General features: G+C 32.2%; 2 protein-coding genes and 3 long non-coding RNA genes across 7 annotated transcripts; all 5 read right to left on the bottom strand.

The window, feature by feature from the left end:
• Positions 1–13188: 13188 nt before the first annotated feature.
• LOC127717934 (uncharacterized) lies at positions 13189–197801 on the bottom strand. 3 transcript variants are annotated; one of them, XM_052223812.1, is made up of 8 exons: positions 36778–36877; positions 33859–34353; positions 22680–22778; positions 21092–21182; positions 18247–18564; positions 15764–15879; positions 14463–14640; positions 13189–14052 (listed from the first exon to the last, which is right to left on the bottom strand). In XM_052223812.1, exons 3-8 carry the CDS (start codon positions 22740–22742, stop codon positions 13940–13942), a joined length of 879 nt encoding a protein of 292 aa, XP_052079772.1. In that variant the 5' UTR covers positions 22743–22778; positions 33859–34353; positions 36778–36877; the 3' UTR covers positions 13189–13939. The 3 variants fall into 3 exon arrangements, with proteins under 3 accessions (XP_052079772.1, XP_052079773.1, XP_052079771.1); XM_052223813.1 differs by lacking the exons at positions 22680–22778; positions 33859–34353; positions 36778–36877 and adding exons at positions 187856–187959; positions 197685–197801; XM_052223811.1 differs by lacking the exons at positions 33859–34353; positions 36778–36877 and adding an exon at positions 32541–32667.
• On the bottom strand, positions 45171–50366 carry LOC127717936 (uncharacterized). Its single transcript, XR_007989473.1, has 3 exons — positions 50274–50366; positions 49282–49356; positions 45171–45580 (listed from the first exon to the last, which is right to left on the bottom strand). It is a non-coding gene; the product is annotated as an uncharacterized LOC127717936 (long non-coding RNA).
• Positions 51096–75936, bottom strand: LOC127717938 (uncharacterized). Its single transcript, XR_007989475.1, has 3 exons — positions 75643–75936; positions 74861–74976; positions 51096–51232 (listed from the first exon to the last, which is right to left on the bottom strand). It is a non-coding gene; the product is annotated as an uncharacterized LOC127717938 (long non-coding RNA).
• On the bottom strand, positions 154574–184817 carry LOC127717935 (uncharacterized). Its single transcript, XM_052223814.1, has 8 exons — positions 184698–184817; positions 178581–178646; positions 177747–177821; positions 162423–162725; positions 161621–161736; positions 156939–157107; positions 155538–155690; positions 154574–154832 (listed from the first exon to the last, which is right to left on the bottom strand). Exons 3-8 carry the CDS (start codon positions 177808–177810, stop codon positions 154810–154812), a joined length of 828 nt encoding a protein of 275 aa, XP_052079774.1. The 5' UTR covers positions 177811–177821; positions 178581–178646; positions 184698–184817; the 3' UTR covers positions 154574–154809.
• Positions 197802–210466: 12665 nt separating the features above from the next.
• On the bottom strand, positions 210467–218075 carry LOC127717937 (uncharacterized). Its single transcript, XR_007989474.1, has 4 exons — positions 217904–218075; positions 217185–217283; positions 216183–216257; positions 210467–210847 (listed from the first exon to the last, which is right to left on the bottom strand). It is a non-coding gene; the product is annotated as an uncharacterized LOC127717937 (long non-coding RNA).
• Between the last annotated feature and the right edge of the window lie 31385 nt (positions 218076–249460).

The raw sequence follows: 249460 nt of genomic DNA, 5'->3' as shown, positions 1-249460 counted from the left end.
GTTCATTAGTCGATGATAAGCTTCGATTGTTTTCTGGTCTTTTTTTTCATAAGCAATAGGTCAATTTTATTTGGTGAAGGAAGGATTGTAAGGTCTACTTGCCTATTTTGCATTGTTCATCTGGCCTCATTTACATATAAAAAAGATAATGTTAAGTCAATGAGATGCTTGTAGCAAAACCAGTATCTTACAACTTTCAACATAAAATCAAACATGATCATTAAAACAGGTGAGAGATTTCGGCGTGTGCACTCTTGTATCAGACTTTGCTTAAACAAACTCATCATATATACCAGGATTGAAATTTTGTATTTGCGCCAGACGCGCGTTTCGTCTACAAAAGACTCATCAGTGAAGCTCGAATAAAAAAAAGTAAAAAAGGCCAAATGAGGTAAGAAGTTCAAGAGTATTGAGGACCAAAAATTCCTAAAAGTTTTGCCAAATACAACTAAGGTAATCTATTCCTTAGGTGGCAAAACCTTAGTGTTTCAAACAATTAAAGTTTTTTTAAACGGATAATTTATAATTATGACCATATCAATGATAAGTCATGTCAAAACAGAAGTGCTGACTACTGGGCTGGAGATACAATCGGGGAATAAAAACTCCGCCAGCAGCGGCATCGACCCAGTGGTTAAATTAAGCTCTTTACATATTTGGCAAACACAGGCCTATCGTTAAATATAAAAGAGAAGATGTGGTATGATTGCCAATGAAACAACTCTCAACAAGAGATTAAATGACACAGAAATTAACAACAATAGGTCACCGTACGGCCTTCAACAATAGCCAAAAGCCCATACCGCATAATCAGCTATAAAAGGCTCCAAAATGACAAACTCCTGACTTGGGACAGACACAGACATACATAATGTGGCGGTATTAAACATGTTAGCGAGATCCCAACCCTTTACCTTACCTGGGACAGTGGTGTAACAGTACAACATAAGACCGAATTATACGAATCAGCTGAAAAGGGCATAACTCATAATATTGATACAAAAAGAAATACATCTAACAAAAACACAGAGTGGACGTGGACGTGGTCGGGTACTTGTATATCCCAACATCAAAAAGACATTAAGTACTGATCTGAGAGCTAGTATATAAAGCATAGATTAAAAAAAATAGTTATTGTCCTTGGACAGATACAATATTATTTGCAAGGGGGGACTTTCTTGTACGCATTTTTTATACTTTGATATACTAGTATTTGTTAGTCACTGAAATAAACCGTCAGGTACTGAATAAATGTAAAACAATCATGATCGCAAATTTATAAGGTTCATGTATAGTTTCGTACTTACTTAATTGCACCTTACAGATATCAGATGATCATTATTCTTCTATTAAAGTCTCAAGATGAGACACAGATATTTGTTTGATTCATTATTTACTTTGCATTTCTAACGAGCTTTAGTAAATAAAAGTTAACAAAAAAAATTAAAAAAAACCAATTTCGTCCACCTTTTACAATTAAATGCATATACCTTAAGCAAATAAAATTGAGAATGGAAATGGGGAATACGTCAAAGAGACAACAACCCGACCAAAGAGCAGACAACAGCCGAAGGCCACCAATGGGTCTTCAATGCAGCGAGAAAATCCACACCCGGAGGTGGTCCTCAGCTGGCCCCTAACTAAAATTATGTGCTAGTTCAGTGAAAATAGACGTCACACTAAACTCCAAAACATATAAATGAACTAGAATTAAAAAACATACTAGACTAACAAAGGCCAGAGGCTCCTGACTTGGGACAGGCGCAAAAATGCGGCGGGGTTAAACATGTTTTGTGAGATCTCAACCCTCCCCCTATACCTCTAGCCAATGTAGAATAAAGAAACACATAGCAATACGCACAGTAAAACTCAGTTTAAAAGAAGTCCGAGTCCGATGTCAGAATAGGTAACAAAAGAAACTAAGCAAAATGACAATGATACATAAATGAACAAAGGACTACTAGCAGTCACTGACATGCCAGCTCCAGACCTCAATTAAACTGATTGAAAGATTATGTCTTCATCATATGAAAATCAAGTACAATCCCTCCCGTTAGGGGTTTAGTATCATACCATCAAAAAATATATGAGAAGAACATTACCCGTATCATGCCAACAACTGGTTTTAGAATAAATGTGTTTATTTCCGATGCAAAGACCCTATGAGTGAAGCAATGTTAATACCAAAATATGCAATCCTTAATGACTTGACAACAGTATCGTAACTATATTCTTTCCGAATAAGTCTGTTTAAAGGTTTGGTTAGCTTTTGAGGTGAATGCCGACATTTTTATGCTTTGTAAAGAATATTACCATAAAATATTGGATGTGAATTACCTGAACGTATAAGATGTCTGCATGTTGATTTATATTTACGAATGATGTCCTTGTACCGATGATAAAATTTAGTAAATGTTTTGACTAGTTTGTGATATCGAAAACCCTGGTGCAATAATTTTTCAGTAATACAGAGATTTCTTTCGTTGAAATCAAATACGTTGTTACATAAACGAGCGAATCGAACAAGTTGAGATATATAAACACCATAAGATGGCGACAAGGGAACGTCACCATCTAAAAATGGATAATAAACAATAGGAAATGAAAAATCATCTCTTTTATCATAAATTTTTGTATAAAGCTTCCCGTTAAAGATAAAGATATCAAGATCCAGGAAAGGGCAGTGTTCATTGTTAGTATTAGCTTTATTTAAAGTCAGTTCGGCAGGATAAATCTCTTCAGTGTACATACTGAAGTTGTAATTATTGAAAGCCAATATATCATCTAAATATCTAAAAGTGTTATTAAATTTTTGAATCAGATGTTGTTTCGATGGGTCTTCGCTGATTTTAGTCATAAATTGTAACTCATAACAATACAGAAACAGGTCCGCAATAAGTGGCGCACAGTTAGTCCCCATGGGAATTCCGATAACCTGACGATATACGGAATCTCCATAGCGAACAAAAATGTTATGAAGTTAAAAAGCAAGGGCAGTTATAGTATCAAAGCATGTCCAATTGACATAGTTCTTTTGTTTGTTGTTACTAAAAAATGACCTAAAAGAGTTTGAACATATATATTCGCATTCCGACTTTTTAAATGCCCATTTAATCAGGTGTGTGAATTTTGTCTTAATAAGATTATGAGGCAACGTGGTATATAGGGTAGAAAAATCAAAACTTTGAACAGATTCAAAATCACCAATATAAGCATGCAATTTATCAAGTACTTCCAACGAATTCTTTATATTAATTTCGCGATCAAAATTAATGATTAATTTGATTATCCTTTTTTTTCGGAATAAAGTATGTATGAGTATATTACTTATGCTTTATATGAGACGTTACTTTGTTTATCAATAAGAGGATAACTTATTATTTTGTTTATTAATGTATGAAAGTTAAATTCCTATCTTTAATACTCTGTCAACACAGCACTATATTTCAGAATGAGTCAATATCTAAAATAAACTATTGGCACACATATATGTCTCGACTGTGTGCATTAAAATCAGGAAAAAACAACCGATCTGATGAATAGCAAAATGATTTATTAATTCAGACCATTATCTTGTGGACAAGGCCTCAGAATATTGACCAAATTGATATGTACTTATAGTAAAACAATTTCATACAACGTATCATTGATTTAGCACAAGTAGATTCTATCAAGCTAACTTAAGCAGAAAACTTAACAATTATTGATGCCATCTTTGCCAGAGCCAGAGCCAGAAAAGCAACCCCTTATTCTCGATTTTTAGAGAAATTCGTCGCCGGCCAGACAAAAACGAGACAGGAACATGATTTGTTTTAAGTTTCCATATTTTTTTGTGTTTATGGTCTCGTTAAAGAAGCATTCTTGAAATATGTGTCATTATCAATGTAAGTAATTATTGGCGACCGTACTGGCTTCAGCAACCAGAAACAAACTAAACCGTATAGTCGGTTATGAAAGGACATGACAAGAAAATTATGTTTTGTATTTTCAATTGAGATAACTAACGGCCTTATTTAGAACATAAAAATTAACAAAACACAAAATTTGACTTCAGGAACCAACGACATTTACTTAATAGCAGGCATATACAGAATGTGGTGGGGTTAAACATGTTTAAGCAATACAAATCAATTGACACAATGATTGAAAAGAGCATAACATATCAGATGCAAAGCAGAAAAACCAGTCACAAAATAAAACAGACCAGACATGGCAGATATGAAAGAACTTGCAGTTACTGACAGCTAGTACAAAACCGAAAAACAACTTATACAAAAAAATCAGTGTATCTAAGACCACAATATCAATCAGTACAAATAAATATTCAGTATAAAGAGTCGTTAACAGTCAGAGGAAAATATGACCTTGTGCAATGCCAAAATACAGGTATCGGCATATCGCAAAACCGTATATGTGCATATGCATCCAAAATAATATTTAGTCTGGTCCATGCCACCGTCAACAAAACCAACATCCACACAAATAATAACATTATTTACAGTAATGAAAAGGCAATCTTGTAGAATATGTTTATTTAATAGATAGGTAACTTTACCTGGATTATACTAAAACGCTAGGCTCGACAAAAAACAATCCCGCAATAATGAGGAAGTGCCATGTACAACCAAACTGCCGTACCAAATATTTGTATCTAAGGACGGTTTTGGTAAAGGTTTAAAGTAGCTTGTAGTATCAAGTTCCATGACTTAAAAATTGTACACAAACTATCAAAATGCAAAAGTCACTACAGACACGGGCATATAAAACGAGTTGTTTTCAAACACCAGACTCGTAAATTTTAGTTTTTGTAAAATAAAAATAACTTAATTTAGGAACTATTTGAATTAATTAAAGTAAGTTCCCTTGAGTACATTTTGTAAAAATCAAGATACCAATAAACGTTGTTTGAATTTATCAGTAAAATGAGATTAACACTGGTCTTTACTAAATTTAAACCATAAACTGTGATCCATAACAGTACAGTAACAGTATAATATAAGGAGATGAGGTAAGATCATCAATGAGAAAATTATCCACCAAAGTTCAAATAAAGTGGACGTAAGCAGTTATAGGCAATCGTACGGCCTTGACAAACGAGAATACCCCATACCATATGGTCGACTCTAAAAGGCCCCGACATAAGAATAATTAAACAATTCACTTGAGAACACTAGGACAGTGGTGATACAGCACAACATGAATCAGTTGAAAAAGGCTTAACTCATCAGACCTATACATAGCAGAAAAAGTTATACATAAATATAGACCGAACGATGCAGGGTATTTATCCATACCTGATCCCCGACAAGAATAAGGACATACTAGTCTGCTAGTTAAGGGGCACACTTAGTGTCCTTAGGAATAACTTCAACCTGCCGATAAACATTATTGCCAAAACGTTCTTAAGTATAGTTAAGGAGAAATCATCTCATCACTCGTGACAAAAAAAGCTTTTTATAAGTTGCAGTAAATAAAATAGCAATCAGATTTATCAAACGACCATTGTTTAAATTTGAAAACTTATGTTTGATCAGATTGTGTGGAAGTGTAGTTTAGATAGTGGAAAAGTCAAAACTATCAACAAAATCAAAAGGACTTCTAAAAGCATGTAGTAGGAACATTATTTATCTAAAACATCCAAAGAATTTTTACATTCCAAAAATAGTTAATTCCAATATTTATATATATGTTGTTACAAAAGTTAATGATAAGTCCTTTGCTAATCTTTAAAAAAATAGTTAAAACGACTAAAAGATAAGTAGTCGAACACTTACTAGAGGCTGAGACATTTTATGCTTTGTATATATATTTCAACCAATTGACCTAAATACACAAAATTTAAACTAGTCATTTGAATTGACAACGTACAAACAGAGACCTGAAACTTAGCTTCACAAGAAGCACATTTTGACAAACAATATCTCTTTATTGATGTTTGATGCCGAAAATCTTTAAGGTCTAACTCCGTATACAGATGTTGAAAAGAAGAAAAAAAACTAACAAGCATTTATAATTATAGTCGCAAAAAAATAATGACAGCACGCATACGCGTACTTAATCAATTAGAATGTACATAATTTTCAATATCACATATAATTGGAACAATCATGACACTTTTTTTAAAAGTGTGACGGACGGAACGACGTGAATATTGAAAATCATAACCCAGAAACGAATTGACAACGCTTTGGCAATAAAACTAAAAACCACTAAAGACAAACAAAAGTCTGCAAAATACAACACATTTTCAAGACTCAGCATCATGGCCTTATCTTATCTGTATCTCTTCATATAGGAACCGCTTGCACCTAAAACACGAGACAGTGTGCTTTGATAGATAATGCATCTCTTTCTATGCATGCTTCACTCGTCAAAAAAAAAAAAACAACATGTAAAATTCGGGGATTGATAATATATGTGTAATTATAGATCAGACAACTATACTAGTTTTACAAATATCTAAGACAGCGAAAACGACAATTAATTGAAAAACAGATACACTTTTCAGTGGTTTTTCATTTGACGGCCCAGAGCATCATAAAACACCCAATGATTTTAACCAAATATAATTGAAGGTTGTTTGACACATGTGTCTGAAATATTCGCATGGTTTGGCTGGGTTATTGAAAACCAAAGTGAAAATAAGACAATATGGAAAATCGAGACTGATCAAAACATAAAAACAAACATTTGTAAAGGTCAATTCTGTGTTCGTAGCTGCAACATGAATTACGTCAAACGGATTAAAAACTGTCATTGACGTATATAACAAAAAGTCTCATGTGAAACATTTAGATATAAATAGAAACAAATCAAGAAACTAAAGAACATTTATTCGGTGAAAATAAATACTGTGGAAGGCTAAACTGTCTTCCCAAACAATAGATAATAGAAACAGATAAATTATTATAACAAAAATGTGTCTCGTTCTTCACCAATTTAATCTGTACAAAATAAATTTGGTTGATATTTTTGACAGCAATAATCTCTAATCCTAACTTCTTTAATGAATAAAATCGTTTACAAATATGTTCCTACCAAGAATATAATTTTGTTCAAGGATATTCGTATCTGGCATTCCTCCATTTTCATTCTCAGTGTTATTAGTCCAGTCAATCTATCATAAATTTGACCCTAACCTAGAAGTTATTGCAACAGAAGATTTTTAAGTTTTAATCTTTCGCATTATGTCCCAAGTATACACAGAAAAAAGTCCCAAAAACTTTAACTTGAGGAAAACTAAAAAATCATGATTCAAAATTCCTATGGAGATTTGCATTCAATTTGATAATAGATCCGAGTACACAGTTATTTCGTAGTGCATTTCTTTCGACAATAAATGAAAATTAAAAAAATCCCACCTGCGCTTTCTCAATAATATTTTTACAGTGTGTTGTACTACTTTTGGGACAAATTATATCAAAATTATAGAAAACTTCATCGGCTCTAACTCAAAATATGGACAATTCTATGTTAAGGGGGTCTTGAAATCTTTTGACAGCTTCCGCAGTGCTTATTTTTAACCTTTTTCAGCTGGACCAAATCACTACTTTACTTTAAAATTCATGACTCAAATTTTTTTACAGTGTAATTTCATCCCCCTACTTGCTATTTGAGGCATAAAACATGGAGAAATAAATTTGGAAGGGGTATAAAAAAAATGGCAAGTAACACACTGTCCACACTATGGACTATATTTTTGGACAACGAAAATCAAAGGACGATAACTGTGTACTCGGACCTAATAGGATGAAAAAGTTGACCAATCTTTCTAAAACTTGGTATGATTAAAGCTTTATAAATTATGAGACTGCTTACAAAGTTTCATGGCAATAAGATATACATTATAGACAATATGATAAATTCTATATTCAACTTTGCGTGTTAAATTTTGACGTATTGAAAATTTTCAACTATCAACATTTGGGGCTTTTAAAATTAAAATATTGCAAAAAAATACTTTTAAAATGCCTTAATATATAATATATCATGTATTAAAAGCATTAGAGTACTCATTTGATATATCAGACTTAGCATACTTATTCAAAAGTCAAACTTATATGAGCCTGTGCCTAAAAATGGAGGTTTTCCAATGAAGGGGGGCCTTACATGAAGATGTAATATTTTCCAGCAATTTTAAATTTGTGAAGCTTTTTGGTTATAAATAATCCTTACATATGTATTTAATGTACTTTAAATGGAAAGAAAACTTACAAATAACATATCATATTAGTATAAAAGGGTCTTAGGCCAAGTAAGACTGAAATAATTTAGTGTCAATTTAGGCCGTAGCACATATTTACATTTAAAAATGCATATTGAAGCTATAGGAAATAAAAATATGTGTCTTTTCTATCATTTCTATACTCAGGTGACATGATACAATAAATCTGAGCACAAAAAGACTCTTGCATTCAACTTTTTTTGCAGACAGTATGGTCAGATACAAAGATTTTTCACTTTTTAGTGAAAAACTTGCAGGCAATTTTAGTCTCAACAGGCTTATATTTGAACCACTTGCTATCCTACAGATAAAAAGAAAGATATTATGTGAAATGAAACAGGTACAAAAGACATTGTTAAGTGCTTTTTATACAAATTTAGTGAGGTCTTTATTATGGACTTCAACTTTTATGTACCAAGCTCCTCACATTTAATTTGATCCAAACAGGGCGTTAGACGAGGGTAATTTATACAACACATTTTGCACATATTGTCTGAGGTAATCTTCTTTTCTGGAGATTCAGAGTTCACAAATGAGTAATACAACTGGATTAAAGCATAGAAACACAAATATTGACACATGAAAACCTGTCAGATAGAATGTCAGAATGCCACTTATGCATCAAAATTGAAAAAGCTATGAAATGCTTATTTTGACCATATAATGCCAAAATTGGTAATTTTTGCAGAAATTCTATCAAATAAAAGTTTAAATCCTTTAGTTTCATGCTATTTGACAAATTGACAACATCAAATCAATCAGGGAAGTTTGCAAAGTACAGATTCTATATTTCCTGATTTCACCTGTTAGGTCCGAGTACACAGTTATTTCGTAGTGCATTTCTTTTAGACAATAAATGAAAATTAAAAAAATCCCACCTGCGCTTTCTCAATAATATTTTTACAGTGTGTTGTAATACTTTTGGGACAAATTATATCAAAATTATAGAAAACTTCATCGGCTTTAACTCAAAATATGGACAATTTTATGTTAAGGGGGTCTTGAAATCTTTTGACAGCTTCCGAAGTGCTTATTTTTAACCTTTTTCAGCTGGACCAAATCACTACTTTACTTTAAAATTCATGACCCAAATTTTTTTACAGTGTAATTTCATCCCCCTACTTGCTATTTGAGGCATAAAACATGGAGAAATAAATTTGGAAGGGTTTAAAAAAAAAATGGCAAGTAACACACTGTCCACACTAGGGACAACGAAAATCAAAGGACGATAACTGTGTACTCGGACCTAATGGAGATAACTCTGCAAAAAAGGCAGAAATATAAAAAAAAATGATACAAAATTATAACTTTACCGCTTTTATTCAACAGAATCTATTAGATTTTTTATATTTTAGCCGTCTTTAGAGTATGACAAACAACTCTAAAGGTGTTTTCATATCTTTTATCAAGCTACAATAACATAAACGGTACAAATTTTTCTTCACCTAGATTTCATAATTCATTAGTTGACCATTTATTAGATTTTTCAGCATGTCAAGTTAAAGAATTTTAAATTGAATAAACTAATTAAGCATATATTCTTCTTTTTGTGGTTTAAAGTTTCTTTAAACAAGGTAGATGCTGAACAAATATAATTAACAGATATAAACAATACCAAATATTCACAATTTTTTTTCAAAATGGTTACAAAGCCATAAATTTGCAATTTCTTTAATGAAAAATGTGCCAAAAAATTAGAATACCCATAACATTTTGGTTTTGTATATTTCATGAGCAGAATATTATATAATATATTTAAATACGAACTTATAACCCCATCATAGAATCATACTTTACATGAATTTTGAGAAAATCAACCAAAAACTGACAAAAAAACTAATTTTTGCGGAGTTATCTCCCTTTCCAATGTTAATTTCCATAAGAAATTAAAAATGCAAAAATTTGAGTTTTTTCTCAAGTTAGATTTTATGGGACTTTTTTCTATGTATATTTGGGGCTCAATGCTATAGATAAGAACTAAAACATTTTCTGTTGTAATTAGTTTTAGGTTCAAACTTAGTTTGACTGGACTATATTGATTTCGGTTTTCCTAACAATTTAAAAAGAACAAAGTCAGGAATTTTTTTTTATAAGAATAGACAAAAGCGCTCCCCTGACATGATGAATAACCAGTAACGAGTTATATTTCAAATTGTTATTGGTTAAGGGTTGGACTTAAATGTAATATAAATGTTAATGAAACAATTGGTTTTTAATACGATTTTTCATCAAATTACATTGTAAATATAAAAAAAAGAAGATGTGGTATGACTGCCAATGGGTCAACTCTTTAGAAGAGACCAAATGACACGAAAATTAATAACTACAGGTCACCGTACGGCCTTCATCAATGAACTAAGCTTCTACCGCAAAGTCAGCTATAAAAGGCCCCGAAATGACAAATGTAAAGCCTATTACAGAAAATATTCATATTGGATAAAAAACTGAAAAAAGGAAAGACCAAAAGGCTAATTTGTTTAAAATTAACTTTGTTTTATTACGTTATCATAAAATACGCTTCTGTCTTTCATTTTTATTGTCTGAAGATATTTCCTCAAGTATATACTAGTACGTTGTTGAATGTCAACAAAAATTATTTATTTTAAAATACTGAAAATAAAGAACAGAGAATATCCAATTCAGCTCTTGATACTTTCTGGTAATCATGTTTATTGTGTCCAGCATTCCATGAAATCGTTTTTAAAAGTCTGTTTCATAATGTTGACTGTAAAAAAAGGAAAGTAAGGTTATAAGTTGAATCTGGACCTACGTTGATGCATGCCATTTATTGAGATCAAATGTATGATGAAGCATTATTGATTATTATTATGCATCAAAGTCAGGAAAACTTTGACGACATGAGTTTTTAAAATTTCAGATTGATTGATTGATTGTTGGTGTTTTAATGCCACTTTTAAGCACCACTTTTGGTGAAATTTTTGAAACGTTATACCTTGTTTTATATAAATATTTATTGTGTTATTACATTATATGATCAAAATGTTATATTGTTTTGATTACTAATGATACCATATAATATTATTCTTGATTTTAGATTATTGCAAAAAGTTTATGTCTTGTAATTAAAATATATGAGGCATAGTTACATATTGTATTCGGTGGATTCATTTTTTTTTTCGTGGGTATCAATTTTCGTGTATTAAGGAAAACTGACATTTTCGTTGATATTTGATTTCGTTGTTTTGTCAATCTCTGCATCCAAAGCCTATAGCAAATTTGTTATTCGTTGAACATTTGATTTCGTGGTTCGACTGTACCCACGAAACCCACGAAAATTGGTATCCAACGAATAATAATGAATCCACAGTATGTTACTCTGAATACAGATTAGCTTGTGTAACTCAGTCACAACTTTTTCCATGAGTATTTGAGTTTTATTTTTTTGGGGGTATTTTTTTTTTGGGGGGGGAGAGATTGGATGGCTGTCTTTTAAAGGGTGTGTTTGTTTCGATGAAAGGTTTCTGTGTAGCAAATGCTATGTTCAAAAGAAGGCAAAAGAGGTTCAAAACATGGTCAGTCTTAAATCTGTCTAAACTAGTATTTGCGTAGTTTGAATATCTGAGTAGTGGTTCATAGACGCATTGTATTCTCGTATTGGAATGAATTAATATTTTTGTCGGGCGCAGTTTTCGTGATAACGGTTCGAGTTTTTTCGAGTAGCTTCCAGGTTTTCATTCAAAAGTTTAACATGTTTAATGATGTTTTGTTCTTTATTTTCTTATCTATCTAGCCTAACAATGGAAAAAAAGAATACTGTACAAATGTTGTTATACATGTATCGTGAAGAAAAATTCCGATTTGGTATATGTAATACTTGGATGTGCAGTAACAACGCGCCTTGCTATCATGTTTGAATCGTCCTTTTTTGTAAAGTCATATATATGACAATTAACATCATAGAAGCTGCCAATTATTTCAATAACCTTCATATACCAAGTTTATGACAACCAAATAGACGAAGGCAATGCAATAGACTTGAATATTCATGATGATTTTTTTTACTTAATGACATGCGATATAATATATGAAAAAGGAGATGTGAATGAACGTAAATGAGACATCAACCCAACGAAAAATTAACCGAATAGGTCTCTGAAGGGCAACTCTCAGTTTTGAACAATGTCATGTCTATACATTACCGATAGCTGTAAATTAAGAACAAGACAGAATAATCAAACAAAAACAATCACTAATCTGCTACATGTATTAACATGCATACATTATTTTGATATTCGAAAGCAGTGAAACATTTACTGCTGACTCTTTAACATGAGTTTTATATTTGCTTTTCTCAAGTAAAAACTTGTTATCAGATGTTGTCGTTGGGTTCTGTTTGTTTTATCTGTTTTCCGTTTATTGTTTTGTTCGTCGTTAGTCGGTTTGTTTGAATTCTTTCAAATTTAACCATTTCAAGAACATTTATAGTTGACTTTTTGTTATTTTTTGTCTCATTGCTAATGGGCTTACACAACTTTTGATTACTTAAATGCACGTTATTCAGACCGTACTTTGACCTATAATGGTTTACTTTTATAAATTGTAACTTGGATGGAGAGCTGTCTCATTGGCACTCATACCACATCTTCCTATATCTATCTATGATAATATGGTATCTTGGTTATTATACCACAACTCTTTTTTCTTATTTCAACCTTAATGAAATTATCAAAACCAGACAGTATGACTCTAGCACTCGCAAAAAAAATGTCATGTAAAAGGATTATTTTAAACGAATAAGCCGACAATAATGCATAGGTCATTGTCAAAATTTAAGTAATATTTGAAATAAATAGGACAGTATTAATTAAAACTGGAATAATTGCTAAAAGGAAATCCATTCAATCGTCTATAACTTCAATCGAAAAAAACGGTTTTAAATAAAAAAAAAAGAAGTGGTCTGATTTACAAATATGATATACACTAGCAAACGACAACCACTGAATTACATGTTCTTGACTTGGGACAGACACATACCAAAATGTAGCGGTGTAAAACTACTATTAGCTTGAAGATGTCAAGCCTGCACTTACCTGGGAAAGTGGTGTAATAGAACAACATAATAACAAACTATACAACACAATTAACGAAAAAGCAAATATGTCAAACTGCAAAGAACGGCAAACATTCAATAACAGGCCCGGACTTGAGAAAAAGAAAAATCACAACAATTACCGAATTCCGAGGAAAATTCAAAACGGAAAGTCCCCAATCAAATGGATAAAATCAAAAGCTCAAACACATCAATCGAATGGACAACAACTGTCATATTTCTTACTTGGTACAGATATTTTCTTATTCACATATAGAATTTGGCTTGTTTAAACAAGTTTGCGCTATTATTAGATCTAGACGGTTTGGGCTATTTGGTTTTGAACCGGCGATCTCTTTGGATTGTCTAAAGTTTTGCTGTGAGCACCACCCTGATTTTTGTTTTATTTACTTGTAGTTACTCATTGAATACACGCCTTCGGCACTTTCGGCTTTTTCATAACGGCAAGTTATTATCACCTACGCCTAGAAAAGTGTCAATCATAGTCAAGTAAAATATTTGGGTTGATTGCACCTGCAAGGTGTGCAGAATTCAAAATCACAACCCAATCGAAGTCCCCTAATAAAGTAAGCCCATAAAGGCTGAATTCTAATAAGATTAAGCATTTCAGAATTCAACAGTATTTGGAATGTGTTATCCATCTTTTACGTACATTTTCGTTGTAGACAAAGTAGCAGTATAAGCGCTACGATACCCATTGGTATCCAGCTGGCTGATATTATGATTGCAACCACTTCTATCATTCGTTGTTCTAATTCTAGAAGGTAATAAACATATTGTTACATGTATTGATAGTGTTTATTTTTATAAGAATTACTTTCAATTGCTAACAAAGGAACAAATTATCATGTTAGCTTTTTCGTTCATGTTATTATTTCTAGATATATTGTTTTTCATAGTATTCGATTATAACTCATCATGATACATTAAATATAGAACACAACCATTATATAACATTTTAAATTGAACACACTGTGATGAGTTATATCTTAAATGAAGGAAGATTCAATACATATATCAGATGAAATATGTTGAATTAATAAAAACAAGCACTATAAACACAGTTACTGACATAGGTAACAAAACAAGCACTATAAACACAATTACTGACATAGGTAACAATAACAAGAAGACCAAGTTTCTTCATAATATATAAATCATACTTACTTGATGAACAAGGTAGAGTGCTGTTAACCACAGTCAAATGTGTTGTGCCAACTGTGCAGATGATTGAAATGTTTTGATAACAGTTGTCTACCAGTTGGTACTGAAACTGCAGATTTGATCGGTAAAATAGCCCAGTTCTTTCATTTTCAACTGATAAGTGGTGTGAGACGTTGGAACCCTGCAATAATTTGGTATAAATGTATTTCTTGACAAATTCCTTATGACATAAATAAAGTTATGAAAGAAGATAGTACAGATAGTCATTGTCTTTATGCTAACTCGCACTGGATATACAGATTATAATCAATAAATGACAGTCAAATTTCCGTAATACAATTCTATGACAACTATTTAAAAGCTGTCATTTCGATTAACATGATTAATAGGGATCCACGTTTTACAAATTTGGTTTAATCTGTGAAATTATCAATTTATAAGTCAGCTTCCTAACCCAATAATAACACTGAGAACACTCTTCTTTCAGGCAGGAATACATTTTTTTTTATTAAAATATGTATATTTCGAATCTATAATTAAGCCATTAATTGAAGCAAACAAAAAAATAACTTGAAAAAAGTTGCATTCATTTAGTCAATAGAAATATATTGCTTTTTTATAGAATAAATGGTTTGGCTATTGTGATGTATTCTTTTTCCCAAATTCAAACACTTTGATGTTAAATCAACAAAAACTAAGAAGGACAGTACAGCCAGTATGCATAGGAATTCTGATTAGTAATAATATATAGAACGATCATGGTATTAGCGTATTCTCGGATACAAAAAAAACATATCTGTAGTTGAGGCAGCATACGTATGAAACAACATGTCTCTTTTCAAATTTAAGTTTCAATATTGAGTTATGATATATTTTGTTTCAACTTTTATACTATTTCAGTGCACTGATGTATGTTTCTGATTGTTTGTTTGGTATTTAACGCAATTTTTGCACTATTGTTCTATTTCGTGGCGGTCAGTTATTAAAAGTGAAGGAAACCAGAGTGCCATTAGAAATCCATTGACCGTCGATAAGAAAGATGAAAAACCTAGTCAATTACGATTGGAGAGCACTTGCCACATGCGGGATTCCACTATAAATTGTAGTGTTGACAGGCTAGTGATTTCGTAGTTCGATTACTTAGACCACTCGGTCACCGAGGCCTAAACGAAATTAAAGAGCAATTTCTTAAACTTTTAAACAATAAGTTTAAGATGTATTCCAGTATAATGTATTATGAAAATGACAAAAGTTTACCAAATTAGTTATTCTCAATAATGCTTTCATTTTCTAGATAAACTTACATCATCAGTCGCAAAACACACTGGAATTGGATAAACCTTGTTGAAGCTTACATTGGCCGTTGCTATTTGGTTTCTGCTAATGTGTAGTTTGACTGGAACATCTTCTGTAGGATGATCTAATATGTATTCAGGAAAAGAAGATGAAAATGTAAAATAAAAAAAAAAAGATTAAAATAATCCAATGTCAAATGGTTTAAAAAAGCGTTTATACTAACTTTTACTAGATAAATTACACAATTTCAATGAATACTTCAATACAACATCAACAAATTTGTTTTGTTCGCTCTGATTTCAACATACAGATGTACGTGTTAAAGATGTTTAAGTGTCATGTTATTTGTGACTACTGAGTTGATACATCTTATGCTGAACAGTTATTCTTCTATAAGAAAGATTAAATATGAATGTGCAGTGACTAATAATCCAGTTAGTTATCCTAGACATTTTCCTGTGAACAATCATCTATACTTGTGTAATAAGTGAAGTTATTTAAGCTTGTTCCCAGAAACTTAACAGACATGATCATGCTGATTCACACTGTGCTTTATCACTTTCATGCTTCCCAAGTTTTCTTGTTGGTCTACCACCGTCAAATACGCTCAACGCAGAAAATTTGGAAGCAAATGATGGGTAAAAACTGAAACATTTGAAGAGCTACATGTATATGGCTAAAAAGGGTCTTTCTTTTACTTGTGACTTTTGTAATATATCATGCATGTGTTACACAGGAAGTGCTCATCCACTACTGAGTTTTATTACGCGTTCTTTTAGTACATTTGTAGCAACTGATCATGAATACAGACCAGAGGAAACAAAATAAGAGTAAAGATGAGATATAAAAAATCTGACAATGACAGCCAGACAAAAGCTCATCGCAGAAGTAATGTATCTCCAAAGTACTCGGTTTTTATATCTTATTTTTTTGTTGCTTCGGAATCAGATATTGATTGCAGATATTTGATTGTTGCTTCAAACCTTATTCCTTAGGATTTTCTCTTTTCCAGACGATTAACAGATTAACATACTGTCAAGACATATCAGTATAGACACATACAAAGAAGAATATGTCGTATGATTGCTAATGAGAAAACTCTCTAAAAGAGACCTAATGACACAGCTATACACGTAGGTCAACGTACGGACTTTTACAATAAGCTATAAAAGGCCTAGAGTATATGTACATTATAATGAACGAAAAAAAAATGTAATACACAGTAACAAACGACAACCACTGTAATACTGGTTCCTGACATAGGACATACATAATGTACACTGTGCAAAACTTATAATTTTCAAAGACCGTAAGTATATATCTATATGTGTCTTTTTTGTGTGTTATTCGTTTGCTTTCTCATTGGCGTATATATTCATATATCAATTATGCTTTCAACTTCAAAGTTATGGCAGATTATTATAATCAAACACATTCATATTGTAAAGATTCATCATATGCACTAAAGGTTGGTATGTAAACATTTCACTTAAATATGACGGTCAAACTACAAATTGTGTAAATCAAATTAAAGTTCACAAGTTGTCATAACACAATTCTTGAATATTACATGAAGTTATAATCAAAATAATATCTAGATGTGTACGATGTGATGTTGACAAACGGATTGTTTACGATTAACCACGTACACCCTATCTTTAACGGATGTTTAAACATTACAGAGAGAAAAAAAAAATGTTGTGTTTTCTTAGTTATAGAATGTAAACGTAATATTCATACTTTATGGCAATTCATAATCATGATTACATAAGTGTGTCGTATAATTTTTTCCATAACGAATATTAATCTTTTATTTTTCATTTTTTTTTCGGTCAATTACACTGTTAACTATATTACTCTTAAATCTTTAAACATGAGCATTTAAGTGCCAATCTGCATAAGAATCAGGCAGTGGTGAAAACATGACAAACAAAAACCCGCTCAACTTTACATTAATTTAAGTTCAGAATGTATAATGGACCATGAATATAACATTCGTTTCCTTTCCCTGTTCTGGTAATTAAAGATATAATTTGGTTGAAATGCTCTAGAAAATAACAATTAAGGGGAGATAACTCCGTAATTTGCTATCATTCTAACCAAAATTTATCTGGATATTTCTCGAATTACCAGACACGCAGAAACGAAAGACCTACCACTTCTAACTCAGGATGAGGGTACCTTCAAAATATGGTGGTCAGGTCGGTGGGTTTTTTTCGGCAATGTTTTGATTTTTTTCTAAATTGCCTGATTCTTACAAAGACTGGCACTTAAGAGGGACAATTAACATAACTAATTTTAATTTCATGTCTTTTTACTTTTTTATTAAACATTTACATTACCTCGTTATATTTATTTTAGGAAAACAAATCACGTTTATGTAGTAACACCGACAAAAGCAACAACTGTGCAAAAGATACTGTAAAAAACTGCTTTGTTTTACTTTACAAACTTTTAAAGATGGTTGTCTCCAAAGAAAAAAAAAACATACATTCAAAGTCTGTCGAATTCAGACTTAGTAACTTGCTATCTGTATCAAAGCCGTATGTACACTCATATGGTATGTTTACGTCTTCTTTTGTTAAATTCCTTATTGTCAGAATTGAAGTCTTCGTGGCAACATTCAAATCTTCCTTATATTTCGATGTATTGCTTGATAGACTATTTATAACAATCAGGTGGTAGTTATCTCCCTTCGTCCATTTTCTTGTAAATGTACTGCAGCAAGAAACCTCAGATATGATACACTTCAACCTAAAATTTGTCCCAAATATAGCAGGTTTGGAATCTAATTCCAATATGACAAGACCTGAAAAAATGAAGTACAAAAGGCATTGCATATATTATCTAGTTTTTAAACAAATACAGCATGAATGTGAGATACCATAAAAAAAACGACACGAATCAAATGAAGTTTATCATTTTTAAGGTTTTAAAATCGAATAATTAACTTATATACAACAAATGATGTTGCACATGTTGCAGTATCTACCTTTAAATCGTATTGACTTTAAATGTTCGACATTTCATACTTTTATTTTATTTAATGTTAAACGTTATCAGTTTATGCCGAGTAATTTAAGCTATCTCTTTTGCAATATCTATCTTTATTGTGTGACTGCCGGTACACGTTTTATCAGTTTTTAATTTTGCATGAAGTGGTAAGTAAACTATCTCATGTACCTGTTGTCGAATTTACCTTTTTGTCATTAGTTGACTCTTAGCTTTTATTCTTACTTTGGTATAATCCGCCTTCGTTTTACAGATCAAAAACAAATGCTTCTTTGTAAATGATCATCATATAGATAATGTAATATAAAATCAATTTAGAGATAACCTGCATCTTATAGATCAATGATATGTAAAATCGAGAAACACCGGACCGGTTCAAGACTTCGATGTATATCAATTGTTAGAAGATGGTTGTGCCATTAACAAACACAAGCAATTATTTCATTTCATTAAATTCATGTTTATTTCCACATTAAGAAACTATTTTTACGGAATAATAATAATCCACGGTACCAGTGTTTGATGATTACATTTCACTGTAACATGTAATTCATAATTTTTACAAATCTTATTTTACAAATAAGATTTAAGCAAACATTTTACTTTTTAATGCCTCCTTGATATTTGAAGACTTGTTTATATGTACATGTACGAAATGCGATAGAATTCATTAACATGACGAGCTCAATTACAGGTAACTGCAGGGTCATAAAACACAAGCAACACCATTGCCATATAGTAAGTTGGAAAAGGCCCCGGTATGACATACAGACAATTAAAAAAAAAACACAGAAAAATATCGTCCTGTTATATACTCAAACAATGAACGGAAAACACATCAGGTAGACAGCAATAGAGGCTAAACTTTTGCAGTAGTATATCTAGGCCAAAATTATAAATTCAAAAGGACATTACTCATAGAATGACCTTATTATCTGTAAAAGTTTTATAAAATTCTGAGGTGCGGTTTTAAAGAAGATATGATGACAATAACAGGACTGACGAACGAAATGATAGACAAACGAGTTACTGACGGACAGACGGACTGGTGGAAGGACAAAAGGATGAACTGACGAACGGAAGGACGGACGTACGGACTGTCAGACGGCCGGACAGGTAAAAAATATAACCTACTGAACTTTTGTTTATGCGATATAATTAGCACGAAAACAAATTACAGAAAGACAAATGACACAACTTACCGATCTAAGAGTACTTGAGGTTATTTAAACCTAGTACAAAACCCAATACCAACTAATGAATAAACAATGCATCTCATGTTTTTTGCATTGGTAGTTACTTTGAGTTTTTCATGTTTGTTATTCGGATATTAAAACATTACTAAATTCGAATTCATTCATAGATATCAATAAAGGCAATAATGTTTTCTGCTCTTTGGTCGGGTTGTTGTCCCTTTGACACATTCGCCATTTCCATTCTCAATTTTAATAGTAGTATACCGCTGTTCAAAAGTCATTTTCATCGATTGAACTGACACAAATCCGGGTCACAATCCAAAACCGAGGGAAACATATCTAATATACGAGGAAACGGAACAACAGAAACATTCTTTCTTTCATAGTTGGTTTTTTTATTGTTTTGTTTATATATCATGCCGTTGTGATTCTCGTTTGAATAGTTTTACATTTAGTCATACCAGAACCTTTTATAGCTGACTTTACGGTATATGTGTTTAATTTTGTGTTGAAGGTCGTGCAGACTCCCTATAGCTGCCTGCATGAACTTCGTTTGGTCCTGGGTGGATATTTGTCTAATTGGCAATCCAACTGTTATGATATTGAATGTCATGCAGTAGTACTCCACGTATTCGCACAACTTGAAACAAGTCCGAGATTGCTATAATGTCTGTAGCATGTTCTTAAATGGTCGTTAGAGGTCAGGGCAAATACTCAAAAACCTGCGTTCACAGTTTTTTTTTTATTTGGTGCGAAGAGCTTATAAAGTTTAAATCATAACACACATTATATTGACGTGTACTAACGGATCATTAAAAATGCCTCGAGATTCGTAACATTCTATTTATGTATGTATTCCAGGTTTCGTTTTGTCTTGACGGTTATAATTTATTGATTGTTTTTAAAGATAATATTCGTTTGTTCTCCTTTGTAACTCTAGCTGAAGACCAAAATATAAACAATATCACTATCTAACGTAGGAAAGCTGAAAACAACTACAAGTATATCATTTTGCCTCAGAAGTTCATTAGGAAACGAATATTTAATAGATATAATCCTGTAATCGTGTTCCTCTTTTACCACATTTCTTTAGTAACATGACTGTGTTGCAAACATTGATTGACTTACCTTTTGTTGTAACAATAGAATTCATTACTAGTATTATTAAAACTTCGTTTCTAAACTGATGGTTGTCGCCCTTTGCCATGCATGAATTAAACTGAAAGCATAATAAATACATACTTAAAAGCATTCTTCATTCTTAAATTCTGAAGTCATTAAGTAACAGAAAAGGCGATTAGGGTGTGAAACCAAGTTGAAAATATCCTCTTTTCTTCTATTACGTTAAAAACAAAACTGCAAATCACCAGTAAATTTGTCAAACTGTTGATAAGGTTTTCTTATTATTTAGATATGAACAACAGTCTATCCGTTATTTTATTACACGTACTTATATGTTGGAATATCATTTTGAGTTAGGCTTTTGTTCATTTCTTACTTTCCAAAAATTAAATATACAGTGCGTAATGTGTAAGTACAAAAAAAACGTAATGTGGTCTAAAAATTTAATCGAGTCAATCACATTACAAATGACAATTCTGCATGACATTTTGGGAGACAGGATAATTTGGGAAATGAATAGGCTGGCTTGATAATTTAGAACTGAAAATAATTAACTTGTCGCAAATTAATTAATCTGCCCCTCCAAATCGTGTATGATATAGTTATGAACAAGATAACAGACATGTGCGAAAATCTAACCTTCGTAGCAGCAGTTTTTAATTTAAAAAGGGTAAGTATATTAACCGTTACCGCTCGGCAAATAGATTCTTTCCTGTAAGAGAGCTTGCTCAATAAGAATCTGCAATTTGCTTTACTGGTGAAAATTAAACTGATAGTTACCTCGCAAATCCATATTTATAGCAAACTGTAGAGTGATGAGACCCACATACAAATTAAGTTTATGTGTCATACCACTAAAGTTCGTTGTCGTCAGTGAGAGTATTTTATGAACTAATCTGAGAGAGAAAGGCTTACAAAGCATGTTACAATAGGACTTGTTTTATACATTCGTTTAGGTTCCTTAGTTTCATCAAACAAAACAAAAAAGGTTCATAGCAACTTTGAATATTTAAAAACTAAGACAGTTTAAGAGAACTTCTTTAACGTCACTGCATAGACGTTTGATATGTGCATTATTCGAAAATGATTCATCGAATACTGAAAATTATGCGATGTATTTTGAATACAAGAGCTATGCGAAGTACACGGCAATGCAACAGAATCGTCAACAAGAAATTTATTAATGAATTAGGCTATAAGTGTTCTCGATGGAATTGTTTCACTTATTGCATGTCGGGGTACTATGACTGGTTATACGGTATATGTGATTTCATTGTTGAATGACCTTTAGTTGCTTTTATCTTTGTTATTTGAACTCTGTTCGCTAGTCTCATTGGCACTCATACTACATCTCCTGATGTTTATATATAAAGATAAGAATAAAGATTTCAATACTATTTTGCAATTTCATAATCAACGCAAGTCTAAGTAGTTATGAACAGATCCTTACCAATAAAAGCTACCAAAGAACTGGTATAAGGTCTTTTGGTCGCACTTGCATATTTTTGTAATAGGCAATCATTCCTCATCTTTATATATTGATCATTTCTCCAAACATAACAATTAATATATGATATAAGACCATTATACTTACAGTTTTCATTAAATTAGACAAGGTAATGATACTTTGTGTCCTAGAGTCTAGTATAAAGGACATCTATTCTCCCACTTGAAATCTCGGTCTGCTGACTAACTAAGGGTACATAAAAGAACATACGACAGAAATAGATTTAATTTAGTATTCTTTAGTTAAGCCATAATATTTCTTTAATATTATAATCTTTTTTATACTGCATTTTGTCATAATAAAGTAGAATAACAAAAATACCGAACTCCAGGAAAGTTCGAAACGGAAAGACCTTTATCGAATGTCAAAATCAAAAGCTCAATCACATCAAATGAATGAAAAAAACATTGTCACATTCCTGACTTGATACATATATTATCTTATGTAGAAAATGGTGGATCATAAAAGAAGGGTGAAAGATACCTGAGGGACATTCAAACTCATAGATCAAAAGTAAACTGACAACGCCATGGCTAAAAAAGAAAAAGACAAACAGACAAATAATAGTACATAAGACACAACATAGATAACTAAAGACTAAGCAAATCGAACCCCACCAAAAACTGGGGGTGATCTAATTATCTTTATGGCTACGTCAATCACTGCTGCTTATAATTAAACGTTAGTTATAAGGTCAAATTATATTTCAGTTGGAAACAGTGCTTGTATTTTTACCTGAACTAAAAGAGGATAAGAAAGACGAAAAACTAATATGTACGAGGAAACTGAAAAAATAATTTTAAAATTTGACTGAAATGTGTTGAGAAAATTTGATGATAATTTTCAATAGATTTGTTACGTATTTACTTCATATGCTCAAACACAGTCGTTTTCAAGGGACAACAAAATATTTTTGAAGCTAAATATTTGAACATTATCAACATCATTAAAGGGTCAGATAACTCAGATAAAATTTTGGGTGCTGAAAAATATTTCTGCTTACTAGTGAATTATCAGCAAATGATTGGTTGACATTTTAATTATGCCGTCAAATTTTCTTAGTTTCTTCTGCATTTCCCTATTTTGACGTCATGAAAAAAGGCGACTTTGCCTGGTGACGTCACATATAAACACAAAATTCTGCAAATCTTTGAAAACGAAGGATAAAAATCATTAGAGAAACAGATTCCACCACTATAACTCGGGTATTACGATATTTCTCCCCTCTAAACAGTTAAATTTTTAAAGCCTCGCGCTTGAAATCGAGTGGAGAAATATCGTAACATAACTGTTGCAGTTGTGGCAACTATATATAACATATGTAGTATGAACATCAAAGTATATATTAATATATTATACATAGACGTAGTACGGATATCGAAATACTCCAAAATTTTGCAATGTTGCTTGCACCACTACAAATACTGTGTAACTGTGTACTTTTGTCTTTGGAAACATGATTTATGTCTTTTTTGTTGTTTGCTTTCAGCTAGCTTTCAAGAAGCAAAAATCATGAAGGTTTCTAATGTTATGATTCTAATTAATATACATGGATTAAATAAAATAACATTAAAAAACATTGAATGACTTGATAGCTTACAATAGGATTTTACTTCCAGTTTTGATATGTTTCGTATCATAACATTGCCTAGTGGACATGAGTTTTAATATCACGAGTCATAAGAAAATAACCTTCTTTCTGAGTTCATGGACATTTAAGTTTTATGGTGTCTGGGCAAAATACACATGAAAATCAAGATCATTATATAGGTTTCTTTGCTACATTTGAACAAGTAACTTAATATGATTGTTAAAATGAAATCAATGTTTTTAAAGTTTTGTATTTATATATAATTACAATGAAAAAAAAAATCAGCATGGATAGCTAACATAATAATAGATATTGGATACACATACTTTATATTTTTTTCTTTAACTAAAACAAAACACCAGGTAGTCATACATGTACTATGTTTGTCAACAGATGAAGAAGATAACGTATCTCACAATTAGTAAAACGACGTCGTATTAAAAATAGAATAATATGCTTAAATACAAATATTCGAAAGTGTACATGTTCACACTAGCCCATGATTTCTTAAGTGAAATTTCTATGTTAACGTGTTTCTTATTTTACTGAATTCATATGGAATTTATTGTTTTTCCTACCCACGCCACAGTGTCTGGTGGATAGGAATTGAATGGAAAAGTTACTTTTTTATTTATACTGTTTCATGTTCATGGTAATTTACATAAGTTCTGGTCATTAACCTTTTGCACGATACATGTATCAGCTTAATTAAAGTAGAAGCCACTTTAATATTTGCGAATGATCACTTTTGTATTTGTTTAATTCGTCCTATAATAATTGGTCAAACGAGTACATGTACATTATTAAAAAGGTCATATAACGTAATGGTCTAATAATTAAGTGACATTTGTTTGTAATAAATATTGTTTCTTTCAAAATTGCGTTACTTTACTTTACTTTACATAATTAGCTGGACATACTGATAGTTGATGTTGAATTGTGATCCAGTATTTTAAATTTGCTCTGTCGTTTAAATGACTGTACTCCAAAGGTATGATTCAGGCATAAATTATATTGGTAAATATTGTATGTAGGTAATTTGGACTTTACACTCGATAGTTTTTGCTACTTTGCGTGACCATGATTAAATTCCCGTCTAATTATTTTCTACACTGCTGTTACCGTCTGCCTTTTCATTGTAAATTACACTTGCATCATTCAACAGTTAGTGCATGCTTCGTGAGTAGAATAGGCATTTTTCCTTCAATGTTTTATGATATTTTTGAACATACATGCAAAATTTGCAGGAGCTTTAAATACATACAGTCTTTAATTCTTGATTAATCAAAAGTATCTATGAAAGTTATAATTATGTAATTCTTTATTGAGTGTGTCTCCTTTTTACAACTACACCATCTTGCATAAATAAATTAATGTTAATTTTTACTTTTATCAATCGTTTATTAAACATTGACTTTATCTGATATAAAAACCATGAGCTGAAATAAATGTACCCATTTAAACATCTTCAAATAAATTAAATCAGGCAAACCTTTTTCCGCCCCTGATGCTACCGTGGAGTAAAGAACTACATGTATATTCAAATTTTGCAATGGCTATCTGTTTGGTTGGCTGGATGAATAAATAAGAAGCCATATCTAGTCCACAATCAGATGTTAAATCTGATATCCTATTTAGCACATCACAGAAAGTTTGGAATCACTTGCGAAGGGTTAAATACATGTAGGTTGCTTGCTGCCCTGATATTCCGGTGGCAGTTCAAATTTCTTACCCTCCATCAGATTTTTCCAACTGTAAGGCCTCTGTCTATTAGATTTATTTTGCTCTTATTCAGAACATTGGATGTAAAGAAATCAAAAATCAATCAAACAATTAATCCAAGGGGACCATACTTTTACAGGTTTAGTTGATTTGATAAAATAAGTACGTTTTCTTTCAACACATTTCTACTTTACAAGCTAATCAATTTATTGAAATTTTTAAGAACGACTTTCTTTATTTAGTTTGTCTTTGCTGGACTTGTTTACATTATGTCATTACAATTGGAGTTTAATCTTATGAACTTTATAGAAAAAGGTTTGACTGTTAAATGTACAATGCACTCACCCGATGCAGATATCAATGTTCTTATAATCCAGTATTAAACAAAATTCTTGTGTCATCAAATGTAGGTGCAATTTTAAAATACATCTGGTTATGAAAAATATTGCTTAATTATCACAATAAAAGTTAAGGTTACATTTTGAATAAATCCCAAAAATAAATGTAAGTGCTCAATTCATTATAAATGCAGCTTTAAAAATTCACTATTGAAATTAAAATATTATAATCCTGTTACATAAGCACATGGTTCACATTAATGTTCAGTGCCTTAAGAATATATTCCGCAAATGATTATCTTATACAGGTGATAAAACGTACAGGTAATAATTAGATGGATTTAGATGATTTGGTTAATGTATTACGATATTAATATACTTTTTTTTATCAGATATTGGCCACGTTACTGTCAATGAGTACAATACAGTTTCTTGTAAAATCTCACGTCCTTTATCCTGTTTATAAAGGAAATGTACACTTTCAGAATGCGGAAACTATTTTACATCAAATTATTTCTAATGATTAAGAACATAGCAGTGCTAAAAATGTTACAATTTTTATTATTTCAATGCTGGTGTATATTTAGTTTGTTATTGTGTATAGTATTGTGTTTAATGTTGACTAGACACCCTGATGACAGATCATGGAATGTTATATAGACGTTCTAAAGATCGTTAAAATAGACGTCATAAAAATCTAAAAAAATATATATGAGCAGAATGAGTACATACCTTTTCGTTATTTTAAATTTGTGTATTTACGAATCTCAGTCACTGCTTATTGTATGACGTCTGTTTTATTTCCGGGACATTCGGATGCATTGTAATAGCAAAGTTATGAAAAAACTTCCCATTAAACTTGGATGCATTATTATCTACCCCTTCTACTATACAGAATGACCTTATTCACTGGCTTCATACAAGGTCATGACTTTCTCAGACTGTTTATGATGTCTTCAAATATAATCGGCTGGATGTTTACTTTTGAACATGGCAACTGGTACCAAATAGTTTGTTTAATTGATGCCTTTAATTTTTTTAGTTATCTGTTTGTGTGTAGTGCTTTGTAACGACATAATAAGGTAAGTTCAATTCAACTGATATGCTGTTTCGCCACTGTACAGGATTGCGGGTTTACCGCTCCTAAACATGTTGAACCCCACTTTCTTCATGGGCCCATCTCAAGCCATGAGCCTGTTATTCACTGGTGGTCAATTGTTTCTGCCTATCATATTTTTTTTATGCGGTGTGCCTTAATCAGACCGTGCTTGTTTTACATTTCATCATGTCAAGGCTTTTAATAACTTTCTACATTGTACCACGGTGACCTATAACATGCGATACACAAGCAAAATACAGTTTTGATACATATTTGATTATAGTTGAAATAAATCCACAAATGACTTGACAAAATGCACTATCGGAATTGCTTCACACTTGAGATTATTGATAACAAAAAAGGTATTCTTCCATACACGTAAGTTCTTTTCGTAAACATCACAAACAAAACGGTCAAGATTTTTTTAGAGGAGTTCAAACCTTAGAAAAAGCGAAAATACAAAATGCAGGAAACAGCAATCAATAAAAGAAAAGCATTCTTCCATTTTCAATATTTAATACAGAAGCATGGATAATAGCCATTTGTTTATAGGCTAGCAACCCAACAGGAAACTGTGAATCAACTTATCAAATATGGGTTTTTTTCAAACAGAGCTCCGAACAAATAATACCATCTAATTCGAAAAAGTACACAGTTTCAGGAAAAGAGCTTTAAATGGAGAGCAAAGAATAATTGCTAGCTTCATATACAGATATTAACTAGAAAATGTGCTAAGCCTTGCGTATCGACTGAAAGGAACAAATCCAAATGGAAATTGAAAATTGAAAACAAAACTAGAGGCTCTGAAGAGCCAATTATGCTCACCTAGGTCTATGTGCATCTTCGACAATTGAGACTCTCGGACATTGTGGACTAAATGACAAAATATCTGTTTTGTTAATCTTGTTTTGCTGATCAATTTTTATCTTTAGAGTTTATCTCTATCTTCTTCTTGTCGATAAGCTTTGATATTAAGATTTTATATACTATCTCACGATGAGAGCCTGGACACTAAAAATGAGTAAAAATCATCATTAAAAAGCAATAAATCAAATAGGGGGTCGACTGACAATTTAGAACTGCACACTTATTTGTAGATCTCGTCTTACTGATTAGTCTTGCTTTTATCTATCTATTATAGCTTGTCAAATATTCGGCATAAACACAAAAACAATTGGTAAAATCGTCACTAAACGGCAATCATTCCATAGTGTTTCCCCTATCGCACAAAAAGGGCATGGTAACTTCAATGAAAAAGGGCACCTAGAGCACGCAAAAGATTAACAAAAGGGCACATTGATTATGCTAAGAATTGAAAAAAGGGCAATAAATGGTTATATTGCATTGATAAAGTATGGACTGACAGTTGTTGATGGAATCAGAGCTCAAGATAGCAATCAATAAAAGTGTAATGTTGTAAAATATTTCAAGTTCTTAAATTTCCCGCCTGTAGTTGTATTAAAAAGGTCCTTGTAAATATGTCATGCATGACTCTTTTATCGTTTATTTATATGTGCTGTACATATGTTGGATTTTTTTTCTTAAAATTCAAAGTTAAGGTAAAACTCAATATGGAGGTGCTCCTAATTAAAGTAGGCTTATACTAAGAAAAATAAATTTACTTCCGGTTTACTGGTTTACTATTTCTTAATGCATTACAAGGAAATTAGTCGAAGGACCAGTTTAAAATCTTTTCACAAAATAGCGTCTTGTCAAAATCGAAACATTGAAAGAATTTAGTATTTCCATCGATTTTGTTTATTAAACAGAGTAAAACCATGTCGATCTATAATAAAGCAGATGAAATTGATAATCGGCGGTACTGAGAAATGCTTGCAAACTTTTTGCTCAAATAAGTACGATGATTTTTACTAGTTCACATTTTTGAAAGATTTGAATCAACATATGAATCGATCTTTTAATCGTTCAATCCGGATTGAGGAGAATTATGATATCGAAATAAATATCATCATAAAGAAGAAATAAGTAGAGAAACACACCCAAGCCAATTCTGGACTTTATACATCCACTTCTTGTATTCAATCATTTACGAGACCATGACGTCATTCAAAAAAGTGAACAGGGGGCATGGCGTCATTTATTAGGACAGAAAAAGGACATGGCGTCTATCCATGCTAAACATGCCTGGGGGAAACACTACTCCAATAAGAAGTGATCTGACGATTTTAACCATGTAACTAATTGTAGATCATGTCTTGGTGATCCGTTTTGTTTATCTAAGTTTCTATCTATCTATTATAGTTTTTCAAATATAAGGCAAACACGGTTATTATAATAAAAATCGATATTTGAGCAATAACTCGAGCTCAATTAAGGAGTGAACTGACGATGTCAGCCATTAGACTCATTTGTAGATGATATCATTCTGACCGTGTTTGCTTATTTAAGGTTTTATCTATCTATAGGATTTTGTCAGATATAAGGAAAAAAGTGTATATGATAAATATCGTCCTTAAAGACAAATAACTCTAATAACATGAATTAGTAATGAAATGACGATTTCGGTCAGTACATTTATTTGTAGATCTTGTCATGCTGATAATTTTTTGTTTATTTAAGCTCCTATTTATCTATTATAGCTTTTTAGATTTTAGGGAAAAACACAAAAAAGACGAAAGAAACTTCATTAAAGGGCAGTAACTCCTATACGGAGTCGTCCGCCGATTTTTATCATTAGACTTATTAGAAGATCTGGTCTTACTGGCACTTTTTGCTTCTTTAAGTTCTATCTGTCTAATGTAGCTTTTCATTTATATGCCAAAATCACAAAAATATTGATAAAGATCGTCATTAAAGGGCAATCACTCCAATAATAGTGAGTCAATGGACGATTTCGGTCATTTTAAATTGTTGTAGATCATGTCTTACACATCAGATTAGCTCTATCTATAATTATTTCAAGATAATTGGCAAAACTGAAAAACAATGGTAAAATGGTCATTTAAAGGGCTTTAACTTCTATAAGAAGTCGTATCACTGTTTTGGTATTAATGTACAATAGGTATATCTCATCATTGAGAACATTTTGTCTGTATGTTAGATTTTCTCTATCTATAGCGGTTTTCAAGATAAAACTTTCATTTTACCCCTATTTTAGTTTTAAGCCATGTCGGCGGCCATGTTGGCGGGAAAGGTTGATCATCGGAAACACCTATAAACCACATATCCTAATGCTGATTGTTGCCAGGTTAGGTTAAATTTGTTCCAGTAGCTTCAGAGGAGATGATATATATAAAAGTTAACGACGACGGACACCAAGTGATGGGATAAGCTCACATTACTCTTCGGGTCAGGTGATCTAAAAATGATTTTTATATCCGGTTATGAATCTGAAAAAGCTTGAAGGAAGACAGTTTCGAATTGTTAGAGACACTTTCTTGATTAATGTTTATATTTCCTCAACAATATTGACGTGGAACAAATGACCAATATATTATCAGAAATAGGGGGTGCACAAAATTAAAATTATAATATTTAAGCATATAAACTTAGCCTATCATTGAAAGTCAACGAATCCTTACTGACGATGCAGGGCCAACTAACATCCATGGGAATATGAAATGCCAATGCTTATAAAACTGCGTACCACATACTGTTGACTGATCATAAGTGGTTTCCTTGAAATTATCCTCAACACAAACTTGTAAACTATGTAAAAGTTTCAATGAACCATGATGAAGGGGTTGGACCATATAATCTCTATGGATATGAGACTTGTAGATGCCCCTACAACTGCTTACCAAATATCATTGACTTAACATAAGTTGTTAATCTCAAACTGATCTAATGACAAACATTACCATGTAATTAATGAAAAGCATGCAAAGACAAGAAACCATATCTGAAAAGGGATCAAAACAATCTCCATGGAAATGAAATATTCCAATGTTAATACATCGAAATTCCAAATAGCATTGACTAACCACTTATAGTTCCCCTTAATCTGAATAAATCACAAAATAATACATGTAAGGGGGTGGGGCAAAATAATCTCCATGAAAATGAGATTTGAAATGCGTTTACAGCAACATCATTAATATTATTGACTGACCTACACTAATAGTTCCCCGTAAACTGACCTAATCACAAACTTATACATGTAAACATTAAAAGTTTCAAAGTCATTAAACCATGACTGAGTTGCGAGGCCGAAGAAATGAGACTTGCTTATGCTAATACAACAGCATGCCAAATATCATTGACCTATCACTAATGATAATAATAGTTCTCCATAAACGTGACCTATTCACAAAAGAGGGGCAAAAGATAACAAAGAGACATTCAAACTCATAAATCGAAAATAAACCTGAAACGCCAGCAAACTATCAACAAAGTAATACATTTTGACGCCGACGACGCCATCGCCGGTAACAACACGCCTAATAAATGTGTATTCGAAATCAACAGCCGATTTATGTGTATTTTTTCAACCTCGTGTTAGACTCTGCCCATATACCAGAACAATGGCTAACATGATAAATAACGATTTTTTATCGACAAAGAAAGGAGATGATATAAACCCTAAAACTATCGAGCTATCACAATAGTTAACTATACTAAATAATAGTACGACTTAATAGGTTTCCAGAGGACAGGCATCTGGTGAAAGAAAACAAATTGTGAAGGCTCATCTACAATTGACTGTATATTTTTTTAAAATTCTTTCTTTAAAATACTTTGGTAAAAGAAAAAAGAAACTTTCTTGTGTTTGACTTTGAGAAGGGATTTGATACAATACATTGCATATGCAGGGCATAAAACGTTTCTAAACATAATTTCTACTTAAGTATAAAACAAGGAAATGTGGTATGATTGCCAATGAGATAACTATCCATCAAAGTTCAAATGAAGTGGATGGTATTTATAGGCAACCGTATGGCGTTTAACAATGAGAGAAACCCTTATAGTCGGCTATAAAAACATTTCATTTGAAAAAACTAACGGCAATAATTTATAACAAAACTATTTAAGAAAGACAAATTTGACAGACATGAATCAACAACAACAGACATGACAGAAGGCAGTCGAATATTCATGATTTATCAGAATCACGTTTTTCATCTTTTTTTTTATATTTGCTGGGATTGTTTACAGTATGTCATTACAACTTAATTAGGCTTTAATCGTATTAACTATATAAAAAAGGTTTGACTGTTAAATATACAATGCACTCTCACCTGATGTAGATATATTTGTTTTTATTGTTCAGTAATGAACTAAAGTCTACTGACATCTAGATAAGGTGCAATATTGACATACATCCAGTTATAGAAATCCAAGTAAAATCTAGGTTCACATTTTGAATAAATCCCACAATTCCAAATGAATCCAAATATAAAATTTCACTTTTGAAATCAAAATGTTATAATCCTATTACAAAACACTTGGTTCACATTCAGGTAAATATTTAATTACACACAAGTAATGAGGTAACGGAGTCAACGTCAGATTATTTTCTGTGAATAGATAATTATAAACAAAATAAAATCATAAATATATACACTAGATCTAGTTAACAAAATTCAATATATCCTTTTACGATTATCACTTGAACTCTGTAAAATTATTTTACAAATAATCATGTTATAAAGATCATAAATCTAAAATGTACTAGTGGAGTTGGTGGATTTAGTTCATTGATCACAATGAAAATCGACCCATTTATCATATTGTTTACGACCAATAAATGCTATAAAATGCGTTGCCATATCTATATGTCTTTGAACAAGGAAATGAAATAATTTGTGTTTTGTATACATGGAATGAAATTTTGTTACAATGCTTGATTGTTCATATCTTCACAACAACTTAATAAATCACGGAACTATATTTGTACCCTACATGACATGCACTGTTCTGTTGCACAGAGCAACAAAAAGGGATATATATCTAATGCTACTGGGGTGTCATTAACATAACATGTGTTAAATGTATGCACAATGTATGCATAATGATTTTTTTTATTTTCATTTTTTTTTTTTTTTTTTTATTTATATTTTTTACATTTTAAGTCTTATTTCATTTACAAAGAAATTGAAATCATGACACTTGATATTTAAAATATTAAGAAATAAACTAGGAAAACACTTGAATTTTTAAAACAGAATATATGTAGAAGGTTGTGCCAGGTCAATAAAGGTCAAAAGTTCACTCGAGGCGATAAAACTGACCACTACATAATTGTACAAATGAAAAAAAAATGGATGAAGCTTTTGCTCATATCGAAATTAAAAAAAAATATTTCATTTTAGATTTCAAGGGGCAAAACAAGTTGCCATATCATACAATCTCATTCTTCTTTCTAAAATAAAATGTAAAACTGGAATGCTACCAACTTATGTTTCCTTTAATAAACCCAAATATATTGATATCAAATACATCTAATAAACGCTTCTGAAATACTGTTGTTCTATATAATGTCTTATAAAACATTTAAAAGCATCGAAATTAATAAATAGGATGAAGCACAATGATGAAATTCCTTGTAATAGTTACCTCTTAATGAGACAATTTGCTTCATATATTTTCTTCAGCATAACAACATCGTTTCTTCTTTTCCAGTACTATTCTTTATTATTTCTGCAGTTGTTGACTTCGATACTATATATTCTTAGTTTCTGGCAACATTTTTATTTTCCAGATCACTTTCTTCCATTTGCGTTTTTTTTTTTTTAATTTTGCTTTCAATTTCTGCAGCAGTTTTTTTTCCACTGGTGTCGTTTTCGTTCGCATCTTGTTCTTCAGTGGTACCAATTACATTCGTTTCGTTTCTTTAGCAAATTCATTTTACCCTTGAATTATTTTCATTAATTTCCGTGAAAACAGCTTTTACTTTGTTTCTCAATCTATTCCTCTAATTTTACATTTTTCTTCGTTATTGTAATCATATGTTTCACCAGAAAAGACAAGGTGTCCTTTGGGCAGTAACTTCGCCTTCGACCTTTCCAGGAACGTAACGATGGGACATATTTAACTGTCAGAAAAGACTACCTAAAACAAAAGGTTTCTTTTATTTATTATTTCGGTCGAGGAAAATTGGTGCCTAGAAATGAATAAAGAGTCAATGTGATTTTTACTTTCCAGAGCACCTGCCTTCACACCCAGTTTTTGTTGGGGTTCGTGTTGATCAGTCTTAAGTTTTCTATGTTGTGTTTTGTGTACTATTGTTTGTTGGTCTTTTTTTTTAAACCATTGAATTGTCACTTTATTTTTGAATTATGAGTTTGAAGGTCTTTCTGGTATTTTCTTGTTTTTAAAAGCTTCTCCAATATATTTTTTATGTGTGGCATCACATTTATCGCAGGGTATAATTACAATCTGTAAAACAAATTTATGTTTATCTTTTCAAATGCAACAGTGTTAGTATTGACTTGATCTTTTAAATATAAAAAGTAACATTTGTTTACAAATTCTTATGGAATTGGTTTGAACAACATGTTGTTAGACCCCCATTTACAATTTCTCATTGCACTTCTTCTGACAATAACATAAGTAATGTAAATATAATAGTTTTATATCTTTTATGAATATTCCTTGACTAATGTTTAAATATTAATGTATAAGAGTTAATAAGCTGACATGTCTCGCCAGCTATAATGAGTACTTCTATGGCCAAGACCTTTGAAACATAACATTATTAATGATCCAAATAAACAAGTTAATGACTAAACAAAAGTAAAGGTTTTTACAAGACATTGAGCTAGATCATGAGCCGACAAGCCTTTGCTCTAACTCTTTAATACCATGTTGCTTGCAAAAAAGCACAAATTCCAGTTTTTTCTTTAGTTTGATATGTCCTGAATTAATTAAATAACACCATTCATTTCATGCAGCTGCTCCCGCCAAACTACCACGACACCACCAATGCTAGTAATCTTAACTACTGTCTCCAATCATTTTTGAGAACATTAAATGTAGAATTGTACATTGAGGAGAAAATTCAGTATATTCTTTCACTACGACTTATTGTTTTAAAGCGACTTCTGAAATTTTAATATATTTAACTACTTTTTTTAATTTCCCTAAATGTAAATAGTCTTATAATCAACTATTGATTACTATCAACTTACTATCTCTTAAAATGTATTGATTTTTTTTTATTTTGGAGCTAGTTTAAACTTGTTCAAGCATTTTAATCTATCCTTCAAAATATTTCTATAGAAAAAACTTAACTTATAAATCTTTTAATTTCAAGGTCTTTGAACTGAAAACAATCTAAACGGATATTGTTATTTGATTGCTAATAAACCGACTACATTTCTAAGAACTTATTAAATCAGAAAGAGAATATCAAGCTAAACATTAGGTCAACAGTTTCCATTAAAATATTATACATTTACTTTAATTGTTATAGTGTTATGTAATAAACTTGAAGGAAGTGAAGTTATGTCTTTCAAAAAAGTTGAGCTGAAGTCAGTTGTCGATTTTGTAAATGGAATTCTCAGTCGTGAATTATTGTATGTTTCTTTTTAATGAGAATGGTTAAGTGGAATGTTTGTGAATTTTGAATTCATTTTGGATTAATCATGTTAATCATGTTAATAGAGTAGAAATATGTATATAACTTAACACATCCTGGCTCTGTCATGTTAGACAACGTATTTTGTGAAATGGACCTTTTGTAAAGGTAATCAAAATAACCACAACTTAATTACCTGAATAATTGTAAAATATTTTCAGCAATTAACTCTAAGCAGCAACACAAAATTAAGTGCTACTGAAAAAGTAAATGTACAATTATGACAAGGTCAATGAACTAAAGGAACTTGGCGTATAAAATTAATACTTTCAAATATATATGTCACGGAATTGTAATTAAGTATAATAAAATTGTGTATTCTGGCACCGGACACCTTCTATTTCATAATGTATTTAAACATCGATGTTACTTCCTAATAATGTAGATGGAGATATGACTCCGATATAAAATCTTTAAAAAGAAAACCAACACGAATACGAAAGTTAGCATGCGCAATGACATTATGACGATTTTCATTCTTCTGTTTGAATTTCATATCACAGATATGAAAATGTAAATAATCATTTTCCTATATATAAGCACGCAGAATTATTCAATGAAATCGGTCATCTAGCTGGACTTTCTAGTGTCAGTTTTCAGGTGATATTCCTTTCAATAACTGAGCACAAGTATAATTGGTCTCCAGTTGAAGTCACACTATAGGTCGCATTCATTCAGATCTATATGAGATTGATAACTTATTGTTTTGTTAGACTTCCTGTATAAAGGTCAACTAAGGTGACTATTCTACCTTGTAAACACCCATAAATTAAAGTATGTGATCTGCTGAATATCTTTATATGTTATAGCACAATACCAACGATAACAAATTAAAGTATTGTCTTACTTAAAATACAACATCGCATATGATGTTTTAAACATAATCAATTACTTACCCTCGTTTATATCAAACACACATGAGTATGAAGGTAAACTCAGGTAAAAACTATCACACCAGTGGCCACGTTAACAACGCATGTAGATACCTGTTTATATTAGACCTTTGAGGAATATACCTACGATTAGTATTACACTCGTATTTACAGGTAGCATTTAAATCTTAGGGCGTTTCAAAGTGTAAATATAAAACGTTGGTTCATAACAAATACTAACTCATGTGATGTGTTTCTATAGCTTAACAACTGGATTTCAAAGAAATATTTAGAAAAAATGGCATCTTGGCAGATCGATGTAAAATATCAAATACAAATATGAAGACCAAACCAACAATGGAACTATCTTACAATGGTGTCATGTGTATCGTATTTGTTATGTTAAATTGTAAAAATTCCTACCATTTATTGATTTCAGATAAGAGTATGGTAACAATAAAACAGTCTTTAAAATATAAATAAAATATTTTCCACATTTGATTAGTATAACAACATGTGTTGTCACATACTTGTGTTTTGTATGTCAAATTTTAATAATCAAGTGTGCAAGGACGCATTCTAGTTTGAAATAGCCGGTGAACATGCCACTAAAAAATATAACATTCTCTTTTGTCTGCTGCGCTTATGTGGAGACTGTTTTATATTGAATTAGTCATATAGATACTTCATGAGTCCAAAAAAAGTAACAAAGAAGGACGTGTGACTCTCATAAGGCACACTTGCAAATGCAGTTCTAAATATATGCCGCATATTTGATTTTGTCATTTCTTAACTCCCACGACCAAACTGAAATTTTAATGATTAAAATGAACATAAAATTTTATGGAATACTTATTTTATCAATTTAATGTAAGACAAGGTCAATACTTCAGAATATCCGTTAGAATTTTAGTAAGGATACCAAATATGCAGTGAATAAAATTAGCGTATGTTTGGCCTTGTGAGTCTCATCCTGTAACACTGGTATATATATGAACATATGGAATTGGACGCGTCAGTGTTCTTTGTATATGAGGAGGTGACAGACGAACACACTATTAAAAAAAGGAAAAAAAACGAATTGCACTGGTTCATGTATTTAGCTTTATAGACACAAATTTTCAAAAACGATGGGAACAAAGTTGTATCAAAGCTAAAGGAACTCAGGAAATCAAGATGAAATGACAAGATAACTGTTGAGGGACTTCCTTTTAAAGAGTTACATAAAGAAATTAGCATTTCATTTTATATTAATTTAACATAAATGTTTGGTTTTTATATTTTGTACTTACAATTATAAAGATTGCCACTTTTAAAACATAAATGTTACGAACATGAAAGTACAATATTTAGTTAATCACAAAACAAATTGATAGATTTTGATGTTTGTTTATCGCAACTTTAAAAAATTGACTTTTCATGATGAATTGTAATTGATTAATCAAAAGTCTATTTCATATAAAATATCATAATAAATAAAGCAACAATAAAACTGTAACGTTCACACCTACCAACATACAGTTACACGCCAGATCTATGGAAAGACTCCCTATTTTACTTTAAACGTTCCAAATTGGAAACCTGTCCTTTTGAACCGATCACCTGCAAGAGAAGTTAAAATCTTCCTTTTTGAAAAATACCACACAATGTACACTGGTTTTTCTTATAACATTTGTTTTGATAGTATTACTTGATTTATTTCACTTGACTGGGCGGGGTTATATCGGTTCGCTTATAAGAGACCAGTCCATCTATAGACAGGTGTTTTTGGATAAACTCATCAATGAAGTGTCCAGTTATCGTCATTGATCCGGTTAAATATGTAAACACTATACAGTCCTTGGATGGTGTAAACTTCCCACTAACACCATACACCATTAAATCATTCACCATACACCATTACACCATACACCCTGTGCCTTTACACCATACACGTTACACCTTTGCACCATACACATTACACATTACACCATAATGCAATTTAATTTCAAAGAAAGCGTGCGACTACAAAATTATTTATTTATTCTAAAAAACGAATTTTGATCACAATATTGTAAATTAATGTATATAATAAAAAATCAGTTTTAAATGTCGTACACCATTCATTCACACCATTCCCGATCGCACGTTACACCATTACACCATTCCCCTTACACCATACACCATAGCACCATACACCTTCTACCATTGCACCATATGCCATACACCATTACATTTTTGGGAAGTTTACACCATCCAAGGGCTGTATGTGTATTTGCAAACTAAAGTAAAGAGTGAGACACAGTCGTTGATTTTCTTTGTAAAACGGAGTTTAATAACATGTTATAAATGCCAGATTTTGGAAACTGAGGATAAGAAAGTATATTTATGACGACGTCAGTTGCAAACTATGCATCCGTCGTAATTATGTAACGTTTTGATGTACTGTTTTTCTTCCTTTTATTCCGAATGATATTGTGTTGTTAGGGTGGGGGTACGGTTGGAAGGGCAGGGCAGGGGGGTAAGTTGCAAATGGTACTTCGACCTTATTGATTTCCTTTATTTTAAACTACTCTATTCGTCTCTTATCAAACACTGAGTTCTTTGTATATCCGTTGGGTGACACTGATAGGTGATTAGAAATTAATAATAGTTATAACGGCAATCATCCTTATCACACACATCTTCAAATAGACTGTCCTTATGCAAATTAAAACGTAGGCTCCGCCCGACCCTTTGAAATAACATTGGTAATATGTCATTAAATAATTTGCACTGTACAATTCTTATCGAAATTGTAAAAATGGTATTTTTGGTCACCAAGAACGTTATTTTAACTTATATATTCCATATATACAGATATACCGAGTAGACAATTAGATTACATCTACTTTTGCTAATTAATGTTCAATGCATCTTTCTACTTTGATGATGTGGGGCGGCACTCCAATACTGTTGTGGTAGAGTTGAGATTCTTACACATTCAGCACCCCATGCAACCTCTTCACATACTTGGATATAAAAAAAAAATCATACCATTTGATTCATTGCTTGACAAAAAAATTACCTTTAGTTTTTTACCCTATTTTATTGACAGTAAAAAAAAAACATTTTCAAATATCTGACGCTTCTAATAAGGAGGATGAGGATGACACTTCAATCCGTTTGGGGTAAGGGTGAGCTGCACCTAGCGAACCCTATTCATATTGTTGGATATAAGAAATGTCATACCCTTTCACAAGTTGTTGACAAAAGTAGACCTATAGCTTCATTACGCTATTTTGTTGAAAGTTAAAATAGATTTCTCAAACATCTGATACTTTCTATTCAATATAACAAATATTAGACATTTCAATTACTTATTATATAACCAATCTATTTAATCTTAATATCTAAACCGTATATGTTATAAAGCGTGAAATATAGTAAACTATTCCAGTGACATGACCCTACCATCCATATTATATGCCGCCGAGAGTTTGAACCTGAATACAAAACTTTCAGGGAAAAAGATTTTCACGCATAATCTCCATCTTTGTAGCTCCAAAATGAGGGCAGGTATGATGAATGTATAAATGTAGCTTATTCAAATACATCCTACAGCTACCGTAGAATATAATGTTTATCAATGTGTATAGGTGCCTCAGTGGCCAAGTGGACTAAGTAAATAGTTAAATATACTAACAGATGTATTGAACTTATCACCTTATCTAGTATATTTAATGACTCTACTATTTAAAACGTTGTTGATAACACAGAGCCACCTAATATTTCGTTTACATAGACAGAAACAAACAGCAGAAGATTAATATTTAATTATACGTCAGTTACATCAGATGTGAGTGAAGAAAATAATGATCCTCTAATTTGAGCATGTTGAGACTGTTGCAAAGAAAAGATCGTCCTCCATTTAAAATAAAATTGAAAACAGTGTCTTCAGGTCATAAAAGACGCTCTTTCAGCGTGTTGTAATAAATGGCGTAAACGGAAAAAATCTGAAATAAACACTCTCTAGTCTTACTGAACTAAATGTATGCATGAATGTTATTGATATTCAAAAAAAAAAATAGATAAATGAAAGAGTACATTAATCTAGAATAAGAATCAAACATCAAATACTCGCGAAGTGGTTTGTGGTTTGTACCGTTCTACAAAGCAATGGTAGTATGATGAAAATGCTAACGGAAATACTTAAGAATGAAGTTTTAAATTCTTCTTCATTCCAGGATGACGTTCCACATGTCTAAAATTGATTGTCGGATTTAAAAATCTATTTTAATCACTTATCTAGTAGAATAAAATATTAATGTTAATGATTATATGCATATTTCTTACGACCAAACATAATATTATTTTGCTTGCGAATTTTCCTTTTAAATTAACTTAGAGGTTATAAAAGCAAAACTGTAATTCGATCTTTGAGTATTGTTTTCATTAGTCTAAATATTGATTTTGATAACAGGAAAATAAAATCTAACTTAATATTATAGTTATATATTTCAAGGAGTATGATTGGTTAAAAGCAACCGCATGGTGACCGTGTATATTCCATATAAGTTAGTAGGGTTCCATATTGGGTAAGTAGGCGGTGCTTATTCCAATACAGGGTTAGTAGTGGTGTTACGTCCCTTTATAAAAACAACGCGGTGTCGAGGAAACATCTTTAAAGTTTCAACAGACGAAGAAAATGATGATGAACTATTGGAATAAATTCATAGAGCACATTTAAAGCTAACAAGTCTATATTGTTGGCATTTGTTTTTGTATAGACCAAAGGAATTAGGTTCTTGGTACTAACGGTATTGAAGACTTGATCACTTTGATAGGCCACTAGTCTAAATACCACATGTTAGGATAGTCGGTAAGATAAATTCGTTACACAGTATGCTAGTGACCTAATACGATATATATGGGGTCAGTAAATTACACATAGGGTAAGAACTTCGCTAGCACACTATGTCACTAATATTGTACATAATCACTCTAAATATCAGCACAACAATGTTAAATCTGTATGTACTTTCATGGCTTTTCAATATGTTGATACCTGTAAATTGGCATTGCACATGGTCATTTTTTTAATGTTAATGACGTCTTCACACTAAATCCATTGGATATGTACTGATTAAGTTTTTAATCTTAGATCATGATTTTTTCATTAGTTTTTATAGGCTTTGAACAATCTGCCAGTGACTCCCATATTTATACTCAGTGTCTTTTTGTTGTCGAGAAGAACACATATTCTGCAACGTCCGGTCTGTGTTTCTGTCGGATATTTTTCTCCTTTGTGACGATTTGATGAATTAAACCATTTTAATCAGATGTTTATAGTTTGCTCTTAGTGTGTACTGTTACACTACTGTCCCATGTACGGGGGATGGTATTGCGCCAAGAAACTAGTTTAATCCCGCCATATTCTGTAGGTGCCTGTCCGAAGTCAAGAGCCTATAATTAAGTGGTTGTCGTTTGTTGCTGTGTACCCTATTTTTTTTTTCATTGTTTTCTTCATAAATCAGACCGATAGTTTTTTCTCGTTTGAATTGTTTTACATTTTCCATGTCACTGCCTGTTATAGATTATTACGCAGTATGGGTTTTGCTCATTGTTGAAGGTTGTACCCTGACATAGAATTGATCACTTCTATTTGGTCTTTCGTGGTGAATTGTATAACAATGCCATAGCAAAAACGAAAAACGAGCAAAGACAAATAACAGTATACAAAACACAACATAGAAAAAAAAACCAGACCGAGAAACACGAACCTCTGCATAAACGATATTAAACATCAAGGAGAAGTGTTAATTTTTAGCGTATATCATGTTGATTTTAGTCAATATAAATGTCATATGGGAAGGTAGGGGGTCATACTATCCTCCCAAAAAAATCATATACCGTGTTACATATAATTCATTTAACATCATAGATAAATGTAAGCTTTACTGCACTAAAATTGTCGAATTTCTATGCAAATAAACTCATCATAGATACCAGGATTTAAATTTTGCACCTACGCCAGACGCGCGTTTCGTCTACAAAAGACTCATCAGTGACGCTCGAACCCTAAACAAGTTAAAAAGGCTAAATAAAGTACGAAGTTGAAGAGCATTGAGAACCAAAATTCCTAAAAGTTTTGCCAAATACAGCTAAGATAATCTTTTCCTGAGGTAGAAAAGCCTTAGTATTTCAAAAATTCTAAGTTTTGTAAACAGTTAATTTATAAATATTACCATATCAATGATAATTCATGTCAACACAGAAGTGCTGACTACTGGACTGGTGATACCCTCGCGGAATAAAAACTCCACCAGCAGTGGCATCGACCCAGTTGTTGTAAATAAACTCATCATAGATACCAGGATTTAAATTTTGCACCTACACCAGACGCGCGTTTCGTCTACAAAAGACTCATCAGTGACGCTCGAACTCAAAAAAGTTAAAAAGGCCAAATAAAGTACGTAGTTGAAGAGCATTGAGAACCAAAATTCCTAAAAGTTTTGCCAAATACAGCTAAGGTAATCTATTCCTGAGGTAGAAAAGCCTTAGTATTTTCATTTTCATGGGTCCTTAATATCTTTATCTTGCATGCAACTAATTACAGGACTGGTGTAAAATTAGAGAACAGACGGGTGTTTTCTTCCGTTGTAAGAACGTGTTTTGAAAATTTAGTCATATATTTGATTGTGTTATAAAATTTCTTTAAACTAATTTTCTAAAAGATTATTCTTTGAATGTTTCTGTTATTTATCTAACCTAAAACCGCCTTTGAAGAGGCCTAAAATGTTTGTAATGTTCCTTGATATAAATATTTCTGTTTCGTTTTTCCCTTCCATTTATTAGCGGAACCTGTCGCTAATGACATGATAATTCAGTAGAGTGTTTCATATTAAAATGTATGTTAACATTATTAGGCATTGTTTTCCCTAATGGGAATTTATTTGTTAAAGTATACATCTGCAAGAAGGGGATGTTGGATTTTTCTAAAACAATTTCTACTCAACAGCGGTCGATTGTATAGATGAGCTTATCAGAGTGGTAGTTATATATGCTGTTTATAAGTACGATATTATTTAGGCACGCGGCTGTGTAATATTAGTATTAATTTTATGATTCATATTTTGGTGAACATTTTCTTTACTCTAATGAAGATCGCTATCAATAGAACAATAAACTCATCGGATACATTTTGTCTCGGTAGTTTTCTTTATCATCATTATCGATCTGCAACGACTAACATCCACTTTCTGCAATTGGTTAAATTCTACGTCGGTTGTCTACCTTTCCATGAATTATCAACCTCCGTGATTTCATAATGATTAATAAAAAAAACCAAAAGAATCCTCCCCCATTATAAATTATGAACTTCAAGGAGCTCTACGTGTACATTTTGGTTCAGGGGTACTGCTTGCATTGAAAACACTTTTTTATATATATGGACAACGGGGCTTTTTATAGCATGCTATGCGATACACTTTTGCTCATTATTTCAGGCTGTACGGTGACTTATATTTGCTACTGTGTACGTCATTTGGTTACTGTTGGACAGTTGTTGTATAGGCAATCATAATACTTTATCTTATTTTTATATGTGTTGCAGTAATATCACGTGCTGTTTTGGTTATTTTTAACATTTGACACACAGTTTTTATTATCAGTTGTATGCGTAAACAGATTCTACAACATTCATCTATAACGACATTCACCTTTAACAGGTAAGCGATAAAATTTACAGCATCAGCAATGGTTATGGTGATCTGAATATGTACGGTTAAAAAATAGGAAATGGATACGATTTACAACTTCCGTGTGTTCACATTTACCATTGTATAGTTAAACTATTGTAAATAAAACACATAATTAAGTATGTAACATGCACTGGGTTAAATTACATAGATATAACCCTTTTTTTCGTCCCCGATGTGTTTGCAAACTATTTGTCTGTCATGCAAGTCATAATGAGGGACAAATTATAAGCTTTATTAAAGTTTATAATTGTTGATATTGATGTTTTTTTGTGCAAATTTTCTTATATATATTTATATTTGTGATTATTTTTATTTCTTATAATCATATCGATGCACCTCACTAGTCATTTTTTGGCAACTGATCTGCATTCTCAATTAAAATGAAGAAGGTGACCGAGTGATGGTCCGGTGCATCATTTAAAATCCGATGTAACTTACACAACGTATGACATATATTTCTGGAATATTCTTCTTGATTGCCTGGGGTTTGGAAACCAAATTGATATGTAGATATGACAATTGGGAACATCGAGAATAACCTAAACAGAGCAGTCAAATTCTCCAAGGTCAACTCTGTTCTGGGTAGTTACAACTTATATTGCGTCAAACGGATTTATTACTTTTCTTGACGTAAAGGACAAAACATTTCATTATATTATACAAAAAGATTTTAGATATACAATTGAAGACAATGAATCAAATAATATGAATTTATTCAGTAAACTTCAGTTACAGTTGAAGTCAAAACTACCTTTCGATAAAAAAAGAAAACATAAATCATAATAACAAAAAAAGTGTCTTGTTCTTCAACAATCCACGTTTATATCTGTCAAAAACAATTTTCAGTTGATAAGTTTTTTTGGTGATCGTCTTTAAACATGACTTCTTTCCACGTATAACTTCGTTTACTAAACTTTCCTTACCTAGGAAACACTAATCAAAACACAAAAGTTAGTTTTACAAAAACAACATCAAAAGACTTATTTCCTTCCATCCTCGACTGCGGTCTCGACCTGTAATAAGTCCGTGTACAAGAACCCATTCTGACTAACCATGTACAATGTATGTTGACTCGCCAGTTGGTGACTCAGGTTGTATTTCTCTTCCTGCAAAAGGCACAATATTGCTATTCTACTAATATCATCATTATATAAGGCATCCATTAAGATTAATAATAGGATACGGTTATTAAATGGTAATGGGGCAACTGGTCATGTAATTGGAAAGCCTTCTTCCATCAGGAAAGACTCACATTTTATAAAATAAAAACGGAAGAATTGCTCAAAGTTGGACATGAACAAATTCGTAAGTTATTGAATGGAAAACTGAGGTCCGCCTGTAATTGCGCCTGTAAGGATAAAAGTGTTATTGTGACTGTCAAAAACCAAAGTCATGTATCATTATCAGTAATATATGTATAAATCAAAATTTACATTGTTTCGAGAAACTTTATTTTTATCACTTGAAAGATTTTTTCCAAATTTTTTATGTCTAAAAATATTATTCAGTATGTATGTTAAGGTATACTTCAACACAAATAGTCCATTTATCGCATTATCAATTGAATAAAATAAATTAAGAAACAAATTCTAAATTCTGCTCTTGGTACTATCTGTTGATCACGAACAAGCTTATGTCCAAAATTACACAAATTCAAGATTTGACAAAGTTATTGATGTGCAAAAAGATTTAAACCTGGAAAGTATATAAACGTTAACTTAAATAAATCAATTTATCAGTTAGAAAAGGTAAAAATACACCAATTCTTTTATATTTAGCTGTTGACTTTGTTTTTTCATCCAAATCTTCCGCAAACGTTTTATGATATTCCATGAAGGTTTCACAAGGTTAATGGTGTCTAACAGAACATCAGACTGACCTTAATCTAGACGACACCGATTATTCTCTCAGACGAGAAAAAACAGGAGTAAAAAAAGACTGGTCATATTTGATGTGTTTTCTCTAACTTTTATAGTTTAAAAATTCATCAAGGGTTCCACGAAATCAAGTTTCCCGACTGCGATTGCTGCTGTTAGTGTAAAAAGTGCAAAAAGGACTGGCAAAGAATTCGTTTATTTATCAGTTATATACACTAGAGGTTCTAAAAGTATTTGTGCATCTTCAACAATGGACAATCTCCAGCATTGTAGACTAGAATATAACTCATGACAAACATCACCTTTTTTTTTTATTATATATTGCTGATCATTTATTCTGCTTACAACTTCTATCTTCATTAGTTTTTACCCGAACACAAAAAAAGGTGAAAATGTTCATTTTAGGCAATATTTTTGATCAAAAATCTACTAACGATTTCCGCAAAATAAGACTTATTTGTAGCTCTTCTTTTGCTGCTCTTTTTTGCTCTATAAAGTGTCTGTCTATCTTTTATTGTTTTCAAGATAATAGACAAAAACGCAAAACATTGATAAAATGGTCATCAAAGAGAAATAACTCCAAAAGGAAGTTAACTGGCCGTTTTGGTCATGTTGACCTATTGTAGATTTTGTCTAGCTCATCATTTTACAACTTAAAGTGTCTCTTGTTCTATTATAGTTTTTGAAATAAAAGGCTTAAATACAAAAAATGGTAAAAATCGTCTTTGAAGACCAATAAGGAGTCAACTGAAGATTTAAGTCATTATAATTAATTGTAGATGTTGTTTTGCTGATCATTTTGCTTTTAAAAGTTTTCTATCAATCTATTATATTTTCACACATATTAGGCACAAACGCAACAAATTGATACGAATTGTCATTAAAAGGATATATTATCTCCAATAAACAATTGACTGACGATTTCAGCAATACTTGACTTATTTGTATATTTTGCTATGATTCCAAGATTCCCTCATTTTATTACAGTTTTCAATATAATTGGCAAAAATAAAAACAATTGGTAAAATTCGTCATTTAAGCAATAACTCCTACATGAATTCGTCTGACAGTATTAATGTAAACAGACAGTAGGTACATTTGTGCCCTGTCAGATTTTGTCTTTTTGTAGCGGTTTTTAAGATGTTACACAAAACTTGCATTTTACCCCTATATACTTTTTTTAGCAATGTCTGCCATGTTAGTTGTCAAGTGTGGTTATCAGACACATTTTAAAACAAGATACACAAATAATTAATCTGACCAAGTCCGGTTAAATTTGGCCCAGTATTTTCAGAGAAGTTGACATACGACGACGAAGACAGCGATGATGACAGACGACGGATACCAAGTGATGACAAAAACTCACACTCGTCCATTGGACGAGGTTAGCTAAAAATCATGGTTTTCTTCAGTCTAGAAAATAATAAATACCTGACTGTAAATAAATGTATTCACTGAAAACAAAGATCATCTATCAGTAAAATACTGCAAAATGATATGGGTGCCATATGTGGAAAAACTGCTAACCTCTTACGAGCACTTGAGATCGTTTTCGTGTTTAGTCTTTATTTTTGTATGTATTGTTAGGTAGGCTGCTGTTTGTCCCTTCGTCGTGTTTCTTGCCATGACATTCTATTTCTGAGTGTTTTGTTTGTCCCTTTGGTATCTTTCGCCTCTTTTGTTATCATATTTCTTCACATTTTTTCTCTTAATCAGAAATTGTATGAAGGCTAGAGAAATTTATTGATGTCTAAAAGAACTTTAATCACATATTGTATCTGAACTCCAAAAAAAGATTTAGTCCATTTATAAGTAAAATACAACAAACATATATTTTTGCAATTTTGTTCACGTAACTGTGTATGGATCAAGAAGGATCTTCTGTCTACGTTTTTACATTCCATAAATATTTGACAAAATTATTGTACTGTGAAGTACGTAAATACGTATCTAAATGTTATATTCTATAAAAGTTCATTTTGTTAGCTAAATACGGAAGTATTGTTGAATTTGGTCCAGTGTTTTCAGAAAAGAAAATTTGTGAAAAAAGTTCATGTCGACAGAATGACAGATGTCGGAAGACGACTGCCAACCTCGTTGATGTCCAAATTCTGTTCCACCAGTGGCATCATTGGTGCTGCTTATTTCACGACAAAATATTCTGACAAGTCGCATTCAGCAATGACACTATCTTGAAATGGAATGGTTGCATCTTGAATTCCGATTTAGCAAGTGTTCTGCACTTGATAAGGCTTATTTTATGAAGTGACATAAATCATTTAAAAAAATATGTAATTAAAACTACACAAACCCCTCGCCTTCACGATGTAAAACGGCGTTACGTTTGTTTGCGATCACACTATCATTTTCTATCGTATTGATAATAAAAACACATATTATTACAAATCCATTATCAAAGATAGTGTAATAGTTAAATGCAATAATGTTGACATCTACCCATGGAATAGTGGTAGAGGTAGGGACAGAGTTTTCATAAAATGGCCTTGAAATATGCCTTATATCAAGTTTGTTTATTAGTAAAAACTTAAGCTGGGTGTGTTGTGTCACGGATATTGGTGCAATTTATGAAAAAAAATATGAAATTTTATTTTCCTACCGTGTCCCTATAGCACTAAATTACGGACACCCAATCATAAATATTTGTAAAATTGAGAATGGAAAAGGGGAATATGTCAAGGAGACAACAACCCGACCATGGAGCAGATGCATTATTTGCTCTTAAACAACCGAATCATTCATCCAGTAATCAAAACTCCTGTTCTATATACATATAAATAGTTCATGATAATGATAGGTTTATACATTGTAAGTATATATATATTGACCATGTTTTGCAAATCTGCACCGTTTGTATACAATATACAGCGATCAGTTCATCTCTATTAATTGACTATTTCATTGTTACTTACATTATTAAGCCATGGCAATGCGTTCTTCGTTGTTATAATCATTTGATACTGGTGATTCGAATTTAAAACAAATATCTAAAATGAAATTTCAAAAAGTTAATTCTTGTTTATCAATATTAATATTGTTATAATAACTAACAATTATAATGTTCTGTTTATTGATGGAAAAATCAAATATCAATTTTAATTTCAGCATATTGGAATGATTAATGTATCAGCAATAGAATAACGGAATTTGTAAGAGGAGTCTCTGATGAATATGATACTTTATATGACAAGAAAATATGATCAAAACATTGGAAAAATTTAATTTTCCTAAAATAAGAGTTGCATAGTTTCAATCGTTATGCAATCACTGTGCAATACTAGTATTTAATAATGTTAACGAAAAGCACAAATCAGTTACATGTACCCTCTTCAGAATAACGACAGGGGCTTATATCTACCCATCATAGAATTCAAATCTGTTATTAAAAAACTTATCAAAGATACCAGACGTAGAGTTTTGTACTTCAGACTCACATTTCGTCTACACAAACTCATCAGTGGCACTTGAAGATGAAGAGCATAAAAAACGAAAATTCCAAAACGTAGTGCCAAATACGGCAATTGAAATATGTGCCCGGGAGTAGAAAATCCTTAGTATTTCGATTAATTGAATATTTTATAAACCATGATCATAGCAATGAAATTCCATTCCATTACAAAAAGGGTGACTAATGTGCTGGTGTAGTCCTTATAAACGTAACATCATACAACAGTGACATCGAACCAGCGGTTGTAAAAACAGAGATGCAAAACAATTCAAAAGACATAGTTTCCATAATCTTTTCCACTCCATATATATGTAACTATCTTAACCTTTGTTATCTGGTTTCACTAGACTGTACATCCGTTAAATTACTCTCAACAGTAATAAATGTAGAAATCAAATAATAAGAAGTATTTTGATTTTAACAGTAATTAGAACTTTTCTGTCAATTTTTACTTACAATTTCGTCGTTTATATAGTAAAACTATCAACACTCCAATGCTGACGAGGATCCAACTGGTTGATATAATAGTAGCAATTACTTTTTTCTGACTTAATTCTAAAAGACATTTAACATACTTATATAGCATGTATAGTATAGTATAGTATAGTATAGGAAGTGATAATGTATAAAGAATCTTTTTTAATTGAAGATTATATAAACATATAAAATTAAAAGAACAAAAAAAAAAAAAACTCCGCATACCTTTCGTGTCACGTTTAATTTTTATTCATCAATTGCTTTCCATAGAATACAATAACAATAAAGATTATTATATAGCATTTGGAAATTGACAAACGTTTATGAGTTTTATATAAAGTAAATCAAAGTTGTAAGAACACATTATGCTATCAAATTTTGAAAGTTTTATGCTTTTTTGATTTCTACAGGATTTATTTCGTTCGTTATAAAACGATATTAGGTTCGTTGTTACCCTTACTTAGATATTTCTGTTCATTCTTTAAATTAAAATTTGATCACACATATTGAATAATCTTCAAAATATTTAAATATTTTCAATCAGATCGTATATTGTGTAAGATCTGAAACATGTAACATGTGGTTTCTCGAGTATAAATTACATCTATAAAGACGGGAATGTTTGACATTTGTAAAAACCGACATACAGGAAGACAAACAGTTTACATGAAGGGTGGGACTTACTGTTTGTAATATACAACAAGTCGTAATGTGTTCATAATGAACATGATGAAGACTAATATACATATTTTATATTTACTTGATGAACAGGGCAAAGGGCTGTTAACCACAGTAAAGTTTGTTGTGCCAACTGTGCACTGGATTGAAATGTTTTGATAACAATTATCTGTCAACTGGTACTGAAACTGTAGATTTGATCTGTAAAATAGCCCATTTCTCTCAGTTGCCACCGAAAGGTTGCTTGTGATGTCGGAACCCTGCAAATTGTTGGAATTGGTTTATCGTTTTATAGTCATGACATAAATTTTTATTTGAAAGAAGATAGTATATATAAGCATTGTTTGTATCTAAACTCTTTGGTTTTATATGTGAAATTATCCATTTATATATCAGCGTCATAATTTTAAAATAATACTGCTAACAATTAAAGGTGAAGCAGAGCAAGCAATTTATCTATAAACACTGGACACTTTTAATTTGCAAAACACTCATTTGCAAATCCGCCGCCGCCTCTCCTTAGACCTATAGTGTCGTGTATATAACCAAAATGTGCGGAATTACATGGAATTCAATAACTTCATTGCTTTTCTGCGGTTATTATTATATATATTTTGTAATTTGATTTAGAAAAACATGGGATTTTCAATATCCCATGGGATACGGCAAATCCTATGGGATTGACCATTATCCCATGGGATTTTGGTTAAATCCCATAGGATTTTTTTGGGTCCCATGGGATAATTGTAGTCCCATGGGATATTTGTTGTCCCATGGGACAACAAAAATCCCATGGGACTATAATTATCCCATGGGATTTTTAATATCCCATGGGACAAAATAAAATCCTATGGAATTCAAATTATACATATACAGTAATGTGTATGTTACAATGAATTCTGTTTGGTAGTAAAAAGTTTATAATATATATATGAGTGTATTTCGGTTTTTTTCATTTTGTCACAAACATGTTTTTAATTTGTTTATATGACAATAAAGATTATTTTTATTTTGGAAGGTATGATAATATTTAAACTCAAAAAATAAAATCCTTTAACTGAAATAAAATGATGACATGTCTTAATAAAAGAAAAAAATATTGATTTGAAATCTTGGTCTTGTTTGTTTTATTATGAAAAATATAACTGAAAAAAATATCTCATATTCTGACTGAGTAAATTGACAAAGCACAGTTAATAGTTTACTCTTATCATGAGGTAAAGTTTTCTTTGTTATAGTTCCATTGCAATACATGAATATGCAAACGATTTGAATCTTATACCTTTGTGGTGTTCATAATATTACATTTATATTTGCAAATTTGTAAAATAAACACTTTTCCTGTTACGTTTTAGTTTTCTTGTTTCAGCTTGCTATGAACAATTATTCAGTCCACTATATAAGAGTCAAGTAAATAAATTATTTCATCCACTAGAATATTCCTACAATTCTTAGACAAAACATTTTTGCAATCTGTTCTTCAAAAATCTTCCTCCGTACATCTTTATTGGATGAAGCGATTTAAATGAGTGGACAAAGCAAGTTCATTTGGACAATAAAATACTAATATATTTTTTCATTCCTCTCTTCTTTCAATTGATAATTACGTTGTTGCATTTACATGATTAAGTTCTTGTGCATCTATGATCATGATGATATGACTCCTTTTTGTTTATAGTCATTATGTTGAAAGTTCCTCTTTCTTATGTAGGAAAAAACACATTCCATTTCAAATTAATAAAAAAAGTCACACTGTGTAGAAAAATATCAACTTTAAGTTTGCTGTTCAGTATTGACCTGTTGAATGATGATCATGAAAACCAAGATGTCTGACCTACAAATACAGAAAACTCAAAATTTATAAATGAAGAGAAATACAGCAACAATATGGCTATTTTATCATGTTTATGCACATTTTGATAAAAATTTCATTTGAATATTTAAAATTGTAAGAACTCTTATTTCAGTGCTTTGTGTCTATGGTTTTCATATTTAGTTCTTTTGTGTGCCTTGTTGCAGTCTTTTGAGTTAAGCCAATTGCAACAAATGTTTACAGTTTGTTCAAATGTTGTGCTGTTATTAAAACCACTGTCCCAGGTTAGGGGTGGGTTGGGTGCTTACTAAATGTTTATTTTATTAGTTGATATTTGCTTTGAATTAGCTGTCAGTAACTGAGAGTATTAATAGATCTGTATGTTGAGTCTTTTTTGTTAAAGGGAAAGAATAAATTTCCAGCCACATCCGGTCTATGTTTTTGGTAACTGTTTTTCTGCTTTGTTGCATTCTAATGAGTTAATAAAATTGAGAATGAAAACAGGAATGTATCAAAATAACCTGACCCAAGAGCAGAAACAAACCCTTTTCAACTGATTTTATAGTGTTTATATTGAACTGACACTTACACCACTGTCCTTAATTAGAGGAGGATTTGGCGCCAGCAAACATGTTAAACCATGCCACATTTTGTAAGTGTCTGTCCCAAGTCAGGAGCCTATTATTCAGTGGTTGTCAATTGTAGCTATCATATTTGTTTTTTGTTTATTGTTATGTGCAAAAATCAGGCACTTAGCTTTCACCTTTGTGGTGTTTCCCCCAAAGCATGTTTAGCATGAATAGACACCATGCCGTTTTTAAATGACGCCATGCCCTTTTTTAATTGTTTTACATTTGTTATTTCATGGCCTTTTATAGATAACTATGCAGTATAGGGTTTGCTCATTGTCGAAGGCTGTACAGTGAACTAATTTTGTTAAATTTAATGTCATTTGATCTCTATTGGAGAAAAGTCTCATTGGCAATCATACCGCTTCTTATTTTTATATCAACCCTGCCATATTTTGCCTGTCCAAAATCAGGAGCCTGTACATAGTTCATTGGTTGATGTTGATTCACGTCCATCATATTTGTTTTTTCATAACTTGTTTTTTTTTATAAATTAGTCTGGTATATTTGAAGTTTGAATTGATGTTTTTTTCCAAATTTTGTTTGTGGTCTCTTTTATTGATGACTATATCATGTATAGGGTCTGGGTTTTCTCATAATTTACAGGTCATCATTGGCCTCTAATAAGTAATTGCAATCCTTACATCCACTTAATTGAACTCTGGTGGATAGTTTTTTCATTTATCATATCACATCTTATTTTCAAAATAATCATTATTCAAGGGCAATACTTTTATAGAAGTGGACTTACCATTTAGGTTTTGTTGACGTCTGTAAATCTATTTTTGTTGATAATTTCTTTTGTTTATAGTTTCCCTTTGTCTTTAATGTTCTTGCCCTACACATAAAAGGGTAAACATAATCATTTAATGACAATAACTACTATTACATAATGAGTAGGCAACTGACAATTTTGGATCATTTGTATATCTTGTCTTGCTCATCATTTTTGCTGTTTAATATTATCAATATTCTATGAAAATGAGGTCACAGTAATATTAAACTTGGCAGACAGACATCTTCTTATTTTTATATGACACCTTCCAGTCATTCCATACACCAACAAGTAGACATATGCTTATAATATCTGATAAAATGAAAAAACCAAGAAAACTTAGCATTGACCAAAGAACCATAAAATGCGATCATGGTTATATGAATCTGCCAGACAGACATGCACACCTTATAATCGTTACATCCGCCAAATATAATTTACCTGTTGCTTTAAGCATACGATAACCTGACAAAACAATGCAAACTTTTCATTGACCAATGAACCATGAAAATGAGGTCAAGGTCATATAAAACATGCCAGACAGACATGAACATCTCACAATCATTCCATTCACCAAATATAGGGGCCTTATTCATGTTATTGCTTACAGTATCCGAAAAAACCACAAAAACTAAACATTGTCCAATGTACTATGAAAATAAAGTCAAGGTAAGATGAAACTTCTCAGTCAGACATATGCACCTTACAATCATTCCATACAACAAATGTAGTTGACCTATTGCTAATTTGAAAATAAGAAAATAGAAAAACTGACTAAAAAACAAAAAAAAAACGTTGAGCAATGAACCATAAAAATGAGGTCAAGGTCGAATAAAACATGCCAGACTAACATGTACATCCTTATAAATTTTCATACACCAAATATACTTGACAAGTTGCATACAGTATTAGAAAAACTGGACATTTTTACCTAGGAATAGTGATGCCATGGACTAGGAAAATTAGTCCGGGGACATAAATAATATTTTACTGACATCGGACTAAATATACTAGTAAGTTCTGTATCCATGGACTTTTATACTAGTTATATTTGTCTGACCAGACAATTTTTACCAGGACTAATTAATCTCTTACACTAGTTCTCAGAGAGACATGTCACCTTACCTTGACACATTATTCTGACTCTGAACAAACCAGTATTTGCTCTTACTCCTTAATAATACTGCGTGCTTAGGGGAGAAGCAGCAAATACCAACTTTAAAGTCTTTGGTTTTACCCGGTTGGGTTCAAAATAAACAACCTTCTGCACTTGAAAAAACACGCTACCACGAGACTAGGCAGTATAATATAAGGAGTTTACCCAAGATTTAAAGTTTCCAAGTTTTTGCAAAAACTGGATCAAAATCATCATTGAAAAGCAATAACTTTTTAATAAGATTTAAGTTTCTCTTTAATTATTACAGTTTTCGAGATAAAAAGGCAAATTCAAGAAATATGAAGAAAAAAAATGGTTAAAATCTGTCTTTAAGGCAACAACTCCTATGAGTCAGCTGCCAGTTTTGATGCAAATGGACAGTAGATTTTTTTTTTCAACATTCTGAACATTTCTACCCTTGTCAGATATTGTCTATCCATTTTGGCCTTTTGTAGCTTATTATGCAGTTTGGCTTTTTAGCCCATTGTGGAAATCTGTACGGTGACCTATATAGTTGTTAACTTCTACGTGTTTAGTTTCTGTTAAAGAGCCGTCACATTGGCAATGATACCATATGTGTATATGTTTTTTTATGTAGGTGTAAGGAGACAACCTTTTGATTTTCTGGTGGGATAAAAAGGGGAGACAGATTTTTTATCACCTGGCCTGGTAAGTTTTTCAGGGTTCGTAAGGATAGGAAACCCGGTAAATTGTAACAAACCACTGTGGTTCGACCATATTTGCCAAAATATTAGTCCAAAATAATTATAACGTCTTGCAAGGCTATTTTAACTTTTTTCTGGGCACGTAATAGTCAAAGTTGTGACTGAGTGCGGAAATATGAAGATAGATAGATAGAAAAATTATAAAGGGATATAACTGAAGAACGGTAAAAGTGATGCTACCCAAATTTGAACTTGATCTGAGTTTGTGGTAATAAGCATTGTGTGTAAGTCTCATAACATTTGATTGAGGCTAACTTAAGTGGAGAACAGAAACAAAAAAATCATCAATTTTTCTATTTGTAAACACGCATAACTCTAGAACGGTTGTGTATAAGTTTTATAACATTTGGTTGAGACAAATTAAAGTACGAGAACGGAAACGAAAAATTCAGCAATTTTTATGTTTATAAAGGGACATTACTCAAGAATGGTAAAAGTGTCGCCACCAAATTTCGTACTCAATCTGTATTATGTAGTAATAAGCATTGTGTATAAATTTCATAACATTTAGTTGAGGCAAACTAAAGTAAGAAAACGGAAACAAAAAATTTGTACTTAATCTTAGTTTTGTGGTAATGAATATTCTGTATAGGTTTCATAATGTTTGGTTGGGGCAAACTTAAGTTACAGAATGGAAACTAAAAATTTTGCAATCTTTTGATTTATAAAGGGGCATAACTCAATAATGGTTAAAGTGACACTACCCAAATTCAACTTGATCTGAGTTTTATCAGTGGAAGTCAAAATTAAACATTGCATTGTATAAAGCATTGATTGTAGTTGATTCAACTATTATAATGGACAAAGGAAGATAACTCCAATTTTAAAAGTTACTTGATATTTAGAAGAAAATAAACATTTTGCAATTTTTCCATTTATAAAGAGGCACAACTCTAGAACAGTTAAAGTGACGCCACCAAAATTCAAACTAGATCTGTGTTTTGTGGTAACATGCATTGTGTATAGGTTTCATAACATTTGGTTGAGGCAAACTTAAGTTAGAGAATGGAAACTAAAAATTTTGCAATTTTTCCATTTATAAAGGGACATAACTCTAGAACGGTTAAAGTGACGCCACCAAAATTATAACTTGATCTGTGTTTTGTGGTAATAAGCATTGTGTACAAGTTTCATAACATTTGGTTGAGGCAAAATTACGTTAGAGAACGGAAACTAAAAAATTTGCAATTTTTCCATTTATAAAGGGGCATAAATCTAGAACGGTTAAAGTGACGCCACCAAAATTAAAACTTGATATGTGTTGTGTGGTAATAAGCATTGTGTATAAGTTTCATAACATTTGGTTGAGGCAAACTCGAGTTAGAGAACTGGAACCAATTTTGGGATGTTCAGACGTACGTACGTACAGACGGACAAGGGTAAAACTTAATGCCCCCACCGCTACGGCGGGGGCATACAAAAATTAAAATAGCCTTGCTAGACGTCATAATTATTTGGACTACCAAAGGATGTAACCTAATTCCTACTTGTTTGGGGAAGAGGGGATTCACCGAACCACTATTCAATCTAAATCAGTGAACAGAATTATTGTCTTTTGCAGTAGTCCGAGTCGACATCTGTAACTAATCATGCAAATTGATAGTCAATAGTATACCTTTTTCAGAATGTCAACTTACAACAAAGAATCACTGGTGATAGGGGAGTGTAACCGATAAATTGATCCTGAATCAGATAAGATTTTCCCAGTAACGGAGAACCCCTTCCTTTGAGTGAATATAAATAGTGACGGGGGTCTCACAAATAAATTTAAATCTGAATTACAGGAACATCGATTAGCAAAGTAAACTTACATATTAATCTCGAAGTTATTTACGGTAAAGACAGACTGTGCTCCTGAATTAAGGTATTATACATTTGTGTATTTTACTCGGGAGGGGGGAGCAGCTCCTATATACAAGGTGATAGGACGTGCCGCTGGAATAGGTCACTTTTTCCAGCTTGAAAATATGAGAATAGGTGGGGAAAACTATCAGAAATATATGATAAGGTCGATAAAGTTCCAATTACTTGTATATGAAAAGCCCTGTCATTTTTTCCCAGCCGAAAGTCTCGCCGTAAGTAAACATTACGTACAGAATCTTAGCCTTAAATATTCCACTTTTCAAACACACCCCACGTAACCAACCAATATGGGAAAAGGTTACAATTTTACCCACGCAATATATGAAAAGGTATACATTTTTAAGATCTAAATTATATGAATAGGGTGGGGTAACAGAACCCCAGCGGCGACACCCCCTACAAATTAAGAATTGAAGTGCCCCCCCCCCCCCCCCCCGAAGTATTCTACTGCTACAAGATATTTGGTTTGCTAATCACGCACCCGTTGATGAGCAGAGAACCATACTTTCAAGCCAGGGACAGTCTATACTAACAGTTAGTATAGAAAGTCCCTGTAAAAAGGCAGGCAAATCCTAACAGTACTGTAACTTAATGATACATGTATATCAAGTTACAGCACCTCACGCAGCACAGTTAGCACACTGGTGTGTGTCAGTCTTATAATATAAAACTGCGTAGGTTCATATTGTTTGATTCAACGTTTTTTCTGATATTTTTTTAGGACTGTTGTCATCATTGTCAAATCCGACCTGCCACTTTGCAACCTGACCTGCAATTAATAATTCGACTAAAAACAATGCCAGTCAAAATTGCTTTTTGAGACTAGGCGACTGAAAAAGTTTTAAAATGTGACCTTGTGACCTTACTTGGAATTCTTCATTCATCGGCGTGTGTCGGTGTGGCTAAAAAGGGGGCATTGTTTTTTTTTCTTGGGACAAAAAATTGTTTCTATCTTTATTAAAAAAAAATTAAGACCAATCATAAACTTTTTTTTCAAAACTCAGTGTCGTATTTAACTGTTTTCCCTACAATTTTTAATAAAAGCTTAAAATGTTTGTTTCACTTCCCTCTGACTTCCCTCCTGATTTTTTTTCTCAAGAAATTATAGAATCAGTAAATGGATATATATATATATATATATGTCTGTGGTCACCGTCATGCATTTAGATAAGAAATTTCAGCATGCATCATCAAATAATTCATGTGTATTCGTGACATCAACATAACTGAAACGTTATATTATTTCCCAGTAATTATATATGTATATATGTGGGAATTATGCATGTATATATCTTACAGGCACTTGTCTCAGAAAAAAAATCCTATATACTTTAATAAAATTTTATAGGAAAAAAATTCTGAGACAAGTGCCTGTGATATATCTGTCAGTCCCAAAATAATAAATATAATTGTATCTTAATTTTTGGAAAAACTTTTTAAACTGTAATGACATGGTCAGTCAACTGATTTGTTGCATGACTGATTACAGGTAAAGCATGCAGTAATTTTCCATTACGACAGTGCGTGTACCCTGGGGTGTGTATATAACGTATTAGAATTACCATAGTTTTTCTAGAGAACATCCTGTCTATGTGTAATACAGATTGATGACATTACACAACATTTCTTTCGTTAAATGTAGTTAAGTATCTATGTCCATTCCCTATTGCAACACTACAATTTTTTCGAAGAAAAAAATGTTAGAATTTAAAAAAAAAATCATTTATATAAAATAAAGAAGAAAAAAGTAGCAAATAAACTGATGTAACTACGCATTGAGTAAACATAATTTCACTTTACATGTACAAACCCTTGAGAAAACGTATATATAAATGTGTTTAAAAAGGCCAATTCCCAGTGGATTTATTTCACACTAGGACCACAGGCACTTGTCTCAGAATTTTGTTTCCTATATACCTTAACACAGGGACTTTCTATACTAACTTAGTATAGAAAGTCCCTGCTTAATATAACATTAAAAGTATATAGGAATTTTTTTTTCTGAGACAAGTGCCTGTGACTAGGAACTAAGATAACTAGAACTAAGTTCATTGGAAAGTCTTTTTGTCTGATACATGCATGTATACCTATAGATAATGTACATAATTAAGAACAGCTTCAAATATATGCCTATAAATTACGGTACGTCTAAAAACCGCTCAGGACCTCCTGAGTGCAGACAGGACATAAAAAGTCACACAGGACATGTATATATATGTTTTAGTGAGCGTTGAGGGTATACATTCGATAGATAATTTAATATTTGATCTTATAATTTTGGTTTTGATAAAATCAAACCAACATTAAAGAAGTTATTTGGGATACGTCATGCATGACCGATGATCATATTCAATACCAAGCATCATTTTGATTAGGACGTTTGATCTTTAATAATTAGGACTGATTGGTGATGGTTATAAACACATACAAGTAAAGTTTGCAAACAAACAAAAAAAAAACTTTCCTTGGAAAAATTATAAAAAATACATGAATATTGTTTTTACAAAAAAAGTTAAATAAATTTTTCGTTGTGTATGTAATAATTGAAGCCTTTTAGAAATATAAGAAATTTTCACATAGTCTGGAAATTTTCAATTCAAGTTATTTCATTTGAAAACGTTAACAAATATAGATCCTTAAATAGGGTTTGTCTACTTTCGTCTATTGCCGAACATTCTATAATCAAGGATTTTTACAAATCCTTGCTATAATATAATGAATCGCGTCGCCAATATCACCACAATTACATAAAGTACAAATACAATCTTCTCCTTAATATTTGGCATCTAACAATTTCAATAGGAAATTTTGAGTCGAAACTGAAGTACCAAATCTACAAAAAGAATCACTATTTTTTGTAGTAGTAGGCGTCGAAAACTAAACTGTTTATAATATTTTTTTCTCCTAAATTAATTGAAACTCCTGAAATAATTTAACATTATCTATAGACAGCTTACACATGCAAATCTTTTTAGAAGTATGTGAGTGTATAGTAATAATTTGTTCATTAACCCCCCTTTTTGCTTCTATAAAATTACATTGTAATCGATTTTATTTCCAAATTTGTGTTTGCTAGGATTGACAGTTAGAACGTACAACAAAAAGTAACAAGTAAAAAGTCACGATTCAGTTTTGGGATATTTTTTTCTTTGAATAAACTTAATTTTAAAAACGTTTCAGTATTTTTCTGAAACATTTTTAAAAGGAAACGGACTTGTAAACAAAATTTATTTTTGAATATTAATATTGAACAATGATTGTTAAGAAAACAATCTGCCAAAGTGACTTAATTAACTGGCTTCATGCTGTAAAAATGTCTCCTTTTTATAACTGTTATTGATAAAAAAAACTATTTGAAGGCGAATTAATCATTTCCTCAACTAAATACATTTATCTATAAATAAAGTCAATTCGTCAAGAACTTTCTCTCATATATCTAAACAATTGTAAAATAATTAATTTACACTTTTGTACTGCGACTTTCTGTCCGTTTACCAATACTTATTCCTTGTTATTTTTTTTCATACTCATTTACGAATACTTATAATGTGATAATTAATTTTCCCGGATGCTTTTTATCCTATTTTCATATCAAACAACCATATTACCCGTAAAACGGAGTTAAGTACAAATTTATGAATTTAGTACTTAAAATTTTCAACAACAAAATTTTACACTTTCATTTACCTGGATTTTTTTCTACGCTTCGAAGCCGCCACCCTGTATCAAACTTAGCCAACACCTCGCATGGAGTATTCACGATGTTTAGGGATTGACAATATACAATCAAAGTTAGCAATATACAGCAAGTAAATAATTGGTAGTTGAATGCCAGTAGATCTGAATTTGTAAATTTTTTAATTGAATTTAACATGTTTAGAACGTGTATTGTTGAATTGTTTGATAAAATTACACACATAATCTGGGCTGATATGCATAAAACCACTTTAAGTTCAAGGTATCAATGAAACTGGGTCTGCATGAAAAAATGACTTATCACATAATACCAGAACCTATGTTTACTGTTAGACGATAAGAAAATATAGCTGTAGGCCTAGTTGAAAATCTTTACAAATTATTTATTCTTTTAATTTCCATTTGACTGTCTGGGTGCTTCTTGTGTGTTTTAAATGTTTGCGTTTTGTATGCTATATATAAAAAATAAGGAGATGTGGTACGATTGGTAATGAAACAACTATCCGCCAGTTCAATTCAAAAACATGATATAAGCAAATGTGACTTACTTACTAACTTTAGTCAGAGGGGTCTTGAATCTGTATTCAAGGATACGAAGTGGGAAGGGTTTAGAGGTGGATTAAGGTGGGGGCATGGGGGCCCGCCCCTTTTTTGGAAAAAATTGGTTGATTATTTAGAGAATCACTGAAGCGGGACCTCTTTATGCATGACAGTTAGTGCCTCCTTATGACATTTTTTGGATCCGCAACTGGTGAGGACTTCATAAAAAGTATTTAGTAAGTTTTTGTTTTGTGATAAATAATGTATTTACATTCACATAGACAGAAATAGGATAAAATAAACTACCGAAAGCTTAAGTCCACATAAGAGGGTATGGATGGGGGTTAACAGAATAGAGAATAACGGGCAAACAATAAAGATTAAAGAATAATGAAATGCTAAAATATGAGGAAAGAGAGTAATCAGCAAAAAGAGTAGGTTTGTAGAAATATAGCTAAAAAAATAAAGAACACAGAAAAAGAAGACCCCCCACCCCCCAACCCCAAGATCCTGACTTCAACTTTAACGCTGCCGGGATATTTTGAGACAAAGTGCACGTATTAGTAGTCAGCCGAAACCACTAAGCGTTTTGCATCCATACGTTTTTTTTTCGGGATACTGACTGCATAGTAAATTATCAATGTACTAGGTAATGTTCTCGAGGGATGACCCTATTACAGACGCATATATACACATATGTGTATATATGTCTCTGCCCTATTACGTGTCAGTAACCTTGTCGACACGGGGGGGGGGGCCCTTCTTTGGAAAAATTTGGTTGATTATATAGGGATCACTGAAGCATGACTGGAGCCAGCCCTCCCTTACGAAAAGTTCTGGATCCGCCACTGTATATTCATAAAATTAACCAACAAATTATCCAAAAGATGAATAATACTTAATACTTACGACTAAGATTGATTAAAAGTATACTTGAGTCGGTTTTACAAAAAAAAAATTACAAGTACATTGTAATCGTAAGTATACTGTATTGTACATGACTTAATTACTATCAATATTATTTGTAAGTTTTTTTGTGAAACTGACTGCTGAATTGTTTTTCCATGCTTATGGTACATCTTACTCGTATGCTTTTTTTAAAACCACCTCCAGGGTATAATGTCTGCTCGCCCATAGAATCTGTTTGTAGATATAGGAAGATGTAGTATGAGTGCCAATGAGACAACTCTCCATCCAAGTCACAATTTATAAAAGTAAACCATTATAGGTCAAGGTACGATCTTCAACACAGAGCCTAGTTTTTATCAAAAATGAAATATATTGATATTAATAGTATATAGGTTAACTAATTTATTCATACATTTTTAATTGACTGACCTAGAATTATCATGATTATTGAGGAATTTAAACCATTCTTTTTTTTAAAAAGGGACAAAAATAAAGTTTATATATAATAACAGGGTGATATAAATGAGAAAAACTCAAGAAATTGTTTTCAATTAAGATAAATACATGCAGTTAATAATGGTTTTCAATTGTTTTTTAAAGCAGAGGCAGATTTAGTTTAAAGTTGGAAAAAAATGTTTGTACCAACAAAAATAAATACACGTAGTTAATCCAGAATTATGTGTTTATCATTTTTTTTTATGTTTAGGTTGCCAGCAAGATGAAAAGAACAATGCAGTTCAAAAGTCAAAATGTGGATAAGCTGCGGTACAAGGTCCTACTTTTGCAGATTTTCATATTTTGCATGAATGAATTTGAAGTTTATATCATGGAGGGCAGAGAAAGAAAAGAAACACTTCAAATTTCCTGCTTCTGAAGGATAAATGTAAAACATCTTGTTCGGTAAGTTTTATGCTCTGTTTTGATAGTGTTTGTGCGTCTATCTGTCTTTCTCTAAATTGTATTCACTTAAAGTTTTTGGTTACAGTTCACCATGAACTTCAGTTAGTAACTTTTGGTTTTACATGTATATACTCAAAATTTAGTACTTTAAAATGTTCATGTATTTTTGTCGAGCCTGCAACTTTTGTCGCAGAAAGCTCGACATAGGGATAGTGATCCGGTGGCGGCTACGGCGGTGGCGTTAGCTAACTTCCTAAAAGCTTTATATTTTAGAAGGTGGAAGACCTGGATGCTTCATACTTTGTAAATAGATGCCTCATGATACGAATTCTGTCTGAAACATGTCCATTGTCCTTGACCTCATTTTCATGGTTCAGTGACTACTTGAAAAAAAAGGTCAGATTTTTTGTAATGTTAATTTCTCTCATATTATGAGTAATAGGATAACTATATTTGGTATGTGCGTACCTTGCAAGGTCCTCATGCTCGTCAGAGAGTTTTCACTTGACCTAGACCTCGTTTCATGGATCAGTGAACAAGTGTGGCACCGTTAAAGTCCACAATTCCTCTAAAGTCCACAACCCCGCTAAAGTCCACAACAAATTTCCGCTAAAGTCCACAACGCCGCTAAAGTCCACAAACTTTCCGCTAAAGTCCACAAAAAAACCTCCGCTAAAGTCCACAAAAAAAACACCGTTAAAGTCCACAATAACAAGTTCCGCTAAAGTCCACAAAAAAAACACCGTTAAAGTCCACACAACTTTTTTTATTATTATTAAAAAATCAATTCGCTTTTTTTTTAATCCCGATGGTATAGATCTAATAAAAATCATGGACTTCTGTTCTTGGAAAGTATTTCTTATCCGCTTGAATTATATTTTTGATAAATTAAAAGATTCTGATTTTGATCCCCATAAAAGATCTTTGTATTTCTAACATCTTACATAGCTTACATGACCAATAAGGTCATGTACTTGACTTGACTTTCAACCGTACAATAATGGCTTCGATATAACCCTTTACTCATAATCGTATACCAAAATTTACATCTTTAGGACCCTGTACCGTACACATTCTCAGTAAAACAATCATGTACTTTGTTATTAGTGAACAAGGTAAATTCATAACTAAATTAAATGTACGAATACTCAGAATTCTTATCTAACTATTACATTCGTGTTAAAAATCTAACACTGCCTTTTATAATAACTAGCAGGTAACTGATAGACAGGCATTCTGCATTAAAAAAATGAAAATATAACTTCTTCCTCTTTTTGTAAAAATCAACATAACTTTATAATGTAATTGTTTTTACCTTTTTTTAGTAGTTCACCTACTAATTATATCAAATTTCAAAAAAATAAAAAAAAAGAAAACGCCGTTAAAGTCCACAATAACAAGTTCCGCTAAAGTCCAAAAAAAAACACCGTTAAAGTCCACACAACTTTTTTTATTATTAGAATATAAATTCGCTTTTTTTTTTATCCCGGTAGTACAATACAAAGCATGGGCTTTTGTTCTTGATAGTTATTTTTTATCAGTTTGATAAATGAAAAAAAGTACAAAATCTTTAGAAGATTTTGTTCGATTAATTTGATCTTTGTATTATGATGATCCGATCAATGAATCAAACAGGCCAATTTGGACATCATTTCTAAGTTATCTAGTCATAGTAAATTCGTTAGTTATTAAATAATTACTGCATTCTTCAAGTACTGTTTTTTTGTCTTATTCTTTGTATATAATCACTTTTTTACGTCACTATAAATGTACAGAGCAAAAGTCTCGGGACATGTTATTAATAATGTTTTTTTTTTTATGTTGATGTTTAAAAACATGAGCACCAACAAGAAATTCGACATATAATTCGATTTTGCTAGTTTTGATTAAATTGTTACTAAACATAAGCACATGGACATGGGGTCATAATAATGTATCCTGCATTCCCCTCCAGCTATTTTTCAACTTTTATATAGTTTGCCGATATAAAAATAGCTGGATAGTAAAACAGCACAAATAAGTAAAAATATCAGTATAGATGACCAGGAATAGATATGTAAACGTTATTTGTATAAATGGCTTGAAATCAGAACTTTGACAAAATATTGCCTCGTAAAAAAGGGGAGGACAGGGTACATCATCATGACCCCATGTATTGTGTAAATAAGATGTGGTATGAGTGCCAATGAGACCACTCTCCATCCCAATATGTTTGTATTGATAATTGCTATCGGATTAACGTATTTAAGAACCCACATTGTATACATAATTATTATAACAAGACTGGACACACTTAAAAAATGTCTTCCCTGTTTTAGTGTTTATTATTGAAGTTATTTGAAAGTGAACATTTTTTTTTACAACATGCAATACATTAAATTATCAATTCAATGATCAATGAACATGATGTCAAGGTGAGATAAATCTTTTCAGACAGACATGGAGGCCGTATAAATTCATCCCATGATATACCAAATTAAGTTAACTATCGCTTAAAGTATCTCGGAAGCAAACATCATCAAGAAATAAGAACTTTGACTAATGAACCATTAAAGAAGGTCAAGGAAATATGACACAGACCAGTCCAGACAGTCATGAACATTTTACAACCATTCAATAGACAAGATGTATACATGACTTTAATATCACTTATAATATCTGAGAAACTGTCAAAACTATATATTAAGCATTTGAGTTTAGTTCTATCAGTCTTCTCACAAGTAAACAGCTGGCTTGACGGTTTTTGTAGTAAAGTTCCTAAATTTTCTAAAAACTTATCTTCCAACATTATTTGTATTTCAAATAACTTCAATTTCAGTGAGCATTTTAACTCAATTTCATACTTAATACAGAAGATTAACTAATACAGTTACAATGTAGAGTGACTTTTGTATTTAGTTAAAGTTTTTATTTCATTTTTTTAATTCTAGATTTGACAAATTTCGTAAAATTAGGCAGACGGTACGCGTACGGTCCGACCGTATACGTATTTTGAATAAGTTCGTCTACGGTCCAGACCATATACGCGTATGGTCTAAATGCGCATATGGTCTGGAACATCCGTACATTGGATTTGATGTGATTAAAGTGATTACAATTTGATATAATTAGTAGGTGAACTACTAAAAAAATGTAAAAAACAATTACATTATAAAGTTATGTTGATTTTTACAAAAAGAGGAAGAAGTTATATTTTCATTTATTTAATGCAGAATGCCTGTCTATCAGTTACCTGCTAGTTATTATAAAAGGCAGTGTTAGATTTTTAACACGAATGAAATAGTTAGATAAGAATTCTGAGTATTCGTACATTTAATTTAGTTATGAATTTACCTTGTTCACCAATAACGAAGTACATGATTGTTTTACTGAGAATGTGTACGGTACAGGGTCCTAAAGATGTAAATTTTGGTATAAGATTATGAGTAAAGGGTTATATCGAAGCCATTATTGTACGGTTGAAAGTCAAGTCAAGTACATGACCTTATTGGTCATGTAAGCTATGTAAGATGTTAGAAATACAAAGATCTTTTATGGGGATCAAAATCAGAATCTTTTAATTTATCAACAATATAATTCAAGCGGATAAGAAATACTTTCCAAGAACAGAAGTCCATGATTTTTATTAGATCTATACCATCGGGATTAAAAAAAAAGCGAATTGATTTTTTAATAATAATAAAAAAAGTTGTGTGGACTTTAACGGTGTTTTTTTGTGGACTTTAGCGGAACTTGTTATTGTGGACTTTAACGGTGTTTTTTTGTGGACTTTAGCGGAGATTTTTTTGTGAACTTTAGCGGAAAGTTTGTGGACTTTAGCGGCGTTGTGGACTTTAGCGGAAATTTGTTGTGGACTTTAGCGGTGTTGAGGAATTGTGGACATTAACGGTGCCACAACAAGAACTTAGTCTTAGATGCATGATTTTTTTTATTAGTTGTTAGTGGCTTTGTACTAGCTGTCAGTAACTGCGAGTACTCTCAGATCTGTACTTAGTGTCTTTTTGTTGTTTGGATGTACAATTACCCGGCCACGTCCACTTGTATTTGTAGTATTTGTATTTTTATCCATCTGATGAGTTAAGCCTCTTTCAACTGATTTTTATAGTTCGTTCTTATGTTGTACTGTTACACCACTGTCCCAGGTTAGGGGGAGGGTTGAGATCCCGCTAACATGTTTAACCCCGCCACATTCTGTATGTATGTGCCTGTCCCAAGTCAGGAGTCTGTAATTCAGTGGTTGTCGTTTGTTTATGTGTTACATATTTGTTTTTCGTTCATTTTTTTGTACATAAATTAGGCCGTTAGTTTTTCGTTTGAATTGTTTTACATTGTCATTTCGGGGCCTTTTATAGCTGACTGTGCGGTATGGGCTTTGCTCATTGTTTAAGGCCGTATGGTGACCTATAGTTGTTAATTTCTGTGTCATTTGGTCACTTGTGGAGAGTTGTTGTCTCATTGGCAATCATACCACATCTTCTTTTTTATATTTAAGGTTAAGTTTTGGTGGTTAAGTCCATATTTCTCAGATCTAGTATATTCGGTGTATGGAAGGACAGTAAGGTGTACATGACCAACTGGCAGGTGTCATCTGACCTTGACCTCATTTTCATGGTTCAGTGGTTATAGTTAAGTTTTTGTGTTTTGGTCTGATTTTAGTCCTCTACCGACGAAGTCGAAGGGGACTTTAGGTTTGCACTCCGTCTGTCTGTCTGTCCGTCCGTCTGTCCATCCGTCAGTCCGACAAATCAGCGTTCCACACTTTTTTCTTCATTCTTGAAGATAATGATTTGATATTTAGTATATAGTTTTATCACGACAAGTTGTAGATCAAGTTCGAATTTTGTTCCGGTCTGATGATTTAGTCCAGAGTTATCATGGTCCATATCTAATGTTAGAGTACTACATTTTGTATGTTAAACCATATTTCTGTACAAAGAGAGATAACTCATTTGTTTAAAGACATTCTTTGGTTAATTGTTTGAAGTGTTTTTAAACGCCCATTTACGGGACATATTATGGTAAACCGTTATCCGTCTGTCCGTCCGTCCGTCTGTCTGTCCGTCGTCAACATGTCAGACATAAACTCAAAAACGGTTTTACCAATTTGCATAAAACTTTGGTGAATTGTTTATATCTATTGACGTAAGCTCCCTTTCGTTTTTTATAATTTTTAGATTTTACGATTCAGAGTTATAAGGTTTTATTCATTAAAAAAGGGGATTTTTCAGTTTTCGGACAATAACTCAAGAATGCTGTTAACCAACTTGCAAGAAATTGTGGTGAATTGTTTATATCTATTGATATGAGCTTCCTTTCGACTTTTATATATTTTAGATTTTACGTTTCCGAGTTACAGGGTTTTATTCATATAAAAGGGGGGATTTTCCAGTTTTCTGACAAAAAATCAAAAAATGCTTTCAGCAGTTCTTATGAAACTTTGGTGAATTGTTTATATCTATTGATGTAAGCTCCGTTAAGAATTTTATTAATTTTACATTTTACATTTCTGAGTAATGGGGTTTTATTCATTAAAAAAGGGGGGATTTTCCAGTTTTCGGACAATAACTCAAAAATGCTGTCAGCAATTCTCATGAAACTTTGGTGAATTGTTGATATCTATTGATGTAAGATATCTTTACATTTTCATAAATTTCTAATATGACATTGAGAATTAATTGAATTTTAATTTTTTATAGTCTGACAACAGATTTACTATTAAGTATTGCGCAACAGTACAGTGTATTGCACAACAGCAAGAATTTTTTAATTGAATATAAATTCAATTCATATAACCAATTTCAAGTTCTTTGACTACATTTATTCAGAAACCTATAATATGTCAAATATTTAATACAATCCAAATTCAGTCCTGTATCAAGCTTGAATATTGTGTCCATTTTTGCCCCATCTGTTCAGGGTTGGACCTCTGCGGGCGTATCCAGCTGCGCTCAGCGAAGCAGTTTATTTATTTTGTATAAACTAATTTTCTGAATGCTATATACATAAAACAAAAATTGATGAAGTGAAAGATAATAGTCTATTTTTATTAAGGTATATAATTCCTTACATTACATTGTGTATAGATACAAGTTGTTGACATTTTATAGATAAGTTACAAATCTATATTAGTTTGTGACAAATGAAAGAAAAAATATTTGGGACTATTAATTATATTTGATTATAAATATACATTGTATTACATCATATCTGATTTTAGAGAACTCTTAATCATATCTAATGTTAGAGTGTTTTCCACACTTTTTTTCATCATGCTTGAAGATATTGATTGATAATTGGTATATAGTTTTATCATGACAAGTTACAGATCAAGTTCAAATTTTTGTTTCGGTCTGATAATTTTGTGCAGAGTTATGGTCCTTGGACTTGAAAAATTCACTCATATAATCAGTTTTCCACACTGTTTTTAGTCATGCTTGAAGATATTGACTTGATATTTTCATTTTGTTTACACCATGACAAGTTATAGAACAAGTTAGCATTTTGTTCCAGTAAAATGAATTTTTACCCGGTAGTGGACTATGTATTGCCATGCAATACTCTCAGAATGCTTGTTTCTTATACTGTTTGCAATAGGTCTACTATTTTAGGTGTATGGAATGATTGTAAGGTGTACATGTCTAGCTGGCAGGTGTCATCTGACCTTGACCTCATTTTAATGGTTCAGTAGTCAAAGTTAAATTTTTGAGTTTTGGTCTTTTTTTCTAATACTAAATGCAATAGGTCAACTATATTTGGTGTATGGAAACATTTATGATGTACATGTCAGTATCGCAGGTTTTATTTGACCTTGACCTCATTTTCACGGTTCATTGCTCAGTGTTAAGTTTTTGTGTTTTTGTCTGTTTTTCTTAATCTATAAGCAATAGGTCAACTATATGTGTTGTATGGAAGGATTGTAAGCTATACATGTCTGCCTGGCATGATTCATCTGACCTTCACCTCATTTCTATGGTTCATTGGTCAATGTTTAGTTTTCTTGGTTAAGTCTGCTTCTTAGACAATGTTAGAAACTATAAGCAATAGGTCAACTGTATTTAGTATATTGAATGATTGTAAGGTGTACATATATTTCTTGTCAGGTTTATATGACCTTGAATTCATTTTCTTCGATCATGTTGATTTTATGTGATAGTTGAAGTAAAGCTTTATATTTAGGACTATCAACATAATATCAATGATTAGTAAAGAAGGCACAACATTTCAGCGTGTGCACTCTTGTTTATACATTATACACCACATTTACTGTTTTTACCCTGATTTTATGGATCACTGAACATAGAAATGTCATAATGTGAAATTATAGTACATTCTTAGGTTAAAGTTTTAGGTTGAGGTACATAGCTTACCATGAAGTTGAATTTCATATACATGTTCAGTATGTGTAGAATTTTTAAATTCAGTGCCAAACTAAGATTTTGAGCCTGATTACATGATTGACTAGACATTGACACATGCTAGTGTTTGCCAGGCATGGTATCCTGTACTAGGAATTTGTCCTGTACTATAAAGAACTTTAATAGTACTCGCTGAGTATGCAGTTTTTGTGAAAGTTTAATACTAGTGAGATTTTTGCATGACATCCTGAACATGTGAACTTGGAAATAAGTTATTTGATAATATTTTGAGATTATCAAAATAAAAAATATCCCATTTTTACTATTAATGATTAAGTTTAAAAAAAAAGAAGATTTAGGATATATATATAACCATATATAAAAATGAGACAGCAACTGAACAGCACAAAAATAAGAAAAAAAAACAATATAATTTTGTGTATCCATGTTATAATTTCCAACATGTCCAAAGAGTTCAATGTATTTTCTAATTGAAATAAAACACAAGTGGAACTCTTTCAGAACTTCAGAAGCTTAAAGAAGTGCTGTTTCTATTGTTGGCTTTCTGTATAATATATTGCAAATTCTTGTGAAAAGTGGAATTTTATTGTAATTGCCTAAAGTTTTAACATTAATCTATATATATATAACTGGGGAAAATACCCAAATGTTATAAAGAAGAATACATAAATTGATTGTCATATAATATTAGAATAGGAAGATGTGGTATGTTGCTAATTTGACAACTCTGCATCAGAGACCAAAGGATGTAGGAGGTTAGCAACTGATGACACTAGACAACCTTCAACAATCAGTAAAATCCATACCGCATAGCTATTTTTATTGAAAATCATATGTTATTGCTACATGTATGCAAACAATTTTTTATTATCCATAACTTCGGATTTTATTGGGGTTTTTTTCAGAAGGATTGCAATTTATCACTTAGAATAAAAGGAGAAAACACAGAAACAAGACCAAAATAAATTCAAAGACAAAAGTCAGATCAGTTATTATTTTCATCACTCAGTCAATGAATTGAAGTTCTATTAAATATCTGAAGATATTAAAACCACAATGATGACAATGTTCTGTGCTGAATGGCCAAACAGTGGACTATACATTACGATCAAACAATACTGGATGATAAGAAACTATTAATTTTTTGGGTGGAAGGATATCCTGAAAAACAAAATAGATTTATGTAAAAAGCTACTAGTATGTTAAGCCTATTAATAGAGTTTTCATTGATTTCAAATGGGAAAAATTGTGTTTCAAAAAAGTATTCTAGAATTCATAAATAAACATATATTGATACTTACATTATCCGCTTTGTTGTTTAAAAGTTTAGTTTTGAACAGTTATAAAACAATATAATTGCATTAACATTTCCAAGGAAAAAAAGATATTCAACTAAAAAGATTCATCTTAAAACAATTTACTACCAAACAGAATTCATTGTAACATACACATTTATTTACTGTATATTTATAATTTGAATCCCATAGAATTTTATTTTGTCCCATTGGATATTAAAAATCCCATGGGATAATTATAGTCCCATGGGATTTTTTTTGTCCCATGTGACAACAAATATCCCATGGGACTACAATTTTCCCATGGGACTCAAAAAAATCCTAGGGGATTTAACCAAAATCCCATGGGATAATGGTCAATCCCATGGGATTTGCCCTATCCCATGGGATATTGAAATTCCCATGTTTTTCTAAATCAAATTACAAAATATATATAATAATAATAGCAAAAAAGCAATAAATTTATTGAATCCCATGTAATTCCGCACATTTTGGTTATATACACGACACTGTAGCTCTAAGGAGAGGCGGCGGCGGATTTGCAAATGAGTGTTTTGCAAGTTAAAAGTGTCCAGTGTTTTTATATATATATATATATTCAAATCAACAAGTAAGCTACCATTTTAGAGCAACGATGAGAAGATTAAAAAGATTTTTTCGAATTTTGTATCCATGACATGTAAGTTTATAGTTTTGAGCTTTAAAAAAAATAAAAGCACATCCGACACATATAATTTATAAAGTGTTATTTTCATTTTTTTGGGGTAAGGAAACGTATTTTTTTCTTTGTGTTCAGCGAAGAAATAAAACATGTTCAATGCAGATTTGCCAAAATGTTTTCAGAAAAATTGCATATTAGCACAAGATTGCACACGCTGAAATGTCTCGCCTGCTTTGCTGACTGTCGATAGTATGTTACAAGTCTTAAAGATAAAGGTTTTACTACAAGCATCACTTAACTTATCATCTTCATGAAAATGAGTTCAAGGTCAGATAAATCCTACAAGAAAGACATGTACACCTTACAATTATTCATAACACCAAATGTTGGTATATTGCTTAAGGCAAAACACAAAAACTTAACATTGACCAATGAACCATGAAAATTAGCTCAAGGTCAGTTTATACATGCCAGAGAGACATTTACACCTTATAATTATTCCATACACCAAATATAGCAGGCCTATTTCTATTTGTATTTGAAGAACAGAACAAAACACAAAAACGTATAATTGACCATGAAAATGAGGTCAATGTCAGATGATACCGGCTAGACCAAAATGTACACCTTAACATCATTCCATACACCAATTGGTTATAGTTATTAAAAAAACTGGACAAAACACAAAAACTAAACATTGACCAATGAACCATGAAAAGGGGTCAATGTCAGATGAAACCTGCCCGGAAGATTTGTACCCATAACACTCATTCCATACACATTGTATAGTTGACAATCTGCTTATATTATCGGAGAACAGACATAATCACGTAACTTTAACCTTCATCACTGATACATGAAATGAAGTCGTCAGGTGAACCCTGTCTGGCGAATTTGTACTGCGATTTTCTCGCAGGAAAGACAAAAATATCCGATAACAATATGTAACAAATTGTTATTGTCTTTTGTGATCAACATGTAAGGCTAATGGCATTTAAGGTTTTATGTTAAAAAGTCATGAAGGTAAGGAGAGGAGTACAGTCAGTACGCATGAGAATTGATTGTGAATTTTTACATAAAACGAAGCTGTTTTTGAGCTTTTATCTTCGTGGAAAATAAGATATATGTCGTTGAAGTAACATTCATGACTGTGTGAAGCTAATGAACAAATTATAAAGCTTGAGATTTTACAAAATGTTTCTACCTGTTAAGTTTTGGAGTATTTTTTACCAACGATTTAACAACTTTAACGAACTGTTTTATTTTGCCATTTTCAATATGGTTTGAATTTTCATTCCACAATACAGGAGACAAACAGGACAGAACAGCGAACAAAAAACAAAAACATGCTTTGAAATCACTAAACAGTACTCTTTTATTAAAACATATTTAAACAACTTCCAAATGATATACCCATATGTTAAAGATAAATTTCATGATAATATGTAATTTAACCTTTACATGATATTTGCCAACGAAACGTGTTTATCCAAGTAGAAACTCTGAACATCGGCTTTGAACGTAAAAGCTTTAATTTCAAAACATCTTACATCATCAGTGGCAAAACACTCTGGCACAGGATAAACCTTGTTAAAGATTATGCTGGCTGTTGCTGTTTGGTTTCTGTTAATGTGTAGTGTAACTGGAATATCTTCTGTCGGATGATCTAAAGGAGTTAGTAGAAAATGTATCATATGTGTACCAATTGTGATCAGTAAAGATTAACTTTTCAATAATTTTAACATTGTTCTCCTAGTTAATTTTATTAAGTCAATATTTAGATACAACATCAATGTATAAGAGTTTATTTGTATCAAATGCAACATCATTTTAAGATTTCAAGTATATTGATCCGAGCATTCACGACACGTGCGCAATACGTGATCAATTTACACAAATCTGATTCACAACATACATGATTTGTGGAAACCGATAAAAATGTTTCTTCACGCAATTTGAAAATTCCATACAAATTCCATAAAACTTTATCACAATAATAAATGTATTAGTCTTTTGTACGACGTGTGGATGGGTTGATTAGCAAACAGACGTCCAGGACAGACAAATATATATTACACGATACGACCTATATATGATAAATAAAAAAATGTTGCTGTTGTATTGATAATAAACCTTAATGAAAAATTCTTCACAATAATTCAAATAGGTCAATATGACCTCTAAACTGGACTTTTCAATACATTGCTTTTACATATTCAACAGTTGCTGCAGTGACGTCAATCCTACGATGGGCGACAAGCGAAAACCATGCAAACACATTTACTCTAAAACCTTTTAAACACACTTAACTATCAATATACAAAATATTTACATTCGAAATCTGTAGAATTCAGAGTTAGAACCTTGCTATCTGTATCAAACCCGTATGTACACTCGTACGGTATGTTAACGTCTTCTTCTGTGAAGTTCTTAATAGTCAGAATTGAAGTCTTTGTTGAAACATTTAAAGTTTCTTCATATTTTGCACTGTTTAATGAGACACTGTTCATAACTATCAGGTCATAATTAGTTCCCTTCGTCCATTTTCTCGTAAATGCATTGCAACACGGAACATTATCACATAATGTGCACTGTAGAATAACATTTGCCCCAAACACAGCAGGTTTAGAAGACAATTTCCATACAATACAACCTGGAATTATAAATGTAAAAATACTTGTTTTGCAATAAGAGCATGTTTAAAAGATCGTGTACATAAACACTGATATAGAAGTAGTAATATATACTTAAATCATTGATTTATAATTAACCATTATATAAAATATACAGCAATTAATATTACATGTGGCCTTCTTCAAAAATTGTATATTCTTAACATAACAGTATAACATACTTATTTTTGATTGAATGGTATTTGTATGTATTTCAGTTCATTTAGACTAGTTATGAAACTAGAGGCTCAAAACAGTTTGTATCGCTCGCTTTTTTCCCCAAAAATGGATACAATTCATTAAGACTGCTTTTAATACTTACTGGCAAAAACTAAGTTGCACATTTTGTTTTAAAGTTAATGTGCTGTATAATGAATAATGATATTGTCCTGTCGATCACCTTTGTTGTGTTTTCTTCTTCTCTGTATCTACTACAAATTTTGCATTAAAAAACACAGAAAAATGGATACAAATCGTCTTTCAATGGGAATAACTCAAATAAGGAATCAACTTATGATTTTCGCCATGAACCTTATGTTGTAAATTCTGTCCTGCTGACCATTTTGAATCTGACTGTTTCTCTCTATCCACTACAGTTTACCACTGAAACATCAATTTAAAATAAGATCAACTTACCTTTTAATATGACAATACAATTCATTGCTAGAAATGTTAGTAGTACTTTACTTAGCTGATGGGTATCACGCTTTGCCATAAAACAATCATACTACTGAAAAAACAATAAAAAAATCAGGTCTTTTAACAAATGAGCAAGAAGAATCTAAGAGAAGGTATGATTAGAAAAAAAAGCATTTTAGAGAGAACAAAAAGGACAAACCACTGTAGATGAGTAACAGACGTAACAAAATATATATTTTTTTTCATAAAATAACAGGACAAAAACAAGTTTCTTTCAGTTACATTTCTGTTAGGACTGTTACTGAATTCAAATTTTCAAATCAAAAGAATAAACACTACATTTACATACAAACCACATGTGACCTGCTATGACATTTCAAGTATTAAGGCAACAGAACATCATTGAGAGTAAAATGCCATTAGATATGAACATGAGGTCGAAATGTGTATGGGGATTTACACTAAAGTCTTGTATTTCTATACATAATCCATGTTCTGGATGCTTTTTTCCGTGCCATAAACAAATTATGTACTTATTTAAGATTTAAGCTAAAACTCGAGAACGAATTATACACGTCAATATGAAATATCGGACATTCTGTACATTTTACCAATTATGTATTAAGTAATGAAAGAAACTTCTTTTGCTTTTGCTTATTCTTTGCTCTGTGCATTATGCATACCATTCTGTCATGAATACTTTGTATGCAAACAAACTTTATGTCATACATGTACAACTTGAAGTTGTATGACATAAAGTTTGTTTGCATGTCAACCTAATTATGTGTTCATAATAATATTGTATGAGTAACATGGGAACAGCAAAAACTAAAAATACAATCATACACATTTCGTGCAGTCTTTGCCATATGTTATTTGAATAATTAAGACCGTTTTCGAATTAATCTATTCCATAATAAAGATTTTTTTTATTATATAGAGAGTATGTACAATTTTCACAAAACAATAGGTAGAAATAATTTTTTTAAAGATATTATGCTTTCACAAGTCTAAATTGAAAACAACGTTCAAACCTATGATTGCGTTGGATAAAAACCGCAATTTGTATACGTGTGCATGCAAAACAAATGTTTTGTTAGAGGGGTCTAAATACAGCACAAACAACATTTTCCAAAAATCCAAAAAAGTGAAAAAGTATATTTTAACAAAACGCATTGGACTAGCAGATCGAACAACTGATGTTCTTAAACCCTGCTGACTGCCATTGCCAAATAAACGGATCACCAGATTTAAAAAAAAAATGGATCTTATTATTAATTTATCACCAAGCAGAAAACAATAAACTTGCAAAATAGATGGTATATCGCAAACATGAGATGCAAAACTTTGTACACCATATCCGGATTTCGACAATTAATGTCTGTTCAGTGATGTTAGGAATCGAAACGGTATTTGGAAGGCCATATAATTTACCTCAATTTAGGATAGACTCTTGAATTTTGAAAGAGTCGAAACAGGATGAACGGATCATATAAACCCGAAGGCAAATATAATACAAGCCCAAACGAAAAAATATAAACAAGTCGAAATTGAAAACAACGTTCAAACCTATGATTGCGTTGGATAAAAACCGCAATTTTTATACGTGTGCATGCAAAACAAATTTCTTGTTAGAGGGGTCTAAATACAGCACAAACAACATTTTCCAAAAGACCAAAAAAGTGAAAAAGTATATTTCAACAAAACGCATTGGACTAGCAGGTCGAACAACTGATGTTCTTAAACCCTGCTGACTGCCATTGGCGATTGCCAAATAAACGGATCACCAGATGTAAAAAATTGATCTTATTATTAATTTATTACCAAACAGAAAACAATAAACTTGCGGAAAAGATGGTATATCGCAAACATGAGGTGCAACAATTTGTACACCATATCCGGATTTCGACAATTGATGTTTCTTCAGTGATGTTAGGAATCGAAACGGTATTTGGAAGGCCATATAATTTACCTCAATTTAGGAGACTTTTGAATTTTGAAAGAGTTGAAATAGGATGAACGGATCATATCAACCCGAAGGCAAATATAATACAAGCCCAAACGAAAAAATATTAACAAGTCTAAATTGAAAACAACGTTCAAACCTATGATTGCATTGGATAAAAAACCGCAATTTTTATACGTGTGCATGCAAAACAAATTTCTTGTCAGAGGGGTCTAAATACAGCACAAACAACATTTTCCAAAAGACCAAAAAAGTGAAAAAGTATATTTTAACAAAACGCATTCGACTAGCAGATCGAACAACTGATGTTCTTAAACCCTGCTGACTGCCATTGGCGATTGCCAAATAAACGGATCACCAGATGTAAAAAATTGATCTTATTATTAATTTATTACCAAACAGAAAACAATAAACTTGCGGAAAAGGTGGTATATCGCAAACATGAGGTGCAAAACTTTGTACACCATATCCGGATTTCGACAATTAATGTCTCTTCAGTGATGTTAGGAATCGAAACGGTATTTGGAAGGCAATATAATTTACCTCAATTTAGGATAGACTATTGAATTTTGATAGAGTCGAAATAGGATGAACAGATTATATAAACCCGAAGGCAAATATAAAACAAGCCCAAACGAAAAAATATAAACAAGTCTAAATTGAAAACAACGTTCAAACCTATGATTGCTTTGGATGAAAACCGCAATTTTTATACGTGTGCATGCAAAACAAATTTCTTGTTAGAATGGTCTAAATACAGCACAAACAACATTTTCCAAAAGACCAAAAAAGTGAAAAAGTATATTTTAACAAAACGCATTTGACTAGCAGGTCCAACAACTGATGTTCTTAAACACTGCTGACTGCCATTGGCGATTGCCAAATAAACGGATCACCAAATGTACAAAATAGATCTTTTTATTAATTTATTACCAAACAGAAAACAATAAACTTGCGGAAAAGATGGTATATCGCAAACATGAGGTGCAAAAATTTGTACACCATATCCGGATTTCGACAATTATATATATATAAATTATAAGGAGTTTGGTGGCAATCTGAACGTTCTTTTCTGGATTAAATAAATGTTAGCAAGAAACTGAACATCTGACGTCGGATAAAAAATCATTGAAAACCAACCCACATCTATATAGAGGTTGCACTTTGTAAATACAGCTGTTTCTCAAACCACGTCTCTTTTGGGGAGATATAGAATATTCATAGATAATTAATTTTGTTTACGTACTGGTTCCCAGTTATAATCTCTAGGTTTCATCTCATAGAGACATAACTTGGGAATGTTACCAGTAAATATACATATGCATATTGTCTATATAGAAATCTGTGGTAATCCTACAGTCAAGGTAGGGATAGTTAAGAAATTTAGGGTTAGTTTAACTCTTAGAAGTTCCGGGCATATAAACGTTGAAAATATGCCGCACAGCCCTATATTTTGACCTTTGAAAAAAATTGTAGTGCATATGAACTTTCCATTCTAGAATATGATTTTTTTCAAAACTTCATAGTAAAAGTGGTACAGTTTTAGCCGAAAAAGGAGTTCCTATGGGAAATTGCATTGTTAATATTTACAGAAATGCAACCTAGAGACCTTTTAAAAACAGTATACAGTTCTATTTGATAATTAAACACGTTTAGACCGACAACTTCCACAACTTTTGCTAAAATATATTGTATGTATAGCATACAAGTAGAAAAGAGGGACGAAAGATACCAGAGGGACAGTCAAACTCATAGATCGAAAACAAACTGACAACGCCATGGTCAAAAATAAAAAGACAAACAGACAAAAGTACAGATGACACAACATAGAAAACTAAAGACTAAGCAACACGAACCCCACCAAAAACTGAGGGTGATCTCAGGTGCTCCGGAAGGGTAAGCAGATCCTGCTCCACATGTGGCACCCGTCGTGTTGCTTATTTTATTACAAATCCGGTAAATAGTCTAATTCCGTAAGTCACATTCGTGAAAAGGAAAGGGTATAGTAGGTACGACATAAGGAACATATCCGATATCATCTGTGAAACGGTTATTCCATAACGGTCAACCAACTCGTGATGGCGTCCGTAAAATTTACGAAGGGATGATTTCAACTTCACCATTTGGAACTCTTGGCTTAATAGCTTCCTTGTGAGCAGCAATCCTCTATCAAGGAAATCATGATAGGAAACACAAGCCCGGGAATATCGTATCAATTGGGAGATATATACTCCGTATGCAGGCGCTGCTGGAATGTTGCTACATAGAAATGGAAAGTTTACAATTGGGAAGCTGAAATCATCTCTTTTGTAAGAAGTTCCTGTATGAAGTCAGCCTCATAATAATAAAGAAACAAGTCGGCAAGAAGAGGGGCACAATGGGTTCCCATTGGAATTCCGACAGTCTGTTGAAAAACACGTCCTCAAAACGTAACAAATATGTTGTCAATCAAGAAATCAAGCATCTTGATAATGTCAGTTTCAGAGATTTTTTTGTTTGAATCAGAGTGATTCTTTACAAAGTAAGATTTATCCCTCCCCAAGACAAGATACTTGTATCTACGTTCGCCATTCTTTTAAATGAAACAAAGTAATACCAACTCTTTCAATTTGTCTTTTAGTTTGGAATGGGGAATACTTGTGGTGTAAAGTGTAGAAAAGTCAAATGTTTAAATACTATTGAAAGATGAGAGAGTCTTAGATTGTATGTACTCTAAAAGATCTTTGGAATTTTTTTGTATCCACATCTGATTCACGCCACCTCTAGAATAGGCAGTTTCACAATAACTTTGGAGCCCGGCTTTGATTGTTGATAAAATAGATGTTAATAATTTAGAAAGAGGTTTCGTGGAGCACTTGGAAGACCCAGCAATATACCGTTGTTTGTAAGGACACTTGTGTAGTTTAGGTATCCAATACAGTGATGGAAGATCCAGTTCTTCATCTTTAGTTGAAATTCCAAAGGAATATAGAACAGACCTATGATTATCTAGGATTTCCTCTTTGGTAAGTGTCGTGAGGGTATATGTTGAGTTTCCAAGTGAATTGTCAATACCTAATTCATTTATTAAGCAGTTTATGTAATGATATTTACACACAAAAACGATGTTGTTTTGGGGCTTTATCTGCGGGGACAACAACATATTTGTCATGGAGGTAGGACAAGTGTTTTGCAACATTTGGGTCTTTAAAAATTGATGTAGCGTGGGTATTGATATGCCCATTTAGTTTCTTAATTCGGATTTGTATCAACGACCTCACAGCTTTAATCCATTCGGAAAGAGTGTCTACGTCTTCTTTCTCGCGTTTAGCCCATTGCCTGGCATAATCTTCGACTGAATCCATCAGTATTTTGAAGTTGTATTTCCAATTGATGGATTTAGGCTCACGATATTTCGGACCTTTGGATAACAAATTTCGCAGGGAAGTGTTATTGACAATGTTGAGGTCTCCGGTAATAACGTGGCCAACCGGATTATATGTGAATTGGGAACTAGCACAGGTGCAATCAGGAGGTTTAGACTTGAAGTCGTCAATGTTGAGATCCTGCAAAACGTGTTTGTAATTAAAAATTTTAGTTGCAATTGGTTTGGTATAGGTTTAAGAAATTATTGGTACAGACTGATCTATAAAATAAGGAGGTATTTTCGACTGAACTAATTTATGATGAAGGATATTGCCTAAGTTGACGCCATCGAGACCTTTGTTGGCAAAGGAAAGTTTAAGAAAAGATCTTTTCTCTTTTTCATCTTTTCCAATGCGAACTGGTTTGAAAAGTCTGTGACTTGCAATATCCGAAATGATAGCTGTAAGTTTGTATTGGTTTGAATGAGGGTTTGTAACAGTGGTTTCCAAACATAAATTGAACAGAGAATGAAGTTTTGAAAGGGGTAATGAATACAGTTTCGTGCGAATGTGATGAATACCTAACGGCTTTTGTATAAATGGCAGCAAGTCATTAATAGAGACATCATGCAAAGTAGGTGATGTATAATGACGATGACCATGACTGCGTCTACGTCGAGGAGTAGAGTTGAAAATATTCATCACATTCACCGAGGTACAGGAAGGACTAGATAGAATACCTATACCATCAATTTTTTCATTGCAACCATATGGTGTCGCAGTTCCCAATTGTCGAATCCAGTAGTCCTCTTTTTGTCTACGGAGAGGCGTTGCAAGTTGAGGATTGTTAGTCTTGTGGTATATTTTTTTCGATTATACGAACTGTCATAGAAACGATGGAATGATCAGGCTGATTAAAATGCTGGTACAGAATGTCGTTTGCATTGAGGTTGATATCTGATCTATGGCCGCACATACGTTTGTTTAGCCTTCCTTTCGTTTCACCGACGTAAACCAATCCACAAAGGTTACAAATCCGTAGACGACATTTATAGATTTACAATTCAGATCATCGTAACTTCTAGCAAAGTAAGACTTTTTAGTTAAATTGCTAGTGAATTGAGCGTCTGTTATTAAAATTTCACAAGTTTTGCAGCCATTAGTTCCACATTTCGAAATGAGACAGTGTTGTTCAGAGTCATCAAAATCCAAAATGTCTTTAAGGAGAACTGAACATGGCTGTGTATGTGTATTATTGCTATTGTCACTAGTATGATGATCTGAATGAGTCATGTTTGGGATATTTGTCATGTCTGGTGATGAGTGGACACCTGCCTTATGAGACGACACCGTGTCCATGGTGACGTCTTTTTCGGACCTTTTTATACTGGGCGACGTCCGAGCCAGTATCCTGTTAAATCTTCGTAAATTCATGCAATTTTGCTACTGGGCGGATGATGTCCTCGGGGACAAAATGTCCACCAGCAGAGACATCGACCCAGTGGTTATAAAAGAGGGACGAAAGATACCAGAGGGACAGTCAAACGCATAGATCGAAAACAAACTGACAACGCCATGGTCAAAAATAAAAAGATAAACAGACAAATAATAGTACAGATGACACAACATAGAAAACTAAAGACTAAGCAACACGAACCCCACCAAAAACTGGGGGTGATCTCAGGTGCTCCGGAAGGGTAAGCAGATCCTGCTCCACATGTGGCACCCGTCGTGCTGCTTATGTTACTACAAATCCGGTAAATAGTCTAATTCGATAAGTCACATTCGTGAAAAGGGAAGGGTATAGTAGTTACGACATAAGGAACATATCCGATATCATCTGTGAAACGGTTATTCCATAACGGTCAACCAACTCGTGATGGCGTCCGTAAAATTTACGAAGGGATGATTTCAACTTCACCATTTGGAACTCTTGGCTTAATAGCTTCCTTGTGAGCAGCAATCCTCTATCATGGAATTCATGATAGGAAACACAAGCCCAGGAATATCGTTTCAATTGGGAGATATATACTCCGTATGCAGGCGCTGCTGGAATGTTGCTACATAGAAATGGAAAGTTCACAATTGGGAAGCTGAAATCATCTCTTTTGTCTCAAAGTTTTGTTTTCAACCGACCCTGATTGTCAATTTCTAGATGTAAGTCAAGATATGAGGCAGACTTAAATGTATCTGTAGTATCCTTTATCTCTAGTTCGATGGGATAGATTCGTTCAACATAGTCACCAAATTTTGTATTATTTAGTGAGAGAACATCATCTATATAGCGGAACGTAGAGTTAAAGAATATTGCTAACTTCTTATCTTTCTTCCTAAGAAGTTCCTGTATGAAGTCAGCCTCATAATAATAAAGAAACAAGTCGGCAAGAAGAGGGGCACAATGGGTTCCCATTGGAATTCCGACAGTCTGTTGAAAAACACGTCCTCCAAACGTAACAAATATGTTGTCAATCAAGAAATCAAGCATCTTGATAATGTCAGTTTCAGAGAATTTTTTGTTTGAATCAGAGTGATTCTTTACAAAGTAGGATTTATCCCTCCCCAAGACAAGATACTTGTATCTACGTTCGCCATTCTTTTTAATGAAACAAAGTAATACCAACTCTTTCAATTAAAGAAGTTTTAGCAAGATATGTAAGAAATCATATAAATATTGAAAAACCATGTTGCTGGTACAATGTAGATATCATGGTTTGAGGACTGAATCATTTTAAATCGGTAAATCAGATTTTATCTACTAGCCTATGGGTTTGATAAATGGTACACAACAGAATAAAACAATTCATTTGTCTAGACGTTAAAAAACTGATTATCACCTTACCTCTCAATATTTAGGACATTTCTTATCGATCTATATATATATAAAGATCTTTAATCATACTCATGTGACAGGCACGCATTAATAATATATCGGTATTAACTATGATATCATTTTCAATGTAATTATATCAATTACTTTAGAATACTTGAGTGTTTTTCCCCTTGATAATATATTTATATATATATATATATATATATGTTAGGCAATCTATAATTTTATTTGTGTAATTGAAAAAATCTCTGGACTGATTAATCCACACTCTCATAGATTTGTATGTCATGTGCTGCTATTTATAGGCACTTATATATATATAATATTCAATGCCCAGCTGTATTTCGCAACGTCTTAGTGGTCATCCATAATTGTCAACCATTTTCCAAAGTGTACAAAACGTACACTTGGGCGGAGGGGGTAAAAAAAAAACAAAATTTTTACAGTACTCTTTTTTTTGTATTTCCCGAATCACAAATAGATGTCATCAAATAAAACAGTCGGATATGTTTCAGTTTATTTTCAATGCAATTTTCTGTATTAAACTAAACTATAATAGACAGGATCTTCTTTTTATTAAGAATGATTGATTCTTTGAAATCTGAAAATAGATGATGTACACTTTTTGAGGGAGGGTGGCGGGTCTGAAAAAGTATATGTTTTGTACATGTACACTTTGGAAAATGGTTGACAATTATTGATGACCCCTTATGCTCAAGTCGCACTAGACCACGATCGCACCACGCTCACCGCGATCTAAAATCAATTCAGATCGTGGTGAGGTCGCGGTTTGAGCGGCATGAAAATGTAGATTTTCGTTGTTTTCACGATGCTACTACGTCATCATTACGCTCCTACAACGATTCCGCTACGATTATACATTTTGTACCACGTTGTCACCACGCTTATTTTGCGACCTCACTGTGATTATCACGATCTTACTACGACCATACCACGATTAATCAGATTGCAACACGCTTATTCTGCGATTATAGCACGCTCTTACCACGATCATTCTACGATCTTACCACGTTCATATCTCGATCTAACTACGCTCTAATCAATAACGTCAACATCATGTTCCATATAAATACTTTTCCATTCCTTCTAATTGTCATTAATATTTTACCGCCTCCGGCAAATAGCGGTTTTGCTATTTTTCCGGTCTTATTTCAGATTTTTAATCAGATTATATGAAATATGAATTTTATTAAAACTTTTTTTATACAAATGATATATGTGGCTAGATTTCAATAACCTTTTAGTATTCACTTTGGCTTCGGGGTCTGGTTTATTCACTGTTGGTGAACTGCACTTATTAAATTAAGTCAAGTGCATACGTTTATTTTTGTTGAACACTGTCATTCGAAAATAGAAGACGAAAATTTGTTATCAAACAAACTTGAATTAAATGCTAAGTTCGACTATGAAGAGCTTCAGTTGGGTGCAAACTACGCATTACATGTAGTCGGGTGGAAAAAATTAACGCGGCGTTAACTCCGAAATTTCTAAAAACATAAAAATAAACGGGCGTTTATTTCAACGTTAACGCGAAAACGGTGCGTCTTCTAATTTTGTAAAAAGTAAATGCAAATAATCTATTCAGGCTATGGTGTAATAAAGTATTGCTATGTTCATGACGACAAAGACCACAAAATTTCATCCACCGGTCAATATACGATTAATAAAGACATAGTTGTACAGAAGATGCATGGAAATCTATTGGCAGCATGAAAGTTGAATTTAATGTTAAAATGATCTGCAATATTTACAAAAGTGATAAAGACGCAAAAGAAACAAGTGTTATGTGCAGTTCATGTCTGCAGTGACAGCATTTTTCTTGTGCAAGACTAAAGAATGCACCAAAAGCAGTACACTGCATGGTTAAGTAACACTAGTAGTAAAACATTTTGAGGTTGTTGAATGTTACTTTTTATTTCAAAAATAATAGGATACTTTTATCAAAAGTTTTAATTAGAATGTCGATTTTTTTGTATTGGTTTGCATGCTTTAATTATTTTTTTAAATATCAATTTTAATATCTATGCTTTGTAAAAATGTTTTAAAAAGAAATACGTTTTAGAGACTTTTAAGTAAAAGAATACATTGTATAATATGTCTCTGTTAAAGTGTATGTTTCTATATTTTCCCGGGAAACTTTGAGTTCTAGAAGAAATAGACGTAAATTATGTTTATTTCATAAAATACACAGCAATAATGTTCCAGAATATCCTATGGGTTGAATCTCGGATTATACAGATAATGATTATGATAATACTAGAAACCGTTCTCACTATAGAATACCGAGATGTAGATTGGACATATATTCTAAATCCTTTTTCCCTTCTTTAATTCGTGCATGCAATTTATTACCGTTAGATATCACTACATAAGTCAAAAAGTCTGAAAAGACCAGTTTTTGTCTGAATTTGCATGAATTTTTACTCGACATTCTTAATTTGTCTGAATAATTTTTAAAAATTCTTGACATAGTATGAATTTGTCTAATAAGGTTCTTGATTTTTCTTGACAAGTGTCTTGACAGTATGAACATTGTCTTAAAATTTCTCGACACTTCCTGTATCATCTGATAACAGTCTGGATTAGTCTCGACCAATTCTTGACTGTCTTAAATTTGTCTCGATCTGTCTTGACATATTCTTGACATTCTTAATAATGTCTGAATATGTCTCGACATATTCTTGACATTCTAAATAATGTCTGAATATGTCTCGACACATTCTTGACAGTCTTAAATATGTCTTGACACTATCTCAACAGTATAAATTTCGCCTGAAATGTGATGACTTATTCTGCACTGTTTATGACATTCTATTGCTGTTATATACCCCTTTTTATTATGGCTAAACTAAACTTTGAAGAATCAAGGATTAATTTGGTATAGTAAGATACCCTTTTGGTGCAACTAAGTTGGAATACCCTGAATAATCCCCCATGTAGTTTAATTTTGATTTATTTTTATTAAACATTTAAGTAATTGTTTTCACTTGGAATATAAGTCGAAGGTATTGACAAACAGCATTTAGTTTTTTGCCGTTCGCAAAACTGCCAGTCAAATTTGCTTTTCTAAAATAGGTGTCTAAATGTATCTCTTTTGGACCCCACAATTCATCTTTTGGGTTTGTGTAGCTAAAAAAAGAGGGGGGGGGGGGGGGGGGGGGGGGGGGCTTTCGTTTAGGTCAAAGAATTTGTTCCCATCTTGATTCAAAAACCTTATTCATTTTTTAGAACAACCCAAAAACATTTTTTATTCAAATTTGAGGGTTGAATTTTATAATTTTTTATCAAAAATAAATATTTGTGATAACTCCTTCCTGAAAAGAAAAAAATGTTTAGATCTATATTATTATGCATGTCTGTTTGAGAACCATTTCATAAGACCGATGATTTCTATAGAAATCATTGATGGGACCCATTATAAATACATTTTTTTTATTATTCCTGGAGTAGATAATAATTTTCTTTTAATCTTTGGGAATTATTCAATTTGTTTTTATGTTAAAATAATTAACTTCATAATTTTGATGAAGAAAATCCATTTCAATTCAATTTTTTTTCATCAAAATGATGATTTTCATTTTCATCCATCAACAAACTTTTTAAATTGTATGGGATGGTCGAATCAACTGATAAGTTGTATGGCTGATTACAGGTAAAGCAATAACTTCTATTTGACAGTTGCGTGTACTCTGGGGTGTGGAATACCTTAATTTTATGGGGAACATCCTGTCCATGTGTAATACTCAATATATTCCAACAGATGACATTACACAAATTTTTCTTCTGTTAAATGAATGATTTGTATATCATCATAATTTGCTATTTATATAAACCACATTTTGGTATAATAATTATTTACCATATCAACATTGAATATTATGAATGTAGAATGAAATATGTCTACAGTATGATTGGTTTGAATCATTTAATTTATAAGATTTAGGAATCAAAATTTGTAATTATTTAAAAACCCACATTGAAATTGTTTTATATCAACACACCCACATTTGAATTATTTTATACTTTAGATTTCATAGCCATATTTGCATTTGTAAAAATATTTATCATGTTTATATACCCAAATTTTCAATTATTTTACATGCCCAACTTTTATTTTTGTTGTAAAGAAGTGTAACTTGAAACAACAGTATATCATGTAAAGAGAAATAAAGATTAAAGTTATATCATGAATATTGGTCATGATTTGTAAAACTCAGAACTGTCAAGTAAATTTAAGACACGATTCAAAATGTTCAGAATATGTCAAGCCATACTGAGAAAAAATAAGAATGTCGAGAATATGTCGAGAAATTTCAAGACAGTATTCAAATGTCAAGAATTTGTCAAGAAATTTTAAGACCATATTCAGAATGTCGAGAATATGTCGAGTAAATTTCATACAAATTTAATATAAATGAGAATTTGTCAAGAAAAATTAAGACACAAGTCATACTTTTGGAGAATGTCGAGTAAAAGTTCATGCAAATTAAGACAAAAACTGGTCTTTTCAGACTTTTAGACTTTTGTAGTGTATTAGATCCATTCAATCATCTCCAAATTTAAAAAAAACACAATCCGGCGAAATGATATTTCATTTTTGGTATCTAAATATTATTTCATTGGAAACAGGATGGAAAATATACTGCATTCAAAATTACGACACAGATGTAGTCCTTTAAAAGCTGATTTATACAGAGTTAATTTAGTAAATTCACCAGCGAAGTTGAGATATATAAACACCGTAAGATGGTGACAAGGAAACGTCACCATCTAAAAATGGATAATTAACGATAGGAAATGAAAAATCATCTCTTTTATCATATATTTTAGTATTAAGCTTTCCGTTAATGATATAGATATCAAGATCGAGGAAAGGGCAGTGGTCATTGTTAGTATTAGCTTTATTTAAAGTAAGTTCAACAGGATAAATTTCTTTAGTATACATACTGAAGTCGTCATTATTGAGAGCCAAAATATCATCCAAATATCTAAAAGTATTATTAAATTTGTGTATCAGATGTTGTTTCGATGGGTCTTTGCTGATTTTTGTAATAAATTGTAACTCATAGCAATACAAAAAAAGGTCCGCAATAAGTGGTGCACAGTTAGTCCCCATTGGAATTCCAATAACCTGACGATATACGGAATCTCCAAAGCGAACAAAAATGTTATCTAGTAAAAATTCAAGGGCATATATAGTATCAAAACATGTCCAATTGACATAGTTTTTTTGTTTATTGCTACTAAAAAATGACCTAAAAGAGTTTGAACATATATATTCACATTCTGACTTTTTAAATGCCCATTTAATTAGGTGTGTGAATTTTTTCTTAATAAGAATGTGAGGCAATGTGGTATATAGGGTAGAAAAATCAAAACTTTGAACAGATTCAAAATCACCAATATATGCATGCAATTTATCAAGTACTTCCAACGAGTTCTTGACACTCCAAAAGTAATTAATTCCACTATTTTCGAAGGCCTTATTTGAACAATTTATTATCAGGTTTTTGATTGTACCAAGTGTACTGGTAAGAAGTATAGACAATTTAGTAGTGGAACAATGGCTTGAAGACGAAATGAATCTATATTTGTAAGGTATTTTGTGTAGCTTCGGAAGCCAATACATAGTTGGGACTTTCATTGTATTTGGTTCTGCTTGTAAAGCGGTAGCCCCTAAGAGGATATTTTCCCGGAGCGGGCAAAATAGCCACTGCCTTGTAATTAATACGTAGAATTTTCGAAAACAACACAGGCATGCCACTAAAATCTACCAGAACTCGTGGGCGTGGTGGTAGGGGTAGAGGTAGAATGAGAGGGACCTCTGATACGAATCCTGATCCAGTAGAATGTTGGATCAACCAATCCAACCTAAATCACAACGTACTGCTGATCCATCAAGATCAAATGACGATATTTTATTGAACAATTATGGGAATGATACAGATGTGTCAAGCATGGTTGAGCTGTTTGAAATTATGGACATGAGGTCCAAATTACATACAGTCAAACAAAACCTGGAGAGTTTTTATATATTTTATGTGACAATGACAATGAGCATGGCTAGAACTCTAAATGGTCGTAGTATGAACGTAGTCAGGTCGTAAGACGAACGTGATGAGGACGGCACGAGCCTGCTAGGATTGTACTATGGTCTTGAATAGCGTAGTATAAACGTGGTTTAGTCGTAGTAGAAGCGTTGTTGGATCGCGGGGAGAACGTGATGGTCGTAGTGAGGTCGTATGCACGTCGGTGTGAGATCGTAGCGCAATCTCTTTGACTAGAATCGCGCTTTCGCTACGATCTCGCTACAATAGTACAGCGACCTTTGCGATGTTACCACGACCTTACTGCGCTATCGCAAAGCTTCTACTACGTCCTGATTTCGCCACGACCGTACCACGATTGTTTTGAACATGTTCAAAGTTGGCCACGCTCATCACGATCATGAAGACCTCACCACGACCGTACCACGACCTTACTGAGATCTACACGATCGCACTACGATCGTCACTATTTTCATTTTTTCCGAGATAGTAGTGCGATCGTGGCCCAGTGTGACTGCGGTATTAGATATTGACCCCCGAATAAGACAGATACATGGTTCTCCAATTTTTCATAAAAAATAACATTGATTGTGTTTTCTGCTACTGATCTCCCTACGAATAAAAGAATAGAGTTACAATGTCTTCCGCTCTGCACATGTTTTATATTTCCAAGGTGCATAACTCTTTTAAAAATAGTCCACCGTCCAAGATATTACTTATATTAACCTATAGTACTAATTTTATAAAAAAAATCTGGCAAGAATTGTATCCGTGAGAGCGCTAACGAGGCCATTTTCCATAAATTTAGTATAAAGTATTTCCAAAGGGCATGACTCTTTTATATTTAAGCTTCTTCCTAAATGTTACACTAGTTGGAGAATTGCGATTTATTGGTAGATTTTTTTTTTTATCGTTTCTGTTTAATTTATTCTTAATTCTTATATTAATTAGTGACGATATTGCATAGACACCTACATGTATATATTGTTGAAAACTATTCTGTATATTGCCCTCTAGATGTCCTTAATTTGTTTTTGTCGTTTGATTGCTGTCTTATTGACGTATAATCTACATCCACAACAGTTTTAGTTCCATTTGGTATCCTTTTTAAATGTGTAAGAAAAATCTTAACTAAAAGGGTTATTGAGTATAGATTAATTGCTTTTCTTTCCCTTTATAATATGCTTAGAGGAATTAAGATGAACCGAGGTAAGATGTACCTAAACTAAAAAAAAATGTTTCTCTTTTCACTCTTTAACTCCCCCCTCCCCACACCTGTAAACATGTCGCATCTAAATAAAGTATGATTGATCTGCAGCGTACCCCCCCCCCCTTTTAAATATGATCCTCATTAAATTCGATCCTAAAAACTAAAAGGCATACATATGATTATCTAAATTATTTATTTAGAAATTCTAAATTACATTTCTTTTTTTAGCAGGAATTACAAAAAAATAATTTTTTATCCGGTTTGACTGTGAAACACTGATTTGAGATTTACATTGAACACAAAATATTATAAAATATTTTATGTCCCACCCTATTATTGGAAAACATATCATGGTTTAGCATAAAATCGTCAAAAATTGGTTTTAGTCTCGCTGCACTCGGTGATATTTTTTTTATTTTATTGAATTACACACCTTTCAAAATCCATGGTTCGCCCCATAAGGTCAGGGTACTTTTGAACTGTGCAGTTTATCTGAGGTAGTAACTGTTAATGCACACCTTTTGCTGTGCATTATCCAGATTATAGCACAGTAAGAACAAAGAGATTTTACCCATGGCATGTGTTAATTAAAATTAAATCAAATAACTATTTGTAGATATAAAATTATGAACCTGTTCAAGGAAGACAATACTCGCATACATGTAGCTTCAATTGACTTTTTCGAACCGGAACATAGTACAAAGGATTGTCACTCTTGCGCATTCGTGCTTCACCTTCAATGAAGATTCTAAATTATCAATATTACCCAAAGTTGTTAATCTTTAGGATGGTGACGACTAATTAATGCTAACCCACAGTAAAGAATATTTGTTTGAAATGTTTTAAAACTTGCTCAGAAAAATTCTCGAACTACTTGACTGTCATAGCTCATAATTAAGGTGTTTACACAATAATACATGTATAATGATTATTTGCTTCTCATAGAATAAAGACGCAATACATATCGTAAACAAACTATGCTAGTGTAATATAAAAAAAATTGTTCCGCCGGAACAAATTTAAATTTCATAGGAAATATGTTCCACCGGAATTTATATTACAGAAAATATGTTCAAGCACTGTAAAATTTCTTCCGGAACTAATTTTTCTACCAAATGTGAAATAAGTTCCGGAACAAAAATCACAGCTCCATGAATTTTGTTCCAAAATTAAAAGTATTAAAAAAGTGAAATACGTTCCTGTGATATTATTTTTTAACGAAATAAAAATCAATGATTAAGTTTCGCTCTTTCACAGAAAATTAGTACCTTAGCAACATAATTCGCTGCGGAATATTTTCTTGTTGCACTTAAATTATAATGCAAGCTGGATGCTGTACTGTGCATGGGGTACATTTGCAATTGAAATCATGACTGTAACTATATGATGAAAATAAGAAATAAAAGCGATGGAAATGTATGCAATGTGTTCTAGTCGTACATGTACTCAGGTCATGGAACAGTTTCAAAAGAGTGACCACACTGTGTATTTTGTTTCTATGTCTTTTAATACTACTGATCAGTTACTTTGTCATTTTCAAATTAGTACAGATGTTCATCTTTAACTATACTTTTTTTCTGAATGAATTTTTTCAATATTCTATTCTTTTCTGGGTCAAAAGTGTCATTTTCGTATTTATTATTGAGTATGTTATTAAACATTTGCTATACTCCTCAGGATCCAAATTGGATGTTTACACTTTTTATGTATTACATTATCAATATGATACATGTTTGTAGTATGTACTTGAATGATACCTTTAACCTCACTGATGACAAATGATCAGTATATAAGATAACTTGTTTAACCAGTGGAACATATTTCACAGACAAGGAACTTATTTCACCCGGTGAGGAACAAATTTCACCAACCCAGGACTTATTTCACCAGGTAAAGTGTAATACTTATTTCTATAGAGATGGAGCAAATTATATAGAAATTATCTGGGGGAAAATTTCTCCCAGAACATATTTCCTGTGATATTGGTTCCACTGGAACTTTTTTCACAGGAACAAATTTTGGCTCACACTTGCATCAACTTACCCAACTACAGATTTAATTAAAGCCTGAACATTTTGACATTATTCATTATTTTTATCCTTGCACGGTTTTGTAATAATATCACACATTCCTGTTAAGACCCGACTTAATACTCATATCCCGAAATCGTCAGGTAAATACGCTACTACACAGTGAAATATATAGAAGTCAAATGGACTAATAATGAAAAAAGTGAAGAATATTATTCTCTACTTGTAACAGTTACAATTCTTTTAAATTTCTGTTTTGTATATTCTCTTATCACTTAAAGAGACATATAACTATTTAACAAAGTTATCGTTTAACATTTAGAAAAATCCTTCTGTATGGCATTGCCGTGATATTCTTTTAAAACATAACCAATCGATTACTTACGACTATTACCTATGTGTGAATAATTGTGTTGTCATGCTATATATCTATTTATTTAGTTATACATATAATAGATAATAGGCACTGGCTATGGTTACATAGAAATGTAACAATAATAAAAAAAATATTGTTACATTGGAGACTAAATACCGGAATGCATGGTTGGGTAAGGTACCGATTAATTACGAATGTAACAATAATATTTGGGTCTTCGGTTACTTGCGTTATTGATACATGAAAGACAGCAATGTACGATGGTACTAGTAATATGTACTAAAATAAAACTTGAATACATTTATTTGATATTTACAATACATACAATTGCATACAATTGTTTAATTTTTTTTTATTAACAATGACAGTTTCTACAAATCTGGGACTATTATACTATTTCATCATTGAAATTCGTGACTTCAAGGAATACACCGTCTTTACATTTCAGTTTCAATGACATTTGGCATTTCATCTGGAAAGTGCTTAAAATACAAAAACACAATGCTTTAGATCAGGTTTTATGAATTATTTCACAATTTCATAACAAAAACGAGAGTAGAGAGATCGAAGAGGCAGAGGCAGACATACTACATTCATTAAACTAGCAATGCAAAATAGCAATAATTGAAGAAGAAAAAAACGCTGGAAACTTAGTCTGTGTCAATTTGAACTTTAATTTTATAACACGAATGTGATTTAAATCTCGCATGGATATTTTGACCCATTGATATTCGTATATAGTTTTTAAAAAAACTTACCTTTGGTTTGGACGTGCTCCATCTGATTTTGAAACGAAATTACTTCCTTTATGGATACATGTATACAGAAGTTCGCATATTTTAGTTCACAGTTAGCAAAATTTGCTTTTGATGTATCATTTTTTAGAGCTGCGTTTGTATAACTGTATAAAATTTGTGTCTTGCTATTGTTTCAGTTTCGATTCAAACGCATCCCAATTTTTAAATTGTTCACCCAAAACAAAATTGGTAATAGGAATCTCTTCATCTTTAGGAACATCAAAACAATAAATACTTAAAACTATTTAATCAATATTTGTTGAAAAATAATTGTTATCATTATTAAAAGTATTATCTAGTACATATGAAAGAATTAAGCAACAAAACTATAGAAGATTTAAGTTTAATAAATCTAGCGTACATTGCAGTCTTTCGTGTAACAATAACGCAATGTAACCGTAGACCCAAATATTATTGTTACATTCGTAATTAATCGGTTCCTTACCCAACCCTACATTCCGGCAAATAGTCTCCAATTTAACAATGATTTATTTATTATTGTTACATTTCCATGTAACTATAGCCAGTGCCTAGATAATAAGTTATAACGAAAAGGCATTACCGGAGCAAAGTTTACGTGTGACTGAGGAATACAGTTGCAAAATGCGATAATGCCGTAATACGCATACATGTATATATGATAGTCAGTCTTATACAACAGCGGAAACGGCCTGCTTCTGTCGGTCAAGTAATGTAAACATAAAATTATACAATGTTACCAAAGTTCATTGATGTTTCTTGACAACAAATGTTTTGGTTGTCAATATTCAATTGTCAATAGTTATCGACCAGCAAACAAACAAAAAGGAAAACAAAATTTTACAGTTATAAAATTTAAACTTGTTCAGTTACATCCATGCATTCGGAATTTTGGCTTTGATCTGAAGATTCTTTACGAACAAATAAAAATAATTAAAGCTTGCATCAAGAGAGAGTGTTTAGAAACAGGGTAGTTAAAGGTCAAACCTTAGGTCACAGAAACCTTTTTCGAGGTCAAAGTCTAGGTCATATTATCTACTTTTACTATGCTTCATAGGTGGCCAAGGTAAACGTTTTTTATCACAATTACCTGGTTGTGGTACAAGTGACACAACGATTTCCAATTTTACATCCTCTTACTAAGAAAGTTTGGTCAATCTTAATTATTATATATGGTACATGAGTTATGTCCCGGGCACGATTCAGACAAGACTTTTTGTCATTAAAGTCAAAGGTCAAAGTCACGGTCACATCGCCTTCGCATGATGTATCAGCATACCAAGTTTGGCTAAGACATAAGTTCTACGATACAACAGCGATGCCCCAGACACAAAGCCGGACGGACGGACGGACAGACGTATGAGGTGTCTCATATATACCCCTACAGAAAAAAAACACAAATAAACATTAAAAGGAACAAAAAGAAAATAAACTACTTATAATAAAAATTCTCACAACATCCTGTTAGTTCTTAAAGTGACTGTTGGACGTCATATTTCAATTTCCACTCTTCTATCAAAACCGAAACATTGTCAAACTGTTTCGACAACAGCGGTTCATCTGAGTGTTTTCTAAATTTTAGAAGGTACATGTACTCATTAACGACGCCGTTTACCAATGTTACTCTTATTCTCTTTCAGTGCATAATTATAGTTAAATGTATTTGCAAATTTGAACAATCTTGCAATCTTGCAATATCTATTAAGGACACGCCAATTCATTTCTTTGTTCGACAGACCAGCCCGTACATATTTTTCCCTTACATTTCCCTCTTCCCGCATCCGGAAAAGCAATCGTGTCTATTTCCTGCGCCGTTGTACATTTGTAAACATTAAAAAAATTAAAAGGCGATCGCCAGAGCGTTAAGTTAATGTCAAATCGCGACCGTTTCAACTGTTTCGAGCATTAACACAGATTTCTTATCAAAGTCAAGAACGATTCTTCACAAACTCATGCCGAGTTTCGTTGTTAGAAAACAGGGAGCAGAAGGAGAAGTGTTGCTTTAACTGCAATATCGTTTGCCGGCGGAGCAAACCTAATCATACCCCCTGCATTTTAAAGCACCTGTTCTAAGTCAGGAGCCGTAGTGTTGTTCAGTAGTTGTCGTATGTTGCCAATGTTGGTGTGGTTCAAGGTGTGGTTTATTTTTTCTATATATTTTAGACCGTCGGTTTTCCTGTTTGAATTGTTTTATACTAGTAATTTTTGGGGCCTTTATAGCTTACTTTTCGGTGTGAGCCAAGGCTCCATGTTTAAGCCGTACTTTAACCTTTAATTGTTACTAGTAACTTTTAATACAGTATGTCAATTAATGACTTGGGTGGAGAGTTGTCTCATTGGCACTCAACCACATCTCATTTATATACAAAGTGCCAAAAACAATAAGAACAAAAATGAGAACACTAAAACGACGGAGACAGAGACAACCAACATAAAACACAAAAAAGTATAAACACCAACAAACAGCATGAACCACTAGAAATTGGGGGTGAACGCAGGTGTTCTACAAGGATAGGATGAGGAGTTCATGATTCTTGCAAGACACCCACAATGTTGCTAGTTATAAGTCATGTCCTGAAAAGGAGGAAAGACATTTTTTAAAATTCAATGGAGATCATTGTAAGCAGTTGAAATAATTATTGAATGTCTTGGTGAACAAAAAATAAACACTTACGCAGTTGATAAATAAAAGAAATGTCAAATTAAGTTTCATACCATCATGTTTTGATCAATATTGTCAGAACCTATGATTTTATGTTTACAAAACAAATTAAAATCGCTCGCCTTTACTTTTCTTGCTTCGACTAAAAAATTTGCAAATTAAATTTTTCAAATCGCTCGCTCTTCCAAATTTCTAGAGTTGAAAAAAAAAATCCGTATAACAGGAAATTGAATTCGTGTAGCCTTATAATACAATGTATGTTCTTTCCATACAATATCTACAAGTTGAAGATAATTTGAACCAATGTTCACGTCAATTATTTTAGAACAATTGTGGAGAATACTAAACCCCACATTCGATTGTTAGTTCATGTTTTTATTATATCCATAATACAATTCCACACACAAACAAATTATTTAATAGGGATTATCCAATTGAGTGTCGCGTGTAATACGGTTTTCTTCTTTTATCTCGAGTCAGTTCAACTGAAAAATTTGTTTGCCATTTTAAATATTTAAAAATTAACAATCGAAATGAATAATACATAATTGCATAATATACGATGGTTGAAACTGTTTCTTTTATGAATTTTGTAATAAATTAAGGCCAACCATTTTTCCTTTTCCAATGATCTAAAAACTAGAGGCTCCAAGGAGCCTGTATTGCTCACCTGATATTTTTATTTACAATTCATGCATGAAATAATGCAACCGTTATACTTTTGCTTTAGTTTCAGAGATATAAGTCAAAAACTGCATTTTTTCTCTATGTTCTATTTTTAGCCATGTCTACCATGTTGGTTGGCAGGCAGGGTCATCGGACACATTTTTAAAACTAAATACCCTAATGCTTATTGTGGCCAAGTTTGGTTAGATTTGTCTCATTTGTTTCAGCAGAAGATTTTGAAAAAGATTACAAAAAATTACGAAAAATTGTTAAATTTGATTTTAAAGGGCAATAACTCCTTATCGGGTCAATTGACCATTTTGGTCATGTTGACTTATTTGTAAATCTTACTTTGCTGAACATTATGCTGTTTACAGTTTATCACTATCTATAATAATATTCAAGATAATAACCAAAAACTGCAAAATTTCCTTAAAATTATTAATTCAGGGGCAGCAACCCAACAACGGCTTGTCTGATTATTCTGAAAATTTGTCAAATTTGCTCTTAATGCTTCAGTTTCAGAGATATAAGCCAAAAGCTGCATTTTGCCCCTTTGTTCTATTTTTAGCCATGTCGGCCATGTTGGTTGGCTGGCGGGGTCATCGGACACATTTGTGAAACTAGATACCCTAATAATGGTTGTGACTAAGTTTGGTTAAATTTGTCTCGATAGTTTACAAAAATTTGTTAAAAATTTACTATAAAGGACAAAATGAGTGATGAGAAAAACTCACTTGGCCCTTAGTATGGGCCAGATTAGCTAAAAACAGATCGTATTCTTTCCACGTTACATCATTAGTATAAAAACAAGGAGGGATGCGGTAAGAATTTTAATAAGAAAACTAATCATCTTAAAGTAAAAAACAGTTTTCTGCAAGGAAGTGTTAAAAATTTAATGTTTAACAAAAATGTATAAACGAAACATATGAACAACAATCTCTTCCGTTTAATTTAAAATATATTCATACTGCATTTAGAAAACATCCTATGGTTTTTCATCTACCAAATATAGTAACAGATACAATGAGATAATTCGAGCAATGTCGATTTCATGTCATGTCACTTTCCTTTACAATTTTGGGCTCTTTGGAGAATTAAAAATAAGTGTTGTTTTTGTGTTAACATTTCAATGACTGTAAGTGTAGCCATTTTTAGCTGCAGTATAAATACAAATATGATGCATGATGTCCAGAAAGTATAAACTTGTTTATTTTCGGCACGAATTTGTTGATGGAAATCGATCGCTTCCCCAGTTTCTAAGCCTCCAATAAAAAAAAAGTTGATTTTATTCAGACATTGTTCGGTGTGAGCAAGGCTCCGTGTTGAAGGTGTATTTTGACCTATAATAGTTTACTTCTACACATTGTGACTTGGATGAATAGCATCTTCTATTTTGTTTTGACCTGATATTGTACATACTAGTATGCGACCATTCCACACTTTCATTTTTATAAATTTGCTCAAAATCTTATGACTGCATGACTTAAATCTGTTTCGACTTTTTCTGATAATTTTTACAAACACAGGTTAGTCCAAACAATTATGAAGTCATGGAACTGGGGGCTATTTTAAATTTTTGCTTTGACTCCTTAAAAAATTCGTAAAGGTTCCGCGGAACCCAGTGTCTCGGCTACTTTTGCTGTTAGTCGCAGGCTCAACAAAAATGGGGAACAAATTATTTAAATTTTCTGTTCAAGTTTGGTAATATCCAAGAAGGTTTATGAATCTAACAAATGTTTTAACAACTTTAACTGCAGACAGTACGTAATGTTAACTGGAATAAAGTCCATTTATAAGTAATATACGGAAAAACAGGAAATAATTTTTTACAAAATTTCCTTCTAGATACTAGCTTTTGATCATAAACAAGCTTCTGTCCAAGTTTGGTACAAATCCAGGATAGTTTAAGAAAGTTATTAAAATTTTGAAAGCTTTAACCACAGAGTGAATGTAATGTTAACTGGCAGAAAAATTAAGTCCATTTATAAGTAAAATACGGATAAACAGGATTTTTGTTTTAGAAAATTTTCTTTTGGATACTATCTTATGATCATAAACAAGCTTCTGTCCAAGTTTGGTACAAATCTAGGATAGTTTAAGAAAGTTATTAAAATTTGAAAAACTTTAACCACAGAGTGAATGTAATATTAACTGGCAGAAAAACTAAGTCCATTTATGAGTGAAATACGGATAAACAGGATTTATTTTTTACAAAATTTACTTCTGGATACTATCTTATGATCATAAACAAGCTTCTGTCCAAGTTTGGTTGAAATGCAGCATAGTTTAAGAAAGTTATTAAAATTTGAAAAACTGTGGTAAAGTTCAATATCGAGGTGCTCCAATCACGGAGGAACATTTACGTGACAGTGCGCAACACCGGAAACCTCACTTCGATGACACAGTTCAACCCAACAAGACGTACTACCTGATCTTGGTACCTCAAAGACAACGAAGTCTACCTATAAACAGATTGTTAAAGGTTTGTAGCCATGAGTATTAACGCCCGTAACTGAGACACAACATTGGTGTCAGATGTGAACGCTGTCGTGGCTATAAATGGAGATGTTTCTGTGTTTATTTTGACGCGGACATTTTCATATTTGGCGGGATTCAGAAAATTATATTTTCGTGATTTCGCTCGTGGGTGTGTTATAAACTATTGCATACACACTCACATTGATTCCCCTGTAATAACAGATATTTTCTGTTCAATATTTACGTGTTTAAATATTACAGGGAGCAGAACATTTGTAAAAAACAAAAACAACATTAAAATAAAGTGTTCATTTCAATTTTGTTCAGTCACACTTAAATATTTACAAGTTTATATTTGTTCTCATAGCATACACTAAGTTTAACTGACAGTACATTAGTATTAATCAATTTTCCGGTTGGTCTGGATTGAATTATACTCATGTATACAAAAATACATTTTTGTTAACTGCATTGGTACTTTTTCATTTTCCGGTTGAGCTGGATTGGAAATTACAAGTGCATTTCACAGAACATTGATAATAATAAAAAAAAACAAAAAAACAAACGCTTAAAGAACCAATTTTGTATTTATTGATTGCACAGGTGTAATATTTTATACCGGGAGATCTGGTCAATATTTACATTTGTCTTATATTATTGTTGCACAGGTGTAATATTTTATACCGGGAGATCTGGTCAGTATTACATTTGTCGGTCTAGATTATTGTTACACACCGTAAATAATTTACATCCATATATCGCGTGCAAACTAAGCCATATATTGACATAATACAATATAAAGCAATCATGTCGAAAGTGGTGAATATAAACACGGCAAGTAAAGAAGAACTGATTACAATTAAAGATATTGGGGAGGCAAGAGCTAAACTTATTATTGCTGCAAGGACAGATAAGGGAAAATTAATACTTGAGTATTTGAAATTAATTCAAGGTCTTTCAAATACTATGTGGGACCCTCTCGTAGCAGCAGGTCGAATTATTTTTGAAAACACAGAAGAAGTTGATGACAGTGCGGATCAGAAAAAACAAATCGAGAAGTTGAAAACAGAACTTGTCAATCAAAAACAAAATGCTGAACAGGAGATAAAAAAAATTCAGAACAATTTTGACACACGGTTGTTAATTGCAACTCAAGAAAAGGCAACCATACAACATGAATTAAAACATCAAATAAAAGATTTGCAAGATGCATTGGAAGGGGAAATGGAGGAAAAGAATGAGTATGCTAAATTGATAGAAGAAATAAAACAAAAGTATGTAATGTAGTCATCAGCTCTGCAGGAGTTCAATCAACAGGAAAAAGAAAAAATGCTGATCAAGGTTGATCAAGACAAACTGGAAAAACTTGAAAAACAAAAAGAACAAATGGATTTGTTAGAAATAGAAAGACGGGAAATGAAAGATATGATGGAATCCATAGAGAAGAAGTTTGAAAGTGAGAAAACTGTATTTATGGAAAAGACAAATCAGTTGATGACTAAATTAAATGAAGAGCGGGCAATACAGGCACTCACCATAGAACGCGAAAAATTTGCAAGAAAGAAATGTGACCGTCTTGAAGAAGAAATAAAACATTTACAAATGTCCAAAAGAGTTACAGAAACAATAGCACAGCATGAAAAAAATCCTAAAAGCAATATACAAGCTACAAAACTTCAAAAGTAACTGACACGTCAAACACTGTCCAAATACCTGAGCAGAACAAACAACCTAACAGTAGTGGTCCATCACCACAAAGGCTTCCGTGCTATGATGGAAAGACAGAATGGAAACCCTACTACATGCAATTTATTCATTTTTCCAATCGGTACAGGTGGGATATTAAGCAAAGATTAGACAGACTTATAGAATGTTTGCGTGATAAAGCACTGAAGTTCTATAGTACTCGTCCGCCATCAGTCCAAAATGATTTCGTACTACTTTCAGAACAGATGAATCAACGTTTTGGAAATAAAGACCTACCCTATACCATCAGAAGGCAATTACAGGAAGTAAGACAAAATATTGATGAAACAGTAGAGGAGTTTGCAGAAAGGGTCCAGGAAATGGCTACTGATGGGTACGGACCAAATACACCTGAAAATGTCGTTGAAACCATAAGCGTAGATGCATTTTTTAAAGGGCTGTAGCGACAAGAAAGCTACTCTTTTCGCTATGGAGAAGAATCCAGTTACACTAGATACTGCTCTACAGTGTGTAAAGAGTTCAATACACAATCAAAGAATTGTGCTCGGCAAGAGACAAGAGGTTGTCAAAAGAGTTCATTTTGACTCTGATACTGATTCTGAAACAGAATCTTCAGAATTTGCTGTTCGAGCATTAAATAGGCATGACAGGAGATCTTCAACATCATACGACAGGAGACAGACTCCATCTTCTGATTGGCAGTCCTCAGTTGAGTCGCGTCTTAAGAAGACCGAACAGTACATTGGTGACATTAAAGATGATGTTTCGAAAATTCGAATGGCTGTTTCCAGACAATCTATTAGTAGTCCGAATCGAAGGTCCATATCACCAGGAAGAAGTCCAGATAGGTCTAATGACGAGTGTTTTCGTTGTCATGAAAAAGGGCATTATGCAAGGAATTGCCCTAATACCACAGCCGTTGCCAGAATTCCAAGAGCATCATCACCAAAACCAATTGAAAGAGATCAACATTTAAACACCCAAGGACTGAAGAAATAGACCGGTCTTTAGTCCATAATCCACATACAGGTCGTCCACCAACAACTGAAATTGAACAAATTGTGAGTGTAACCGGCGATGCTGGTACTGATAATCTTGTTTCAAACATCAATAAGCAAGGACCATTCAACTCAAACTTGGATGTGACTCGTTCCACAACAATTACCGGTTGCGCTGGTACTTGTGAGACAACCCACTACAAGAAAGAGGAGGTCCAAACAGTCCTTAGTCAATTTAAAGTGAAAGAAGTTTCAATGTATGGAGATGATACCAAATATAAACTTATTAATTTAGTACTTCAAATAACTATAAATGGTAAACAGGCTGATGCAATTGTTGACACTGCAGCACAGGTAACGGTTATCAATTTTGATTTTGCTAAATCCTTGAATCCTGCAATTGAAGTTAAAGAACCAGTTATATTGAAAGGAGCAGGTAAAGACAACAGCATCAGTGCAAAATATACAGATAGAGTAGCCATCAAGGTTGGCAAAACTGAAACAAGATGGAGGGTCATAGTTGCCGATATAACAGATCCGGTCATTTTAGGACTAGATGTTTTACAACACATAAAAGCTGTTATAAATTTTGTTGATTTGACCATAACAGTTGATGGCGAAAAACTTCAAGCTAAAGTTACAGCTAAAGGGTTACTTATGCCAAATATATTGAGTACAGCTGAACATCAGATAACAGTGTCTTTGAGAAATGTCACTGATAAATATATTACTTTAAAGAAGAACTGTAATATTGGAACGGCAGTGGAGGTAGCAGAAGTCATTGAAGAAGCTGAAGAATGTCCAACACTCACAGTTAGAAAACTTGAACAATTTGATTCAGGAAAAGATATATTAAGCTGTATTCCAGAACATTTGCAGGACATGTTTATGAAATCAAAGAAAAATCTATCGTTCGATCAATCCAGAGAATTGGCCAAACTGTTAGTGCATTTCCAAGATATTTTTGCAAAACATGAACTTGATATTGGACACTTTACCAAAATAAAACATCGCATTGATACTGGGAATGCAGCTCCTGTGAAAGAACGTTTGCGGCGTACTCCTTTATGATTCGAAAAAGAAGAAGAGGCTCACTTGCATGATTTATTGAATAAAATGATTATTCAGCCGTCTTCTTCTGCGTGGGCAGCTGCACCAGTGCTTATTCGTAAGAAATGTGGAGCCCTGAGGTACTGCATTGATTTCAGAAAATTAAGTTCTATGACCAGAAAAGATGCATTTCCTCTCCCTCGTATTGAGTCTTGTTTGGACACCCTTAAAGGAACACAGTTTATGTCCTGTCTGGATATGGCATCAGGCTATTATCAAGCCAAAATTCATGAGTCTGACAGACATAAAACAGCTTTTCTTACCAAGTATGGTCTTTTTGAATACATCAGATTAAGTTTTGGTCTCTGTAATAGTCCAGCATTTTTTCAGAGGATGATACAGCTGATTTTGACTGGTTTAACTTGGAAAGAATGTCTCGCATATCTAGATGATGTTATTGTATTAGGTAAAGATTTTAGTAACCATCTTGAAAACCTGTATAAAGTTTTGCAACGTTTTAAAGACAATAACTTGAAGCTTAAACCAAGCAAATGTTCATTCTTTCCGACAGAAGTCCTGTTTTTAGGAAAATTTGTTAACAGAGACGGTATATCTATTAACTCAGAGAGCCGAAATACCATTCTGAAATGGCCAATACCAAAAAAGAAGAGAGATGTTGAATCTTTTTTGGGTTTCGCTAATTACCATAGAGACCATATTAAAAATTTCAGCGAACTGTCTCGTCCATTACATGAACTCACAAAAAAGAAAATAACATTCCATTGGGGAAATATACATCAGGAAGCGTTTGAAAACATACAGCAGGCTCTTGTAACTTCTGCAACATTGGTGTATCTAGATCCAGATACACAGTTTATTCTAGATACTGATGCTTCTGATACATCGGTTGGTGCTGAACTCATACAGATACACAATGGAAAGGAATGTGTTGTTTGTTACGCAAGCAAGATACTTACCCCTGCTCAGAAGCGCTATTGCACCACACGAAAAGAACAACTTGCCATAATAACATTCACCCGTCAGTTTAGAAATTATTTACTAGGTCGTCAATTTATAATTAGAACTGATCACAATAGTCTAACATGGCTCTTAAGGTTTAAGGCGATAGAAGGACAGTTAGCTAGATGGCTAGAGAAACTCTCGCAGTATGATATGATAATACAGCACCGGCCTGGTGAGAAACATGCTAATGCGGACATTCTCAAGAGGATTCCTGATAATCTTAAGGCTTGTGACTATTATTTTGCTGGTGCAAAGTTGGAATGTTTGCCTTGCGGGGGCTGTGATTATTGTTGTAGAGCACAGAGAAGTTGGGGACAGTTTGAAACTGATATTGATGACGTCATTCCACTGGCTGTGAGGGAAGTAGTAGAGACTGATGTCAACATAGCTCAAACAGACCACTGCAACTGGATGGAAGGCAGATCACCCAGAGACATTATTGCAGAACAGGAGAAGGATTCAGACCTATGCAGGATTAAACAGTGGTTAAAGAAAGATCAAGTACCCAGTGAATTTGAATTACAGCTATGCAGTCCAGCTGCAAAACATTGGTGGAGCTGTAATTCGCAGCTGAAATTTAAGGATGGAGTTCTTGTCTATGAGTGGCTGGACATCGTGCCACCAAAGTTACTTGTCATGGTTCCTAAATCGATGAAACAAAAAGTCTTGATAAATTGTCAGAATACAAAAATAGCTGGACATTTTGGACAACAGAAAACTTACAACAAACTTAAGTCAAGATTCATGTGGCATGGTATGAGGCAAGATGCATTAATTCATGTTAGAACGTGCGAAGTATGTAACATCAATAAGAAGCCAAATAGAAAAGCAAAGGGAGCTCTTGGACAATTCCATGCTGGTTCCCCCATGGAACGAATTCATATAGACATTTTAGGTCCACTTAAAGAAAGTGCAAAAGGAAACAAATGTATACTTGTTGTAATAGACCAGTTCACCAAATGGGTCGAATTGTATGCTTTACCTAATCAAAATGCACAAACTGTTGCTACAACATTAACTGATAATTTTATATCAAGATTTGGATGTCCGTCCATGATACACTCAGATCAGGGGAAAAATTTAGATGGAAATCTATTTCGTGAACTCTATAGTCTTCTTGAAATTCCAAAAACAAGAACCACGTCATATCGTCCTTGCTGCAACGGTCAGGTGGAAAGATATAACAGAACTATCATTCAATGTATTCGTTGTTTTTTAAAAGGAAAGCAAAGAAACTGGGATCAGAATTTACAGCTGTTAGCAGGAGCCATTACACGCTAGCGGTAACAATAAGCAACCGTATGAATATATTAAAGATCTAAAGCAGGTAATGGAAGAAGTTCACTCAATTGTCAGGAAGAATATCCAGTCTGCACAATTCAGACAGAAAAGAGATTACGATACTAAGCTTTTTCAAAGAACCTATGACGTTGGAGATGCTGTTTATAGAATAGATTCTGCTACTAAAGTAGGGTAGAGCAAAAAACTGAGGTCACCTTGGCAGGGGCCATATCTAGTCATCAAAGTCATTTCTCCGGTTTTGTAAAGAATACAAAATCGCAAGAAAGCTCTCGTTGTGCACCATGATAAATTGAAACCCTGTGAGGACAGAGTTTTACCAAAAGGGCTTAAATATGCGAGACATAGGCTTTCACTAGGCGTTCCTCAAGAGGATGAGGATTTTGATATTATGATACAAGATCCAGATATTGGCCATGATCTCTCGGTGTTATTCCCAAATGAAAATCCTGACAATGATCTGACCATAATACGCTCCGGTAGTTCTGGAAATTATGATCAGATCACTAATGGAACTTCTGTCCAAGATGTTGATGAGAATAATCAGGTTATAGATACCCCAGGAAGTATTCATAGCCCTGTTGTTGATGCTGAAGCTATCAGTTCATGCCCCTTTTGTGTAACCGGCAGTGCTGGTAAAAAGGAGTGTGAACATCATTATAGGGTGGTATCAGATTTAAACGACTCATTTAGTGACCGTGATTTAGATGAAACCTTTCTCTATGGAGTAGAGGATTCAGAAGAAAACGAGTATGTCGTTCGTTCGAGGAATCGTCCGAAATATCTGGATGATTATGTTACGACGTATGTTGACTAATTGAACCGTTTGTGTGTAAATATTTTATGTTGTGTTGTAGCTGTGTAAATATATTATTTTATGTTGTAATTGTGTATTTTTAGCTTTATAAGTAGAATGGCGTCCATTGAACGCGAACTGGAATACGATGTAGGGGAAGAGATCGAGTCAGAAGGGAATAGGACGGTTGTGATTATGGGGAAGGAGATGGAGGTGCTGGATGAAATGGTTGAGGAAGATTGAAAGGCTCCGCAATGTCCACTGTGCCCACTTAAGGCCAGACACCCAGCAAATTTTAAGGGGCGCACGCCCGCCACGCCCCCTCCTAAAGCCGCCCGTGGGTCCGTATGCGCACCGAAGTCATGGCAAAATATTCAGTTTGTTGATTGTGCCATTATCCGGTAGAAGAAAAATGTAGAAGTAGAAGATGATTGTGTACATATTTAAAACACATTATTGAAACAGGGGAACATTTCGTCCATGCAAAATGTATTCCTCACACCTCTGCCCCACCAATGAGGAAATTAACTGGTCAAGGTGCATTGTTTACAGAGATTACTTACTTTGAAACCGGATTTCAACAGGAAAGGGAGAGTAACGGGGAAATTCATATTGTTATTGATCAATGAATCATTTATTAATAAGCAGTAAATAAACAGTTTTAATAGTACGTGTTATGTCTACATATGGACTTCGCTGTACAGTAGTTCTGATTCTGTTTATGTAGTTCATACGTGTTTCTCGTTTCTCGTTTTTTATATAGATAAGACCGTTGGTTTTCCCGTTTGAATGGTTTTACACTAGTAATTTTTGAGGCCCTTTATAGCTTGCTGTTCGGTGTGAGCCAATGCTCCGAGTTGAAGGCCGTACTTTGACCTATAATGGTTTACTTTTATAAATTGTTACTTGGATGGAGAGTTGTCTAATTGGCACTCATACCACATCTTCCTATATCTATTCGGGCGATATGAATAAGCAAAAATAGTGTGGTCGCAGGAACAACTTGTCAAGTGCATTTAACTACATATTATATAATATGTATTTGATTTAGCTCGTTAAAATGATATGCAACGATGTTTACCATACGAAATAAATACCAAGGAATCATTTTTTTTTCAAACATCATTCGACTTAACTTGTTATATTCTTATATGAAACTAAGTGTATAAGTTTCAGTGGCGGATCCAGAAGTTTTAATAAGAGGGATCCCACTAACTGCCTAAGAGGGGGCCCGCTCCAGTCATGCGTCAGTGATTCCCTATATAATCAACCAAATTTTTCCCACAGAAGGGGGGCCCGGGCCCCCTGGGCCCCTCCCCCCCTAAATCCGCCTCTGAGTTTTATATAAGCAATACTAGTACTTGTGAGATAATAATTATTTTATGCAAACAAATATTGTTTTGCAGTTGATAATCCTTACGGCCGGTACACCTACGATCGCCATTTTTGGCGGGGTTCATGTTGCTCAGTCTTTAGTTTTCTATGTTGTGTTTTGTATACTGTTGTTTGTCTTGTTCGTTTTCCGTGGCGTTGTCAGTTCATTTACGATTGATGAGTTTGAATGTCCTTTTGGTATCTTTTGCTTCTCTTTTACAGAATATCTCCGTGTTATTTCTTTATCTTTCAAAACATTGTTGATCCAGTAATTCTAGATATTCTTCACATATTGTTTTTTTCTCCTTTGCCTTTTTTTTAAAGATTAATTTCAATGTTTAACCAAATTGTAAATGTAATCAACATTTAAAAATAAAAATAAATCATTCACACAGTTAACGGTAATGTTATGGTACGGTAAGCTTTTCTCTGAAACGGGCTATCAAAATACAGTTGAACGAATCAACCTGGGTTGATATACTTAAAACCACATAAGTTTATATATCCAATCGTAGTACTAATTTACTGACGGACATGTAGAAAAATCCGTCCTTTCGGAACAACACATAACTTGATTAGTTGTATGAAATCATCTAAGGCGCTCAAACGAGCTATATAAATTAATGTAGTCGCTTAAATGTTTACTAGTAGCTTTGATTTTTTTCTCTCGGTAAAATGTCATGTTTCCGAAATATCCCTGGTCCTCTGTGCAAACGCTTGATTTTTTTTTTTTTTTTTGTTTTGTTTTTTTTTAATTATGTATAAGTTATTTAACGAGACTTCCTAAATGTATATGAATAGTAATTCTTATTCTTAGGGCTCTGAAATTCTTCGTTAAAAAAAAAATTAAAAAGTTTGGGACTGATACTGTCGCCTTGTTTCACTCCTCTTTCAATGGAAAAAAATCCACTTTATTTTGAAGATGTTTCAGTATGAATAAAGCGTTGTTTCATTATTTGAAACATAATATGTTTTCCCCACTAATCTTTGCTAATGTATATCACATTCCTTATAAGACACGTTTGATTCTTAGATGTGCTAATAATTGTGTCGGTCTTAAAAAATACGAATGCTTGCTACGTTTAAAAGAAGCCATTCATGTTCAGGTAGCATACGCATAGATGTTACATTATAGAGTTGATTTCATTGGCCAGCTATCAAATGAGACATTCAGTGCGGTATACCCACCTCCCCCCCTTCCCCCACCCCCAGATGTTTGCATAACTTACTAGAAAAATGAACTGTATGTTTATCGATGATTAAGGTGGTTCCAAACACCTTAACTAAGATCAATTTGACTTGTTTAATTTTCATAAAATTTTGACAAAATATTTTCTTTGACCCTTTGACAAAATTGAAAATAATTCAAAAAACATGAACCAAATTAAGACCTTATCGGAAAAAAATCATTAATATATAGCTGTTTGACAAGCACTGATAATTTCATTGAGAAACTTTTTATTTTCTTCACAATAGAACGTGATGAAAACGTTCAACTGATTTTTACAGAGTTATCTCACTGAAGTGTTATGTACCACCTTAATCAATATAATAACTTAACAAATGTTTTTTTAAAGTTGCCGTACCTGCGAAACCATAACGTAGAAAATATATTTATCTGGATCATTACAAATGAAGATTTAGTTGCTTTAAATACAGTATTTAGTCAGCATCTAAATAAAATAAATTCCAGATAAGACAGGAAAAAAAAGGTACGATTTAATGTGAACAGATAGAGTTATTCCTCTTTGTACAATGTATTAGTTCTCATGTTTCACGTTTCTATAGAATCATTTTTATATATTGATAACTAGTTTATTTTGACGATGTGTTATATTTTGGAATATCGTGCGAAATATGTGATTGATATTGATTTATTTGCTTTACAAAGGCCCTTCAATTAATAATGATAATTAGTTAGACTAGTACCAAATTATGTTAACTTTGTCATTAATTTTGACTACTTTCTATGTTTCCTGCTGTGACCAAGCAGTTTGTTCGATGTTCATCATATTTTTTGGAGACTTATAGATGTGTATGTCAGTATATATAAGAATTGATCATAATTTTTGTTTAATAAGTATATTCGACATTATTTTCAGTTAAAGAGATGTTTAGTCTAATACATCACATGTACCCTTTTCCAAGAAATTTTCTTTTAATGTCGATAAAAGGAAACTTACGCATGTACATGTATGTATCGCTACTTCTCTAGTGACCAATGGCGTATATATAGTATTTATAACAGATAATACAAAATTATTAAAATTACATCTAAAATTTGCGATACATACTCTAATGCAAATACGACATATCTTGTATTTACAATTGCGTTCATTTCGGTTAGGAGCTAGGTGACCAAAATAACGACCATGTTATTTTATTGACATGATAAAAGATAGAACAAATAAACGGCTTTCGTTAAAAACATACGATCGGGACTTAAGCGCAAAAGCGACATACCTTGTGTTCATAAAAAAAACTTCAATAAATTTAACCATATGTCAAGTGGCCAATATAACATATGCAACAATGACATTTTAAAATGCATGGACATTGATTGAAAGATATCTTTCAAAATTATCGACATAGACTTAAGTATAAAATTCAGAATATTTCATGCGTTTACAAAGCCTTTGTTTAGCTAAATGTGCAATAGGCAATCTAAAAAAAATGCATATCGGGCAGACATGTTAATTTATTAAACAAAAATAGTTTTTGTAAGGCAACACGGTATAGCACATGTTATTAATAGCCCTCGTCAGTACTGCATTTTATAAAAGAAACAACATGTTAGTATATGGATAGAATACGTTTTTATCTACATACTACACCAGATCGGGGTAAATCGACAGAAGCTAGCGTAGATAGATTTACAAATGTAGCTCTTATTGTTTTTTTTGTTTTTGTTTTACTTCGTTTATCATTACCCTTATAAAATGAAGCAGAGAGACATAATACAATAACATTATATACACGAGTTACGAGTTATAAATTACGATTTGCAAAGTTAGAATTATGACATCTTTGGCTTTCTTTAGGAGGTTATTTTTCATCATTGTTGACCTGTATGAAATAATGTACGTTTTTTTGCAATTCTTTCAGACCATGACACGTTTTAATAGATATTGCAAAAAAAACACAAACCTAAAAGATTCATTTTGGTTCTTATATGTATATGTCTAAACCATTAACATTTCAGGGATTCCCTTTTGATTCCGGTAATAAACTGTAGTAGACGAAGGTATTTTGTTTTAGATTGATTGAATAATATAAAAATTGAATAACACTCACATAATTTAAAGACAAATAAACTGTCATGTAATATAATTGCTATGCCTCCGCCATATTATCGTCACTTCGATTTGATGGATTTTTTTTTTTAATCTTAGACTTAAAATAGAGTTAAAGGTAACGAACCAGCCTTCATATCTCTGAAATGGGATAAAATTATGTATAGAACGTCACAAACAACAAGACAGACAAACAAGAAAAGGGGGACATGTTAACGTTGAACGAAACAGCAAACCAACAATGAAATGTTTCTGAAAGACATAAGAGACAATTACAGAAAAAAACAGGATATAGACGTACAAACCTTTCCCCTCAACATCACATTCCTATATGATGATAGACAAAATACAAAGACAGACAAAAGAACAAGACATAAATAATATTTTAGATGCAAATCAGCAGAAAAGGACGACAATGTTCGGTTTATAGTACTTTTATATATAAAGTACTGCTATCCACTTCATTCCCAGTTTGCACACCATGCTCTTGTCATAAGGAGACATAAGAACTTAAACATTGTATTGTTCTCACTAAGTACACACTCTTTATATATTTATGAAAACACAAAGTACATACTCGTGATGTATATGAACTTTTTATTTGCTAGTAAAAGATCGACGCACACTATATTCATCTTCTTCGTAAAATACAGTAGAAACGTTTTCAGTTATGTAGTTATTATACCCCTCGCATCATTAAAGTGCATTCTTTGCACTTGAACTAGCATTAAACGAAACTCTTTTTTTTCCACAAAAGTTAACGTAATGCATATTCAAATCCTTTATAAATCTCTAAAACAGTCTCTCTCTATATAAGAGGTTTCCTCTCGTGCTATCACCAATTCTTGCTTTTACAAGAAAGTAAAATATTATGGCGATTAAAATCATTGTCGGTTTTATCATTCTTTGTAGAAGGATTTGTTGAACTTATGGTCATTATTTATAAATATGATATCTCCAATAGAAGTCACGAAACAAAGGCAGGTCCAATGATTATAATCAGAAGTACATGATACATTATTCATGTTAAACAAAAGCTAATCTAGTCCCGAATATGCACGAATAACTTACAATTGAACATTTAACAAGCAAAAAAAAAAACAAAAAACAAAACCAACAAATATTAAATTCCTTTGTCGTTGCTTTCAGTGTACAGCTATAGGTTTCTCTTAATCATCGAATATTCAGACAGTTTAAACAACCACCGATGGACAATACTTCGGATGCGTAAAGGGATTGGAAAAGAAACATCAAAAACCATTCTTTGTCTTTTTTTTCTGAAGAAGGTTCAAACTCAGGTAAACATTCAATGCTCATATAATTTTTTTAGAGAAGGAATATACAAATAAGAAGATATAGTATGATTGTCGATGAGACAACTCTCCACCAGAGACCAAATGACATAGAAGTTAACAAATATAGGACACCGTTCGGCCTTCAACAATGATCAAAAACCACACGCATAGTCAGCTGTAAAAGTCCTCGAAATGACAACTAGAAAGCAATTCAATATTTCAAAAATCAAAAACGTTATAAAACTTACCGTCTTCTTATGATTTTGCATTAACATTGTACTAAAACTCATTTATACATCCTTGAAGTATAAAACTTAAGAGATATATACATATAGTTATATAGCCATTAACAAAAAAATACCAAGAATATGCTTATAGCGCAAGTATGTTTTAATAGTGCATATGTATGACACCCTTAATAAAATTCACCGTTAATACGTGTAGATACTTTTAGGAAACTAAGTATTTTAAAATACTTCAGCTCACTTAGTATTAAGTACTTATTAACATCAATGACGTTTGTCTTATTTTAGGTTTAGTATTCTCATAAAGTTGACACACGAAAGAGGGTTGGCGCGTACTTTATGTGTTGGCGATGTAATGAGTAAAATACATTGTATAGACGGAGAACTTTTAAATTACCAAAGGTATAAATTGCCTAAGCCGTTAATGGCACAACTTTTTGAAATTTTCGGTTACATGCACATTTATTCTTTAACTTTGTTATATTTTATTTGGCCGTGTAGTTGTTTTAATTTCTAGCGCCACTAAAAGTCTTGTGTAGACTAAATGTCGTAAAAAATTATTAGCTTTGATAAAATACTTCGTTTATGTTTTATAATGATTTTCATTTAATTTATTTTAAAGTTATGTAATGATCTGACAACAGTGTAATAACTGAATCCCATCTGCATTAGTCTGTTTAATATTTATTCACTAATATGGTCTTTGCATTGGAAATAAACAAATTTTTTTTCTAAAACTATTTGTTGGCATGACACGGGTTATGTTCCTCGCGTATATTCTATGATGGTATGATAATAAACCCTTAACGGGATGAATTATGATTGATTTTTATATGATAACGACATAATCGTTCAATCAGTTTAATTAATGTCTGGGGCTGGCATGTCAGAAACTGGTTACCCGTAGTCGTTCTTTGTTAACTTTGGTTTCATTGTCATTCTGCTTAGCTTCTTCTGATACCTATTCAAACATCGGACACGAACTTTTTTTAAACTCGGTTTTACTGTGCGTATTGCTGTGTGTAAAAAGTAAAATGACAGAAATACTGAACTCCAAGAAAAAACGGAAATCCATAATCAAATGGCAAAATCAGAAGCTCAAACACATCAAACGAATGGATAACAACTGTCATATTCCTGACTAGGTACATGCATTTTCTTATGTAATGTTGAAAATGGTGGATTAAAACTAGTTTTATAGCTAGCTAAACCTCTTACTTGTATGACAGTACATTAAAACTCCATTACATTGAAAACGATGTGTGAACAAAACGAACAGACATAATAGGTAAAAATGTCAAAAAACAGCGTTGCTTTGCTTTTGTGCCAATTGGCATTTCATTTGCGCCAAAATAATCTTTCATTTGCGCCACAAACCATATTTCGTTTGCGCCAAAAAATAAACACATTTCATTTGCGCCAATAATACAGGTAAACTCAGGTAAATAGTAGAAAAAATAGTTTTATTCAAAAGAGACTTTAAGAATAGCTTGAAAACACAGTTTTTGATTGCATAATACTATTCATCTAAAATCAGTTATCGTTACCATAATGAAAACAATATAAAAGACTTTTCATTATAATGTTAGAACACACTTTTGTCAAAATTAACGAGATCATAAACCCTAAAAGAAAGCACTAACACAATAGAGTAAAACCAAAAGTTTGTTCTGACACAAGACTTGTTATAGAAACGGCTCGGATTTATTCCTGTACGTTGGATAACCGAAATGTGTTTTCATACAAATTTATTTCCTCTATATATAAAAAATTCGAAGTGGTATGATTGCCAATGAGACAACTATCCACCAAAGTTAAAATGAAGTTAATGAAAGCAATTATAGAAAACTACGGAAGTCGGTTAGTGTCAGGGTGGAGTTTTATTTTTAAGTCGTTATAACGACTTATCTAACTTGTTATAACGACTTAGCATATTTATCTTGTTATAACAACTTAGCTAACTTGTTTTAACGACTTAGCTAACTTGTTGAAACAACTTAGCTAACTCGTTTAAACAACTTAGCTAACTTGTTATAACGAGTTAGATTAGATAAGTCGTTATAACAAGTTAGCTAAGTCGTTTAAACGAGTTAACTACAATGTAAGTTGTTAAAACGAGTAAGCTAAGTTGTTTACACAAGTTAGCTAAGTCGTTTAAACGCGTACGCTAAGTTGATTAAACCAGTTAGCTAAGTTGTTATTACGAGTTAGCTAAGTCGTTATAACGAGTTAGCTATGTTGTTATAACGAGTTACATTAGCTAAGTCGTTATAAAAAATTAGCTAAGTTGTTTAAACAAGTTAGCTTAGTCGTGTTATGGAGTTAGCTAAGTTGTTTAAACGAGTTAGCTAAGTTGTTTAAACAAGTAAGCTAAGTCGTTAATACAAGTTAGCTAAGTTGTTATAACAAGATAAATATGCTTTGTCGTTATAACAAGTTAGCTAAGTCGTTAGAACGACTTAAAAATAAAACTCCACCTTGACACTAACCGGCTTCCGTAGAAAACCGTACGGCCTTAAAACATGAAAAGAAAAGAAGAAAAACATACTGAATAATCGGCTAGAAACAGCCACGACATGAAACATATAAGAAAACTAACGTTTGTCTCAGAATTGACAATATCAATCTTGACACCTAGCTCAAACATGTGAACACTATGTATAGTTTTATACCTAAGTGACTATCAGTTTCATATTAGAAATAAGTATAAACTTACTTAGTTACCCAGGGGGAATACCCTATAAATCTTTTTTCACATATTTTAAACATTTCCGTTATATGTTACCTTTAAAATGGCGCAAATGTAGTTTATATTTTTTTGGTGCAAATGAAAAATAACCTTGTGGCGCAATTGAAAGATTGGACTTTGTAAAAATTCACGCCCTTGCAATGCTCCCAAAAATTGAAGCACAGCAGTCAACATTGTAATTATATATATAATCTTAATTACTATCAAAACAAAGAAATTTATTATACTTCATGTCAAAATGCCAGATTTTGATTGGTTAATACGAGGGAGACAATTTACTCTATCCCATGGCAAATACTCTATTACCCTTCACGGAGACGCTTGCTCAAGTGTGCGCTTTAATGAATACGGCTGATTGTTATGTACAAGACGACATAGTTTATTACTTTGAATTTGAAATGTAATAGACAGTAATAACAGAACATTCAGTATAATAAATTAAATAACACATATCTGAGAGGGTGATAGAGCAGATTGTTACCCCTCGAAAAGACATTGTCAACCTTGGCTTCGCCTCAGTTGACAATGTTTTCTCGGGGTAACAATCTGCTCTATCACCCTCTCAGCTATGTGTTATTTATATAATGTCATAGAAGACAAGCACATTAGCAGAAATGAAAAGCAAAAATACGAATAAGTACCATAGCGAAATAACACAATGACGGGATGTAAAAGTATCGGGCTACATCAAATGAATATTACCATAACTATTTTAAAGTAATATTCACAAAGACAAACACAAGAATACTATAACACGTTATTAAGATTACAAACAATGAATCTATACTTCTACTATTTGTGAATTTGATACGGAATGTTTATCAACAAAGTCTTGGAACCTTCCGATGAACTTTTTTTTAGAAAAAGGACGAGAAGTTTTTGAAATACCCCTGGTTGATATACTTTCCGCTCAGACACTGGTGACGTTTCAAAATAGTCTGGGTAGCAGCTGCATGCTCTTGAATACCGAATAAGTTGGTAAATGCATATCCCTCATGCAGGTGAAGTTGGCATATTATTACTAAGGTTAAGGAAATAGATAATTTCCAAATTAAAATCGTCTCGTTTGTCAATCCATTTGTTTATTCTTCATTGGCAGGGTTGTATTCTCACAAAACATGTTAACCTCGCTGGATTGTCGCGCCTGTCCCATGTCAAGAGCCCCATGGCTTTGCCAGTCGTGTATTTATCTTTTATTTTGGTTCATTTATATGTTTGGGAGTGACATCCATTTTTGCTGAACTAGTAAAAGTAAACATTTTTTAGGGGTCATCAGAAGCCCGCCTCAAGGTAATGGATTTTCTCGTTGGTGGCCTTGAATTGTGTTCTGCTCTCTGGTCGGTGTATTGTCTCTTTGACACGAAACCAATTTCCCTTTTCAATTTTATTGTTGATAACTTTCCTAGGTGGTAAGTGTTTTGAAGGCATTACAATGGATGCCGTACACATTAGTTGACTATGTGTATCATGATTAGGCAACAGCCATGAACTGGTTGATTGTTGCGTCCCCTATCGTATTCATTTCAGCATGGATATTGTTTCACAGTGGTTGAAGAAATAAAGGAAATGTATGTTTGGTAATTATGATTTCTATTGTACGGAAAATTAAAGAAGAATAAGTTCAGGAGCAAACATTGTGTGTTAAATGTGTTACTCATAGGGCGTCTTACGCATAACATCAATAACAAATGACTCACATACTAAAATTCAACTTAATATCTGAATTCCTTTAGAAAACAATTCGTATAACTGGTTGTGGTGGAATGACAGAATCCGGACGGAATGCAAGAATGACTGAATGTCGAAAAGACGGATAAGTGTAAAATGATATGGCCCGACCACTTTGTTCTGATTTCCTTTTTATGAGAATAATTATCAATCAAATGGTTGTAATATTCGTTATACAAAGCGTGTCCGATGATAATGCATATTAAGTTCTGAAATATACAACTTTTTCAACACGTCAACAACCAGTTAAAACTATCTGGACCCTGTTTAAATAATGTATTGTGCATAACTAAACATTTCCCCCCTCAGCTTATTACTGGCGAACATTAATTTGCGACACTTGATACAAACAGGAAATTGTCTATTAAGTGATTTTATTAAGTGTCGACTAAATGATGATAAGATGTTTTGATAGAGGAAAAGTTACCAAAGAGCGCAAAGGGAGTATTTTGAGTATATTTATGAAAAATATCACACCTTTGCTACGACAACAGTAATTATTTGTCAATAAAGATAGGAACCGAAAGCATTCTGACACAAGTGGGATCCGTGTTGAAGACCGTACTTTGACCTATAGTGGTTTACTTTTACAAAATGACTTGGATGGGGAGTTGTCTCATTGGTACTCATACCATATCTTCTTATATCTATTTTAACTTATTTTTTATTTTATACACATGAACTATCACATTGTTTTCAATACGTCAAAAACAATTTCAATCTACATGTAGCTGGTCCCTGTTTAAAAAATGTTGTGTGCATAACTAAACTAAACCTTTTTCCCCCGTAGCTTAATACTGATGACCTTTGTTTTTACAATACTTAATACAGACAGGAAATTGTCTAAGTGATTTTATTTTCTCATGAGTGGACTAAATGGCGAGAAGTATATTGGTTAAGGAAGAGTTATCAAAAAGCGTTACGGAGAGAAAAACAAATCTTCACTAGTAAAATTGGAATTATTGGTCAATTAAGATAGGAACTGAACGCATTCTCACTCAAGCGGGAATTAACCTCATTTTTTTTTAAATTTCAAATATATTATGAACTCCAATTAATACATGAATGCTACAATAATAATACAAAATCATAAAAAAATATTTTATAAATAATTATCAACACTATTTAACTAATGCATTGTATATAGTAATACGGTTTGGAAGATCACTAAGCATATTTCGTAGTATAGATGAATTATATTTGTGAGAAACAAAAATAATGAAAAAATGTAAACATACAATAGGAAATATTTCTTTATGTTGGTGTTCACAGTACCTACAACGTACAGTTTGCCATGGAATATGAATACGGATCATCCGAGTTTAAGTGCTTTTACATATAATGATCTCTGCCCAATTTGTTGTTTGAATATGTCAAAGTGAATATGAAGGTTATTCAATTATATTAGATATATTATATGCTATTAAACATAATCTGCAAGAGAAAAAAAAACCAAATCTATAGTTTTGTCTTATTTATACTTCGGAATTTAGAAAGAAATAGGCGCATGGCGAGAGAGAATTCAAGTCACCATTATTATCAATTATTGAATAATTGGAATCAATTAAGATCTGTCTTACATTATTAAAATAATTACCCCAGTGTTGACATGCTAGTATTAATTGCAGATGAGCCACTCTGGTCACTCTACTCACGAGGCATCGACATAACGTCAAAACATGCATAATGGTTATGATTACATGAGACGCCACCAAAATGTTAGCGTATATAATTTAGATATAATGAAACAATTACTTAATAATTCCAGCTAAATGGTTCAGCGAACCTTTCAAAACTATGATATCAGTATATTAGTAATATCAAATAAAATTTCATTTAAAGTTTCATTTTTGTAAAATGTTTATAAGTCATTAAAAGGTCCAAATATTTTAATTCAAAGTTAGCCTTCAAGTTAGATTTGTTGCAAACCTGCAAACTTTACAAAGTGCTATTTCCATATTCAATATTCACATATGTGTAAACATATTTTTTTGTTAATAGTATATAGCTAATGCCGTTTAAGTTCCTGTTTCCGTTATCTATTTTGGAAACTTTACACATACAATGTAGGAAAAAGAAAATTATATCCGGGTCAATTTCTATTGTTATGGATTTTTGAAATTCCCAACTCTCATCAATTACACATTAATTGTTGGAATAAAATACTTCCCGAGTTTTCCATTATGTAGACATAACATTATTTTTTTCTAATTTGTAACGTTATTTTTCGTGAATAGTTTAAATTTCATCTATTATAACTATTACACTGTGTTTATACTACCCCGGCAAAAAATGTTTGGACTCGATGGTATCTAATATCCGGCACGGTGACGGAACATCAATTGACAGAGAAAAGGTAGTTTTTGTTTATTTATTTGTTATTTTTATGACATCGAAGAATATATATCAATATATAACTATTTTCTATTGTGAGATGTAATATTTTCTACAACCGTTCTAGATTAACGGAGAAATAAGCAAAAATGCACGTCACAATGACGAATTGAGTGAACCTTACCTCGAATTTGTTTAATTTCTCCTTAAATTGTTCACATGGTACGGAAAGAAAGGTACGGAAATAAAGATATTGACATGGAGATTGCAAAACTAGTCACTTTGAGCACCTCAATCCTTGTATTTCTCTGTATGGAACGAAAGAAATAGGTCATGTCAAAATGGAAGCACCCGGTTTTGTCAATGTTGTTTACTACACAATGACCCGGTTTTGTCTATGTATAGAACCCGGTTTAGTTTATTTTATAAAAAACAACGTTAACACCGGTACCCTGAAACAAAAAAATAAATTTACAAATAGCTGATCATGTGGGTTTTTTCAAACCAGATACCTCAATAAAGCGTGTGGCCAAGTTTAATTAAATTGTTAAAGAGGAGAAGATTTTTGTAAGATACTTGTCAAAAACGCAAAGAAATGGTAAAAATCGTAATTAAAGGTCAATAATTCTTACAAGGATATCGACCAAGTCGACTTATTCGAGTATATTGTCTTGCTGATCATTTTTGCTATATAACTTTTATATATTTCAAGATAGTAGACAGAAATGGAAAAAAAGGAGAAATTTGTCATTCAAAGACATTAACTTCTATAAGAATTCGTGTGAGAGTTTTGATGTGTATGGACAAAAGGTAGAGCTCAACATTATGGACATATCTGTCCCTGGCAAATTTTCTCTATCTATAGCTGTTTTCAAATAATAGACAATACATCCCCCTATGTTATATTTTAAGCCATGTCGGCCATCTTTGTTGACAAGCGGGGGTCATCAAAAACTTTCTAAACTAGATACCCCAATGATGATGAAAAACATTTAAACATAAGTTCGTTAGACCTTTTAAAACCGACATAAGATTGTTGATAAGGTTTGTTAAATGTATTGTAGCCCAGTAATTTCAGAAGAGAAGATTATGTAAAAAATTAACGGAAGACGACGGACGATGGGGGCCAAGTGATGAAAAAAGCTCACTTTTCCCTTGGGGTCAGGTGAGCTAAAACCAACCAAGAATTCCAAACAAGATGGCACCGTTCTTGAATTAAAAAAAGTCTAACATTTCATAATTAAGGCTTACACGAACGAGATAAACTAATCAGACATGGCAAAACAACTTCAATTTTTTTAAAATAAATACTACGTATAATAATACAGGAGTGACTGTACGCACTGACATGTCGCGACTGCTGGAATGATCGTTATCGAAATTATTTTGAAGGTCTGTAAGATAAATAATTCAATAAAAGTATCTCATAAAATTAACATTGTTCATGGAACCATAAAAAAGTCAAGGTCTGATGAAATCTGCCAGACGGACATGAACACATTACAATAATTAAAACCAACCAAAAAAAAACAAACTTAAAATTTACCAATTAATCAAGAAAATAAGTGCAAGGTCACTTAAATAGTCATGTGCGCCATACGAGCAAATATAGTTGACCTATTACTTATAGTATTAGAGATACGGACTTGAACACGAAATGTTAACCTTGATCATAGATATCAACCATTATCAGTTATTCATTTTGTTAGGAAATCGCTGAACCATGAAAATGAGGTCAAGGGCAATAGACATATGACAGATAGAAACATCGTTACATAAAATATCTGTGTGCGAGGTATGTTGCAGTCAGGCCTTCTAACTTCTGACATATGATGCTTCATATAAACAGTTCAAGCCGCCACGAATTTGCATCCCTTGGTCTCGCATTCCGACAATTCCAAAATATCAATGTGAATTTTTAGAATAAACATGATAATCCTACTCACATACATCCAATTTCGCGGGTGTCCCTGCTTTTTCATTTCTTATAAAATTTTAAGTTGGTATACTATTCAGTGGCGAATCCAGGCGGCGTATAGGTCACACGCCCCCACCCCACCTTTGATGGCCCAAAAAAATTAAATTTTTTTTTTACGATTTTTTTAGCATAATTCGTCCAAAACATTGTTCGCTTCGCTACGCTCTGCGGTATGTAAGCTGTTTGAATTACGCCCACTTTGAAAAAACCTGAATCCGTCCCTATATATTGTCAATAATATATTGACCAACGTCAATGTACGATAATCATAACACAATGGAGAGATAACAGAACCGTTTATTTATACAACTATTAATAAACTAATCATTATTGCATTTTCTCGATGGCCTGAGACTATTATAATACTAATTCATATTTAGTATTATGGTTACAATTAAGGATAGATAGATTTGATTTTAATGCATGATTATTGTTATCCTTTTCTCACCATAAACATTCATTTTCTATGGCGATTCTGCAAGCATATATACATTTGTTTGAGTATCATGCCTTATAATGAACATTTAGCCTTAAGAAAATTTATTTAAACGATCATAGGAAATATTACACCCCTAGGTAGATATGATTACTTATAAAGATAACCATCCTGTTGTGCAAGAAAATCACATATCAAATGTGCGTCCTTCAATTTTTAAGACCATAAACTCTAATTTTAAGTTAAAACGCTGAAATTTACATAATTCATATAAAAAAAAACGTATAGAGAGCTTAAAACTCAATTTGCGGTTTAACCTTCATTTCTATCTATTTCGCAGTTAGAGTATTTTTTTTTAATGCAAAGCAAAATTATAATTACTTTTGTGCATTAAAGTAGGAATTAAGTGTTTACAGATTCAAATAAATAACAGGTTAAAAATTGTCCTCTGCAAGAAATCGTTTTCCAACCAGCCACCAAACTCCTTTTAATTGCTGGAGTTCAATTATGTTATGCGATTATACATTTTTTCTTTGACAAAACCGGGTTCTGCCTTGTGAAAGCTAGGACAAAACCGGGTTGTACACATTGACAAAACCGGGTGCTTCCATTTTGACATGACCCATTTCTTTCGTTCCATACGCAGAAATACAAGTATTGAGGTGCTCAAAGTGACTTGTTTTGCAATCTCCGTGTCAATATCTTTCTTTCTGTACCTTTCTTTCCGTACCACGTGAACAATTTAAGGAGAAATTAAACAAATTCGAGGCAAGGTTCACTCAATTCGTCATTTTGACGTGCATTTTTACTTATTTCTCCGTTAATATAGAACGGTTGTAGAAAATATTACATCTCACAATAGAAAATAGTTATATATGTATAAATATTCTTCGATAGCATAACAATAACAAATAAATAAACAGAAAACTATACCTTTTCTCTGTCAATTGATGTTCCGTCACCGTGCCGGATATTATATACCATCGAGTCCAAAAAAAATTTTGCCGGGGTAGATTAGACACAGTGTATTAGAACGAAAATAAAACCACATTTTATATTTCAAAGACTCACGGTTTTTGTGATAATCTGGACAATAAACGTACTAAATATAACAGTCAAAACTGAGAAAATATTTTTTTCTAAGCAACGTTATGTATTTGAATTATAGAAACTGATAACATAACAAAAAAAAACAACGGTTAACAAAACACAATATAAAATTCTAATGATTTAGGTGGTCTCGGTGGATGACTGGTCTAAGTAGTCGAACTAATGAATCACTAGCCCTTGAACACAGAGGATTTGAATTCGAATCCTTCAAGGACACGTGCACTTGACTCCAATCTTAATTGATTAGGATTGTCAGTTTTCTGGGCACACAATGACTTCCTTTACCAATATAAACTAACCACCACAAAATTACACAATAATGTTAAGGGGGTGTTCTACACCAATTAATCAATTGAAATAATGACTGAGCACCGCCTTAAATAGTTGCTGATCTAAAATGATATTGAATCGCAGGCAGATTCTTCTCCAGATCTGGCATTCACTGTCTTTTTTATGTTAGTAACAATTTTGTGTCGAATTTGGAAGATATAGTATGTTGTAGTCAAGCTAATTTAATGCAACATAATTACTAAACTTACACTTAAACTGTAATTTAGATTACAACAATTTATGATATTAGGCACAGACATACATGTATTGTTTGAAACCTTACAATTTAAATTATATTCAATATGTTGAAGAGTCAATATACCATAATATTACTTATGGTTTGATTTTTTTTCTTTGTTTCTCATTGGTTTATTTGTCACATATTTTCCAATGTATTTGTGTTTTTCCCTATTTTTACATATTGACTCGACGTTACTATTGATAGAAGTAGTAATCCAGAGTCAATATCATTGCCAACAAATAGTACGAGCAAGCCAATATCATTTACAAACTAACATTATTACATATGTAATATATAAATTAAGGATTTTCACTAAGTCAATACGTTATATATGAACCTGCTAGATCATATTGAACCTCGAACTTTCTCCTCAATAAATATAATCCGAACAGGTGCATTGACCTCATTAAAAGTCCATAATGAATAAATATGCGATGTTGTTATTATAGCTTTCTGAACAATGCATAACATATTCTAATAGAAAAATATATTATTTATTTTGATACTTATATACATTTTGATTAAAAAGAAAAACACCCATGTGTGTTTATTAGGCTATCTAGTTCGATTTTTTTTCAAGTCAGCTCCTTGCTTCTTTTGTATATAATTACCCAGGGTTTCCTAACGTAATCGAGCGAAATAAGGTCTTTTGTTGTTTTACTCGCTAAACTGTTTGGAAAAATTGTAGTATTTTGATAGTGATCTGTGACGAGCAAACTGTATGAATGCATTTCAATACCTGAAAGATTAATTGCTTGATAAGGATTTTCATAATCTTCACGGGATGTTTGTCTGAAATCTGACTGCGAATATACAGAACTTTGATCGGAACTCTCTGATTCAATACCTATCTGAATATCGTTGTTTTCTGTTATTGCTGATGTTTCGTCATGATTTTCCTCTTCATTATTTGGTTGAAAGATCGCATTATTATGATTTATTGTTCCTATTTCATTGTAAAATTGTCCCGGAGATATTTCAAGCACCACATTGGATTTCCTCTTCCGTATAAGAACACAAACAATATGTGATCCCATACAACATATTACAAGTCCTCCAAGTGCACTGCCAAAGATTATCCAGGATGAACCAGCTATGTAATGTAATGTATCAGCACCTGAAAGTTTGATGATACAAGAGTGTAAGCAGTTGTTGATTTATTGTAACCATTATGATTCAATAATATTAAAATGCAAATTTTAACAGAATTGATTGTTCATTATGATAGTTGTCACCATAATGATCTCTTTCAAAATTGACATTTAGACTTGACCATCAGAAAGAATATATTTTTTGCAACCTTCAATGATCTTATTCAAAAGAATATTTATGACTTTCACATCAGAATAAATATATAGTTTGCATCCTTCAACACCAGATAATCACCATACCTTTTACCATAGAAATATATATACATACATGTATCCAGTAAAGATATCACAACAGATTCAACACGTTTATATAAAGGTGTTCCAAAATACAAGATGTGTGTTTAATTCAACCTGATCAAATTTACTAATACATGGTATTTGATTACCCAGGTAGCGAATTCTACGACGTTTTTTTGATAATATGCTTCTTAATCTTACATATTTATTATTGTTCCAACATATGTGTGGATTTTTAAGTGAAATTTTATTTTATTCTTTGCATCTGCTTATGGAAAGACTTATATAAATTAGTGAACAAAATATAGTTATATCTCATGGTTTGTCACATTTCCATTAGTAATAACATCCAAAGCATTGTTCCGGTTTATAGAGAATACTATGATGCTAGCTGCTTTAAGGAGGTTTACTACTCTAAGCTTACTTCGGAAATTGTTTGATACGGTATGACTGCTTCGCATCACGGTGCGCAGCTATTAGTTTCAGTCGACACACACGCCATTGTGAATTAATTACTTATCACATATAGATTCTGATTGGTTGCATTACGATGCGGCTAAGATACAGCAACAGTTATTGGCTTAAATGAGATAAAAAATTACAGACTTTTCTCGTCTCAGGACAAGACATCAAATGCCGGAAAATTAACTATGTGTATTTCAGTTCCGATCAACTGTCATTAATTCATGTTCGTTTTATTATGCATATATTTCACAGATAATTCAATATTGAAATATCAATTATTAAATTAAATACGTGTTTATTTGCTTTGTTAATCTGCAATATGCATGATTTGCTTTGCTCAACAATGTTCCTATACAATGTTTACAAAAATGCATTATCTGTATTTCATAACTTCTGATAATCTAGGCACACTTTTAGAGAGGCACACCTCAGGAGTCGTGTCTATCTGTAATTGTTTTAATTTTCAAGTAATTTAAAAGTTTTAAAAGCATGGGTGTATAACGCACACTCTTAAAATAAATCCATTTTATAGCAATCAATATCTAAAAATACCACATTTCCAATACCAAATCAACAACTACATGCACAGGTATTACCTTAAATAAGGATAGAGCGAAGCAGTCCATAGCTTTTTAGAAAGCCGAAACTTGTTTATAATTGTTTTAATAGTCAAATGTTTTGTTCATCATGCCGTTTTTAATTATTTAATGCCTTTTCTATATGGTAAATTGATTCTTATTTTATATTTTGAAAAGCAATTGTTTTTAGTACAAAATAGAGAATAAAAAAAGAGAGTGTTTCAAAGAGACAATAACCCGACCAAAGATTAAAACAACAACATTGACAATCGAAAGCCACCAATGAGTCTTCAACACAGTGACCCGGAAGCGGACTTCAGCTGGCCCATAAACAAAAATATGTACTAGTGCATTGAACATGGACGTCATAATTAACTCCAAAACATCTAAATGAAATAAAATAAGAAAACAAAACATTAAAGACTAACAAAAGCCAGGGACTCTTGGCTTTGGACAGGCGTAAGAATACAGAGATCTCAATTCTCCCCCTGTACCTCTAGTCAATGTGGATTAACAAAACACACAGCAATACGCACAGTTAAACTCAATTTAAAAAAGTCCGAGTCCGATGTCAGAATAGGGTACAAAAGAAACTAAGCAAAATAACAATGATACATAAATTAACAACGGACTACTAGCAGTTACTGACATACCAGCTCCGGACCTGGATATGGTTGTTGCATCGGAAATTAAACATTTGTTCTAAAACCAGTTCTTTGCATTACACAGGTAATGTTCTTCGCGTATATTTTATGATAGATTGATGCTACATCCCTAATGGGAAGGATTGAACTTGATTTTCATAAGATAAAGAAATTATCTTTCAATCAGTTTAATTGAGATATAGAGCTGGCATGTCAGTAACTGCTAGTATTCTTTTGTTAATTTATGTTGATCATATCCATTTTTGCTAAATTTCGTATGTTACAGATTGTAACATCGAACTCTGACTTCGATAAAACTGAGCGTATTACTGCGTGTTTATAAAAAAGGAAGATGTGCCAATTAGACAACTCTTCACTAGATACCAAATAACAAAGAAAATTATAGGTCACCATACAGCCTTCAACAATGAGCAAAGAACACACCGCATAGTTAGCTATAAAAGGTTATGAAATGACAAATGTAAAACAATTCAAACAGGAAAACTAACGGTCTAGTTTATGTACCAAAACATGAACGAAAAACAAATATGTAACACAGTAATAAATGACAACCACTGAATCACAGGCTCTTCATTTGGTACAGAAAACATACATACATAATGTGGCGGGTTTAATTATTGTAGTGGGATCCCAACCCTCCCATTACCTATGACATTGGTATAACAGTACAATAGTACAACATAAGAACGAACTATAACAATCAGTTGAAAAGGCTTAACTCATACTGGATACGGATAGAAATACAACTAACAAGAACACAGAGTGGACATGGCCGGGTACTTGTACATTCCAACAGCAAAAAGACACTAAGTACAAATCTGAGAGTTACTGACAGCTAGTTCAAAGCCACTTACAACTAACAAAAAAAATCATGCATCTAAGACTAAATTATTAATCGGTACACATCCAACATCCAATGAATTTACTGTAGAGACGTCATAAACAGTCACTGAAAAACATGATCTTGTGCAATACCAAGACAGGTCGACAGATTGTAGATTCATAAATGTGCATATGTATATAACAATAATATTTAGTTTACTGATAATAAAATCAATATTAATACCACTAAAAAATATATTCAAAGATCTAATTACAGTTTTGAATTGGTAATCTTTATCTGGATTGCCATATGTAAAGGGCATTTAAAACCAATCAACCAATAAATATTTGCCCAATAATTTGATTTTATATTTTTTACATAGATTTTTTCTCTTTCGGTATATTTCTACGTTTTTATACAGTACATGTATTTCTGATCTGCTGAACTTACAATTCCACGCCGGATAATTTATTACAGTTTGATATACGAATTCTGTAAATACACTATTCATATTTCATGTATTCCTAAGGTGTGATCCTTATTCGTTTAATATAAAGCTCTGACTGTTGGCCTGATTTTTATCTCTTCAAATTAATACAGTCATGACATCAACATTGACCAAGACATATTAAGAATATTAAATTATCCACAGCTCAAAATTTACCCATGGTGTTATAAACTCGCATTTAAATCATATATTCAACTGGTTTGAATATAAATTCGCTTCCTATGTTAACGTTTTCACGTTGTCAAATTATGTTAAGCTTTAATATAGAGATTGTCGTTGCTTGGCGTGTATCATATTCGTTTCTCGTCCATTGCTATGTGATAATTTCGGCTGTTATTGTTTTGTATGAATTTTTTGGTACTTTTGACATGTCGAGGACTTGTATAGCATACGGGGATAAACAGTTACTTACATCTACGTCATTTGATTTCTTGAAGACAGTTGTTTCATTGAAAATTATACCACATCCTCAATTTTATGTACAATATTTAGTAAAAATTTAAACAATTACCTGATTCCGTTAGGATTACATTGAATACTGTATGACCAATCTTATTTGTGACATTAAACATGTAAAATTTGAAGTCATTTCTGGTTAGGTTAAATCCTTGAATTTTAATTTCATATCCAGATATTTGAACTTTCTTATTGAATATTGTATCCGTAACAGTAAAGTTTTCGGTAAGGACATATCTATCGTTGCCAAAATTGTCGACGCCATTTATCATAATGTGTATGCTCGTTATCGCCGGGAAACTATAAACATATACTTTTATATCTATGGGGTGTCCTATTCGTCCATATTGGGTTACATCATTCTGGGAAACGAAGACAGGTTTGTCTGAAATAATATTGGAAAACTAATATGACACGAAATCACAACCATAATTAAGGATATACCGCCAATCAATTTTAAAATATTATTTTCAATGTACTTGTGTATTTCATGCATGTGTTTCGTACTCTACCTGCAATAACATGTTCTAGAAGACAAACAATGCAAATTCAAATCGAGAAATACTGTTGATTGTGTTGGTGTTTGCATTACTAGTAGTTTGGTTTACAGTTATAAAAACAAATGTTAACTTTGGTAAGTATTTTTGTTCTATATAACTGTATTTATGAGATTAGTTCAGCATAAGTGGTCGATTTTATTAGTTTCTTGAATTTCCTAAACTTTAGTTTTTTTCTGAAGGCAACTAATGCCTATACTGTTTACATCATAACGTAAAACTTGATATGTATAATACTACAAATTGACAAGAATTTATGTGAATTAAGGTGACAGTTTACCGATGTCAAAGTTTTCTCAATCGATTAAAAAGACACAATAAACAACAGCAATTTTGCATAGACTCAAAAAGACGGTTTACATTGACATGGTAGCGTATCCTATTTTCGTAAATGACCAATTCTTTGAATCAATACTCAATTCAATTGTCACATCCGGATTAGGATACAATCGCTAAATTAACAAATCAAAAGACCATTCCGATATCTTAGACAATGTCGCCAGTGAGTTGATATACAGACATATCGTACCAATTTATCAAATTTGTGATTGCGACCGTAAAGGTTATTTTAATTCGATTTCTATTGTTATTCCTCATAGCTTTGTTGAAATAGCATTTTGGTTTAAGAAACAGAACACTGCAAATGCAGTCTATATAGTTTCATTAAGCATGAGCATAACACTTATCAATTCAGGAATTCAAATGTATTTGACAGTGGAAATGTTACTGTTGAAATTTTACCTGTTGAGAATTGGAAAATTGAAATCATCCTGTTTGTAATATATTCGAGTTTAATTAAAAGTCGCCCATCTGTTTCAATTTCAAGTAAAAAGATCAATATATGAAACAAACATTCTTGCTACGGTAGTAGCTATAAACTTAAGTTTACTGGGATATATGAGATGCAAGCACTCACATGCAAAAACTGTTATGTGAATTCATTTCAAGCCTTTTTGGTCAATTTAGCACTACTGTCATACTGAATTACCAGCCTGCTAACCTTGGTGACTTTTTACAACCACATGTTTGTGACTGATTTGTTTCCGAGGCTTTCACCACAGCAGTAGTCAGCAAATTTATGCTGAGATGACATTCAGTGTTAATAGAATGAAAAATAATTCGAAACAACAAGAGTTCGGCACATCTCTTCGGAATTTTCTGTTGTAGTTGCTCTTAAACTTAGTTCTTTTGGCATTCATCTGTTACAATTCGGGTGCAACTGGTGAGTCTTAAGAATACAAAATGATCATGTGCCGTACAAAAAAAAGTATCGGGCTAGTATCTTTGGTGACTTTTCTTAAATATTTGTCTTATATTTTGATCGCTAGACCAGTTACTTCAAACACAAACATAATTTTGAATACAGCTCATACAGATATAAAATATTGAACACAATTGAACATAGTTTTAACAGATGCACCTTAAAATCCATGAATAACACGTCTTGTTTTTTTTAAATAACCGATGTCATTAAATTGGTTAAGATTATAAGATTTGACTCAGTTTTACTTACCTGCAAAACGAACTCTAGTTTCGCCTTCACGAATTGTCGTTCCATTTATATCTGTCACGCCATTTTCAACTCTACAGATATATACTCCATTAAACTGGTAATATTTTTTATCGACCAAAAGTTTTAAATTCGGTGTATTATCAAGTGTACGAACAATCTCTCCCAATTCCGAGCGATGTTCCCATAAATGGAAAGTGTAGTTGTTGGGGTTTCCATTCGGACGGCATTGCAGAACTGTTCCATTTCTGTTTTGTGTGATAATTACTGACGGTGGGTCTGGAAAAGTGTTTAATCATCAGTGTCAATAGGAAACATGTGGATCATTGGACAAAGTAACAAATTACTACTTTTTCTTATATATATATACATGACAAGAAACCATTCATGAAATTTTATACTCTCTTTTCGGTTCAGAAATAGCACTGAAAAAGCTTAACCCGCCATGTACAGGTTGTTTTTGTTCAATCTAACTCGCGTTGATAACATCTTATGGTTTAGATAAAGACACAAAAAAAAGAAAATAGTTAACAAGTTTGAATCAATGGAACAGTAATAAACCGGAGCAACTAAGTTAAAATTAGGAAGCGTTTTGTTTATCACGTTTTCACCTTAATATTATTTTTTACCTTTGTAATATGAAATATATTTGTGATTGCATAGTCTTAAATAGTTGTCGAACTATCAAAATCCCCAAAATTTGCTTTTACATTGATCATGCGTTTACTTATAACATCTTATATAACGTAAAAAGTGTTCTTTTTAACATCTATTTGCACTTTTGCTGGCTTTTTATTTTATCAAGGAGCCAATATGTACATGCGCCACACGTTTTTCATCCCAAAATTGAATAACTGACTCCATTGATAAATTAAGTAAATATTTTGTTTCAAAGGTACTGGTAACTTTATTCCAATATATATTGAGAACACCACCATAAAATATGTTAAAACTGAGTGTATGTGCAGTGTATATAATGTGCGAATCATGAAATACAATTTTTACTGTATCCGTTATGAATTTATAATGTAGAATGATAAATAAACAGACGAAAAATTCATGATTATTGAATAAAATAAGAAATAATACATAATGTGTTCTGTTTTTATAAATTCATGATATAGGTATGAGATGCGGACGGATTTTCATCGCGTCTACAGCCATCCAGGTGTAAAATTGATACACAAATAGATAAATACTTAGAATAGTTCACGAACTGAGTGTGCAACAGATTGAAAAGCAGCAGTTTAGTTTCATTTGCAATAAAATGTACCTATTAACATATCTATTAATGATGTATAACTTAAAACAGGTTTTATTATTCATCTTGTTGATATTGGACTAAATTCCACTACTCTGTTTTCGTTATGGGCTTAATGTTTACTGTCGAATAATGATACTAGACTTTCATTTTCACTGTAAGGCGATTCATTTCTATTGTACATGCGATGCATTTTCACAGAAGGAAATTAATTAATTTTCATCATATAAATTCTTAATGCAGTCGACTCTCTAAGAAAATTTATGAAGTCAGAAGGATTGATTATATATGCATACTTTGTGAATGAAAGTCTGAGGTAGTATATCAATAAATTCCGTAACAATAGCATGTATTGCTAATATAGTCAATTCTATTATTTTCTCTAATAATTTGTCCAGATCCAGATCTATATGTAGGATAAAATGTATCCTTTCCTATGACATGACATCAATGAATACATATATCTTGGACAGTTAAGCCAATCCACGTAAACGAAAATGCAAAGTTTTCGGTTTCGGTCTAAATCTACATCACATACTGATAAAACGTCATTAGAGCTATTTTCTTAATGCTTGTAGTTTAAAGCTTGCTTGTTTTGTTTGTATAAATGTTTGCTTAACCATTGTAATCAAGATTGAGCAAACATTTGTACAAACAAAGCAAGCAAGCCAACCAAACCTTTACTGTTGATTCCGGACGTTAATTTCGGCGCTGCATCGCTTAGTTAAGTTTTCAATGTTTATGAAAACAAAGTAAACTGCTCCTGACAGCATTTTATAATATTCGTATTACATGAACACCATGTAACTATTTTAAATAGACAGATCTTTGAATTACTTGTAAACATCGCGAAACAAACACTCTGTGTAACTCAAACTTGATTGAACTACACATAGAGCATAGTTGGTTAGTTCTTACACTAAATACGACCGTGTATTTTATGATTTGTTGTAGATTAAAATACATAATGCGAATGAGAAACCAGCTGTTTTATTTTATTTGCAGACATTTACTTGAAAAACTGACCTCAGATTTTTGGGACTGTACGATTCATTCTCTTTGTTGTTTTTTCGCTCTCTTTAGTACCGTTCATTGTACATTCTTGTACTATTCTTTGCGCAAAATTCTATCAATATGGAAGAAATATGTATGAAACGGTGTGACAAATTTTCAAAGCTTAAAAAGCGTTAAAAAAGTTATATTCATGGATATTCTACTCCAGTATATTATCGGATCCATGACACACTAATAGCAAACTCGCCAAAAATATTTGAATATGCATGATTTGAAAGTGTATAACCGTAAGTCGATGTGACGCATATCACCCTGACCTTCGTGTGAGCTTGACCTTTGACCATAAGATAAAAAAACTGGATTTCTAAGAAAATGAATTGAAATCAGGCGCTGCCGATGAGTAGGCTTCTCTAGCCCCAGTAAGTTCTGTTTCACGTCAAACAAATACAAAATTCAGGTTGTTTTAATCAACAATATGAAATGTTAGATATGTTAAATAGTTTTAGTAGTTTCAAATGCTTGCTAACAAAAAATAAAAGATAGGTATTTCAATAGAAACAGCTAATTTTGTTCTCGATATTTTACTAACTAACGGTACAGAACTATGACGAAAACACACAACAAACGTACAGAAAAAAAATGACGAACGGTACTCAAAGGACAACGTCCAGAATCATCCATACGTTGGTTATACCCGTGTATATCCATGTAAGCATCTACAACTAGCTTGCATTTAATATTACAAATATCATCAATATCAAAGTCATTAAAAGACTATTTTCAGTTGTTGCATGTCGAATTATCATAAAAAAACAACAATGAAAATTCATCGCACCTCCAAAAATTCCACATCAGAAATGATCGCACTTACTGTGATAATGCACCGCATTTATAGTTAAAATGAATCGCATTCAGTAATCAATATTATGGATTTAGGTGCTTTAATTACACTTTTTTTTACTTTAATCCTGTTATTATACATTAAAAAGTTATATTCTAATGAAATTGTGTTAAAACATACTTTTAAATCAATTATTTTGTATTTTTCAAAAGTAAACAAACGCATTTTTTCCCATTATCCTTTATTATACAATAGACATACTTGCATACGACAGTGAAAATGTCCTAACTGGATTCGCACTTTATATACACTGATGTGTTTGAATCAGTTATCACAAAAAAATTCCGTTAAATGTAATTTATTGACACAACCTACCTTCCTGAAAGTATCTTCGTATAATGCATTTAATTATGACAGAGGGAAGTATAGACTGCATGAAATGTCCACTTGTCAAATATGTCTATTTTTTTCAAGCGTGCATTTTTAAAACCGCTAAATCAAAATGTCCGAATAAATAAAAAAAAAAGGAAATATGAAGTGATATGATAATGTCATTTTTAGGAGACTTTGTTTAGACTGGTTAAACATGATTTTATGTAAGACGAAGATACATTGAGGGTACTAAATCTATCTTCGATTAGAGATAGTGCCGTCATGTGATTTCAGTTTATAAAAAAAACAGATGTTACTAATGCAAAGGTTAAAATTTTGCGTACAATTTAAACAATATCTTTACAAAAGATTTCTTTTGAATTGTGTAAGGATAATCCATTATAACCATTGTTACTTATGACATGCATAAGACGAGGATATCGTAATAACAGTGTACACCATAGTGGATAGGATTTTTTTAATTTCCAGATCAAGTACATTGTATCATAAATCAGCGCCGAATTCTTCATACTATAGCATAAATATATATATAATGTATCATCTAAGAATGTGCTACTTACACAACACAATGACAAGCGTTGTCTTTTCCTCTGTTCCAATACTATTTGAAGCCATGCATCTGTATAGTCCAGCATTTCCTCGATTTATTTCTAAGATTTTCAGTCTACATATTGGTGCAGCGCAGTGATGTAGGACCTGTTTACTTACATTCTCTATCCACATTCTTTGAACTACAGGATTTCCGTCGGCAGTACACGAAATAGTCATGTTTTCATTTTCTGTCACTTTGATAGGATTTGGATTTTCAATTGATATTGAAGGCTTATCTACAGAAAATTTACACTAGTAAGACATAAAGTATTTTTTATTGCAAAGTCATTTACTATTTAATAGAACACTGATCGTAATTAAATGGTAACGGTATTTTAGTCTAACATGTCAAATATGGCAAGGTTGTATATATCCTTTTTTAAGGTTCTTTTTAATAAAAGCGAAGGAGTAAAACATAAAGATTAAAAAAGTAGGTTCCATCAGTCCCTAAAATGGCCCCAATTTCTAGGTAAATTTTCAAATTAGAATTCATTGACTAATATCACAAAGAATCATAGCTAATACAATGACTAAAAAGGAAATATGTCTTTTGGTTGAAAAGTTAAGAACTTGTGTCACTCCATTTATTTTAACTGAAATTTAATTGTTTATTTAGACAGGAAACATAGAGGGCATGCGTAGACACGAAAAAATGTTCTTTTCACACAATAGTTGTTATACAATTTTACATATCTAATTTGAATATTTAGTTTGTCGATGCCTGCGCTCTATGTTTCCTATGCCTTAATTATGTTCAAATTCGGTCGATTTTGTCAAATTTCGCAAAATCACTAATTTTTACCATATTTGGAATTTAACTATGACCATGATGACCACTTTTACATAAAAATTGGACCCACAAAAAAGTATATTTTACTCTATCAAATATCTTTTCATCAACTTAATACATTTTGACATCTTGAAACATTGAACTTAATAATTGGGGCCAAATATGACCCTTACCTAACTTACTTCTTTGTCATTCACATGAAGAATTCTTCACAACGCTATTCATTCCTTCAAACTTTTTTTTATAGAAATAGTTCGATACATTTCACTAGTTTTTTTATACCGACTATGATCAAAAGAATTCACTTAAATTTCCGACAAAACCATCAAATCTTACAATCAGGTCAAAAATACTTTAAAAATAGCTTATATTTTATGTTGGAGCTTTCAGCAAATAATAAACCAGCTAAAAGCGTAAGTACCAGAACGACTATGCAACACAAAACGAGAAAAAAAAATATGTACGTCTAAATATTTGTCAAATGATAATGCTTGGTATGTGTTTGTATGTATCTTTATAAGGAGCTCTGATCGTTTAGATTTGAATAATGGTGTTGCTGAAAATATTTCGCACAGATTTGTCGGTTTGAACAAGTGATAAATTATGATGTATTTGTTTATAAGAAAATGAAATTAGACATTCATTAATATTGCAATTATTTAGGCAATGACGGTATAGACAGTTTTTGTTGTAATGTTTTAACTGATTATTTTTTTTGCCATTTGATGTTTTTAATATAGATCAACTGTACCCCAAAATTTTGTTGTGTGAACAGACATAAATTCGGCTTTTCAAATGATATCGGTAAGCTCGTATTTGATTAAACAGAAGACTAGCATGATATAAAAAAATTGAAAACAAAAATAGTCTAAGTATCATCAAAATCATTTTGCAATGTATTTATTATTAAAAAATTTCACTCACATTTTATATCAAGCGTGATGGTTTCCTGTAAGGGATTTATAAGTGTATAGCTATCAACTTTACACGTATATTGCTTGTTGTGATTGTCCCTTGTAGGAATTATCATTAACGATAAAATTCCTGGCCCGCCAGTTTTAATCGGATTGGAAGTACTATACCAGGTGATTGTCTCAACGGGAATTCCGCTGTGAACAATACATGTCAAGTTTGATAACTTGTTCTCTTCTCCTTCTAAAGTTCCATTCTTGGAGTTAAGGATTTTTATATCTTTTGGAAGAACTGAAAAATGAAATATTTCTATATGCTAAAATATGTTAGTATGCGTACAAAAACAGTACAAAACAGTATAATCAAAAAGACCCTTTCTTAGGCCATCACGTTGTCCTAAAAATACAATGGAAATAAATGTTTACCATTTTCATGAAAAATTTTAAATACCTCAAACTTAAATTACTTTTATAAAACGTCTTTTGACATCTGTATCTTTTACGTATACAATTATTTGCATAACATCGAGTATATTAACCTAATATAATGGTTTTAATATACAAGAAAATATCTACTTTCAATCAAATTCATATAACTTGAATTTGGTCTGGATTTGAATTCCAGACAAAATATACAGTTTACTGAAATCCATACAACTCATTCATATTTTATGGATCATGTAGCATTTCAAATCAGAAGTGTAAATACCATTTATAACAGCTATCAAGTGTTTAATCAAACTCATATACTTTTCTAAGCACTATCAGGTAATAACAAATAAAACTGATAATTATAGGTTTCATAACGAGTGAGATTACGATATCGATTGATATCAGCTTTGAGTTAATTATAAACGAGCCTTCGACGAGTGTATGATTACTATTCAAATCAATGTAATGGATGTAAAAAATGACATCAAGAAGATTTTTAGGCCAAAAGTGTGAGTTTTTTTTTTGTATATTAATGAAATCATACATGGACGAAATGTATATAGTCTTAAACCTTTGGAAATTGTAAATGACCTAACGGAAAACCTATGGAAGTATTGTAACATTGTCTTATGATGCTTGATGAGCCATTCAAATTATCGCCGTTTTTGTATCACACTCCGTGCAGTGTGATACGAGTCATATCTTTTTATGCAAGAAATAGACAACAAGCCACAACCATTACCTAGGGGAATTGATGGTGACCAAAATGTCGACTCTTTTTGATTTTACGACACACTGCGTTGTATCAAACATGAGTATGATAATTGTCAAAGAGATTAATAAACTTGAAGATATACGTAATATCCTTGATAACATTAACAGTCCTCTGTAAGATTTCGCAATCTACCCGGACATGCTGATGGTCAATAGCTACCCAGATTTTGCTCCAAATACTAAGTACCGCGTGATTATTAGTCGATTATCTACAAATGTTATATGTAGTGGTATTTGTTTGACAAATTCGGAATCGACCTCACGAAATTCGCCACTCGAATCAAATACGATACCATTAGAAAAAAAATGACAATTGTGATATTCTTAAATATCAACTGCTGTAATATGTATAGTTATATGTTTACCTGTCATCTTCAATGTAATGTAAAACTCCTGTACATCCGTTCCATTTCTTGTTCGAGAGCATATATAATCTCCTCTGTCGTTCGATGAAACATGTTGTATTTGAAGATTATAGTCTCCTTCATTTATATTGCCAACAATCGCAAGGTTTTGCTTATTAGGTAAACCAGGATTAATCTCCATGCCGTCTGCATAAGGGGTGACTTTCTGGATTACTTGTCTGTGTATAGACTCTGCTTTATACCATGTCGACTTGTTGTTTGTATAGACTTTGCATTTCAAAATTACAGTATCGCCTTCCGATGCATATACAGTGCGTTTATCTGTGTATACAGCTGTAACGGTTAACAATAGATAACTGACTTAAATATCAAATAGTTGGTTTTTGCATTTAACATGTTTATATAGATGTTTTCTTCTTATGATATAATAAAAAGGTTTATCAAGTGATATTTTTACAAACACGTAACTTTTAAGGTAAACACTTTTAAAATGTAACAAATGAGTTCAGAATTTTTAAAAGGATGAAAGCCCTGTAACAAACAAAGTTTTTGATTTTCTTGGTAGGTTTGCGTGCAGATTGGAAGGCACCTCTTTGCGTTTTTTTATTCTATTTTTAAATGCATAACCAAATTTAAAAGCAATTACTCGTCTCAAATTAAGAATCTTTCTGTTACATGTTATAAAATATGTCAATTATTTGAAAATGTATTAAGGCAGGAAGTTTAGTTGTCAAACTGTATTAATATAAGGGGTAATCATTAGAATTAAGTTGGGCAGACAATGATAAAGTTCAGCTTGCCTGCAAACCTGTAAAGATTAATATTCCATGCAAACAACCAGTCTGCGTGGAGAAATTCAAATGATTGTCCCCTTATAGGGTATTTATCATCTTTTGAAAGTTATACGATGTCTGACACAGATTTGTTTTTGTATATACACAATATGTGTTTTTGTTAAGGTGATGCTAAAGTGTTAACTTATTGTAAAAAAACAGGGTTTGAAAGTATTATTTCGGTCTGCTTGTCAGATTTAATATATTTACACAAATAAGGTACATGTAGCAGTGATATCTTAAATGATACTTAAGTGAGCAAACTAGGTATTCGTTGTCGTGTATTATAAAAAAAGACAAGATTGTTAAGGACTAGATAGTCTAACTATTTTTTGAAATTTTAAGGGCTTCAACATCTATTTGGGATGTGCTATTCTGTTTAAAAAAAGGTACATAAGATCTTGCAAACCAAATGTGTGTATCGATGCTAGAATTAAGTAAAGATTTTACATGATTATTGGTATCAAAAACCCGACTTAAATTATTAGTGATACAAAGATTACAATCAATGAAATCCGAAACGTCACTTCAGACACGGGCATGTCGATCAATGGGTAAGAGTTGTTGAACTTATCAATTATTAATTATATGGAATTAAGACTGAACTTTACTGAGTTTAGCCATATACTGTGAACTATAACAATACTGGAAAACGTCTTTTTTCAAAAGGGCACAATTGGTATGCAAAAAACTCATCATAGATACCAGGATTGAAATTTCATATTTGCGCCAGACGCGCGTTTCGTCTACAAAAGACTCATCAGTGACGCTCGAATAAAAAAATGTTAAAAAGGCCAAATAAAGTACGAATTTGAAGAGCATTGAGGACCAAAAATTCCTAAATGTTTTGCCAAATACAGATACGGTAATCTATTCCTGAGGTAGAAAAGCATTAGTATTTCAAAAATTCAAAGTTTTGTAAACAGTCAATTTATAATTATGAACAAAGCATAGGAAAACGAACCACCTGTCGATATACTTTATTGCCGAAACATACATAAATATTGTCAACAGAAAATTGACAGCTTGCATCATCTCATCACCTATAAGGATCAAGCTATACAGCAATTCTCATCCTGCAAATCTATTTATTTAAAGCTATCCTGCAATTATGTTCGGAAAACTACTTGATCGACAATTTTGATTTCCGTAAAATGTGCCGAAAATCAAATCCCAAGATCATTTGGCAAGTATAAGATTTTGCTCTATGACTCTGTTAGTGACAGGGAGGATTAACTAGATCATGATAAATGCTCAAAATAAAAATAAAACGATGTAGTATAATTGCCAATAAGACAAATATTCACCAAAATTCAAATGAATTGGTGGTAGCAATTATATGCAACCGTATGGCATATACCAACATGAAAAGCATATACCGTATTGTCAGCTATACATTCAGACATGAACCAACGACAACCAATGAACTACAGGCGGTAAATATAAAATTTGAGTAACTTCCGTTATAGCGATTTGACATTTGGAGTACATAACATAATTTATTGGCACGAAATGCCGATTTCCGCTCGAACAAAATAGTGAATGTATTTTCGTGTATACTTACATTTATACCTTTTTTACAGTTGTTTAAGAGGGACAAAAACGGTATGGGATATTACATCAGCATCAGTTCTTGCACAGCCAAACAAAAAATGCTGTTCTTCGTCTCAAAATTATAGTGAGACCTTCAAAACGTAGCAAAACATTTTTATTGAAAGAAATTCTTTGTAAGGTAAATCGGGTATTATTTGTAAGATTAAAACCATAGAATCGGGCCCGGTCAAAAAGATCATACTGGAAAGTAGAACATATTTAAAACAAAATAGTTCCTGTTCATAGGTGGAAGTATTAAAAGGTATACATAATTATAATCAGCATGCGATAACTGCCGAATTTGACTAATAACATAAAGGGAGCCTTGATCTATCTGGTTTTTTTTTCTTCTCTTTTTTGTGTGATTTTTTCGTTCAATTGTTTGGAAATGAGTTTGTCCGTTGAAGGTAAATTCTAAAACAGTACATCAGGGGTATTATCAGCTCATTAGTCAGTGAAATGAATCTGACCAGATTTTTACAATATTTCAACACTTCCAAGTTGATGAGTTATAAAAAAAAAATAGAAACAAAGGTTCCGACACTTTCGGGAAAAGTTGATCTATGCTGAAATTGGCCATTGATTAGGTCTCCTTTGTTTATGAGTATTTATTAAGTATTTGAACCATACGCGTATGGTCATGACCATATGTATATATACTCATATGGTCCGACCAAACGCGTATGGTCCTGGTAATTAACTGATGACTGTTGACGTTGAAAAGGTATTGCTTTATTATTAGTTCCAATCATATGGTAACTAATATTACATGATTAACCAAACAGATGTACGCGTATGGTCGAACCGTATGAGTATACGCATATGGTCATGACAATACGCGTATGGTCTAAATACTCATATGATTCGGAAAAGCTATAAAGTTCCAAACGTTTTTACATTTAAATACACTATTTTCATCTGTCAGCTCTGGGTTGATGCTAATGATGGTGGAGTGCTCGTCCCTTAGTGTACATCACGTCAGTTGTCAATAAACGTGGGTTGCAACTGCATTCGACTTTGCTAATTCTATTTCTGTTTTTTATAACCAATAACTTTGTAGTTCCTAACGTTTCTTTGTGTTTATACATTCCTGGCCTTCAAATGTTTGTAATGTTAACTGGAAGAAAAACTAAGTCCATTTATAAGTAAAATACGGAAAAAATGGAACAAAAACTCAGGGTGTATGATTTCTCCACACCGGTGTAAAATTGTGTACACCCCTGATTACACCAAGATAACTAATAGTACCCCATGATTTTATAAAACATTCCTCATGTTCCTATGGTGGTAAATTTAAAGCTACAAGATTGATAATTAAATAATTAAACAATCATGATGTACTTCCATTTAATCGGTCCGTTGTCAATGCAATTAGGTAACTATCATTTGTATATATCAGTCTGAATACTGTTTACTATCATCATTTCAGTTGAATATATTCAGACTCGTCTATATCTAAGGGGAATAAGGCTTCTACAAGTGCTTTTCATGTGTTCTTTTCTTACGTTTTTAACGGTTTGTAAGTCAGTAAACATACAATGAGAAGTTAATCATGTTAATATTGGCATCAAAAGACCTCCTCATAAATATGGCTGTTCAAATCTTAACATCCCTTTTTGTTCGGAGGTCTTTATAATGTCAATATATGAACACGTTTAAAACAAGCAAATTCATCACATGCAGGGATAATATGTGTAAAATCTTGTTTAGTCACATCGTATTGGCAATCTGACTGTGACCTAAGGAGGTCTTCTATTCGTGGAACATATATTATATGTTATTTTCTTGCCATTTCGTGCTTTTAAACAATTATATGTGCATATTACACATTCCCATAAGAAAGATTATCATGTTAAATAGGAGATCAGCAACGTAGATTAATGCGAGTTAGTGCATAGCATAAACGTTTTTTCCTGATTTGCATTCTCAAGTTTTTTTCATCAATTAATTTCAAAATGTTGAAGAAAAAAAATCTGCTTTTCTTTGGTTAATATGGTTAAGATGTATTTAAAATACGAGGAAAACATTACACTCTTCGTTTATGATAAAAATGTAATGAATTCCATAATCTAGTGATTTTATACATTGTAACCATCTATGTGTTTCTTGCTTCCGTGTCTTCAGATAAAACCATGGTAACTTTTAAATGTAACTAGCCAGTAAGTACTAGCAATTATAACTAAATAAATGAGTTTTGTTTCACCTTATATTTTAGCCGTTTTGTGTGGTTATGCCTTCATCCAATAAAAGAAATACTCCCAATTTAATATAATTGGATACAATTTTCTGCAAATGTTTGCCAAAAAAATATATTTTTTTACGGTATAAAATTCAGATAATGCATATGCATACTTTAAGTTTGTTTGTCTTAACTAAAATTTAAAAAACCTACAAGTATGCATTATTCATAACATATCTTGACTCTTTGTGTTAAATGATAAAAAACAATTCATCGTGGAGGGTTCATAGTGGTTCCATTGCTCAATACGACAAACACCAGATAGATTGTATAAATGTTATGAAATATCCGTTAAAATTATCTGATTGCCATGATAAAATATTACTAATATATAATTCCCTGATGAAGATATATTACAAGGTTAGTATTCATACTTACGAAATTCCACTGTTCGTATATATATATATATAAATATATATATATATATATATATATAACAATATGAATTTATTCAAAATAAATTTAAAAATATAAAACTAATGATGCTTGTACTTACACAGAACGTGATGTGCAGGGCTTGAAATTATACACATGAAAATCAGGTATAGTTTCATCTATAAAGGAAAAAGAAATGTCTTTTAAACACGAAGAAGTTAACCTGGACAAAATGGGTCTAAACAATAAGGTCACTGATAAAACGTCGAACTCATAAGTTGAAAAACTGTGTGATTTATCGACCAAAGTCCGTTTTCAGAGATAAAGAAGTTGTGAAATGTCTATCATTTCTTCCCAATAGACATGTTGTTGTTTCTGCAGACAAAGCTTCAAATGATGTTTTCTTTGTATGAAAGTCGTACTACTAAGCGTGTCTTGGAAAATAATTTGGAATAAATGAGCACTCAGGTAACCCCACATACAGAAAACATATTATTTGACAAGGTTTAAGTTTTGGCGAATCATATTTAAGTCCTTCATGGCTTCAATGAACATTACATAGAACAACAAATCGGAAGACTTACCTTGCTTGTATTGGATTCCTAAGCTTTAAAAAAATCCGTACAAACAACTGTACATTGCCAACTGCATGTTCGACGGATGAAGTGTACATTTGATAGACAAAAATTGTGTCCGCAGTGACAAAGGGTCTTCAGAAATACTTTGAAACTGTTTACTCGCGTAGTAGTAATAGTGGTATACCACCATTCCCCATTTGAAATTGAAAATCGTCTAAGAGAAATAATCCCCAATGCTTTTCAACATAAAAATGGATGCATACGCTATTAATTTATTATTTTGGGATACCATACAACATATTTTGTAAATAGTGATCAAAAAGGTAAAACATGCTACACAGAGGAACAAGTGATCCGTTTGCTGGAGTTTCTTATTGACAACAAATTTATTGAATTTGGAGGTAGACTTTTTCGACAAATTGTCTGCATTCTATGGGAACGAACTGTGCGCCTTTCCTTAATGACCTCTTCTTATTATCGTAAGAGTCAGAGTTCCTTCAGACTCTTGTCAGAAACAAAAAGATCAAAGAAGCCAGATCATTTAATTTCACATTCAGATATTGATGATGTTTTTTCAATTAACAATCCAAACTTTTCTGATTGGGTTCCATTAATGTATCCCCCCATAACTAGAAATAAAAGAAATAACATACACGGCTTCATCTACCCCATTTTCAGACGTTTTCCTCGAAATTGAGCGTTCATCTAAGTACCATAATCTATGACAAGCGCAAGCGAGACGGTTTTGATTTTGTAATTATCAATTCTCCCCTCCCCCCTCCCACCTTATTAGCAATATAACAACTTCATATGCAAATGGGATATACATTTCCTAACTTTATTTGGTATTCAAGAGCTTGCAGCTGCTACTCAGACTTTATAAAACGTCACAAGTGGCTGAGCAAAACGTTGATGAACGTCTCGTCATTTTTATTACAAAAATTCATCGGAAGATACCTATACCTTATTGATAAATATTCCGTATCAACTTAACAAATAATACACGATGGTCTTGAAGTATAGATTCTTGGTACTGACGTTGTTTATAATCTAAATTACTTGTTATAGTGTTCTTTTATTTGTCTTTGTAAATTATTGCTTTTACTGTTGAGTCTATGTTTGGTAATATTCATTTTATGTGGCTCGGTTCTTATGCATCCTGTCATTGTGCTATGGTAAATTTTTGTATTCTTGTCTTTCTTTTTTCACTTATGTGCCTTTTTGATCTTCTTTGTTGGCATATTTGTTTGTTTTTATAGAGATTGAAATTAAAACACAATGTTGACTGCTGTACCCCTTTTTTTGAAATTTGTATCTATAATGCCTGTTTGATATGTTCACACATTGTTGTCAATATAATGGACTTTTTGTGCGACTGTCATACCAGTGAAAGGTTTAACTAGCTATACAACTAGGTTTAATCAACCATTTTCTACATCAAAATATGCCTGTACCAAGTCAATTGTTATCCATTCGTTTGATGTGTTTGAGGTTTTGACTTTGCCATTTGATTTGGGACTTTCCATTTTGAATTATCCTCGGAGTTCTGTATTTTTGTTGTTGTATTGTTTGCCTGTTTTGTCTATAAAACAATTTCACTATAAATCGGCTACATCATTTGCATCTTTGTCATATTCTCTGTCCAAATGTATTGATGAAATTGTAGATGTAAGAGAATGCAGATTGAAATTTCAATAAAAATTTCTTGAATAATTAAATGATGATCTTAAACTCAAATGATAAATACCTTTAAACAAGATGTAATGGCGAACTTTGCTCATGCAATTACTTCCTGAAATTTCATTTTAATCATGTTAATAAATAGGAGGAAGGTTTGAAAATCACAAAACGGATATATATTGATTTTGCGTTACAAGGGAAATCATAATGACACACAATGGTAGTCATGGTTACAATACAATTTAACATATTTTCTATAGTTAGATTTTTATTGTTTATTTAGGACATTTGATAACAATCAAATTAATTTAGAGGTAAACACAGTAAACTTAAGTCATATCTTAAAAAGAATTAAATCGACTTTATTACTTGATTTATTTCACTTGACTGGGCGGAGTTTAACCCGTTCGCTCATTATAGACAAGTCAATCTATAGACAGGTGTTTTTGGATAAACTCATCACAGAAGTGTCCAGTAATGGCCATTGATCCAGTTAAAATATGTTAACCTATATGTGTATTCACAAAACAAGTAATTAGAGACAGATTTTGATTTTCTTGTAAAGCGGAGTTTAAAATCACGTACAAATTGTCACATTTTGGAATTGGTGGTTATGAAAGTAAAACTATTACGACAGCAGTTGCAAAATCTGCATATGTCGTTATTCTATAATGTTCTGATGATACTGATATGTGATTAGAAATCAGTAGTAATTATAACGGCGATCATCCTTATCACGCACATCTTCAAATAGACTGTCCTTATGCAAATTGAAATGTAAGCTCCGCCCGATCAGTTTAAAACAAATTGATAATAAGTATTGCTTTCAATAATCTTTTGTCACGCTTTAATAAAATTGTAGTACTCTCAAAGGAGTTGCTGCTTGTGTTCCATTACACTTTTAATAGTGTCTGAATATTCCGTTTGTTCTAATGTATTATATAATATTTGAGATCTTACGTTTCCTATCAACACATTACTGATGCACGATGACTTGGTAGACCGTTTCAAAATATTTGTCCCTTAAACATGTTAAATGACCTAGGATTTACGTTTTTTTTTAGAAAAAAAAACCGTCCATCATACAACCGTCGATGTATGTCTTTTCAGTTCTGATGAAGTGATTAAGGACTGTTCAGATTCATTTGCCGATTGTAATGGGGGAATCATGGTATTGTCTTTACTTCTGCGGCCTGTGCTATTGGAATTTCCCCAACCTTAGTAGCAAGATACCAACTTCACCAGCAAATGGGTATACATTTCCCAACTTATTCGGTATTCAAGAGCTTGCAGCTACTACACAGACTTTATAAAACGTCACCAGTGTCTGTTGTCAGTTCGGATTTATTTGACGATTGTAATGGTGGCATTATGGCATTGACTTTACTTCTTCGACCTGTGCTATTGTTATTTCCTTACAGTTTATGAAAAAAATTAACGGCAATCAATAACTTGCATCATACAGATCATTAACCAAAAGAAGCAGCCACATAAACGAAAAAAAAAACACAAATGTATAACTGTAAGGAGAAGGTAATATTATCAATGACAACTATTTGTCCATCAATCAATCCATTATTGTGTATCTTAGTATTTTGACATACAGCTGACCAATATGCGTTTTGACAGGTTCAAAATGGCCTTAATAATACATGTAATACATGCAAAAAACATGACTTATGATGGCAAAGACACACCTGTAAACAAATATTCATCTTAAACTGTGATCTGGATCTGAACAGCCTAAAACACAAACTGTATTCCAAAAAGCGACAGGAATTGAGGTTATGACAATAATAACATATCCGTCGTCACTTGTCAAACAGATATTCCTTAACAATCAACACACTTGTGGAATTGTTTGTAAAATTTGGATGACTTCAAGTTCATCACTCAAAAACATTAACTCTTGATAGGAAATGCAACTTTACTTTTAAGTAACATGCATACATTATCAACTAGGACATGTCAGACATATAAGAGATATGAACTTCAATTGCAGGTGATCGTAGAATGTTGCTACGAAGAAATGACAATTTCTCAAAGTTGAAGCTGCTTAATAATTTGTCAAACTGTAGATTTTATAATGCTTTTTTCCCCAAGTATGATAAAAGTATGGGTCACCGGACTTTTATTCACGCTACAGATTGTGCAAAATTATCAGATTGTGTATATATAATGCATAAAACTCTATTTTGTGTGGTAAAAAGAAAACGTCATCATAGAATTTTGAGATAAAATGTGAGAAGATAGCTCTGATAACGTGCTTTCAGATAAGAAATTAAAAAAAATGGTTTCAGGACTTGTTTTCTTTCCACATATTAATATAGGTAAAATTCACAACACCTTCCATTATAATAAATACTTTATCTGAGTTATCTCTCCATTCTAACTGAGTTATCTTCCTTCATGTAACAAAGTTGAAAAAAATGAACTAAACATTCAACATTGTGTTAGAATCTTAATCAGATGCTTTGCCTAGCATTCACCTAGTAATTTGGAATTTGCCTCGCAACCAAACGATTCATGTGATAGAAGTGTGTTTTAACATCCCAGTTCTGTACATGCTGTCAATCTATTTAAGATACTAACAGCAATATAACAAAAACAACCTAGATCAATACACATTATTTTGATCGCTGTGTTTGTATACAAATACAAATATATTTTAATAAGAAAATAAGATAACAAATATCCCACTCTGTAGTGCAAAAGTATTTGTGCCAGTTGTTCGTGATGTATGACTATCTGACGAAAATACGGGCTTTTCTTTTTTATAACTGGCGTGAATTTAGGTAAATATAACTCAAAGTCTAGCCTTAACCAACGAATATAATCCGCTATGAAAGATATACGTACCTACATAGCAAAACGAAACTATTCGACGAGGATACCAAAGCTCTGATTTATGACGAACCAATCATCGAAATAAAGATATGATAGTCATATCAACCAACAGTAACATGGAAGTAAATGCAAGTGAACTAGTTCAAATGGCTATTAATAGAAGAGCGACTTGTTTGAGAGCACCCAGCTGATGACATTTTCTATGATGTAACCCATCATTACCACAAAATTGCGGTGATAATGAGCGGACAGACACCTATAATTCGAAAGGTCTGCAAAATTTTCTATAAACAAAACAATAGTAACAATTCAGATCAGATACAAAAAGTTTAAACCTAAAGCGGGACAGATGGACGAACGGATGGACGAACAAACGAACGACCTGACGAACGAACAGACGCACAGACTGATAAACATATAACCTCTAAGTTGGGCATTACTCATATATATTGTTTAAAGATTAGTACATGTAAATAGTTATCAAAGGTACCAGGCTTATTATTTGATACGCCAGACGCAAGTTTCGTCTACATCAAACTCATCAGACACGCTCAGATCAAAATAGATTGACAGCCAAACAAGTATAAAGTTGAAGACCATTGAGGACCCAAAATTCCAAAAGTTATGCCAAATACGGCTAAGGTAATTTATGCCTGGGATAAGAAAATGCTTAGTATTTCGAATAATTAATACTTTTGCAAACAGTTAATTTATAAAAATGACCATATAATTGATATTCATGTCAACACCGAAGTGCTGACTACTGGGCAGGTCATCGATACTCTCGAGGACGAAACGTCCACCAGCAGTGGCATCGAACCAGTGGTGTCAATAGTTCTCAAAGGTACCAGGCTTATAATTTGATACGTTAGACACGTGTTTTTTCTACATAAGACTCATCAGTGACGCTCAGATCAAAATAGTTAGACAGCCAAACAAGTATAAAGTTGAAGAGCATTGAGGACCAAAAATTCCAAAAAATTGTGCCAAATACGGTTAAGGTAATATATGCTTGGGATAAGAAAATCCCTAACATTCCGAATAATTCATACTTTTTCAAACATTAAATTTATAAAAATTACCATATAATTGATATTCATGTCGACACCGAAGTGCTGACTACTGTGCTGGTGATTTCTTAGGGAACGAAACGTCCACCAGCAGTGGCATCGACCCAGTGGTGAAAATAGTTATTAAAGGTACCAGGCTTATAACTTGATACGCCAGACGCGCGATTCGTCTACTACATAAGTCTCATATCAGTGAGTTCAGATCAAAATAGTTAGACAGCCAAACAAGTATAAAGTTGAAGAACACCAAGGACCTAAAATTCCAAAGAAATTGTGTCAAATACGGCTAAGGTAATCTATGCCTGGGATAAGAAAATGCTTAGTTTTTCGAATAATTCATTCTTTTGCAAACAATAAATTTATAAAAAGGACCATATAATTGATATTCATGTCAACACCGAAGTGCTGACTACTGAACTGGTGATACTCTCGGGGACGAAACGTTCACCAGCAGTGGCATCGACCCAGTGGTGTAAATAGTTATAGGCTTATAAATTGATACGCCAGACGCGCGTTTCGTCTACATAAGACTCATCAGTGACGCTAAGATCAAAGTAGTTAGACAGCCAAACAAGTATAAAGTTGAGGAGCATTGAGGACCCAAAATACCAAAACATTGTGCAAAATACGGCTAATGTATTCAATGCCTGGGATAAGAAAATGCTTAGTATTTCGAATATTTCATACTTTGCAAACAGTTAATTTATAAAAAATGACCATATAATTGATATTCATGTCAACACCGGAGTGCTGACTGCTCGGCTGATGATACCCTCAAGGACGAAATTTCCAAAAGCAGTGACATTGACCCAGTGGTGTAAATAGTTATCAAAGCTACCAGGCTTATAAGTTGATACACCAGACGAGCGTTTCGTCTACATAAGACTCATCAGTAACGCTCAGATCAAAATGTTCGACAGTCAAACAAGTATAAAGTTGAAGAGCATTAAAGACACAAAATTCTAAAAAGTTGTGCCAAATACGGCTAAGGTAATCTGTGCCTCGGATGAAAAAATGCTTAGTATTTCGAATAATTCATACTTTTGCAAACAATCAATTTACAAAAAGGACCATATTATTCATATTCATGTCAACTACGAAGTGCTGACTACTGAGCTGGTGCCACCCTCGGGGACGAAGCGTCCACCAGCAGTGGCATCGACCCAGTGGTGTAAATATTTATCAAAGGCTTATAATTTGATACCCAAGACGCGCGTTTCGTCTACATAAGACTCATCAGTGACGCTCAGATCATAATAGTTAGACAGCCAAACAAGTATAAAGTTGAAGAGCATCAAAGAACCAAAATTCCAAAACGTTGAAACAAATACGACTAAGGTAATGAATGCCTGGGATACAAAAAAAAGCTTCGTATTTCGAATATTTCATACTTTTACAAACAATTAATTTATAAAAATGACCATATAATTGATATTCATGTCAACACCGAAGTGCTGACTACTGAGCTGGTGACACCCTCGGGGACAAAACGTCCACCAGCAGTGACATCGATCCAGTGGTGTAAATATTTATCAAAGGTACCAGGCTTATAATTTGATACGCCAGACGCGCGTTTCGTCTACATAAGACTCATCAGTGACGCTAAGATCAAAGTAAGAAGACAGCCAAACAGGTATAAAATTGAAGAACATTGAGGACTCAAAATTCCTAAACGTTGTGCCATATACGGCTAAGGTAATCAATGCGTGGGATGAGAAAATGCCTATTATTTCGAATATTTCATACTTTTGCAAACAATCAATTTATAAAAAGGACCATATAATTGATATTCATGTCAACACCGAAATGCTGATTACTGAGCTGGTGACATCCTCGGGGACGAAGCGTCCACCAGCAGTGGCATCGACCCAGTGGTGTAGATAGTTATCAAAGGTACCAGGCTTATAATTTGATACGCCAGACGCGCGTTTCGTCTGCATAAGACTCATCAGTGACGCTCAGATCAAAGTAGTTAGACAGCCAAACAAGTATAAAGTTGAAGAGCATTGAGGACCCAAAATCCCAAAACGTTGTGCCAAATACGTCTCATGTATTTAATGCCTGGGATAAGAAAATGCTTAGTATTTCGAATATTTCATAGTTTTGCAAACAGTTAATTTATAAAAAAAATTACCACATAATTGATATTCATATCAACACCGAAGTGCTGACTACTCGGCTTGTGATACCCTCGGGGACGAAACGTCAAACAGCAGTGACATCGACCTTGTGATGTAAATAGTTATCAAAGGTACCTGGCTTATAACTTGATACGCCAGACGCGCGTTTCGTCTACATAAGACTCATCAGTGACGCTCAGATCAAAATTGTTAGACAGCCAAACAAGTATAAAGTCGAAGAGCATTAAAGACCCAAAACTCCAAAAAGTTGTGCCAAATACGGCTAAGGTAATCTGTGCCTGGGATGAGAAAATGCTTAGTATTTCGAATAATTCATTCTTTTGCCAATAATGAATTTATAAAAATGACCATATAATTGATATTCATGTCAACACCGAACTGCTGACTACTGAGCTGGTGACACCCTCGGGGACGAAGCGTCCACCAGCAGCGGCATCGACATAGTGGTGTAAATAGTTATCAAAGGTACCAGGCTTATAAGTTGATACGTCAGACACGCGTTTCGTCAACATAAGACTCATCATTGACGCTCAGATCAAAATAGTTCGACAGTCAAACAAGTATAAAGCTGAAGAGCATTTAAGACCAAAAATTCCAAAAAGTTGTGCCAAATACGGCTAAGGTAATCTGTGCCTGTGATGAGAAAATGCTTAGTATTTCGAATATTTCATACTTTTGCCAACAATAAATTTTTAAAAATAACCATATAATTGATATGCATGTCAACACCGAAGTGGTGACTACTAAGCTGGTGATACCCTCGGGGACAAAGCGTCCACCAGCAGTGGCATCGACCCAGTGGTGTATATAGTTATCAAAGGTACCAGGCTTAAAATTTGATACGCCAGACGCGCCAGACGCTACATAAAACTCATCAGTGGCGCTCAGATGAAAATAGTTAAACAGCCAAACAAGTATAAAGTTGAAGAGCATTGAGGACCCAAAATTCCAAAAAGTTGTTCCAAATACGGCTAAGTTTATCTTTGCCTGGGATAAGAAAATCCTTAGTATCTCGAAAGATTCATACTTTTGCAACCAGTAGATTTATAAAAATGACCATATAATTGATATTCATGTCAACTCCGAAGTGCTGACTACTGTGCTGGTGATACCCTCGGGGACGAAGCATCGTCCCAGTGGTGTAAATATTTATCAATGGTACCAGGCTTATAATTTGATACGCCAGACGCGCGTTTCGTCTACATAAGACTCATCAGTGACGCTCAGATCAAAATAGTTTAACAGCCAAACAAGTATAAAGTTAAAGAGTTAAAACGCTGATATAATATGTGGTAACAAAATTTTTTTTAAATACGCACTCTATTTTGATAAACTTTTTTTATATTGTTCTTCCTTTCTATAGATTGTTATTAGTTACTGTTAATTTTCATCGCCACAGGGATATTTGTACCCATTTTTCCTTTTTCATATTTTCATGTTTAATCAATTCTGTCGAGTTGAAAGATGGGATCCTTGTTTAAAGACTTACATCGAATATTCATCAATTACGTGTTATCAAAAAAATATCGGTACATAGAAGGTTCTGAAGACTACTCTAAAATGTACGCAAATTGATGTATAGATCCGTTCTCAAATCTCGAATTAAGCTTCAAAATGGTAAATAGTCGACATTATAATCTCTAAATCTAAAATAAAACATATGGGTACTTTAAATGAACTTTTTAGCATGTGACAATAACAAAGCGTATTGCAAAGTATTTCGTCATTTTATTATTTATCCAATCACTAGTATGTTATTTCAATTGATTTCAATTGATAAACAATCGATAGAGACAGTCTTTGTTATACATATGTTATATATATATAAAAAAGAAAATATTTTCTGTATGGAAATAGATATAAAAATACATGAACATAATTAATGTTGCACTCTACAAATTTATCTGCGAACACATTCTATATATACAATGTATTGTACAAGTTACATGAATATCAAATCATCAATGTACAGTTTAAACTCAAATATAAACTCTCGTACTTTTTACACTCAATATAAATAAAGCAAATTTTCCTGAAAACAAAAGTGTTAAACATGTTAAAAAGGGTTTTTTTTAAATTGCGATATATTCATTCACACACACACGTTCCTCTATTCTATATCATCAAGCTGTCTTCATCTGGAATATAACAGTAATAGATGATACTCAAATATTCAACTAAAAAAGGCACAGTAAAATTATTATCAATATATTATATAATTCACATGTAAAATGACGAAAGAAAAATTCTAAACGCTCTGACTTTTAATTGCTTTTTGAATTTAACACAAAAAGTTTTACTATAAGTACATATGTGGTTAAGTATTAATGTTATGTTGGTATCGATATAGAAACTCTGTATGGTTCAGTTTAAGTGTGATTTTTGGAATTGCTTCATTCAACGAGATCTTAAAAAAAATTTGATCTACATGTACCCGTTTTTCTAATAAGTTTGTCAATATTTGTATGCCGCCTGTAGATTAACATACAGCCATGCATTTGACATGTTTGGTAACCTGGGGTTTTTCATGTTTGTATGTCACAATTGATGTTAGTCAATTTTTAATGCTGCGCCAATTGATAAGAAAATGCCTGTACCAAGTCAGGAATATGACAGTTTGATGTGTTATAGCTTTTGATTTTGCCATTTGATTTGGGACTTTCTGTTTTGAATTTTCCTCGCAGTTCGGTATTTTTGTTATTTTACTTTTTGTCATATATAGTTTCAAGTGCATCTTTGATAACACAGTGATATATTTGTTTTTTCGTCAAATGTATGCTTCTTATGATTTTCAAGTGTAAACTAGTTTTTGTTTAAAATATGTCAATTCAAGATGACCTTACTAGTATGCCTGATATTTTCATCATTAAGTCTGTCATTTCCTTTACATCTTTTTACTATTACCCAGGATACAAACAGGCCAAATACTATAATGCAAGATACACCTACACCAATGACTATAGATGGCGTTTTACTGTCTTGGCTAGTCATTGGGGCTAAAAATATGAATTGAAAGCATGGTATTATATCTTGATTTTATGTAATGATATGCTTGTAATTAAAATTAGTTGTGCAATCAATAGCCAGTTGTGAATGATTTGTTCTTTTTACTGCTGAGTTAGATTTTTCAAAGAAATAAGACGTATTGCATGCTACTGAAGTTATATTTAGCCTTAATGTATAAGCGATACATTTATTCAATGCTCAAAGACAGTTAGATAGCAGTAGTGTACCGATGTTTGATTTTTATAAATCAATTGAAAAGATACTAATAAAGGTAGCAAACAAGACCCTACTTCTAGATTTTTGAAAGTTGTCATTTCGCATTAGACACAATATTATAGCGTGAAGAAGATATATACAATCGGGCTAAAGATTAAAAGTAAAGAGCTTGTTTGTAAAACTATGTACATGCAAAATGAAAAGTTCATAGAAAGTCAAAGGTTGGCTTTTAAAAACGTTTCTGTCGATGTCAAACGCAGTGCTTGTTTTCTATTTTGACCATCGGTAAACTGCTGTCGTTTAAATTTGGCGTAATTTTTTTTACATAGTAATGCTACATTTCGGTATTGCTGGTGTGATAGATCTATAAAGTAGAAATTTTAAAATTTATCCTGCAGTTGGGAAATTCAAATAATCAGTTGTTGATTAGTTTCGATTTTCTGCAATCATAAAAATGGTGTTCATATAAATATTTTTTTTCTTTAATCAGAATGTCATATACAAAACTACAAATTCATTTTATTATTCATTATGATGAAATTATCGTTTACTGCTGACCAATCATAAAATTTACTCCTACGGAAATACACTTGTATCTTGTTTAATATCAGAGTGTGTTTTCCTTTTAAGTTAAGCAATACGATGGTCGTCATGCCATATAGCTAAATTAGTTCCTCGCTAATCATCTTTCTACTTTTGTATGTTTCTTCTTTGTTCGTAAATATTAGTTCATGATTGTAAATTTTGAGTTTTCATTACAAAACTAAGTTCTGTTTTATTAAATTATCATTTAAAAGTAACTGTTTTGTCATTATTCATTTTTTTCCGTGTATGGATGTGTCTTTGCATTTCTATGTATTAGCTGGCCTTTGTAACTTTTCATAATTGGTGTGTTCTTGTTTCTTGTGTATATTTTAATAAGTTTAATTTCCTTGCGTGTTCATTTAAAAAAAAATCAATCCGAAGTTCTTATATATGGATGATGGTCATAAAAATATAGAATACATGCAAACGGAACATACGGTTGCAAGTAGCGCTGTTTTCTAATCTGACCAGAAAACTCTTCCTTCGTAATTGACATTCAACTTTGCCACAGGCCGTCATTTTGTCACTTAAATCTAAAACGTATGTCACATCTAGTAACACGTGGAACCTCTGTAAATCTGCAACAGGTATATTTATATTTGCTTCCTGAAATATGATAAAAACATAAAAATAGACACACAGATTAAGACCAAATTTGACAATGTGTAATTCAGTTGTAACAACAATAGGCTTCAAAATTTCTTTCCGTTTGTGGAGAACGTGTTGTCGAATGTTTTAATTTCGATGTTGTGTTTTATATATTATGTTATGAAAGTGTATATATCATTAGCTTTTATATATAGTGTGTGGTGAATAAAATATACTACTTGCACGTTTATCTTTTCCTTCTTGGTATATATTTGGCACACATAAAATAGCTAGTCTTATTTAATGACTATACAGTCATATTTCGAAATTAAATCACAATTAAGTGTAATGTTCCCCTATATGTAGTAAAAAGTGAATCAAAGTCTCAAGGTATGTGTATTTTCAAAACTTTATATATATATATATTCTCATAATTTTATATCTAGCGTTAAACAGAATGCTGAAATGATAATAAAAGAAGCGAACTGATGTTCAGATATATCTTAATAAAAGTACATGAGCTAACAAATATGATAGTAAAATCAAAAGCAAAAAATTGAATATAAATTCAAATCATACAACCAATTCTAAGTTCTTTGACTACAGATATTCTGTGTCAGAAACCTATTATGTTTCAAATATTTAATTACAATCCAAATTCAGACCTGTATCAAGCGCAAATATTGTGTTCATTTTTGCCCAAACTGTTCCGGGTTGGACCTCTGCGGTCGTATCCAGCTACGCTCGGCGAAGCAATTTATTCCATTTGTAAAGGGGAATAACTCTAAAACGGTTATAGTGACGCCACCAAAATATATACTTGATCTGTGATTTGTGGTAATAAGCATTGTGTATAAGTTTCATAACATTTGTTTGAGGCAAACTAAAGTTAGAGAACGGAAACCAACTTTGGGACGTACGGACGTACAGACGTGCGTACGGACGGACGTACAGACGGACAAGGGTAAAACTTAAAGCCCCATCCGCTACGGCGGGGGCATAAAAAGAGGCTAACTTGTACATGGTGAAAATGAGAAGCATGTTTCTGTATGTCGGAAAAGTAATTAGTAAGACCTCTTAATAGATAAGCAATATGCAAAAATTACTTGTAAACTTTGTGAATACTGCTCTAAATGTAGTTATTAACAGTATATGTCTGTATATTTGACTTGGATGCATCCACTTGGGGCTTCAATAATGGTACATTTTCCAGGTTCAGATTAGTAGAAGAAACGTTAAGTTGTCTTTATTAAGTCTTTTTTGGGGGTTATAATACTTTTTTTACTTTGTATGAATAAATTTGAGACGTCATAGATATATGGGCACCTGTTGGGGGTTATAATTTTAAACAGTTATTTTTCTATCAAGCTAGGGTATAAACAGCCAAGTCAATGTAGAGATTGTTTACAAGCGATTCAGATAAACCGATAGAAAGCAGTCGTTACAAGAAACGTATAATGCGTCCAAATAAACAAGTGCTCATCCCAAATTAATTGTAGAAATCTACTCAAATATTTAAGGAAAAAAATATTACTCAGAACATGAACACTTGATTACAATAAAAAAAAGTCTTCTTTAAGATTCTTTTGTCCGTGGCTTTATTGACCAAACTTTGAACCCATGAGGCAAAAGGTATATTTAGAACGATTAAACAGACGAACATTTTATTTTACTTTCATTGTAACCAATTCGTTAAAAATAAATTGCGCCATTTTCGTTTATATCAAACAGCACATAGTTTATTGGTTAAAGTAATAAACTAACTAAAATTAGGTGTTGATGGTAAGGAAAAAGGGGGGGGGGGGATTTTGTTAATATATTTTTCATTTAAGATCACATAACAATTAAAATTGTTGTTATTGGGAAAGTACAGTGAAACTTACATACCTGTTCATGGGTATAAAATATAATTTTATAATTTCACTCTAAATAAATACATTTTAAATGATATTTTTATTTAATAGGGGAAAAAGATTTAGTGATACTTGAAAATTTCACCAAATAATTGAAATTTTAAAATTATAAATTTTATTGAAATTTAATAGTTTAGATATTTAAGTAAACTTTAAATATAATACTAAACTGAACGTACAGTTTTGATCATTTCTATTTTTGAAAGTTTGAATGTTTTGATTTTTGATGAAAATATAGAAAAGGGGAAAGGACTAAAAAGTTGATACCTGTTACAAGTGGAAAACGGAATAAGAACGAAACGAAACGAAATGAAATGAAATTTACAAAACCAAATCAAAACAAAAACAATATTTTCTGAATAACCAATTATCAAAAAAAAACAAGAGTCTAACTTCTACTCAATCTACAGGATGAAAATAATAAATAGGATTCTTTAAATAGTAAAATTGCTTAGTTAGACCTGATTTTGACATACTTTGATTCTCTAAATAAATGAACATTTAGCAGATAATATTTGTCATCTTTGTGATAAATGTGGTTATTAATAATATCTGTCTATATACATATTTGACTTGGATACTTCCACTAGGGGCTTCACTAATAGCACATGTTTTAGGTGCGGATCTAGGAATTTAAAAAGGTGGAGACCTAGTTAGCCAATGTTTAGACTGATGCTTGTAAAAATTATATGCATTTATCAAATATGATGCTCTATTAGGGGTTGGTAGGCTCCATGCCCCCTAAATCCACCTCTGTTTTGAATAGCGAATAAAAGGAAACGGGATATTTGATATTTTTATTAAGAGATAGTTCCGTATTTGTTATTTGCACATGTGTTACGTATTGTACGACAATCAACTTTGAGCAAAGTAATAGTATGCAGCTACGTCCAGTCAGAATAGGTTGTGTAGCGAGAGAGTGCCTCGCTTTCTACACGTTAAGAACTCCAGCAACAACTCGTTGGTTGCCTGTTGCAATGCAAAGTTTCTGTCCCAATCCAATATCCCCTCATTTTGCAATGACGATCTTAAGTTTGCCGAACTTTATCCTGAACGGATTCTATTACAGGTCATTCGTTTTGTATCAAGTTTCAAATGCACAAAACACAAATACGGAACTACCCCTTCATAAAAAAAAATAAATATCCCGTTTCCTTTTATCATGTTTATTCGCTATTTAGAACAGAGGTGGATTTAGGGGGCATGGAGCCCCTAATGGTGCTACATATTTAATAAATGCATATACTTTTAACAAGCATCCGTCCATACGTTGGCTAACTAGGCCTCGTCCTTTTCAAATTCCTGGATCCGCACCTGAAAAATGTACCATTATTGAAGCCCCTCGTGGATGTATCCAACTCAAATATACAGACATATACTATTATAACCATATTTATTGCAGTAATCACAAAATTGAAAAATAATTTCTGCTTGCTGTTCATTTATTTAGAGAATCAAAGTGTGTTAAAATCAGGTCTAACTAATCAATCTTTCGACTCAAAAAATCATATTTCTCATTTTCATCCTGTAGATCAAAGAGTTAGTCTCTTGTTTTATTCTATATTCAAATTTTCAGAAAATATTGTTTTCGTTTTGATTTGGTTTTATAAATATCAAATTTTGTTTCGTTCCGTTCTTATTCCCTTTCGCACTTGTAACAGGTATCTGCTTTTCAGTCCTTTCTCCTTTTCCTATATTTTATTTAAAAATCAAAACCTTCAATCTTTCAAAAATCGAAATGATCAAAACTGTACGTTCATTTTAGTATTATTAAAGTCTGCTTTTTAACTATTTAATTTTTAAACAAAGTTTATAATTTTAAATTTTTTTATTATTTGTTAAAAGTTTTAAAATTTCAAAAAAAAATAATAAATTGGAATTCTGATATCTTAAAACTTTGATCAAAAATCAAAAAAAAATAAAATTTGAAAACTTTTAAAATTCTGAATTGATAAGTGTTACACGAACCATACACACATATTCGCTTAAAGGTGATGAATGTAAAATGAAAACCATAAATTGAAATACGCTGTATGATTACAAAAGACAGTTTGAATACATTTGTATAATATTATAAAACTAAATTAGAGTATGACTCAATGACCTAGCCATTATAGAATAACATTTATTGATTTAACTAGCTTTATATAGTATTTACATTCATCGTTAGTATTTAAGAAAAAACATCATTAATATTATTTATAATTGTATTAATGGCCATGCTTCTTTATAAAAGGAAGATATAAAATAATACCCGTAAATTTAGGAAGTTCTTCATAGTTTTCTGCATCATTCGTTCAATGCAGCATGGTTATATATTTTATAAAGTACTGAGGCGATAGAGATAACTATGTACATAAATGGTAAAGTTTATTAATTTTTTAAAGGTCTTGACTTGACATGAGGAAAACAAAGTTTCATTCTGCGCCAGTAACACGTATTTCTTTTAATTTAGTTTTGCTGCTTACAAAATATTGTATATGATACATGTCAAGTAATGCCGAACAAAATCATGCCGTGTCATCCCCTCCTCCACTCAAGACAGTAATCATTGTAAAGCTCATGAAATAAAAAACAAAGATCTTAGTTATATCAATATTCATTGGAGCATGACTTACTTTCATTTTCAGCTCACACACTGGTTTTGGGAATACTTTTCTGAGAATTAATTTCAGACTATATTTTCCATTCTGCATTTGGTAGTACATTTTAGTGAAGTGTTCATCAGGCAATTCTTTGAAAACATAACCATAATCATAATAAAAAGAAAGTTGTATCCAGTGTGTTACCTATTTTTGTAATCATTATAAAGTTCAAGTAAAGTAGAACTATAATTACTTAAATTAAACATTGCTGTGTGCTTATTTTCTAGCAACGAACTTCAAAATTGTTTTGAGTATATCCTTTTATGATTGGAATAAGTTGATTTTATAATCTGAAAACACTCGCTGAAGAATATCTTTTTATGTCGCTCTGTTTCCATGTTAAAGTTTTAATCATTAAAGAACCATTAACTGAACGCCAAATCGCACCCTTGGAAGTAATTGTCTATCTTAAACTTTATATTTGTATATAAATACACCCGAAGTTATCAACACAGTCATGTCTGTGCGATACGTTGTTTCATTTTCTTATATTTGTATTCGACCTGTATTTTAGTTAACAAAGACTACATACACACAATTTATAATATTTGTCTGAAGTTAGAAAATACTGTTACAAGTTCGTTTTCATGTGTTCTTGTTTTATAATATGATATTTTGCTAAGTGTTCTTATAAATTAACGTACATGGGTGGTTAACCTACATATAGAAATTTAATCTTTAATGAATTAAAAATTTCACAGCCACTTATCAACAACCTTCTTTACTAAAGAAAAACCAAACTTATGTTTTAATACAATGTGTTACACTAACTTACGCAAAAAATTAGTTTCATTTACTTCCAAAAACTTTTGATCGCTTTCGAATCCAACCAGACATGCATATTGGCATTGCAAATCGCTTTCAGATGTTTCTTTTACAATTAATTCATAATTTGTTTGATTTATCTTCCTTTCTTTGTATTTTGTTGGATCAACAGAAATTCCATCGTAGCATAATAGTTTGTTACCGATTCCGCCTCGCCACTGTCTGCTTCTTCTTGTTGGAATTATATTTGAGATTTCGCAATTAAAGACCAATGGTTTTCCTAATTCTATATCCGTAGGTAATCTTAGGATAACTGAAAAAAATGCAAAACAATACATTTATTGAATTGTATGTAATGTATCTGATGCATATCAAATTTTCATATAAAGTATTAAGACTAAAACTTGAATCATATATTTATATATATATATATATATATATATATATATATATATATATATATATATATAACATCACCAAAAATAATAATAAAATGAACAAATGTTAAATATTGAGATTGAGAGAAAACAAATTCGGGTTACAAACTAAAACCGAGGGAAACACATCAAATATAAGAGGAAAACAACGAAATAACAGAACATAGAAGTGCAGCAAAAAACAAACATCAATGCAACATTCATAGAAACGAACTATAAGATAACAACTGCCATATTGCGGACTTGGTACAGAAAATTTTAAGAAAAAAATGGTGGGTTTAACCTGGTTTTGTGGCTGGCCAAACCTCCGCGCTTTATGGCAATGTTAAATATACCGCTAAAATGACAACATTACATGACGGGAAACAGAGTACAAAAAAATGCAAAAACACCAAAGACAGAGACATACATAAATAAATAATATAATAGTACATTTCGACATGTTAACCACAGAATAACAACGAATAACTAAAATAATTTACACTACACAAAAACAGCTTAATAGAATTACGAAGTGTGTGTCTGTAACACGAATGGATCAACGCCACAAAAAGAAACGTCACAGGTAAATTTCTAAAAATTGGATATAAATCAAGATTAGGTTTCTAATTATGTTATTTGGTGTATTCTATAACAATTACAAGAACATTAATATAGAATTGTGTTAGTAATAATGCAACTAACTATGTCGGCCTTTCTTCCAAATCAAATTATGTAAAACAAATAAATCCTGTGCACATAGTTGCTTTAAATAAACTAAAATCATGCAAATGAACTGGGTGATTAATTATCTTTTCTTTTACATACGAATAGAAAATAAAAGATAGAATCACAACTACAAACGTTAAGACACAAAACAATATCCGATCAGATATACAAATAAAACTTCGTAACTAAATACATGAACGCTTAATAAACAAATAAAGCGACACGTCTTATAGCAATGAGAATTAACACTCAGTAAAACAGTCATATTCGGGAATAGGTCACGTTCGGTACTTACAAGACCAGACGACGTAAATGGTAAACCATAATCAAAGACGTGGAAAACATGTCCTTAGTTAGTTTAGACACAGACACATCGTATGGATCAACCAATTTGTGATGGTGTCCATAAAATGTACGGAGTGTCATTTTTAATCTTTCCTCCTCATAAATTTGTTGGAGCAGTTTCTGAGTAAGGAGCACACTCCTGTAAAAGAAATCCGTAAAGTGTGAACATGCACGAGCATAACATATCAACTGAGATATGTAAACACCATACGAGGGGGTAAAGGGTATGTTACTGCTGAGAAATGGGAAATTGATAATTGGGAAGTTGAAATCGTCCCGTTTGTCATAGATTTTAGTGTGAAGTCGTCCATCTGTGTCAATATTGAGGAAGAGATCAAGGTATGAAGCCGTCCTTCTAGTATCAGTAGTATCCTTAATTTCAAGTTTACTGGGATATATGAGATGTAAGTACTGGCTGAAATATGGGTTATTCAGTGATAGGACATCATCAATATATCTGAAAAAAATTCCTTAAAACTGTAAGAGTCCAGTACGGACAGTTTTTGATAAGAAAGCTAAGGACAGTTTCCCCAGAGGGCATAAATGAAAAAAACATAGAATGAGTCACTCATTTCCCCTACAATCACTCATTTCCATTAACTCAGGCTTCCGTACTGGACTCTTACAGTTTTAAGGAATTTTTGAATTATACCACTTTAAATTACAGGGTTCTATTTATTTGGGAGGGATGTACAAGTACGCAGTCACGTTCAATCATTTAACTTTAGTCAACATTTATTATTTTCATTATCAAACTGCTATTTATTTGGGATGTTTAAATACGCAGCCTCTGTTTCAATTACTCTACCGTTGTCAAATTTGAAGTATTATACCAGCTTAGATCGGTCAGTGCTGTTTATTGGGAGTGTATTTCCACGCAATCGTTGTTGTAATATCTTAACTGTCGTCACCTTTGAAATTTTAGAGTTGTACCAGTTCATATCGCACATAACTATTTTTATTTGAAGCATTAATTTGCAATCTCAGTTGTAAATATCTATATAACCTACGTCATTTTTGAAATTTCTCTGTGTTCGGTTTTAACTGTTTTATTGTATAAATTTCAAGATTTAATCAGAATAGATTGATATGATTCATTTTACATCATAATCATACTGATGAAGGGTATCTGTTATCCGAAATATTTAATATTTGTTCATTTTAATTCTATTTTTTGGTGATGTTGTACCTTTTTAAGACTTGTTATATATTATATTTTGTAGTGTACTGTATCATAATTATATGATCCATCGCCCCGCAAGATTTATCGTTGGCTACTATTCAGTCATTTTATATATATATATGCTAGTCAAATGCGTTTTGTTAAAATATACTTTTTCACTCATTTGGTCTTTTTGAAAATGTTCTTTGTGCTGTATTTAGACCCCTCTACCACGAAATTTGTTTTGCATGCACACGTATAAAAATTGCGGTTTTTATCCAACGCAATCCTAGGTTTGAACGTTGTTTTCAATTTAGACTTGTTTATATTTTTTCGTCTGTGCTTGTATTATATTTGCCTTTGGGTTTATATAGTCTGTTCATCCTATTTTGACTCTTTCAAAATTCAAGAGTCTATCCTAAATTAAGGTACTAGTAAATTATATGGCCTTCCAAATACTGTTTCGATTCCTAACATCACTGAAGAGACATTGATTGTCGAAATCCGGATATGGTGTACAAATTTTTGCACCTCATGTTTGCGGTATACCATCTTTTCCGCAAGTTTATTGTTTCTGTTATTCTTAAATTAATAATAAGATATATTTTGTTACATCTTGTGATCTGTTTATTTGGCAATCACCAATGGCAGTCAGCAGGGTTTAAGAACATTAGTTGTTCGACCTGCTAGTCAAATGCGTTTTGTTAAAATATACTTTTTCACTCATTTGGTCTTTTGGAAAATGTTGTTTGTGCTGTATTTAGACCCCTCTACCACGAAATTTGTTTTGCATGCACACGTATAAAAATTGCGGTTTTTATCCAACGCAACCATAGGTTTGAACGTTGTTATCAATTTAGACTTGTTTATATTTTTTCGTTTGGGCTTGTATTATATTTGCCTTCGGGTTTATATGATCCGTTCATCCTATTTTGACTCTTTCAAAATTCAAGAGTCTATCCTAAATTGAGGTAAATTATATGGCCTTCCAAATACCGTTTCGATTCCTAACATCACTGAAGAGACATTAGTTGTCGAAATCCGGATATGGTGTACAACTTTGTGCACCTCATGTTTTCGGTATACCATCTTTTCCGAAAGTTTATTGTTTCTGTTTAGTAATAAATTAATAATAAGATCTATTTTGTTACATTTTATGATCCGTTTATTTGGCAATCGCCAATGGCAGTCAGCAGGGTTTAAGAACATCAGTTGTTCGACCTGCTAGACAAATGCGTTTTGTTAAAATATACTTTTTCACTCATTTGGTCTTTTGGAAATTGTTGTTTGTGCTGTATTCAGACCCCTCTACCAAGAAATTTGTTTTCCATGCACACGTATAAAAATTGCGGTTTTTATCCAACGCAATCCTAGGTTTGAACGTTGTTTTCAATTTAGACTTGTTTATATTTAATTGACTGTGCTTGTATTATATTTGCCTTTGGGTTTATATAGTCTGTTCATCCTATTTTGACTCTTTCAAAATTCAAGAGTCTATCCTAAATTGAGGTAAATTATATGGCCTTCCAAATACCGTTTCGATTCCTAACATCACTGAAGAGACATTAATTGTCGAAATCCGGATATGGTGTACAAATTTTTGCACCTCATGTTTTCGGTATACCATCTTTTCCGCAAGTTTATTGTTTCTGTTTAGTATTAAATTAATAATAAAATCTATTTTCTTACATCTTGTGGTCCGTTAATTTGGCAATCGTCAATGGCAGTCAGCAGGGTTTAAGAAAATCAGTTGTTCGACCTGCTAGACAAATGCGTTTTGTTAAAATATACTTTTTCACTCATTTGGTCTGTTGGTAATGTTGTTTGTGCTGTATTTAGACCCCTCTACCAAGAAATTTGTTTTCCATGCACACGTATATAAAATGCGTTTTTATCCAACGCAATCATAGGTTTGAACGTTGTTTTCAATTTAGACTTGTTTATATTGTTTCGTTTGGGCTTGTATTGTATTTGCCTTCGGGTTTATATGATCCGTTCATCCTATTTTGACTTTTTCAAAATTCAAGAGTCTATCCTAAATTGAGGTGAATTATATGGCCTTCCAAATACCGTTTCGATTCCTAACATCACTGAAGGGACATTAATTGTCGAAATCAGGATATGGTGTACAAATTTTTGCACCTGATGTTTGCGGTATACTATCTTTTTCGCAAGTTTATTGTTTCTGTTTAGTAATAAATTAATAATAAAATCTATATTGTTACATCTTGTGGTCCGTTTATTTGGCAATCGCCAATGGCAGTCAGCAGGGTTTAAGAACATCAGTTGTTCGACCTGCTAGTCATATGCGTTTTGTTAAAATATACTTTTTCACTCATTTGGTCTTTTGGAAAATGTTGTTTGTGCTGTATTTAGACCCCTCTACCAAGAAATTTGTTTTGCATGCACACGTATAAAAATTGCGATTTTTATCCAACGCAATCATAGGTTTGAACGTTGTTTTCAAAATAGACCTGTTTATGTTTTTTCGTTTGGGCTTGTATTATATTTACCTTCGGATTTATATGATCCGTTCATCCTATTTTGACTCCTCAAAATTCAAGAGTCTATCCTAAATTGAGGTATATTGTATGGCTTTCCAAATACCGTTTCGTTTCCCAACATCACTGAAGAGACATTAATTGTCGAAATCCGAATATATAGTGTACAAAAACCTTTGCACCTTTTGTTTGCGGTATATCATCTTTTGCGCAGGTTTATTGTTTTCTGTTTAGTATTAAATTTATAATTAAGATCCATTTATTACATCGGTGATCCTTTTATTTGGCAATCGCCAATGGCAATCAGCAGGGTTTAAGAACATCAGTTGTTCGACCTGTTAGTCAAATGCGTTTTGTTAAAATATACTTTTTCACTTTTTTGGTCTTGTGGAAAATGTTGTTTGTGCTGTATTTAGACCCCTCTAACAAGAAATTTGTTTTGCATGCACACGTATAAAAATTGTAGTTTTTATCCAACGCAATCATAGGTTTGAACGTTGTTTTCAATTTAGACTTGTTTATATTTTTTCGTTTGGGCTTGTTTTATATTTGCCTTCGGGTTTATATGATCCGTTAATCCTATTTTGACTCCTCAAACTTCAAGAGTCTATCCTAAATTGAGGTAAACTGTATGGCTTTCCAAATACCGTATCGATTCCTAACATCACTGAAGAGACATTAATTGTCGAAATCGGGATATGGTGTACAAAAACCTTTGCACCTTTTTTTTGCGGTATATCATCTTTAGCGCAAGTTTATTGTTTTCTGTTTAGTATTAAATTTATAATTAAGATCCATTTATTACATCGGTGATCCGTTTATTTGACAATCGCCAATGGCAGTCAACAGGGTTTAAGAACATCAGTTGTTCGACCTGTTAGTCAAATGCGTTTTGTTAAAATATACTTTTTCACTTTTTTGGTCTTTTGGAAAATGTTGTTTTTGCTGTATTTAGATCCCTCTACCAAGAAATTTGTTTTGCATGTACACGTATAAAAATTGCGGTTTTTATCCAACGCAATCATAGGTTTGAACGTTGTTTTCAATTTAGACTTGTTAATATTTTTTTGTTTGGGCTTGTATTATATTTACCTTCGGATTTAAATGATCCGTTCATCCTATTTTGACTCCTCAAAATTCAAGAGTCTATCCTAAATTGAGGTAAATTGTATGGCTTTCCAAATACCGTTTCGATTCCTAACATCACTGAAGAGACATTAATTGTAGAAATCCGGATATGGTGTACAAAAACCTTTGCACCTTTTGTTTGCGGTATATCATCTTTTGCGCAAGTTTATTGTTTTCTGTTTAGTATTAAATTTATAATTAAGATCCATTTATTACATCGGTGATCCTTTTATTTGGCAATCGCCAATGGCAGTCAGCAGGGTTTAAGAACATCAGTTGTTCGACCTGTTAGTCAAATGCGTTTTGTTAAAATATACTTTTTCACTTTTTTGGTCTTGTGGAAAATGTTGTTTGTGCTGTATTTAGACCCCTCTAACAAGAAATTTGTTTTGCATGCACACGTATAAAAATTGTAGTTTTTATCCAACGCAATCATAGGTTTGAACGTTGTTTTCAATTTAGACTTGTTTATATTTTTTCGTTTGGGCTTGTTTTATATTTGCCTTCGGGTTTATATGATCCGTTAATCCTATTTTGACTCCTCAAACTTCAAGAGTCTATCCTAAATTGAGGTAAACTGTATGGCTTTCCAAATACCGTATCGATTCCTAACATCACTGAAGAGACATTAATTGTCGAAATCGGGATATGGTGTACAAAAACCTTTGCACCTTTTTTTTGCGGTATATCATCTTTAGCGCAAGTTTATTGTTTTCTGTTTAGTATTAAATTTATAATTAAGATCCATTTATTACATCGGTGATCCGTTTATTTGACAATCGCCAATGGCAGTCAACAGGGTTTAAGAACATCAGTTGTTCGACCTGTTAGTCAAATGCGTTTTGTTAAAATATACTTTTTCACTTTTTTGGTCTTTTGGAAAATGTTGTTTTTGCTGTATTTAGATCCCTCTACCAAGAAATTTGTTTTGCATGTACACGTATAAAAATTGCGGTTTTTATCCAACGCAATCATAGGTTTGAACGTTGTTTTCAATTTAGACTTGTTAATATTTTTTTGTTTGGGCTTGTATTATATTTATCTTCGGATTTAAATGATCCGTTCATCCTATTTTGACTCCTCAAAATTCAAGAGTCTATCCTAAATTGAGGTAAATTGTATGGCTTTCCAAATACCGTTTCGATTCCTAACATCACTGAAGAGACATTAATTGTAGAAATCCGGATATGGTGTACAAAAACCTTTGCACCTTTTGTTTGCGGTATATCATCTTTTGCGCAAGTTTATTGTTTTCTGTTTAGTATTAAATTTATAATTAAGATCCATTTATTACATCGGTGATCCGTTTATTTGCTAATCGCCAATGGCAGTCAGCAGGGGTTAAGAACATCAGTTGTTCGACCTGTTAGTCAAATGCGTTTTGTTAAAATATACTTTTTCACTTTCTTGGTCTTTTGGAAAATGTTGTTTGTGCTGTATTTAGACCTCTCTAACAAGACATTTGTTTTGCATGCACACGTATTAAAATTGCGGTTTTTATCCAACGCAATCATAGGTTTGAACGTTGTTTTCAATTTAGACTTGTATATATATTTATATATATATAAACAAGTCTTAATTGAAAACAACGTTCATATATATATATATATATATAGATTACTAATAAATCCAACATTTCCGGAATGAATAGTTTTATTTCACAAGTACTTTCATGTTTTTACATAACAATCTTCAGGTGAAACTTTACATGATTAACGTAACTATGTAAAGGTAGGTATGTAACGTCATAGTTGTCGTTGAGTATATGAAGGGAGACAAATCGTATTACACTATATATAGAAGTACGGAACGTCATGATCACACAATAGAAAATGCATACTTGCATTCAATCGTGATTTGAATTTTGAAATAAAATATTTTTCCTTTACTTCCCGTGTAATGTCACAACTCATATTACATGTAATTTTATAAAATGGGAATATTAAAAAAAAATCCCCCGCCACATTCGTCTAAATGTTTGCTAAGGAGTATTTTTCTGTATTCTGGCTGCCGCATATGCTGTCGATGAATTCGCACTCTTTGGGTAACACTGTTCCCTGTTTGGCCGATATAAATTTCTTGGCAACCATTACATTTGATACAAGAAATCAAATTCTCGGTTTTACAAGTTATGTCCACGTTGGCGAAAAGTGATTGTCCATTTGGTAGAGTATGTCCATTTCTTTGCCCACATGAATATACGGACATGCTCCACAAGACTATCTCGGCATTTTGACACATTAAATGTTACTTTTTGGTCGAATCATGCTCGGGTCAATAGTCGTTTAAGGTTTTGTAATTGCCGTTTACTTTGCAGAAGTGTTTCTGAATTTATTAAACAGCGCATCTTTTCATCCTGACCGAGAATAGATAAATTTGCTTTTGCAACGGGAATGATTTTATAGTTACGGGGATTATGTGTAATGACGAACGGTATTTTATCGTTGTTATTACTCTGCCCCTCGCGGATGGAGCGTAATTTGTTGATTGGGATCTGTTTTGCCATTTGAGTTCCCCTTTCTATTAAAGTCTCTGGATAGTTTTGATTGATCAAACATTACTGTATTTCCTCTAGACGGTCTTCTCTCAAATGTTCATCCTCGACTACTGTACATATTTTTTTTACTCAACAATAGGGAATATTCATTTTGGTATGAGATGTGTGGCAAGAATTAAAATCTAAATACTGATGAGTATCAGTGTCTTTATAAAAAATATCTGTTTTAATTTCGGTGCCATCTTTTATAAAAAGAATGTCCAGAAACGGCAATTTATTGATAATATCATATTTCGTAAATTTTATGGACGTATGAAGGTTCAGAAGTATTTCCGATAATAGTTGGAGTTCTTCGTTGGATTTGGTCCAGATAATGAAACAATCATCAAGGTATCTTTTCCATGATAATTCAAATTCTCTTGCAAATTCAACTACAAAATTATTTTCAACTTCTTGATACAGTTTTTGCTCAAAGAAGCCCATGACTAATGTTGCATAGGTTGGTGCAAATGTTGTTCTCATTTCTGTCCCCCGATGTTGAAAATAGTTCTTGCCATTGAAATAGAAAGAATTGTTTTCCAGAATGAATTTAGCAGAATCGAGTATAAAGTCATCAGTGAATCGATCTGGTATTGCATCTCGATGTTTTTCGACCCAATATTTTATTGCCTCTATTCCTTAATCGTGCGGAATGTTCGTATATAGGCTTGTGACATCAAAGCTTACTAAACGAGCGTGAACTGGTGCAATTTTTGGCAGGTGTGAGAGAACATCTGTATCGTCTCTTATATAGCTCGGTACGTATTTACATAATGGTTTCAAAATTATGTCTAAAAAGTTGCTTAGTCTGTGGGTGGGACACGCTGGACTAGCAATGATGGGTCTAAGTTTAAGATCCGTCGGCTTTTGCACTTTAATGTATTCATTTTTCTGAGAGTTAACAGCCGATTGGATTTTCTTTGATTTAAGAATTTTTGGAAGGCCATAAAAGTTACTCGTTTTCCTTTCGAAATGTGTCAAATAATCATACTCCTTTTCCGTAGTTGCCGTTGTGTATTTGTTCAGTACGGTATTCATTCTTCTCTTGACTAGATGTTCTATATTGTCAGGAATTTCAGAGTAAAATGTCGAATCATTGAGTTGTTCTTCCACTTTAATTCTATAATAGCCTGAATTCATTATTACTATTGCCCCACCTTTATCGGCCTGTTTAAATACTATGCTTTTATCGTTTCTCAGATTTTGGAGTGCTGACTTTTCGCCTTTAGTTAAGTTGTGGTTGGCTTTGTTTTGTGTAAGTGGGTAGTTGGACAAATCTATATAGTCATCTAAACACTTGTTTCTTCCACTTTTTGGAATAAAGGTAGATTTGTTTCTCACTAGTGATTCGGCCTCCTCACTTTCTTTATCAGCAAAATTTTCAGTTAGTCTCAATTTACAACAACATTTCAACATGTCTTCTTTAAGTTCTTCATGATACGCAGAGGGAGTAGGCGTAAATTTCAAACCCCTTTTAAGCAATTTCAGTTCATTGTCATTAAATACTCTGCTGGACAAATTCATAATTTTCGGATCGACTTTTAGACGTGTTAAGACTAGTTTCTTCTGGATTTTTCTCCCTCTCGGGAGTTATTTGGCCCGACACTAAAAAATCAATGCGTTTCTCTTTATTCTGGCGCTGATTAGTTTGTACATAATTTTGCCAATCGTTTTGAACGCTATTCCTATTGGTACATGGTCGGTTCACTGATGTATTTCGTGGACGGCGATTTTGTTGGTAGTTTCCTCTACCAGACTGTGGATTCGCTGTTCGACGTTTTTGAGACGAAGCATTGCGTACTACTTCTGCATATGATTTTTGTTCTCCTCTCTTCGACAGTGATCGACTTCGACTTCTTGAAGTGTTTGTCGGCGGTTTTTTTTTCTGGCTGCCGAATTCGAGCGTCTGCGATTGGTTATCTTCTTTGGTCCACTTGGTTGTCTTCTGGTAATTTGACTAATTTGAAGTTTTGATCGTTGTTGCCGTTTCTTGTATTTTTTCGTTTTCCCACGATTATCTTCAATGGACTGCTCTTTACCGTAATTTTTACATAATTCTCTAAGAATTCTTGCTTCTTTTGCCATATATTACGGGATTTTTCCTCTTCTTTGGAAATATCACGTGTCCAAATTTCCTTCAGCCAATCAGTTATTATTTCCGTTGATATTTTCTGTATTCCCGCCACCATTTCAGCATCAATTGCGTTATACTTCTCTGTGTAGCGAGTTTGTTTATTAAAGATAATTGAAATTTCTGTTTGAAATTGTTGAATTGCCAAATCCCAACGGAGTTTCGTGTTTTCGACAGGTTCAGCTTCAATTTCTTTAATCAGAAATTTTCTTGGAAGAATCGGTGATTCCATGGTTATTCATCGTGAATAAACCTCTGCGTATTTTTCACATTTGTAAGCATTCCTGAAATTTTGTTTTCGATCGTTTAGATTTCTTCTCCATAATGTTGAGATTTCCTTTCTTTTACGAAATGCTTCTTTTTCTAAATTAGCATCATTTAGTAGTTCATCTACGGGAATTTGCCTAGTTGTTTGAGGTATACTAGCAATTGTATCGGACAAGTGTCTCATTTCTGAATTTAGCGCCTCTTGGATTGGTCGTAAATCAGATGAGTTCTTTACCATATCTTTAAGAATTGAAGTATGGAAGTCTACCTTTGTAACTAATATACTTAGCTTAATGAGTATCTCCCCAAGAAGTATTTCTGTTTCGTTTATTTTCTTTGTAGCTCCTTGGCACATACACAATAAATATATAAAGATCACTATAATAAATGTTCTTGTGTATAGAAATATATATAGATTACTAATAAATCCAACATTTCCGGAATGAATAGTTTTACTTCACAAGTACTTTCATGTTTTTACATGACAATCTTCAGGTGAAACTATACATGATTAACGTAACTATGTAAAGGTAGGTATGTAACGTCATAGTTGTCGTTGAGTATATAAATCGTATTACACTATATATAGAAGTATGGAACGTCATGATCACAGAATAAAAAATGCATACTTTGCATTCAATCGTGATTTGAGTTTTGAAATAAAATATTTTTCCTTTATTTTCCGTGTAATGTCACAACCCATATTACATGTAATTTTATAAAATGGGAATATTTTAAAAAATCCCCCGCCACATTCGTCTAAATGTATGCTAGGGGGGATTTTTCTGTATTCTGGCTGCCGTATATGCTGTCTATGAATTCGCACTCTTTGGGTAACACTGTTCCCTGTTTATATATATATATATATTTAATTCGTCCAAATATCAGCCCAACAATGTTAGATCTGTAAATTTGCGGAAGCAAATTTTTTTGTTCTTCCCTGGCCGGGATTCGAACTCATGCTACTGTGATATCGTGGCACCTAAACGCCTTGCACTATGCCCGACGCGCTAGACCACTCGACCACCTAGGCTCTACAATAATAAAGCTTTCGGTGGCCGGGTGTTACCTTTCCTCGTCAGTTTTTATCTAGCGTCGTAACACAGTACATGATATATAAGGCAAGGAGATGGAATTTTTACAGATCAGCTGAATTAACTATAATAGAGGATCTTACAAATTAATCATGTTAATGTAGGATGCAGTCACAGAAATATTTATATTATAAGTACGTCTGAACCAGTGACAACTCTACGACAGATTTTTTCCATCGGATCACCAGTGATGGTGATACAAGGCTGAAAACACATTCTGTATATATAATTCGTCTAAATACCAGCCCAACAATGTTTGGTCCTCCCTGGCCGGGATTCGAACTCATGCTACTGAGATATCGTGGCACCAAATCGCCTTGCACTATGTCCTAATATATATTAAATGACTGAATAATAGCCAACGATAAATCTTACGGGGCGATGGATCATATAATTCTGATACAGTACACTACAAAATATAATATATAACAAGTCTAAAAGGCTACAACATCACCAAAAAATCATAAAATCATGAACAAATGTTAACTTATATCCTCCATCAGTAAGATGTAAAATGAATCTTATCTTGACATGTGGTAGTCAAACTAAAATAGTAATCTTGATCGTTACAAATGTATACAAATTATCAATAATCAATACGCTGGTAATTTTTTTCTATATTGAAGTTTGGGAGGAGGAATAAATTCCTTAAAACTGTAAGAGTCCAGTACGGAAGCCTGAGTTACAGGAAACAAGTGAAGGTAGGAAAATGAGTGATGGTAGGGACAATGACTTATTCTATGTTTTTCATTTATGCACTCTGGGGAAACTGTCTTTAACTTTCTTTTCCAAAACCTTTCCCGAACAAGTCTAGATCTGTTGGCCCTTGACCAACCCTTGTTGTGGTCTATGAAAGTGATGGTAAAGTTTTTGAGATCAGCTTGGGCGTGCCCAGGTGATCTCAAATGACGCCTTACGGGTAAGTCGGGCCTGCATGTGTAGTCACTTCGATGACCATTCATGCGTTTGTTGAATGGCTGGTCTGTCTCGCCAATATACTTCATGCCACTCCGACACTGAAAAAGGTATACAACATTTTGAGTTTTGCTAGTTACATTGCAAAATATAGTGTACACAGACCCAGTGGAGTGGCAAGTAAATGTTTGAGTATTCAGTATTTGTTGGCAAGTCAGACATCGTCTGTTACCACACGACTTGCACCATCCTGCAGTAAGAGGAGACATCAGCTCGCACAAATAAGTCTTTCAGACTTGCTGGTCTTCGAAAAGCTAGGACAGGAGGTTTATGAAAGATCTTGAATAATTTTGGTAGCTTGGCAATAATCTGCCAACTGGCACGGATCAAACACGAAAGGTTAGTAAATGCGGGCTTGTATGTTAAAACAAACGGAACTATTTCGCTGCGCCTCTTCTGTTTGTACTGTAATAAGTCATTGCGGCTCTTATTGTTAGCACGCATAAAACCCCTTATCTATGTCCCATTTCTTATAACCTCGTTTGGTCAAAAATCCGCGAAGTTCCTGTAACTGTTTATTGACAGCCTCCTCAGGGGAGCAAATCCGCTTTACTCTGAGAGCTTGACTGTATGGGATATTTTTTGTACAGTGTTTGGGGTGACAGCTTTGGGGAGAAAGGTACTGATGTTTATCTGTAGGTTTATAGTAGAGGTCTGTTGATTTGACACCGTCCTTTATAGATGTAGTTGTGTCTAAGAAAGATATTTAAGAGTCGGATTTCATATGTAAATTTTATTGACTGGTGGGCGTTGTTTGCATGTCTGATAAACTCATCCAGTTCTTGTTGGGATTCAATCCATTTCATATCAACATCATCGATGAAACGGAACCAAGACAGAGTTTTGGATAAAGATGGTGAAATGATTTGTTTCTCTAATTTGCCATTGAAAATATTGGCGTGAGACGGTGCCATTTTCGTCCCCATCACTGTCCCGTTTATCTGAAATAATGTTCACCATTATAAGTGACATTGTTGCATTTCAGAACAGAGTAAGCAACTTGACTAAATATTAGGTTGGTAGTTCTAAAGTGTTGCGCGAGTCGCATATTTCCTTACACGATTGTATTCCGTCATCATGAGGTATGTTGGTATACAATATATATATATATATATATATATATATACAAGTCTAAATTGAAAACAACGTTCTATCCTATGATTGCGTTGGATAAAAACCGCAATTTTTATACGTGTGCATGCAAAACAAATTTCTTGGTAGAGGGGTCTAAATACAGCACAAACAACATTTTCTAAAAGACCAAATGAGTGAAAAAGTATATTTGAACAAATCGCATTTGACTAGCAGGTCGAACAACTGATGTTCTTTAACCCTGCTGACTGCCATTGGCGATTGCCAAAAAAACGGATCACCGATGTAATAAATGGATCTCAATTACAAATTAAATACTAAACAGAAAACAATAAACTTGCGGAAAAGATGGTATACCGCAAACAAAAGGTGCAAAGGTTTTTGTACACCATATCCGGATTTCGACAATTAATGTCTCTTCAGTGATGTTGGGAATCGACACGGTATTTGGAAGGCCATATAATTTACCTCAATTTAGGATAGACTCTTGAATTTTGAAAGAGTCAAAATAGGATGAACGGATCATATAAACCCAAAGGCAAATATAATACAAGCCCAAACGAAAAAAATATAAACAAGTCTAAATTGAAAACAACGTTCTATCCTATGATTGCGTTGGATAAAAACCGCAATTTTTATACGTGTGCATGCAAAACAAATTTCTTGGTAGAGGGGTCTAAATACAGCACAAACAACATTTTCCAAAAGACCAAATGAGAGAAAAAAGTATATTTTAACAAAACGTATTTGACTAGCAGGTCGAACAACTGATGTTCTTAAATATATTACAATCTTTCCGATTCATTGCTGGCGGAATCTACAAAATTGAAGTTAAAATATCGTAATTTAAACAAGAAGTGAGAGTAAATATAACGTGGATATTTGCGACATTTTCCAAATATGAAAATATGAAAATATGACACTGAATACTTTAAAAAAAATGAAAAATAAATCATACCATCTGCCAATGACGGGTTTATCAGGACTATTAGAAGACATACCCTGTCTCTACATACTTCCATATTTCAATAGCCTGGAATAGAGAAATTATTATAAGTTATATGATTGAAAAGCTTATAAATATTTCTGCAAATAAAATTCGTTAGATACGAATTAAAACGCTGTTCTTGGTCTGCAAAGACATAACTATAGTATTAAAACTGCGCCAGAGCTGAAATAGCAATGGGTAATTTGAAATTATGTATCTTTACCAGTTCAATGAGAAATACAAGAAGTCGCATATCAACATTAATATCGCAAAAAAATCCCATGAAACACATTGAATTCTCCAAAACTGTCTTGCTACGTGTATGTTTTACCATGCTTAGGCTAATTATATTAACGTATATTGGAAAATGTACTACTTGTTATCATTTGACAGTTAATAGTTTCTGTTGTTTATCAAAGTAAAATATAGTTTTTAGTGCTTTTGCTTCAAGTGTACCATAAATTAGCTAGAGTAATGCATACATAAAACCAGTGACTGTATTTGAAATTAAGCGTCACTTCTTTTTCTTTTTTTGGGGGGAATGCATATATGGGTATGCGTGGTTTTGCCAGGAATAATTTAAAAGAATTAAAATAATTCAATTACACAAGACAGTTAGACCATAAAATTCGACACAATGCTAGTTTGGAAGAAAGACTTTTACTTTGTAAAGAGGTTTTACATTCAAAATGTATACTGGGAAGGGAGAAAATGTCAAAGAGAGCACTGGAACGGTAAAAAGACATAACACCATGATACTACATGTAAAAGTACAAACTCTAATTTATGGCTTTTATTTTTTACCTTTCCTGGCACTCTCACTGGTAAACGAACTTCAGCCTCAAACAGTCACTTTGATCTGAACATCATCTGCAAAATCAGAACAATAAATTAAGTAGTCATTTTTTGTCTTACATGTATGAATAGGAGGTTTAGCTATCTATAAAACAAGGTCTAATCTACAGTTGTCTTCTAAAAATGCAAGTACCAAGTCATGAATAAAGGCAACAGTAGTATACCGCTGTTCAAAAGTCATAAATCGACTGAGAGAAAACAAATCCGGGTTACAAACTAAAACCGAGGGAAACGCATCAACTATAAGAGGGAAACAAAAGATCACTGAAGTGCAACAAAAAAAACAAACGACAATGCAACATACATAGACACGAACTATGAGATAACAATTGCCATATTTCACACTTGGTACAGGACATTTTAGGAAAAAATGGTGGGTTGAACCTAGTTTTGTGGCTAGCCAAACTTCCGTGCTTTATGGCAATGTTAACCATACCGCTAAAATGACAACATTACATGACGGGAACACAGTACTATTAAATGCAAGAACACCTAAGACTGAGAAATACATAAATACATAATATAATAGTACATTTCGACATGTGACAGTTATTCTACATTTGTCTTGTTGGTTGATAAAGTCAACCGTTAGATTTTGTCAGCTTTCAGGGAATTTATCTTTTTGAATTTATCTTGGAGCTTGGTTTTATCATTGGGGTTAGTTCAATTGGAACTTTAAACTTCTCCTTTGGAAACTATTATTCCTTGATTCTTTTTGCTGAAAGGTAATCTGTCATTCGGGATTTAGAATAAACAGATTTTAGTAACAGACAAATATGTAATTGAAATAACGCGCTTCGGACCCATGAAATTTATAACGTTTTTTTTCATTTTTTCTATACAGGGTACATCGTTGTATGTGTACTTTATTATTAAAAGCTTGTACATGTGCACAAAAAATAGAAACACAGCTATACCATGTATACTTCTGGACTTGCATGCTGTTTTCTGCTCTTTGGTCGGGTTGTTGTCTCGTTGACATGTTCCTCGTTTCCATTCTCAATTTCATTTTTAGTATTTCAAACAATTTTAATTTGAACGTTGCAGTAGGAATAAACTGATAAATAAATCTAATAATAAATGGCATGAAAAAACCTGAAAGGATTAGGATTCACTCGCTGGACACAAACGCATAATAACTTATTATTATGATTTACTGAAAAAAATGTGCTTTTATTCTGAAAAGATGACTGATCTATCATATTAATCCTTCCATATTCATATTTCAGAATTTGGACATTTTCATAAAAGCCAATCCTTAATGAATCAACCTTACAATGTCATTATAATTCTAATAAAACGTTCATGTTCAGATGCCTATAGTTTCAGACCAAAAAACCAAATCTATCTTTTAAATTTACAATACATATATATTCTTTCATCTTTATTTTAACATAGGAAAGGTCCCAATCATAGAATGGTATATCTTTTCTGTATTAAAAAACAAATTCATAGTTTTTGAATCTGCTCAGAGCCTGGCATTAAAACAAGACAGACAACTGTATATATTAAAAAAAGAACGAATATGTTGTTCTGATATATCAAAAGCATAACATATTATAAGTTTGATGACCGAAGTTAATCCATTGATTGATGTTACACTAAACGGTATATGGCAGATGCTTGATTGATTGAATGTTGGTTGATTAATATCCAGTGATAAGTATGACATGCATTTTCAGGACGAGACCAAATTACAATAAATACAAAAGGTGAATCCTGTATTAGAGTGTATCCGGTATGAAAGACGGGGGAATTTGAAAAAATTGAAGTAGACCAAGAGTGACTATATTTTTGTTTACAAGTCACTTATTAGGATATATCTGGAAAATGTTTAATACATAATCCCGAAAAAAAAATCCCATAAACATTAATAAATATGTAATTGACCTGTGCCATATGAATAAATAAACTCATCATAGATACCAGGATTGAAATTTTATATTTACGCCAGACGCGCGTTTCGTCTACAAAAGACTCATCAGTGACGCTCGAATAAAAAAATGTTAAAAAAGCCAAATAGAGTACGAAGTTGAAGAGCATTGAGGACCAAAAATTCCTAAAAGTTTTGCTAAATATGAAAGGATTCTAGTGTCACTATTATCAGATACAACAAAACAATCAGAAACTTGAAAAAAAACCACTAATCAAGTATAATTAAGGATTACCCTTCCCCTTTTTAAGTTGGAATACTGGCTATCATTTTACTTAAAACCATGTTTTTTATCTGTTTTTTTTTTTTTGTTTTTGTTTCTTTTCTTTTAATTTCTTCTTAGTACTAATCTTGAGTAGAAATGAAAAAAATAATCAAAGATAAGTTAATGACCAGCATTTGAAAACAAAACATTTTTTTTTAAATAATTATTTGTTTAAGTAATAAAAAAATATTATTGTACATGATGTACAATGTATTCAATTGTTTGTTTTAATAATAAATTAAATTATTATCAATTATAACAGTTACTTATAATCATGCACAAGATATGTTTAAAGAAACTATATTGCAAGCAATTTACCAAGACTATTTCTGAACAAAATCAATCCTTTTACAATGAATTTCTTATAACAAAGTTGCACAATCTATTATTATTCAGGAAAACTATAAATATCATTAAATGGTTTAGAAAAAAAAACAGTTTTGCTTATCACAATCTTTTTTCAAATCTCAAAGAAGGAATTGTGGATGAAGAATCGCTAAAGAGGACTTTAGTTTTCAAAATGCTCATCCAAATGTTAATTAAAAATTCTAATTATAATGAAAAATGATCTTATCACTCAGAATAAAGTGAATCTTATGAAAGGAAAAGAAAAAAATGTCTTGCTATTTGAAACTATTGTAAATTTATGAAATATGTTATCTTCAGTTGAGCAAATTTCTGTCAGTTAACAGCCAAAATTTGTCTCTAGAAAAAAATCAAGTATACTTCTATATATTGTGACATTTATGGTATATTAATTTAATCACTTTTTGTTATTTGTATTGTATTGTGGAAACTGCTGGACTGGCATGATTTATATTCATGGTATACGTTTGCCAAGAATATTTCATTCATCCCAGGCCTTTTAGATAAGGTTAATAATTGCAGGGACCTGAATGAATTAGAATTTTTAAAGCCCTTGAATAAAAATGAATTTACAGAAAAATATAAAGATATTTTAGAAAATAGAATTAAAACTTTTGAGGAAAACTTAACTGTAAACTCAAACATTTGTCAAATGATTCAGTAACTAAAGAATACACAAATGTAATATAACAAAGATGTACTATCTATTATTATTCAGGAAAACTACAAATATCATTAAATGATTTAGAAAAAAAAACAGTTTTGCTTATAACGATCTTTTTCAAATCTCAAAGAAGGAATTGTGCATGAAGAATCACTAAAGAAGCCTTAATTTTCAAAATGCTCATCTAAATTCTTATTAAAAATTCTAATTATAATGAGAAATGATCTTATCACTCAGAATAAAGTGAATCTTATGAAAGGAAAAGAAAGAATGTCTTGCTATTTGAAACCATTGTAAACTTATGAAATATGTTATCTTCAGTTGAGCAAACTTCTTATAGTTAACAGCCAAAATTTGTCTCTAGAGAAAATCAAGTATACTTTTATAAATTGTGACATTTATGGTATATTAATTTAATCACTTTTTGTTATTTATATTGGAAACTGCTGGACTGGCATGATACATATTCTTGGTATACGTTTGCCAAGAAAATAAATGCAGGGACTTGAATGAATTAGTCTTTAAAGCCCTTGAATAAAAATGAATTTACAGAAAAATATAAAGATATTTTAGAAAATAGAATAAAAACTTTTGAGAAAACTTAACTGTAAACTCTAATGCTTCAGTAACTAAGGAAACCACAAATGTAAGTAATCATAATTTAGAAATAGAAAATGGTGGATGATTTAAAATTCCTAGAAAGTATAGAATTTGTTAAAAGTGCCACTTGCTGGACGATAAAGAACAATTCCTCCTTGATTGTAAAATGTACAAAACAACTTAGAGATAATCTATTTGAAAATTTTTTACCTTCACAAAATAATGTCTTTTACCCATGTTATCCAAGAACAAAAAGTAAAAGAAATGCTAAACCTCTATAACATGGAACATGTTTAAAATATTGGCTCCTTTATAAAACGGTCCTTAGAACTGAGGGCAAAAGTCTAATAGTTTTTTTCCATGTGTTTAGAACTGTTATTTCTTTGCATTATAATATCTGGTTTGGTTTGTTTTTGTTTTTGTTTTTTTTTTTTGGAGGGGGGGGGGGGGAGGTTGTCACAAACTAATTAGTTTGCATTATATAAGAAGATAATATTCATTTATTCTTTGCTTAATACATTTAAAAAATAATTGAATTGAACAGAATTATTTAAAAGGTTTAACATGAAAAAAAAAAACAATCATGAAACTTTTTTTTTCAAAATAAGTATCATTAAGCTATATGGTCAACTAGTTTTATTATTTTATTTTATAATTGAATATTCTTGTCATAATCACAGTGATTAGATTTGACATACACATTTATTTTACCTGAGACTCTTGAACGGTAAGTTATATAATATGAACACTTCAATGCAGTCATGATTTCCCTTCATCCTCGGCAATTTTTTTATGTATACCTTGTGTATTAAATAAGCAACAGGGGGTATAATGATAGACATATAGGGTCATCATGGTGGGCACCGTTTTTATGTTAAACTAGTTTTAAAAATAGAATACTCCAATTATCTTTCAAGTCAACAGTTGTTTCACTGTTTTAAACAACTTTTTGTTGACCAATGAAATTATTTTTAATCATGTGAAGCATTACTACTAAATGTTAACAATTCAATTTTATGTGTAAAAATGTCTACATGGTTGAACTCCTGTCTATTTAGAGGTCAAGTTAGAGAATTAGTCATTCAATGTGAATAATAGGTGTAAATTGTTAATCGAAATTGTAACTTCTACAGAAACATGGCATCATTAAAGCTTTATAATGTTTAAAATTGACTGTATATTTTTTTAATCCTGACCACTTCAATGGATAATAAGCGTTGTAGTCTAAAGTAAACTTTTCAAATGTGGCACATAATAGTAACACTAGTACCATGTTAGTTTAATTGAAAGTTACTGAAAGAACTACAGGATAGATAACACACTACATGTAGAATGCAAAGGATTAATGATCAGAAAGTTTTATTATGTGCACTTTAATACAAAAAAAAATGTTACACAATGGAATGGAATTTGTTTGGCATATGTTACAAAATACCAGAAAAATGGAACACACCCTGATGTTATGTCAATTCTCCATAGTTCAAATGTTATAGATGGAAAACTACTAAACTAAACTTAGAGATTGTGGGTTTTTCTGTATCAAAATACTTCCGATGTGTTTGAAGTTTTTCTGAATATATCAGGGACTATAATAGTGTAAATTGTCCCAGCACATATAAATATTTTAATGGTTCTCCTTTCAGAAAATAAATGTCCATTACTCTATAATTAGTTTTGAAACAATGTATCTGAAAACCATTAAATAATACTGAATATAATCCAATATTATATTGTCATAAAAAAAATGACTTTAACATTGTTTAATGGCTTGGCCAATTTGACGCCAACCCAATCAATAATGAATAAAGCCGAACAGAAAATGTAACGAAACTATTAAAAATTCCCTAACATACACTTTAAAGATGTAAAATGCATACCTTCGAATTATCACAATAATATATACCCAAAGAATATAACCGGAAAAAAATTAAAGGCATATTTAAAAGTATTGATCCGTAACATGATCAGAGGTAACGGTAATTTCCTATGTGTTTTAAACATTAAAGGTGCATACAAAAATGTCCAAACAGACGTTCCATGTATATGGTGGAAACTATTCCTCAGAAGAGAAATTTAAAAGTTTTCTAAATTTTGTTTCTCTTTGTTTTTTAAGGTATGCCGATAATGGCGACGGTAAATATGTTGAGATTGTCAACATTGACCAGGTAATAATATTGACTTGTCATGTTTACACTATTCTTCTTTCAAATTTAAAAAAAATCTATACCCTTGACTTACCATTCTTAAAAGAAATATTACTAAACATATCGTTCCAGATAACTATGTCCTAGTCGTACTTCATCTGAAACTTCAAACACACTGGCAAGCAAGATAAGTTCAAGTGACACATGCGTATATTGTATGTGGACAAGATTTATCGAACATGTTCATTAACCAAGCGAAAATCAGTTACCTTTCTTTTCCTGAATTGAAATATATATTCTAAATAACATGGGCATCTACATTTCATAGAAGGACACTTTTCAAATCGTACTTAATTTTTTTTTTCAATCTGAAAATAGTTATCAAAGGTACCTGGCTTAAAATTTGATACGCCAGTCGCGCGTTTCGTCTACATCAGACTCATTAGTGACGCTCAGATCAAAATAGTTAAAAAGCCAAACAAGTATAAAGTTGAAGACCAAATCCATGGTTTAAAAATTCGAATGTTTTTATGTCTGTTTAGTCCGGCACTGTTGTTTTATTCCATTTAATAACCAAACATTGTTTAAATAACACATAGATCTACATGAACAGCAAATAAAACAACAAAAATGTGTAAATAAAAGTCGGAATGTTTGCTCAAATATAGATAACCTAAGATAGATGAACAATTCACAGTAACATGTAAGTCATAATTATTACAACTCAGTATTATTATTTAACAAATACGATTTAAGCAAACATTTCACTTTTTAAAATCTTCCTTGATATTTGAAGACATGTTAACATGTACTTGTACGAAATGCGTTAGTATTTATTAACTTGACGAGCTTAATAGCAGGTAACTGCAGGGGCCAAAAACACAAGCAACATCAATGCCATATAGTATGTTAAGATAGGCCCCGGTATGACATATTGAGAAACAATTGAGAAAAATATCGTTTTGTTTATATACTCCAACAATGAACGGAAAACACATCAGATGCTAAATTTTTGCAGTAGTATTCAATGTCATTTGAACCTAGAACAAAACCCAATTATAATTTCTTTTGCATTGGTAGTTACTTTGATGTTTTCATGTTTGTTATTCGGATATCAAATAATTACTAAATTTGATTTCATTTATAGATATCAATAAAGGCAATAGTAGTATACCGCTGTTCAATAGTCATATATCGATTTAACTGATACAAATCCGGGCCACAATAAAATCCGAGGGAACATATAATCTACATGTTTTCGAGAAAAAACAACGGAACAAAAGAAACATTCTTTCTTTCATAGTTTTTTTTTACATACCTCATGCCGCTGTGCTTCTCGTTTGAAAAGTTTTACATGTAGTCATACCAAAACCTTTTATAGCTGACTTTAAGGTATATGTGTTTAGTTTTGTGTTGGAGGTCGCACAGACTCCCTATTAATGCTTGCATGTACCTTGTTTGGTCCTGGATGGATATTTCTCTCATTGGCAATCAAACCATATATTCTGTTATGATATTAAATGTCAAGCAGTATAGAAAAACTCCACGTATTCGCACAACTTTTAACAGTTCGAGATTGCTATTGTGTCTGCAGCAAGTTCTTAAAATTCGTCAGATGTCAGGGTAAAATTGATTAACAATAAAATTCATTACTTGAATATTAAAACTGCGATTCTAAACTGATGAATGTCGCCCTTTGCCATGCAAGATTATACATATTTGAAAGCATTCTTTATTCTTAAATTCTGAAATCATTAATACACAGGAAAGGCGATTAGGGTGTAAAATCAGGTTAAAGGTATTCCCTTTTCTCCTCTATAGTTTAAAATAAATTATAAATGTTTGTGTAGAAGATTTGATTACGCCTTCAAAACAAATTACATTTCTAACAAATCTGGAAATCACCAATAAATTTGTCAAACTTTTGATTATGTTTTTTGCTATTTAGTTATGAAAACAGTCTATCCGTTTTGTTTTTTTTATCACACGCACTTAAATGTTGGAATATCCTTTTAGGCAAGGACTTTATTCTTATTTTCCAAAAGTAAAATATGCAATGCGCAATATGTACGTACAAAAAAAGTACTGTGATCTAAATGGAGTCAATTACATATTCTGAATGAAATTTGGAGAGACATGCTGTTTTTGGAAATAAATAGGCTGGCTTGATAATTTCGAACTAAAAAAAATTAACTTGTCGCAAACTGATTATTCTGCCCCTCCAAACCGTGTATGATATAGTAATGTATACGACAACAGACTTATGCGAAAATTTAACCTTCGTAGCAGTTGTTTATAATTTTATAAAAAGATCAGTTTATTTAACCCTTACCGCTCGGCAAATAGATGCTTTCCTACAAGAGAACTTGCTCATTAAAATCTGCAATTTGCTTTACTGGTGAAAATTAAACTGATAGTTATCTCGCAAATCCATATTTCTAGCAAATTGTAGAGCGATGAGACACACATACAAATTGTGTTTTTGTGTCAAACCACAAAATCTCGTTGTTGTCAGTGAGTGTTTTTATGAACTAATCTGCGAGAGAAAGGCTTACAAAGCATGTTACAATAGGACTTGCATTGTTTTATACATTTGTGTAGGGTTCTTAAATTTGATCAATCAAAACAAACAAAATGTTCATAGCAACTTTGAATATTTCAAAATTAAGACAGTTTAAGAGAACTTCTTTAACTTCACTGCATAGACGTTTGATATGTGCATTATTTGAAAGTGATTCATCGAATACTGAACATTATGCGATGTATTTTGAATACTAGAGCTATGCGAAGTACACGGCAATGCAACAGCATCTTAAACAAGAGATTTATTAATGAATTAGGCTATAAGTGTTCTCGATAGAAATGTTTCACTTATTGCATGTCGGGGTTCTATGACTGGTTATACAGTATATGTGATTTCATTGTTGAATGCCGTACGGTGACCTTTAATTGCTTTTATCTTTGTTATTTGAACTCTGTTCGCTAGTTTCATTGGCACTCATACTACATCTCCTGATGTTTATATATAAAGGTACGAATAAAGATTTCAATACTATTTTGCCATTTCATAATCACAGGAAGTCAAAGTAATTATGAACAGATCCTTACCAATAAACGCTACCAAAGAACTGCTATAAGGTATTTTGCTCGCACGTGCATATTTTTGTAATAGGCAATCATACCTCATCTTTATATATTGATCATTTCTCCAAACATAACAATTAATATATGATATAAGACCATTATACTTACAGTTTTCATTAAATTAGACAAGTTAATGATACTTTGTGTCCTAGAGTTAAGTCTTGTATAGATGACATATATTCTCCCACTAGAAATATCGGTCTGCTGACTAACTAAAGGTTCATAAAAGAACATACGATATAAATAGATTTATTTTAGTATTTTTTAGTTAAGCTATAATATTTCTTTCATATTATAACATGTATATTTTTTTATACTGCATTTTGTCATAATAAAGTAAAATAACAGAAATACCGAACTCCAGGAAATTTCGAAACGGAAAGACCTTTATCGAATGTCAAAATCAATTACATCAAATGAATGAAAAAAAACATTTTCACATTCCTGACTTGATACATGCAATATCTTATGAAGAAAATGGTGGATCACAACAGAGGGGTAAAAGATACCGAAGGGACATTAAAATTCATTAATCGAAAAATAAACTGACAACGCCATGGCTAAAACATAAAAACACAACATAGGTAACTAAGGACAAAGCAAAACGAACCCCACCAAAAACTGGGGGTGATCTTATTATCTTTATGGCTACGTCAATCACTGCTGCTTATATTAAAACGTTAGTTATAAGGTCAAATTATGTTGCAGTTAATAAACAGTGCTTGCGTTTTTATCTGAACTGAAAGAGGATACGAAAGACGAAACACTAATATGAACGAGGAAATTAAAAACAAAATTGACTGAAATGTGTTGAGAACATTTTATGTTTATTTTCAATAGATTTGTTACGTATTTACTTCATATGCTCAAAAACAGTCGTTTTCAAGTGACTGCAAAATTTTTTTGAACAAATTAAAATCTAAATGTATCTCAACATAATTGTTGGAGGTTTGGAAAAATATATATAACATATGTAGTCAGACATCAAAGTATATATTAATATATTTTATATAACCGTACATGTAGTTCGGATATCAAAATACTCCAATATTTTGCAATGTTGCTTGCAAGACTATAAATACTGTGTAACTGTGTACTTTTGCGTGTGGAACCATGATTTGTGTCGTGTTTGTTATTTGCTTTAAGTTTACTTTCAAGAAGCAAAAATCATGAAGGGTTATAATGTCATGATTCTAGATAACATACATGAATTACATTAAATAACATTAAAAACATCGAATGACTTGATAACTCAATATAGGGTTTCACTTCCAGTTTTGATATGTTTCTATATGGCATTGCCTAGTAGACATGAGTTTTAATATCAAAACAGGTATAAGATAATAACCTCCTTCCTAAGTTCATGACCATTTAAGTTTCATGGTGTCTGTGTACTATGAAAACGGTCAAAATAAACATGAAAATCAAGATGTTTCATTGCTACATTTGAAAAAGTAACTTTATATGATTGTCAATAAGTTTTGTATTTATAAATAATTACAATGAAAAAAAATCCGCATGGATAGCTTATATAATAATAGATATTGGATACACATACTTTACATTTTTTTTTTATTCAATTAAAACAAAACACCAGGCAGTCATACATGTACTATGTTTGTCAATAGATGAAGAAGATAACGTATCTCACAATTAGCGAAACGACGCCGAATAAAAAATAGAAAAGAAATGCTAAAATACAAATATTCGAAAGTGTAAATGTTCACACTAGCCCAGTGAAATTTCGATGTTTACGTGTTTCTTATTTTATTGAATTCATATAGAATTTATTGTTTTCATACCCACGCCACAGTATCTGGTGGATGGGCATGATTGGAATAGTTACTTCTTTATTTATACTGTGAATATTCATATACATAAGTTCTGTTCGTTAACATTTTGCATGATACATGTAGCAGCTAAATTAAAGTAATAGCCACTCAAATATTTGCGAATGATCACTTTTGTATTTGTTTATTTCGTCCTATAATAATTAGTAAAACGGGTACATGTCAAAAAGGTCATTTAACGATAGTAATGGTTTCATTATGAAGCGAAATTTGTTTGTAATAAAAAGTGTTATGTTCAAAATTGCGTTACTTTACCTTACTTTACCTTACATAATTAGCTTCACATCCTGTTAGTTGATGTTGTATTGTGACGCAGTATTTTTTGCTCTGTCGTTTAAATGACTGTACTGCAAAGGTATGATTCAGGCATAGATTGTCAAGTAAATATTGTATGTAGGTAATTTGGACTTTACACTCGATAGATTTTGTTACTTGGCGTGACCATGACTTAATTCCCGTCTTATCATTTTCTACACTGCTGTTACCGTCTGCCTTTTCATTGTACATTACACTTGCATCATTAAACAGTTATTGCATGTTTCATTAGTAAACTATGCATTTTTCTTTCAATATGTTATGACATTGTTGCACATAAAAGCAAAATGTTCTGGAGCTTTTAAAACGTACAGTCTTTAATTATTGATTGATCAAAAGTATCTATGGAAGTTATATTTATGTAATTCTTTATTGAGTGTGTCACTTTTTACAACTACACCATCGTGCATAACTAAATGAATGTTAATGTTTACTTTTATCAATCTTTTATCAATTTTATCAATATTAAAGATTGACTTTATCTGATATAAAAAACATTTGCTGAAATAAACATCTTCAAAAATTAAATCAGGCAAACCTAGTTCCGCCCTGATGCAACCATAGAGTACAGAACTTTATTCGAATTTTGCAATGGTTGGCTGGGTGAATGAATACGCTGTTAGATAGTCCCAAAGCAGATATTTAATCTGATACCTTATTAAGAAAGGCACTATGCACCCTTTGCACATCACAGAACGTTTGCAATCATTTCCCAAGCTGTAAGTAGGTTGCCTATTGTTCCTATTAAACATGTCCTGATATTCCATTGGCAGTTCAAATTATTACCCTCAATCGGAGTTGTCCAACTGTAGTGACTCTTTCTGTGAGATTTATTTTGCTCTGATCTAGAACACTTGATGTAAAGTTATCAAAAATCAATCAATCAATTAATCAAAGGGGACCATTCTTTAATAGGTTTATATAAAAATGAAGATGTGGTGTGATTGCCGATGAGAAAACTCCCCACACGAAGCAAATGATACAGAAATTAAAAGCTATAGGTCACCGTACGGCCTTCAACAATAAGCAGTTTGGTTGATTTCATAAAATAAGTACGTTTTTTTCAACACATTTCTACTTTACAAGGCAATCAATTAATTATGATTTTTAAGAACCACTTCCATTATTTCGTTTGTCTTTGCTGGGCTTGTTTACATTATGTCATAACAATTTGAATTAAATCTTTTGAACTTCATAAAAAGAAAGTTAGACTATTAAATGTGTAACGCACTCACCCGATGTAGATATCAATGTTCTTATAATCCAGTATTAAATATCTTGTTTAATTATCACAATAAAAGTAAAGGTTACATTTTGAATAAATCCAAAAAAAAAAATCTAAGTACCAAATTCCATATGAATGCAGCTTTAAAAATTCACTTTTGAAATCAAAATATTATAATCCGTTTACATAAGCACATGGTTCATATTCAGGTTCAGTGTTTTAAGAATATATTCCGAAAATGATTAAATGTATCTTATACCGGTGATAAAACGTACAGGTAATATATAAGATGAATTTAGATAATTTGGTAAATGTATTACAATGTTAACATCATGATTCTTTTTAATCAGATATTGGTCATATTACTGTCAATGAGTGCAATACAGTTTCCTGTAAAATTGTATGTCCTTCATCCCGTTTATCAAGGAAATGTACACTTTCAGAATGCGGAAACTATTTTACATCAAATTATTTCTCATGATAAAGAACATAGCAGTGCTATTTTGTATTAATATATTAAAATTTTTTTTTTTTTCATTTCAATTCTGATGTCGTACACTTTTCAAATGTATACTTAGTTTGTTGATTGTGTACAGTATTGTGTTTTATGTCGACTAGATACCCTTGATAATAGATCATTGAATGGTGTATAGACGTTCTAAATATCGTTAAAATAGACGTCAAAAAATAAAAAAATATATATATATGAGCAGAGTGAGTACATACCTTTTCGTTATTTTAAATTTGTGTATTTACGAATCTCAGTCATTGCTTATTGTATGACGTCTGTTTTATTTCCGGAACATTCGGATGCATTGTAGTAGCAAATTTATGAAAACTTCCCATTTAACTTTGATGCATTATTGTCTACCCCTTCTACTATACAGATTGTCCTTATTCTCTCGATTCATACAATGTCATGATTTTCTCAGACTGTTTAGGATGTCTTCAAATATAATCGGCTGGATGTTTACTTTTTGAACATGGCAACTCGTATCAAAGACAATTCAGTACATTTGTCTTGGAGAACATGATTTTTTTATCAATTGCAATTGGCTTTCAACTAGATTTCTATTACTGCTAGTTCTTTTTATTGATGACTTAATTTTGTTTGTTATTTGTTTGTAAATGTAGTGCTTTGTGACGATATAATACGTTAAGTTAAATTCAACTGATATGCTGTTCACAACTGTACAGGATTAACTAAACATGTTGAACCCCCCTTTTTTCATTAGCCGGTTATTCAATTGTTGGTGATTATCATACTTGGTTTTTTTTCTATGCGATGTGCATTAATCAGACTGTGCTTGATTTACATTTCATCATGTCAATGCTTATAATAACTTTTTCTAAATTGTACTACGGTGACCTATAAAATGTGATACACAAGCAAATACAGTCTTGATACATGTTTGATTATGACAAATGTAATAAAATCAACAAATGACTAAACAAAATGAGATATCGGACTTTCTTCACACTTGAGATTATTGAAAACAAAAAAGGTATATCTTTCATACACGTAAGTTCTTTTCGTAAACATCACAAAACAAAGACCAAGATTTTTTTAAGAGAAGTTCAAACCTTAGAAAAAACAAAAATAAAAATGCATGAAAAAGTGCAAAAATAAAAGAAAAGCATTCTTCCATTTTCAATATTCAATCAGAAGTATGGATAATACGTATTGTTAAAGGGATAGCAACCCAACAGGAAACTGTGAATCAACGTATCATTTGTTTTTTTTCAAACAGAGATCCGACCAAATAATAGCATCACATTCAAAAATGTACACAGACTCTGGGAAAGAGGTTTAAATGGAAAGCAAGAATAATTGCTTGATTCATATAAAGATAATTACTAGATTCATATAAAGATAATTACTAGAACAGGTGCTAAGCTTTGCGTATCGACTAAAAGGAAAACGATACGGAATCCACGAAAAAATCCAAACAGAAATTGAAAACTAATATAGAGGCGCACCAAAGTCTATGTGCATCTTCGACAATTGAGACTCTCGGACACTGTTGACTAAATGACAAAATTATTGTTTTGTTTATCTTGTTTTGCCGATCAATTTTTATCTTAGAGATTCTCTTTATTCTCTCTACGTTTATTTACGTTTTGCCCAAAACACAAATAGAAGATAAAAACAAATTGTCAGTTAAAGGCAATCAATTCTATAAAGAGTTAACCATGTTAACCATCGATTTCGTCAAAATTTGACTTATTTGTAGATTTTGTCTTGTTGACAAGTTTTGATATTCAGAGTTTATATACTAACTCAAGATAAAAGCCTGACCACTAAAAATGAGTAGAAAGCATTATTTAACAGCAATAAATCAAATAGAGGGTCGAATGACAATTTAGAACTGCACACTGATGTGTAGATCTTGTCTTGTTGATTAGTCTTGCTAATATAAGTTTCTATCTATCTATTATAGTTTTTCAGATATAAGCAACCCAGAAATGGAAAAATGTCGTCAGTAAACGGCAACCACTCCAATAATAAGTGATCTGACGATTTTGATTAATTAAAGATCATGTCTTGCTGATCTGTTTTGTTTATTTCAGTTTCTATCTATCTATTATAGTTTTTCTCATATATAAGGCAAACACGGTTATTATGATAAAAATCGATTTTAAAGAGCAAAACCTCGGGCTCAATTCAGGAGTGAATTAACGATTTCAGCCATCAGACTTATTTTTAGATGATGTCTTTCTGATCGTGTTTGCCTTTTTAATATTTTATCTAATTATAAGATTTTGCCAGATATAAGGCAAAAATGTGAATATGATAAACATCGTCATTACACATGTTACAAAAAAATAGCCCTATTTACAATAAGTAGTGAATTGTTGATTAATTTAAAGATCTTGTCATGTTGATATTTTTTTTTATTTAAGCTCCCATTTACATGATTTATCTATTATAGCTTTTAAGATGTTATGGGAAAATACCAAAAAGGTGAAAGAAACTTCAATATATTGCAACATCTCCTATATGCAGTCGTTTGCCGTTTTTTACCATTAGATTTATTAGTAGATCTGGTCTTGTTGGTACTTTAATTTGCAAATTTAAGTTCTATCTGTCTATTATAGCTTTTCATTTATATGCCAAAACACAAAATATTGATAAAGATCGGTATTAAAGAGCAATCACTTTAATAAGGAGTCAATGGACGAATTCTATTTGAAATCATTGTAGATCTTGTCTCACCCATCACCGCTCTCTCTATACTAATTTTAAGATAACAAGCAAAACTGAAATAAATGGTAAAATGGCCATTTAAGTGCTATAACACCAATAAATAGTCGTGGCCCTGTTTTTGTTATGAATGTACAATAGGTATATCTCATCATGGAGAACATTTTGTCTGTATGTTACATTTTCTGCATTTTTAGCAGTTTTCAAGATAAAATACAAAACTTTCAGTTTACCCTTTTTTATGTTAAGCCATGTCGACCATGTTGGCTGGAAAGCATGATCATCGGACACATCTGTAAACCACATACCCTAATGCTGATTGTGGCCAAGTTATGTTAAATTTGTTCCAGTAGTTTCAGAGGAGATGATATATGACAAAGTTAACGGACGACGACGGACACCAAGTGATAGGTTAAGCTGACATGAATCTTCGGGTTAGCTGATCTAAAAAGGGAATTATATTCGGTTACGAAACTGAAAAATCTTGCAGAAAGAAAGATGTGAATTAATAGAGGCACTACCTTGATTAATATTTATATTTGCAAAACAATATTGACGTGGAACAAATGACCAATATATTATCAGAAATAGGGGGTGCACAAAAAAATCCACATAACTACATGTAAGTATTATAATAAAAAAGGAAATGTTGTTCTATTGTTTTGGTTTGCACTCTGAAGTAAAACATTAGACAGAAGAGAAGGTCAAGCTTAATGCATTCAAAACGCCTCATCTTAATATCAAAATAAGCCTTGTTTTCGCGGGAATTAAACTTTATCGCAGACGAAAAGAATCAGAAAATCTCCAAACCATGGCGAAGCAGAGCAAAAAGGATCCGAAAGGTTTTGTATACTGCCAAAAGATTTAAAAGAAAAAACTCCACATTAAAATGGATGAATTAAGAAACAATCAAAAAAAGATTTTGCAAAATTATATCTATTTTTCAATGACCAGAATATAAATATAGACGACATAGCTCGAGACGATGACAGAATTAAGTCTGAAGTAGAAATACTAGAAGAAGCTAGTGCAAACTTAAACATGGTCATAACAACGGAAAAAATACTAAAATCAAAATCTTCAAAACAGTTAAGCAAGTGCAGATGACCAAATTATATACTGTTGACACATAGACATGTCTTTTATTTTGTAATTTTCATGGTATAATTATAGTGTTAAAATTAAAATAATAATATTTAAACATCTTAACTATGCATTTCATTCAAAGTCAATAAATCATGACTGACGGTACAGGGACAACTAACCTCCATGGGAATATGACATGCCAATGCTTATAAAACTGCGTACCAAGTAATATTGACTGGTCATTAGTGGTTTCCTTGAAGTTATCATATACAAAAACTTGTAAACTATGTTAAAATTTCATTGAATCATGATGAAGGTGTTGGACCATATAATCTCTATGGATATCAGACTTGTATCAGGGTCTTTGCATCTGCACTAAACACATTTATTTAAAAACCAGTTGTTGGCATGACACGGGTTATGTTCTTCTCATATATGTTATGATGGTATGATACTAAACCCCTAACGGGAAGGATTGTGCCTGATATTCATATGATGAAGACATAATCTTTCAATCAGTTTAATTGAAGTCTGGAGCTGGCATGTCAGTTAACTGCTAGTAGTCTGTTGTTATTTATGTATTATTGTCATTTTGTTTATTTTCTTTGGTTACATCTTCTGACATCAGACTCGGACTTCTCTTGAACTGAATTTTAATGTGCGTATTGTTATGCGTTTACTTTTCTACATTGGCTAGAGGTATAGGGGGAGGGTTGAGATCTCATAAACATGTTTAACCCCGCCGCATTTTTGCGCCTGTCCCAAGTCAGGAGCCTCTAGCCTTTGTTAGTCTTGTATTATTTTTAATTTTAGTTTCTTGTGTACAATTTGGAGTTTAGTATGGCGTTCATTATCACTGAACTAGTATATATATTTGTTTAGGGGCCAGCTGAAGGACGCCTCCGGGTGCGGGAATTTCTCGCTGCATTGAAGACCTGTTGGTGGCCTTCTGCTGTTGTCTGTTCTGTGGTCGGGTTGTTGTCTCTTTGACACATTCCCCATTTCCATTCTCAATTTTATTGTAAATGCCACTACAAATGCTTACCAAATATCAATGACGTAACATAAGTTGTAAACCTCAAACTGATCTTATGACGAACATTAAAAAGTAAATCACGCAAAGCATTCAAGAACAATAAACCATATCTGAAGATAAACTGACTTAATCACCAACTAATACATGTAACAATGTGTAAGGGGGCGGGACAAAATAATCTCCATGAAAATGAAATTTGAAGTGACTTTACATAAACATCCTTAATATTATTGACCTACCACTACTGGTTTCCCGTAAACTGACCTAATCACAAACTTATACATGTTAACATCGTAAAAGTTTCAAAGTCATTAAACCATGAGACCGAAGAAAATAAAACTTGTTTATAACAATACAACAGCAGGTCAACTACCAACAAACTTATACATTGTTGACGCCGACGACGCTATCGCCAGTAACAACACGCCTAACGAATGTGCATTCGAATTCAACAGCCGATTTATTTGTATTTTACAACCTCGTGTTTGACTCTGTCCATATACCAGAGCAATGGCTAATAGGATAACAACGATGTTTTATGAACACGGAAACGAGATGATCTAAATCCTAAAAACTATACTAAATATACGACGGTTTCCAGAGGACAGGCATCTGGTGAAAGAAATCAAATTGTGAAGACTCATCTACAATAGACTGTATTTTTCTTCTAAATTCCTTCTTTGAACTACATTTTAAAAGAAAAAGAAACATTCTTGTGTTTTTTTTTAATTTTTTTTTTACTTGAGAAAACATTCAATACAATAAGTTGATTGCATGTGTAGGGCATAAAGCGTTTCTAAACATAAGTTCTACTTAAGTAAAAAAAATGGAAACGTGGCATAATTGCCAATGAGACAACTATCCATCAAAGATCAAATGAAGTGAATAGTATTTATAGGCAATCATACGGCCTTCAACAATATGAAAAATCGTTGTAGTCGGCTATGAAAGGCACCGACAAGAATAAATGAAACATTTCATTGGATAAAACTAACGGCATAATTTATAACCAACTATTTAAGAAAGACAAATTTGACAGACATGAATCAACAACAACAGAATGCAGTCGATTGTTAATGATTAATCAAAATCACGTTTTACTTGTTTTTTTTATATTTGCTGGGATTGTTCAGAGTATGTCATGACAACTTAATTGGGGTGCAATCTTATGAACTATGTAAAACAATGGCTTGAATGTTGAATATACAAAGCATTCTCACCTGATGTGGATAAATTGGTTCGTACAGTTTAACAATGAACTAAAGGCTTCCGTCATCTAAATAAGGTATAATATTGACACACATTCAGTTATAGTCCAAGTAAAATCTAGGTTTACATTTTGAATAAATCCCACAATTCCAAATGAATCCAAATATAAGTTTTCACTTTTGAAATCAAAATATTATAATCCTTTGTTCACATTCAGGTAAATATTCAATTACACACATGTAATGAGGTAACGGAGTCGACGTTATATTATTTTCTGTGAATAGATAATAATAAACAGAATAGAATAATAAATAGATACACTAGATCTTATTAACAAAATTCAATATATACTTTTACGATTGTCACTTGAACTCTGTGAAATTATTTAACAAATAATCTTGTTAAAAAGATCATAAATCTAACCGGTGAAAGTGGAGTTTGCGGATTTAGTTCATTGATCACAATGGAAATCGGCCCATTTATCATATTGATTACGACCAATTAATGTCATAAAATGCGTTGTCTGTACCAAGTCAGGAATATGCAAGTTGTTATTCATTCGTTTGATGTGTTGAGCTTTTGATTTTGCCATTTGATTAGGGACGTTCCGTTTTTGAATTTTCCTCGGAGTTCAGTATTTTTGTGATTTTACTTTTATCATATATATATAAATACATATCTTTGAACAAGGAAATGAAATAGTGTGTGCTTTGTATACATGGAATGAAATTTTGTTTCAATGCTTGGTTGTTCATATTTATGTGTAAATTTAAATTGTGAATATTGAGTTTAAGCACATATTATAAAAATTGTTCATTTCAATTTACAAACAGTATCTTCTATGAGTAAGACTGTTCCTCTGGTATCTTTCGCCCCTCTTTCACAACAAGTTAATAAATCACAGAAATATATTTGTATCCTACATGACATGCTCTTTTCTGTTGCACAGAGCAATAAAAAGGGATATATTTCTAATGCTACTAGGGTTTTATTAACATAACCTGTGTTAAATGTATTTATGTATAATGAGTTTTTTTTTATTTTTTTTTTTATTCATTTATTTTTTTAACATTTTAAGTCTAATTTCATTATCAAAGAAATTTAAATCACGAAACTTGATATTTAAAATATTGAGAAATAAACTTGGAAAAACATTTTCACTAGAGGCGATAAAACTGACCACTACATAATTGTACAAATGAAAAAATGGGTTAAGTTTTTGCTCATATCGAAATAAAAAAAAATCATTTTCGATTTTAAGGGGCACACAAGTTGCTATACCAAACCATCTCATTCTTCCTTCTAAAATAAAATGTAAAACTGGAATGCTAGCAATTTTGTTTTCCTATAATAAACCAGAATATCTTATACATCTAACAAAGGCTTCTAAAATACTGTTGTTCTATATACTGTCTTATAAAATTTTTAAAAGCATCGAAATTAATAAATAGGATGAAATTCATTGTAATATTTACCTTTTAATGAAACAATTTGCTGTATATATTTACTTCAGCATAACAACATACACTCGTCTTTTCAAGTACTATTTTTTGTTATATCTGCAGTTGTTGACTCTGATACTATATATTCTTAGTTTCTACCAACAGTTTTACTTTCCAGATCTCTTTCTTCCATTTGCGTCTTTTTTTTTAAATTTTGCTTTCAATTTCTGCAGCAGTGTTTTTCCACTGGTGTCGTTTCTGTTCGCATCTGTTTTTCAGTGGTATCAATTTCTGCATTTTGTTTCTTTTGCAAATTCATTTTACTCTTGATTTATTTTCGTTAGTTTCCATGAAAATAGTTTTTCCTTCGTTTCCCACTCTTTTACTCTAATTGTACATTTTTCTTCGTAAATATAAGCATATGTTTTATCCGAAAAGCCAAGATGTCCATTCGCAGTAACTTCGCCTTCGACCTTCCCAAGCAAGTAACGATGGGACATTTATCACTGTTAGAAAAGACTACCTAAAACGAAAGTGTTTTTATTTATTTTTTAGGTCGAGGAAAATTGGTGACTAGAAATAAATAAAGAAATAAAGAGTCAGTGTGATATTTACTTTCCAGAGTACCTGCTTTCACCCCCCCCCCCCCCCCCCCCCCCCCCCCCCCCCCCCAATATGTTCGTGTTCATTAACCTAACATTTTCTATGTTGTGTTTTGTGTACTATTGTTTGTTGGTCTCTTCCTTTTTAAACCATTGAATTGTCACTTTATATTCGACTTATGAGTTTGGAAGTCTTTCTGGTATTTTCTTGCTTTTAATAGCTTCTCCAATACACTGTTTATGAGTGGCATCACATTTATCACAGGGTATTTTTAAAATCTGTAAAACAAATTTATTTTTATCTTTTCAAATGCAACAATGTTTGTATTGACTTGATCTTTGAAATATAAAAGTAATATTTGTTTACAAATTCTCATGGAATTGTTTTAAATAACAAATCTACATACTATGTTTTAGACACCTTTTCTGGCAATAACATAAGTAGAATAAAAATAATAGTTTTCTATCTGTTATGAATATTCCTTGACTAATGTTTAAATATTAGTTAATAGGAGTTAATAAGCTGGCATGTCTTGCCAGCTATAAAGACATGCCAGCTATAATGAGTACTTTTATGGCGAAGACCTCTTAGATCCAGTTTTTCGTAGAGGTACAACTGAAACATAACATTATTAATGATCCAAATAAACAAGTTAATGACTGAACAAAAGGAAAGGTTTTAACAAGACATTGAGCTAGAACATGAGCCGACAAGCCTTTTCCTTAACTCTTTTATACCATTGACCATGTTGCTTGTAGAGAAGCACAAATCCTAGTTTTCAAGCCTTTAGTTTGATGTGTCCTGAATTAATTAAATAACACCATTCATGCCATACAGCTGATCCAGGCAAACTACCACGATATCATTATTGATAGTAATCTAAATAAACTCATCATAGAAACCAGGACTAAACTACTAACTCTAACCATTTTTGATAACATTAAATGTAGAATTATACACTGAAGAGAAAATTCAGTATATTCTTTCACCTCGATTTTTTTTTTAAAGTGACTATTGAAATTTTAATACACACATAACTTTTTTTTTAATTTCTCTAAATGTCAAAAGTCTTATAATCAACTATTCATTACTATCAACTTACTATCTCTTAAAATGTATTGATTCTTTTTTATTTTGGAGCTAGTTTTAACTTGTTCAAGCACTTTAATTTATCGTTCAAAATATTTCTATAGAAAAAAAACTTTATCATGTGTATCTTATGAACCTTTTAAATTCAAGGTCTTTGGACTAAAAGCAATTCAAACATGTTCTGTTATTTGATTGATCATAAACAGACTATATTTAAAAGAGTATATTAAATCAGAAATAGAATATAAAGCCAAACATTAGGTGAGCAGTTTCCATGAAAATATTATACATCTACTTTGATTGTAATAGTGTTATGTAATACAGTTGTCTCAGTCGTGAATCGTTGTATGTTTCTATTTTATGAGAATGGTTGAGTGTAATGTTTGTGAATTTTGAATTTGTTTTGGATTAATCATGTTAATAGAGTATAAATATGTATATAACTTAACACTATATCCTGGCTCTGTCATGTAAGATAAAGTATTTTGTGAAATGGAACAATGTGGAACTTGTGTATATGCAATCAAAATAACCTCAACTTAATTGCATGAAAATCTGTAAAATATTTTCAGCAATAAACTTTATGCAGTACAAACAAAACAAACTGCTACTTAAAAAGTAAATGTACATTTATGACAAGGTCAGTGAACTGAAAGAACTTTGCGTATACAATTAACGCTTTCAAATATGTATATATATCATGGAATAGTAATTAAGCGCAATTAAATTGTGTATTCTGGCACTGGACAGCTTCTATTTCATAATGTATTTAATCATCGATGTGACTTCCCAATGATAAAGATGGAGATGTAACTCCGATATAAAATCTTAAATTAGAAAACCAACACGAATACGAAGGTTAGCATGCGCAATGGCATTTTGACGATTTTCATTCTTCTGTTTCAACTTCATATCATAGATATGAAAATGTAAATAATCATTTTCCTATATATAACGTGTAAAGGCAGGCAAAACTATTTAATGAAATCGGTCATCTAGTTGGACTTTTTAATGTCAGTGTTGAGGTGATATTTCTTTCAATAACTAACCATATGTGTAATTGGTCTCCAATTGAAGTCACACAATAGGTCGCATTCATTCAGATCTAAATGAGATTGATAACTAAATTTTTGTCAAGACTTCCTGTATAAAGTTCAACTAAGGTGACTACTCTACCTTATAAACACTAATGAATTGAAGTATGTGATCTGATGGATATCTTTACATTTAATAGTACAATACCATCAATAACAAATTAAATTATTAAATGCAACATCGCATATGATGTTTTAATCATAATCAATTACTTACTTACCCTCGTTTTAACTAAACACTCACGAGTATGAAGGTAAAGTCAGATAAAATCTACCACACCTGTGGCCACGTTAACAACGCATATAGAGACCTGTTTCTATTACACCTTTGTAGAATATACCTACGATTAGGATTACACTGATATTTACAGGTAGCATTTAAATCTTTGAGTGTTTCAAAGTGTAAATATAAAACGTCGGTTCATAGCAAATACTCGGATGTTTTTCTTTACTTAACAACTGAATTTCAAAGAAATATTTGGGGCAATGGCATCTTGGCAGCTCGATGTAAAATATCAACTACAAATATGAAAACTAACTCAACAATAAAACTATCTAACTATTATGTCATGTGTATCGTATTTGTTATGTTTAATTGTAAAAATCCCTACCATTAATTGATTTTAGATAATCGTATAGTAAAAAATTAAACAGTTTTTTTTTAAATATGAATGAAATATTTTGCACATTTGATTAGTATAGCAACAAGTGTTGTCACATACTTGTGTTGTCTGAATCAAATGCAGTACTAAATATATGCCACATATTTGATTTTGTCAATTCCTAACTTTAAAGACCAAACTGAAAGTTAACTGATTAAAATGGATATACCTTTAATGGAATACTTGTTTTATGAATTTATTTTAATAAAAGGTCAAAACTTCAGAATATCCGTTATATTTTTAGTAAGGATAGCAAATATGTAATGAATAAAGTAAGCGTATGTTTGGCTTTGTGTGTCCCATCCTCTAACACTGGTATTAATATTACCATATGCAATGCGATTCGTCAGTATTCTATGTATATGAGAAGGTGACAGACAAAAACTCTATCAAAAAAGAAAAGAACAAATTGCAAAATATATAAAGGTTTATAGACACAAATTTTCAAAAACGATGGCTTTAAATTTATATCAAAGCTTAAAGAACGCACGAAATCAAAATGAAATGAAAAGATAGGTGTTGAGGGACTTCCCTTTAAAATACTACATAAAGAAATAAGCATTTTTATTTTATATTAATTTAACAGAAATGGTTGGTTTTTATATTTTGTACTTTCAATTTTAAAGATTGCCACCCTGAAAACAAAGCTATTACGAACATGCAAGTGCAATATGTATCTATATCGAAAAACAAATTGATAGATTTTTAAGTTTGTTTATCGCAATTAAACAAAAAAAGACTTTTCATGATGGACTCCATGTTTTATCTATGGAGAAAATTGGTATACAAGGGGAGAACCCATGAACTATTGCAGGAAAACTGACAATCTAAATCGGTAAAGATTGCAGTCTAACGTACCTGCCATGCACATGGCTGGACCTCACAACCTCAGTGTTGACAGGCATCAAGTGTTATGATTCTTCACCTGTACTACATTTTAAATAGTTATTGATTAATAAAAAGTCTATTCCAAATGAAATATCATAAAGAATAAAACAACAATTAAACTGTAACGTTTACACCTCCTAACATGCAGTTACACACCAGATCTATTGGAAGACTCCCTATTTTACTTTAAACGTTCCAAATAGGTAATTTGTCCTTTTGGACCGATCACCTTCAAAAGAAGTTAAAATCATCCTTTTAAAACAATATCACACAATGCTCACTATCTTTTATCATAACATTTGTATTGATAGTATGTTATTAATTTGCACCGTAAAATGCTATTTTTAGTCACCAAGAACGCTATTTTAACTTATTTATTCCATATATACGGATATACCAAGTAGATAATTAGATAACATCTCCATGTGCTAATTAATGTTCAATGCATCTATTTACATTGTGAGGGTGTGGGTGGCACTCCAATACTGTTGTGGTAGATTTGTGATTCTGACACATTTAGCACACCATGCGACCTCTTCACATACTTGGATATAAAAAAAATCATACCTGTTAATTTATTGCTTTGCAAAAAAATACCTTTAGTTCTTTACACTTTTTTATTGAGGGTAAAATAAATCAAAAATGTGGATATGTATGATGAATATATAAATGTAGCTTGTTCAAATACACCTTACAGCTACAAATACATATCAATGTGTATAGGGGCCTCAGTGGCCAAATGGACTAAGTAAATATTTAAACATACTATCAGATATATTGACTTGATCACCTTATCCGGCATATCAAATGACTCCACTATTTAAAACTTTGTTCATAACACAGAGCCATTTAATATTTCGTTTACAAACAAGAATGTGTCCATAGTACATGGATGCCCCACTAATACTATCATTTTATATGTTCATTGGACAGTGAAATTGGGTCAAAATCTAATTTGGCATTTACATTAAAAAGATCATTTTATACATGTGTACCTAGTTTCAAGTTGATTGGATTTCAACTTCATCAAAAACTACCTTAACCAAAAACATTAACCTGAAGCTGGACAGACGGACAGACAAACGGACAAATGGACGCGCAGACATGAAATCATAATGCCCTTATGTGGGATAAAAAACATCAAAAGTTTTATATCTAATTATACATCAGTTATATCAAATGTTAGTTATGAAAATAATGCTCCTTTGACAATGTTTTACCTGTGACTGTTGAAAATAAAAGATGGTCCTCCATTTAAAATTGATTTGAAACAGTGTCGTCAGGTCATCGTGTATTCCAAAAAAATGTAGAAATTAATACAAGAGTACACAAATCTAGAATAAGAACAAAACATCAAATACTCACGACACGGTTTGTGGTTTGTATCATCCTACAAAGCAATGATAGTTTGATGAAAATACTTAACTTAACGAAAGTACTTTAGAGTGAAATTTAAAGTTCTTCTTAATTCCAGTATGACGCTTCACATGTCTACAATTGATTGTCGGATTTAAAAGTCTATTTGATTACTAATCCAGTATAATAAAACATTAATGTTGATGACCAGTCCTTAGAAGAAGCGAATCGATAAAAAACGTTTCTTATATGAAATAGCGATATTGTCTTATATCAACGAGTTGCATTGTGGGAAATTTCAGACGAATGTTAACATTTGTATGAAGAAAGGAAGATTTCTCGGTATAAGGTAATGACTATTCTTCTTAAAACAGGCTGACACTTAACACGACAAACGTCTGCTGTATAATTTTCATGAATTGATTATTAAAATAAAAAAACAAATTGTATTAATACGAGAAAATTGAATTCTTGATTAAATGAAAGATAAATGCACGATTTATCATTTGTAGATGTACACATTCAATAAATATCACGTAGCAAAATTAGTGGAATGCAATTGTTTTCTTAGCCAAAATCACCTATAATTTAATGATACTGCTAAATTTTATTATATCAATGCGATATTTTTCTAATATAATAGCGATGTGATTTTAATATAAAAACATTTATGAATGCAATATTTTTCTAATATAACTGCGATAGTTTTCTCGTATAAAATTAATACGATAACACGTCACAATGTATGTCAAGGAAACCGCAAACATAATGCCCAATCATAGTTCATGACCAGTTTAATTTTATAGGCCAAATATTACTAAAATGTCGTACCTGTAACAAAATTAACGCTTGGCTAGCCACAAAACCAGGTTCAACCCACCATTTTTTCTTAAAATGTTCTGTACCAAGTCAGGAAAATGACTATTGGTATCTTATAGTTCGTTTCTGTGTGTGTTGCATTTTAGTGTTTCTGTTGTATCGTTTTTCTCCTCTTATAGTTGATGTGTTTCCCTCAGTTTTAGTTTGTAACCCGGATTTGTTTTTTCTCAATCGATTTATGAATTTCGAACAGCGGTATACTACTGTTGCCTTTATTTACATGAACTAATCATGTCGAAAATGTTGTTTGACCCTATCGATAGTTGACAGTGTTAACAAGTCCATTGTTTTCGATCATATGGTTATACCGACTAATTCTATTTGCAGTGATGATGCAATGGCGAAATTTAAATGTGGCTACTGTAAGTAGTCTACAGACCTATTTGATTCTATTATAGGTCACGCTGTTATAGCCTGTTAACATGGTTATTATCGAAATAGACAAAAAATATCATTACTTAAAAGGAAAAAAAAAACATTCCTACAAACAATTCAATCCAATACGGTTCCCAATAACACCTGATAATGAATATTCAAATGGAAAAATAAATATTCCAAATAAAGAAAAATGGACAAATACTATTGTCCAGAACTTTGAAGGTACCATTAGTCATCCAAATAAAAAACTTATAACAAGTAATGAAAATCCAGTTGAGCAGCCTCATACTATAAATTAAACAACTTCAGATACCACGAATGAAAAATGTTGTCAAACAGAAGATGTATTTATTATTAACATAGAAAAAAATATTGAGAAAGAAACAGTTCTTGTTGGATATCAAAGACTTTTCCCTTTAGCAATTCGATATTTCTATGAACAAAATCAGCTCGCCGCTTGGACACTTTTTACATCGCGATAACCGTGAGAACATTCCGATGTATTGTTGCTACAGATATTTGACTCCGTTTTTGACTGGTAACCGATTGTATAAATACGCGGACATTATCGAGTGCAAAATAAAGTTCTTTATCGCTTGTTATAAATTCATTTCTTCAATGAATACTCATAAACATATATTTTTTAACACAAATTAATAATATGAAAATGTTTTGACGTTAGAAATATATATATAAATTAAAAAAAATCATTGAATCTACGCACGCGTACAGAAAAAAATATGTTAATGCATGCGGAAGATTATCTCAAGAACGTTTTCCGGGAAAATATGAATGCCTACTAAAATCCAATCGATTAGAAAAATCGAATTATCACAGAGGAGTGTCCACCATGACTTGCACTTCACTATTATTAGAATTGTAGAACTAGATGATATACAAATGGATGAAAATTATATATGTATTTAACTGTTATCTACAAATATTAATATAAATAAATATATAGCATCGAACCAGAGTATACTCATTTGTATCACTACAATATAATAGTTACTACGGTGAGGTTGAATTTTCTGTCATTTATTCATCATTCACGCACGAACTTGTCTCAGAAAAAAAAATATCTCGGTACATTAACCTCACTTTCAGGTATAGAGATGTGATTTTTTTTTCTGAGACAAGTGCTTATGACCATCCACAAGAACTTGCGGTCATCCGATGTTTAGTACTTCAGCACTTTGATTTCCAGATGCCTTGTCAATAAACTTCTCCCCTTTAACAACATATCGTATCAGTTATTTTTTTATGTTGTTACCTGGTTCACTACTGAAAATGGATGTGCAATTAGAAACAATGAAGTAGTGAGACGGTTTTGGACGACGGGAAAACAGTTTGTAAGGGGAAATTTTAAAGATTTATACATATAGAAAATGAGGTATAAGTTCTAATGAGACAACTTTCCATCAAAGTAACAATATGTTAAAAGTAAACATTATAGATCAAAGTACGACCTAAAACACGGAGCCTTGGCTCACACCGAACAACACGCTATATAGGGCCCACAAAATACAAGTGTTAAATCATTCAACAGGAAAACCAACGGTCTAATCTGTATAAAAACGAGATTCACAAGTACATGTCAGAATTTGTCGAATCAAACTGAACGAGGACAGTATGATACATCTTTGGCACAAGTTAGTTATATTGTTCCCAATAAAGAAAGTCTTCTATGCGTGTGTAGGGAGAATATCGGATATGTATTGTTTCGATGCGTTCATAAAGTAATTTAATACATGTTACATATGTGAACAATAATTTTTATATTTGGCTATTTAATTGCATTGATGTTTATAAAACCCTTATTTGATTGGTTTTGCTTCCAAAACCAATTAAGAAATTGGAAAGATGTTACCAAAAACAATTTAAATTTAAGCAATGGCATTACAACTGCTTATTAACATACAATACTACTGATATTGACATAACAAAAAATACTGCTATCATATTTCAAAAGTATCGAAGTATATATGTACATAAGAAAAGCACAGCACTTTGAATTTAACACGGACATAAACTTTTGATTTTAACTAACTTCTGAATGTATTTTTAGACTTAATTGTTGTTTATATTAAAACAATATGTTTTAAAATTTGTATTTTTCTTAATTTGTCGTTGCCGAAAACAACTTTTTCCGCATGGAGTGTCTGCATATTTACAATTCTTATAAGACAATATCGCTTTTTCATACAAGAAACTTGTTTTTCGATTCGCTTCTTCCATAGACTGACGACTGTATGCATATTTCTGACGAACAAACATAACATATTTTCGTTTTTGTTTTGTGAAGTTTCCTTTTAAGTTAACTTAAAAGTTATATATTCAACACTGTAATTAGATCTTTGAATACTGTTTTTATTGGTCTAAATGTTGCTTTTGTAATCATTAAACTAAAATCAAACTAAATATTATAGTTACATATTTATATACATATATACAAGTCTAAATTGAAAACAACGTTCAAACCTATGATTGCGTTGGATAAAAACAGCAATTTTTATACGTGTGCATGTAACAAATTTCGTTGTAGAGGAGTCTAAATACAGCACAAACAACATTTTCCAAAAGACCATAAGAGTGAAAAAATATATTTTAACAAAACGCATTTGACTAACAGGTCGAACAACTGATGTTCTTAAACCCTGCTGACTGCCATTGATGATTGCCAAATAAATTGATCACAAGGTGTAACAAAATGGATCTCTTTATTAATTTAATACCAAGAAGAAAACAATAAACATGCGACAAAGATGGTAAACCACAACATGAGGTGCTAAATTATTTACACCATATCCGGATTTCGACAATTAATGTCTCTTCAGTGATGTTAGGGATCGAAAAGTATTTGGAAGGCCATTTAATTTACCTCAATTAAGGATAGAGTCTTGAATTTTAAAGTCAAAATAGAATGAACGGATAATATATATAAAATATACTTTTTCACTCATTTTGGTCTTTTGGAAAACGTTGTTTGTGCTGTATTTAGACCCCTCTACCAAGAAATTTGTTTTGCATGCACACGTATAAAAATTGCGGTTTTTATCCAACGCAATCATAGGTTTGAACGTTGTTTTCAATTTAGACTTGTTTATATATATATATATATATATATATATATGCACTTTCATGGCTCTGCAATATGTTGATACCTGTAAATTTGCATTGCACAAGGTCAGTTTGTTGAGTGTTAATGACGTGTCCACACTATATGAATTGGATGTTGGATATTTACTGATAAAGATTTTAATCTTGGTTCAAGATTTTTTTTTAAGTTGTTATTGGCTTTGGACTATCTGTCAGTGATCCAAGATCTACACTTTGTCTTTTTGTTGTTTGGATGTTTACATTTTCTGCCTCGTCAGGTCTGTGTTTTTGTCGGATGTTTTTCTCCTTTGTGACCATCTGATTAGTCTAACCCTTTCAAACTGATTTTTATAGTCTGCTGTTGAGTGTGTTCTGTTACACTACTGTCACATGTAGAGGGGGTGGTTTTGCGCAAAGAAACTAGATTAACCCCGCCATATTCTGTAGGTGCCTGTCCGAAGTCCCATTCCCAATCATAGAGAAATGTAAGCTTTCTGCACTTATAATGTGGAATTTTTAGGCTATTATCATTCTCATGGGCACTTAATATACTTATGGTTTTCGATTGTATAGAAGAGCTTACCAGTGTAGTTATTGTGTGTGTTGTTTAATGAACGATGTTATTTCGGCACGTAGCTGTGTAAACTCTTCGGATAAATTTGTTCTCTGTTGTTTTCGCTATTTTCTCTATCGATCTGCAACGACCAACATTCACTTGCTGAAAGTAGTTAAATGGTTCGTCTGTTGTGTATCCTTTCCCCTAATTCTCAAAAGTCAACTCTTTAAGTGCGTAACGACATTATTCCACTCAAGACATTTTAATTTTAATATTTGAAGCGTGAGGCTTGTCGAGCCGTTCAAATAATTAAAACTTAACTGTTGAGAGTGGAGAAATATCATTATTCAAAGCTATAGTCGTGGAATCTGTTTCTATAATGATTTCATCCTTTATATTTAAAGATATGCAGCAAGTTATGTTCTTTATATGTGTTTTCATCAGGCATGGTCACCTTATTTCATGACTTCGTAATAAGAAATTTAAGAGGAAACCAAGAAAATATGACGTCATAATCTAATTTCGACCAATATATCGAGAACAGATATTTCACTATTGAGCAGAATTTTGTTTTCTCACACCGATAAAGAAATATGGCAACAGCACAATCATAAGAAAAAATATATTTCATTTGAAATATGTTAAATAAATAATTGAAGGCAATGAATCAAAGAACATGTATTTATTTAGTAAACTTCAGTTACTGTTGAAGGCGAAACTACCTTTCGAATAAAAAATGGAAAACAGGAATCATAATAACAAAAAATTGTCTTGTTCTTCACCAATGCACGTTTATATCTGTCAAAAATAAATTCCAGTGTTCAGGTGATAATCTTTAAACCTGTATCTTTCCACGTGTAAACCCGTTTCTTAACTTTCCTTACCTAGAAAACACTAATCAAAACACAAAACTTGGTTTTACCAAAACAAAATGAAAAGACTTGTTTTCTTCCATCCTCGATTGTGGTTTCGACCTCTAACAAGTCCGTGTACAAGAGTCCATTGTGACTAACAATGTACTACATTTTTGTATGTATGGTGAAGTTATAAATATTATTTAGAGTAAATCAAATCGTTTCCCCTTTAATGTTGACTCGCCAGTTGGTGACTCAAGTTGTATTTCTTTGCCTGAAAAAAGGTACAATATTGTTTTTCGTCTAATATTTCAAACGTATTTATCATTATATAAGAGATTCATAAAGATTATTAAATAGGATATGGTTATCAAAGGTCAATGGGACAACGAGTCATGTGATTTAAAAGCCTTCTTTTATCAGGAAAGACTCACATTTTATAAAATAACAAATGGCAGAAATGCTCCAAGTTCGACATAAACAAACTTGTAAAGTGTTAAACGGAAGACTGTGGTTTGCATGTAATTGCGCCTGTAAGGATGAAAATGATATTGTGACTGTAAAAAACCAAGTTCATGTATCATTATCAGTCACATATGAATAAATTAAAACTTAAATTGTTTCCCGAAACTCTATTTTAATCACTTAGAAGACTTTAATTTTAACATGTTGTATGTCTAAAAAAAAAATAATTCAGTATATATGTTACGGTAAACTGCAAAACAAATAGTCCTTTTATCGCATTATCGGCGGAATAAAATAAATTAAGAAACAAATTCTTAATTCTGCTCTTGATACTATCTGTTGATTATTAAAAAGCTTATGTCCAAAATAACACAAATTCGATGAAATTTGACAAAGTTATTGATGTACAAAAAAATTTTAACCTAGGATGTATCTAAACGTCATCATGAATAAAGAATAATAAGGTAGAAAAGGTAAAAATAAACCAAGTACATCATATTTAGCTGTTGACTCTGTTTTTTTCATCCATTTCTTTCGCAAACGTTTTATTAGTTGTCATAAAGTTTTCACGTGGTTAATGATGTCTAATGAAAACAACAAACGTGAGAGAAAAAAACAGGATTAAAAGAAAGACTGACAACAATTTTATATCAATAAACGTCGCAAAAATAATCCTTTTTCGATTCTATTTGCACCTTTCTGGTAATTAATAATGCGTGTCTAGTTGAGGACCTTTATCTGACTGATCATATTTGATATGTTTTCTCTAGCTTTTATAGTTTAAAAACTTATCAAGGGTTCCAACGACATTCCCGAATCATGTTTCCCGTCTGCGATTGCTGCTGTTAGTGTAAAAAGTGCAATGGCGAATGGCAAAAAACTCGTGTATTTATCAGTTAAATACATTGAGGTTCTAAAGGTATATACGCATCTTCAACAATGCACAATCTGCAGCATTGAAGACTAGAATATAATTTAAAACAAACCTTTGGTGGATTTTTTATCATGTTATATTGCTGATCATTTTTTTCTGACTACAGCTTCTATCTTCTTTAGTTTTACCCGAACACAAAAAAGGGTAAACAATTTCATTTAAAGCAATAACTTTTATCCAAAATCTACAGACGATTTCAGCGAATAAAGACTTATTTGTCGAACATGTTTTGCTGATTATTTTTGCAACATAAAATGTCTATATATCTTTTATTGTTTTCAAGATAATAGACAAACACGCAAAACATTGGTCAAATCGTCATCAAAGACTCCAAAACGAAGTCTCTCACGTCTATTATATGTTCTTCTAAAAAGGCAAAAACACAAAACAAAATTGGTAACAAACGTCTTCGAAGACCAATAAGGAATAAATTATAATTAAATGTAGATGTTGTTTTTGCTTTTAAAAGTTTTCTGTTAATATATAATAGCGTCAAACATTTTAGGAAAAACACAACAAATTGGTCCAAAATGTCATTAAAAGACAATTGACATCTCCAACAAGGAATTGCCTGACGATTTTGGCAATACTTTACTTCAATCTTATCAAAATTAAATCTCCGCACTCGCTTTTTTTTTACATATTTGTTTAATTTGCAATAGTTCAAAGCTTCTCTCTATTTATTACAGTTTTCAATATAATAGGCGAAAATGAAAACAATTGGTAAAATTCGCCATAAAAGCAATAACTCCTACATGAATTTGTCTGACTTTATATTAACGCAAGCAGACAGTAGGTAGATCTCAACATTTTGAAATTTGTGCCCTGTCAGATTTTGTCTTTTTGTAGCGGTTTTTAAGATATTACACAAAACTTGCATATTGTATCTGAACTCCAAAAAAAGATTTAGTCCATTTATTAGAAAAATACCGTAAAGGACAAACATAAATATTTGCAATTTTGTTCATGTAACTGTGTATGGATCAAGAAGGATCTTCCGTCTAAGTTTTTACATTCCATGAGGATTTGACAAAATTATTGTACTGTGAAATACGTAAATACGTATTTAAATGTTATATTCTATAGAAGTTTATTTTGTTAGCTAAATACGGAAGTATTGTTGAATTTGGTCTAGTGTTTTCAGAAAAGAAAATTTGTGAAAAAGTTCATGTCGACAGAATGACAGATGTCGGAAGACGACTGCCAACCCCGTTGGACGTCCAAATTCTGTTCCACCAGTGGCATCATTCGTGCTGCTTATTTCACGACAAAATATTCTGACAAGTTGCAAACAGCAATGACACTAACTTGAAATGAAATGGTTGCATCTTGAATGCCGATTTAGACATTTTAGCAAGTGTTCTGCACTTGATAAGGCTTATTTTATGAAGTGACATAAATCATTTAAAAAAATATGTAACAAGAAATGATTGTAACAGGATGCTGTTACGAAGTCTCCCAAACGAAGCTCCCATAATTCGTAATTCCCAGGGTCGCCTGACATTGGGCAATGTCCAGTGAAAATTGGTTTGGTCCAGTAAAGTTATATGCATTAGTGATGCCTGGGGACTAACCTTGTATATCATTCAAATCATCTTGGCATGACAAACCAGAATATATATATGGTTTAGGGGTGGGGATCTCAACCATTTACAAGATACTAGAATATTGGGGGTGGGGAGGAACCCCTGGGGACTGGCCCTATACGTCATTCAAATGTTCATTACATGACGAACAGGAATATATATGGTTTAGGGGTGGCGATCTCAACCATTTACAAGATATTAGAACATTGGGGGTGGGGAGAACCCCTGGGGACTGACCGTATACGTCATTCAAATGTTCGAGACATGACAAATAGGAATATATATGGTTTAGAGGTGGGGATCTCGACCATTTACAAGATATTAGAACTTTCTCAAATGGCAGGGGGTCGGGATGACCCCTGGGGACTTACCCTGTATATCATTCAAACCATCTCAACATGACAAACCAGAATATATATGGTTTAGGGGTGGGGATCTCGACCATTTACAAGATATTAGAACTTTCTCAAATGGCAGGGGGTCGGGATGAACCCAAGGGACTTACCCTGTATATCATTCAAACCATCTCAACATGACAAACCAGAATATATATGGTTTAGGGGTGGGGATCTTGACCACTTAGAAGATATTAGAACTTTCTTAAATAACAGGGTGTGGGGGTGACCCCTGGGGACTTACCCTGTATAACATTTGATGTGCTTTATCATGACAAATCAGAATATATATGGTTTAGGGGTGGGGATCTCGACCATTTACAAGATATTAGAACTTTCTAAAATGGCAGGGGGTCGGGATGACCCCTGGGGACTAACCCTGTATATCATTCAAACCATCTTAGCATAACAAACCAGAATATATATGGTTTAGGGGTGGGGATCTTGACCACTTTCAAGATATAAGAACTTTCTTAAGTGGCAGGGGGTGGGAGTAACCCCTGGGGACTAACCCTGTATTTCATTTGATGTGCTTTATCATGACAAACCAGAATATATATGGTTTAGGGGTGGGGATCTCGACCATTTACAAGATATTAGAACTTTCTCAAATGGCAGGGGATTGGGATGACCCCTGGGGACTAACCCTGTATATCATTCAAACCATCTTAGCATGACAAACCAGAATATATATGGTTTAGGGGTTGGGATCTTGACAACTTAGAAGATATTAGAACTTTCTTAAATGGCAGGGGGTGGGGGTGACCCCTGGGGACTAACCCTGTATTACATTTGATGTGCTTTATCATGACAAACCAGAATATATATGGTTTAGGGGTGGGGATCTCGACCATTTACAAGATATTAGAACTTTCTCAAATGACAGGGGGTGGGGATGACCCCTGGGGACTAACCCTGTATATCATTCAAACCATCTTAGCATGACAAACCAGAATATATATGGTTTAGGGGTGGGGATCTCGACCATTTACAAGATATTAGAACTTTCTCAAATGACAGGGGGTGGGGATGACCCCTGGGGACTAACCCTGTATATCATTCAAACCATCTTAGCATGACAAACCAGAATATATATGGTTTAGGGGTGGGGATCTTGACCACTTACAAGGTATTAGAACTTTCTTAAATGGCAGGGGGTGGGGGTGACCCCTGGGGACTAACCCTGTATTTCATTTAATGGGCTTTATCATTTAGAACATTTTCAATTAAAAAAGTTGTGTCTATCAGGAACGGTTTTCAATTTATAATCATTTGAAAATTTTAAAAAATAAAATCCCATAGGGTTCTATAGTAAAACCCTCTTTTCTTTTTGCCCCTCAAAGTACCCCTTTATAAACCCCATTGCAAAAACAAAACCCTGATTGCACCACTAGACATGTTAGTCTAACATATTGTGAAACCCTAAGTTAATCCGACAAGCGGTTTTGGAGAACGGGTGCGGACAAGTTCAAATTTAAAAGCGGCGGAAGAAGAAGAAGAAGAAGAAGAAGAAGAAGAAGAAGAAGAAGAAGAAGAAGAAGAATAATAATAATAAGAACTGAGCAAAAACAATAAGTCTTCCCAAACTTCGTTTGGGAGACTTAATTAAAACTACACAAAACCCTCGCCTTCACGATGTAAAACGGCGTTACTTTTGTTTGCGATCACACTATCATTTTCTATCGTATTGATAATAAAAACACATATTATTACAAATCCATTAACAAAGATAGTGTAACAGTTAAATGCAATAATGTTGACATCTACCCATGGAATAGTGGTAGGGGTAGGGACAGAGTTTTCATAAAATTGCCTTGAAATATGCCTTATATCAAGTTTGTTTATTAGTAAAAACTTAAGCTGTCACGGATATTGGTGCAATTTATGAAAAAAAATATGAAATTTTATTTTCCTACCGTGTCCCTATAGCACTAAATTACGGACACCCAATCATAAATATTTGTAAAATTGTGAATGGAAAAGGGGAATATGTCAAGGAGACAACAACCCGACCAAGAGGCAGATGCATTATTTGCTCTTTAACAACCGAATCATTCATCCAGCAATCAAAACTCCTGTTCTTTATACATATAAATAGTTCATGATAATGATAGGTTTATACATTGTAAGTATATATATATTGACCATGTTTTGCAAATCTGCACCGTTTGTAAACAATATAGAGCGATCAGTTCATCTCTATTTATTGACTATTTCATTGTTACTTACATTATTAAGCCATGGCAATGCGTTCTTTGTTGTTATAATCATTTGATACTGGTGATTCGAATTTAAAACAAATATCTAAAATGAAATTTCAAAAAGTTAATTCTTGTTTATCAATATTAATAGTGTTATAATAACTTATAATTATAATGTTCTGTTTATTGATGGAAAATTCAAATATCAATTTTAATTTCAGCATATTGGAATGATTAATGTATCAGCAATAGAATAACGGAATTTGTAAGAGGAGTCTCTGATGCATATGATACTTTTATATGACAAGTAAATATGATCAAAACATTGGAAAAATTTAATTTGCCTAAAATAGGGGTTGCATATTTTCAATCGTAATGCAATCACTGTGCAATACTAGTATTTAATAATGTTAACGAAAACCCTTTGAACTTCCCATGACACAAATCAGGTACATGTACCCTCTTCAGAATAACGACAGGGGCTTATATCTAGAATTCAAATCTGTTATTAAAAAACTTATCAAAGATACCAGACGTAGAGTTTTGTACGTCAGACTCACATTTCGTCTACACAAGCTCATCAGTGGCACTTGAAGATGAAGAGCATAAAAAACGAAAATTCCAAAACGTAGTGCCAAATACGGCAATTGAAATATGCGCCCGGGAGTAGAAAATCCTTAGTATTTCGATTAATTGAACATTTTATAAACCATGATCATAGCAATGAAATTCCATTCCATTACAAAAAGGGTGACTAATGTGCTGGTGTAGTCCTTATAAACGTAACATCATACAACAGTGACATCGAACCAGCGGTTGTAAAAACAGAGATGCAAAACAATTCAAAAGACATAGTTTCCATAATCTTTTCCACTCCATATATATGTAACTATCTTAACCTTTGTTATCTGGTTTCACTAGACTGTACATCCGTAAAATGACTTTCAACAGTAATAAATGTAGAAATCAAATAATAAGAAGTATTTTGATTTTAACAGTAATTAGAACTTTTCTGTCAATTTATACTTACAATTTCGTCGTTTATATAGTAAAACTATCAACACTCCAATGCTGACGAGGATCCAACTGGTTGATATAATAGTAGCAATTATTTTTTTCTGACTTAATTCTGAAAGACATTTAACATACTTATATAGCATGTATAGTATAGTATAGGAAGTGATAATGTATACAGAATCTTTATTAATTGAAGATTATATAAACATATAAAATTAAAAGAACAAAAAAAAAAAAAACTCCGCATACCTTTCGTGTCACGTTTAATTTTTATTCATCAATTGCTTTCCATAGAATACAATAACAATTAAGAAAAAAATCATTATATAACATTTGGAAATTGACAAACGTTTATGAGTTTTATATAAAGTAAATCAAAGTTGTAAGAACACATTATGCTATCAAATTTTGAAAGTTTTATGCTTTTTTGATTTCTACAGGATTTATGTCGTTCGTTATTAAACGATATTAGGTTCGTTGTTACCCTTACTTAGATATTTCTGTTCATTCTATAAATTAAAATTTGATCACACATATTGAATAATCTTCAAAATATTTAAATATTTTCAGTCAGATCGTATATTGTGTAAGATCTGAAACATGTAACATGTGGTTTCTCGAGTATAAATTACATCTATAAAGACGTGAATGTTTGACATTTGTAAAAACCGACATACAGGAAGCCAAACAGTTTGAACATGATGAAGACTAATATGCATATTTCATATTTACTTGATGAACAGGGCAAAGTGCTGTTAACCACAGTTATAATTTTTTTGCCAACTATGCACTGGATTGAAATGTTTTGATAACAATTATCTGCCAACTGGTATTGAAACTGTAGATTTGATCTGTAAAAGAGTCCATTCCTCTCAGTTGCCACCGAAAGGTTACTTGTGATGTCGGAACTCTGCAAATTGTTGGAAATGGTTTATCGTGTTATAAATTAATCATGACATAATTTGTTATTTTAAAGGAGACAGAATATATAAACAGTGTTTGTATTTTAACTCCTTGGTTTTCTATGTGAAATTTTCCATTTATATTTCAGCGTCATGATTTTAAAAAGAACCCTTTTTTTTGGGGTATTCAGCGAAGAAGAAAAAACATTTTCAACGCAGAATTGCCAAAATGTTTTCAGAAAATTGTGCATATTAGCACAAGATTACACACGCGGAGATGTCTCGCTTGCTTTGCTGACTGTCGATGTTATGTTACAAGTCTTAAAGATAAAAGGTTTACTACAAGCATCAAATAAACTTATCATCTTCATGACAATGAGTTCAAGGTCAGATAAATCCTACAAGAAAGACATGTACACCATACAATAACTCATAACACCAAATGTTGGTCTATTGCTTATGGCAAACCACTAAAACTTAACATTGACCAATGAACCATGAAAATAAGGTCAAGGTCAGATGATACATGCCAGAGAGACATTTACACCTTATATTTATTCCATACACCAAATATAGCAGGCCTATTTATATTTATATTTGAAGAACAGACCAAAACATAAAAACGTATAATTGACCATGAAAATGAGGTCATTCAGTTATCAAAGGTACCAGGCTTATAATTTGATACGCCAGACGCGCGTTTCGTCTACATAAGACCCACCACGCTCAGAAATCAAAATGGTTGTACAGTCAGTACGCATGTGAATTTTTACATAAAACGAAACTGTTTTGGAGCTTTTATCTTCGTGGAAAATAGGATATATGTCGTTTAGGTAACATTCAATCATGACTGGGTAAAGCTTATGAACAAATTGTAAAGCATGAGTTGTTACAAAATGTATCTACCTGTTATGTTTTGGAGTATTTTGTACCAAAGATTTAACAACTTTGTCGAACTTTTTTATTTTGCCATTTTTTAATATGGTTTGATTTTCATTCTACAATACAGGTGACAAACAGGATAGCAAACGAGAAACAAAACAAAAACATGCTTTGAAATCACTCATCCGTACTCTTTTATTGAAACAAATTTAAAGATAAATTTCATCGGAGGCACATGAGAATAATATGTAATTTAACCTTTACATGATATTCGCCAACGAAACGTGTTTATCCAAGTTGAAAATGTGGACATCGGCTTTGAACGCAAATGCTTTAATTTTAAAACATCTTACATTGATTGATTGATTGTTTGTTGCTTAACAATCAACCAATCAATGTAAGATGTTTTAAAATTAAAGCATTTGCGTTCAAGCCGATGTCCACATTTTCAACATCTTACATCATCACTGGCAAAACACTCTGGCACAGGATAAACCTTGTTAAAGATTATGCTGGCTGTTGCTGTTTGGTTTCTGTTAATGTGTAGTTTAACTGGAACATCTTCTGTCGGATGATCTACAGGAGTTAGTACAAAATGTATCATATGAACCAATTGTGATCAGTAAAAATTAACTTTTCAATAATTTTAACATTATTCCCCTAGTTAATTTTATTAATTAAATTTTAAGATACAACATCAATATATTAGTTTATTTGTAGCTAATGCAACATCATTTTAAGATTTCAAGTATATCGATCCAAGCATTCACGACAAGTGCGCAATACGTGATCAATTTACACAAATCTGATTGACACCATACATGATTTGTGGAAACCGATAAAAATGTTTCTTCACGCAATCAGAAAATTCCATACAAATTTCATAACACTTTATCACAATAATTAATGTATTAGTCTTTTGTACGACGTGTGAACGGGTTGATTAGCAAACGGACGTCCAGGACAGACAAGGATATTCCACAATACGACCCATCTATGATAAATAAAAAAATGTTGCCGTTGTATTGATAATAAACGTTAAATAAAACATTCTTCACAATGATTTAAATAGGTCAATATTACCTCTAAACTGGACTTTTCAATACATTGCTATTGCATATTCAACTGTTGCTGCTGTGACCTCAATCATACGATGGCCGACAAGCGAAAACCGTGCAAACACATTTACTGAAAACCCTTTTAAACACACTTAACTATCAATAAACAAAATACTTACATTCAAAATCTGTAGAATTCAGAGTTAGAACCTTGCTATCTGTATCAAACCCGTATGTACACTCGTACGGTATGTTAACGTCTTCTTCTGTGAAGTTTTTAATAGTCAGAATTGAAGTTTTTGTTGAAACATTTAAATATTCTTCATATTTTGCACTGTTTAATGAGATACTGTTCATAACTATCAGGTTATAATGAGTTCCTTTCGTCCATTTTCTTGTAAATGCATTGCAACACGGAACATTATTACAGAAAATGCAATGTAATTTAACATTCGTCCCAAACACAGCCGGTTTGGACGATAATTTCCATAATACACAACCTGGAAATAAAATTAGAAGGCTGTGCAAATATTATGCCAGCAGTTTTATCAATTGCTTCAGTACAAGGAGATACTGTCCGATGAAAAACTAGTATATGGCTATAAAAAAAGAAGATGTTGTATGATTGCCAATGAGACAATTCTGCACAAGAGACAAAATGACACAGAAATTAACAACTATAGGTCACAGTACAGCCTTCAAAAATGAGCAAAGCCCATACCGCATGGTCAGCTATACAAGGACCCGAAATGACAAATGTAAAACAATCAAACGAGAAAACTAACGGCCTCATTTATGTACAAAAAAATGAACGAAAAACAAATATGTAACACATCAACAAACGACAACCACTGAGTTACAGGCTCCTGACTTGGGACAGGCACATACATAAAGAACGTGGCGGGGTTAAACATGTTAGCGGGTTCCCAACCATCCCCCTAACCTGGGACAGTGGTGAAACAGTACGTTTATTTAGGCAGATCATGCACCTGGCATCCCTTCAATGTTACTTTACTGATGTTCATATTGCATGTTTATTTGTGTGCATTTTTAATCAATGCTTTGCCGTTATATGTGTTTTCTCTGTGGCCGCTGCTTCATCGATGATACGTCAAAGTATCTCTTGGTATATACAATATTTACTTCAATGGTCAACCGAAAGCAACAAAAAAGCCTAAGAAATATAAAGGATCTGATGATTATGCTGGAATCATTTTCATTAATGTGTGCTTCTTTTCAGTCTATGTCCAATGTTAATTCAACATGAAATCCGTTGTAAATAAAAAATTCCTTAATTCAATGCATATCATCACATTCTCCATTTACTGCTAATCTATAGTAAATTTATTTTTAAATATACGCACTTATTTCGGACTTACCTTCCGATGCAACAATACAACACATAGTTAGAAGTGTTAAAACTACTTTTCTCAACTGAAAGTTATCACCTTTTGCCATATAACAATCATACTATAACTGAAAATAATGAAAATTTAAATATAATTGCATAAGCAGCAGCCAAAAAAAAAAAAAATTCAAACAAGATTACCCTTACATAGTTTATTATATAAGAGCAAAACATCATTTTGAGTGAAGTCTGTTGATCAAATCTATATCATAGTAATAGAATAAAACAAACTCTATTTAAACCGTACACAAAAATTACGTTTTCGTAAAAAATCAAAGGTTTGTAAATGTTTAAAATATCAAGTCACGGGTGTGGTAAGAATAAAACAAATAATTTTCGGGCAAAAAAGTTACCAGATAATCGATTCATCTTATTCTTTCGGTAAAATATGAAAATTATACTAAAAAAAAATTTTGAATGTTTTTTTTTTCTTTCTTCCTGTGAAATGACTACTAGTATATATACATTTTCTTTATTTGATGTTAATAGACTTATTTTCGAAAAGTAGACAAATGCTGATATGTTCAACCTTTTCTACAATACATCTCGATTAGTAGACTAACAAAAGGTATATTAAAGAACATACAATTATACTAATAATCAGGATAAGAACTGGTTTTGAAGTATAAAAATGGTTTACATTTTAAAACAAATAAATATACTTGCAAACCATTTTGATCTGAAACGGTTATTCTGATCTTTTCAATAAATTGTTACGTCATTGTAAGTCTTTCGTTCGATTGTCAGTCGTATCCATTGCAGTTAATTCAGAACTGTTCAGACTAACTGAACAGTCTGAACATAGACCCAAGTGCAATTAATTAAGATCTGTTGGGTCTATGACTTCAGACTGTTCAGTAGTCGTTATTTTCTGTACACATCAGCATCATACTGAATAGTCTGAACACTATCGAACAGTACTTAATTGTGTGTAAGCAAATATTTTGAAAAAGTAATTATTTAACAGCAGTAGGTACTACAACTGTCACTAGAAGGCTTAACGGGACTGGTGAATATTTTACAGTCTTCTCAGATGATGTTTAGATTAGACTGTAACTCCTTTCTAGTGATAATTGTTAAGGGATTCTGAGAAAGACTATGTTTCGAACGGGACTAATATAATAAGTTTTATTATCGTATGTTAATTACATAGCCAAAAGTCCAGTTATCTGTAAAAAAAAAAACTAAATTGAAACCACAGACTAGTGTATCTTTTTAAATGATTACTCAATTAAAAGTTGATAAAGGCTTTGATTTAGCCGTCAGTAATTGCGAGTACTCTTCGATGTGTACTTTTAAATTACTATAATCAATCAAGTGTATGAAGTCACCATTTAGAAAAGAGAAAACTGACCTCAGAAAGTTTATGGACTTCATCCTTTTTTGAAGTGGTGAGTTCAAGCTGATTATAACAAGTCCATAGTTCATTAAATGTAACTCACGCATTGCTTATCTAAGCCGTCTTATTTCACATTCTCTAATAGAAAGATAATTTTACTACTATGAACAAAATTAATGACCATACTGAATAAATAAGATTAATAGTACCTAATATACAATAAATAAATATGTATACCTTCCGAATTCTAGCATACTTTTGAAAACCATTGAGACATTCTACTTAAGGGTAACAACACCACACTCGGCGTCATGACCAACATGAAAGTGCGTCTGAAAATAGTGTCCATATGAATGTGACCCGACACCATTTCTAATTTGTTTTTTAAGCTTAATCTAGTAGCAAAACATTCCTAGACTTTGAGATTGGTGTATAAAACTTCAAAAATATACAGATGATATTTCATGGTGAACAAAGGTACAGTTCATATCTTTATATAATCAACAGCAGAGAGTATAATCCAATTTTCAACTGAAACGGTAAATCTAATCGGAGCAGCTACATCAGTTAAAATCGTGATAACACATGCAGTCGTAAATGTGGCAGTAGATTTCGATTTGTCATTCCTGGACAAGATGCTAAACATGTATGTGCATTAATTTTTGTTATATTTGTACTTAATAATAAATTATGGCAACCGTACTAAAATCTGATTTAATCGAAAGCTGAGGTGCTGATGGAAAAGATTGGTAGATGTATCAACTTCGACAGCAAAAGTACGCATCAAACCTCTATTAACATAATTAAGGGGTTCCAAGTGTATTCAAAGTATCGAAAAATGCATACTCTTGTCATAAGGTTTTTCAGAAAATGATTTTGTTTTCTTCTTATGTGTTTAGCATTTATTTAGACTTACCAGTATCCTACTTTCTATTAAATACTATGGCCCCGTAATGTTCAAAACTATCGAGGTTGATCTTCAATTGTTTCAAAAAAGGTCAGAAATGTCAAACCGATTTATATATATGATGCAACCTATGTTCCAAAAACTGTCATTCAACATGTTCAAGTTATTAATTCTAATCACAAAACCAATGTATAAAGCCCATGAATATGACGTTTAAAAACTGTCGGTTTTTAGACACAGGCGGATCCAGGGGGCCCTGGCCCCCTTTGGTGGGGAAAATTTGGTTGATTATATAAGAAATCACTGAAGCATGACGGGAGCGGGTCCCCCTTAGGTCAGTTTTTGGAAAATTGTCAAATGTTGCAACCAATGATGTTGAAAATAGGAATAGGGATTTAATATGCATTTAGGGAGCTACCATTTGATTTTTAGGGGGCTAGGATGAAATTTGAAAAAGGCAGGAATGAAATTTGGAGTACAAAAAAAGGCAGGATGACAATTTATGTGAAAAACGTAAGGATAAACTAATAATAAAAAAGGCAGGACCGATATTACACAAAAAAAAGCACAAAATGTTTACATCCTAGCCCCCTCCTTTTCTAACCATAAATATCAAATGGTAGCACTCTTAAGTAAATGCAACCAATACAGGCCATATTTGTTTATTAAATATTCTAAAGTTATGACCATCTTAAGACCATCTTAAGAAACCTGAATTGGTACAGTGGAGATCACTTCTAACTCTTCATTAGAACTGTCAGAATAATCTGTCATAGATCTGTTCTAAACTGTCCTAGAACAGTTCTACCTACAACAGTTCTACCCTAGAACTGTTCTAAATAGAACTGTCAGAATCAGTTCTAGGTAGAACTGACCAAATCAATTCTATGTAGAACTGTCAGGATCAGTTCTAGGGTAGAACTGTCTAAAACTGTTCTAGGTAGAACTGTCTAAAACTGTTCTAGGTAGAACTGTCCAAATCAGTTCCAGTCGTAGAAATGTCAGCAGAACTGGCAAATCAGTTCTAACCGTAGAACTGTCAGCAGAACTGACTTAATCAGTTCTAACCGTAGAACTGTCAGCAGAACTGTATAAAACTGTTCTAGCAGTAGAACTGACCAAACCTGGCAGGATTGTAGAACAGTTCTAAAAGACGTCACTGCAGTTAGGGCATCTCACTGGACATTTTCCGTAACATGGATGTTAAAACAGTGCTGTGATGAGAATTGTTTAATATATATTCTATTCTTTTGACTTATTTTTATTTAAGACAAAGAGTTCTTAAAACTGTTCTATGGATAGAACTGACTAAATCAATTCTAGCCGTAGAACTGACCAAATCAGTCCTAATCGTAGAACTGTTCTAGTCGTAGAACTGACCAAAGATTTAATCAGTTCTAGGTAGAACTGTCTAAATCAGTTCTAGGTAGAACTGACCAAATCAGTTCTAGGTTAGAACTGTTCTAGCTAGAACTGTCTAAAAGGTGTCAGGATGACAGCTCTACATACTGCCCTAGAACAGTTCTCCTGACAGATTCTGACAGATTTGATGAGAGGTTAGAAGTGATCTCCACTGTATCCTAAAGATAGGACAATTCCTATGATTTCCCTAAGTTGCGACATGTTTGATGAACCCACTGTCCTAACCCTAAGACTGTTTCGATTAACAGGCCCCAGATATTTAAAATGCATTTAATGTATTACATTGTTTTAAAGGAATCTGTTTGTTCAATGTGATCATTTACTAGCCCCAAACAAATACTCATACTGTAAACAAAAAACAGTAATTACTACAGCAATTTGTATGTAAACTTATAATTGGTTTGGTAACCATTGCATTGTATAATTGGTTGCCAAAGGAAGTAAGAATACATTTCACTTCTTGGTACTTGTATCTATTCATCTAATCCCAAAATCGATTTTTTTTTCTTCCAAATTGACAGTTCAATTGCAATATACATATATATATTTTTTTTTTTTTTTTTTTTTTTTTTAATTATTATTTTATTTATTTTTTTTTTTTTTGTAATACAGAATGTTTGCCCCTTTTATGTTTATCTAGTTAGGAAGTTAAAATCCTGTAACCAAATTATGCTAATTACAACTAAATAGATAAATGTAGACATTTTTCTGTATAATTGTGTGATCAAGTCAACAAAATTTATAATTGTTATTCTTCATTTATGGCAGGCAGAAATATCTGAGAACAACCCTAAAATCGACTATTACGGATTCAAAAAAATCAATGATATTAATAAATTACCATATTTTCTACTGGTTAGAATAATACATATTTGTGAACAGATATAACTGTTATGTTACCATCGTTAGAGGCCAATTGAGTTAATCCATATAATTTATACATGTATTGTAAGACAACATGATATAGAACTGCACATGTTATAAAACCCCAGTTTGTTATATATATAGACAACGTCATAAACTTTAATCACGTGTAACTGTTATTAATATTGTCAGTCGAGATAGATATGTGGAGTCTCTATAAATGTAAACAGATTGATAAGATGATATGCATAATAATTGCAATATCATTTCAATAACACAGAAGTTCCTTGGTCGATTCATAAACGAATGTCCATGTTTTGGTTAAAAAAGCCCTTTACAATCGTTAACCCTTTTTGAATATAATAGGACGCGTAACAATAATCTTACCTTTCAATTTTGTGGGATTACTATATCAGATTATACGTTGTACATACATTAAGTTTGATTATAAAGCACCCTTCATTCAATATGCTTTTTAAACAAGACGTTATGAAAAATCATTCCATTTTAAATATAGCTATTATTAAGTAAATATTGATTAGTATATATATAAATACATATTATACTTTAAATGTAAAAATAATGATCCAATGACATGCCATAGTCGTACGATTTATACGTTTTCGAAAGTGTTCCAAATTATAACACCTTGCGACATGACTTATGATGGTCTTAAAATTTAGAATATCATAAAAGTTACGACATCACTTTCACTGATTAAGGTAGATGGGGTGTCTAAATTATAATCTATAGAATTTTTTAATAATTTGCCAAAATGTAGCTAATTTCATGCTTTTTTAAAATAAATAATAAAAAGAATGGGTCACGTGGCTTATTTTCACGCTACAGGTTGTGCAAAATTTACAGATTTTTGTATAGATTATGCATGCAAAACCCAATTTTCTGCCATAAAACAAAAACTACACTATAGAATTTTGAGATAAAATATGAGGAGATAGCTCTAATATTATGCTTTCAGATAAGAAAAAGAAAAAATGGGGTCACGGGACCCGTTTTCTTGCTACATAATAAAATTGGTAAATTCCTAACACATTCTATTGTAAAAGTAACTTTATCTGAATTATCTGCCCTTACATTTGAGTTGCCTCCCCTTATGTGACAAAGTTGGAAAAAATTGAATCAAACAAAATTGTTCTGTTTTTTTGTAAAATACAACCATAAGGCCTCACCAATTTGATTAATAGTTCTTTGGATTTTCCCGCTGCTGCTTTGGAGAAATCGACTTTTCAATAAAAAAAAATAATTACCGCTTCCGCAAATTTTTGGGCCGCAAGCCGCTCCAAAATTAGTTTCTCCTTGAATTTTTTTTTTCACATAGACGTTTTTCTTGTGCGTATATTGCTCCGATCGATTCAAACGCACGTGTGATAAATCGATTTGTAAATAAAAGGTCAAAATTGGATGCCAACATGAAGTTGTGTCAGCTGAATTGCCATGGACAAGTAGTTATTGAACACACAGTTATCCGAAATGCATCTCGTTTTACCTATGAAAACCTGTTCTAAGAGAAAAAAACTAAAAATCTTTCGTTAGATGACCAAGATCACATCAATATTTGTAATAACCATCGTCATCCCCGATCATTGTTTCAATAGACATAGACATATCTATCTTGGATGAAATTAATATTAAACTCACATGATTTTTTTTAAAAATCACAGATTTATCTTATTTCGATGAAAACTTCATATCCCCTTGTTAGTCTATTGACTTGCAAGCAGAACTATTTTGTAAGGGAAAATTTAAGTGTTCCAACGTTCGAGACCAAAGTGGTGGTATTGTTATTGGTATGGTCAGGATAATTAGGGATGTGTAATTGGTCCAACCACTTCTAGTCAAGCTAAAGAGTTTAAAATACATTGCAGGTTTTAGGGGCAAAAGGAAGGAGTATTTTGGTCAGTCAGAATAATGCATGTGAATGTGGTGACAGGTGTTGTAAGGGAATATTTTAATACATTGAGATCTACATACATAGTGTTATATATATAGATATATATATATATTTTATATGTGTAATTCAGTTTCTTATGCTTATACGGAATTGTACAAGTGATGTCCGGAAACGCCTTTTGGTCAACTCTCTCTCTGGTAATAAATGTCGTTGATGTAAGACGTGTTTTTTATGAGTTCTTTCCCAAACTACAAAAACTAAAGTTAAAAGACGAGGCCCATATCGTCACAATAGCAATATAACTATCTTATTCATAATGTTGTTGAAATATTGACCTCACTCATTATGTTGATCCTTATTATGGATAAATAGTTCTAATTGGATGTCAAGCAGCCAATAAACAATCATTACCATATAGTGAAAACAACTATATAAAAAATATTTAATAATTTTCAGGGGCACTTTTTGGGATACATACACATATTTTAATTTTATTCAACATATGTCATTTACCTAACGAACATAATCCCTCTTGTTAAACTGCATCTGATATGCTTCCTTAATATATATACACATGTATGAATTTAGACTAAAAATTCACGCAGAAAAAGCTAGTTGACGAAAATAATCAAAATTAACAAAACCACAACCAATTAAGAAAGTTTGGTATGGTACAGGCATCAATACATCAAATTATATGCATAAGAGCATGTTTCCCCTCCTTTTTCTATGAAATAACCCAGTTTTAACATGAACAAATATTCCAAATCACACAATTTAAAAAAAATATATACCTCCCGCTTCACTTGTAGAGCACCCGCCTCAAAAAAACTCATTTTCAAGGAAAAAATACCATCAAAAAAATTTCGCTCGCTCGCCCCATATTTTTTGGAGCTTTTGTCAGAACTACAAATCAAATTGGTTTGGCCTAAATATGATAAAACATGTCATTATACGACCGCAAAAATTAAAAATTTTTTGGTCGTATATTGGTATCACGTTGTCGTCGTCGTCGTCGTCGTCGTCAGCGTCGTCCGAAGACAGATGGTTTCCGGATAATAACTTTAGTATAAGTAAATAGAAATCAATAAAATTTTAACACAAGGTTTATAACCACTAAAGGAAGGTTGGGATTGATTTTGGGGGTTATGATATAAACTGTTTAGGAATTACGGGCCAAAAAAGGGGCCCAAATAAGTTTCCAGACAATAACTTGTGTTAAAGTGTATGAATCTCTATGAAATTATACCACAAGTTTCCATACTACAAAGGGATGGTTAGGATTGACTTTGGGGGGGGGGGGGGGGGGGTAGGCTCAAACCATTTAGGAATTAGGGGCAAAAAAAGGGGAAAAACAAAGGTTTTTCTGGTTAAAGGACAATTGAGACAATTTAAAAGCAGTGTAAGGGAGGTAATCAAAATTCAAATCCAAATCATTTTAAATAACAATGTTTGATTACCTCCCTTACACTGCTTGTAAATTATGTATTAAGAAATGATGATTGTCTGAGAAACTGGCCATAACTTGAGGGAAAGAATTATTTTTTTGAATAAGGGAAAGGGGGGAGGTGAAGAAAATTGGAGGGGGACAATTTTTCTCATTTCAGATTTCAGAAATTAAAAGAAAATTTCTTCAAATATTTTTTTTTGGGGGGTTAGTATTCAACAGCATAGTGTATTGCACAAACGCAAAAAAACGGGATAATTTTTTTTTTTTTTTTGGGGGGGGGGGGGGGGGGGGTCAATTCGCATAGTGTATTGCACAAAAGCAAAAAATTGAATATAAATTCAAATCATATAACCAATTTGAAGTTCTTTAACTACAGTTATTCTGTGTCAGAAACCTATTATGTGTCAAAAATTTATTTACAATCCAAATTCAGACCTGTATCAAGCGTGAATATTGTGTCCATTTTGGCCCCAACTTTTCAGGGTTGGACATCTGCGGTCGTATCCAGCTGCGCTCAGCGAAGCACTTTATTTTCTATATTGAAATGAAAATTCTTACACATGAATTACCGACTACTCTCAAAATCTGCACATTTTATTAAAGATCTAGACCGATTGTTTTCTGGTATTTCAAAATCCAAGATGGAGGAAGACACCCTATCACCTTAATGTCTGAACTGCATTTAAATTTATCTTTGCACATGCCTTATCATCCCTCTGCATTATTCGGCTTTGAGAGTTCCTGATGGTTGAAAAATGAACATAAACTTCTAGTTGATAATTTGTTTAAATTTTTTATAAACTTGGCATGAAATTATTTACGTGTTCTTTTCATTTTTTAAAAGTATTTACAATAAAATAACACTTCATGTATTATAAAATAAGGACGCAAAGTTCTAAAATTTAATTATCAAACATTTAAACAAATTTTCAACTCAGATTTGTATTTCTTTTCATATACAAGTTACTCAAATTTCATTATATTATAATAATGACATATATTCATAAAAATAGAAATAACTTTTTTTTTCATACTTACAATTATTACAGTTATTTTGATCATATTTTTAATCAATTTTAAAAAAAAATATGTTCACTTATCACAGTCACAAGAGCATCATTTAAACTTCAAGTAAGTAGAACAGCTTAAAGTTACATTCAATGACATATCAATATCATATGAAAGTCATAAGACAATAATAACGTTTGTCCTTAAATATATCTTATGATATATCTTATGACACTCTGGATATTGTATGATGGTAGTATTAAATGATAATTAAGGTACACCGAGTATCGTATTATTAGCTAATGTTTTTATTCCATTGTATTACATTTAGTATTGTAGACACTAATATTCAACAACAAAAATAATCTCTGTCATAGTTTGTATCCAAGCGGGTAAAAACCGAATAGTATCCATTTCGTGTAATTCCTATTTTCTTTTTTTATCATCGACACAATATTGACTGTGTTGACGCAGTTGAATTCTTTAATTCTCATAATGTACAAATTGACATACTTAAAACACTAAATATAGATTAAAAATTTATCTCACTTATCCTTAAAGATTATTTTTAGATTTAACCGGCCGAAATCATCTTAAATATTGTATTTTGTTTTCGTATATGATACGACAATATTGTGTAATACTCTTGAGCTTTGCTTGCTAGTTTCTACAATACAATTACTTAAAAAAAAGTTCAAGAACTGAAATGGTCGAAATGGCGTATTCGGTTAAATCTACATTTAAATGTTCCAATTGTTATAACTTAAATATAGGGGTATATATATATATTTATTTTTCTAGGGGTGGAGAAGGGTAAAAAATAATTGAAATTAAGCCACTGTTACACTTTTGGGGCGGTTTATATTCAATTTTCGTAAAAACACGGGTAAAAATAGATGGCATTGACTGTTTACATGTACGTGTTATGTTCAGTGGCAAATATAACAGTAATATCTGCAATGTGCATGCCAAGCATGTCCAGGTAAATCCTGTCGACATGAAATGAAACTGAAAGTTTTGAGTGAATAAAAAGGAAATACAAAACGTAATCCAGAAAAAAAATTATCATGCAGATTTAAAAAAAAAAAACCTCAATGATGACGTATACCTACATTTGTATTTGATGATAGATTTAAAAATACTTTCAGTTTGCATGGAATGCCAGTTTTGACTCATCTTAAAAAAACAACTTGGTCTGGTTCAAATATACATTTATGTCGAGTAGTTAATTTTTTGAGATTATTCTACATCCAGTAGAATATATATCATACGGAAAAACACGCAATCCATTAAAATATATGCAGAATGAGATTAAGTATCATATGTGTTTTTTTTTTAATCTGAAACCCCATTCAAAGTACTTAGCATAACTACTCTGTTTATTGCGTAGATGCTCAGCTTGATCTTACACGTCTGCCTGTTGATTATTAATTACTTATAGTATTTGAGATATGGACTTGACCACGAAAACTTAACCTTTTTCGCGGTCAAATGAAAACTGTCTGACAGGCTGGAGGACGTTTTAAGGTATGCACATACAGTGGAGATCACTTCTAACCTCTCATAAAATCTGTCAGAATCTGTCAGGAGAACTGTTCTAGGACTGTATGTAGAACTGTCATCCTGACACCTAGCTAGAACAGTTCTAACCTAGAACTGATCTGGTCAGTTCTACCTAAAACTAATTTAGTCAGTTCTACCTAGAACTAATTTAGACAGTTCTACCAAGAACTGATCCTGACAGTTTTACCCTAGAACAGTTTTAGACAGTTCTACCCTAGAACAGTTTTAGACAGTTCTACGGTTAGAACTAATTTAGTCAGTTCTGCTGACAGTTCTACGGTTAGAACTGATTTGGTCAGTTCTGCTGACAGTTCTACTAGAACTGATTTGGACAGTTCTACCTAGAACAGTTTTAGACAGTTTAACCCTAGAACTGATCCTGACAGTTCTACCTAGAACTGATTTGGTCAGTTCTACCTAGAACTGATTCTGACAGTTCTACTTGGAACAGTTCTAGGGTAGAACTGTTCTAGCACAGTTTAGAACAGTTCTATGACAGATTATTCTGACAGTTGTAATGAGAGGTTAGAAGTGGTCTCCACTGTACTAAATATAGTTATGTATTACTCATATTAAGAGAGAAATAAACATTACAAAAAAATCTTAACTTATTTTCAATTACTAGTAGTCAGTGACCCATGCAAATGAGTTCAAGGACAATGCACATATGACAGACGGAAACGTCATAAAAAAAGGCATCTATATATAAAGTATAATGCATTTACTAGGTCTTTCACTTTCTAAAATATATAGCTTTAATAAAGTTTTTACTTAACGCTGCCAACGCTGCCGCCGCCGCCGCCGCCTGATCACTATTCCTATGTCGCAAGATCGACAAAAATATGTGTGTATATACATGTTGCTATTTTCATGTTTATCAAGTGTCACAATTCTAAAAACACAAAATACAAAACAAATTAAAGGAAAATTTTTGGATTCTTTTCACAAAAAAACATGAAAAACATACGAAAATTGATCGTTAATTATACTGAAATATTCATGAGTTACGGGTATTTGTTCTCGTGAGAATTGAGAAATAAGTCGCACTTCGTATTTAATTACATTTAATGTTCCCTAAAATATTTCGAAATTTTTTAATGATTTTACTATATACCCTCTCATATTTAATTTGTTTAAAAAAATCCCTACCGCAAAGCTTTTGTTCACAATACGAAATAAGCAATGACCAAAGTTGCCCGAATCACCAGTCCCAGGGGGATAAATTCATGGAACACCTGCATGCATCTGAGGTCCAAAAATTGGGTATGGCGACTCTACTCCCTCCAAACTTAAATTTGTAAAAAAATTCCTACGGCAAAGCTTGTATCCACACTGGGTACAACTGAAAGGCAACGATGGAAGGGTGCAAGGATCAAACGACCCAGGTGAGTAAATTCAAGATATCCTGCAACTAACACCTCCCCCCTTTTTTTCTCTCTTCCCTTTCCAACCTGAATTCGTAAAAAATCTGCACTGCAATAATTTGTCTCACTACGTATAAATGATATGTAATGACCTAACAATTCCCTGATAAAACGTCCCAGGTGGGTTAATTCACGGACAACCTGCATCTGAGGGTCAACGTTCGGGTATGATGACAAGCTCTGATATGAGGCCCCTTTTGCTTAAAATATCAAAGACACAAACTAAACTGTGAAAACATAATATTGACCAATCAATGAATCATGAAAATGCAGTCAAAGTCAGACGATACATGGACATGACAGACATACTTGTACATCTTATAAATATCCCTCGCACCAAATATAATTAAAAAATTGCGTAAAGTGTCTACGAAACATACATAACTAGGAAAACTTCACATTGACAAATGAAGCATGTTAATGAAGGCAAGGTCAAATGAAACATGACAGACAGACATGTACACCTTACAATATCTATGCACCAAATATAGTTGACTTATTGCTTATAAAAAGTTGTAATATATACGAAACAGACATAACAAGGAAAACGTAACACTATCGAGACCCATATTAATGAGGTAAAGGTCAAATGAAACATGTCAGTCAGACATGTACACCATACAATCACTCAATGCACCATATATAGCTGATCGATTGTTTTTACAGTGAAACTTCTCTAAACCGGTCCTACAAAACAGACTTATCCATGAAAGATATTGACCATTGAACCATGAAAATTAGGTCAAGGTTAGATGAACCCTCACAGACAGATATGTAGCTCTTACAACCATCTCATATATCAAATATAGCTGACCTACGAATTATTGTATCTGATCAATCTGATCAGAGCACCGAACTTCCAAAACTTCTCCTTGACCAATGAACCATGAAAATGAGGTAAAGGACAAAAGATACCAGCCACTCCTTACAATCATTTTCCAAACCAAATATAGTTGACCTCTTGCTTAAAATATTTGAAAAACAGATCAAAACGCAAAACGCAAAAACATAACACTGACCAATGAACCATGAAAATGAGGTCAAGGTGAGATAAACCAAACAGACTGACGTGAACCTTTCCGCTCACCACAGATGATCTACAGTAACTGCTTATAAACACACCTAATCATGCAACTTTAACCGTGATCACTGATCCACGGAATGCGGTCAAGGTCAGGTTTACCATGTGTGGCGGACACGATGACGTTGTAAGGAACCCTTATATGTACCTAAAATAGCTATCCTTTTAATTATAATAGGTGAGAAATTCTTATGACAAAACAACTCTATTTATTTTTTAAGTCGTCGCTGAACCATGCAAATGAGGTCAAAGATAATGGACATATGACTGCAGACGGAAACGTCGAACATAAGGTGTCTGCATACAATGTATGAGGCATTCAGGTTTTCTACATTCTGATATATATAAAGCTTTATACAAAAGTTTACGCCGCTGTCGCCGAATATTTATCCCTATGTCTCGCACTTTGCAACTTTCGTCGCAGGAGAGACAAAAATCTGTCAGCTACTCTATTTCACAAATTCAACAATTAGGAAAATTATAGTCTTCCACTAAGAAGTATTAGAAGCAAAAGGATAAGAAAATATGTATTCACGGGCCCCTTTAACGGCAAACATTCCTTACTTTTGAATAAATATCGATCAAATTTGTACATTGGTTCTCCATTTAAACCTTTAGAAAAATCTAGAATATACACCTAGCCTCACTCCACCATTATTGAAAAAAATCGTAGACATTCAACTGAAAGTTTGATAAACAAGACGACATTACAACTTATGCAATTGTTGTTTTAACCTTGCTTCCATATAACCCCCCACTCCCCGTTTAGCTATATAAGAAAATGTGAGGTCGGACACTTAATCAATAATCAAAGGTCGCATATCGATCATTGTAAATAATACAATGAAATCCGATCAAAAGAAATTCTAAATTTTAAAAATCAATTTCACCAAATGATGTCGCAGTGAAATGTCTATAGAAAGTGCACTAAATATTTTCACTTGTGCTGGTTACTTTCAATTATGCTCATGTTACTCGCTCTGAATGTATTTCAGAACCATATCATCGTAATCATTATAGTAACGTGTAATGTTGGTTTTTTTCAGCCTAGAATAATTTTAAGTACCTATTTAATTGTGAAACAGAGAATTAACCGTTTATTTGCGAAACAAAGAATACATTAAGGTCATTTTTCTCGACCAATAGTTCGCATCAAAGCTTGTCTATGTTTTATGTAATTGTTAAACCGACTACCTACCTAGTCCTTATTATGCCCGGAGGCACATAGGGCAAGGACTAGATCTTTCCACTCATCTCTGTTCTGTGCTTTGTTTTCTATTTCGCCCCAGCTGATTCCATGTTCTTTCATTTCAGCTTCAACTGTTCTTCTCCAAGTTGTTTTGGGGCGTCCTATCTTTCTTTTCCCCTCAGGTGTCCATCTTAGGGCAACTCTGGTCAAGTCCTCTACTGGTCTTCTAAGAACATGGCCAATCCATCTCCATCTTTTGTGCGTCAATAAGGTCTCCATGCTGTTGGATCCTGTTGTTTCATGGAGGTCTTTGTTGGTGATCTTACGTGGCCAGAATATCCTTAAGATCTTTCTAAGGCAACCGTTGTGAAAACTGGAGAGCTTGTTGATGTCTTTTTCTGTCATTCTCCAGCATTCAGCCCCATATAGCAGCACTGCTAGTACACAATTGTTATAAAGTCTAATTTTGGTGTTCTTACTGATGTTGCTTGACTTCCAGATGTGACTTAGTTTTAAAAATGCAGTTCTTGCTTTTCCTATTCTGGTTCTGATGTCTTTGTCTGCTCCTCCTTCAGATGTTACTATGCTGCCCAAGTAGGTGAAAGATGAAGTGCAATCCAGGTGTGTCCCGTTTAAATCTATTACAGGGGGCTCTAAGATGTTAAGAGGCATGACTTCTGTATTCTTGATGTTGATATTCAATCCAATCATACTTTCATTCTTTTGTAACTTAGTGGTTTTGTCTTGCATGTGTGTTTCTAGATGTGACAGTAAGGCCAGATCATCTGCATAGTCCAGATCTTCTAGGTAGTTAAAGAGAGTCCACCAGATGCCTGTGTTGATAATGCTTATGGTGGATTTCATTACCCAATCGACAACTATTATGAATAGAAGGGAAGACATAACACAGCCTTGTCTAACTCCCGATTTTACTAGAAAACTGATGTCTGATGAAGTTCCTCCAGTGCATCTGAATTCTGTATAAAACATTTTGATAAGTTGTACTATTTTTGCGGGTATTCCATAGCTTCGTAAGATCTTCCATAAGCTTTCTCTGTGTATGCTGTCAAAGACTTTTTCAAAGTCTATAAACTTTATTATCAGTTGCCTCTGCCATTCTGTGCACTGTTCTATAATGTTTCGTAGCACAAATATGTGGTCGAAACAACTCTTTCCTTTTCTAAAGTCGGCCTGTTCTTTTCTGAGTTTGTTGTCAATTGCTGTTTTAATTCTATCTATTAATATTTTGCTGAAAATTTTACTTGGGATTGGTAATAAGGTGATTCCTCTCCAGTTATAACAGTTTGTGAGATCGCCTTTCTTAGCCAGTCTTATGATGTTACCTTCTGACCAGTTTTTAGGTATTTTGATATTTTGCCAAATATTTTTGAATGGTGTGTGCAGAATGTTTGCTGTTAAGGCTGGATCTGACTTGAATAGTTCTGCTGATGTTAAACCGACTACACTGTATTAAAAGCTTTCATAAAATATTGATGCAGATTTTGATTGAAAATAAAACTATATCCTTTTTTAAACTTTAAAAGTTACTGACCAATCAGAATGAGTTTACAAAATTCTGTTAAAAATCAAAAGCACACAAAGCACAAATTAAATGCTAAATATTCCTCAAAGTCATTAAAGGGGCATTAGCTGTCAAATGCATGTTTACCGATTTGACACAAATTCTCATATTTGATTTATAACATACTAAAACGTAAATCCAAATAAAAATAAGTCTGGAATAAACAATTAACAATGCATGGACTCGATAACATATATGAACATTTCGTGTGTATTTTAGTCTAGACGCCATCTAATTAATTATCGATATGACCTCCGAATAATGCCGACGGTCACATAACCCGATATAAACATAAACATAAATATAAATAGATTGCGACCACGCGCAAGTGGACTTTTCTAGGTCTGTTTGATTTCATGTTATAGATAAAAACAATAAGTTAGTCATCGTATTTACCTGTATAAGAATGTTGTTTTTTTAGTGGTTGAACAAGCCTAATACATGCGTAACCAATCTCTAGCTAAGGGGTTACATTGAAGGTCACATGAAAACGGATTTAATGAGGTCGAATTATTCCTTTGCAGTGAATAATTCATCAGCGATGTTTCCTATCGTATTTAGACAAAATTGAACTAAACTGCCTGCTAAAAGCGAATCATTATAACACTATTTCACTTTTATTAATGATTGAAAAAAAAAATCATATTTTATCTAATTTGTTTTTATATCTCTTAGCTAATGCCCAATTTCCTTTGCAAATGAGTTTGTAGTTTCCGTAGAGTTCATCAAATCTATGATGTAAACAAGGCTATTTGCCATCGTTTCTGTCATCTAAACTTCTATCGTGAAAACAGGCCTTGAAGAAAGATACTATGATCTATTTACTTTTCAACAGATAAGCGTTGGTGCTTGCTACTGTTAATCGAGATAATGAAGCAATAGTTTGTTCAGAATCTAATGGTAAATTCTAGTTTTTACCCGGAATTTTACGATCACAATTAAATAACAGTTTCTTAATAATTCATTTTAATAGATAAATGTTGACATTTGCTATCTGTTACCAGACAATCGCCAATGTGTAAATCAAGTGGTATAAAAGGGTAGTCTTGAACATTTAAGGATTGATAAATATATTTGATATAAAAATGTATTACTGTTGGGAAAATAATGCGTTATCTTTGAAACGTTCTTTTTATCTCCAGATAACATTTTTATTATTTATAGATGCTCATAATCGGTTAGAATAAATCATGCATCGGGTTGACGAAAAAGTCAACATGCCATTATCACCAATGGACTGTACGAATGGACGACACGGTAAATATATTCAGTTACTCATTTTTAATGGTGCATTTAGAATTGTATATCATATATAATAATATGTCTCCGACATTTCAATTCTCCCATGGATTTGAATTTTAATATTTTACATCGTTTACCGAAGATATTCTTTCTCCGGACTTTTTTGTCAGGCGTTAATTTCTTTTCTCGAGTTTTTACTATTAGTGCATCAAATTATAATGTACCATGCAGAGTTTGATCTGTTTGATTATATTACAACACGCCCAAAAATAACGTTGAAAGTACATGCCTTGTATATTAAACTACATATTCGACACTAGCAGTTAAACTTGTCGCCCTTTTTTCCCAAATTTGTAAGCTAAACTAGGTTTAATGTCCATGTTTGTATACAGACGTCAATCGAGCTCGATTTGACATTGAACATTATATTTCAATCACTGATTTTATAAACTCCTGATTTATGTCAAGAACAAAAATATAAACGAATATAATATGACAGATAGCAAGCAGTACATTTATAGTCCCCAGAAAGAGGCCTACAGACACATGAAAAATGTTGCGGTGTAAGATACTAGTACGTGTAGGTCTTTCAGTGCCCATCCTTCAAGGGGTTAAACAGGTGAAACTTTTTTAGAAAGTTTTAGAAAGCTAAAGATGTAGGTTATTTTAGAAAACTTTTTTCTTTTTGTTTGCATTGCTTTGATATTGTTTAACTTTTTAGTAATTTGAAGTTATTAATATTTTCATAATAACATTAAAGGTACCAATTTTACTGCACCAGTAAATTTCAACTTATTTTGATTTTTTTGTTGGCACTGGCTACGGTTACATGGAAATGTAACAATACATTGGAGACTAACTGCCGGAATGCAGGGTTGGGTAAGGAACCGATTAATTACGAATATAACAATAATATTTGGGTCTACGGTTACATTGCGTTATTGTTACATTAAAGACTGCAATGTATGATATATTTATTAAACTTAAACTTTCTATAGTTATGTTGCTTAATTCTTCGATATGTACTAGATAATTTTAATAATAATAATATTATTCAGCGAATAAGTATTGATTGTTTTGGTGTTGTTAAAAATCATGACTACTACAGTTTAGTTCAATATCACTATTGATGAATACTTAATGAACTGTTCAATAGAGCATGTACTGTCACGACTGATAAGATCACAAAATATCTGGACTCTGAAAATGAAAACACTGTTTCCACCAATTTCAATCTGTCGGCAAATGTCAACATTAATTGCTTTCAAAATTGACTTGTATTTAAACAATCTAACATGCTTCAAAAAAAAAAATTGGACGAAAATGTAAACATCGCAAGAGTAACAAAATATTTTTTCACATTTGTGCACATTGCCGTATCACTGGTTTGTGATGGCTGCTTAGAGTGGTTTCAACGAAAATGCGTCGGACTCAAACATGCTCCAAAAACAACATACTGGATTTGTAGAAACTGTCATTGTAAATAAAAAATCAAAATATTGTATGCAATATTGTAAATATCAGATAAAAGTTTTCAAGTTTTATTTTAATACATATTTATTACTATTCCCATCGTACATTGCAGTGCGTTAATGTAACAATAACGCAATGTAACCGTAGATCCAAATATTATTGTTACATTCGTAATTAATCGGTTCCTTACCCAACCCTGCATTCCGGCAATTAGTCTCCAATGTAACAATAATTTTTTTATATTATTGTTACATTTCCATGTAACCGTAGCCAGTGCCTTTTTTGTTTGTTTCACAATTCAACTTTTAGTCAGTTTCAATCACTGTGTGATAAATCCTTTGAATCTGATAAATGTGCTTCGGGGCAGTTGTAACTCATTTATAGAAACTCTTTGTTTTGAACTTTAAATAGACCTAAACAATATGATAATCCCTTACTAAGAACCTGATTTACAGTCATTATTCGCAATTAAGATACATCAAATCCTACAATTTCATTGGTCGAAAGGACTTTGCTATATATATTCTAATTCTAGTCTGAGACTACCATGTGTTATTCTTAGTTTTTGTCCGTTAGTAACTGTGACCTTGCCCTCGGCATATAACATCTCAGTACAGATAATGATCGTCCACTCATCATAGAAAGCTTGTTCTGTATCCCTTCAAAGGTTCTAGCTTAATCATCCGGTAAATCCTTTCCTGTATTAATGTCGGTCTATTCATAGTAACTGTGACCTCAGACGTAGTGACAAAAAACTAGCAGGTATCTTTCTCTAAAATTCGACCAGTAAAATGGCCGAGCGTATTAATACAAAGTATTTGATTTATGGTGTGGAAACAATTAATTACTTCCGGAAGGACGCACACATACAAATTGGACTGACAGATAGACGGACGGATCAAACTGGTCTCTTCGTAGCCTGGTGTGTAAAATCAACTTAGTATTTTCGTATTTTGCTTGCATATGCAAAAATACATACTGCGTAAATTTGCAATTGTACCATTACACTTGTATATATCAATGAGTTTGGTCATACAAATTAACACGCCTTGTTATGTTGATATGCACGTTTTTCACCTATATGTATTTCTACATATATATGTATACATGTATGAGACAAACTTGTGTGCATGTGAACGGGGCTTCAGATACAAGGAAATAATAAATTCAGGATCTTCATTAGGAACAATAGATATCCATTGAAGCCATAAAACACTGGCACGACTCCTAACTTTGAAGGAAGTTTATAGGTAGAACATAAAAAGAGGATATGAATGGCGTGAAATTTGACCTGCCAACGAAAAAAGTCTGTAAACGTTTTGTTTTTTGTGTTAATGATAGAGTAGCATTTACATTTTCTAATAAAGGAAAGTTAATTGCAGGAGCCGAACAAAAACGAGCCGCCTGGGGAAGTCAGGTTGAATTTATTCTTACATGTGTTGGTTTTGCTGTTGGATTGGGAAATGTCTGGGGATTCCCGTATCTATGTTTTAAAAATGGTGGAGGTACTGATTAACATACGATTTATTCAAATAATACATTTAATGACAAGTGAAATTCTAATAATTCCATATACACTGAATTTTTATCAACATTGACACAAGGAATCCCGATATTAATAGATGGTTTATTTTCAGCTCGTTTCCGATTTTATAGCATCTCTATTAAGTATTATCTACTATCCGCTGGTTTCCAGTGTCCACTTAAAAGTATTATTTACGAGTAGTACCCTTATAATCTCACAAAATTACCTAGATTATTTTATAGTCACATAAAGTCTGTGATAAGGGAACGACAATTTGATTTCCGGGGGAGGGGTAGGTACAGTAGGATTTTGGAAACGAACATGCAAAGAACCTTGTATTGATTTGCAGGACTGCAAAGAAATAATCATCAGAATTACAGGATGTAAATGAATAAAAGATGTCACACGTTTAACATTAAGGATGTTCGCTCCTCTTGTTTTTGAATTTTTGTCAGATATTCGGAATTCTCTGGTTTTATCCATGTATTGCCATTAAAAATTTTGCCCGCTAACCACTACTTTTCTTTTCATAATTTTATAACATACAGTTTAAAAAGCCATATTGAAAATCTTATAAAATCCTTGTTATTTTTTCGTAGTTTTTGAAAGAAAAAGCTATGATAAATGGATGAAAAATCTAGAGAGAATCATTTTCCGCCAAATTTTCAATGGCTTACATCTCCAAAACAAGGACACAGACCCTTTATTTTTTTCTGTTTTTTTGGTTCTGTTATTTATAAACTATCAATTTATAACAGTCTTTTAAAAAGTTTGTTATTTTGAAACAGAGTAGCGAACATCCCTAAGAATACACGAATTATGTGTGTACAAAAATTGAAAAAAAAAATCGCAAAAAGGGAAAATTCCGTCCATGATAATACTTTTCCCACACCCACTCTTCCAAAATCGAAGAAATCAAATGGTCGTCCCCTGTATCGTGTTTGTAAATTACTTACCTTGAAACCAGAAATGACAGGAGACACTTATAAATAAGGGACAGAAATGGGGTAAATGTTGTCCAGTCATAGACCCTAAGGGCATTAATCAATCAATTAGTTATTTTTCGTGTGTAACATACTTTTAAGAAAATGAATTAACTCGCTAATACATGCATGTATCTGTTCGTGTACATGATACGCATATAAATGATGTTTACCCTACGGAATATTTACTGAGAACATGTGTTGCCTTTTACTAAATATCTAACACAAATTTCACAATCGACTTGAATTGTCTTTGGTTGACTACCCTTTGATGAATGAAGATCGTTTGTAAGCATAAAATCGTCCAACAAATTTATGTTAAGTTCTCTCCCCCTCCCCCCCCCCCCCCCCCCCCCAAAAAAAAAAAAAAAAAAAAAAACTTTCAATAATCCTGGATCCGCTCCTGCTTGTATTCTTTGATGATATTATTTACTAATTAATTAATTGAAATCTTTTTACTAAATGAACTATCGAAAATATAGTTGAACGCTTTAATCTGGTGCTAAAATGGGCTATAATGTCGGTGCTAAAATGTGCACTAGTAGGAGCGGATCCAGGATTATCGATAGCAATCGCGCTAAAAAGTGTGTATATTCTGCTTTGTTATTTTTGACAGTATGATGAAAATGGCTTTCAACTTCAATAGTTTTACAGGTTAGATACGTTTCTTACTTTCAAAGTAAATTGAGATACATGTATCTGTCCTTTTCTATATCAAGTAAATTATGGTCACTAATTCAAATTTGTAAATAAGTTTCTAGTTTTAAAATTTGAACATTTTACATAGAATTATTGACTTTGTTGGACTTTAATAGTTTAAATTTATTTTCATTTAAACTGACTATTTAATTTTTAGTTTTGAATAAAAGTTGCGGAATATTTTTTAATTCGAGTATCTAATTTTTCTCTATCTTTCATATTTTCAGCAAATGATTTTTTTGTATATTAATATTCATTTCTTGTGTAGAATAATTGATAAAAAAGGACCATGCATGTATATAAATTCATTTTGAACCATGGCATTTACTTAGTGTATAATAGTTCTCTTTTAGTACGGGTTTTATATTCTCTTTACCAATCTAGCTAATGATAAGATTGTTTGTGTTTTGACATACATTTCTATGGGCTGTCTACCAAATTTAGCTTAATTCATAACCCCTACATTATCGGATGTCTTTTATGTACCAGGACATTAACATGAATCTTCTCAAATTGAGTTTCGCGCAAGTCCAGGGACGAATTTAGGCGGGAGAGCGGCGGTCGTGCGCCCCCTAGAATATACAAAGCATGGGTTGTCCTCGGCTTAATAAAGAATATTTCGATAATTTTAACCCAAAAAAAATTTCGCCTCGCTCTGCTCGGCCAAAATTTAAGTTTGCGCCCCCATAACCTAAAATCCTGGATCCGCCTATAATATCTTTGTTTTGAGATTTTAATCTGCCTTTTGCATTTAAAATGAGATTGATATGTATCCATGTATGTTATGTCTGCATTATTTGTCGATATTAGTTTAATAGAGGAATCAAAGAGATTGAAAGATACATTTACCGGGAAACTGCAAAAAAAAGCTACATGTGATTTTATCGAAAAAGTCTTTCTTACATTTTTTGGCTAAATCTGTTAAGTAAGCGATCAGATTTCCATCACTTTTTTTTGTTGTGGTGCTCAGAAAGTTATATTCTGCAAATATTATCTGTGTTTTTCATTGTTAAACCTTACTATATTTGGTTCAAGTTTTGTAACATAACTGCTACATTGTATTTTCTCAGTTTAAAACTTATTTGATAAACTAATTTGAAGACCTTCTTTGCTTTCAAATAAAATGATAAGACCATCAGCAAATAAAGGACTTCCTATGTCAGTTATTAATATTCTCAGGGGTTTTGAATCTTTAGTGTCAAAATTTGTACATGTAACTATATCATTTTTGAATAAGTTATAGATTTTTGGATTGATGCTGTCGCCTTTTTTCACTCCTTTTGTCAATGGGAAATAATCTAGAATGTTTATCATTTTATTTAAATGATGCTTCATAAAAAAAACTGGTGTTTCATCTTTTGTAGCATAGGTTTTACAAACCCCGCCTTAGCTAATTCATATAGCATTCCATATAAGACAATTTCTCGATCGTTAAATTTTATAAATATTAAAAACGCCCATCTAGCCTCGCGTTTTAAATTTGAAAATTTAACTGTTTCGAGTAAAGAAATATCGTATCAAAGTGACAATCGATCCAGTAGTAGAATATATATACATGTCTTGAGAAAGTATATTTCTGTAAAAAAGGAGTAAACATGTACATGCACTTAAACATCTCTGTCTTACACGATTCAGATAATCTGGAGGAAAAAAACATATTTTGTTTTTGGTTATATGCGTTCACCTCCTTATCTTAACTTCATTCTGATTTTTGAAAAATTAAAAATTTATAAATTTTGACTTGGATGGAGAGTTGTCTCATTGGCACTCATACCACATCTTCTTATATCTATCCATTTGATCTGTTGGTAAGCTAGGAATATTTTCAACAAAGCTGTGAGATATACGTGTAAGGCCAACAACGGAACAACTCAATAGAGCAACACAACACATTTAGATATCAACAAAGATGATAATCGTCAACGATAGATTACGTGTACATACAATAAGTAATAACAAATGCAAAAAATTGTTCTTTAATTCGAATGATAAGAAATGTTAGCGGTCAACAACATTCAGAATTTCTTTTTTCTATTTTCCGCCAGATTTTTTTTCACTAAACTTGAATGTCAGATATTGTTTTTCTTGAAATCTGCAATGATGAATTCGAACTGCACTAGCTTTAGAAAATATATATGACGTTATGAAACTTCACAATATTTGTAGTTGTGTACCTAATTCAATATGTTTCCAAATTATATTTTTCAAATGATAATTTCATGTATTATATGAATATTTTAGGAGCATTCCTTATACTTTATTTCATCTGCAAGGTAATTATTGGTATTCCAATGTTTTACCTGAAATTGTGTCTTGGTCAGTTTTGCAGTTTGGGAACTCTGAAAGTCTGGAGGATAATCTGTTGTTTAAAGGTAATAAATACAATAATATTGTACGAATAAAATGCCAATAAGACAACTCCCAGAAGAACTACAAAAAGAAAGAACTACAAAAGGCAAAAATTTAAGACATCGATATGTCAATAGATACGGCTTCGCTCGGTTCGCTCGACGCTATATTTATCATTTATCGTTACGGACAATAACGATAATAATGATTATAATTTACCAAGATTAGAATTCTAAGAACATTTAATTTCAAAAGTTTCCGAACCTGAGAAACAATAATGTCATAAATTAAGAAAATCCTCGTATCTGGATCATGACAAATATAGATTTAGATTTTAATACGGTGTTAAGTCTGTGTCTAAATATCCGACTAAGACTGTTTTTAACGACTTTGACTGGCTGTCATGCCCTTGCACAATCGGTGCCTAAATAAAATATTCCAGAAGAGACAGGAAAAAAAAAGAGATACAAGTTAAAGTGAACAGATGGGGTTATCCCTCTTTGTACTCAGACTGGTTCTCCCCTTCCAAGTATATACGTTCTTAATCGTTTATGTATTTGTTCTTGATCATTTCAATTATCATAATCAGTATGTATGTTAGATTGCATGTATTGTTTGTTTGAATTTTAGATGAACTAAGTGATTATATTGAGTTATATGCTCTAAATGGTCCCTTTGATTAGGAATAAAGAATCTTGATTTAATTTGCTAAAGCTGAAGTTATCCACTGACACTGCTCCAGACTTGGACAGGGTCATTTCTATGCATGTGTCGGGTAAAAATAACTTTAGAGCAATTAGTAGAAGAAACAACTCAATTATACTGGTATGTGTAATAACACGTTATAAACTCACGCTAAAGAGGTTGTGTGGGTTATGTAGGTACGCAGCAACGTTCAAATTGAATAGGAATGTCTGTCTCGTGAATGAAACTCTCTGCACGTTAAAGAACCAGTGTAACATATATTTGAGGGAAGGTGGTGTGTTGTGAGGCAACATTTCTACCTTTATTCAACGCAACATACTCGCATTTTCAAAATCAGCTCACTTTTCCAGCTTTTGACCCCCGGTGATTCACTTTAGAGATCATACCTAGAGTCATTGTTAATTTGTTCTCGTCCTTAATATGGATGAAATATTTGCCACCGGACATTAACAAAACAACAATCATCAATCAAACTTTTCCAGCAGAGATCGGCGTTTTACTACATCCATGTTAAGGGGATCCTCCAACGTATTCGGTGGTGATTAAGAAATTTATGTATACATTAACAATACGTTTTTTTTTTTTAATTATTTGTATTCCAGAAGAAATGTTGCATATTAATATATAACTACAAGTGTATTGTATAGTGTTTATGATCTTATATTCTTAGATAAAAGTAACAGTAAATTGGATCCTTTTTGTTAATCCAATGTAATATGTTATGTTGACTTTCTGTATGTTCATAGACGTTTCTCACGATAATAAATATGGACATTAGAGGGGTCCTCAATTTTATTACATTTTTCCTGTTTTCTTAGATATAGACAATTCCTACAAATTATAATCCTGTCCTTGAATATCTTTTCGTCGTCTTTATACTTTTTGTGTTTTCAGGTCTAGGACTGGTCATGATTATAGTATCATCACTAGTTGCTATATACTATGCAGTAATCATAGCTTATTGCTTGTACTTTCTTGTTGCATCGATGCATTCAGAAGTATCATGGAAGTACTGCGATAATAATTGGAACACTCGTGACTGCAGAGATGGGAATCAGAACAATTCATTAATAGATCATTGAATGGGAACAAGATTGGAATGATGTAAGAAAAAAAAGACTTGTCCTTAACATGCAGATAAATTTGATTTACAGATAATTTAACCTGCAGTCAATTATAACATATGTTGACCATTAACTTCTTTCGATTTAAATGCATGTATCTATGTATCTTATTGATAAACAATGTTAATAAAAGGAAATGTGACGTATACGTCAACTATACAACAACCCAACGACAGAAGTATCCAACCATCCTATCAATAATCAGTTTTTCCAACTCCAAATTGAAAAACAATGATCTAAATATAGTACATTCTTTTTTCTTAATTCTTCAAAACTTGACGACGTTAGGTTTCTCAAAAAAAATCAATTCCTTGTACAATTTTTTTAAAGAACCTGCAAAAACACCCTTTATTTAATAATTTATTGTCTGAAAGTTGTATGAAATTCAATCACGCCATAAAGGTACTGTTTATTTAAAGAAAGAAAATAATTGATTTATTTAGACTGTTGTTACAAATACCAAATATTAGTTGGTTGGATCAATTTTTCAACTCAGCCTTTAAGGGGAGATAACTCAAATAGTAAAATTTTTATTAAGGAATGTTAAAGAAATTTTCATTTTTTTTACTTGTAGCAAGGAAATAAGTTCGTTGACCTAATTTTTCACTTTATTTTATAAAAGCATATTGTGATACCTATCTTCTTATATTTCATTTTAAAAATCTCTCATAGATTTCTTTTTATTCACCAAAAAGTATTTTTCATGAATAATCTATGCAAATTTGAGCAACTCTGCACGACTTGTAGCTTGAAAAATAACACGGTGACCCATATTTATGGAAAAAGCTTGGTAAAATCTTCATTTTGTGAAAGCATAAGAAAAGTATATCTGAGGAAATATATACTAGTGATCCACCTTAACTTTTGTATGTTGGTCTCTTAAGAGTTTTTTTATTTCATTTTTTTTTTTTTAATTATATTTGTCGATGTTTCACTGTCTCACTGATAAATACCCACAATTCCATTTTTTTAAATTGTCTTCAAATCGTAGGTATTGGTCGTGTCACCACGAAAAATAATGAACGTTATCTCAACACATTTCTATGGCCAACTCATAAATATATTTTGTTTTCCTTCCATTTCTAATATCAGATATGTTGCAACCGTTATCTGTTATCTTAGTGACAATACAAGAATGTTTAATGATTTAGATAGTGCGTTTTATCATTTCAAATGTTTAACAAATATCTAGATGGGTGACCTTTTTATTTTGCAATCGTTTATAAACATATAACTCATTCACTATAAGGTTCAATAAAACATCAACAAACCTTTATCACTTTGATGTTATTCAAATGGACGAAAAGGTAATCATTTTATTGTAGTCCGAATTTACAATTACTTTTCTAGGGGTAAAACTTGATAATAAGAGCAATATCAGATTTTCTATTTAAAATGTATTTTCTTTATAATGTCATCCTTCCGTCGGAATCGTGTAACTTCTTATTATTTCTCGACATAACAAATCAAAAGTGCACACGGGACATTCGATGAAATGTCTCGCCTGCTTTATTGATAATGATTGATTTTCACGTTAGAAGTCTTTGATGTTGATGTGGTTCATAAATGTTTCCCGTTTCTCGTTTATTATAATTAGACCGTTGGTTTTCCTGTTTGAATGGTTTTACACTAGTCATTTTTGGGGCTCTTTATAGCTTACTGTTCGGTTTGAGCCAAGGCTCCGTGTTGAAGGCCGTACTTTGACCTATAATGGTTTACTTTTACAAATTGTGACTTGGATGGAGAGTTGTCTCATTGGCACTCATACCACATCTTCTTATATCTATTTGAGATCAAGGTCTCTTTACAGGTATTGTTAACACGGTCCACGAATAAAGGTCAAGGTCAAATAATCCCTAACACCGTGTAACAATATCCGAGATACACTACTACCCACGAAAACTGTTAAATGATGAACCATGATAATGAGGTCAAGGTCAGATGAACCTTTAAACTGAAATGTATTTTTCTATGTACATCTTACAATCATTTTATCAACTGAATATAGTCAATCTATAACTGAAAATAATAGAAATAAGTGATAAAAAACTTGAGTTAAGCAATTATTGAAAATAAGGTCATTGGATTTGTAGTTTATATATACGAGAAGTCGAGGTGAGCATATTTCTTAATCTCCTGTATCACTCAGGATCAGACTCAATATCACCAATGCAGCAAGTAAATAATGGTGGTCACTT

This window comes from Mytilus californianus, unplaced genomic scaffold (assembly GCF_021869535.1).
Source record: "Mytilus californianus isolate M0D057914Y unplaced genomic scaffold, xbMytCali1.0.p SCAF_10, whole genome shotgun sequence".
NCBI classification, from domain to species: Eukaryota; Metazoa; Mollusca; class Bivalvia; order Mytilida; family Mytilidae; genus Mytilus; species Mytilus californianus.
Note: the sequence above shows the minus strand (reverse complement) of the source record. Positions and strands in the feature narration are given on the sequence as shown.

What these genes read in the sequence shown, in the direction of transcription:
- LOC127717935 (XM_052223814.1), bottom strand. Translation starts at nt 177,810, where the DNA reads ATGGAAGTATGTAGAGACAGGGTATGTCTTCTAATAGTCCTGATAAAC. An exon ending in AAACCCGTCATTGGCAGATG is followed by an intron (nt 162,726 to 177,746) that starts GTATGATTTATT and finishes CATTTTTTTCAG; the next exon opens with TTATCCTAAGATTACCTACG. An exon ending in TGTGTGAGCTGAAAATGAAA is followed by an intron (nt 157,108 to 161,620) that starts GTAAGTCATGCT and finishes ATCATATTTCAG; the next exon opens with GAAGCAAATATAAATATACC.
- LOC127717934 (XM_052223812.1), bottom strand. Translation starts at nt 22,742, where the DNA reads ATGTCCTTTATACTAGACTCTAGGACACAAAGTATCATTACCTTGTCT. An exon ending in TTCTATTGTTACAACAAAAG is followed by an intron (nt 18,565 to 21,091) that starts GTAAGTCAATCA and finishes TCATTTTTTCAG; the next exon opens with GTCTTGTCATATTGGAATTA. An exon ending in GAATTCGACAGACTTTGAAT is followed by an intron (nt 15,880 to 18,246) that starts GTATGTTTTTTT and finishes AATACATATTAG; the next exon opens with ATCATCCTACAGAAGATGTT.